Below are 222945 nucleotides of genomic sequence, written 5' to 3'. Positions count from 1 at the left end.
CTTCTCAATGCCTTTGGCATTAATACTACATGTATTGGTTTTTAGCTTTTAATTTTTTAGAACTATACTGAATGAATTTGGAATGGGTTGATAAATCAATTTTTAAGCAACTTAACCTATACTTCTAAGCATTTTCTACAAAACTGCATTTGTGTTCAAAGAAAAATGTTACCAAAGTAAGAATTACTTATCCAGCAAAGAAATAAAAAAGACTTTTTTTATCAACCATGTTCTAGCACAGTAAACACTGTCACAGGGAATACTGTAAAAATGAACAAGTACTTAGCAGATTCTAGAAGTCATGTAATTCCCATGCATGACTTGGCATCGGCAAAGGGATTGCACCTTTCCCAGGCTTAAGTGTTGGTTATAGGGTCACAGCACACCTGAATATCAAATTCAGAGGAACAAAACAAAACATACTCTCTATTTCTTGATTGAATTTCCATCCTCCCTGGAGTAGCATTCAAGCAACCGACTTGCACATATAATTTGTAGTAGTTAGTGCTGAAATTCCGTCACATAAGTGCCTTGACGCTGACTCCGTATGCCAAACCTCACTGTTGCTTAACCTCTGAAATGCATCTGCTGGGGAAGAAATTTAAACATCTAGTCCTGAGTCCAGGATCTGATGACTGCAATTCACTGTGATTATCCAAAGAGTTTAGAGATCTTGCACATCTGCTACAATTTCACAGTGAGTGAACCAGTAAGCAGATAGGAAGTGGAGTCCATTTTGCTTACAGAGAAAACACTTTGTAAAAAAATAAATAACCTACGCACCTGCTAATGAGTCATCCACAAAAGCCTCTGACCACCACTGTATGTAACAGGGTCCTCATAAGATTCTTAGCAATTTATATTTACCAAATTCCAATACCAAAGGTATTTTCTAATTTCTGCTGGAACTGTATGGACTGCTTAGTTGTGGATGACTGTTCCTACTTTAAGTATCAAAACAACTGAATGCCTATGGAAAGTAAATTAAACACACTGTCCTGGAGGTTATTTTGGGCCTTTCCCTCAACTCTGGTACTTTTTTTCACAAGTTTTCTCTGTGCTCAGTGGGCACAAATTTCATGCTGAGCAATATTACAATTTCACCAGAAGGCTGCAAGTGAATGGTATGTCAGTCACTTTTCCAAACAAACTGAAGAAGGTCATTGTCGTGGTTCACCCTCAGCTGGCAACCAAGCACCACGCAGCCGCTCGCTCACTCTCCCCAGTGGGATGGGGGAGAGAATCGGAAGAGTAAAAGTGAGGCAACTCATGGGTTGAGATGAAGACAGTTTAATAGGTAAAGCAAAAGCTGCGAGTGGAAGCAAAGCAAAACAAGGAAGTCATTCACCACCTCCCATGGGCAGGCAGGTGTTCAGCCATCTGCAGGAAAGCAGGGCTCCATCATGCGTAATGGTTACTTGGGAAGACAAACGCCATCACTCCAAATGTCCCCCCTTCCTCCTTCTTCCCCCAGCTTTATATACTGAGCATGACGTCATATGGTATGGAACATCCCATTGGTCAGTTTGGGTCAGCTGTCCTGGCTGTGTCCCCTCCCAGCTTCTTGTGCACCCAGCAGAGCACAGGGAGCTGAAAAAGTCCTTGACCAGTGTAAGTGCTACTTAGCAACAGCCAAAACATCTCCACACTATCACCACTGTTTCCAGCTTTATTTCAGCTTTCCCCATTTTATTCCCTTAATGCTCTTTACCCTTAACCACAAACCCAATTCTATATTTTAACAGTAGCTCTCAGAGCCCTTCAATTAATATTGTTTACAACTTATATGTGTTACTTTTTGTAACTTGGCTTACACATGATTTACAGGAATGGAGCAGATATATCTGATTACAACCTCTGCTCTAAAAACAGTGCATAAACCAGAGTGCTTGGCATTCTTAGTTGAACACACTTTTTCGCTCTTTTTAGTACGTGATGACTCAAACCTTTGATGATCTTAAATGAACCAATGCATTAACTAAAAAACAGCCAAAGCTGGCAGAATTGGAAGGGAGGGGGAAGGAAGGATGTTATAATCCATTGAATAAAACAAGAATACAAGTAATTACTCCTAAATCTCCTGGTGGTACTGTGTTAGAAGATTGTGTTCTGGGGAGTATGAACCTAGCCAATAAGAAACCATAAGTTCTTTTTCTAAAGATTATATGCAGGAACTTTTAAAACACAAAATATTTGCCCACAATCTAAAGTAGCCTTTTAAAAAAAAAAACAAACTATAATAAAGATTAGTTATCAGACCAGAAGCCAATTATTGCAAAAAACCTGTAATAAAAATCTGATTAGAATCACAGAATCATTTAGGTTGGAAAAGACCCTTAAGACCATTGAGTCCAACCATTAACCTAACACTGCCAAGTCCACCACTAAACCATGTCCCTAAGTGCCACATCTTTTGAATACCCCCAGGGATGGTGATTTAACCACCTCCCTGGGCAGCCGGTTCCAATGCTTGACAACCCTTTTGGTGAAGAAATTTTTCCTAATATCCAAAATCAAGCCCTCCTGGAGCAGCTTGAGGCCGTTTCCTCTCCTCCTAGCGCTTGTTACTAGGGAGAAGAGTCCAACCCCCGCCTCCTCTCAGGTAGCTGTAGAGAGCAATAAGGTCTCCCCTCTTCTCCAGGCTAAACAACCGCAGTTCCCTGCATTTATTATGGGCAAGACAGGAGAGTTCCTGGAAGCAATCTGTGTACTTGATAAAGTGCCAGTTTACCAAAGCTAGGGAAAAGTATGACTGAAGTATGGAATAAAAAGAAGCACAGAGTACTGCATAAAAACCCTACACTTTTTAAGATGTTTATTAGATCAAGAAAAATGATTAAGTAACAAGACAGATTTGGCTAAAAGTTCATGAACTCAGTAGCAAAAAGAAGGGAAAGGAAATGCAACATACAGAAAAAATTGAAAATCTAATCACAAATCACAGGAATTCAAAGGTAGGAAGTACAGAAAACGTTAAAGGAGAGTTTAAATACCAACAGCTTTTAACAAGAAGGCGACTCTAAAAAGGCAGCTATTTTAACATACATTAGAATATATTAGCAGTGTTATAGGTCCTACATGGTTTTACCCAAATGGTAAAACATGAGGAGGAAGAAATTATGAAGCAGGCATACCAGACGCTGATATCTGGTATATGTCTGAAGGGCACATAGTGGGGTACTGTCACGTGAGCGGGATTAAGTACTTTCTAATCCATTAGTAACTGCTGATAATTGTGAATAATACCGAGCAGGAATTAAAACAGGCCCAGATAACTTGCAGCCAAAAATTCTGAGGAGGTCTTGTTCTGTTTGATGTGAAATTTTAATGAATTATTAACTCCAAGAGAAATACCAGAAGACTGGAACAGTGCTGCTGTTGTGCTACTATCAGCTGTAGCGTAATTAATTAAACACTGCCATCAGTCAGCACAAGTAAACACTCTGACAAACTTTCAAAAACATTTGCCTTTATGTTACTGAATGCTTTATGATAAACTGAAGAACAGGATGAGAAGCGTTATAACCACACTTCCTGTTCCAGCTCTGCTATAGTCACGGTGCGATCCAGTGGAAATGGATTCATTGCTATCTTGCCTTTCAGATAGGGGTAGTGGAGGACAGGGAATAAAACAGTCCATCCAAAAAGGCTTTTGTGGGAGGTAATGCATTCATTTTAGGGAAGTTTAAACTACACGATAAAAGAGAATATAAAAAATGCAAAACTTTATTGTATTTGCCAGCAACAGAAACATGTATTTTTTCCAAAACATCTTTTAATCCAGTACATTTTTAAGTCCATCTTTGAACCTGCAGTTATTTAATGTGCTTTTATCAGCACTGTAAAATACTTGAACCTGGCAGAATTTAAAGGCTGCTGTTAGGACTCATTGCTGTAACAGGAGATGGTGGGTTGAATTCCTCCACAGACACTGAAACGTTTATGTAACCTTAATTCTAATTGGTGGGTTTAATAGTAAAAATATGGGATATCTTTCCTCATACCACAGGATTGCAGGCTTGTAGTTAAACGCACGTCAGCTCCTTTATTCCTGTACACCATAAGCCTTTACAAAATACAACATTAGTACATCTTAACAGCACTACGCACGTGTGGAGTTGCTCAGGAGAAGTTTTCCTACGTGGTCAAACCTTTAGGATTTAAGAGACGAGTCTTTCTCTTATCCTTGCATTTATGAGCATGATAATCTGAAAATTCCTTTGCTTCCGCCTCTGCCCATCTTCCTTAATGTCTTTTTTATTTGTCACATGAGATGAGGTACAACTGTAGTTTTATTTTTCATTTGTTTGCAATGTTCGGATAGCAGATAACTTCACATTGGAAAGATGAGATTAGCCTACAGGGCAATTACATTAGCAAAATTTGGCTATGATAAGTCTCAGTCATCTGTTAGAAAGAAACCTGAGCTGCTGTGGGTTGTTTCCAAAGTATTCCTACTGCGAGGACCAGTCTTGCATTTTGAGAATTAGACTGCTTTGTGATTTTTATCCAACTAATTGTCCACTTTCTAAGTGCTACTTTAATTGGTATCCTTTAATCCAGGCATTTCTGTTGAAGGGTAAGAGTATGTTAAATCATGTGTACTTGGTGGTTGAATCTGGGTTATTTTTCACCGCACCAGTATTTGAGGTCATTAAACCTGTCAAACTTGTTTGGGCCAGTAAGAAAGTTCCTCTGAGTCCACTCCTTTTAAGGAGCGCAGCTACTGTGAGTTACTGAGCAATGACATGCACAAAGTACACAGAGTGACAAATAAAATAAACAAATCTGCTGGAGTGAAACTTTATCACTGTGTAAAATAACAAAACAAACAGAAACTAAACAACCCACCCTAAAGAGAAAGCCACACATGATTGTTAGTGCAAAACTGAGTTTATTTTAATCTCCCAGTGTTGAAATATGCATAACATTTGGGGTCTGTTTCTCTTTGAATCTCTGTATCCTACATAGCTGTTTACTCCTAAGAAAAGTGGATATAAACCACTACCAAATAAAAATCCTGTATCCATTTTTCACAGGTTAAAACGACCGTGCTCTGTGAAGGCCCACAAAAAGAAAAACCAAACAAATAGACTTCTCACCTTTTCAGTGCTCCTTGAGTGAATGACAGCAGGATTTCCAATGCTCTTCTACCACTGCTCTTGCTCATAGTAGGTAAGAACATATTCTTAGCTAGAAATAGCTTAGAAAAAATGAATACGTAATTTAAGACTAAAAATGAAACATTATTGGTATCAGGTATTCTGCGTTGAAGTTCTTTCTCCATATCAACAATACCCAAAAAGCCATAGTGAGCCACTGAAAAAATCCATGCTTTTAAAAACAGCAAAACTGAAGTTACTTCCCTCATTGAACCTACACCAATTTTTTTTTCTCGTGTTTTTTTTTTTCTAAAGCACAATCTGCCCCGCTTCTAAACCCATTACCTTTTTTATTCAACCAGCTACTTCCATGTAAAGCACATAATAAAATACAAGGTTATGAAACATCTGACTGTTCCTTCTAGTGTAGCTGTTACCCAGGTTCCTACCACTACCCAAACCCACAATATTCACTCTCTTCCTGGTTGTTACAGAGCACCATTTCTTGGTCTTTTTAGTTGACACCCTCCTGATTTTAAGATGATGTTCGTTTTTAAGGAAGCATAATAACAATGAAAACCTGATCAGCAGAGAACAACAGTATATGATTTTGTGTGGCTTTGCTCTTGAAGAATAACAATGTGCAAACAGAAGAAAGAGGGAAGCACCTGTAGGTGTTTTATGACTTTGTTAAAAGATATTCACTGAAAATTACTTCTGGCTGTCCTCCATGAGGTCAAACATAACTACCACCCCACTTAAGAAAAAGGAATGGTTTAGAAGTTTTCCCAACTGCATGCAAGCACAGCTTTTTCAGCTACTTTTCAGCACCATGGGCATGCCAGGCAAACAGATGTTTGAGTTCTAAGCATTTTTTTATCATACCAGACTTTGTAAAACCTACCCTTAGCAAAACATACACTTTGTTTAGCTGAGGGCAGAATTTTCACCACTCTGAAATCTTACCTGCTGTTAAGAAAAACTTTTACATGCCCCCTGGTTTTTGGGAGCTTTCTCAAGATTGTTAGGAGTTCATATGTCTGCATCTGTGGGAGCGCGCATGCCTGGTTAGTGGTGGATCAGCCAGTGGAGTTAGAGGGAAATGTGCTGGATGCTAATAACTGGTCTAGAAAATACCACTAAGTCTTAATGTGCTGCACCGCCTCTTGGAACATAACTCTAATAAAGCCTAGACGCTGCTACAGACTGCCAGGTACTTTGAGTAGTTGTATTTCTCTTCAGCTGCACCAGAAAAGATGTAGCAGCATTTTGGATAAACAGAACCCTCAGGAGCTCAGCTGAAAATATTGATAGGCTTGTAATCTGCACAATTCTGTCACTCAGCTACAGGATAATCAAACTGTAAGCAGTGCAAGTATATTCAAGAAAGGAACAAGTAAATTGGAAAAAATAGCACTGGTGATTGGAAGAAAGCTTTACCATACCACATAAATCTTAGTTACAGGGATAAATTGCCCAAAGGATTTCCTACATTATACTAACTTGTTCTTAGATGAAGAAATAGGTGAAATAAAGTGTAATACATTGGGAAGAGACCTTCAGCCTGTTAAAAAAAAATTACCGGTAAGGAACTCCACAGTCACTGAGAAATTGTTTAGAACTTGACTGTGTTATGGCACACACACCCACCCACCCCCATCTAGAAGCCTAACCCTCCCCCCTGTAAGAGATGGCAATCTGTGTAGCTTCCCTTTTCCTCTCCCTTCCTTTGGCTGTTCCATTATGATGCTTTTTTGTTGTTATTGTTAAAGAATCACTAATAAGGGAATTGTGACCCTCCTCAACTGAAAAAGAAATTTTTATTGCCACTTCTTAAGTGAGCTGATGTACTTCTGTGCAAACATGGAGGGAAAACTCGTATAGTGCCACCCTGAAAACTCTTCTGTAGATGCCTATTTTTGCTTTTGAATAATGCTAGCAAAGATAAGAGATATACAGTAAGAGTAAATTCGGACTTTGACATTTTTTTCCTTGGAGAGCCAACCCTAATGTGGGAACAGAGATACGATGTGAATTTTCGAAGTTGTTAGCATAGTGGGAATTGCACTGCTGTGTACACCTTTCTGTAGTTCACAAAAAAAAAAACCCTGATTCTGACACTTACCTCAAACTGTACATGCTGGTCATCAAATACTATTAGACAAGGCAAATATTTACTTGCATTAGCAATGAATAACATCATTCAGAGAATGGACACATTTGTATGAAACTCCAGGATCAGCAAACTCAGAGGATCCTGACTCCTTTAAAACCTGCCTGCATTCTTTCTTCTGGCAGGAAGGTATTCTAAGAAGTTACTAGCACAAAGAAGTACAAAAATATTTAGCTCTCAAATTATGAAGCAACTGCTTTATAACTACTTACTCATATATTTAATTGGTAAAGGTGGAGACAGTTGTTTTCCATGGACCTAGAAATACTAAGCTTTGATTTTAAAAAATATTTTACATTCACAATATAAACACATACAACTGCCTATGGGTAAGAAACCAACAAAGCAACCACTTATCCGTGCTTAAATAAATATTTGCTTATCTTGCTATTTCCTAATTGTTTCACCTATCACTGTTTCATAAACCTTCAGTCAAAAGCTTGTTGCATGTTACCAAATGCATTTAAAACTCTGCCAGTTCAAAAGTTCAAGTATCATTACAAGGTTTGTTTTCTTCAGAATAAGCCAGCAGAGAAAAAAATTATAGAAGGATGATAAAGTAAAGAATCAAATTCCAAGGAAACTTTGAACACATGCACAGAGAAAGCAAAGCTGAGAAAAAAATTAATTTTTCACGCATACAGTGTTGTTACAAACCTGAGGATCTAGCTCCTGTGCAATAAACGTTTCTTCCTGCCCTCTCTCCCCACCCCCCCAAAAAAAACCAAAACCAAACCAAAACCAAAAACACCCAACAACCAGGAAAACAAACAAAAAAAAGCTTTCTATGCCTGAAATAATCTTGGAAAGAGATTTAAAAATCATGTGCTGATTTTCCAGACGTTCAGTAGAGATAGATGGTCATAAATATTACATTCTCTGCTGTTTGTGAACTAGTAAGTGAGTCTCAGACTGTGGGACATGGAGTATAATGTAGTGTTACATTAGCAGGTGGGTCCCAAGATCACTACAGAGATGATTCTGCACAGACAACAAAAGGGGCTGAACTGAAAACAATCCTGAAGCCATGGGATATGTAGCCTTAAGGAGTTCCCACCTTGACCCCCCTCAGCATAGAGTTACAACTGCAATTTTAGCACGAGTGAATACATAGCTCTTCCTCTTTGGTGCCACAGTAGTCAAGCAGCTTGCTTGCAGTTCCGTGTCCTCAAAGGAGACAGTGACAGTTGTTCTGCACGAGGTCAGTGTTTTCTATACTAAGGAACAGTAAACAAGTCTTTTGTAGTAATGGTGCCAATTGCTACGTACCTGTATTACCACAGACCTAGAACTGCCTGTAGCAGATAGAAGCAAAGCAACTGTTGCCTTACCACGAGGCAGGGTGGGCTCCCAGGACACCCACAGCGCACCTGAGACAACCTGGTGTTAATGCTCTAGAGCTGCTCCAAAGGATACTAGTTTTACTACTGCAGGCGACTTAGACGTGGACGACTTCCCAAGACTGTATTCCTTACAAAATACAAGTCAGTAAGTTAAATGCTAGGTTCAACTATGTAAGCAAGGAGTGAAGCACAGCTAATTAAAACAAAAAACCAAACCAAACCTGCGAAACGAAAACAAGCCGATACCAAAGGCAGGCACGTCCCCCTCCCTGTCACAGCTTCCACCCTTGTTCAGAGTCAGAGGTGTCAGGCGGGAAAGCCCCAGATGCAGGATTATACAGTAATAACCTCTCAGGTCGCCCCTCTGCCCTCCGGCGGCCTCCGGGGAGACGCGACCGGAGCGATTGCAGGAAGCCCCCTCCCCCGGGCAGCCGCACCGCGCACCCAGGCGAGCCGGAGCTCCGCGATGGCAGCCAACCTCCACTTCTCCTCCGGCCTTCTATCTTTCGCCAATGGGTGCGCACGATTTTGGTTGGGATTTTTTTTAAAGTTATTTTAGGGGCTCCTCTGTGTGTATGAGGGGTTTTGTTTTACGTACCCGGCTCCCTTCGCTTCCCGCCCTCCCCGGGGCCCCCGGCACGTCGCAGCCCGCAAGGTGTCCCTCTCCGCCCCCCCCGGGCTCCCGGCGCCGCGGGAGGACCAACATTCCCGCCCCGCCGAGCAGTCGCTCACCGGCGGGAGGCGGCGGCACCTGCCCGCCCCGGCCCCGCGGCCCCTCCGGCAGCGGCAGCAGCCCCTTGCCGCGGCCGGGGCCGGGGCCGGGGCCGGCTTTCCTCCCCTCCCCTCCGGCGGCGGCAGCAGCTGGGGGCGCCGGTGGCCATGGCCGGCTGCCGCCTCTGCGCCGAGGAGAAGGAGTCGCAGCGCATTAGCGCGGAGATCGAGCGGCAGCTTCGCCGGGACAAGCGGGACGCCCGCCGGGAGCTGAAGCTGCTGCTGCTGGGTGAGTGCGGGCTGCCGCCGCCCGCCTCGGCCCGGGGAGGCGCCTCGGCCCGGCGGGACCCACTGGTTTGAAGGTCTCCCGGCGGTGCAGGCAGAGGTTTAAAGCTTCACCGACGCCCCCTGCGTGCGGGAGGGCTGGGTGGCAGGTTTTCACTGCCCTGTGCTCGCAGGGTCGCTGCCGGGGGAGCGGGGGTGTTTCTTTCGAGAGAAACCGAAGCCACCCCAGACGTGCCCAGGGACTGTGCGGAGGCCGCTGTGCTACCTACGGTGATGCTGTGTTAAGGCGCGGTGAGTGAAAGACACCTGTAAGCTCAGGGAACGGTATTTACACGCCGAACTCAGACGCGTGTCCGGGAGAGCACGGTGGTCCTGGGCACCGGCCTCCCCGTGCCCTGTCGAAGGCCTCGCCGTGAGGAGGGGGAGAGGCCGTGCCTGCCTGCCGGGCCCCGCCCGCGCCTCGCCGCGGAGCGTCCATCCTGGGGCATCGTTGCCTTCTTCCACCACTTGGCTTCCTCAGTGAGTGCCGTTTCACCGGTGGTAGTTCAGCTTGGCGGTGTCCGTGGGAGCGCTGCTGCAGATGAAGTTGGCAGCTTTAAGCCTGTCTGGCTGTTGCTGCTCCACACAGACACCAAACACACCTACGGTATTGTTCCTGCTGCTCTGATAGTGGCTGGGAGGGAAACTAAGGCCACAGCAGTGGCTGAAAGAAAACAAGAAACTTGAAACCATCTCGTACAAAATCTTGTACTAAGGAGAGGCAGCCTCAGTCTTTTTCTGTGACAGCTGTTTGTGCCCAAACAGAAGCTCTCAGGCATCCAAGCTCTCACTGTGGGAACAGCTGCCGGAGGAGAAGTCAGTGTCTGTGGTGCTGTGGGTCAGTGAGCTAGCACTACTGAGTACTAGTGCTCATGCTCCCTTGCTAGAGACTCTGCCTTCACCTCTGCTGCAGACAGGTCAAGATACAGCAGCTTGCATCATGTACCTCACCAAATAACCAAACAGGCCTCAAACAGTAAGTTTTTAGGAAGACTGAATAAAACTGTACATCAGAAACTAAGTTTAAACAGGCTGCTCTCAGTGTTGAATTACAAAATTATTTTAACATAAAACTGATTTAAAAAATGAAAACCCAAAATATTGACTCATCCTCAGTGCCATATGTCTGGTTTGTTATTGCCTTTGCCTGTTAGCTGTGTAGAAATCTGTGGTTGACTGATGCAACAGTTGGAACTGATGTCTATTGGATTTTGGACTTTGCAGTGATTATTTATGAGAAATGAGAGTTGACTGTTAAAAACTTCTGTAGTGCAGTGTTTTATTTGTGCTGCTGACATCCTGGAAGATTGGAAGGGAACTTTTATTCCAATTTACTTTTCCTCAGTATAATGCTCTACCTTTAAGCAATTTAAATGTTACAGTGTTGCTGTTTTCACGCTTCCTCCTGTGTTTGCTTTTGAGATATCCCATACTCTGCAATGTTGCTTTGCTTTAACTGAAAATACTGTGTGTGTTTTTCTATATTCATTAACTGGCTTTACCAGGAAAACAAGCAAGCATGAGAACAGTTCAGCTTGTTTTGAAAAGCATAGGACTAACAAAAAAAAACCCACAAACCAAAAAATGGACCTTATCACTCTGTATTTTTTCTTATTGAAATAACTGTAAAACACACAATCTCCAGCTATATGCAGTTGTGAACAACAATTGAAAGAATTGCTGGACAGGTTGGCCTTTTGAACGTAAAGTAGAATATACAAATAATTCTTATGGTTTGGGATCAAGCATGATTTTATAGGTTTTTGAACCAGACATAGCAGGTTCTTAGTGTGACGTTAGTGAAGGATACAGGAAGGTAAATGGGAAGATAGAGCCTAGCAGGCAAATTGTGAAGAGCTGCTGCATCTAGAAATTGAGTTTGTATACCTGCATGTCAGAGAGGAGATTAAATTTTTAACTGAGGGTGGTGTGCTTGGGTAACTCTTGGGTGAATTCCTGTGGACAGCTTGGTCAACATCGTTGAGTCATGGTGGGGAGAGCCCATGGATGACCAGCCCTGAGATGCTTGGTTCTGGAGTCTGGATTTCTCCAACCCTTGAGTTATCTAGGAAAACAATAATATTAATCACTCATACAAAAAGGCTGCAAACCTATCGAAGAAGCAGTACACTTTCAAAGAGTACTTTCAAAGTATCTTTCAAAAGCAGGCATCTGTGGAAGTCCTCATGGGTCTTGGGGGAATACCAAGCCTTTTTTGAAACTAGCTGTTGCAGTAAACAAAACTGCTCTGACCTAGGAGGGCCATTGACAGTATATGTTATACTGTAAGAAGGGTGACTTGTTTGTAGTAGTAATTAAGATATTTTATTGAATATGGATGTAACCATGTATGTCCAGATATTGCAAATATGCTTCAGAAGGTGTAATTTGAAGCACATCGTTCTGTTCAATGAAAAGTAAAAATGTATCTTTTTGTCTGGCAAATTTAGCAGTTCCTTTAGTCTTTCACATGATAGGAAAAAAAAGTGGTTGATCTGGATTGCTATTTATCCAGCAATGTTTTGTTGTCAAAAAACAGATCTTCAAGGAGTGATGCAAAAGGGGCATAAACATGACTTCTCTCCTTTCCCTAGCCTGTACTCTCCTGGAGCAGATTCCAACTGCTTCTGTCTCAGGAGCTTCCCAAGCTACATGGGGGTTCTGAGCTTTCAGCAAGCCTCAGTGGATTCCTCTTCCATGCATTTCCCTAGTATCCGTATGCCATCCACAGCATTTTGTGGCAGGAGATGGTCAGCTTACCTGTGTTCGGTGTCAAAACCCACATCCTTTTGTTTTCGGTTGGCCTATTCCTCTTATTTAAAACCTCTTAATACTTGTTTCGAAATAGACAACAGACTGTCAGTGCCTATTGGCTCACACCCATGCCTCTACCAGTTTTATAGACCTGTTATATTCCTCTTCAGCCACCTGTTTTCCAAGTTGAAGCAAATAAGTGATTTTTTTTCACCATACCCATGCACATGCATGGCAGTGGTGTGCTTATAAAGTGGGATATAATATATTTTGAAACTTTGAGCCTTCTTGAGAAACATACTGGGAAATGGCTGCTTTTTTTTTTTTTTTGAACACTGATTTTCATTGTTACCCCTGAATGTCTGTTCCCTACTTGGTTTTCTTTTCTTTATTTCTCTTTTCTTTTGTTTTGCTCTTCTGTTCCCCCCTCCCAGTCAAATGCATCAGGGTTTCCCTCTTGACAGTCGTTGCAGACTTTGGATAGAGATCAGGTTCTTCCATAGTACTGAGATCTTTTGCAGAATGGGCCCCATTGCAGGCATTATGGGTTCTTAAATAAAGACCCCATTAAAACTTCTTATTAAAACAGATTTGTTGCTGGTAGAAGACAGCATTTTTTAAAAAAACGAAATGAAATAAATTTAATGTCTAAGAGGACAAATGTTGTATTCTTTTCCTGGCCGCTTATTAGGGGACATAATAATTTAGAAATAAATACTTAAGTTACACTGAAGTTTTATTCACAATTATAAAACCTCTAAGCATGGGGAAGATAATGCTGCTTATGAACACACATAAGCATCAGGCTCTGGACTGTTGGGGTTAACTCAGGTGCTCCTACTGAAGGCCCAGTGAGGCTGTCTCAAGTAGATTTTCTTCCAGCTTGCATTATCTGGGTGTGGAGAGGGTCATGTTTGACAGGCAGAATCAGTTCTCAGTGATAAGCTACGTTCAGGTAGACCAGCTGCTCTTTCTAGGGCTTATATGATGGATAGAGAAGCGTTTTGCGAGGTCATCATCAGGTTTTAAGAAATGGTTTAAAGCCAGTAGGCTGGCAGTACATTGACTCCTGCTTGGAAGTATGAAAATCTCCAACCAGACAAGAATTTGTCAGATTTCAGTAGAATAAGATTGAGTTTTGATAGACATGCTGTCGTGGGACTTCATTTTCTTTTAAGCACCTGAAAGAGTTTACATTGATCATATCACATGTGGGTCGTCTATGAACCACCTTTTTTTTTTTTTTCCTTTCTAATTTTAGGCCAAGCTTCAGCAAGGAGAAAGAACAGAAAATAAAATTGGGCTTTACTAAAAGCTTTGCTGTCATGCATGGGACAATGTAGTCACTTAACAATTTTCCCATTTAAAACATCAGGTTGACAGAAGAAATCATGAAGCTGTAAGACTGAATCATGAACACCATCATTCACTTTGGAGTTTCTAAGGTAGCAGAGGAATTGAGCAGCACTCCTTTCTTCATTTCTCAAAGAAGTGTCCTATGTTTAGAGAGAGGGTGAGCATGAGTGTGCAGATTTTGACTGGCTTCTAATAGCAGCAGGAAGTCTTGTGGATGCTCATGTGATTCTGCAGATTGGACAATAGTCTGAAACATGTGATGAGTACTTCTGTGGGATCTGTCTTCCCAGTTATGCCAGAAAAGAGCTGAGTTTCTAAATATACTCAGCAACAATCTGGTATGAAGCAGTTCAATTTTACATTTTCAGTTATAGTTGGGTGTGTGGACAGAAGCACTGCATTGAATGAGGAGCTTCCATACAGGCAGATGAAGCACTTCGTGGCATTCATTGCTGTAACAAGACATCTCTTTGGACCTTAAAAGAAGTCCTTCTTCTTTAAGTTTCTTTAAAAGAAGTCGTTACATTTCTACAGGAAACATAAATTAATCTCTCTGAGAATAGGAAAGTTCTAGATGTGTCAAATGGTTAATTTTTTTCATGGCACTGAGCAGGCTGACAGTCATGGATGTGGTAAAATACAACTTACTGTTTTTGAGTAGTGGCATAGGAATAAGAAACCTGTCTATTATGAAACCAATCTGAATTTGCACAAGTCGGAAAGATGTGAGGAAGGAAATATATCCATATCAGTCTAGTGACAGTAGAGTCCATCTTACCGAAGTCCTCAGTAGATCTGTCTGTATTAATCTAAACCAGAAAACTGTATAAACTAATCTGGAGTAAATATCTTTGGATTTAATATAAGCTCGAAGAGGCAAGACTGAGCATCTAGAGTGAATAGGATTTTTTCTCAGCACGCTGATAGCTTTGCGTATTGGTTTATCAATTTTCTGCTGTAGCTCTCACTGGGTTGTAATTAGCAGAAATGTTTTACTCTTCCATACTGAATGTGGTTTTTATGCATTGTTTTTATTACTGTCAGTAATCAGATCTGTTGGTAGTGAATAAAAGGCTGGTGAAAACCTTAAAGTCTGCGACAGAGCTGAGTTTATCAGTGAGCGTGGCTGTGTCTGTACACATGTGGGTGTTGTGGGGCACAGTCAAGACATCTTAGGCTGTGCAATGCCATAATTCATTGCAAATACAGAGATAAGGTAAACTGCTGCTGTGCCTCACCTCCTCGCTTTTAACTGGCAATAATGGCTCTTGGTTTATCTTCCCCGGGTATGTGTGCTAGAGGAGTGCTTATACCCTAATCATGAGGGCTTACTTTTCTGCAGCCTTCCTCCTCCAAGCTCTCTACCTGCCTTTGTCAGATGTATCGACTGTATCTATGTTGGCTTCTGTGAACACATTTTATAAAAACCTGAGGAATCCCTCTGCCTATCTACCTGGTAAATTTGTTCTTTTTGTTTCCTATCTGTTTGAAAATTAATACCAAGAAGAAATAGTGTAAAACTACTCTAACTTGAATAGGTGCAAGTAGGGGAGCCTGTCTTGGTTAGAAGAATAATATTTTGATATGAATGTGGTTAATTGTTGTTCATTTTGTGTTAGTAGCTTGCCAACACAGGATTCCCAAAATTTACTCTGGAGAAGACTGATGCAATGAACTGGTTATGCCTTGAGAGTCTGATTGTATGCTACAATTTCTAAGAGTAATGAGATAATCCGTTTCTTTAGAAGCTAATCTGAGCAAATACTTGGTACAAATCCATGTCAGTAGCCACAAGTATTTATAAACTGTTTGGATTGTGCATGGCTGACTGGCATCATGAAGTCCAGAGATAATGTAAGCATACGTAAGAACAGCTCTGTCAGTGTACAAATATATCTTCATTCTTAATTATTTCTGAATCACATTACAGATAGCTGGATCAAGGTAGCATCCTTTTTAAATTAGAAAAATTCAATGTGCTTTAAGTTTGAGAATCTCATTTTGTGTGGCTGAAGGTAGGCTGGTCCCGGGGTGAACATGCTGGGTGGCAAAACCGACCATAATTTACAGAATGAACTCAAACTTTTGCTCAGATCTTTACTCATCAGTATGTGTGTCAAGACAGTATTTCAGTTAGACTAGATTTTATTTCTGAGAAAGGTACGCTGAAGCTATCAAATGATAGTTCATGAATTCTCCCCATGTACCTTTTAGTTAGAATAGCCTTTCTGCTCTTTTAATAGAACAGTTTCAATCTTTCTCTTGACATTATCATTATGCAATTTTACACCTTGTAAGGATTGTCTTAAGATAACTTTCCTTTGTTTGGAAGTTTAGCAAAATGATCATTAAATGCCAGTGCTTTGTGCCAAAAGCATTTTTTTGTTTTGTCTTCACTGAGTGTTATTTGAAAATGCCAGTTATTTTCCGACTCCAGTATGCCCTGTGCTTCAGTTTGGGAGTATTTTACTGTCGTGTTTCTGGCTGATGCCGTCGTTATCAAAACATCAAAGAATTATTTTTTTTTAATGATTAAAGGGATAGCAGTTACTAGACAACTAGTAGCTGTTGTTATAAGATTAAAACAAGCACAATGTTTTGTGGAGGAAAAGGATCACACAGCTTTGTTGCCTTTGGCTTTATGTTACCTGGTATACAAAACCCATGAAGCATTACTTTGGGAGGGGAGGGATTAGTAGTGAAGAAATAAGGACACAATCGGTTGAGAATGTTTTGCTACCTGTAAGGTCCCAGAGAAGTAATCCACTGAAAGGAATGAAGCAGCATCTCTGCAGTTCATCTGTAAAATGACATCTTACGGTTGACCATTTTGGCTTTTTGATGTGCTGTCGTTTTCCAGGATAGCTAATGTTCGTTTTTCATGTTCCGTGAAGAAAGCAACAGAACAGAATAAGGGAGAAAATGCAATTGTTTTTTTCTGTGATGGCTATCATAAAGGAAGATAATTGAATATTTTTAAAATTTCATTCCATCTGGCCTTGTTTCCAAAGGAAATAATAGCATAATAGGCAAGGCAAAATTAGAATTTTCTGAAATGATTGTTTTACTTAAAAGGGAGGTTAATGAGTATTATAATGTAATCATTTTTACCCTTCTGAAAGAGAAAGAATGAAGAAATGAACAATTATATTTTTATGATAATCCTATTAAATCTTCTCTTAACTACTAAGTGATTCTTGTTAGGGTTGCCTTCAGATTACTTTCTTTTATCTTATTTGCTTAGTTTTTCTTTTTATAAGTTACTTGGTTTGCCTAATATTAATGGAAGGTAATAAATTGAGTAATATATCTTTCTGCTTTGAAACAAAAATACAAGGACTAGCTTAAAATAAGCACTCAAGATTCCGCAGCTGCCCCATTGTGCAGGAGCAGCATGTATGAAGTACTGGGCATGGAGCAAATGTAAATGAACGTGGGAGCTTATACATTGGAAGCTTTGGTTCTGAAGTACTGAAGAACTACAACTTAAAACCAAAGCCTGACTCTGAATTCTCTCTGAGCAGCAGTCCCTTGGTGAACTATAGCAAGCAATACATTGTTTTGCTTGCACAAAGCAAAACCAGTGGTGCATACATTCATTTTGTCTAACTTGCTGTCATTCATACAGTCTTTGCTATGGCTTCAATACTAACCCTTTCCAAGTGAATGACCTGTTTGACTGTTCAAATATATTAATAAATTGCCCTGTAATATCACAATCAAATTTTTATCATATAGTTTAAATAGATCAGATGAAATTATGATCTGCTGTTTCTAAATGATCTGTGTAATATTCGTAAATATTATCTGACTGGCTGGCTTCCCTTTTACCTCCAGAATAACTTAGTATGAATGAAAGCACCCAAAGAAGGCATGGACTGCTGTACGCTACTGCTTTACCTCTTTTCGTGGTTTAAGGATGGCTGTACCACATCTTTATTGATTCATAGCTACTATTAAACACACTTTGCCAAAAAAATACTTAGCAGAGTCTGTCATGTGCCATGAAGTCACCTTTTTTTCCCACCACATAAACAGAAAACCTCTCCAAGTAATAGATGTTGATTTTTTTTGTCTAGCAAGTGCTGATCCATGACAGCTTACTGCTTGGCTTCCACTTGAGTGTAGGCATTGTATAAAGTCACTATTAATTATGTTCCTTTTTGAACTGTAAAAGCAGATGGTCAGTTTGAGCAAATAAGTGCTTCTGAAAGAGTGCTCCTGTTGGAAAGAATAAACCATAAAAACTAAAATATTGTCCCGGGAAATAGTTTAGCTGTAGGTTATGCAGTGAAATATTAAATACCAGCTTTAGTTATTATGTTTTACTTTTTACTTTCTCTAAATCAGTTCCAGCTCTAATGATTTCCTCCACTGAAGAAAGCAATTTAGATAATTTTTTATGAGTAGTAGTATACAAATTGTTGCCTCAAGAACTGTGTTTGTTTAAAAAGCACCTTCAAACCCTTGAGATTGATTTTGCCGTTCCCTAATGTTGTAAAGGTATGGCACTTAATTTAATCTCTTTAGTTTGGATAGGGTCTAAGCATGCAGCTTCATTTGCAAATGTCAAAAAGGGATCAGAACTCATTTGGAATTTGTTTCCAAAAGGTGTAGATACAGCTTTCTTTGCATGCAGAATATATGTTGTATTATCCAGCATGTTGGACATTTACCTTGACTATGTTACTTATCTCTGGCTTCAGTTTGTTTTAATGTATTTAGATATTGCTCTTTTTCTTTCTTTTTTTTTTTAAAAACTTAACTTCTTTGAACGTCGTTTAAAAACTGTTGCATTTAGCTGCCTTTGCAAAGTAAGCTTTTGGGTTGATATCATTGAAGGAGAAAATTCTGGAAAAGTTTTTTAAAATGTTTTGGGTCAGGCACCATAGCTGTCAGTATGTAATGTTGTGCAGGTTGCCACTTTCGATATGCTAAAAACAAAGTTAAAGTTTGATTCCAGTAAATAAAGTCTCATTCTAAAATTAAAATCTGATTACAGTGAAGTGCATTGGAAATCTGAGGAAAGAAATTACTGGTAAATAACAGGTAACTACAAATCCAAGTACTTTACTATTTTCTGTCATTTTCAGTCAGTAAATTAATCTAGCCTGTGATTTAAAGGACTCTGAAGAAAGATTTTAATTTCTTTGCTTAGCAGATGACCCCCCCCCAAAAAAAAGAAAAGTTAGGTCATATTGATAACTTTTATCGCTGAAACTTCCATTCTCCATCATATTTAATTGTTGAAACTTAGCAGGAGCTCGCAAACTTTTTTTTGGTTATGTATTTTAAACTTTGTGTAGCCTTTGAGCTGTCTTGTATCTTAATGCTTTTCTGTAGTTACTATGCTTTGCTTCACATCCATTGCATGTATAAAATTCTGTGTAAATTCAGGTGCGTATGCCTAGCGGAGTGTGATTTTTCTACCTTTGCCCTTTTCCACTTCTCAGATATATTGCTTAATGTTTGACTGTTGGACTGTTGACTGGATCACTTTGTTTCTTTCTTAAATAGGGACAGTAATATGCTTTTATTTATCTGAAATTTTATTTATGTGAAATATTGTGTCTTATGAGATCTTCCACCAGTTTCCACCAGTGGAAAGCATTTTGCAATGTCAGTGCTAAAGGTACCCTAAGATACAGTTGGAAAATGAATGTGCCAACAGATGTCAGCCTGTTACCAAAAAGCTGTAAAATAGGATTTTATTTACATCAGATCATAGAATGATATTACAATTTCTTGGACATTCCAGTTTCCACTGTTACATGGTTAACCCAGAGTGATAATTGCAGCCTAGGAAACTTCAAAAGTATTTTTTCATCACTTTTATTTGCAAATTTTTCACTGATACATGGGTTGAAAACAGAGCACAGAGAGGGAGCACTTTCCACTTAAAACATATACACTTAAAGCAAGTATTATCAAAAGCCATGTGAAAAAGTGTTAAACGGTAAAAGATAATTATGTAGTATTTTCCAGTCTGTGCCTAGCACAGCAATTTTTCAGTGTTTCAGATAAGTTAAAGTTAGGGTGTTTTGTCCAAAAAAGAAGGAAAAAGGAACAAGATATGATGTGTTTAGTATCTTGTTTCTTTTAAGTTTTGTTTTAGGAAAATTAAATTTGAGGCCTCTTTAACTCAAGTAGTACAAATTAAGTATACATGCTCTTATACAAAAATCAGAACGTAAAGGCCAACTTCGTTAGCTGTGATTTTGCTTTTCTCAAATGTCCTTTTAAAAAGGTGTCCTTTTCCAATTCATTGAATAGTCGCTATTTTGTACACAGTATTCTTCTAATAGTCATACCCTTCAAACAGACTCATCATATGAAATAACACAGGGATGATTAACTTTCTCTAGATATTGTTCTGAACTGTAAATAGCAAAATAACCTGTGCCTGAACATGAATTGCTGTGGTTTTTTTCTTGGTGGCTGGGGAGAGTAGGCTTTGCTGTCTGAATATAGTTTCTTTTGCCAGTAGCAGTCGTGACTGTATATGTACTTTAAATTAAACTAATTCATTTCTTTCAAATATATTTAGACTGCTTCTATTTAACCTGCAATTTTATCAGCCCAAGCCTGTAGTTGTGAAAAAAAAAAAAGTAATAGGAAAGTGGTTCTGCAGCTTTGGTAAGAATCAGTATATTCTGGATTTTTCATTTCACTAGAGGCAAAAATTGTGTGAATGATAATGCGGCAGATGATGCTGTCTATCATATTGCATATTCACTTACCTTCAGGCTTTCAACCACTGATGCTCTTTCTGCAGGCAGAGCTCTCAGCAGGTAATGCAGGATTCTCCCTTGAAAATGATCCTTTCCATATGATTTGGATTATAGGATATTTTCTACAACAGTAGCGCAGGTAAGCAGATCTTTGCAAAAACCTTTGTGAACAGTGGCACCGCTGTTCTTTATAATTATCTTGATTATCTTGTGGTTTGAGACCATCTAAGGAGCCTCAAGGTGCACAAGTCCACAGGACCTGATGAGACGCATCTGTGGGTCCTGAGATAACTGGCAAATTTAGTTGCTAAGCAACTATCCATCATATTTGAGAAGTCATGGCAGTCTGGTGAAGTTCCCAATGACTGGAAAAGGGAAAATATAACCCCCATTTTTAAAAAGGGAAAAAAGAAAGACCAGGCACCAGTCGGTCTCACCTCTGTGCCCAGCAAGATCATGCAGCAGATCCTCCTCCAGACTGTGCTGAGGTAGTTGGAAAATGAGGACTTTACTGGTGACAGCCAGCATGGCTTCACTAAGGGAAAATCATGTCTGACAAATTTGGTGACCTTCTACAATGTGGTTACACAGTGTTGGTGGATAGGGGAAGAGTAACTGATGACATCTACCAGGTCTTGTGCAAAGCATTTGACACTGTCCTGCATGACATCTTTGTCTCTAAATCAGAGACACATGGATTTGACAGGTGGACCGCTCAGTGTGTAAGGAATTGGCTGGATGGTGGCACTCAGGGAGTTGCGGTCAACGGCTCAGTGTCCAAGTGGAGGCCAGTGACAAGTGGTGTTCCTCAGGGGTTGATATTGGGACCAGCACTGTTTAACGTCTTTGACACAGGCAGTGGGATCAAGTGTCCCCTCAGGAGTTTTGCCGACGGCACTGAGCCATGTGGTGTGTTCAGCACACTGGAGGGAAGGGACGCCTTCCAGAGGGAGGTTGATAGGCTGAGAGGCAGGCCCATGCAAATCTCATGAAGGTCAACAAGGCCACGTGCAAGGTCCTGCACCTGGATCAGGTCAATCCCGAGCACAAATACGGGCTGGGCAGAGAATGGTTTGAGAGCAACCCTGAGGAGAAGGACTTGGGTGTGTTGGTTGATGAGAAGCTCAACATGACCTGGCAACGTGCAGTTGCAGCCTGAAAGCCAACTGTATCCTGGGCTGCATGAAAAGAAACGTGGCCAGCAGGTCGAGGAAGGCGATTCTGCCCCTCTGCTCTGTGCTGGTGAGGCCCCACCTGGAGCAGTGCGTCCAGCTCTGGGGTGGTCAGCATAAGAAGGACATGGACCTGTTGGAGCGAGTCCAGAGGAAGGCCAGGAGGATGATGAGAGGGCTGGAACACCTCTCGTATGAAGACAAGCTGAGCTAGTTGTGAGTTGTTCAGCCTGGAGAGGAGAAGGCTCTGAGGAGACCTTGTAGCAGCCTTCCAGTACCTGAAAGGGGCCTACAAGAAGGCTGGAGAGGGACTTTTTGAAAGGGCCTGTAGTGATAGGACAAGGGGCAATGACTTTCAACTGAAAGAGGGTAGATCTAGGTTAGACACAAGGAAGAAATCCTTCACTGTGAGGCACGGGAACAGGTTGCCCACAGAAATGGTAGATGTCCCCTCCCTGGCAGTGTTCAAGGCTGGGCTGGATGGGGCTTTGAGCAACCTGGTCTAGTGGAAGGTGTCCCTGTCCATGGCAGGGGGGTTGGAACTAGGTGATCTTTAAGGACCCTTCCAACCCACACCATTCTATCAGTCTCTGTGATCTTCTCTCATCATTATGGAATTTGAATGTGATTAGGTTAGGAAGTGGGTTTAGCTTACAGAATTATTTCTTGGAACAGTATGACAACTTTCTAAGAGAAAATTGAGTGTGCTTGTAATGAATACTAAATATGAGTTAATAAAACTTCATTAAAGTTCAGGAATACATTGAGGTATTTCATCATTGTACTTCTTTTGGGTTCCTCAGTAATAATGCTTCTCAATACTGAAATAACCATTTCTACTATGAAAGTATTACTTTAATAATGACACCTTTTCCTCTCTCAAGGTTGAGCTAGAGCTGAAATAGCTTACTGGAGATACCTCGTTTGCTATCTTCAGACTGAAGGTATTCCATGGAGGAAGAAGTTACTGTAAAATAACATTTAAATAAAAAGGAGGAATGGGTTTCTAGATGTATTACATACTTGTAATGTTTCATGGTTCCACTGCTAGTCCCAGGTCTCCTGTAGTTAATTTCTTTTAAATGTGATTACTTTTCCTAGAGCTTGTACTTGTGTCCATCTTCTGCTGAAAAAGCATTAGAGCTTTATGCAGAGTATCTTGGAAATCTCTGTAGTTAGCCACTGGCTAGGAATTGCATGGAACACTAACTGAAAAGCAAAACACTTTAAGCAAATAAAAGTATGTGTCACAAAATAAGCCTTTTTTTTTTTTTTTTTTTTTTAAAAAAAGCCTTACAAGTAAGTACTTTTTGGACCCAAATATTTCCAAGGTTATTGTGCCAAGTGCTTATCTGTAATCATAATATGTATTTTAAATAAGCAAATAAGTTCCCAACCTCATACATTTTCTTTGGTAGGAAAGGCCAAATGATTCATTTTAGCCCTTAGGACATATCCGTTTCACAATTCCTAGCTTTGTGTTTGAAATGAAAATGTGTTTTGTATAAAAACTCGGCATTCATTTCCCAGGCAGGAAGCTTTTATACTTAACTTTGTTTTATTGTTACTTTACAATTGGAAAGCCACGTGTCAGCCTGTGTTTTTTCTGAAGTAGCACCTTCTGTGACATCGTGCTATGCATACTCCAAGCAGGAGCTGGTATCTCTTACTTGACAGACACATAGGGATCCTAATTTCCAGCTGAAATTCTTAAATACTAGCATAATGGGCATCAGGACAAGGAGTTTGCAAACCTGTGTTTGGGAGGAGTTCATGCCAATCCCATAGTGCGGAGTTGCCACACCAGTTCCCCCCGCCAGTCACAGTACAGTATGAAAGCTGTGTAGATGAAAGCAAAGTTTATTTCACTGTAAGTTTTCACTTGTTACTAATTTTTTTTTTTTGCTTTGGTAACTTTTGCAGTACCAAGCCTTTTAAATTCTTTCCCAGTGCTTTACCTGAGAGTTCTTGCCCATCTGCATGTGTACAGTCAACTCCTTAGCACAGCTGATTCAGCAGGTTGCTGTAAAATGACACCTGGGAAGTCCAGTTCTTATTGCTAAAACAAAGAAGACAAGGAGTGAACGTGTTGCTTAGAATTACAAGCTGACCTGAGCACTGACTGTTCCCAAGATTAAATTGGGCCTATTTCCCATGCAAAAGAATTGAGACCCTATAAAATCTCAGGAGGGCAGTTCATTTAGGGTAGAGCTGCCTACCATCCTGTTACCGCAGGAGACAGAGATTTCAAACCTCTGTTCTTGTTTTGAAACGGGTTACATGCTGAAACTCGAGGTAGGCGAGTTACAGCCAGTCCTAACAAATTTAGGAATACGTCTTCTGTATAGTGCCAGTAGGCCCAGTGAAAATTATGGGAATTTAGATATGATTCAGGTGATGTGAGAGCTTTTCTTACTTCAGGGTGCATTTGTTTAAATAAAATGAATCATTAAATGGGTGTGCTTTTAAAGGGCAGCAGTTTCTTACAAAGTTGTTTTTCATTTTGACAAAATAGTCTGTTATTGTACTCGGTGCAAAGTATGCTATTTAGTACTTTTAAAAATGCAGCAGAAATTTCTTTTCATGAGATGTACTTATCTCTGTAAAATAGAAAAAATTAGTTTTAAATTTGAAGTCGTTTCATTTTGCACTATTGTGTCTTGGTTTTTCTTGGGTTTTATCAATGCAGTCTTCAACAATGTTCAATTTGTTAATCCCTCACACTTTAAATCCTCCAGTTCTCATCAGCTAATTGTTTTTAACACCTAGATGTTTGAAAATCCCAATTTAATCACTGGGAATGATAAATAAGGGATCTTTTTGTGATTGCGTGTTACTCCAGTGTTTTATTTGGCTGTGTGGAGAAAGAGCTGGTGCTCTGTGAAATGCAGACTAAACAGGAACCTGCTTAGTACCTTTAGTCTTTTCATTGCAAATCATGTATCTTACACTTTTGAGCTTGTATCTGAGGTAGAGGTACACATATTAAATACAAAACAGTATTTCTGGTGTATTGAGGATTTGTAGAAGTGTGATGATAATGGCAAGGGAATGGTGGTACAGTATTTCACTGGCCTGTTTAAAACCTTAATTCAGATGTTTTTTACTTATGAGCTATGAAACAGACGAGATAGTGAGATTGTATATTGATACCATAAGCATCTAACATAAAGAACATGTAGTAGCCTAATCTTAGAGGTTTAATATTTTGCTGCATTGAATCAGATTAGGAAACTGTATATCTCTTATTGCCTCCGGGGAAAATACTATGTGTATGACCAAGTATGCTGTTGTGTGAGTCTGGTTTTTTAATTATTATTTTCTGGAAGACCTATTGGGCTTTTTGGAGCTCAGTACTTTTCTGCCAGTAACATTTGCTGTAATCAGGCTGTGGTTTTGGTCATTTGACAGTTTTCTTTAGGGCTAGTCTCAAGGAGATGAGTAAGTAAATTTTATCCTAACTGCATGATGTGTGTAAGTCCATATCTAGCATCTGTTAAAGCAGCTGAATGGCTTCCACTGTGTTGAGTATGCTTTGAACTTAGAGTGCAAACCCTAACTAGTGTCTGCTTTACCTAGTAATTTACCATTTCTAGGAGTAGTTGTGTGGCTGTATGCTGGAATAAAGTACATATTTTATCACTTTTTTTCTTTGTAAAATTCATCTAAGAGTTATCAGTGTTCACATGTGCACTTCAGGGAGTTGTATGGAGATATTTTGTCATGCTCACGTATTACAAATATTTAATACAAGAATCATTCTTAAGTGTCAAAAGGACCTTTGGCAACAGTGGAAATATTCTCAGAAATTCCTATGAAGGCTGCTTTGATTAGCTGAAATAACTGTAACTCAGGTTACTTAGAAGCTACAGAAAACCCCTGCCTTAGACTTTAGTACAATTTTTCTCAGAACAGTTTTGCTTGACTACCTTTTTGATGGGCCACCCATTAAACAATTTCTACCTCCCTGGCAAATTTCTGCAGAATTAATCTTTACCAAATTTATCTTGTCCCTTAAATTGTTGCTTGGCTCTTTATCTGTTAGTTCTGGGTCTGGAGTGGGGTTTTGTAGTTGTTTCTTAAGTGCTATACATATTGAATTGTATATTCAATATTGTATATTGAAAAGACTTGTTATAGTTAACACTGCAAACCATAACCTTTAGATCTCAGTTATAGTAATTTCCTTAGGAGGATTAAAACTCTGCATTTCAGGAACACTGATTTATTCTGTTTGTCTCTTTGATGAGATCCATCCATCTGTGCTCAGTTTAATACAACAGCCAGAGGAAAGCAAATATTGACAGGTTGACATATGTTTATGTTGTCTGGGGGCCAGGGTGTAAAATATAATCCTTACTATTAGTTCTTTTACTCTTTTCTGGGGAGGAGAGCGGGGCATCTATTGCTTTGCCCTGTGAGTTCAAATATGAAAAATAACTGTTTTGTTTTCATGTTACAGTGGTTTGATTAAGCTCATGACCCCAAATCCTGTTAAGTTTTTTTGCCAGTTTACATGGATGTATATTATTGTATTTCAAATGGATTTATATTACTGTATTTGCATGTTACTGGATACAGTCACCTTTTAAAGTCCCTTAAGAAATTTCTAATAGTTTCTTCTTATACTTACTGTCTTTTGAGGAGTTCTTCAGCCTCCTGAGTGTCCCTGGAAAACAGTTACCTTTCATAATATAGCTGTATTTCTTGGCTAAGGTGTATGTTTGCACAACACCTTCTATCTCAGTATTGATCTTAGTATTCACATAATAAAGACAAATGTTCCATGAGGGCTTTCAGCTATTAAAATTAAGGTTAAGGAGGATTCAGTACCAGTAGCTTTGGTTCCTGCTTAGGTTCTTAGCATTAAACTCTTATTCTATTTCTTAGTTATGCCCTACAAGATCCTGGCTGCTTTGAGGTTTGGCAATGGTTGTAGGTTCAAAGCCTAAGTCTGAACTTAAAACACATTGGATAACTGTGTGTTTGGTGTTAGTAGCTGTAGAGAATGGTGTAAATATTAGGGACACTTAAGCCTGAAGGAAGGATGATAAATGTTAACTAGGTGTGTACAAGTGTTATATAATTTGAGACTTTAATTTAGCGATCAAACTTGCCATTATGGCAATACCTGTTGGGAAGTAAATCTAAAATGGTCTATGAAATGGTGAGGGATATTGTGGTCGTAAGTGGTTGCAGATGGCTGCACAGGCACCAGCATGCGGTTCTGGCTCCTCAGAGAAACCAGAATCATTGTCAAGGAGCTGCGATAGCAAATAACTGTGGCTAGTGTCAGACCCACTGCAAAAGCCCTGGCTCTGATACCTGCATGCCCAAAGAGTTTCACTGAATAACTGTGTGACATTATTCAGTGAAGAGTAGCTGGGAATTGGTTGCATCTGGTTATACCATTCTGTATCTGATCTGCTGCGGTACTGTATACTGCATACTCCAGTACGTCTGTACCTCTGTTATAATAGGGAGCCCAGACTTGGACCCTGCATTCCATATGTGTCTCACCAGTGCTGATTAGAGTGGAAGAGTCACTTCCCTTGACCTGCTGGCCACAGTCTTCCTTAATGCAGCTCAGGAGGCTGTTGGCTCATGTTAACTCAGTGTTCACCAGGATCCCCAGGATCTTTTCTGTCATGCTACTTTCCACATGGTCAGCCCCCAGCATGTACTGATGCCTGAGGCTGTTCCTTCCCAGGTGCAGAACTTTGAATTTCCCCTTGTTGAACTGCATGAGGTTTCTGTTGACCTCATTGTCCAGCCTGTTGGGGTCCCTCTGAATGGCAGCACAGCCATCTAGTGCATCAGATTTCCTACTACTTTCCAACTCGTAGATCTCTGAGATCCAAACTATCCATGTTTAGCAGACAGAGCTTATTTCAGGTAAACCTCAACAGGCATGAGTTCTATGCCATCCCGTTCAGTGCTGGTGACTGTAACAATTTAGAGACAATTTTCCCTTTTCTTGAAGTTTTACCCTTTCTTGCAGTCACCAGTGCCAAACATACTTGTGAGAAGTAACCTGTTAATGCTTAGTAGGTGACTTTATCACAAAAACATGGCAATGTATTGATCTTAAAAAGTTATGAATGCCTTAATGGAGATGAACTGTAGCAAGGAAAATGTCAACTGTTGAGTTTCAGAATAAACTAAGAGCCATAAGAAGTGTATCATACAAACACAAACATGTCTTCTCCTCTCTGGAAAACTCTGTTTCACTAGTAGAAACACATCTGCAATGTCAAAACCTACTTGAACAAGATTTAGGAACTACCCACAAATGCAATGAGCTGTGATTTCAAGCTTTTTTTATACAACAAGGAAGGTAAACCCCAGTCTCACTTTGAAAACTGTGTGTGCTGAGGAAAACTACCTGGACTAGAGTTTGAGCCATATACCACGGAACTTCACTGTACTGTAGCATAAACCTGACAAAGAAGAGAGAGAGACACACACAGAAGCTCTACTGGATTTTTTTTTTTTTAAATCAAGTCATCTGAATGCTTGTGTAAATTCATGTCCTGTTGGCAAAAGGAGTGAGTGGTAGCTTTCTAAGTACTGGCTCTTCTTCCTCGAGGTAGGGGGGAAAGGACCAGAGAAAACTCAGCTACTTAAAAGTCCCTTTGGGCTAACTACGTAGAAAGATCAGCCAGCCTCCAAGAGGTCACCAGCAGGGCAGCCTAGAATTGATGATCTCCCTTATGAGGAAAGGCTGAGAGACCTGGGTTTGTTCAGCCTGGACAAGATAGATTGAGGGGGGATCTCATCAATGCTTATAAATATCTAGAGTGGGACTCAGGAGGATGGGGCCAGACTCTTTTCAGTGGTGCCCAGTGACAGGACAAGGGGCAATGGGCACAAGTTGGAACACAGGAAGTTCCATCTAAAGATGAGAAAAGACTTCTTTCCTGTGAGGGTGCCAGAGCAGTGGCACAGGCTGCCCAGGGAGGTTGTGGAATCTCCTTCCCTGGAGACATTGAAAGCCCACTTAGATGCGTTCCTGTGCCCCCTGCTCTGGGTGTGCTTGCTCAAGCAGGGGGGTTGGACAAGATGATCTCCAGAGGTCCCTTCCAACCCCTACCATTCTGTGATTCTGTGATGAGGTGTTATTTCATCATTGATAAATGCCCTTCATGTTTAAAAAGGAAATGTATTGAAAATTTCTTAGACAACTGGGAAATTTTCCATGAACAGTAAAATGGAGGCTTACAATGGGGAGATAGTAAAAAAAAAAAAAAGCAACCCAAAACTGAACCCAAGCCCCACGTTTTTTTGGCAAGTTTTTAGTCCAAAATACAGAAAATTGTTTTCAACTACATTGCCCTAAGGAACCTTCAGAAGCAGGGCAATAGGCTTTATATTTTTCCGTTTTCCATTTAAAGAACAAAAATGTTACTGTTTTGTCACTTAGTTTTAAAGTTAGGATAATACACAGCATAATTTTCTATACTGAGACTACTTTTTGTTAATTGGTTTCCTGTTCTGCTTTGAAGTTCAGAACTTGTATGATCAGGAAACATCTTACTCTGTCACAGCTGCCCTTTTCATATCAAACTTCTCCCCTGAATATATGATGTTGTTGTAGTTCTTTAAATAGTTCTTGTGTCCTGGAACATGAAAGGTAATCGGGCATATTTAACCTTTGGTTGTGTAAGTGGAATCACAGCATTTCTTCTTATGGGATGTTGGGTACTGGGGGAGCATAGGGTTTGAAAAAATAGAATTAAAATACCAGATATAAGCCCACAAGAGTAAAGCTCCCTCACCAAGTGGATTTCTTAGCTCAAAATACAATATTATGTCATGCAGTACCAGGAGGAAGACTCTCGTTTGAATTGTTAAGAAGTTAGACCCAGTGCATCAGCAGATCAAACTGGGTTTTTTTTGTGTTTCTCTAATTTATTCTGTTTCAGTTAGCTGGATTCTGGCACAACGTGGGTTAAAAAATTATTATTTTTTTTTTTTAGAGATGTTTATTGTACAAAATATTCTACTAAAAACTCTAAAGCCTGTTAAGGTCAGGGTAGGGAGCAAAACCTTTTAGATTAATTTGTGTTCAGGATTATGAGTGGTCAAGGGGTAAGGCAGGATGGTTCTGTTTACTACCCATGTATTTCATACCACTTTATAAATTACTTGAATAGGCAATTTTTGTTTGCTGCTGGTTGATATAGATAAGATAAAATATGATAATACTAAAACAATAACCTTAAATTTCTCAAAAAAATAAATTGGATACATTAGGGCAGAACTTTAGCTTGGGTTACGAATGATGATCTCTGCAAACTGGCTCCATCTACCTTTGGTGTTCATGGGACTTGGAAAAAAGCATATTTGTTTAAAAGTTGAACTTAGATACATAGTGCTCTGATTTTCCTTTTTTTAAAAAAAATGTAGTTTCACAGCATTGTTACATATCCCTGACAGTGAAGTTAACATTTGCACGATGGTTTGTCCTTAACTCAGACATTAGTAGAGGGCACTGCTATAATGTGATAGGACCATTTATTATGAGTTATGTAAAAATTTAGGCCAGCAATTCAACCTGGATTAATGTGTTTTCCTCTCAAATATAAGGCTTCCACTGGCAGTTAAAAAAGTTGGTGGTGGGGTTTGTTTTTGTTTTGGTTTGTCTCGGTTTGTTTTGGTTTTTTTTGTTTGTAAACTGATTTGTATTTGAATTGTATTTATGTTGACTTCTTAAAGCTAGCATACGAGGACTGCCTTTCTAAGGACTGTGATATATAATGTAATGTCAGCATTTTACTAAAACAAATTCCTTCAGGAATATGTTTTGCATTTATTCCAGCATATATCTACGTTCCATCTTCTCAAGCAGACGCATACAAAAATGCCAAAATTAAAGAAATCATGAACATTTGTTGAAAGAACAGCTATATTAATTTTCATTTTACAGACAAAATTATTAAATATTGCTTACTGCTTTATTAAAAAGTTGCTTCTCTCCTCTTCTGATGAGTACTATGCGTCGTGTTACCTGGAGGGCAGAGCTGTGCTAGCAGTATCCTAGAGAAGGACTGTTGAACAACATGGACTTGAATAAGGGACAGCTACAGCTTTGAAAGGAAGTCCACAATGTATGATGCAAAATATGAAAGAAGGTCATAGAGTAAGAATTGATGACAGTGATAAATATTTCAGAAAAATGGCTATGATAGATGAGTAATACATGATAACATATTACACTTTCCAAGGTTACCTGAATTTTTCTTGTTATTACTGTTAATGCTTGGAGCCCTGCAGCTGCATGATCTTTCATTAAAGAGATACTTACTTTCATTAAAGAGATACTCTGGTCTGCTATGGTCTGAGATACAGAATGATGAGGTGGGGACTCACAGTGTTTTCCTGCTTTGTTATATCTGAAGATGTAATGTTCAGAGGAACATTTTTCTCTTTGTGCTTATACATTTTCGACACCTAGTGGTACTAAGTGTAAATTACTGGAAGTTTGTTAGGAATACTGTCTTACCAGCAGTGAATTCATAGTGGAGAAGTGAAGCATGTCTTGTAGCTCAGCCAGAATGGAGTTAATTGTTAAACTTCTGAAAAATTACAGTGAAGGTTTTAAGAAGAATGTCTAACAGGTATTTTTGCTCCTGTACCATCCTTCAGTTGGGAAAGAACAAGAAAAGGCTTTCCATGACCCTTTCATATAAAAGCTCTGTGGGACAGAAATGGATTTGTTCAGTGACATCACAGTGATGCTGAATAACAGGAAATATAGAGAAAACGAAAGGTGTGGTGGAAAAGGAGCTGAGCAATTACAAGAGAAATTTTTCTGCTCAGAGTTAGTCAAGTGTGTGAGGTTGACTGAAAGTTGCAAAAGGGTATCACGAGAGTAGGCAGTAAAATGACAGACAGGTAAAGTAAATTGTAGATCAGTACGAAGTCATGCAGGTGGAGAACAAACACACAGCACATGCACTGTCTCTCTCTTTTTATTGCCGTACAGATAACACAATTATGCCACTCCATGTATCTAAGTTTTGGTACTTTAGGTATATCTCAGATGTAAACAGAACAGAGAAAGCTTCAACAAGGGTCAAAGGGATGATCAAGCTGTGGAGTATCTTCCACCTGAGAACTGAACTGACCTGGGTAGGACTCTTCAACCTAGAAAAAGTACAGATGAAGGTGAATGTGTCTGGTGGGTTGACCTTGGCTGACCTCCAGGTGCCCACCAAGCTGCTCTATCACTCCACCTCCTCAACAGGACAGAGGAGAAAATATGATGGAAAAAAGTTCATGGGTCAGCATAAGGACAGGGTTATCACCTGCCCATTACTATCATGGGCAAAATGGACTCAGGGAAATTAATTTATTGCCAGTTAACAGAAGGACAGTGAGAAATAAGAACAAATCTTCAAACACCTTCCCCCCAACTCCTCCCTTCTTCCCAGGCTCAACTTCACTCCCAACTCTTCTACATCCTTCCCATGCGCAGCACAGGAGCATGCAGAATGGGGGTTGTGGTCAGATCATAACACTTTGTCTCTGTTGCTTGTCCCTCCTTGCACTCTTCCCCTGCTCCATCCTGGGGTCCCTCCCACAGGATAGTCCTTCACAAACTTCTCCAACATGGGTCCTTTCCGTGGGCCACAGTTCTTCACAAATGCCTCAGCATGGGTCCCTTCTACAGGGTGCAGTCCTTCAGGAGAAGACTGCTCCAGCATGGGTCCCCCGTGGGGCCATAGGTCCTGCCAGGAGCCTGCTCCTGCATGGACTCTGAGGTTCCCTCAGGGCACGTCCACCTGCTCTGGTGTGGGGTCCTCCATGGGCTGCAGGTGGATATCTGCTCCACCATGGTCCTGCATGGGCTGCAGGAGCACAGCCTGCCTCACCATGGTCTTCACCAGGGGCTGCAGGGGCATCTCTGCTCTGAAGTAGAGAGCAGAGGTGCTTGGAGCACCTCCTCCCCCTCCTTCTTAACTGACCTTGGTGTCTGAGGGCTGCTTCTCTCATATTTTCTTACTCCTTTCTCACACAGCTGTTGTACAGCTTTTCTTGCTCTTTTTAAAATACCTTATTACAGAGGCACTACCAACATTCCTCATGGGCTCAGCCTTGATCAGCAGTGGGTCCATCTTGGAGCCGGTGAAACTATGCCTGACATGGGGGAAGCTTCTGGCATCTCAGAAACCACCCCTGCAGCCTGCCTGCTACCAGAGCCTTGCCATGTAAGCCCAAAGTCAAGAGCATGTGGAGAAGGCAAGGGGAAGATTTACTGAATACAAGAAATGGAAAGGAAGCTGGTGGATCGAGGCTCAGAAAAAAATGATGTATCATGGATGATAAAGCTCTTAAACTCCTTACTAAAATGTGTTGCGGATGCAAAAAGTTTCCATGGCTTTAAGGAGAGACCTGATCAAGTACTTGAGAGATTCAGTAAGGCTACCACATAGGTAGCATTCAGCTAATGAACTTCTAAGCTAAGTCCTAACTTTTAAGATGCAGGGAGGGTTTTGTGGAGGAAGTGTTATATATTTTGGCCCCAACTTTTACTCTTCTCTTGGCCACCACTTACAAACTTGAAGACAGGACATTGCCTGAGTAGGCTTTTGATATGAGTCAGTAGAGACATTTTTCTGTTATAAGGCTAATAGGAAAGAACAGAGAACAAGGCTTAAATACTGAAAAATGTTAGGAAGTAAATTGTTAGGTCCTGTAAATGGGCTTAAAACAATATGTACATGCAAAATATTATATGAATGAAGTAAGTTCATATATGACTTTATAATATTTGTTAGAGTTTTTTAAAGTATGATCAATAATTCTCAGAGTAGCTGACAAGAATGAACGCATTTTTAGTAATTTCAGTTAGCATGGTTTCAGTCAGTAGAAATGTGAAACTAAGTAATGTGGCCTAATGATAAAATTCTTCTCCAAGTTCAGGATTACTGCAGGCTTTATTGTGAGGTATAAATGGTATATAAACTTCATACAAAGTTCTCAGTGTTGAGGAATTTGATCCTACACAAACAAAATTAATTTCTTTAGTACTCATGTACCTTGCTTGTTTTGTATGCTGACTTATACCCACAGGATGCTTAGATTATGTATTATGATAAGAAACTTATATATATATCTTTTACCAAAAAACTCTCCTAAACCCAGAAATGCAAATATTTTGACTAAAACAGTATAGATTATGGAGAATGGGAAGTTCAGAAAGGATACTACAGTTAATGGTGACTCTTATGCATGCTTAGATATGGTGCACATCCTTGAATGTGTATTTACAAATATTCTCAACTGCCAGGATTTGCCAATACAATACTTTTTTCTCTCTCATCTTTCCCTGTCTGCCAGGCACAGGAGGAATTGGCAAGAGTATGTTCATTAAACAAATGAGGATTATTCATGGATCAGGTTATACAGAAGAAGACAGGAAAGGCTTCACAAAACTGGTTTACCAAAACATATTTACTGCCATGCAAGCGATGATCAGAGCCATGGATACTCTCAAGATACAGTACACATCCAAAGAGAACGAGGTAACCCAGTACAAAGCAGATTCTAGTTTCAGCCCGTGAAATTTTAGTTTGTACACAAATTATCTGAGCCATACCCTTCTACAGGCAGAACCTTAAAAATCCATGTCTCATGGGGAGTTTGGTGCCCCATTGTCTGATGCTACAGAGCAACAGGGAGTTCCTTGTGGAAAGAGGGTCAGGGTGCATGGGGATGGAGCTGGCTAGGAAGGGAGAATTTTCAAAGTTGCAAGGTGGTAATAAGTACCAAAAAAACACCCAAGTTTTTTTGGAATCTAAGTTGTAGAATATGCAGACAGAGCCTGGTTTGTCAGTAGAGCTCCAGAACAAGGAATTTGGGGGTCTGTTGTAGGAAAACATCGGATCTGCTTGATGCTGGTGTACTTTGAAATGTACCATATATAGCCCTTTGATGGATTTGGTTAACCTTGATGTACTTAAATAACATTAAAATGTAGAACGTCTTCTCCAACCATTTTTGAGTTTCAGTGCTTAGGGTTGTAGGAATATAAAAAAAATCATCTTCAGTTAAATCAGTTGCATCCTTTGCATCTGTCTATTGCATCAGTTGTTCAAGTATCACAAAGAATTTGTAAGCAAATTATTGGGTGATATTTGTTTAAATTAAGAGCAATTTCCAGTTGGCTAAATTATAGTGTTAAGATGGGGAAGACTGTGTAGGAAGTATTAGGGCAGAAACGATTTGTAGAATTCATGGGGTTTTTAACTGAAATACTATATGAAGAAAATATAGTTGATAGCCTACTTTTCATTCAAAAATATGGCTGCATATGAACAATACCAAAAACAAAATTATGATCAGATTTTTTATCATTTAAGTTGGTTTGTGTTATTCTTCTTAGGGTTATAGAGAATATAAAAAATGTTGCTTAAAGTAAAGGACTGGGAAATTATAATTATTTTTTGTCACAAAATAATAGATGGTATCAGCAAAAACAAATTCTGGACTTCAGAGACCTTAGGTAGTGGAGTAATTCTTTCCTTTGTAAGAAGAGTATTCTGAGGGTTAATAAGCTGTTGTTTGCAAAACAGCTTTAGATGCTTAAGAAGACAGCAGTTACGGAAACAACAAATCTGATTGTGAATATACTTCATCCTAATGCAGATATGTATATTTTGAGGAAAAACGATGATAATCAGAATCTATTTGAAGAAATGCATTTGCACTGCCTCTTACTGAGTTTTGGAAGTTTTTAAAAAATTTTTTCCCATTAAGAACAAAATATGAAGATGTACTAAACAGCAAAGTTTTTCTCGTTCTGGGCTCTGAGAGCTGAGCTGGATACGTTCCCATAACACATTATTCTGGCTGAATTCTGTTCTTCATGATAGCTGTGCTGTCAGTGTCTTCAGGTTTGGAAGATTGTAATGCTATTTTACAGTTGTTGGAGAGAGGCAGGATTTGGTCATGTGCTTCTTTAATAAAGGTAACAAAGTGCTGAGCAATAAGAACACAGTTTTGCAAGCGCAGCTTCAGTGGCATTTAGAAAACAAAGTCATTTTTGCTTACACATGGAGAAATTCTTGAGATACAACATGAAAATAACGCCACGTTGCCCCAGTCACTTTGCAGGAGACAGCTGCATTTTAATCGATCATTGACATAACGAATATAGTGCAAAGTAGCATAAATCTTGTAATTGCCTTTCATTAAAGGATCTTAATCCTGTAATGAAAAACAGTTGACAGCAACAGTGATAAACAGATGAGTTGTGATTCTGCTGTCATAATTGTATTGCAAACATGTGTCCAGTGACCATACAGAAATTGTCCAGCATGCTCCTCCACATTTCAGTACCTCCATCTTCTCCATGGCATGCCGCCTTTTCCCTGAAAAATTTGTTTCCCTCTGGCCCTTTTATTAGGTTTGTTTGTTTTGTTTGTTTTTCTTGTATCCAGTTTGTGCTTTGACCAGGTCAGGTTTTCTCTTCTGTGGGCCCTGTGTAGCTGTACGCTTCTACGGGAGAACTTATCTTGGGCCGCATATCTCCGGGACACAGGGCTCTACCCACCCTGGGGACAGTGATGCACAGACACCAATATGATGGATACAAAATGTCCGTCTATTTAGCTGCATCACACGCTTATATAGTTCTTGCGGTTCCTGTTCCTGCCACTCCTATGGGGAGGAGTCTATCTTTCCGTCACATCCCGTAATCTTCCGGTCGCCGATCCCTGTCTATTCCCCTACAGCCCTGGAATTCTCTGGCTGCTGAATATCTTCATTTAATGGTTTTGTAGTGGAGAACAGATTGTTCTGTGCAGAGTGTCTCTTCCCTGTAAGTGTGATGTGTGTGAAAATCTGTAACTCATGGATGGACAGAACCTCTAAAAAGGCCTCTTAATCCCCTTAATGTTTGCAAATAAAAGCAAGTTTTATAGAAGGTGTTTAAAGAGGTGTTTTATTGCTGTTGTCAGCTGCAAGTATTTAAGTAAATGGTCTAACTGTTTATAGGTGCTGCATTGAGATGGGAAGGGGTTTTTATTTCGTGTTGGTTTGAAGTTGCTTGACCTTTAAATTTAACCGAGCAGGCAATTTTTATAGGTGTTGTGTTTGAAGTTGGAAGGTATTTTAGCATGTTTTGGGTATATTTTAAGCATAAATCCTGCAGATGTCCAGGACCCTAATAATTCAAGGGATTATTATAGTACTAGCTAAACACCACAATTTTGGAATAGATTGTTTGATTTGTTTTTTCTCCCTTCTTTCCTATTATAACCACCCTATAAAATTTGTTGCTAATTGGAGAGGTAGGGGGTGGGATGGAGGAAGTAATATTTATTATCTATATGTCACTTTTTTCAATGTTGTAGAGTGAAAATTGATAAATTGAGTGTTGGTTAAGTAGCCTGTTACAGTGCAACATTATTTACAGTCTCTGAGAATAGTGGTTTTGTGTGAGGGCTTGAATCAACTGCTTTTCAAACACTACTTCTTTCCATATGATAATAGAGACTGCCAAAAAGCAAGAGGAAAGTTAATAGTACCCTGTCTCTTAGCTTCTTTGAGAAATTTTGATTGAGTTAATGTGAATATTAAGATAAGCAAATGAAAGAAAGAATGTACATGTGAGGCAAAGAGAAATAGAAGATCAGCTGATAGCTGAGAAGTAGTGAAAGCTCTTTTTCACTGTCTGATATTTCTTTTAATCAACATAAAGTCAAGTATAGGAAAAGAAAATATCAAACAGGAGGGGGAAGAAATCAGGTGATGTTGGAGGAAGGGAAAACATAGCATTACATTCGTGAGTATATGTCAATCATAAAAGGCAGCTTTTAAAATATTTCCTGGTTGCTTGACCATGCCAGTCAGTCACATCTTGCTGGACTATGTTGGTTTTTGCTGTATTACAAATATGCAGAAGAAAAAGCTTGTCTAAGACTATCTGAACTGGAGATGCAACAGACATTTTAAAATAGTCCACTGAAACTTTTCCCTTGCCTTCCAAACTAACATGTATCCTATATCACAGGAAAATCACTCTCTTTTCCTTCTCCACTTAATGCCACATGAGAAATTTCAACTTATTTGCATTTAAAAAACAAGTATGCAGTTAACCCACTGGGAACACCTTCTTATATAGCTGTTCAGGGTGAAGCTCATAGAATAGGAATTAAGTCCTGTTGTTGTGGGTTGGTTTGTTTTTTGGAATACCCTGGTAAGATGACAGTGCATATCTTTGCAGTTAAAGCTAGATCTTTGTAGCAGTATAAACAATTACTTTTTTTCCTAAGGAGAAAAATAGAATACTCTGTAAAAATGCATTTCAGAAAAAGGTCATCATGTTGCATCTCCAAAACATTTCTTGCTCTCAGAAAGTAATAAACCTGTATCCTTCTGTCTTACAAAGTTGCCCTGACGTGAGTGTGTGTCAGCAAAACTAATATTTTTCTGAAGTACTACAATGCCAAATGAATTGTATGGGACAGGTAATTTTAATGTATGCCAGAAAAGGGGAATGCAAAAAGACAAGTGCAGTAAGATGAGATTTGGGAATTACTGAAGGAAGTCTTGTAGCTGGGACAAATGGAAAAAACAAGGAAGAGTAATTATTGGTTGATTTCATTGCCTGCTTGCATTTGGAGATGTGGAAAATGACATAACACAGTTTTTTCTTCTCTTCCTTTTTTTCAACCTTAGCAGAGAAACAATTGCTCATAACAGGAGGTTTATTTTAACAGTATTCTGGTGGTATTAATATTACTTCATGCTTTTAAAAATACTTTTTCTTTACAATCAAATTTAACTTTAAAGATGCCATACTTTGAGAACTGATTTTCATTGTGCTAGTGCTAATGCAGGTGAGAAAGGGTTAGAATTTATAGACAGTGTAGATGTATTTTTAGCAGTTTATTTTATAGAGGCACCAATTCAAAACATTCCAAAACAGATTGCATCCTTCTTCATAGCAAACATGTTTAATTATCGGCCAACATAAAAAGTAGGGGTCTAGGCACCCCTAAACAGAGGTTCTAATTTGATTTTCCAAGGAAATGAGATGTATGTGACCACACTAATTGTATCTGTCTTTGGACCTTCTGTTTGATTTCAGTTGAATTCCACAAAGAGGTCGAAGTTAAAAAGCTAAAAATCTTGGATTCAGAGAGTTTAGCACTCCTAGATGGTTAAAAATAGAGAAAGGAGAAAGCTTCCTCAAGTAACCCAGTTGAAGTAAAAGCTAAGAATCAACAGAGAGGCTCCTTTCAAAGTACCCGTGGGAGGAGCTGGCATTCACTCAGTCACAAAATGGGGTTTAGCTACCCATGCATGAGCATGTAGCATCATACGCTTAGACACTTGAGCACACAACATCAAACTTACCCCCTGGTACCAAGGTCAGGCTGACAGGCCTGTAGCTCCCCGGATCCTCTTTCTGGCCCTTCTTGTAGATGGGCATCACATTGGCAAGCCTCCAGGGATCTGGGACCTCCCCTGCCAATCAGGACTGCTGGTAAATGATGGAGTGTGGCTTGGCAAGCTCCTCTGCCAGTTCCCTCAGTACTCTTGGGTGGATGCCGTCTGGCCCCACAGACTTGTGAGTGTCCAGGAGGAGCAGCAGGTTGTAAACTGCTTCCTCCTGGGTTATGGGGGGTTTATTCTGCGATCCGTCCCTGCCCTCCAGCTCCAGGGGCTGAATACCCTGGGGATAACTGGTTTGATGGTTAAGGACTGAGGTAAAGAAGGCATTTAGTACCTCAGCCTTTCCTCATCCTCAGTTGCAGTGTTCCCCTCTGTGCCCAATAGAGGATGGAGATTCAATTTGGTTCTTTTTGTTGTTAATGTATTTGTAAAAATATTTTTTGTTATCCCTTACAACAGTGGCCAGATTGAGTTCTAGCTGGGCTTTTGCTTTTCTCATTTTGTCTCTGCAAGACCTAACAAGGTCTCTGTAGTCTTCTTGAATTGCCTAGTCCTTCTTCCAAAAGCAGTAGACTCTCCTTTTTTTCCCGAGTGTCAGCAGAAGCTCCCGGTTCAGCCAGGCCGGGTGTCTTCCCACCGGTTCATCTTGCGGCACCTGGGGACAGCCTGCTCCTGCTCCTGCAAGACTTCCTTCTTGAAGAATGCCCAGCCTTCCTGGACTCCTTTGCCCTTCAGGACTGCCTCCCAACCCGTGCCCTGAACAGCCCAAAGTCTGCCCTCCAGAAGTCCATGGTAGTGGTTCTGCTGAGCCCTCTTCTTGCTTCAACAAGAATTGAGAGCTTTCATATCATAGTCACTAAAATCTTCTTCCTCCCTGGAAGACCACAGGCTTTTTCTTGTTATTTTTTGTTTTGTAAGTTATTTTTTGAATGAGAACATGGCCTCATTCTAGAGTAAGGAGATTAAGTATCCACTTTGGGGGATTAAAGTTGTGTGCTGCTTTACATGAGCAAATATAAAATACGTTAATACTGAGTTAACTGCTTTTCACGTGGAAGTCAGGAATGAAATTTACCACTTCTTAAATGATAATCTTCCCTGCCACACATGGGATGTGCATGTGCTCAGTTGGGACTGTGTGCTTGTTTGTTGACATTAGAATATGTGGGACTTATGGTTGTGTGGGGAGTTTTTGTTTGCTTCTTTTCTCTTGGTTTTGGTTTGGTTTTTTATGATCACATTCATCAGAATGCTCTATTGTAATTGAAAATTGCCAGACCCCTGATGGGACTGTTTCCAGTAATGCCACTGCCTTGAATGGTGGAGTTCTGATTCTGGTGTGTCACAGTAAAAGTGTGTGCTGTGTGCTTATCAAAAATAATGCTAGTTACTAATTATTATTAAGAGACCTGTTGGAGTGCTGTACAGGCCTGTAAGTATGTGGGCCATGGCTTCCTTTAACTTTAAAAACTTCAAGAGTTTCTCTACCATGCCATCTTGCTGATGGGGGTAAATACTGGCATCTACTTCATTTACTTGTCCCTGCCAATACTAAAGATGTTTGTGTCATTGTTTGCATTGCTCCATTGAATTTAGATAAATGTGACTGGCTAGGTTTAGAGTTGTTTTTTGCTTTTTCCTTTCCTTGTTTGATAAATTCAGAATTATGGGGTGCTGGCAGACTTCCTTCCTAAATAGTTTCTAGGCAGACCTAGATGCAAAAGCAATATTGGCACACTTGCTTTTTTTCTTAGCATGCAAGCTCCAGCTACCTACTTTCCTGTTTTCTAGTGAAATTCCTGTATTAATTTGTTCTTCAAAATAACTGGCTGTTGGTTAGAAATCTTCAGGTATTTCTTCACCTTTTAAAGTCACAGAGCTGCCAGAAATCTTGTTAGATTTCTGGCATAACAAGTTAGTCTCCTAACTTATCCATGAATCTATTCCAAAGCTTTGTGTCATCTTCTTGTTATTTAGTTCAAGGTGGGGGGTTCTTTCCTTTGTTTGGTGTTTTGGGCTTCTTTGGTGTTTTTTCCTTTCTGTCCATAAAATCTTATGTTTGGATTCTATGTATTTCATTTTGTATTTGGTCTTTTGCACTAGAGGAGATGCTTTAGCTTACCAGAAACAGAGCTAACCTTTCCAATTCTTTCAACTAATTATAACAGCCTTTTGGATGTTCTAGGAAATAAACAAACTGCAGCAATATCACAAGTAGAAGAGCAGAAAGGAGAAAAAAGTATGTCTTAAAAAGCATATACATTTAAGGTTTCTGGCAGACAAGTGAAGGGTGGGAGAAAGAGTGTGTGTATCTATTGTATTTTTAAGAAAGTTTGGGCTGAACTGACTTATTTGGTCTCTAATTTGAGTTGCATTTGTGATAGCAGTAATTTTTTATTTCTTAGGCCTCCTGATCTTTGAGGTAGGTGTGTAATTCCTTCTTTAGAAGGAAGGCATTTTCTTTTAAAATACTAGCAAGTGCACTTGTACATTAAATTCTATTGTTTTTAATGAAAGTAAATATTGGTGGATACTGCTTTCATGGTGAGAAAAAAGTCTTCTGACCACTAATAGGGCCCATATTTTCCTAAATATGGAAGTTAGGCCAGAGGTACATCAGTAAGTCTACCAAAATCAGGTACTTCTCAGAGCTGATACTTTCTTAGACTTTTTCCAGAAAATGACCTATCTGTATCTTCTGGAGTTCATTGAGGCATTTTCCCTTGACATGGCCTTTCATAGCATTTAACATAACACACAAAAATATACAAGCACACAGCATGGAAGTAACTAGGCTTGATTTTAGTGCAGTATGAATAATTGGGCAGAAGGCCTTCAGCCAGCAGGAATTCATTGTGCCTACTTATCTTGCTATACAATGTTATAAAACTTACTGGTATGAACAATACCTATAGATAAGAAGTGATCTGATAATGAAAAGGAAGGACAGTGGTGATGGGAAAAAATAATCAGTGATGTAGACCTAGTAAGTGAAGACTCCAGGCTTAGTTTTGTGCTTTGAAATGAGGCATTACATCTAAGGGCAAATACTAGAAGTATATGTACAAGTGCTTAAGATTTTTTGGCTTTTCAGAGCAGACTTTGATGTTCTGCAGACCAAATATCCTTTCTGCTCACCGTACTCCTTCCTTCATAACAACTGAGTAATTCCATTGCCGCCTTTGTGGCTGCAAAAGCATTATTTATTGGCAACTGCAATCAAGGGAAGCTTGGTAAACAATTCTGCTAATGGTGCAGAAGATGGAGCAGAGTCCAGTTATTCTCAGTGCTGTGGCTTAGAGAGATAAAAAGTGGCAAAGCTTTGCTATAGAGGCTGAAACAAGGTCACTGTACAAAGGCTGCTGTGGCTGAATTAATTTTTTCACACAGCTTCTCTGTCAGATCTTGCTGCTTCTGCATCAGAGTCAGGATGGAAGCATATGCTCTGGCTCTGTCACTCGAGTTCATTCTGGCAAGTTCACATCTGTAGCTGTCACAACAAAATTAGCCAGATTTCATCTCTCAGAGCAGAGCCCTTGGTCAGCAGAATGAAGAAAAAATTACTTTCAATCAGAAAGTAACAAAAAATGGTCATTTTTTTAAATGATTGATAAATCAAAAGCTCTAAGAAAATAACATTTAAAACAACACAAAAGTCTCCATTTTCAGATTTGTCATGACGAGCCAGAGATTGAATTAGTCCTGAGAGGAAGATCCTTGAAAATGTGCGTTGCAGCTGGAGGCTTTTGGTGTCTGCACACAACTGGCTGTATAAAAGACATGGTCTCTGTGTGAATGGCTGGGTGACTGTTTTTGCTGACAACTTTTTCCAGTTCATTAAGTTTTCTTGTGCTGTCTTCCTTGCATACTTTGCTTTTTATTAAGATAGAAATGAGTGAGTGCATACAGTTGAAAACTCCTAATTCTTAGAAGAAAGACATACTTTTTCGTAGAAATATTTACTGTAATATGGGACTAACTCCTTGCAATGGAAAAATCTGAGGATTCTTTTTAATGGAAAGTTTACTGGGTATTTTTCTAAAGGAAAATTGGCAAACTTCTATGTTGCTGCAATTAAATCTCTTAATGAACAAGAAGACAAATAAATTAATGGCAGATGAAAAGACCAATTAGTAGCAACTCAGCCAAAATCACTTAAATCAGCATCTGCTGTCATGTTAAAAATGAAAAAGCCACTTCAGAAAGAGAAGCTGCTAGAAAACTCCTCTAGGCCTGCTCTTTCCTTAGTGCTAAAGCCTGTGACACATTTTGTGGATTTATGATCTGCCGACAAAATTATTCTTTGGAACGAATTTGCCACAATGAAGAAGTGTTTTTAGTGTTAGTCTATTTCTTAGCAAACACCATGGTGCCATTTTTTTTACAATCCACCCCACCTACTCCACCCCCCCGCCATGTATCGAAATGTGATGCATATTATTCTTTTCATGAATTTAATTTACATATTTTTACACTGTATGTAGTGGTTCTAAGGTCCATTATATTGGTGCAGATCAGCAAGCCTGCGCATCTGATCCTCTTTCTTAGGAGGATACAGAGCATTCCGGGGGACAGAATAGGCTGCTCTGTTACTGGATTTCCCTTTGCATGCTGTCAGTTGTTTTTTCCTGCAAGCCATTTCCACATTTCTGTGGTTGACTGAGAGGTTAATTTAGAGGCATGAAGAAATGCCTGCTGCTGCCTGCAGGCCACACTGCCAACGCAGGAAGGAGGCTCCTCTGGGCTAGTGGGGCTGACGATGTAATCTATTTGCAAGGGCTGCACAACTCTGAACAGTGGTTGTGCTCAGTAGCTGTCAAGTAGAGTCTACAAAGGTCCTGTTTGCTTGTGTAAAATAGGAATTACGATGGCGTTGACATTTAAACCAGTGTTTATTTACTTATCCATAGAGCAACACGAATACAGTAAATTAAGGCCAGATGGATTTTTGTGTGCAAACCTGGTCCATTCTGCTTCATCAGATTGCAATGGTAGCACTCACTGTGGGTTTAAGCTTTCCTGAGGAGTGTGTGTGGTAACAGCAGGTTAAAAAGCTGGGGGTGCACAGATCAGCAGCTTGTCACAGGAAAGGGAAGCCCGGAACAAACGTCTGTGCCTTTTAAACTAAAGAGCTTTCTTTCTGTCACTTGATTCTTACCACTTTTATTGAAAATTTGCAGTAGTGTAGAATGCATCATATTTGGATGCAAGATACAGAGGAGAAATCCTGAATTAATTTTTTTTTATTCTTGCTGTACAGTGAAAAGTCCTATTTCTTAGGAGAAAAAAAATAGTATATTCTGAACACATATTTACTCACTAACTAAATTAGTGTGACACTAAAGAATATATCTGATGTTTTCGAGATATTTGTAGATTGCTACTTGAAAACTGAAGTGAAAGTAGGCTAATTTGCCCTTAAGCTAAAGTGTATAACAAATTTCAAAGCAGCAACAAAATAAATTGACTATAGACAATTCACATTAAAGACAAAAAGCATGAGGATGTAAAAAGCTGTAATAACAAATGCAACTATTTATGGGCTCTAAGGAACTGACTTCAGGTCAGATCTCTTCTCTCTACTCTGTTGAACAGGTTTGGTAAAACAAAGTATTGTACTAGAAATTCTGAAGAAAATTCAATTTTATGTCTGTCCCTCTGAATCCCTCTGTAGATTTTGTTCTCTATCTTAGGTTGTATGTTCATCTAAATGAGCGCATGCACTATTCTAAAGGAGGTCAGTGTTAATTTACCTGGGAGTTTCTGTTTGAAGCTGAGACTGCATGGTCAGCAGTACAATAAACAGTTATGTGTGCAAACCATGTGTGCTACCGTGAGCTAAAGCCGGTCTCAGGGAAAAAGTTGGATGGGATGGGCAGCTGATGGCTAATGGGATAAGAGGCAATAGTCAGAAAAAGAGGAAGGTTTCTTAACTCCGGACGACCTCCAGAGGTCCCTTCCAACCTCAACCATTCTGTGATTCTGTGAACACAGGGATGGTGATGGACAGACGGGGGAGAAGGCATGGCCCTCAGAGCTGGGTGGGAAGATGTAGTCTGGAAGGTAAGTAGTGAAAAAGAGGTCCAGAGGGGATCCACGGCATTAGTGAGTTTTGTCAGCAGATACCCAAGGGGTCCTTTTGGTATTTGCAGATGGTGTGTCCTGTGTTAATGAAGTGTGTGGCAAAGCCAGGAATATCTAGCACTGAGTTTGTTAGTCTGAAAGAGTCTTGTCAAGAAATTTACCAAAATACTAGGCTTTTCTCATTGCTTTTAGATTAGTTTCTTTTGCTTCTGCTTAAAGGGACAATTGTTGTCTGATGAGCAGAAGCAAGGAGAAGGTAACTATACAGGGCTACAGATACTGTGGGTCTTGCAAAAAGAAAGTTGCGAAAGGTAAAAACCTATTTCTGATTTAGTAGTAGAAAAATTTAATTATTGGTAGAAAAATAGGGTGACAAGACTTTGTTATTTCCTTTTTATCCCCAAGTCAAGAAAAGTAGATAAGCTAAAGGATTTTGCAAGGATAACTCTTGTGACTACAGGAAATGTTAAAGTATTCTTGTACAGAAAGAACTGGTTGGGATAAGGGATCAGAAAGCAGCTGGGGAAGCTTAAGACAGAGGTGTAGGAAACCCAAAGAGAACTAGAAGGAGGAGTAGAAATTCTAAAAGTAAACAAAGCTTAATATTGTATAAGTTAGTATTTTAGTCCTGCTTGTCCTTTGTTAAATTCCTGAGTGTCTCCTTTTCCTTTTGTTGCTAGATATGTGCTTATAATTCCCCTGCTCTGCTGGCTTCTGCTCTATGTTCCTGCTAGGACCAAATTAAATTAAATACATGGAACATCACACACATTGTGCTGAATTCCAAGAGATAACATTTCTTAAAAGTATCTCAAAAGATGTCTGCTGTTTTTCTGTTATGCCCTGCAAATATGCCCCAAAAGTGCTTGGCTCAAAGATGCGTTATAGAATAACATTATGGACTAGATTTCCTGTAGAACACAGACCATAGGAGTTTCTTTCATTCCAGCTTCGCTGTTTTTCTCAAAGTTATGCTCCAATTCAAAATAAAATAAGAATCACTGTAATAGTAAATTCACTTCAATTCTTGGTAAAGTATTCCAGTGGTAGGTTATTCTCATAGGAATGGATGGAAAAGGCGCCTTGTTCTGTTCCATGCTAAGCTTCCACTTTAGGCATGTGGATATTGTTACATATTTGCTGGTTATCTTGAAAAGTCATCTGTTACTTTCTGTTCTACGCTTTGAGTGATTGAGTTACTTGTGCTTATTCTCTTTGATCCCTTAATAGTTCCAGCTTTCTCATGAAGGCATGTATTAGGCATGGCTCCAGTCCTTTAACCAGGATCAGTTCCAAGCTTCTTCATGGTGTAGGCTAAAAATCAAGAAGTAGGGTGGCTAAGCTGGCTTTTCCCCAAGTCTCAATGTGACATGATGCCTGGCTTGGAGGGGCACAAGGCAGTTGGGAAACTTTGCTGTCTCCTTTGGTTGGGAATTCTACATTAAGATAAATACAGCCACAGTGGAGTACAGGCTGGTGATTTCTGCTGCTTCTGTCAGCCTTGTGTCCTAGGCAGCAGTCTGCCTTGCATACGTGCAAGTTGTTGTGTATGGTAGAAGAATGCCTTTCACCATTGTCACAGCTTTTCTATGAGCGCTTGGGTGTTTGGGTAGTAAAGATGAGGGTCAACAATAAAGAATTGCATGAGATAAATAAGAAATAAAATGGCAGATGAAATTCAGTGTAAAGACAGGTTAAATGGTGTATATAGCGAAAAGAAATTTAAATTTCACACAAAATTACAAACCCTGTTGCTGCTCAAGAGTGATATTCTAGGGTCTTAATAGAACATTCCATGAAAATTTCAATTCAGCACTCAGTAGCAGTAAAAAAGAAAGTTAGGAAAGAGATGGAGATCTCTGTGCCACTGTATAATGCTCTGCTTCCCCAAGACCTGATTATTGCATGCAGTTCTGGTTCCCCATTGCTAAAATCATATTGTAGGCCTGGAAAAGGATGAACAAAGTAATGAAATAGTTATGAGGAAGACAAGTCACTAAGAACTAAAAAAAAGTCAGGTGAGGTGTGGTGATAGTGGTCTACAAAACCTCGAGTAGCATAGAGAGTTAGAAGAGGTTGAGCTAGTCTTCATTCCTTCAACATCAAGAACTGTAGAGCATCATATGAAGACTGAAAGCAAAGCAAGGTGGTTCTTCAGAGAAAATCAGTCAAGCTTTGGAATTCCTTGCTGTAGGATTGTGGGCAGCATGAACCTACTCATGTAGGTTCAAGAGCTCAAGCATTCATGTCAAGTTCATGGAAAGGAACTCGTATTGAGTGTTATTAAATACATAGAAGCCACATACAGATCACAGCCTGACTGAACTGGAAGTGATTGGATGCTGAAAGACACACATGAAGGGGTAAAACTGTGTGTGCTTGCAGTCTTCCCTAGATGTCCCATCTGGCCACACCTGAAGACTAGGATAGAAGAACATTTGGTCTGATCCATCATTGTCCATTGCTTTAGAATTCCAGAATATATTTGGAATTCCTATAGTGGTGGCATCCATGTCAAAAATGGAGATACAGTTCTCTGCTACTGCTATTGTTGTGCTTTTTGATTTTACTACCAGGAGTTGCTAGCATTTGTAACTTCTGTGTGGCATTGGAAACTGATACTCAGCTGCCTACATAATCTGATTTCCAAGTCTGTTTGAATTGTTCCTCCCTAGAATAGAGTTCTGCCTCTGCCCCCACCTCCCAGACTGTTGAATTTTCATTCATTTATACTGAAGCGTACACTGTTTCCTTGCATGCCATAGACAAATAATCTAAATTGCCTTCAATTAAATACTATCTTTTTTATTGCTTTCTGAGTTTCGTATCATGTGTAAACTTGATCAATTGTCCAAACAGAATGGAACTGTGAAAAGAAGCAAAAGAGCAGAAAGGGTGAAAAATATATCATCTGTTTAAATGATTCTGTGTGCATAAAGATTAAAAATTGGTTTAACTAGAGGTTTTAAGTAAAATGTGGTTTCAGAATACTGCAATTTACTAGGTATACTAAATTGTAGGAGTGGATTTTTTTTCTATCAAAGGTATGTATAGTATGAAATTTTGTCTATTTCTGTTGAAAGAGTGTATGAAACTTCCCTAGTAAATTTGAAGTGGAAGTATCCATACAAACTTAATTTCATGCTCGTATGATCTGCAGCGAAATTAATCACTTCATTAAACAAATATGTATTTTTCCATTAGAATTCTTGTCACATTCAAGCTATACATTACTTCAGTTTCCATTACTGGTTGTGGAGTTATTTTTTTAACATTGTGATTACAGGCATTGGTATTTGCCTGTATTACCTGAGAAAACATGGAAGAAAATTCATCCATAGAATCATAATGGCTGGAAGAGACGTCTAGGATAATCAAGTCCAACCATCAGCCGAACGCTACCATGTCTCCTAAACCATGCCCTGAAGTGCCACATCTATACATTTTTTTTTAACATCTCTAGGGATGGTGACTCCACTACCTCTCTCCAAACCATAATAGGCAAACATTTGATTAAAGATCTCAGGACTTTGTTTACCTTGTATTCTCTACAGACAATTTGGAGTAGTTGTGCTGTGCTAAAGTGAGTTTAGGCTGATAACTTATTTAATATGATTAAGCTGGACGTTTGGGTTGTGGGTTTTTTTTTTAACGTTAATATCTCATAAACAGGAGTTTCTGAACAGTATTTTCTTTCTGAATAAAATTAATTTTACCATGTAGTTATAGAGCTTTCATGGAATGCCTAAAGCATGCATCAACACTAGTGTTTTCCTTTGGATGAAGAGTGTGTTTTAGAAGAGAATCTCCTTATACCCAGTTGCTGTTATTTGGTTTGGATGTTTGCTTGCATAATGTATTTTAGAACATCAGAAGAAACTAGTTAGTAAACAGTGAAGCAAAGGAAGCTTTTGTCATTGCAGAGGAGATAGAGTGTGTTTAGTCTCATGCTGCAGTCTCACAAAAAAGAACGTCTGTGAAGTCCCTTTGGTCCTCTGTTACGGATGTATATTGACTAAGTGTCACTGTACGAACACATTCAGGAGCACTCATAGAAGCTTCAGAGAGAGAAACAAAAGTTTGTCAGAGAATAAATTTGAGTTTGATACTGAGCAGCATTGGTTCCCGGTGACTGTAAGGCTAGATGCCGGACAGCCTGGGTAAATTTAAATTAATATACCTCTATATCTCCCAAGGTTGTTGAGAACTCTTATTTCTTGGCAGAATAATTAGGATCTCACGCAAATTCTCTTAACGGGTATATAGTATTGCTTAAGAATAGATATTTCTTTCTTACCTGTATTAATTGACTTAAGACACACGTCAAAGCTGCATCCTCATTTTTAGCACAAATACTTTACCAGGGTTCTTGGATTTAGCTAGTACTTGCATGCAGTTTTAAGAATCACTCAGACATTGTTTTGCATTCAAATTCTCAGATTATTCTCACTGAATAATCTAATTTTAATGGTTTTATGGTAGCATTATTACATAGTATTGATTCATTTATGTTTTCTAATAATACAATCTCCTGCCATTAAGCTTCTTTTTATGTATTGGTTGGTGCAGAGTAAGTTCTGCTGTTGATGATGATGGCTGTTAACAATAACATGAGTAGCGAATGGTGCTAGCATTTGGCACTGCGGTTCTTGAACCAGCATCCATTATACTAAGACTTATAAAAAGCTAATTTAGAAATATGGGTAATGCCAAGGAAGTTTAAAATCACCAAGATAAAAGATGGGACGCAGACAATAGACAGTTGTGATCAGCATGAGAAACAGTGGCCCTAAATCCATACTGACATCCCAGCTTTGTTGTTTTTTCTTACACATGCATCATGGTAAAGAAAGTTTTTCTCAAGAAATTGGAAAGAAAAGAAGGAAGCTGATTTCTGGAGGCTTCAGGGAAGCTCTTTCTAAACTTACAAGGGACTTCATGGGAGGAAAGTACGAAGGGATTGGAACAGGACGGTGTGTGGGCACAGCAGGGAACAAGATGAAGTATAGAACTGAGTCACTAATAAACCTGGACAGGTTAGATAAGTATCAGTGTCTGTGGCATAGAAGATAAAGGTAACTCCCAGAAAGTGCTAGTTTCTTATCTTGTTGCAAATTTTAACGTTAGACGTGCTGGCATGCAATAGTAAGCTCTGTGTCCTGGCCTTCTGGGATCTCTTTTAAACCCTTCAATTATTTGGTAAACTCTTCACCAAGGTGTTTTCTTTTCTGTGGGCAGAGATGCTAAAGTCATCCAGGTAATCTTCTTTGTTAAATAAGTGCTGCAAATATGCTACTTCCATGCACAAAAGATTCTGCTGAATCAAAAACAAATGAAAATGTCCTCTGCTTGGGGAATTAGGAACAAATATTTGAAAAAGCAAAAACATAAGACAAAGGAAAGAAATTACTCTTTTGAAAAAATGTGAAGGATGTCATTGCGCAATGACATTCAGATGTGTCAGATGATTGTTGCCAATATTTAATGCACATTTTCAGTTTATTAAAAGAGAACCTAAATTGTAACAGTACAGATCTATTCTTTACTCAAGTGAAATCCAATGATGAGAGTTGGTGGGATAGTTCATCTGTCCTCCTGTTTGATGTGGGTTTGGGCTTGTCTCCATACCCTTGGGACAGAAACAGGAATTTTGTGCCAAAAGCAACAGTGAACACATGTCTGCACTTGCTATTTTCTAAGTGTTACAAAAGAAAAATGGAACTCTTCTGAGTTTTATGAGATGGCTGCTTGGCAACAAGACATCTGATGCTTTGTACTAGTAAGAATCATCTGCCTTAGGAGCAAGCTGATGTTACAAGAAATAGAAATGGCAATTCATGAGCTAGGCACAGGCAAAATACTGGTTAGTGTCTCATTTACTTCATGTGAGATACCTTTTATCTGTTTCATTAATTTTCACTTGTCTTGAGTCAGTTTGAGTTATGTCACAACAGTCTGTTAGGGGAGAAATTTTCTTTGTGTGGTACGACTTGTTGAAGGAAGAAGAATTAAAAAGTTGAGGAGCAGAGTACCTTGGTTAGGTATTGTTCACATCACAGTAAGATAGTAAGTCAGGAGGGTGGTGAGATGTCTTCAGGAAATAGCTACTCTGGACTCCCTTGCTAGTAGTTACCCTGGTTTCTGCTATCAAACAAACTATGTTTCTAGGGCACCAAGGCACAAAACGTTGAGTACACTTTGTGGTAATGCTTTCCACATGGGGTGCTCAACTCCAGGATAGGCTGGCAGAAATGTGAACGTGAACGCTGACTAAAGCATAGCAGAGCTAATACATTTGAACAGTTTCCATCCTCAGTCCAGGGAAGACAAAGTAAAATTCACTGGAAAAGAATGACAGGATAATTATTGCAGCACACTGGTTGAAATGGCAGAGAGAACTGGCTGGTTCTCATGTGGCTTGTTAGTGTTGATGTTCACATCGGAAGTCTGTTCCTAAGCTGAAGAAATTCAGACTCCCAGAATTTAGTTCAGAGGAGAGAGCTGGAAGATGAGTAACAGCACCTTCTCTTATTTCACGAATGACAGGCCTGTTATTTCCTATGCAATTGTACATAGGTAGTGAATCTGATACTCTTAAAGGCCAAGAAATACTCTTCTGGGGAAGAATGTCTGATTTTTTGTGACGTTTGTAGTTGCTGTTGCAACTACCTTAATGATGTAAGTTTGTAGATTTGTAATTTGTGCTTATGATTCAGTACATTTGGGTTTAGTCTTTCCTAGTGTAGAAGAGCTTATGACACTCCATTTATGAGGCTTTTGGCTCTACAGTTACGTACGTTTGGAGTCCACTCTGGGAAGTGCAGCTTTGTGGTGTTGCTACTGTTTAGATCATAATTTGTTAAAAATAAGGAAATTCATAAACCTTCTTCACTTTTTACATCTGTTGCTCCTTTTGTAGAGATCTGCTAGTTTAGGAAACAAACTGATTCATTACTTCTAGATGGAATGATATTTTACAGCCTCTCAGTTTGATACCATAAACATTTTCATAGGTTAAGCTGTATACAATAGTAAGTCTATGTGAAGATTCTTCTATATTCACAAGTGATTACAAACAGGGAGGGGCTTCCCATAGAAACGGATGACAGGCAATGAAAAAAAGAACTTGATTATGTTTTATATAATTGTCATGGTATAGCTCCAGTCAGCTTGTCAACTTTTAAGGTGATTATCAATAAAATATCCAGAATTTATTGCATATATGTAGAACTAGAAGGCCAATTCTACAATAATAATAAATAAACAGACCAAGCTACATTTTGTTAATCTTAGTGTGCCTTTTGTGTCTGCGTATAATTGTATTCTACTGTCTGTAGACCATTAATTACTATTTTTCTTTTGCAACTTTCCATCATAGAGTATTCCTGTGATGAACTGTGGAAGAAAATGACAGGTTTACAATGACTAAAATTAAGAATGTAACGCCAGAAATATTTCATAGTTGTTTAATATCTAACTGCCCTCCTAGCACTGAAATAGATTTCGTAACAGGCATTATGCCTAAGGTTGGCATTTGTTGAGATTGAAGTATTTTATAGATATTGAAAAACCTGGTTTTGAGACACTGTACAAGAAATGGATTTTAAAACTGCAGACTGTTTTGTACTGCTCAGTTTGTTGTTTGAAGCAGTTTTTCTAACAACTGTATGATACCTTTCATTCACCCTTAGCTATACCATGCTACCTCCTCCTGCCCCCCCCGCCCCTGAAAAAAAAAAACACAAGGAAGATGTTAAATCCAAACATAGATGTCAGGGTTAAAAATCCTGTCAAGCTTTAGTGAGTGTTAAAGACAGTTATCATTTGTGTTTTAAAATAATGGGAGGAAATTAGTAGAAAAAAGTAACAAGCAGATCCTGTACGTATATACATGTGCCTTGTGCTTCAGATATAAATTCCTTTCAAATCTCTCAGTAATTCTGAAGAAGTTTCTTAGGGATGGCGTTACTCCTTATTTACTGGTTGCTGGGTTTCTTGCCTCTGTCATTTGCCTGAGTTGTGGAGATGTCTCTGATGTCTTCACAGAGGCTGTTTCGAATTCCTTGAACTGCTGCTTGGACAGTCTCCTTAGCAGCAGTCACTCCTTCTTCCATGCCTCTCAAAAATCACAATGATATTAGATGAAGGGGTAGAAGAAATACTTTGTTCCCACTATTAATAGTAGGAAGAGGGTAGTGGTTGAAAGGAACAAAAATATCCGTATTGATAGTCCCGCTCCCTGTCTATTAATATATTCATTGTCTTCAGTGAGATCATTTATGGTGGGAAGCCATATTTAAAATATTAATAACTTATGAGATTTTAGTGATATATTGTGGTTTTCTTAAAGTTTTACCATTTGGAAGTAAAATTATTAATAGATCTTTGCTTTTGTTGTGTAGCTATCATACTGTGTAGAAAACTTGACAGTACATCTCAAGCTCAGATAAAAAAGACCAAATTTTAAAACTGATATTTAAAATGCTGCTATGGCTTTAGGTCCAGCTTCTGATTTGTGAAAGTTTGGGCTCGGCAGCACTGGAAACAGTATTTTTGCCTTTGCTAAGCAGGCGTGCACTTTGAAACCTGGTGTACTACATCCAGTTTTGGTTTCCCCAGTACAAGCTAGAGATTGAGAAAGCAGAAAAAGTCCGGTGAGGGGCAACCAGGATGGTCAGGGACCTGGAGCAGGTGACACATAAGGGGGGAGGCTGAGGGAGCAGAGTTAATTGGAAACTAAATGAGTTTCTACTCACAAGTCTTCAGCTCACAAAAAGGATGCAGGTGGTTGTAAAGAAGGTGAAGGCAGGCTCTTCAGGGAGGTGTACAGTGGATGGACAAGAGGCAAAATTTACAAGCTACAGTGAGGAAATTACTCACTGGAAATAGGGCACAAATCTTTACGGCAGGAATGGTGTACCTAGAGAAACTGTAGAATCTCCCACCCTAGAAGAAAACCTCAAAACTTGCCTGGAGAAGGCTCCTCAGAGCCTCATCTAATTTTAAGTTTTGAGCTGGTGACGTCCAACTGTCCCTGCCAACCTGCCTTATTCTGTAACTGTATGCACTGGCTTCTCGTTCAGGCTCCTTGATGCATTGGGACACATTGTGATAGAGAAAATTTGACTCCTGCAGATGTAGGTGTTTTGTCTTCAGCTTCCACAAAATATATCAGAAGTGTTTTCATTTGCTTTCCTAATCTTTGTAATTAATGTTAGCCACATAAAAATGTAGTCAAGAATAAATGAAAGGGATGATGAGAAAGTAAGATTACGACCTCTTGTTAAATAAGTCCTATCATGGACATGATGTTTCTGTCCAATCTATTTGATTAGAGGGATATTTTTTTAAACTTGCGTGATTTACTGTCTTCTTCCCAACTTACCTGTGCAGTGTTTCCTTCATGACGTTGATCAAATACATAGGCTTTCAGATTACAGCTGTGCTTTGTACATAGCTTGAAGTTGGACTCCTTTGAACTTCACTGTCCATTTACATTTGTAAATGGAAGAATAAAATGTAAACCCAAACTAACTGAAACAATTTTTGAGCTGATAAATCCAGGCAGGATACATTCTCATTTTCGCTACATTTTCCTCCCTGAAAACTTCCTTATTCAGGTGTGAAGAAGAGAATTTTAAAAAAATAATGGCTAGAGTGCCAAAACGTCTTTTATCTGAAGTACAAACTTCTTGTGAGAAGCTTAGTTTTGCAGTGTAATTTTGCAAGCTAGAACTCTTAACTGAGGAAAATCCTACAATAATTTGCAGTAAGGTGACACCACCATTCTATTATACTTGTCAATTGGAATACAAACAAGTGCAGGGTGACTTAAAAGTTGCAAGACAGTTACACTTTAAAAGTACTTTCTTTTGGAACTGTATGCATCTGAAATTTATTTATACTTATTAATTTGCAAGGATTTCTCCTGAGACGTTTCTGGCTTTCTTCCTTGCGAATAAACTTCTGGGTGGTCTGGGAAAGCAGGTTAAAACCCTACGATGTAGTTTTTATTGGAGAAGGCATGTGTAATGAAGGTCTACTTTGAACAGTCATAAGTAAGTGACTGGACATGAGAAAATAAAAGTCTTTGCTTATATGAATGTTTCAAAACAGTTTTGTTTCGGAGACAAAAGAAAATCCAGAGAATGTTGAGGATCAGGAAATAGTTTCCATTATAGCTTTGTAGCTTTGGAGGAAATAATTTGAAATTTGTTTTCCACAGAAACTAAGTGGTCAGTCAAATAGAGCCAGCTGAATTCCACTAAAGATTATAAAACCTGTTCTGCCAAATAAAACCAAAAGTCCAGCCAGTCCTACTAGTGAGCCTTAGGGCCCATGAGTGAGCTTTCAGGGAAAGTTTATATGAAATGGTGTGTGATTGCACTGATCCCTTATAATGATTCTTTCCAGTGCCTTGGTGCGGTATGAAACAGAGGCCAGAATCAAGACATTTGTGGTTCCTCTAATGAATGATCATCTTGATTTTTTGTTTGTTCGTTTTGTTTGATCTGTCTGTTTATTCTTCCAGTCACTCAGCACTTTGAAATTTTCTGCATTTACTCAGTGTCATCTTTGCCTGTCTTAATTAATTTTGAGTTTTCTTCATGCTCTGTAACCTCAGTAAAGGTGTAATCTTTTGTGGATTATCTGTGGAATGGAGTAACAGATACCTGATCAAATCTGCTGCTGAACCCTTTCCTCTATGAGGATGGATCATCTAAGTCCCCTGTTATTTTTTTGTGGTTTGGCTGCTTCTTAGTCTACAACATTACTCTTCTATCCTTTGTGATAAATTACTATCTTTAACAGCATTTATCCAAATGTATTATATTCGCTATATCTGCTTCCTAATGTACTTGATGACTTTCTTAAAGAGGTCTGGTAGGTTTGAGTGCTAAGACTCCTTTTACGAAAGCCGCTTTTTCTGTGCTTTAGAGGACTCTAGCATACAACAGGAAAAAATACTTGCTGAAAACGGTCACGGAAGCCAGTGAAGAAAAGTCATCAAAAGATCAATTCTTATGATTCTATTATATGCAGTAGACTTTTTGTGCATGAAGGAGTGTGCCCCTTTCTTTAATGTGAAGAATTGTTGTTTGGGCTAAAATCATTAATGCAGATTTAGGCGTTGCTGTAGCAAGCATTTTAGTACTCATCTGTTTTGATGTTTATCTCCCTTTGTTACAGGGACAACTTAAACACATCATACTGCAGAGGTATCCCAAACAATCGAGCCTCTCTTGGTGGTAGTGTGGCACTTTGCATAGGGTAATATAAAACAGCAACATTCAGAAGTGCTTAGTACACATCAGAGCAGAGGTTAAACTGTGGGTCTTCATTCTTCTTCAAGTGAGTGCTCTAACCTCCAAATTAGGAGGTGGAAAGAATGTCTCATTTTCCTCTTTTGTTTCTGCTTGAATAACTTTGACTTTGAAAATCTATTTCTGTGCTTTTTAGACTGTCACCTGAAAAAGGCAGATGTAGATTCCTAGGCTTCACTAAATATTTCCTGTTAAAGAGTGGCATTTGTAAGTCCTACTCCACCAGAAGTTCCGTGGCTTCAGCCAAAGGTATTGAAAGTGTCCATCTCTCAACTATCCCATCACCTGACTACTGGTTTTTCTCCTCTGCTGGAGAGGAAGGAGGTGGTTTCACATCATGGAAAAGATTATTCAGTCAAGGATTAGTGTTGGGTGAAATGATGTGAGACCTTCTCTGAGGCAGATTGTGTATAGCTTGCTTTATAAGAGGGTTGTGGATTTTTATACTTCAGCACTACCGCGGCTCCCACCTGGAAAGTATTATGATGACATCTGCTCATTCTTAGAGTTACCAGGAAGTAACAAAAGAGGAGCCATGAAATTCTGCTTTTTGTCCGGTAGAATGCTTTTAAAGTTTATAAGGCATTTTCACTTTTAACACTTATTTATATCTAAAGCAGTAGAGGCAAACAAGATGAGAAAAGGGTCTGCACTGTAGACATCAAATCTTTTAAATACAGAGTATTCTTTGATTAAAAAATAAAATGATAGAGACTGAAAATATTGATTGACATGGTGAAAACATCTTCTCCTGTTCTCATAAGTGTTAAAGAAATGTTAAAGAAATGTTAAAATATTTCTTGGCTTAAAATTCCATGGCACTTATTCTGCGGACGTGTCAGTTATTTAGAAATTTATTTAGTTAGAAAGATAGAGAGGCTTGTACTGTCCTGTATTTGTATATATAGGGTTTTTTTAAGCAATAATTTGTAAATAATGACCTCTATCCCTACTACAAGCAATATTTAATTCATGTTAATCTGTAAAACTAAAGGAGTGAAGTTTACTACGTGAACTGTTAAGACTCCGAGGGGAGCATAGAAATTATGAAAACTTGTCAGGTATGTTCTTTTTGAAAAGTTTTCTAAATAGTTCACTGGGATGATTTGCAACACCAGAACAGAGACCTCTCATATAGAGCATTTGGAATAAATTACTGACAGCAGTACATCAGAACACACAATCTAAAATGTCATATTTCTTCCATTCATTTTTTATCTCTTCTTAAGTAACAGCCATCTTCAGGATAGAGGAAAATGGTTTTTCCAACATTCCTTATCAAAGTAAATCATTAAGAAAATGGGCAGGCATGTAAGATACATCTTCTGTCTTGTCATATTGTTGTTCTTAATAGCCTAGATTTTTCAAGCATCAACTTTGCTCAGTTAACAGAGTTTCATAACATCTATATTCTCAAGAGATATGAAACCATCAAGGTGTTAGTGAAGGAAGTGGGTTTCTGTTTGCTAAAGCCTACACGCTTGGATTAATTTTTATTTGAAAAAAGAAAAAGGATAGGAATTTAAATGTGATAACAAGACTACATTATCCAGTGCCACTGATGATAAAGACAGCTGAGAGAGCAATCAGTTGCGCAGTTGGGAGTTGTGCCATACCCTAAAGTCTCTTCAGTTAGAGGGTCTTACTACTTAACAAGACAATGACAGTGAATCTCATTTCTTTCCTTTTGCCTTTCAAAAGTCAGAATGAAAATGCAGAGTGCTCTGCTTCCTCATATTTGAGCAGATGAGGGGAAAGAAAAGGCTGGCATTTTGTGTCTATGGATTTTTAAAAGCTCAGTGCAGGGTAATGAGCAGGAAATGGCTTTAATGCAAATGTGGAATTAATTTCTTAAATAAAGTTTGTAGGGTCTATTCATTACATAAAGTGGCAATTTAGTGAATTAAACAGAAGCTGAGAATGCAAAATCTTCAGAGCTTGAGGAGAGAAATTTATTATGTGGTAACAGAAGTCTAACATAAGGTTCTCCATATCCCTGTTTGAGAATACAGGGATATTCTTGAATGTAGAAAAATATCAGTAAGATTTGCAGTTGGCAGTCATCCTCACTTGTTTTTCTCCTGGGTACCAGAATCAATAATGTATCTGGTGCCCCACATGAGCTGAAGGGGTTAAGGAGGAGGGATTTCATGTGGACCCATGCTGTATGGTGTCTGAAGTGTCTTTAGAATGTAATCTCTCTGGGCAGGGACATGTTATTTATGGCAGCATTCACCTGCCATACAACATGATGTACCCTTACAGTGCTACATAAGATAATATCCAAGAAATTCACTTAGCAAGGATATTAGGCAGCCAAGCATCTTGGTTCAGTGGGAAAGCATGCACTTCCAAGGACATTGTCCTTAAAAACAGTCCTTAGTAATGGGTGAACATCAAAAGACTTGGAGTTCATTTTAGTTCAGATAGCAACAGTATCTGAATTAATTATGTCTACAAATATGGACTGGAAATCTGACAAAGCAGATTGTTAGATATTGTTAGATATCTGGTACTTCCTGTGTTTAAAGTTTTTTAGAAATTGAAGTCCTGCATTACTTCACAATGATGGTTGATTTATTATTTCAAAAAAGGAGACAGGAGAAGTTTGGAAGAACCAGCCTAGTATGTAGTGCAGTATAACTAAAATGTTACCCCTAAAGACTGAAATGTTAAAGATAATCTCATAAGCTGAGATACATTTTGTGGAATCAAAACCCCAAATCCATCAAGACCCCATTGTCTTTGTATATATTGAAAGCTAGACTCTGAGGCAGGGAATCTGAAAACTCAGAACCATCTTCTATTGTTTAGAATGGTTATATCAGTCTTGATCTCAGTAATTTTTCTCACTGTTCTTCAAATAATCGTACTCAGCTCTATTTAATGAATCTGTTACACATCTTAATGAAGTACACTCAAAAACAACTGTCCATAATACAAAACCATTTCTGCAAATAGTTTGTATCCTGTAAGTATAGTAGTAAGGCTGCAAGTGAGTGAATTCTTGAGGTTTGGTGTGGCCTGTCAAATACTTAAAAAATCTCCCAGTGTTGCTTTTTGTTTGTTTGGTTGGGTTTTTTTAAATATTGTAGAGCATGTTGGGTGAATGTTGTATATCCTTACCAAGTACTGGCTGATTATGAAGGTGCAGCATTGTGTCCTGAAAGGAATCAGTAGAACTGTACTATATTTGCCTCTTTTGTTCCCGTAGCACGTTGTAAACTTAAGGTGGCCAGATATCTCATTTTCTTCAGATGCTCTTAGCATGGAGTCTCCAAGGACATGATGTATTTCTTACTATTTTCAAGTTTGATGTTATGTGTCTTAAGAATGAGACAATGTGTGATTTCATTCGAGGTACTGCTGATGGCGTGTGATGACACCTATTTTCTTTATTCAGGTCAGGAGTTTTTGAGTCAGAAGTAATGAAGTCAGAAGTTCACCAGGGATAGGAAACTGTGTGTAGAGACCAACTGACACACTCTTATTCCAGGAAAACAATTTGTTTTCAAGAAGGGCTTAATTTATTAGCAGTCTTGGTACTTCAGATGCACAGAGACCAAGCTGCTGCTTTGTCTAGAGCTGTTTGAGAAGAGATAAGTAATGGTTCATGTTTTTCATGTATGTATCTTTTTATGAAACAGAACTGGGAAAGAAAGACATTTTTTTCTTTTGAGGTTTTCCTGGTTCTATCATAAAGTCTAGATCATCTAGATCTTGTCTCCAGCTGCCTGTGAGACAGAACCTCTATACACTAATAAAAGCTGGAGCTATAGCGCAGGAACACTGAATTGCTCACCTGCAATTTTGGTGTACTGTAAATATCCAGAATTGCTGTTCATACTTATTCACTCCAAAACTTCATTTGCATGATGCATTCTTATCCTTTATCATACAAAACAAGGAACTTTCCAAGACATTGAGATATTTTCTGGTAGAACTGCAGAAATAAACGAGAGGAAATTAATCTTGTATTATCAGTGTTTACTTCGTCAGAACTTTGATGTCTTAATAAGTGGAAAGGTGCGTGGTTTGGGGGGTGGGGGGCAGGGTCAGAAAATCTGGTGAACTTCAACCAAACTGTAGAGATTAGACATCCACATTCTTGTCTTCTTTTCTTTTTCTTTCTTGTGTGTGTATGCATGTCTTCAGTTGGTTGGAGAACCTATTTGTGACCCCAGTAGCTCTTACATATATAATCATCATGTCTTTAAAAACCTGTTTAAGTCACTTTTGTCCTACACCTGTCAGTTTCCACTGTGAAAATTCCAGTGTTTTAAATCTGTGCACCTTGAAAGTAAGAAACTGTATGCAAGTTCTGTCTGAAAACTTGTTTTCTGGGGCTAATAGTTGAATTTGTTGTTTTGCCAGAAGATCATTCTCTTTCATCTTAATGCCTGTATTTTGATTTGTTTTCTTCCGTGACTTCGAATTCACTAATTGAGACTCTTCCTCAGACTAGGAAATCTCAAAGTAGTCTGTATCACCAGGACACCCACCTCCCCTATCACTTGAAAGGTTTGCTTTACATGCAGGGCTAGGCATAACAGAGATGCAGAGATGCCTGCAGAGATGCAGGCTTTTGGATCTGTGAACCTTGTTACTTCCAAGGAAGGAAACCAAAGCATGGGTGAATTTCCTATTCTTTGCCAGCTGCATTTTTATGTTTTGTTGTGATTTGAGGTGAACATTATCTAATCACAACTTTTTTGCACTTCCTTTCAGGTATCTACATGTACTCTACCTCCAGAGAATTCTGTTCATGCTTTTCCTGAGTCACTATGAATCTGAAAGAACTCCGTTACAGTCACTGGTGCGATATGTGTACAAAACAACCTAACAGCAAAACCCCACTGAAACTTTCTCCCTAATTTGAATGCTTACAAAGTGAATATCGTTATTGGGAAACATTTTTTTTTCTTTGTGGAACTTTTTAAAATGTAATATAACTAACTCATAAGGCTTTTCTATTGTTTTATAAGGCTGGAATAAATTTAGTAAATATTAAGCCTGGTTTCTTAAACAAGAAGTATTCGGTGATCACACTATGTGCTCAGCTGCCTTTCTTCATCCCTTGTAACTTTTAAACCCATTGACATGTGTCAGCCAAAGTTACAGAGGAGAGAGTTCTCAAAGGTAATTAGATCTGGCAGGTTTTGTGGTAAAGGTGGCTGGATAAAGGAGAAAAATGTTGCAGATATATTGGTGTGGGAAAAGGAAATGGCAAGAAAGCATTCGTCAGAAGAGGATACCCGAGGTGTGCCTGCTTCTGCCTGACCACTGAAATACGAACTGCATCACTGCAGAACCCAGAGGCACATTTTGTTAGCTTTTGTATGCTTAGAACTATTCCTCTGATTTAATCTTGGAAACAATGATAGAGATTCACTCTTCACACTAAACTTTGTTGCCTTTTCTTGTAATGTACTGTGAGAAAATCAGGAGCTATGTACAGGGTTAGCTGGATTAAATTCTATAACCCAAATCAGTCTATGTTCCAGGGTTAGATAATAAAATGATTTATTCAGGAAAAGAGCCAATGTTATGGATATATATTTGTGTATTATTTGAAGGGGATGAAAATTCAGTTTATTTTTTTAAGCACTGCTGGTAAACACAGAAAAGTAATCACATTAATTTATCATGCCAACTGACTTAAGAGTGGTATGTTACTGTATTACTTACTATATATGGTTATTCTAGGCTGTTCTTTTCATAGAATCATAGAATCGTTAAGGTTGGAAAAGACCCTTAAGATCATCGAGTCCAACCACTAACCTATCACTGCCTAGTCCACCACTAAACCATATCCTCAAGCACCACATCTACCCTTCTTTTAAATACCTCCAGGGATGGAGACTCAACCACCTCCCTGGGCAGCCTGTTCCAATGTTTGACAACACTTTCGGGTGAGGAGTTTTTCCTAATGTCCAACCTAAACTTCCCCTGGTGCAGCTTGAGGCCATTTCCTCTCATCCTATCGCTTGTTACTAGGGAGAAGAGACCGACCCCTGCCTCGCTACAACCTCCTTTCAGGTAGTTGTAGAGAGCAATAAGGTCTCCCCTCAGCCTCCTCTTCTCCAGACTAAACAACCCCAATTCCCTCAGCCACCCCTCATAAGACTTGTTTTTTATTAGTATTTGAAACAGTACTGATTGAAATCTGTGCAACTGCTGGAGTTTAGTAGGTCCAGTGTAAGTAAAAGAAAAGTAAGAATAAGAAATACCAGAATGTGTTCACTTTTAAAAATTTCTTTTTCTAATTTTCTGAAAGCCATACTCATACCAGCAAATCCTGAAGGAACACATAATAAAATTATTGCTAAATAACTCTAGTAAAAACAGGCTACCACATATGAAATGGATTCTTCTTATCATCATGTAGTATATGTGATTGCATTAAACTATAGATTTTGGCATCACAGACAAGTGGACAAATTTTCCTGAATAGAACCTGTTCCTCAAATAGCTGGCCTCTTCTTGACATAATCTCTGCTCAAAATCACAGGAAAGAGAGTAATTGGAAAACAGGTAATAGACTACCTGGGGCAGGATCAGAGAAGTTTGTGAGGGCAAAGACTATGGAGCAAACATCTTGAATATTTATGTGCAATATTAATAGAAAATATTAGTGCATTACCCACCTATCAAAAGACAATGGCATTGCATGCTATTGTATGTGACCCAAATATTTTTGCAGTGTGCCAAACAACGATCTCTGTCTACTACAGAATGGAAAAATGAGTCAAGAAATTAAGGATGACACTTGATTACATGTGGGGATGTTATACTAATGGGTTTTTCCCCCCTCCCTGCCCGTAACATAGAAGTGCTGGAAAATGAAGTTTGGAAGCCACAGATTACATGTATTTGTGTATTTCTATTTGTACCTATATATTTATATGTATACTTGTGTATTTATATGTATACATGCTTACTTTTAGTCCACATGTATGCAATATTGCAGAAACAAGTCTTGTGTTTGAAGAAGTTGACCAACATTTACATATACATGGATGGATGCTCAGACATAATTTAACAAAAGGCAAATATACAAAGGTTGACTGCAGACTGTTTCTTTTTGTGAAGAAGAAAACAAACATCTTGTGATTCTGTTACTTTTTTTTAAGTGTAATCCATTAAATTTTATATAAGACCTGACTGTTAGGTCTTGTTTTCAATCAGGTCTTTGCCAAAAATTTTGTGTTGCCAATTATGATCTAGGTGGTGGTTTGGCCTGGTATTTTTACAGTAGCACTGCTTAGTCTTGCATTGCTAACTGCTAGCTGGTGTACTGTTTACTGTTCCTGCTGTTATTGTCAATGGTGGGGGACTAATGATTGAAAACTTAGAGGAAGAAATCTGCTGCAGCCTATGGATGGCAGACTCAGTAAGGCTCAGTAAGAAAGATACAATCAAAGCTTATGTTTAGGTGGTTGATGCACAATCAGGATGGTATAAATTCCTTTATTTTGCACAAATTTAATCTTCAACTTAATCCACTATTCCTATCCAGTTATCCAGACTACCACCAGGTGCCTTTCCATAGCCATAGAACAATGCACTATTAAAGCTGAATAATGAGAGACTGCAAAATAAGCAGTATTTATTTATCTTTAGAATTTAATGTCCTAACTCTAAATTCTTGAGGCCTTTAGTTCCCATGCTCTTTTCACCTTCCTTAATTTTCCTGTTCCAGAATGTTCTTTCTCTCAGAAATTGAAAACAACCCTCATATACTGAACTTTTGTGTCTGATGGTAATTAGGAAATAACGGCAATAGCAGCATGTATACATTTTTTGTACAGCTCAGTCAGTTGTTATCTTCCTTAGTTTGAAGTGTGGTTTGTTCATGTTCAGTTCCTCCTGTACCCCAAAATATATAAACAAAGCAATCACAGGTAATTGTGTAGCTAATTTTAGAAGTCTCTTTTTGTGTACTTCACCTCAGTTATAGAGGTTGACGTATGAAAAATACCATACCTCAACTGCAGTGCTTGTAATTGAGCAAAACTTAGTAGCCTTGCTGGTACCGAGAGGAGCTTGACTTAAGCATTTGGGTCTGTATTTTGTTCCAATTCATTGAAATTCAACAACAGCAACAAGCCAGCAGAATTTAAATTCATGTAACTTCTCAGTAGAACTTTAAATATTATTTGTTAATCAGTAAATTCCACTAAAATTATATAAGGATTGGGAATAGCAGTTTCCCATTCCCATTGTAGTGAATTATAAAATCTTAGAGGATTTTGTAAGTTTTTTCTCCTCCTGTTTTGTGCATCCCTTTTTTATTTCTTTAGAAACAATCACACCCTATTCATTATGTCAAATTAACTGATGGAATGAGATGAAAATGAATGCAACCATGGTTCTAGTAAAACACAATGACTTCTAAAATATATTACATTATACTCCCCAGAAGTTCAATTTATGGTCCTAACAGTAGTATGAAGAAGAGGCAAATATTTAATTGCATATTTCTATATGTTCTGTAGTGAGCTATAATCTGTATTTCAGTGGCACCATAAAAGTAAAAAACTTCAGAGATGTAAAACATGTTCAGTGATACAAACTTCCTATTCACATAGTATGAAAACTTAAACTTCTGCTGTAGCTAAGTATGCCTTGATAAATAATGTTTTTCTGAAGCAGTACACACCCTTAGCAGACTGTTCTTGTAGCCTCCCAATACTGGGTAACCACTTTGTGTCCCTTCCTGTGATCCTCTGTTTGCTGTGAAGAACCTGCTGTAGCTTCCAAGTATGACTTTTATTGGAGCATTTTGTGGTTTGTTTTGCCCAGCCAAATGCAGAAGGACCTGGGGTATGAAAGTGAAGTGCAAAGACTGTAAAATATAAATGCTTAGAAAAATAGGAGCTTCATTAGTTCTCCCACCACTTCTAAAATTAGTAATTCCTGTCTTTACCACTGGGCGTTTAGGAAACACTTTATTGTTATTGCTCCATAACAGACCACTTTTCTCAGAAAGCTTTTTAAAGGACTAATGAGAGTCCTTTATGAGTGAAGAAATAAATATGTATATAAATTCAGGCCTTATAAATACAAAGAGCTTCATAAGGTAACACATAAAGCCACTTTCGAGTTCTACTTAACATTTAGTTTCCTAAGGAATACAACAGAGCTGCAAGGTATTAAATCAAATATAATTTGTTTCTAAGTGTGGAGATTCAGACCCTCCAAAAAGAATATTTTACTGAAATAATCAGTTCTGTGAATCATGTGTAGCAGCTGGAGATAAGATTTATTCATATATGTAAAAAAATTATAGTTGTCACTTGTGGTGTTACCCATTTCTTGTCTGGCAAAGATTTGTCCTTACTACAAGTTGTACTTAATATTAGACTCTTTCAGCTGGCATTTGTGCATGTTTCTTGGCACTTTCACAAAAGATGAGAAAGCTGCTTCCACCCAGTGGTATTACTGTGTGAAGTGAAAAAGGCATATTCAAGACCTCTGCTGATTGTTTTGTTTCTTTTTAGTATATCTTTTTGATGAAAACAACTTAAAAATTGAACCTTGAAGTGTTGCTTGTTATACACCATCGGTTGCCCTTTAATTGCAGGATTAAGTTTGATTTCCAGTGGAGAATAATAGATTTTTTAAGAGGCTAATAGATTTATAGTATTCTAAGCAGCTTAGACACAGGTTTTAAATCTATTTGCCAAACAAATTTGCCACTGTCTTTGTTACACATTTTCAGTTTTCTTCCCAGGATCAAAAGGTTTGCTTTTTGGTTTTGTTTTGTGTTTGTGTTTTATGTTTTGTTTTTTAATGGAACAAGTGTATTCTCCTACATCTGTTGTATTCAAAAGTACTTACCCTTATTTTATCATCTGCATTCTTTTCTATACCTGCACGATGACATCAAGAAGCAGAGGTCTACTTAAAAAAAATGAGCCTGAAGTAAGGTAACTTCAGAATAGGGGATTTGAATATAGAAATAATACAGCACTTTTAATGTCACTTTTTATGTTCTTGCTTATACTGTGTTTAGAGAGAGCATAATGTGCTATACATAATTAAGAGTGAATTCTGGAACTAATTTGTTGCTTGTATATCATTAAAATAAATTTGTGATGTAGTTAACGTGGGCTTGTGCTGCATTGGGTTTCCCCTCTTTGCTCCTTGGTTTGGCCTGTAATGACTGTATATTTGTCTTATTTTGTTTTCTTCTCATGTTAGTGAGCCCTTTCTATTCTTTCTGTAAGGCATCTACTGCTCATGTATTACAATGCTGCATATTTCCACAACGGCTCTTGGGCTAACTGCTTAGTGGTAAGTAAGAATTCTGTAAAATGCCGCTCTTGCTTTGAGGGAAATGAAAACTAAATTTATGGTGTTCCTTTGATTTGCAAAGAAATGTTTTAAAATATGATCCTGTCCACTTGAAACACTGAGGTCCACTTGCCAAAATCCCATTGTAAAGTTTAATGATATTAAACAACTTCCATGCTATGCTGTTGGCAGTGCCAAAAGATATTTGCTAAAATGTAAACTTACATTATTACTAAATGTTGACAAGATTTAATAACACTTTTCTGTAATTCCTAGTGGTGGGATTCTACAGCAAAAAAAATAAGCGCCTTATGAGCATTGTGGGGCATCTTACATCATTCAGTTACCCTTTATATTGTTGAACCAGAGAAAACAAAGGACATTTAAGCATTTTATCAGACGTCAAACTAGCTTAAAGAGCTATAGTGGGTTAGAAAATTTATTTTGCTTTCACAGTTTGTGACAGATTCAAAAGCCACTTATTTGCAATAATCAAAAATCTTACCATGGGTTAGATATAGCAATTTAGAAGACAGTCCTGATTAGCAAAACTAGTTCTTATTATGTAAGGGAGGAGATGTGTTTAGAGTTTGAGGGCTTAGTTATTTGCCATGGCTTGCAAATTTTCAGTTCAGTTGCAATTAATATTTGTGTTGACCATGAATACAGTACAGAATATCTTCAACTAAGTTGTAGCTAGTATCAGTGTTTGACAATCAGTATTACTTAAAACTAGATGTAAACCAAACAATTGATTTCCAATTATAATCCTATTTTATGCTGATTCGTTTTATCATGTCAACACAGTTTTTAGAAAAATTGTTTTCTTCAATCATTGCAGTAGTCAGAGGCTGAAATAGCTGTCATTGCTCTGGTTGTTACTTACGAAGAATGTCTGCTGTTAATAATAAATGGTCACACACACACAAAACCCTGCGACACCTGCTTTTTAGTTGAAAATGCTGATATTTCCCAGTATAAAAAAACCAGGACTCTCCTACTGCCCAGTTTGAAAGACTTTCTGCTGTTTCTAAGGACCATTGAGAGTGTGTTTCAGGTTTAATCCCCATTTCTGTCAGATCCTGACTGGATTGTTATACACGGTCTGCTGAGATTACTCATTACTCATTTATCCTGAAGACTGCATTTTAAGGAAACTGAAATTTTCTGTATCTTGCTTTCATGTCATATTATCCACCCATAATTCATACCAAAGGCATTTTTTTATTAGTAATGTGCCTGTTCGCTGAGGATGAGGATGACATACATGTGGAATGATACTAAAATCACTTAGTGCTTTAAATCATTTTTCACTTCATTGTAGGATTTTTTTTCTTTGACTTACAAGCATGAGACTAGCTGTCAGTGTTGAACTCTTTGTTATATACTATGATGTGAAACATTAGTCTGAATTATTTTCCCAAAAAGGACTTTTTGTTATGTCACGTGCCACTTGGCCAGATAAGGGGACCGAGGTTTGCAGATGTAGACGCTTAGGAAATATTTCTTTTCATAAAGACCTGATACCAAAGTTGGTTTTGCAGCTACAATTACATTAAGCCCTGTGAGACACATGCAAAGTTTTGGCATGGACTGAAGCCTGAGTCAACACTGGTCAAAATGCTGTGATGGGTATTTGCATGTCAGTGTCCTTTGTTTTCTCTAGAAAAGGATATCTGTTCTGTGAATTTAACAAATTGAAGGAACGGTTACTCATAATCCAAATTATTTTGCACATCTTTCATCAGCTAAAATTGAAAATACGGAGAAAAGTAACTGCCAGGACACAGTGTCTCTAATCTCTTGCCTGATATATAGTGCCTAAATAAAGTTTAAATCACAGGTAAAGTTCTTCCTATGTTGTTCTAGATCAGCATAAACATTTAATAATATAATAATAACAGAACAGAAAAATGTATTCAATAGACAGCATTACCTGCCTTGCTAACATAGTTATGCTGTGTAAAATTAAGGTAAAAAAGCCAATATGGATTACATTATATCTGTGAAGAATCTACAATGTTTATACCATTGTTTATACCATGATGCACTTAAAACATTGATTAACAATTTACAGTGTAGCCGTAATTATAACAGTTGTTTAAAACTTTTAGCTACTATTTTAAAAAACCCCAGTTTTAATAAAAATCAGAAGACTTGGCATTTGGTTTTGTGTAACAGAATACCTGTAAAATCAAACAGAATTGCAATCATGGAGAATTTGTCCAGGCATTATGACTGTATTTTAAGTTTTTAATATGAAAACCTAGGAGAGTAGTATATTCAAAACATTTTGGAGACATACAATATTTAAAACTGATTTGAACTAAGCAAGGAAAAATTGCTTTTTGGGGCATTAGACTCTGTGGTGCATATTTTTGCAGTTGCCTATGGTAACTTAAAGATCCCATAACTACAGAAGTTCTGTTTTCTGACTGATCTTTGTCTCATTTTGAATGACTAGATTAACAGGCTGATCAGTATTCAGATTTTCCAGTTCAGACCCCAGAATCCACTGTCTGGATCCTAACCAGATCTGTATGCAGTGTTACTGTTTGTGACTCTCCTAAGCTTAAATTAGAGGTTGGAAAGAAACTTATTTCATTTTTAAAGAGGGTGTGAGTTAAAATTTAGATGATAGCTAGCAAGGTACTGGAAAAAGTGCTAGCAAACTGAATGTGCAGTAACCAATCTGTTATGTTCCCAAAACTAAATAAGTTAATTTTTTTCAATATTAGATGCATACAGGTATTAGCAAATACCAGTATATACCCCGTTGAACAGTTACAGAAGAGAATAAATCCAATCATACAATGGTATGGGAGGGAAGGGACCTTCAAAGATCATCTAGTCCACCTCCCTCTGCCACAGGCAGAAACATCTTTCTTTGGGTCAGGTTGCTCAAAACCCCATCCAACCTCACTTCCAGGGACGGGGCATCCACAGCTTCTCTGGGCAACCTGTTCCCGTGCCTCACCACCCTCATCACACAGAATTTTTCCTTTATTTCCAAGCTCAATCTACCCACTTGCAGTTCAAAATCATTGCCCCTTGTCCTTTCACTACAGGCCCTTGCAAAAAGTCCCTCTCCAGCCTTCTTGTAGGCCCCTTTCAGGTACTGGAAGGCTGCTACGGGGTCTCCTCAGAGCCTTCTCCTCTCCACTCACAACTAGCTCAGCTTGTCTTCATACGAGAGGCGTTCCAGCCCTCTCATCGTCTTCCTGGCCTTTCTCTGGACTCACTCCAACAGGTCCATGTCCCTCTTACGCTGAGTACTAGACGGAGTACTCCAGCTGGGGTCTCACCAAAGCAGAGTAGAGGGGCAGAGTCACCTCCCATGACCTGCTGGCCATTCCTCTTTTGGTGCAGCATAGAATACAGTTAGCTTTCTGGGCTGTGAGGCACACATTGCTGCCTCATATCCAGCTTTTCATCCACCAGTACCCTCAAGTCCTTCTCCAGATGGCAGTTCTCAGTCCATTCTCTACCCAGTCTGTACTGATATTGGGGATTGCCCTGACGCAGGTGCAGGACCTTGCACTTGGGCTTGTTGAAGTTCATGAGGCTTGCATGGTCCCACTCCTCAAGCCTGTTAAGACCCCCCTGGATGTCATCCCTTCCCTCAAGCTAATCAGCTGCACCACTTGCTACAAAATGTTAGGTTCTTTTGTATCCCTTTGTCCTGGTTTTGGCTGGGATAGAGTTAATTTTCACCATAGTAGCTAGTATGGGGCTATGTTTTGGATTAATGCTGAAAACAGTGTGGGTAACATTTCAGTTGTTGCTGATTACTGCTTACACTTGTCAAGAACTTTTTTGGCTTCCCATGCTCTTCCAGGGGCACAAAAAGCTGGGAGGGGTACAGACAGGACACCTGACCCCAAGTGACCAGAGAGATATTCTATTCCATATGATATCACGCTCAGCATATAAGGCTGGGGGAAGAAGGAGGAAGGTGGGGGGGTCATTCAGAGTGATGGCATTTGTCTTCCCAATTAACTGTTATGTGTGACAGAGCCCTGCTTTCCTGGATATGGCTGAACACTTCTCTGCTGATGGGAAATAGCGAATGCATTCCTTGTTTATTTGCTTATGTGTGCAGCTTTTGCTTTACCTATTAAACCGTCTTTACCTCCACCCACAAGTTTTGTCACTTTTACCCTTCTGATTCTCTCCCCCATCCCACTGAGGGGGAGTGAGTGGGCAGCTGGGTGGTGCTTCTCAGACAGATAGGCATTAAATAGAAGATGGCTTGTAGGAATTTAATGCCTGCTTGATGACTCTTTATGCTAGGTCAGCCTCTGGTTTGTCCTGAAACAAACCAAACCAACAAACAAATGAAAAATATCTGTAGTAAAGAAAGTATCTTGAATTTTAGAAACATTACCACTGTTACAAATTGGTATTAAAATTTAGTGAGTTTAAAAACAGTAGCTTTAGAGCACCTTCTAACCTTCGTCAAGGCCCCCTTTTAAAAAGAAAAGTCACACCTGGATGACAGTAAGCGAAACTAACTTGTCTAAAAAACATTCAGTAGCAGTCATTTGACTTGAAAAATTAAATGAATTCAAGGATTAAAACTACTTATTTTCTCCTAGGTTCCTTTCTGATGCTTAGTCTCATTGTTGGGAAGAGTATAATGAAGAAAGGGGTGTACTGCATGCTGACAGCAATCCTTTCTCACAATAGTGTACTCATTTGACTGATTAGGAGAGTGCTCAGATGATCAAAGAGGTAGAAGTGGATAAAGTGACAGTGCTGGAAAGAAAGCAAGTTGAAGCAATCAATAAGCTCTGGGAGGACCCAGGAATTCAAGAGAATGTTACGACAGATGGGGAGAGTACCAGCTCTCAGATTCTGCTAAGTAGTAAGTACACTGCATAATTACAAGGACAAGCCAGATTTAATGAAGTTAATCATAGAATCATTTAGGTTGAAAAAGACCTTTAAGATCATCTAGTCCAACCATTAACCCAACACTGCTGAGTCCACCACTAAACCATGGCCTTAAGCACCACATCTACATGTCCTTTAAATACATCTAGGGATGGTGACTCAACCACTTCCATGGGTAGCCGGTTCCAGTGTTTGACAACCCTTTCAGTGAAGAAGTTTTTCCTAATATCCTGCCTTAAGCTCCCCTGGGGCAACTTGAGGCAGTTTATTCTCATCTGATGGCTTATTACTTGGGAGAAAAGACCAACACCCACCTCACTACAACCTCCTTTCAGGTAGTTCTAGAGAGTGATAAGGTCTCCCCTCAGCCTCCTCTTCTCCAGACTAAACAACCCCAGTTCCCTCAACCTCTCCTCATAAGACCTGCTCTCCAGACCCTTCACCAGCTTTGTTGCCCTTCTCTGGACATGCTCCAGCACCTCCATGTCCCTCTTGTCCTGAGGGGTCCAAAATTGAACACAGTACTCGAGGTGTGGCCTCACCAGTGCCGAGTACAGGGGCACAATCTCTGCCCTACTCCTGCTGGCCACACTATTCCTGATACAAGCCAGGATGCTGTTGGCCTTCTTGGCCACCTGGGCACGCTGCTGGCTCATATTGAAGAGATAGGTTCACTCTGTATCTGTTATACCTGTGTCTCTGTTGGCCTGTGGTACACAACAAATTTTAAGCTGGAGTGATGAAAGAAAGTAATTTTAGGCTTTCCGCACATACTAGAACCATCATCCCTCCCAGTTCTGAGGTCAACACAGCTGGTACAGAACTGAGTTTCCTTTGGGGGAAATAATTAAAAACAGCTGTACAAAATACATTGACAACAAACGCGCAGGTCAGGCAGTTCAGTTACATTAAAAGGTTAGGATATAAATCAGAACAAAGATAAGTCTCTCCCCCATTTTTTTAAATTGTGAAAAAATGTTTTTTTATGAGAACAGAAAATGTACATTTCTGTTTCTGCCAAGGTTGAGAAGTAGCAGGGTTAAATTTCAGCAAGGAGCATTTAGATTAGGCTTTTATGGTAAACTTGAACTCAGAATGGTTATACATAGCAATCTGTTCCTGTGTGTGTTAAGTGTTATCATTCTTGACAGATGTTTGTCTGCTTTGTTCTTATATAATCCTACACTGGAGAAGAAGGATGCCACTTAACGTTCTACTGTAGCCTCATTTTCTAAGAAATCAGCTGCAATTGAAAATCAGTTTTATTTAAAATTTTATTAAATCTTGCTTTTGCTGTTAATTGCAATTGAGAGCTCAGTAACAATTTGCTACATTGCTGGAGAGGAGTAATTGTCTTAAGAGAAATATCTTCTAAGTGATAGCATTCAGTGTGAGTATTTTTTATTTGCGACCCAAAGTGTGAGGGTATGTTTGGGCAGCAAGAGGAAGTAGATTGACACCCTCCCTCTTCCACCAAAGGAAAAGGGAGGAATTAGTGCTTAAATAAAGGAAGGTTTGTGCTAAAATTGCGTTGTAAGATTTGGAATACTCCTTATGCTTTTTGGAGGCCTTGTTAGGATTTTGGATGATCTAATGTTGCCTCCTAGTGGTGAGAAGATAGATTGCAGAGGAGTCTATCTTGGGTCTCTGTGTCTTGCTTACACACTGCTTATTTACTGAGGCAAAGGAATGACATCCTAGAATTTAACCCAGCCATGAAAGCACAAGAACCTTGTGAAACTATGGAGGTAAAATTAAGAATGACTACATGGGCAGATGAGAAGCTAAATGCATTGTCTTTTATGTTAAAAATATGTGAGTTTGACGCATTCATGTTTGCAGTGCATTCCATTAATTACTTTTCTGAACTTTGTCCAGCAATGTTTCACATTTGTGTGCAATATTAGCATCACAGATTAAGTGACGGGATAGAGTACTGTTGGTAAACGTTATGGCTAGGACTGATATTTATATTTGTGTTCACATCTTAATCTTGATGTTCATTCTGAAGTTAAGACCAAATAAAATTATTCAAATAAAATTAACAATTTTGGGTGATTGTCTACAGAACATTTAGGCGTCATCTCTTTTGACTTGTATTATTCTGTCTGAAACGTACATGCAGATCTCAGTGAAAGTAAAGGAGTTTATTGGTTTATGCCAGCAACAATTCTGCTAAGGCCATGTACAACTGCATTTCTGTTTACCTGCCTTTGTGGAAACTCTTCTGTGATTCCTGGTTAGTACTTTGGTTTTGAATCAGTGTGATTAGTATATGACAGTGCATTAATCTTGTTTCTGTTGTATATTTAACTTTTCAGTTATCTTCCTGACCTTGATTGTATTGCTATGCCCTCACTTGTGCCAACTCAGCAAGATATTCTTAGAGTCCGAGTACCAACTACAGGAATTATCGAGTAACCTTTTGATTTAGAAAATATTATATTTAGGTAAGACTGCCTGTCAAATGATTCAGTTTACAATTATGAAAGTAGCTGCTGGAGCTTCTAAGGTCCTTTAAGCTTTTGCATTCAGTGAGTGTTGTATGCATTTCCAGCCCTTCTAGTCACCAAAGCTAATACAGTAACTTGAGTGGTGTTTCAGAACATCGTTACTTTTGAAATTTACATTACAAGAAAAAAGCTTTTCAAGTCAAGCAGCCCAATTGCTGTGTATCATCTGAACTATTAGTTTAATTAAAAGTCTTGGATGGGGGATACAGAGCCAAGGCACATGTAGTAACACGAGTGCTCATATAAGAATGTAGTTTAATTCCATTTGGAGCCAACAGTTTTTGCCTCCTGACTGTAGCTGTTTGGAAGAGAGGGCCCTAACAGGTATGTTGAAGCCATCAAGTGAGTTTACAACTTTCAGTTAACTAAAGTTACAGAAGGGAGTTGGAGACGCTGAGGGAAGGAGGAGGGAAAAAAAAAAATTGGAGGGTCACAGCAGTGGATACTTCTATTCTTCCTCCCATATAATATTAAAAAAAATATGTTCAGTGGAATTGAGAGAAACATACTAATAAAGTTGAAAGAAGGTCTGAGAAGCACCTTAAAATTACCTTATCTGCTACTAAAGAAGCTATCGCAACAGATAGGGTTACTGTTTTTCTAAGGGAAAGCATTTTTCAATTTCAACATTGCAGAATTTACACTAGCATGATTATAAATGTTCTTCCACCAAACCACCCATTTCATCATGAACAAACACCTGTGTGCAGTTACAACACAGAGCCAGAATCTACTCTGATAACACATAGTCAAACCAGCCTAACTGTGATTTTGTGGTTTGTTTTTGTTGGTTATTTTTTTTTTGGTTGGTTGGTTTTTTTCCCCTGGAAAAAGGAATGTTCTAGGGAACATTTTGACCTGGGCAGAATGTGAGGGACTTAACTTAGCTGGCTACAAAACCATAGGGATTTGATGTGCAACAAAGATATTTGTTTTGAGGAGTGAGATATGACTACCCTAGGGTTCTTGTGGAGGGACCAAGGGAGATATAAGAGCATGTGGGGAAAGAAAATTAAGTATGTTCACATCTACCTTTGCTAAAGCTTCTCCCAACACAGAAAAATATCCCAGGATTATATTTTATATTGTGCCTCAAGTGGCTTATACACTTATACTGGGCCTAGCTAGGCTAAAGTTAATTTGCTTCATAGCAGCTGATATGCTGCTGTTTTTTAGATTTGTAACCAAAACAGTGCTGATAACATACCAATGTTTGGCTTTTGCTGATCAGTATTTGCACAGCGCCAAAGCCTTCTCTGTTTCTCTGCCCATCCAGTCAATAGGCTGGGGGGTGCACAAGAGGTTGGGAGGGGACACAGCCAGACAGATGATCTGAACAGACCAAAGACATATTTCACACCATATAATGTCATGCTTAGTGATAAAAGTGAAAAGAGGGGGCTTTAGAGCGGTTGGGCATCTTCTTCTTGGGAACTGGTTGGGCATCGGGCTACCCATGGAGGTTGTGAATGATTGCCTTTGCATCACTTGTTTTCTTTATCTCCTCTTCCACTTATTGTTCACTTATTAAACAATTGGGTTTTTTATCTCAACCCACAAGTTTTCTTGGTTTTACTCTTTTTTCCTCTCCCCCTGTCTAACCACAGTGTGGGGGGGTAGTGAGCAAGTGGCTGTGTTGTGCTTAGCTGCCCGCTGGCATTAACCCACAACACTAAAGAACAATGAAAGCTGTAGCATTGCAGGAAAGGACTCAAGTTTCAATATTAAACAGAACATACAGTGTTAAGATATGCTTTTCACTGTCCGAGCTTATCTCAGGTAGGTGATGTATTATAAGGCCTTTGGATATACTTACAGTATCTTATGAAAATGACTAATACGTTGACTGTATTTCTGTTTAACAAGATGGTGGTTATAGGTGGCCAAAGGTCAGAAAGAAGGAGGTGGATCCATTGCTTTGAAAGTGTTACTTCCCTTATTTTCTTAGTTGCATTAAGTGAATATGATCAAGTCTTGGCAGAATGTGACAGTGATGTAAGGAGTCAGGGTATCTAAATAAGGTACAGAAAAAGATGCATGCTTTTTAATAAAGATGGCATTCACATGTCTTCATAAAAGCATTTGCAAGTACTAGAATTGCATTACAAAGATGATCATGCAGTTACAGAGTTGTATTAAATTAGCAGCCTGCTAAATACCCTAAAGATACCTTAAAATTACCTTAAAAGATAAAACATTATTTTAAAATGTTTTAAATCATTTAAGCCATGTCAAATGTTTGAGAATTTGAGTATGAGCAATATTTCTAAGCAAGTAAAACTACCTCAGTCATCTGTAATTAGGTATTTTTCAGTTTGTTTTCTAAGTCTCTGATGTTTCAGAATTAACCTGTGCATTTCTTAAGGAAAACTAAATCAAAATAAGTTAAAATTTACCTCCTTCCCAAGGTTAGAAAACATGAGTTCTCCTGTCTGCTCTAGAGCACCATCATCAGCAGTAGCCAGATGTTGTAGGAAAGGATGCAAAAAAGAAAACAGTAGGCAAGTGGAGAAGAGTTTATTAGTGGAACTGCATTCTGTTTGGTAGTGGTCGCTTTGCATTCTGCAGTAGGAGGCTTTCTTCAAGTGTCCTTCAAAAATGCTTAATACCATTTGAACTCTGAAGTCCCAAAGCCCTTACAGATCACTTTCTTAAGATCTGTTTGAACTGTGAAAAGCATACCCTACCTCACTTGCTGAAGTGTCGCAATGTTCCTTGTAGTTGAGATAGAGTTTCCTGTCATCTTTTGATGCATGAACAACTTCAGTGACTGTAATTTTCTTTTCCCTTTCACCATCTTGAACATTTTGTTCTGCTCACTTTAGACATTAGGAAATAAATAATGAACCAACTGCTATCACAAGTTTGTCCCCAGGAACTCCAAACAGCAATCTCTGAATGTGGTGTTCCTTAGATCTCTCTTGAAATGGACAGACTTTATTATTGATATAGAAAATTACCTGTATTCTTGTCCTTTAGCTATGTTACAGTATGTTAATATCAGATATTTGACCCAATACACCCTGCTTCAGGTCTCACTGTGAGGTCAGAAGAGGCTTTCATAGAGCAGCAGTCCATCACTGCTCACTAACTCATACAAGAAATAAAATAATTTCTATTATTAAGGCTTACCTTGATTTCACATGCCATCATGCCATTCACCGCAGTGATCTAAACTCCAGTGAATAAAAGGATATAGAACATGTACTGATCAACCAATGCATTGTAATTGCACTTAATAAAACTAATATTTTTAAAAATATTTCAAAAAAACCTTTATGATCTCTAGCTGATGTGATTTGTATATGCTACTGTCTAGAGAGTGTAACTTCATACTAATTTTTTTTGTTGTTGTAGAATTGAATGGAAGGAAGCAAGGCCTTATTTAAAACTGTCATTACATATCCCTGGTTTCTGAATTCCTCAGTCCTTTGGTTTTTAAACAAAAAAGATCTTCTAGAAGAGAAAATCATGTATTCCCATCTAGTAAGTTACTTTCCAGAATACACAGGTAAGCTTTTTTCCCAGACTATCCTCACAAAGCTAAAAGTCAGATTTAAACCACTTAGGTTTTTCCTCATTAAATTGATCAGGGAAAGAGGAATTATGCTATCTATATGATATCTATGCTTTTCTACTCCATCCATTAAAATACAAACTTAAATTACTCAGTTTTACTGGAACTTTGGGTTTTTTACCGGAACTTTGGGTTTTTTACCGGAGCATTGTAGACAGAGTCTTGAGAGATTTCTTGCAGCCAGTCTGTTATCATTAGAGTGGCACAAACACTATTTTTTATGAGAAGCACCTTTCTCATCTTTGATCTCAAGAGACAAGATACAGGAGAATTTGGGGAATGCAGCTATTAATCCAACTCTTTATATAGTAAAAACCCATAGTATAGGTTTGCATTCATTATTATAACTTCTTATCTATATAAAAGTCCAAAGTTAAGAAGCAGCCTGAATAACTTTCCTTAACAAATGTTACCGATACTTAGTTGCCAAAAGAATGATGAAAAAAATCAGATGTAGTCGAGTAATTAAAATCGTATTATATTCTGCAAGACATGTATCACATTGAAGCCTACGATTAATAATGAAAAGAACTAAAACTATTTAATAGCTACAGAGAAAATGCACCTCCCTCTCTTGTCCAGAGAACCCTGCTTACTCTTGTGTGTTTTAGAAAATTTAATTTCTCTCATGGTCTTTGACATAACTACAGTAATGTAGCAAACTAATAATATATCCTGGGTAATTCCAGTGGCATAGGTTTTTATAAACAATTACTTTGACCTGTAAGGTTTACTGTTGAAAAAAGCATACTCCACACACTTCAGAAAGCCGTCTTCCAACAGCTTTTGCTCCACTAATGTATGACTGATAAAATGCCAACATGGAAGTATGCCTTTATGGTGATTTCACATTTAAAATGAAATTAGCCTATTAAGATACTGCCCATATATTTCTTCCTTGACCCAGAGCATTTCACTGTTCAAAACCACTAACTGTGCGTTTGACTAGGACCAAAACAAGACGTCGAAGCTGCCAGAGACTTCATTTTGAAGCTGTGTCAGGATCAGATTCCAGACAAGAAGAAAGTAATCTATTCCCACTTCACTTGTGCCACCGACACAGAAAATATTCGTTTCGTCTTTGCTGCTGTCAAGGACACGATCCTGCAATTAAACCTGAGGGAGTTCAAACTGGTTTAAAGAAAAAACATGGTTGCAGTCACAAAATGTGGTTTACCCATAGCACAGCCTATGTTGTTAAAAAAGGTGGTGTTTTTTTTTTAAATACCATTTACAGAAATGGGAGGAGGATTTATATTTACTGAAGAAGTATGGATTAAGGGAATTGTAAAGAATGAGTTTTAAAGTTTACTTTTTCAGCTATACATTTAAAATATTGTGTTCATATTTCCCATATTAGTTTTGTCTGTGAGTTATTTTTTGACATCTGTGGGAAATAAGTATATTTAGAAGAATGTTAATAACTCCATTGCTGTATTTTAAGATTTTTCTTTTTCCTTTTTTTTTTTTTTAAACTTAGGATTTACAATCATAGCTTATAAAATTTCAAAGTGATGTCTTAAAAATTACAAGTTAGCGTTATTTTAGGGTGCTAGACATTTTTATATTCTTTTTCTGAACAATGTAGTTGAAAGACTAGGGTAAACCTGTTAGATTTTTTAGAAGTATCTCTCAGTAGCCTTGTTAGCCTAAACCCAAAAATGTTCTAGAAATCATTACAAATGATTAATTAGTGGTGACCCTTGCATATCACTGCCTCTTTGTTTGAGTGCCTTACAATAATAAGACACCTTTCACTGTTAAGGAATGACAGATTAAGACCTTGTAGGCAGTCTATGGCACCTACTCTTTTCTGAAGGGAAAAGCATTTCCCAAACAGCAAAGCATTTAGCAAACGGTCTCAGCATTCACTGCCACAGGAGCTTGAAGATGGTGCATAGGTGCCTGTCATAAACTAGGCCTTAAATGCCTCTGGGTCACTCACATAACTTGCCTTCTGCACTTTGCATTTTCCTGTCATTGAGCTTCATGGGTGGTGCTGCATGGATTAGAGAGCAGTAAAGCTTCTCCTCTAAAAGGCTTCCAGCCATTTTCCCATCTCCTCCACTCCCTGCCCAGCTTCTCCACTAAAGATGTCAGAAACACTAATAGCTTGGTCAGTTCTCCACTGGGCCAAAAATTCTCAGACATTAGGTCGATCTTTAAAACTTTTTTTACCCATGCAAGATTTGTGGTAGTCACTGGTACTTGATCAGCTAACCCAGCAGCACTGGTAAGGAGAGTGTTTTAGTAGAACAGTCTGTTATTAGCAGTAATTCAGCCCAAAAGATGTGCTGAGGTTTTCCTGTATTTAAATACATGAAAATGCAGGTATTTCCAAGAAGAAATACTAAAAGCTGTTGCTATAATATCAGCATGAAATAGAAATTTCTCTGCAGCACAGAAAAAAAATTAGGTTATATTGACATTTCAGCCTGAGTACTGCCAGGGTCTTCAGCCAGGTCAATAGCTCTCGCACTTCAGTCCTCTGAAAAGCACACCCTGACCTTTCATTGCCCATAAAAAAATGTTTACCAATTCACATACTAAACAGCATGGGTCCCTTTTGTCCAGCAGTACAGAAAATTTAAGTATGTCCAGAGCTGCTTTTGGGTGCTAAGATGAAAACAGCCTGTAACATTTGATTCATTGGTTCTTTATGTAGTGTTGGAACAAGCAGTAGGAGCCTGTTCTTACATTTTTTAATGTTTTTCCAGGAGGCAAGCACACTGACCTATACATTGTGCCCATACTAATGAATGGCACTAGCCAACACTGAGGGAACAGTGCAGTACACGCTGGGATGAGGTACAGGGTGCAGTGCTACTTGCTGAACAAGGAGACACCAAGGGGGAGTGACAGAAAGCATGGAATAAACAGCTCGTCTGTGCATGTGTCAGCTGTGTCACAGAATCACAGAATGGTAGGGGTTGGAAGGGACCTCTGGAGATCATCTTGTCCAACCCCCCTCCTTGAGCAGGGACATCTAGAGCAGGGGGCACAGGAACACAACCAGGCTGAGTTTGAATGTCTCCAGGGAAGGAGACTCCACAGCCTCCCTGAGCAGCCTGTGCCACTGCTCTGGCACCCTCACAGGAAAGGGGTTTTTTCTCATCTTTAGATGGAACTTCCTGTGTTCCAGCTTGTGCCCATTGCCCCTTGTCCTGTCACTGGGCACCACTGAAAAGAGCCTAGTCCCATCAGCCTCACACTCACCCTTTAGATATTTATAGGTATTTATGAAATGCCTCCTCAGTCTTCTCTTCTCCAGGCTGAACAAACCCAAGTCTCTCAGCCTTTCCTCATAAGGGAGATGCTCCAGCCCCCTGATCATCTTGGTAGCTCTCCACTGGACTTGCTCAAGGAGTTTCACATCCTTCTTAAACTGGGGGTCCCAGAACTGAACACAGCACTCCAAAGCTGGTCTCACCAGGGCGGAGCAGAGGGGGAGGATAACCTCCCTCACCCTGCTGGCCACATTCCTTTTAATGCACCCCAGGATACCATTGGCCTTCGTGGCCACAAGGGCACATTGCTGGCTCATGGTCAGCTTGTTGTCCACCAGCACTCCCACGTCCTTCTCAACAGAGCCGCTTTCCCGTAGTTCAGCCCCCAGCCTGTACTGGTGCATGGGGTTGTTCCTCACCAGGTGCAGGACCTTGCACTTGCTCTTGTTGGATTTCATGAGGTTCCCCTCAGCCCAGCTCTCCAGCCTGTCCAGGTCTTGCTGGATGACAGCACAGCCTTCTGGTGTATCAGCCGCTCCTCCCAGCCTGGCATCATCAGCGAACTTGCTGAGGGTGCGCTCTGTCCCATCATCCAGGTCATTGATGAATGTGTTGAACAGGACCGGATCCAGCACAGACCCCTGGGGAACATGCCTAGTTATGAGCCTCCATCCAGCTCATCATGACCCTCTGAGCTCTGTTGTTGAGACAGTTCTCTGTCCCCACCTCACTGTCCTCTCATCCAACCCACACTTCCTTAGCTTTCCTGTGAGGATGCTATGGGAGACAGTGTCAAATGCCTTACTGAAGTCAAGATAGACAACATCCACTGCTCTCCCTTCGACCCAGCCAGTCACGACATCATAGAAGGCTGTCAGGTTGGTCAAGTGTGATCTTCCCTTGGTAAATCCATGTTGACTTCTTCTGATAACCTTCTTTTCCTCTACATGCCTGGAGATGATCTCCAGGATGAACTGCTCCATCACCTTTCCAGGGATGGAGGTGAGGTTGACTGGCCTAGAGGTCCTAAGGTCCTCCTCCTTGCCCTTTCTGTCCCCGGTACCCTGTACCCTGCCTCAGAAGTACTGTCATCAAGTCCTCAGACCTGCTGTCCTAAACTAACCATTGTTGCTCAAAAAATAATTTGGAAGCATTTCTTGTCATAAAATCTGTAGATATTGAGGTTTTACATTAAGAACTTCCAGTCACATGAAAAGATGGCAACAGAAATACTTTCCTAGGGCAGCAGATTTGATGGCAAAAAGCACATGAAATGCCCAAATGCTTGGACTGCTTGATCCAGTTTTGAGCCCCCTGGGAGTTTCTGGAAAAATGTCTGTTTAAACTCTTAGTAGTTCCACATCTTGAGTCAAGATTTGCTGTTCATGTGAAGAGCACATTGGCGCCATGAATTTGGGAGCCTGGCTTTGCCAGAGTAGAAGTTTTGCAGATTGTGAGACAGTCACCGTTTTCCAGGACCCATCAGTACAAGAATGCTTTCCTTTCACACTTCACAACCAACACTGAAAAAAATTCACAAGGGCAGTTAGCAAGACAAACTTCTGCACAGTTCTCCATCTGCTTGATGCAACAAGGAATGGAAACCTACAAGGATAAAAAAATTGGGAGACATCCAGGAGAAAGTGAATTCAGTTTTTCTCCCTTATTCCCTATTAGTGTCCTAACACATCATGCCTGTTCCAGCAGTCACATTTGTTTCAGCCTTTGATGTATTGATCTGGAGATGATGAGTTAAAAAAAAAATATAATGGCATATACATTATTTTACTCCTTGTAGGAAGATAATTAAAAGCCAGTTTACTCCTTGAAGCTTTACAGCAATCAAAATATCTTTACAAAATGTCTGCTGTGAGTGGAATTGTGGACCGTTAGATCCCACATGCAGTCACAAAAGCAAAAATTGTGACCAAGATCACAGATGCATTTCTTTGGTCAAATAACAAAGCTCAGGCTCCTAGGTGATGCATATATGTACTTGCATATACTGACCAGAAAATTATGAATTAATCCACTGGTAAGAATAACAACAGGCAAACCTTGACTGAGCGATAGTGTTATAGGCAGGAAAAAAGACGTCAGCTATGTATTAATTTGTTCAGTTTTATGCAGAAACCTTAAAGGCATTCAAGAATCACATAACCAAACTATGACAATTTGCATTTCAAGAGGAGATTATGATAAACAAACATTTTCTGTATGAAAACATGAAATGCTTTGTAATTTTTGATCTGCATAATAAGCCAAATATTGTGATATACATGAACAACAAATCTAAGTCAGAAACACTTCGCACCGTATCTGAGACTATTACAAATATACAACACCTATTAGCAGTATTTTTCCTGAACAGTTCCCACATTTAATAACCCTGTTCTTTTGTAACACACATTACAAAATTTGGGAAAAAAAAAAAAACAACAAAACCTTCCACAGTATTGGATTAATTTCCATAAGAATCTGCACACAATAGCGAGGACGAACGGCTCCTTTGCCCAGTCTGGTTTTAGTAACACATTTGAGCATAGAACCCAAGGATCTTCCTTGGCAGAAGTAGCAGATGAATTGGTCAATATAGGGAAAAAAAAACCCAGACAACTCAGTAATTAACTCTTAGGAACTCTGGCCACCTATATCCTTAGTTCCTGGGAGGCAGATGTTTTGCTGGTATTGGTTGCTGCTTCAGCTTTTGCTGCATCTTCAGCAAAGATTAGTCATTGCAGACGGAGAGGGATCAACAGGGGGGGTTTAATGCTGGAGAAAGGTAGTGTCGCATTGTTTTATTTGCTGAAGAAACACTGCCCACTCTTGCCTTGTACAATACTTACACCATTACAAACAATGCAGTCTTTAGGTAGTTCTTTCCTGGAATTCAGATGTGAAAGGCTGAGGAGGGTGGGGGGCTGGGGTGGGGAGGAATCTTCCGAATTGTTTTGAAGCTAATACAGTATCGGGAAATATGTACAAAACAAATATATACAAATATAAACATCATGTGGATATGGAGATATTTACAAACAAGCCACAAGACTTAGCAATCCTATTAAGGCATGATGTATTTATTGGAACTGTTTTCCATCAGCAGAATAATTAGGAAACTTTGGGTTTGTAGTTCAAATTCAAGAATATGCTCTAAGTATTAAATTTTAACTACCATTACATAGTAATATTAATGTTGTATTGACTAGTGTGTGGTATTTATTATTTGCAGATAGATGGCTAAAAATAACTCAAGAGGAACAAGAGACCTTAGTGATTTGTTTAATATGTGAGTGTATTTTGTGATGTGCTAAAGATAATAAATAGCTAATAGCATACATACAGAATTTGGATTTAATGAGAATCTGGTTATCTGGCAACACTACCTACGTTGTTTCAATGTGGCAACAGAAAAAAAAAAGTAAAGGGAGCCTGTACCAGTAAATCCAGTTATTAAAATCTTGTCCTTACAATAAACCAAAGCTGAAGACTGAAGTCTGTTTGGCTTTCACTGAGACAGCTTCAACAGAACCTTGACCTTGTGATCTCAGAGACAAGATTTGACTTGTCAGTTTCTACCTACAAAATTCTGAGTAGTAGTATTACCTGTTAATTAAAGCAGTATATAAAGAAAACAAATACATAATCGCATTTGTGTCAAAATTCAGTTTCACTTTATTCAAGGTGGTGAAGAGACCAGGGGGAAAGGGTGTGGAGGCCAAGAGAGCCATGCCATGCAAAGCCATGCGGCTGAACAGAGAGAGGTGCAAACAGTTACTTACAAATGTTTTAGCAGTGTGTCTGGCATGTTTGATTCTATGTTTGGTTTGTTATTGATTTCTTTGAGGTAATTCTAACCCTTAACAAACTACTACTGAGAACCCAAATGACATTTCTCAAAAGGTATTAAGTTTAGGTAACAGTCATCTAGAAGTGAAACTGTTCTTCAGTACTTCAGTAAAGGCCACGAATCCCTTTTAAACACCACAGTGGGCAGACCTAGATGCCTACATTTTAATTTTTATTGAGATCCCCTTCTCTAATTGCATATACATTTGAAATAAAAACTAATGTATCTATTTTGCAATATGCATATTTTTTCAACAAGATGGCAGTACGGAATGAGGCACAGCAAATTGGACATCCCGAACAACATTTCTACATTGTGTAGAAAGCTACACAATGGTCTAAGTCTAAATACCTTTCTCCTCCCCCCAGGCTGGCTTATATTTAAAACAGAGAACTGATTTCTGCCAAGAAATGGTAAAAATCCATTCACGACTGTATGGAGAAAGCATAAGGAAAAAAAACAAAGGAAAAAGATAAAATTTTCTGAGTAGAAAAAGGGAACCATAGAAAATCACGTTGTCATTCCAAATGGAGATGAGGGCACTGGGGGAAAGGTTCCATGTTGACTTTTGAGCACTTCCAGCATTTTAATTCTTGTGCTAAGGCTTTTAGTTAGCAGAGAAGACCAAAGTATTTTTATACTCTATAGGAAAAATGCAATTTGGGGGCAATTGTTGTGTTTCCCAAAATATGAGCTTAACCACAGACATGCACATTTAAAATAAATCCTTCAACATTAACGGTTAAATTGCTCAAATATTACTGAAGAGCCAGGTGAGATTTGAGAATCAGGGGTTTCTTGGCAAAATAAATGTAAGACAGTTAAGAACTAGAGATAATAATAATTGAAATAGAGGCTCTGTGAAAATATTCTGAATAGCGTAAATTGAAAAGCTACACTAATGGGAATGTACAAAGTACTTGCAAGAGGTACTAGTAGTGAAAGTTGCAGCAGACATTCAGTAAATACTGGGGATAGAGAGAGGAGGCGACAACACAGTAATCAAGAATCAAAATCATGATGAGGCTATTAATTGAACTATCATGCCCAAGATGAAAAGTGATAGATTAAAAACACAGAGATACAGAACAGTACTCAGTGCACCTAATAACACTACTTATCTAAGGCAAAGTATTCGATTAGTTTGGCATGATTATAACCTGAGTGAATACTCTTGGTACGTGCTTGGTGTACAAACAAGTGGAGTAACACAGTCATTGTCATAGTCTGGAATTCTCTTATGGTCTTTTGATTCAATTTACAATTTTGGGGAAAAATTACAACATTACATGTATTTTGTAACCTGCTAAATGGTTACACAACACCAAGACAAGACTTAGAGTAAATTAAAGAACTGCAATTGTAGGTTAGCATGCTAGTCATTTTAGATTTTACAGTAATGTAACAATTTGGTTATCTCAAGCACCACCAGCAGTGTCAGAATTAAGTCCTGTAGCTATACACGTTCCAGACAATTTTTTGGGAATGATATTTTGGCAGCAGGTACTTTCTAAATGTACCAGATATTTTGAAGACTTCGATATGGGAACTTACGGCAACCTTCATGTAACACTGTACTGTTTCCTGTACTTTTTATATCAACTGCAGCAAACTACTATGACTGCTGCATCTAAGAAGGAAGCAGAAGTGCACAGAGTCAGTCTCTCCCTATTAAAGTTCTGCTGTCTGCATATGAAACAAAAACGTTTCACTGGGTAAGAAAAGTTGATAAAAGCAACTGTGAAATATTATATTTATTATTTAATATAAATTTGACTTTATTAGTCACTTGCTTAGCACACAACACTATGTAATCCAAGGCATTTATTTTTGGTATGCAACAGTGCACTTATAACCCCATAAACTCCTTAAGTTGCAAGACTGTTAATAACTTTTATTTAAAATAATAGGCTTTAATTAATAATTTTAGTGCAGAGATATATTAATTCTCCCCATTATCCATTTCTGTAAACTGTTATACTTTTTGTGAATATTAATAGAGGTGCTGCAATGTTTCCTTGAGTAGAATATAAAAAAGGTTTACACTAAAAGTGATACTGTATTGTAAATTCATTGTGACCTGGTCCATTCATTTACAAGAAGAAAATAATGTCGTTAACTAAGCAGCCACTCCTTTGATCATCTAAATTAGACTTCCCTGGTCAGTAGCCTCCTTTTTCGAATTTGATTTGTAAGACTAGTGATTATTAAGTTAATGCTTCCTTTGATGAAATTTGAATTTCAACACAGCCTCAATTCATACGAAAACTAAGACAGAAACTAAGTATTGATTTTCAGAATCAAATAGAAATGGAAATATTTGCTCTGAACAGTATCATACGAATTATTCCAGACTTCAGTTCCAATGGTTAAACAAATTCATGTTACACTGTATTTATAAAAAATGAAATCTGGAATCCCTACCTTGAAAAAAAAGAAACCAAATAAAACAAGCCAAAACTTGGCAGAATCTTTTTCATCACTAGATTATTTTGTTTAACTTGTCATCTGTTTTTGTGATACAGCCATAGAACTGTTGTGACCATAATAAACAATTTCATAAATCTTCCTTCCCTCCTGTTTTCACTTTTGTTGCTTATACTCAAATAGTTCTGCTTGTGAAATAAGAATTGAAAGGTAGCTGTTCAGTGTTCTTTGTATCTTGGTGCTTCTCCATTCATTACAGCTTTGGCTGGTTCTCTCTCACTTCTTCCAGTTTAGAAAGGATCCACTGTGTGAAGGAAAAGGAAAAAAAAAAATGAAATGTTTCCTTAGCAGAAACATACAAAGCAGCTGAAAATTAGACTGGGTTGACCAGACACTTTACTACCAGACATTTTACTACTCTTCCTAACAGAGTTTTAACAATGCTCAAAATTCTACCGTAGATTATATACTCCTGATTTTCTCACATGAAAACTGAGGCATTTAAGTACCAATATATGACACTGAATATCACAGCTAATTAAACTGGCTAGGTTGATATTTCAATTTCCTGGTCTGTATTTCAATGAATAATATTTAAAAAAAATAGATGACACCATCATTTCACTCACATCGTTATTAATGCTCTGCATTAGTCTACAACTCTAGACAAATATCACAGACGACAATAGAGAAGCAAGGATAATAAAAGACAGAAGACAAGAACAGATTGCAGCAATGTGATAATACAGTTGTTATGAAAGAAGCTTTCTTAACTATATTTGGGTTCCTCTCAGGAATTTCAAATTCACACATTTGCCGAACATGGAAGGGAAATTAGTTTCCCAAGAGTCAAAAAAACCCCAACAAACCAAAAACCCAAAAAAGCCAGCAAAAAAGGGGCAGTGACATGGAAATCTAGGGTAGGAGATGAGGTTATACAAAGGGATTGCCATGAGAAAGCTGCATGTTTTCAAGGAAGATGAGTGGACTATTACAAATCAGATTCTGTTACCGGATCCAGCTCTATGTTACAGATCTTTAGAATCCCCTCATCATCACAAGCTCACCCCGCAAGGAAACCAGAGCTTCCATTCAGCAGGATGCTGAAGGTTTGAAAGAAGAATTGGCTGTTCAAGAAAATACTGTTCACATCAGAATATGGCACTTCTCACAGATGGAACCACCTTGTAGTGTCCACTAGACTGACAAGGGGAAAAATGTTCACAAAGCCGTGTCACTGAAATGACCTCATTATCTTTTTACTACAAAGGGTGCAAGTTTCATTTTCACTATTCCTAAAATACTTCCCTCAGTGCCGCCTCTCTCTGTGCACAAGCACAACTGCCACATTTGCAGAAGTGAGCTGTAAGCTAAACTAAGTGACTCTGAAAGACTTACTTTCTGTAGGATAGCCCCTAAGGACATGATGGCAATTTCTGAATGAATCTCTTAAGTATTCCTTCTCCAAGACAAGGCTCCATTCCTTACCAAGCCTGTCTTACATTGACCTTTCCCCTCATATTCACATTCCTGTTTGTTTTTTGAGGTTCACAGGCCTTTCCAGGAAAATACAAAACCCAACATTTTTGTGAAGAGTGCACACAACTCTTTCAACTTTCTTTTCCTTGCTTAAGACTCACAGCATATGTAATACGATGCATTAATTTGATTTTTGGTATTGTTCCTGATTTAGCTGGGGCGTGGATGGGATTCCCTTCCCACACAGACTACTGGAACTCAACACTGCCCGTGGCCCACCAACCAAAGAGAGCTCAGTACCTCCAAAGAGCACAGACAAGTCAGATTCAGCATGGGGCCCTCAAATACCTTGACAGTATTTTTAATGCTTTTTGAGGTAAGAGTCAAAAGGTATTACTCAGCTGCGGTTAGAAACAACCCTCATAAAGACATAAGCAACTTAAACTGACGAGAAGATGCAAAAGCAACTGGTGAGAAGATACAACTTCCACAGACTGTTTTAAAGAGTAATCCCAGATCCCACTGGTGTGGGACCAGCCCCACAAGACTAACTTATTGTTTGTGAGAATACAAGGTATGCTAATAAAAACAAGGCAGAACTTTTGCAATCCAGCTACCTGATAGTTCTGGCAGCAGACCTGAACTGCTCCTACTCACTGCTGTAGTGAAAACTAGTGATACCAAAATGAAGCGATCACATAGAATATGTGGATAATAGTATTATTTCAATATATAAAAAAAAAGCTATTTGTGTTTCTATTAGGGATTTTTTTTCATTCTTCAACCAAAACTGTATTTTATGGAACAGAGGAATAGCACACTCCCCACCCACCCCCAGTAAAATTTACAAATTTACAAATACTGATTGTTCTATTAAAATGTATTATTTTAATTCACATTCTTGATTGCTTAATTTTTTGTTAGCAGTACTGTTAAATCAGCTGTTAAACAGACAGTTATAATTCCAAAGATTTATGTAAGAAAAACTTTGGTGTTGGAATAGAGTGTTTTTGAAATTCAATACTGAGTAGATCGTTACCATTTCCATCTGTGTAATGGCTGTGTGGAAATACAGAATTTTAAATATACATGGTAGTTTCAGGTTCAGCATATCTCTGTTTCACTTTTTACGCCAAATTTAGCACAGTATATTTGTAATAGTATTTTGACTTCACCTTAGCATCCTCTGGACTTTTAAAATTAATAATTTTTCCAAATTCTTTGGCATGGAACACAGACTTAACTCGTTCCTAAAAAAAAAAATATAAAAAAATCAGTAATTCAAAATCTAAGTTAGTTTCTTCAAACTTTATGACTAAGAAGTTATTTACCGTTAAGGCAACTATATGGTTCACACAGCAACATGTACCCATTACGCTAATCTGAGTATGTTTACATCGCATCCACGCACCTTGAGAAACTTCATTTTCTGCATAAAAGCACAGTGGAACACTGGAAATACAGCAATAACAGACTTCCCTTTTTACCACGGAGTCCCTGCAGACTGGACTATAAAAGTGTGTGGGGACGGAAGGGAGATAATAGAGCATGTGGGGTAACAAAATCCAATACTCCCTAAGGCTGTAATTTTTTGTTCTCCTTCAAGTCATTACCTGAGTGGACATTCCACCCACACTGACTTGCACGGAGTGGTCTCAGGTACTGAAAATAGCAACTTAGGCTTCAGAACTAAAACATAAGCAGTGCTTTGCAAAATAGAGTTTTCAATCATAGATTTCAATAAAGAGCATACTGCAGATACGTGATCGGACTCTGAAATGACTGCTGTATAGGGGTAAAGATGGGTATGCTATTCAGCACTGTCTGAAATGGCAGAAACTCTAAGAATTATTTAATCCTGTATAAGTTCACTTGCTGTTAGAAATCCAGTTTGGAGGACTCCAAACCAATATAGCTCTGCCTTTCATGATCTCTGCAATAGAAACAATCTGAGTGAAAAGCTGAATGACTTCGTACACTGTCAAGACTGTCCTGACAACCAAGATGTGTAATTACACACATGAAGCTTATTAAAAACAGAAAAAACCCAAAACACTGGCAGGTAAATTTACTGACTGAAATTAGATTCAGTTACCATCTCAACAAGAATTTCAGAATATTGGGTTTTTTTAAGGAACTCTGCCTCTGTAAATATACTCAGTCATCAGCGGTCATCTTTCTCCTTATGCCCTTTGCCAAGTTTTGGAATTTTTTTAAAGGAAAAATTGCAGTTGAGCGCAACATTGTTCAACTTGCATTGAAAGGGATAAGCATATGCCATTAGAGTTTTTAAGAAGATATTATACTTCTGAAGAATTCCATTACTAGCAAGCGCAAAAACAATCCTTGAGGCACAGCACATGAAAATGTATTGCTCTTATATATTTGAATCTTTGGGATTGCAACAAGGTAGATTTCCACGTATTGGTATTTTTCCACAGTGCCAGAATACGTAATAAAAGTATTCTGCAACTTTCTGAGAGAGTTTTGTTGTATCACCATTTTCCAAACTATGAATATACCATGAACTGGTGCATACCAACAAAAAATTTGCAGGGCTCAAGGAATAATTTAATCTGCAAATGCCAAGTCACCATTCTGCTTCGAACAGTCAGGAGCTAGTTATATGAGGCGTTTGCCCATGCCAAATTTCAACTCCCTTCTCTGCATGCCTCTCAACTAGAAGAGAGATCAAGAATTTAAAAGGAAAGAGATAAGAAGTTCAAAGTTCAATTTTATAAAGAGTAACACAAAAAGAAAACAAACCATGATGAGGTTAACGTACCTTGGCTTCAATGCGTAACCTTCTGCCGTCAACAATGAATGGTTCTTTGGTAAATTCGTCGTAAGTATATTGCCATTCACATGTCAGCTGTCCAAATGTCCCTTTTGTCACAAACAGCACACCACTGGACACCAGAAAGTAAAATAAATAATTTTAAAATTAATGTAAAAACACTTAAAAGTTACCAAGTTACCCTAGCTCTAGTGAAGTCATTAATTGTTCCAAAATAGTTCTCATCTCATGATACATAACAACCATATAGCATACTTTACAGAAAAGTGAATTCTGAACCTTCCCCTAACTTACTTAATATTGTGTTTCACTGCAAAACTGTAATGCTACTTCTAGCTTTATTTCTATGAAAAGTTGTACAGACTTTTTATTTGAGAAGGATGCCTGATATTCCAGTGTTAACATTATTGACTCTGTTCCTGTATTATCCTTGTTTCCTTCAGTATGCTAACTTATAAGTGAATCCTACAGTTCCACTGACTTCAACCTAACCAGATTTGTAACCAGCCTTTCACAGCTAAAGAAACCATGAAACCAACATCCCTTTTCTCTCCTTAAACAGAGGAATTACTATGGCACTCAAACCAACATACTCTTGTGCTGAGCAGTGTTCAATCTTGTTGAACAAGATTAACAGCACAATAAGCAAGCCTTCCCCATTATTTTATCTAGACACATAACAACAGGCATGTCAAAGTGCAGTTACTGATCAAAAATTACCAAGCCGTGCACATTTTGATCATAGTTCTAAGTACTCATTATTCAGCATCAAAACTGTTTACCTTTTTGTTACCATTAGCAGGTCTGTACTGTTGACCATCGCATGTGCAATATATCTGAGTTTTGCAAATCTTCCATTTTCGATTTTCTAAAAGAGATAAAAGTTTTATAGCCTTGATTATGCTTGTATAAATTCATGGACTAATTTTGTGCTTAAAAGGTATTTATTCCCCAAAAGTATGAATTAAACAAAACACATAGCACATACTTTTAAATAAAAGGCTACTTTCATAAAGTCAGAATATGACTAACAGATCTGTGACAGCTAATGTTTATAATTACATAGAACCGTTTGGTTGCTGTTAATGCAGCTATGCAAATAAAAAACAATTTTAACCAAAACTGGTAAGGAACAATATAATTTCTCAAAACATTTCAAGACTCAGTTTTCTACATATTTTTAGTACACGCTGAACCTCTGCTGAGACAGACATTCTGAGACAATAAAAGAAATAAGGAATAATTCCTTAAGTGATGTCAAGTCACCTCCAAAACATTAATTATTTCTATGAGTAAATCTATACTTAATCATATAAAAGAACCCACTATCATGTAGACAGTGGGACTTAATAATGCACTTGAGGGAACGCTTAGCATTTCTGCATATTCTTTCCTGAACTTACTTAATATTTTCCTACAATTGCCACAAACATTGTAGTGGAATATTCTTTAATGGGTGATAAATTTAAAATATTGATGACAGCAGATTAATAATTTTAAAAAACAGATGCTCTGTAACTTTAACATGACTTGGCAACCATTGGATTTCTGACTCTCTGAGCAATCCATGATTAAATTAGTGATGGAATTAAGACTGCTGCCTCTTAGTTGGGAATAGCAACATGACTGCTTGCATACTTCCCGTTTGTTAGAAATTGGAAGCAGAAATAGATTAGTATAAACCAGTATGATTCAATAAACCCTTAACTACAAACATATTGCTTCAGATATGTAGGCCAATATTTAAAAACATGTTGGTTAGTTCTCAATGCAGTCAAAACAGCAAAGCCATTTAATGAGTATTAATTGCTACTGTAAACTGAAAGACATTGAATTAGGCATACCCTACAACTTCAAATCTGGCCGCATGGATAACTTCGCTGTCCCAAACGGATATTTTAAAATGATGACTTCCCTCAAAGATGTTGATTCTTTAGAGACTAAAAAGCAATAACATTTGAGTAACAGGTTCCCCAAAGAGAGCTTTCCAGAAACCACTCAGAAAGTTCGCATTATTTCTCTCTCCCCAACTCTGTTGGGCTACAAAATCACAACTATTGATCATGTGCCTACCTACATATGTCACTGCTTGAATTTACTTCTGCAAGAGCTAGTGAAGAATAGCATAAGAAATGAGGAATTAAGGGCTCAGAAAACACTTTTTAAAAATTATTTTTTGAAAGTCCTTATTCAGGCTTTGTCTAGGGGTTGACATGCCTCCGATTTGAGTCTCTCCCTGCCTCTCATACAAAATAGGAGCTTGGACCTAAAAAACTAAGTAACCAAAAACTCTTCTCCCGAGGCAGCCTCTACAACATTCCAGCACTCAACATGTTGGATGGTGAGAAGACAGAAGAGGCATCTGGATAGGGTACCTGACCCAAATACAAGGCTACCAGTCTAGTTCCACGTCCTTACGGATTTTCAGCATTAGTGGCCTGGCAAGAAACAGAGGGAAAGGGAGGAGAAGGCTGACAAGAACTTACATTAAAAACGTGTGGGGAAAGAGCAACAGTGGTTTAGAAGAGGTAACAAATACACATTGTTCCATTTAAATCAGCAAGACTCTGTGTGACAATGCCAGCAATTAATCTTGCTGACCAAACATGTTATAAATATTGCAAAGTATGACCAGTATCTCTCTTCTATTAAAAGCAATTATGTGGGAGAAGCATTTAGCGATTTAGCCTTATTAGGATGGAGAGGATGTCTAGCCTTCCCCCTGCATCAAAGATGATAACTTTCTTATGCTTTGCATAGCACTGAGGTAAGGCTAGAGTGGGACTTCAGAAAGCACGGTTACCTCTTTGTGTCTTTTCATCAGCCTGCTAGTTAATTTTCAAAAGTCATGCCAACCCACTGTAATTTACTCAGTTTACTGATAATGAATTGAGAATTATGAAAACTATTATGGAAGTACAATGCTTAACTACCACACAGGTTGCAATCCTAAACAAAACCTATTTAAGTGTCCACCAAACTCCACAAAAAGTATTTAATTCTACTAAGATTCAAAAACAAGTGATTTGCTCAGTAGAAAAATATTGTTTGCACGTGGTAAGTGTTGAGCTAACTACTCCTTATTGTTAGGTGTGAGTTAGGTGTGAGTCAAAGATCATAAACTCAAGTTATCTGTGGTCTATATTTTTGTAAACAACAGGCGTTAATTGGGAAGTAAAGCACAAGAAAACGCTGCACAGTCGATTTTGCAAAGGTAACACCTGTATCTATGCCAACGCTGAGCAGCAACTACTTTAGTAGTAATTTTCTGCCTTTAGATTTTTCTACCCTCATTTACAATCTTCATCTCTTTTAGCATTAGGCTTGCACCTGTTCATTAGGAAATACATTACAGAGGGATGCGCCGATTTACTGCTGATAATTCTTATAGCAAGATCACTACAGTGCTCTGCTACCAAAGTGGCCTATACAACTCAAACATAAAAGGATATATAATTGATCCCTCAATATAGATGCATAAATATGTTTTTTAAACTTCAGAGTATTCAGCAATTAAATGTTTGGAGAAAGACAGTGACTTGGATCACTGTGTGGTGATGCAAAACTAGGAAAGTTAACATTGACCAATCGTTGTTTTTTCAATATTAGTTTCATCACTGTAAAAAATCAAATACTAATATTTAAAACATAACTTCTGTATTTCAAATTTAAAAAGGTTTAATAACCTGATTACTTTAGTATATGTTATAGTTCATTGACAAGACATGGGAACAGAATGGATCTATTGAAAAAGATACTCCAGAAGCTGTAAAATGTGAAGTAATCCAAGCACACAGCCCCTCCTTTCGCAAATTACTCTTACCTGTAGTACAAATGCTTAGATGTCAGTGCAATAGTCTGACAGTATATGTGATCATTTGTGCAGAGATAGAGATGCAAATATGCTCAGTGTCTTAAAAGTGGCATCTCTGCATTTAGGGAAGATACCTAATCACACCACATGCTCCTAAATTATTAAGGAGCAAGCACAGAGGCCTTTGACAAAGTTACAAATTAAACAGAGCAGAGTGTAGGTAGTAGAAACAAAATTTAAAATCTATGATCCTTCTCATTATAGTTCTAAAAATTACTAGTAGTATGCATGATGCAAACGTCAGAATGTTTGAGATCCTTCTTGAACTCAACTGAAACTGCATGTAAAGAGATACTGTAAAGATTGTTACTGTTTAAGAGGTGGTTATATATCTGCTGGTCTTCTCTCTTGATGTTCAGATTAGCTTGAAGTTTTCAACTGGATTTTTACATTACCAGTGTATTTCCTTATGAACTTATTACTGCCAAATGTGTGAGTTCTGAAGGCAATTCACTGTTGTTGATAGAAACTCAAAATATTGAATGAGTCCTTCAGCTCAAACTACAAGGTAACTTCTTCAAAAGCTGTAGAACCGCTACTTCCAGTGGGCTAACCTGGTACAATTACACATCCAGTCTTCCCCATGGAAACATTTAATAATTCTAAGGAGTACCCAGGTCACTTATTAGAGCTAGCTTGAATGTATGTAAAAAAGGGGAAAATTGTTAAATAAAAAAAGTGAAACATTCCTTTTTATGCCATGCAAAATTCTCTCCTCATCCTTTATTAACAAAGAACTAACATTAATCCTTTAATGCATACTCCCTCATTCCAGTTATCCTAATGTGCAATGCCATTCTATAAAAAGCAAAGCTTTTGTCCATGATGTGTTGGGGCCTGAATTCAAGATTCCATTCAACCATGTTGAACAGCAACTCTGAAATCAACATGGTTTTGTTCAAATCAACAGAAATTTGTGGTCAAGGTTTACATGTCAATCTAAAGCCACAGTATGCAGGGCAGTAAAAGTTAGGACAGCAGCTTTCTTTCAGAACACAAAGTTTCTACTTCAAAAGAGAAATGTAACTTGCCTATGCTGACTGGCAGAATTATCTTGGTCAATTTTTGGTCTGAATACCAAGAGAGTTCATTTCATGAGCTGAATGGAGAAACCACACAGATCTACACTTTCATTATGACCACATCTAGATGCTCTTTGTGTGTCCTGCCAATACAACCAAAGTTCTTTGATTTGTAGCATCTGAATTGATTATGGTATCAGCAGGGAAATAGAAAAATATTTCCATTTTCTTTTCTGTATTGCCTCTCAGCAAACAAGCTGGCATTTGCTCTGCCTAGGACACATTTAGTTCTAATTTACTTTTCCACCATATATAAGCATTTATGCTTCAATCACAAACAAGCTAAAATGAAACTGAGTAACACAAGCTTCCACAGTCTTCTGAAAGGACTGGAGTTAGCCAGTCTCATTGAGTTTCCTGTATGTATGTACAAGTCTTCTATTTGGGGATGGGCGATGGCTACGTAATAATACCAAATGTTGCACATTTAAGTGGTAAGGATCGTACTCTCTCCTTCAACCTAGGCAGAACAGGTTTTCCGAAGGAAGATGGATAATGACAATTAAGGGAGCAGCAAACTAGATAGCGTGCACAAAGGAATGCCTGGTATGAGTCAGGACAATGTGAAATAAAAATGAAGTTACTTTGAACTTTGGAAGGAACTTCTCCTGTAATTCTGTGAAGTGAAACCTCAGTTTTAGAGCACTTCACGATATCGATGTTTATGTTTTGATCTGAACCCAAGCCCAAGGGGGGTGAGGGAAGGAGAGAAAGGAGAATTATGGCACCCTTTTCCCACTCCTCAGATGTTCTTCCTGGCAGACTGAAGTTTGAATACTGAGAAATAAGGATCTGTTCGACCTCTTCCAACATTCTGCCACCTGATCTGAATCTTACCTCATGACCAAAAAAGTATCACTGAACGGAAAGCTGAACACCTCCAATAAAGCAGGATACAGTATTGAAGCACAGCTTTGAAGGACTGCCATCTCTACAAGCTTACATCCACTGCAGCATAGTTGGATACCAACCTTACACAGCACTGTAAGAAAACCCTCAAACACTCATACATAATAACAGCAAATTAACAATAAAAAAGGTTTTTAAATTATTCTGGTTTTGAGTAGGCACTGAGCTGTGACACAGAGAACTCAGCTGCTTTCATGGTCCAAGTGTTAATGACTTGTTTTCATAAGCATGAGACTAGCCTATCTTTCAGCTTTATTCCCTCGCAGGGCAAAGACCAGTGATTTCCAGCAGGTGTATAGCTTCTGTAAATGGCTAACAACCACAAGAGTATAAACAGCCTATTAAGTGATCCCAGAAACTGTCCGTAGTATTCCTCTGCACTGACTTAAGTCTACAGAGCCTCCTGAGAGAATGAAAAGACTAAAGAACCCTGATCAACATGGGTGTACTGGAAAACAAAGATTAAGAGAACAGCCAATTCTTCACCTCAGCAAGGAGGAAGCATATAAATTCAAGCTACCATTATACAAGTCACTAAAAGAGTACAACTAAACACTTGGGAAAAGCTGAATCATCAAGTTGTTCTGTAGCTGACAGCAGAAAACTTGGCAACCTGAGCTAAAGGGATGGCACTTAGTCCTGGGGTTTTCAGCAACAGTACTGGACTTAAATTCAATTCACAGTGAAAAAGTGGGGAAAAAAATGTGCAGCCAATAGCTGAACTATTAAAATACATTAAACTCGAGGGGGGGGTGCGGGGAAGGGCATTTGAAAAGCTGGCCTGTGTTTTTTGATATGTTACTTCAAATCCCTAAGGAAAATAATCTTTGTGGTTTTTGGCACTTTTGGTGCCTTAAAGAGCATCAATGTCAGTTAGTTAGCTATTATACTTTTCACAGGTTCTGGTTCCATGACTTAGAGAGAATTAAATCCTAATATCCCAGGTGATACTTTTTTTGATATCCTAAATTCAAATTATTTCTCTTCCCAATGTATACTCAGAGGAAGCTAGACTCAAGACATAAACAAATAAAATATCTGTACAAAATTACTATATTTTTATTAATATAAAGACTTCAAAATAGAACTATACTCCATGAAAGAGACAAAATAATCAAAGGTATATAATAATATTTGCCAATGATACTGGCAAATTTTTTTACTGTCTTTATTAATTTCTTGGGCTTGTTTTAAGTTAGCATTCTACAAACTTTTAATCTACTCAGTAAAGAAATAACTCTTTTTAGAGTTTCATTGCAGTGGAACTTGAATTAGCAATACCTGGCCCAGAAGTACTACCATTTGTACTAAATTTTATTTCCACATTCTCTAATGATTTGTAGAATTATAAATTTAAAAAAAACAAAAAGTCAATTTGATAGAAAAAAATGTGTTATTTCTAAAAATCAAATTCTCGTTTTTGCAGCCATGCTTTTTCAGTCAGAAAATGACTGCATTTCTTTCTAAAGCTGTTACAGAATGAGGAAAAAAATATATTTTGTTGTAAAATTGATATGCATTGTCTTGTAAGACAGGTGATTACAGAAGCAAAACAAAATTTTATAGGATGAAAAAGAAATTGCACTAAAAAGCCGAGAAGGAAAATTTCAGGTAACATATTCAAAGTTCCCAAAACCCCGTGAAGTTAACAAAATGCAGCAGTAACCTTTCCAGAAAGTTGTATCTAACTATCTCCTTAACTTTTAGGCATGACGGTGTTCTTTTTCAGGATTGAAGATCAAAATAATTTCTACATTCTTCAAATACCTGAGATCTATTTGTACCTGAAATATTCAAAATCCTTCCCACATTGTTTCAGTCACTAACAAATTGCAATAGTCTTTGAACTACTTCTGCAGGACATCCTTTTGAGGTGACAGTATTGCAAAATAAATAGCAATACATGATCTGTAAAAATCTTAAGCATCAGTAGTTTCAGCTAAAACAAGCTCTCAAGTTGAGTTTGTCCCCTCTTATCTGGGACATTACAGGCATATATTCCTTGGCTCAGTGGCCAAGAGATCAGACTGTACAGAGCCAGAATAAGCAGTCTTGCAGATTTTAATGGTGCTTCCCTCAGAGTTTTGATAACTGGAAGACAATAGACAATGCAGGACATGACATCACCTTGGGTAAATATGCAAACATTTCAGAAGCTCTTATTGCTTTAGAGCAATTCCGATTCTTCAGATGTTGGCAGAAGAGATAATTCTTATTACTGTACTTATTGATACATAAATATCTATTGCAAGATGACTTTAAAATGCAACACAAAAATCTAAATTTAGCCACAAACCACAAAAAGAATGAGAAAACTGTGCAAGCATTCCAGTGAATACAGAATAAAACAATTTTTTTAAAGAAACAAGTAACTTGTAAAGCTATATTGTATAATTTACAATACATTTACTATTGTAACCATTATAGTGGTTCAGGGTTGTTTTTTTTTTCCAGGTAAATAAAACACTAAATACTTTTGCACATTACATGTGTTTTACTACACAAAGCCTTGTAAACATATGGTTATTTTCTCCAGCTGTCCATGATTTTACAGGGGGTTTAGTTCTGGGGTGGATATTTTACTTTTTTTTTTTGTTGCTACAAAAACAGTAAAAATACTGATTTAAGAACCAAGTAATTTATGGTCATAATAAAAAAAATAACTAAAGAATCTGTTATTTCACACATGTAAGGAATCTAAAGGATACACAAAATTAGTATCTAAAGATTATGGTTAAACAGATTATAAATGACAAATTAAAGGTTTATGTTAAATGTTCCTTTCAAAATATATGCATTTTATCTTTTAAATACTTTGATAGGCCATTTAATATTTTTACATAATCTAGTTCCAGGAAACATGAGAAACAATGTTGGAACAGAACAGATGAATCCAATTTAGGTATACTTTAGATATTGTTTATTGTTAAAAAGAAAAGCAGACAAAATACTTTTGAAATATGAAATAAAACAGTCAAACAGCATTTTAACACCAATAATGATGGTACAACTCAGTAAAGTTTTACTGAACACATTTAAAAGCATTCCATCTAGCAACTTATAAATATAACCTGTCAAACACTTATATAAATGCAAAAACATTAAATAGACTGATAGAAACATATCTGGAAATTAAGTGATGGTATTACTATTTCTTCATATTATTCAATACTATTTTTACGTAATATTCAGTTTTTTCTATAAAACTAGTTTTATTATATTCTTTGCTCCTTCACCTAGCACTCATCATCATACAGTTTATTTCCCCACATTTTTTTTTTGCACATTTTTGAAAATAAGAATTTAATATCAGACAACTCCAATTTCTCAGTGGGAATTACAGCAGCAACATTTAATACGTAAAGGTCAAAAGAATGTGACAAAGGCCATATATATCTGTTACAGTCCATATTATCCTAACTGTCATCATCATCACTACTATTGTGAGTCTTAGTCCATTCCCTGTAGGCCTGTCTTTTCTGAAAGCATGGTAAGGGAAGAAGAAAGCAGAAGTATTAGTTTGGAAGTATTAGTTTGTCTGGCAAATTTGTTAATTAAAGCAAAATAAAGCCCCAGAAAACAAAGAAATTCTGAAGTGACATCCTAGTTTAGGACACGGTATGAGCACACGAAATCACCCATATCCTGTTTCCTTTAATCAGCATATACAATCTCTAAATCACTAAAAGAAGTTTTATTGCAATCTAATCCAGTAATCTGCTGGAAATACTACAACACAGTGACTGCAGTGGGGCCACTCACCAGACCTGTACACACAGAAATACTACAAAAGGGGAGGATAGTCTTTTTTCCCCCCCATAAGAAAATATTACGCTATTCAAACTGCTTCAGACAGGGGACATGTGATACGCTGAGTCTCATATGAAACAAAGAAACATCTCCAGAACCAAAAACATTAAGAACCAAAAACATTACTACACTTGAGGGTAAAATAAGATTAAGACCTCAAACATACTATATCAGAAATTAATGTCTAAAAAAAAAAAAAAAATCTCACACAATTCATTATTTTCTCATTTGACTGTCTACACAGAGAATTACAACCCTGTTTGGAGCTTTCAAAACATTTCTTCAAGAATAATTCTGCCTTCGAATTGTCAGTAGTGAAAACTAATCTGAAACACAATTTTTCAACTTTAGCTACTTTCAGATTGTGGCTGCCATCACAAAATTTGGCAGGCATTACGCAAGGCAATGCCTTCATGCTATTAGAAGTTGGATAATGGAGGATGGTGGTACTGTGCTCAACTACACCAAAAAGACAAATTAGAATTACAGATTGCATTGCAGGACTTTTTAAAGGTTCCTCAGAAGAAAACCCAAAATGCAAACATGTACAAATTTAAGAAGCGAAAGCTATGGAAAGCCGAGCAGTCTGCACATCAGAGCTAACTGTTGACTTGCTAGCATTTGTTTTAGTGGTACACTCAAACAGAAAAGGGGGTGCTTCGGAATTTGTTTTCTTACCAAAAAACAGATTAGGAAGTTTATGTTGTCCATCAGTAGCAGCTTCTAAGTATGCTCTCGTTAAGGTAAGCTTTATAACACTAGCTTTAAATCAGAGAGCACAGGTTAAAGCTACCTCATTAGAGGAAAGGCACAGGCATACTATTTATTATCAAAGAACTTTCACAGTCTGCTGAACTAGATCACCAGTGAATGGTACAGCGGACATAGCTGAGATGCCCCATATAGGACAATCCTCTTCTACCAGAAAACAAACACACTAATGAAATGCAGAAGAAACAGAAACCAGCAGATTAGAACTTGATATAAAACAAACAGCTGTGTCAATTATCAAAATAGTATAAAAATCCGCTCCAAAGGCTACTTCATTCTTACCTACTTCTCGCAAAAGGTTATTTCTGTATGACTCCTCCAGCATTTCCCTGGCACACTGTGAATCCTTCCATGTGTATTTTAAAAAATTCAGTTTACGTTCATATAATTGCTAATTACTACTTTATTTCTTATGTTTGAATATTTCTAAAATGCAGTTTCACTTCTAACAGAGGAGAAAAATAGAAGCTTCATAAGCTGCATAACAGTTGAAATTATATCCACTTTGACATATGAGTCAAATTTGCTTAAATGGCAGCTGAATTACTAAAGAATAACTGCTGCTCAGCATCTTCATCCAAAATGTATTCCACTTTAAAATTTATTATGTTCTTTCAATGGCTGTAGTATGCATAAATACAGCTATTTTAAGTGTGTTTAAAATGCTGTTTTACATAAAATTGAGATTAAAATGTCATTGTTTAAAACATATATTATAAAATTACTGAAAAAAGTATCTGTGTTTATCGTCACTGTTTATCAAAAATAAAGACATAAAGCTTTTTAACTACACATATAAACCTTTTTCTTCTTTCAAAATGCTCTGTATCTTGTACAAACAACTACAGATATATTGGTATAAACTATGGTGTATTTCTCAATAAGTTGTATCACAGAAACTAAATCACCATGTGGTCATAAGCCTAAGAAATTAGATGGAACTTCTTCACTACTGAGTTGCTGGGTAGGTAGAGAATTTAAGAAAAGAGAAATTCTATAAAATATTTATTTCAACATATGATGAGTTAAAATTTATGTCAAATTATCTTTCATTTTCTTCACCTGTAACATTTGACTTCCAGTTCCATCTCTTAATCTGTAAGGTCTAATAACTCCATCTTCACCAAAGAAACGAGGTGGGCGCAGGCTTATCACATCTTCTGACGAATCTGTAACTCTGACAATAATGCAGCAAGTTTAAGCTACGTGTCAATATCTCTACTCAGCTATAATATTTAGCACAGGCTCTAAATTACTTTAAATACAAATTAAGGTGCTATTACAGCAGTTGTTGTTGTCTATATATGTACACTGTCATATGAATAGACACCGAACAGATATTCTGTGATACAGTAATAGATTTTACTCAGAAACCTATTTCAGAAATTTGTAACAAAATGAGATGGCACAGGGCAGCACATGCCTGCAATACTTAATTAGTGTCTAAATATTCTTCAAAACTTCAAAATTAAAGACATCTGTGCCATACAGCAATTCTGCTCTGATATTTTTCTTGCATTTCTCTGCTGAAGAACCTAAAGTGGAAAAACAGAAGAGACTAGCAACCTTATGGCAGCAAAAGTGACCCGGCTCACCAAAAGCAGGGCCATTAAACAGCTGTATTCAGAAAAAGCTACTAAATGCCCCCTCAAAACATTTTCTCCTACTTCTTTACACATTACAGCGTGAGATAACCTACAGCAATGGGTTTATTAAAATGAGACTATCACAGTATTCAATATGCAGATATAACACAGTTCACAGTCTGAACAACCAAGAAAAATCCAGGAAAGACCTGGCAGTCTTGGAACTCATCTCATATAGTAGTAATATAAAAAATAACTTCTGATGAAGCTGAGAAGTCCCTTGTTCCTGTATATTTGGGGTACAAGGGCGGGAAAAAAATCAGCAATTGAAGGAAGTCTGATGGCTGAGGCTTTTAAACTAGTTTCTCTGGTAATGACAGAAATACCCAAGATTTGATGTTATGGGTTTTAAACGCTATCAGCTGTGAATTTTTTGAAAAGCCACCTATTTATTATATAAATAACAATATGGGTAAGAGTTTTTTCCCTAGCTCATCTGTATTAATGACAAAGTTGAGACATCCATAAACATTGACGCAGAACTGATACAAAGACAGTGTACTACTGCTCCTACTATTGTCTGTTCATGCCATATGTCATTCTTCATAGTTATTTTACTTACTTTTTAATACCCTGAAATGTGCTGCTTGCCATGTCTATGATTCCTCCAGTAGGCCTAGCTACTGCTCCCACTAAGCCTTTTCCAACACCTTTGAAAAAACCAGCTGCTCCTTCTTTCTGAGCTCCTGAAAGGATTAAGTGCAACAAATCATTGTAAAACTCTGAATTTTTCTTACAATCCTAGCAAACTGAATTACCATGTAATTCCAAATCTTATTTGATATGCGACTACATAGTCTCCTCCAAACAACATGTAAACTAAGTCAGTAGGAATATAAAATCTTCATAAAGAATTTTATTACTCAGATTTATAATGTCTCAAATATAAAGAATCTACCATCATAAGAACAGTTAATGCACCAGAAGACCTAAACTTACCTCTTATTGGTTTTGTAACTATTCCTGTTATGCCACTGACAAAACCCTGCCACGAGAAAGAAAAGCGACATTACAAATATGCTTTCAGATTACATTTTTCATTTTTTACATTTTCCTTACTACTTCATTGGTGAATAGCCTCAAAGTACATGTGTTGGAGTACTCTAACATTTCTTTAAAATTATTGCTCAATTGTGGCCACAAATTTGCAAAATCAGAATTAAAATAAAGAGTATTTTAATGCTGACCTAATTTAATCAGTTTCATTTAGGTATAAACCAAATGTGTGCCAGATGGAAAAAATAGTGGTGAACAAAGATGCAGCCTTTGTAGACACACATGTCTAGATGTGGCAAGGGAAAAATTAAGCAGCAGTCCATTTGAAGGCAGTCTGTAATTGTGACTACAAAAGAAAGCTTCCATAGCATGTAATGTTCTGCCTAGGTATGGCTACCATGGAGAACATGATTCCAAGTTATTTGAATTGAGTTCAGCTGAATTATGTACTTGCTGAATCTTCCACTTGAATAATAATACTGTACTGAAGATATTTTTCCACCACATTTTTACTTTTATTAGCACTTACTGAACAGATAATTGGGGAAGGGGAGGGCGATGCAACGTGTTATTTCAAACCCTTAAAATAGTCTTTTCCAACCATCACACATTTGGTTTATACCTTACCTACTTCTTCTTATCCTTCAACTTCTTAAGTTTGCTGAAGAAAAAGTTCAAATGCACTATCCAAATCCACCCGAAACAGTGGTGCCCAGCTCCACTTTTAAAGAGCTGGAACATCTCTCTAAATCCCTGGTGACCTTGGCAGCCCTGTATTTGTTACTCTTGCCCGCATAAAATCCATTAATCTTTTTATAATTTTTCTTCTTACAGAAACTAATCCTTTTCCACCACGAGTGATACCCTCTCTCAGACCAGTGGGCTGTTTATTCATGGCTTCTCTCCTTTTCTGCTGGTAATCCTCATCCATAGTTATTGCAGCTACTCCTTTTGCCATAGCGCCAGTGATTCTTGATGCAGCACCAGCTAATCCACCTATTGGAAAGTAAAACAAAATAAAATGCCAATGCAATTTACAAATACTCACCCTATATGGCTCACTATGGAGTATATTACCGGAATAATGCTGAAACCTACCAACAGCTCCCCCTACTAATGCTTTAAGTCCTAGTGCCATTCCTTCTATAAATTCTTCAGGGCCCTGGATGGCTCCCTAAGGAAAAAAAAAAAAAAAAAGATGCATTTCTGTTAAGCTTCAAATGGCATTACATATTTTTAAATCTTATGCTTTTATTGGAATTTATACGTAACAAAGAGAACAAGAACGTGAGAAAGAGTGAAAGGGCCCACAAGGACACCTGGGAGAGAAAGACTATTTTAGAATACTAATTCATTCCCTGAAATCTGCTTATTTTAAGTTGAATGCAAAAAATGCAGATTTATTTTAAAGTAAGAACCATAAGGAACAGTCTTTCATGAATTAAGTTAAATTGACTACTCTCTCCTTTTTGTCTCACTTGAGTTTTCCAATAACTTTTCCTGGCACTTTCACTTTAAATTTTCAATTCTAAATCTAAATTTAAAACAAAGAAGGTATTAATATATCTGCATTTTCAATGTAATTCCTGTATATCTACTTGTGCTAGATTTCATATGAAGGCAGAAGAGATATTTACCTGGTAAGGTTCATAGAAAAATGCTTCTACGCCTTCAGACAAGCCTCTTATGAATCCAAATGGATTACCCAAGACATCAAGGCCAAGAATAAGAACATACATCTGTTTAATAGCCTAAAAGTAACAACAGTTAAGTAAAAATATTTCAGAAATTACACTAAAACAAAGGCAAACAGTTAGTATAACCAGATTAAAAAAAAAAAATTGAAAGCAACATAAGTTTAATATAAAACACTCAAAACTATCTGGAAAAGTAGAAGCAATTGTATCAAAAAGGCTCTTACAGTAAGAAAATCATAGTAAGTCAGCCAAATAAACATTACTTCTTACAAGCATTTCACAAATAACTGACATGTTCTTGAGAGTTTACAAAGTGTGCTGGTTTTGGCATGTGGGGGGCTATGTTTTGGACTTGTGCTGAAAACAGTGTTCATAACAGAGGGATGTTTTAGCTGCTGCTGAGCAGGGCTTATACAGAGCTAAGGCCTTTTCTGCTGCTCACCCGACCCCACCAGCGAGCAGGCTGGGGGTGCTCAAGAAGCTGGGAGGGGACACAGCTGGGACAGCTGACCCCAACTGACCAGAGGGATATCCCACACCATATGATGTCATGCTCAGCATATAAAGCTGGGGGAAGAAGGAAGCGGGGGATATTCACAGTTAGGACATTTTGTCTTCCCAAGTAACTGTGATGTGTGATGGAGCCCTGCTTTCCTGGAGATGGCTGAACACCTTGCCTGCCCACAGGAAGGAGTGAATGCATTCCTTGTTTTCCTTTGTTTGCATGCATGGATTCTTCCTTTACCTATTAAACTGTCTTTATCTCAAAACTCGTGGGTTGTCCCTTTTACCCTTCCAAATCTCTCCCCCATCCCACGAAGGGCGAGTGAGTGAGCGGCTGGGTAGTGCTTAGCTGCCAGCTGGGGTTAAACCACAACACAAAGCATGCACATTACGTAGATTTCTCTCATACTACAGGACAAAATTTGGTTGGTTTGCATATGCTGAGAAAATTTAGTTAATTGTCACTGCAAAACATTATATGAAGTGTAATTTGATTTTAAAATAAGGTTGAGCATCTACCAAGAGATTTCAGATTTTCTCTCTCAGAAAAGGAAGGGTCAGAGAAAAACAGGTAACTCATTTCCCAATTAAAACCCTGTATAGGTTTTTTTTTCCTCCTTTAAAGATGGATAGAGCACTAAATTAATATGTCCAAAGAATCCCTTATTATTAATGATGGACTAAATCTTTTATGCAAAAGTGTATCTGCTAGATTCTGTCCACTGGATGACAGGACCTGAACAGTTCACAAAGCCCAAATGGGATCATAATTCATACACTACTAATGTCCAGGGAAAAATATTAATAATTTTATGCCAATTCTGCTCTATCAGAGCTGCATTGTGTTTGCTTTTACTATCCATTCCAGCATGTTATCCATGCTACTTTTCCTCTACTCCTAATTTGGAACCAGAACTTGCCCCCAAAATAAAGGCAATATAATCCAGCTAATGAGTAATTGTTTTGTTTGCGTTTATACATTTAACCTCTGTACAAACATACAAGGCTGAAAGTAGTTTTATTTATTTTCATAGAACCAAAGTGCACAGCAGTGCTTTCAAAATACAAATTTACTGAAATATTGAAATTTACTTATTCTAACCTGTTTTGAATAATGCCTTACAACTGCTGATTGGAGCTGTTGGGTAGTACAGAAGTGATAGCTGAGTTCAAAGAATGCCAGCCTAAAAAAATAAAAAAGTATGTCCTTATTATCCACAGCAAAACAAAAATATAACATATGTCATATTGATTTAGTCTTTGGAAGTAATCTTTACAATTATATTTTTAACCTACTTAAAGACAACATCTTGTACATCTGTGAGGGTAGCCCCTATACTCTTCAGCAGGAGATTCAAGGACTGAAGTGGTATCAATTCGTTCTTTCTTTCTTCTTTGTTGCTATCTTCTCCACCCGTACTGAGTGAAAAGCTTAGGTGTAACTAAAGGATAAAAATGAGATTGGGAAATAACATGGTTGGTTATTAGAATTATTATATTTCTATCTTTATAATATTTTAGATGACTTAAGAAATTAGCTAAGACATTTCTAATCTTAACTGAGATCAGACTAACTTCATAACAGAGAACATAAATATATCACACAGAATAATAAAAACCCACTGACATTTGAAGTCAAACTGAATAACTGGAACTACCTTTAAGAAACAAGAACTTGAAATTGCCTACTCATGTTTTCAGATAAGGTCTCCAGAATCTTGTAGCTATAATTTAGGTTATTAGCTTGAGCTTGTTTGCAAAACATTTTGTTTCTGTAACTATACCCAAAATCTAAGCAAACTGAAAACGATAACATAGCAAGGTGTCCAAGCAAGAATGAGAAACAAAAGCCTGAAAACAAGTGATCCACACAAATTTTACAGGTGTTCAATAAACACTGGAATTTGTATACAAGAAAAATTCCACCTGTGCCACCTGAATTGAAGTATTTGTTTCACAGAAATTAAGGTGGCAGTCTCAAAATAGAAAAACATTCAGAAAAATTGCTCAAATGGCTCTATAGAGCACAAGTGTATTCAGCAGTTCTCAAAATCAGGTGAAAAGTTACGCCTGTTTCTGATTCTCTGAAGTCAACACTGTGCGCCATTCATTAATTTACAGTATAACACACATTAACTATAGTTTATTTCAAAAATGCACAGCTTGTCTTGCAGAATCGTTGTCACTTCATTCCAGCTCTATATTGACTTCTTAACTGTTAAAGACTAATCTTTATTAGAACCTGAAGCCCATTTATTCCATCCTATCTCCTCCATGTAATTCTTCTTGTCAGATGTGACAGAGTACATTAAAAAGGCGCTTTTGTTTACTTTGTTACAAAGTGTTCATTTTGCTACCTTACCATGAAACAGACATTACACTTCTGTCAAGTCCTGGGCAGTTTTGTAATAAAACAACTGGAGACATATCTATGAACATCTAATTGAAGATACACTGAAACAGCTAGTAAATATACTTGGGATGAGTTAGGCTAAGCTGTTTACATAAAGCTAGCCAAGCATTTCCCAGAATCACCTGTTCTAATTGCAGACCATTTCTAACATCTCAACAAATACTGTAAAGAAGTGAAACTTGAACTGTTCTTTGATCTGTATCCCAAGGATGGAGGAAAGATTCTCTTAAGAACTGTTATAGAGCCTCCAAAGTACCATCAGAGCCTTCACAACGTCAGCTATGCGATAATCAAAAAATGAAGACCAGTGAGCTAAAAACTCGTGAGAGTTAGATTTGGGCAAGCAGGCTATTGTATCCATGTAAGTATGCACGTACTATTTAACAGCTGTACCTGAATGTTTATGGGAATGAGGAAACAGACAAAAGCAGACTTTACTGGAGTCAAAAAACAAAGCTGCTTTTCCAGTGAGTAAGTAACAATAAAGCAGAAAATGTCATTGCACAGTAATGCTGGCTGCGTATGTTTAATTTTCTAAGTTACTTTAATCTCCAACGCACAACATACTGTCTGCATAGAAACTGTAGCATTTTGCAAGGATCTCTTAAATAATAAGAATTACTATATATGAAGAAAGCCATGGATAGGAATGAAATAATGAACTTCTGATATAAATATTTAATAAATATTTATGTAAAACACATAAGTTATTGGTAACAATGAAAAGTACTTTTCCATAACATTTTTATTTTATTTTTGATCTCCTCTATTTCTTCATCTCCAGTGCCTACTATCCTGCAGAAGACAAAAATTCCTCCATTAAAGAGAAGACGGGCTATACTATGAAAAGTGTATACCTTAATTGGAGAGATATGAAAGTATTCATACAAGCTGATTTGTGATGTATCCATTGATGACACACTCATCAGTTCTTCTTGAAGAGATTCAACATCCTTTTTGAAAAGTTCTAGCTGTGAATGCATTTTCAAAAAAAATATTGCTTTAAAATTTGAAGTATATAAAACTATCATGCATTTGTCACTGAGATGCAATACATTGACTAATATTACTTATACTCCCTTTATCTTAATTTTTTACTTAAACAATAGACATTTTTAAGGACTTTTAACTGGCGTTTGTTTGCTACCTTTTTGGTATGAAAAGAAGGAAACATATGTTTAAAAAGAAAATCAAACTTACATGTATTTAATGGTTTTTAAAAATATATATATTTTTATGAAAGTTCAAATACTAAATATTTTCAAGTAAAGTTTGGACAATTTTCACCTGGACCGAAAAATGGGCATACCTTTCTGAACAGACAACATAGTGCATAGGTTTTTAAATACAAAAAACAAGACTAAAGACTATTTCTGTTATATAGAAAGTAGACTTTTACATACTCTGAGAAGACCTCCATCTATCCCTTTTCTCTTTTATCCTCCAAAAGATAGCATTCCTTTACAACAGTTTTTGAAGAATTAATTAAGTACAAAAAAAATTTAAGATTTTTATATAACAATTCTGAAGTTATAGTCAGAAAAGCCTTAACCAGCCAAAGAAAAATGGAGTTGTAACTGAAAATAATGTGAGATATCATTTCAGAACCGTAAACACAGATATCACCTTGCTACTTAAACAAGAAAAACAGTGAAGGCATTAAATATTAAGTAGGGATCAAATGCTAAATTTATGCCTTGCAATTCTACTAAAAAATGAAAGTGCAGAAGAGGGCCTCATCTAATATCTGGATTCAGCGATTCAGCTCACAATGCTGATCTCAAATCATTCATCCTTCCACTGGCAGGGGAGGAAGAGAATGAAGTATAACGTATTTTTTCGACTACACAACAATTGAAAATTAATATAATTCTTCAAACTACCACAATAATCTAGAATTCACAGGTACATCTGGTATCAACAGATATAACAGACTGTATGCCCTAGGACACTGCTGAGAACCACCAGTTTAGACTACATATTTCTCTGCATATGAGAATACAGCGACATCTCTGAAACAATTCAAAATGAACTTAATATTCATTAAGTGTCTGCTTTGTTTAAGGAAGGCTTCCAGTTTCATTATATTTCATAAGTCACAATTAGACTACTGCTCATTTTTACCATCATGCAAGAGTAGCAAATTTACTTAGGTGAAAATATCTGCTGAACTACAACCCATAGCAGACAATTCTTTCATCAATTTATTCTGCGTGAACTTACAAAATTCTAACAAGATTCCTATCTTGTTTGAAATATTATTCCAAAATTAATTCTTATTATTCCATACTTCCTTCTAATTTTCAATTTATATTTACACTGGAGCAAGTTTTTACCTTTTTCTCCTTATTTTAGTGTAATCCCTGAGTGGTAATACTTTTTTCATCTCTGATGTGTAGATATGAGGAAATAAAAGCGAAGTAGTTGCATTTCCAGCATACCTTTCACTTGCCACAGTAAGACAATAGCTTTTAATGCCCTACATTGAAAAGGAACTTTTTGCTGTACTCATCCAGGCGGATCTTTTATGCAAATATTTATGGTTCATTTTTCACTAGCAGCATTCTATACACCTATACACCTTCTGCTAAATAAATTTTTGTCAGTTCATTGTGTATTCAAATGTCAAGACTCTTACAAGAACAGCATGCCCAATAAACATCAGAACTGCATTGTATCTATACAGCTTATCACCTTATTTTTGTTTTCTTTGGCAAATCCAAGAAATTCTGGCTCCTCTGTTAAGCAACAGAGGATGGTTGTATCTGAAGTTTTCATTATTATTTCCCAAGCAGACTACCTTGCATTTCTATTACTATATTTTATTTCTACTGTTCCTATGTACAAACTCCTCTCATTCTCCCTTTACAGTAATTAAATTCCCTCCCACTGCCCTCTCCTCTCCATGTAGTATCAACATGACAACTACATCATCTTCCAACTTTATAATTTTGTATAAAATTTCCAAAGACGCTTTGACTTTCTAATCAGCCTCTCTCCGTTCCTCTTACATTCTCTTGCTTTCATGGGCAGATAAGTTTCAGTGACTTCCTGGCCAAGATTTTCCTAGATTTTTAAATTATTCTTTAAATGAACTACATTAAGGAAAAGAGCATTATTTCAGCATCTTTCTTGGCTTAGGTTCTTAATTAACTGATCCCTCAGGCATTAGTAAGACCAAAGAGCCTAAAACAGCATTAGTTTCATTCTTTTCAGAAGGTTTTGAAGCCTTCTTTGCATAGTTTGCAAGATGAGGATAAAGGAAAGAGTTTATTGTTTCTGTCAGGCAATGCTTAACTCTTAAAAACCTCACAGCTTCATATGTCCCAGACACAGCAATTAACAGTGTTATGGACACAGAAGACCAAGTTGGTTTTTCTTTTTTTAAATAAAAGTTGAACAATTACAAACTTAAAATCTATTCATTTTTAAACAGCAAAAGGTTTCTACCTCTTGGTCACTCAGCACATCAGTCCGTGTGAAGAATTCAACCAGCGCATACAGGAAGCCAAGATCTAATCTGAGATCCATCTCTTGAATCAGGACCTTAAAATACCTACACATGAAACAAAAACAATTATTAAGGTGCTTAATGAAAAATTTGTAACACATGAAACTTACAACTAGGGTCTTTAAGCCACTTATTTATTGACTTCAGATAGTGGTTCACCATTACTAGTGAAAAGAAGGCTTCCCATAGTGGTGTAGAATAAACGCATTTTCTGTAACCAGAACTACTTCAATTAAGCAGCAGCATTTAACACTGTATATAGCACCATCACACAGAGTTTTTTATAAATTAAAAGACTAAAAACCTGCATTAAAAAGACACTTTAAAAATCCTTGTTTTATTCTGCAATTATGTAGAAAATAAAGGGGGTTGAGCTTTTATCTAAGTGCTCTGATCTTTCCAAGAATGAGTTGGTGTGAAATTATTTTGCATTATGTTTGTCCCTATAATAATTCTAGCTTTAAAGCTTGATTAAACATAGTCAACAGCAAAAGAGACAGAACATGTCAAAATACTTACTTAATATGAGATATTTGTGAATGTCCTGCAGTTCTCATGACAATACTGACATCAGTAAATGGTTTTGGTGCTATGAAGTTGTAAAATAAAAAGAGATCAGCACAGATTTTTATGGGATATACATACCTTTATATTTTTAATATGAAAATGTTGTATATGTTCAGGATTCTCTCAATCCTGTAAAGTAGGATTACATAATGGATATGACTGGCAAACAACTAAGTCAGGGAAAAGAGCAGGAACAAAAAGGAATGGGAAGACAAGGATGAAATAGAACATCAAAATTCTATTTCACTGATCTCTGAAAATGTACCATTTTAATTTAAAAAAAATAATATTGATATAATCTTAGACATATAATTTCCCTAGTCATGCTATAAGATTTTCCAATGGCTGATACAAAAATAGAAACTAAACAAACAAAAATAATTCCACAGATTTATTCACTCTAGCTTGAAATTGATCATATTCAGAATGAACACCTGACATCCTATTAGCTTCTGTACAAAACTACAAACAGTGCTCTTTGCCTCAATCCAGAATCCCTCCTCAGGTTATGCTGGTCTTTCAGGTGACTTTGCCCTGGACGAGTTAATGAAACACTGCAGTTCCTCACCTAGTATACTGATGTTGAGCTCTATGCTCCAAGCAATGGAGAAGTCAGAAGGCTACTTACAAAACAGGCAAAATATAATTTGCAATCTACAAAGCTTATAAATGGTGCCTCACATAGCAATTTTGAGTTTAGACTGGCACACGTATCTTTTCTTATTGGTTAAGATTATTTCAGATATGTCACTAGGTCATCTATTGCGTGCAAGCAATAAAAAAAAGCCCATAACAACATGATTAAGATAAACAATTTATTTGAGGCAGTAGGGAAAAATTGGATGACGAAAGATGAAAAGTGATTCCTCACCAGCACGGAACTCCAAATTCAAGTCAATACAGATGGTGCAACAAATTCACCACCATCAAGTTAAGAACAGATCAAATGTTGCTTATTTTCAGCACGCAACTCTTCTATATTAGTCAGCATTGATTTTCATTTGTGGTCTGAGTGCAACTGCCCAAAGCCCATCCTAAGCTTTATCCAAATGTAACTTTCACATTATGCTCTCCAAGAGCACTAAATCAGCATGTCAAAAAGATGTGCTTAAAAGGTATGATATTGATGGGTGAAAGAAATTTTGTTTTCTTCTGTTAACTGTTTAAAAGGTTTTCTGTATTTCATCCTTGTAGAGAAAACTGCTTCCCTATCTCTAACATCAGTATTTGTGTTATCTGTCATCAGTAAGGTTATACAGACTTCACCTGATGAAAGTGACATGGTTAACTTCAGTACAAGAGAGTTACCTTGCCATTTTAGAAGTAGGATTATGTTAAACTAAAACAACAAACCTGAATCCAAGGTGATGGACTTTGGAGGTTTAATAGGATAGAACACAAAGGGAAATATGGCTCCAGGAATCTGGTTTTGTATCTAATAGGGGCAAGGACAGGACAAGGCACAGCATATTAGCTTTTCAATAGTGAAATATTTTAAAAACAGGACAAACACAAGAATTAAGAATGTTACCTATAGCATTCCAGAAATTCAAAGGCAGAAAAAAACCCTGCTACTGTGGTTCAAAATGTCTGTTTTCAAAATGAAATCATCCAACCCAAATAGCCTAGGAAAGCTTCTCTAAGCTGGTGGTAATAAATGGTCTACAGAACTTTTGCAAAGGATTTATTTTTAAAAACTTGAACATGTGTAAGACAACAAATTGTACCTTTTTTTTTGTTGGTTGTAAAGAAAAGTCACAAGAAAAAGCATGGAAGATTAACGGTTAATGTTTTTCCCAAACAGTCATAGTTGTCTGGGGTTTGTGTCCGTCCCATCCCCCATCCCCCCCTTCCCAAAGAATTTACTTATTTATTTCCAAAGATTGAGAAGCACTGACATAAGAGCCAATGAGTACAATTAAATTCAAAACACGACAAAACCAAACAACTCTAAAACTAAAACAAAGTTTTCATAAAAGTTGCCTTCTCTTAATGACTCCCTCACCGTTTTTTTGACAAGACTCACCTGTATCCTGTAAATTTGAATTCTGAAAGACTTCTGATGAGCAGATGAACTGTATTCTACTTTTAAAGCTGGCAGATAATTCCTTCTAATAGGGATCTCATTTGGTTGTTGAATTTTCATGTTCATCCCATTAGGAGTTAAACATACCTATTGTATTATTAAACAAACTTTGGTATGCTATATGTTTCAAAAGACTGTTTTTTATAATATACTTCAAAATTTGTACAGTTCATTACATTGTAAAGATAGCTTAGCAGTAAAAGTTTTGCAGCTTTTAAGTCAGATGTCTAACTTTAAACAATCAAATCTTGTCATAAATTTCAACAAAATTAGAACTAAAACACACTGTATTTTGGGGGGATTACTAGTGTTTATACATGGCTTTCTAGAGAAAAGGCAGAGTAGTATAATATAATGGTTTAAGAGTGAGATAAAAACTGGCTTATTTACCTATACCATGCTAATTTACCTATACCATGCTAATTTACCTATACCATGCTAATTTACCTACAACACATTCTAATTACTATCTAAGACCTTATCTATAGACAAGGACAGGAGCATTTGGAGCATAATGTGCTTCTACATTCCAGAATAATTTCTGGAATGATTTCTTCATATGTATGTGGTTGAATGACACGGTTCAATTATCCCACAATAAGGCACTTGAAAAATACAAGATTTTGTGCTAAAACAAACAAACCCAAAACTAACACCTTGCCCACCTCCCCGGTGTAACAAATGAACCAAGCGAACCGTAAAGCTTTTTCTACTGTAGCTTTGTGCACATTTAGTCCCATGACCTGCAAAAATGTCACACTGCAATTTCAAAGTTAGAAGCTAATAATAAAAAGACTATAGCAAGCTTTGAAACGTTTATGGATTTTTTTTTTTTAGACATATATAAAGAAGGTTTTTCAAATGAATTAGGCAAATCAGTCATCTCAATTTTCTTCAACGATAATAAAATTGATACATAATATTTTTCCAGTGTATACATGTAAACAATAGATTTAAGAGAACTATCAGTATTACCAAAACATTTGATTCCAACTCAATAATCTTATTTTCTGAAGGAGTTAGCTCACTGTAATCTTTGAACTCTTGTTCTAATTTATCAGTCTGCTTAACGCTCAGTGGTCTCCATCTTGACTTCTTCTTGGGTTTTGTCTCCCAAACCACATCAGAACTTTGAAAGCAAAAACAAAGGACCAGGAGAAAATGATTAGCTATTTCAAAACAAGTTCTACCTATCATACTATGGCTTTTAATTGGTTGTAACTAGAGAATGAGAAACCACAACATAAAGCACTAATGTAGTAAATAAAAGTGACCCAAATCATCCAACTGCCTTCTTGGTACTAAGTGGAAGCCAGTGCCTCCAACATAATGTAAAAAAGAAAAGTTAACAGCAGGTCTGCGTAACTTTGATGAAGATGGGTGTGTAAGGATACTTAATCAGGAACTGAATCAGTACTGCCACCCATTATTCTACAATCTCAGAGTAGTTTTCTGCATATACTCCTGCATGTATGTTGGCATACCTGAATTTACTAGAAACTCAGAACTTCAAGTCACAACGAAATGTCTCCTGAACTGCCTCTTATTTCTCATAACTAGTTTCTTCACTCTGTCTAAATCAATGTACAATTCTGGTTTACATGTTTCCTCTGCTGATTTTATGGCGGGGGTTTAGGGGTTTGTTTGGTTTGCTGGTTTATTTTTTTTAAAAAAAGGTATCCCAAAGTCAGTCCTTTTCTGTTGTCTCTTACTTCCACCATTAATAAAAGAACAAAATAATTTAACATCCTTAAAGAGCACTGGACTGTTCTCTGCTTAATTTCACTGATTCTGTGAGAAGATCTACCTGATTTCACCTTACAGCCAAACCAAAGGCACATGATAGGGCAGAAACCAACACTATCAGAGAGGTGGAGGGTATTTCTTCTTTCCACAAATTACTCTACAGCCCACAAATGCATAGCTTTCTAGACACAGCCCCCAACCCAATCCCTTTTAGCTAGAGACTCTGAGTCTGTGTTCAGATACTAAGCTGGGAGGAGTGGCTGATACACCAGAAGGCTGTGCTGTCATCCAGCAAGACCTGGACAGGCTGGAGAGCTGGGCTGAGGGGAACCTCATGAAATCCAACAAGAGCAAGTGCAAGGTCCTGCACCTGGCGAGGAACAACCCCATGCACCGGTACAGGCTGGGGGCTGAACTACGGGAAAGTGGCTCTGTTGAGAATGGCCTGGGAGTGCTGGTGGACAACAAGCTGACAGTGAGCCAGCAATGTGCCCTTGTGGCCATGAAGGCCAATGGTATCCTGGGCTGCATTAAAAGGAATGTGGCCAGCAGGGTGAGGGAGGTTATCCTCCCCCTCTGCTCCGCCCTAGTGAGACCAGCTTTGGAGTGCTGTGTTCAGTTCTGGGGCCCCAGTTTAAGAAGGATGTGAAACTGCTTGAGCAAGTCCATCGGAGAGCTACCAAGATGATCAGGGGACTGTGAGCATCTCCCTTATGAGGAAAGGCTGAGAGACTTGGGTTTGTTCAGCCTGGAGAAAAGAAGACTGAGAGCAGCTGCTCTAGGTGCACCTGCTCAAGCTGCGGGGTTGGACAAGATGATCTCCGGAGGTCCCTTCCAACCCCTACCATTCTGTGATTGTGTTTAACAAGAAAACACTACCAACTATAAGCACTGGTAGACTACTGGGTATGGATGACTGCTTCCAAAAAAACACTGATTCAGTGAAATTTCAACATTACTTTGGATCTAGGCAATTAGCTGCTACTTTTAATGGAATGTTGCCACTTTCAGGGCTCAGTTTCTCAGGTGAAGGCAAGGATGGGGATTTTCTTTGTGAATGATAGATGTGAATACATGAAGTATACGTCTATGTGACATTTTTGCTTGTTTGTTTTGCAGTGTGGTGCAAATAATTAATCAGGAGAAAAAACCCTCACTCCAGCAACCTCACGGCTATGAATATACAGAACTGTGTAGATTATGGCAATGATATAGAAGTGTCCCTTGAGCATTTCAAAAAGACCCTGCTTGAACATATGGTAGCACACATTTCTTAAGCATTACATAGTTTCTTTTCTGCTTCTTTCTGAAATGTTATAGTAGAAGCCCTAAAGTATTAAAGCCTTGGAGTCACCATAATTTCTCAATCAAAACTAAGACGAATGACAAGCTGCTCCTGCATCAAGATTTTCAACACTGAGTTCAGCAATTTGTTTCTGGAATGAAAATGGAAAAATTCACTGACACAAACTACCCACAGACTTTACTCCTTAAAACTCTATTATCACTCCCCAGACTACATGGACAGGAAATACTTCAATGTATTGGAAAGTTTGCCACACAGTTACAATTATGTGTTGCAAAAGTACGCGCATCCAAATACAGAACGCATACACATTAATATAGAACATAGTTAAAACGATTCCCTCTACAACAGGAAAACATGATGATTTAGTTGTAAATGCTCTTATCCAGACCTCTTTTTCCTCTTCCATTGCGCCCCAAAATGAAATTCAGTATGTGAAAATACCTGAAGTTAAACATTTTAGACTGTTGCACACAAAATAAGTTACCTTGTAATTCCAATGTAGGACACCTCTTGCTTTGTATAATTATTAACCAATGAAATTCCAACATCTTGCAAAGACAGAACAATTTCTTGCTCTGCTAGTTCTGCTTTTACACTTTCATACGCCAATTTAAAAACGTTCTCATCTTCAGTGATCAGGACAATACGCTGCAAACCTTCAAAAAATGACACTAAATAGACTGCTTTTCTACCATCCAGGCTGAGTATTTCCATTTTGTCCTATGAACAGGAGAGGAAAAGTTTTTATAACTCTATCATTCTACTCCACAAGTAAATGTAAAAGTCTTAGCAACATAAACAACATTAGAACACATTTTTAAAGGTATCGGGAAAAAAAAATTAAAATTTTTAATTATGAAGTTTTACAGCTGTCTCACAGGCACACACACACACACTTTTGAACTGAAAGCAATGCTTACTGGCACAAGCTCCAGCAAACACAGTGTTGTTACTGTTCTGTGTTTGGACCTCTTACATGAGATTGTTGACAGTACTCATAACATATGGAATTTCATACATACACTGATGAACAGGATAAGAAATTAGTATTAAAAGAAGATTTAGATAATATATGTACCTCTTTCGGGGTGATCTCCTCAGTTCTATTTCCACATTTCCATTTCAATTTTCTAGATCCTGCTGGGTCTGCCCAAGTATACAGTACTGCCATATTTGGCTGAAGACAGTCTTCCAGTTCACTGAGGGAGCTAGAGCAAAGTAATATTAAATTAAAATGTCAGCATATATTTTGTGTCATAACTTTCACATTCTAGCATTTTAGCATTTTAGCAAGAACACTATTTTTTTCAAATTTTGAAAACGAAAACTTAAAACATTGTGCATGGAAAAACATAGATAAAACATTCTCAGCACAATAATAAAAACAGCATTTCTACTTTGAAACATGTATGTACACTTCAGAAATAAAGTATACATGGTAGATTTTAAACAGTCATTTTCTTCCTATTTGTGATTAATTGGGAAGTATTAAGAAAGAGTAGAGCTTACAAGCTGGAAGGAAAATTCAGGATTTGTTCTGCCTAACATTAATATTCCAAGAGAAGAAAAGTGTGTTCAAAATCCTTTGTTTAGGAAACGTTTCCCCTATATGAGTAGCTGAAGGAAACTAAGTGTAGTGTTCGCTACCTGGATACAGTGGATATTTTCAGACAAAGAGATTCTGAACTCCATTACCCCTCACACACAGTTAAAAACTGGCAGTGTTTAAGTGTCTAAGAGCATTTAAGTGGGATTTGGACAATGCCCTTAATAACTTTTGGTCAGCTTGAAGTGGTCAGGCAGTTGGACTAGACGGTCATTGTAGATCCCTTCCAACTGAAATAGTCTATTGTCCATAGTTCATTACAGAAGTTATATATATCATAAGTTTACACTAGGAATGCCCCAAAACCAGCTAAAAAGATAAAAATTACTAATCTTTACAGCTAAAAACCAAACCAAACAATTTACTGTATTCTTCAGACAGACAGGTGCATACAGCTGCAAGATTAATTTGGCTAGCAGCTCTTCCACTTTTAAACTGAAAATCTTTAAACACCACCACTCTGACTGAAAGGAAAAATGGTAAAGGCTGCTCGGCTTTTAAAAAGAAACAGGTCAGGAATGCTGTAGATTCTCAGCACTGAACATCATCTGCATACAGTAGCAAAGCATTACAAAGACATCCCAGTTTGAGAAAAGAATGAGTATAGCTGCGTGCAGGTGAAGAACCAAATTTTCACTGACTGCAGATAATTCATATTTGTTAAAATAATCTTAGGATTGGTCTGGCTTGACAAAATTTATGTAACTACCTACCCATTTTTAAGTCCATTCCCTCATCTCTCCCATACATTTTTAACCCATTATTTCAGCTAAATCTCAACTACATTGATAGAACAGTGAAAGACTCAAATCTAATTACAACTCATTTGTTACTTACTCTGCAGAGTCAGCACCTGCACAGTACCAGAAAAGCCAAGTGCATCTCTTGCCCCCACCAGAAATACAACAGAATGTAGAGGGAAAGGCCACAAAATTCATATAGAAAGAGAGCAGGGAGCTTTTTCAGTGCACAAAGCAGCTTCTTTACGTAACATTGCTCTATTAACAATTCATTCTCTTCAATTTATTAAAGAGATTTTTGGGTGCTCTGACAAAACCAGACAGCTATTTCTTTAAAAATAGGCTTCTTAAGAAACAGACAGGCTTGCAATACATGAAATAAAAGTTCACTTGTCTCCATGCAGACATCCACACTAAAACTCTTCTTACATACCTTTGTCCATACTCAATAATTTCCTCTTTAGTATGGTTTATCAACAGAAATGGAGCTGCACCATCATGGTAATTAGAAAAGGTAATCACTGTGGAATGTTCAGTCATGTTAACATCCACTGTAATTCCTCCAAGCTATTAGATGGAAAAATTACAAAGTAAGTAACAGTGGAATGAATTTCTAGGAAAGCAAGTGTAATTTAAATATTTTGGAAAACTTCTACTTTCATAAGGTAAAACCATCAAACAGTCAAACAACCAACCTGTTTTAACATATCTTTAAAATATTTACCCAGTCTAACTACTAGGTAACAAGCATTGCACTTACTAATTGAAACTATTGAGGAGTTGTGTACCATCAAAATTTAGGCTGGTAATAGAGGAATTTTCCTCGAACCATTCATACGCACAAATGCCCTCCAAAACATTTTACTATTAAAAGCACTCACATATTTAAAAAACACTGCTAGATGAGACTATATGCAATACAGAAGTAAATTTAGTGGAGTCAAAGTTACTTTAGAACTAATGTAAGTAATTCTCAGCCTCCTCTAGAGAACACTGGCAAAACAATCTGTTTCTGCTTCTATAGACCTGCTTTGCAGAGAAGCGCTTAAAATGAAAGGAAATAGAGCATGAGAATGAGAATAATACCCTTGCATATACATAATCTTTTCACTAAGCTAAGGTTTTGCTACACTTTATTGTACAGGAAGACAGCAAGTTTTGAGAATGGAAATGAAACAGTTTTATGTTTTACCTAATTTCCGAAGGCAACCATTTACCTTGTTGTCCAAATGCAGTAGCAGACAGTTTTCTTGCTTATCAAAATTTATCTTCTTTGGGGGGAGGTTAGAATTTTCGACTCTCACAAGCAGTTTGTTGGCATCATTTTCAGGCCAAAAAGGAATGCACTAGAGAAAAAACCCAGATATTTTAAAGTAAGTGAGAAAACAAACTACATGTTAAATGGCATTCACTTTAGCCCAAAATCCATCTACTAAAACTCTACCCAGAAGTGTAGTGAGTTGGATCAGAAACTCTATTAAAAAGCCTGAAAGTAATTACTTACCTGAACAGAATAAACTGAAAGGAACTCAGAAGTAATTCAGGCTATACTGAAGAAACCAAGAAGTTAAGAAGCTAAAACTGAAAACATTGAGACTTCATATTCACATAAAGATTTAAAATTAATATACTCTGAATTTCCTATACATTAAAGCTGAGCATGGCTACAACACCGTACTGACCAATCTTGTTACAAAAATCAACAAAACTGTTCTTCCATTAACAGACCTCTCTTGCCAATTGAGTATAAATGACAAATTGATCTTACAGGGACAATGAATGCCAAGAACAGATATTAGCATAAATATACCCTACAGTAACTTGAGTATACATGACATCAGCATACCAGCTGCTTTTCTGAAATACTTTATACGTACATATATATACACACATACATACACACACACACACATATATATATCTGGGTATAAAACATGTATAAAATATGAAGGATTAGGCAGCTGAATCAGACAGCATGTTTTGCTCCTCACATCTACAACTGAAATCACAGACATTCTGGGTTTAAAAATAGTTTCTCTTCCATAGTTTACACACCAAATGAATAAGACAAGAAGGCAGGGAAGACAAAAGTTGTAACTAATGAAAGGTTTCCAACTGAAAGAGTTCTGCCATAGAAACAAGCTATGATTAACAATAGCTCTCAACCATTAAGAGCCAAAGTCTGTCCAGATAGACCAGTTTTCCTGTATTTCCAACTGTCTACCTGCAACATGCAAAACTTGATGAGCATCTTTCTCCAGTATAGGTTAAGAAATAAGATGTTTGTATCTAATTGCATCTGAATCCTAGAATTAAATCTTCAATGGTGAAAGACTAGTTCACCAACTTACCATGCCACTAAGTTCCCTTTCCCATTGTTTCTCACACCACAGGAAGCAGGAAGACAAAGGAAAAAAATATAGTTAAACAGCCAGATTGAAGGTGTTATCTACATCAACATGTACCCTACAGACAAAGGAAATTTAAATTGTGTTGTAAACTAGCATAAAATGCAGCAAGTCAGTCTCAACATAGAAATTAAAGAGAGCTCAAAGGAAATTCAAGGAGAATCAGTCAACAGAAAATGAAAGTTTAAAATCAAAACCAAAGTAAGTAAAAGAGAAGAAGAAAAAAGAAGTTAGAGAATCAACCACACAGAACTGAAAAATAAACTTTTGCAATTGTCTTTAGCCACAGAACGTGTCACAAAATTATGCTGTTTCCAAACGTTTTGCCACAGACTTGCTAATTGCTTCACTAGATATTATATTTATACTATAGTCTCCACTCCATAATAGGATCTTTAGATTATATTTAGCAGTGATCTCATGTACAGTCTTTGGCAATGTTTGCTTTCTTTCTTCCTCTAATAATATATGTTGGGCAACTGTCTTGAACTATTCCTAATTCAAAGGACTATCCTTGGGAAGCCATTTCATACTAATCACTGTCCAACAACTTCTGTTACAACCTTTGAAAAACAATGCATTTTTCTAAAAATAGTAATTAAAAGTTTCTGATATATTGACTGATTTCCAGACAGGGAGCATGTCCAAGAGGAAATGGGTTTTTCTGTAAGGACTGGTTTTTGCCCTGAGAAGACAGGCTATCTGTCACTAAGAAAGAAGAGTGGATAAAAAAAAAAAGAAGAGCAGCAGGAAGGACTGTGCTTAATTTAAAATGACAAAAATAGCATGGGGGAGAGGAAAGCAAGCTGAGATTTGATTCAGCATTTCAACAAGCTTCTTGTTTCTTTAGAGATCAACCTAATGTAAAAAAGTCAGAAGTACTCAAAAAAAAAAAAAATCACAGGCAGATTAAAAATCTAGGATAGCTGGATAGCACAGTTCCATATCTCAAGAACAGGACCAGATGGGAACTTGCTTCAGGAAATCTGTCCTGGATGCCCAAAGCTAGACCCAACAGCGGCTGGACTATACCTAGATTTAGAAGAGATTAAGACACATACTGGATTGAGCAACTGGGTTACAAATTAACAACCTTGACAGGCTTAACTGTCACAACACAGATTTTTAGAGACTGCTTATCAAAAGGGAAAATACCAACACAATGTGGAAAGGCAAGCAATTTGGGGAGCTGTTTGGAATAATTTAGGAGGGGATACAGACTCCTCTCTTGACTTGTACTACTCCAGTTGATGAATTGCCGTATCTAAACTTTCACAAGATATTAGGAGTGATCCTAAAATCTACAAAGTCCTCCTTTGATACTTGATAACTAAGATCAACTAATACAATTATGAAACCCCCGAGAAGCAATGTTTGTTGACAAGCCAGAAAATTCTGTAATCCTATCAATAAAACAGCCAACAGAGGAAAGCCACCAGTTATACATGTATTTGAACTTTCAACACTATTACCTTTGACTAGTTTTTGCAGAAAATTTCTGAAGTTTGTGTAAAAGAATTCAATTTATTCTAATAACAACTCTGTATCAAGCAGAAACCACAAAACACCAAGAAGTAATAAAATCTGACTGTTTTCTCAGAGTAAGAAATTAGATATGAAGTGACCCATGCCATTACACATGAACCTTTGTCATTTCAGAGCTTTACCAACAAACTAGATGAGGAATCATGCATGTAGAAAAGCCAAAAAATATGTGGAAACAAAGAAAAGTTAGGTTGAGAGGAAATAATATCAGAAAATAGAAGAAATGTGTAGGCTTATGGCAAAGAGCCTATTCTCAAGTAAAAGCAAAGAAACTTTTTTTTGAAAATAATGATAAACATTATGGGAAGCTGAACTGACTCAAACAGTTAAAGATCTAAACATCATTGTGTACACTTAAAATCACAACGGAACAATATCAACAAAAAAGCAAGAAAAGTAGTACTGATTTCATAAACTGAAATAGTGATATTTAAATGGCATTTCTCTTCCATAATCGTTAAAGATAAAATGCAAACTTAAGGAGCATGTGTTTAAGGTACCAAAAATGTAACAAAAAAATCTGGTTACAAGTCTAATTTACAATATTCTTTTAACTTTGGTATTTTAGTTTGCAAGCATTTTTGGTAACAATTTGGAGTATCTACAGGACTAAAGAAAAGGAAGAGGGCCTCCAACCACACTATTTGTTAGGCTAAACTCTGCCTCTGTTTTGAATATGCTCTCTTCAAGACTCATTGGAAAGGAAGGAGGGAGATTTCACTCTTCCCAAAAGGCAGTATGGATCACTTTCCGCTTTCAAAGACCTCCAGCACTACCCCAAACACATGTTGCTTTTCCTACACGTCCTGAAGGGAGGCATGATGGCTTCAAAACTCAACACAAATACAAAATGTAATAGTGGGCTACTGCAGTGCAAACAGCCAAGCTGCACACCCAGTCTGCAATGGTATAGACCTCTGCAGCACAGACAAAAGCCCAAAAGCCATTTCTACACCACTTGGCCTGGGGAACAGTGATCCCTCTCTAGAAATCATGCATTAAGTGCTAAAAAACAGGAATGCAGCAATGAGACTAGTCACAGAACAGTTTGGAGCTATCTGAACAGATACACATGAGGCATTTTCTTTCTATATGGAAGTGGCATGACACATACCAGCTCAGCCTCACCACTCTATCAGACAACACTGCAAAAACTGAACAGAAGTTTCAGTGCCACTGGAAAGAGAGACAATATAGTAACAGTACAGGTCTTTTCCTCATACTATTTGTGATGCAGATAACAGAGAAAACATGCCAATGTAAACCAGCTTCACAATATGTCTTAAAGCACCTCTAAGAAATGGTAACAGGACACAGATAATTTATTGGAAAAGCATGATATATTCAGGCATTGCCACTGAATACTACGCATGGCTTATTTTCCATCAGTGGGTGTTCACACCAATTTTTTTATTCCTTAGAGAAACAACTTGGAATAGCTTGCTTTTTAAATTTACCTGTTGCAAGACAATAGGAATCCACTTCTCCTTGCCTTCTTCAGCTACTTCCAAAGTGTATTTGCTTCTATTTGAGATCATAAAAAATGGGGTGAAAGTTACAATTCTAGTAATATTAAAACTGCTGTTGTTTATGGTGACACCAACCTGTGAAAAGAAATATATTGTCAGAATTATGCTATTCTCTTCTTACCTCATTTATATCTCCTGAAAGTAATGAATTTGAAAGACAAAATTAACTCACTTGATATTCCTTTTTATGACTCTTGCATTTCACAGAACCATGACTTCCAACAGTGTCCAGTGAAAACTGATCAGACAGTTCACTGTCCGTTACCATAAGCTGCACCTATGAAGAAGGAATTTTCAATTTTAAGACACTAACAACATTTAAAATTTATATATAAAGTACGCATATATATAATAATAATAGAGCATAAATAATACATAATATATAATACAACTCTTTAAATAATATAAATATTTATATATATATATAAATAAATAACATAATACATAAATAATAGAGCATACTAGAAATAGTGGTGTATCTGCTAAAAAGTCAAAATAGAACAATTTCCAGTATCATCTCACACAGGCATTTCTACCACCCTTACTTATAAGCTACACGGAATAAGCATTATACAATACTCCAGAGGAACGAACTACATAAGGAGCCTTTCCAAAACTTATCACAATTAAATCTCATAGGCAAATCAACAGTCCTGTAACCTCTCTCATATCATCCATCCATCAGTAATACTCAGCACTGAAAAACCTCATGTAGCAGACTCAAATGGTAAACTGCAACTTAACCTTAGCGTATTACCATCTCAGACCCAATCTACCAACCACCACTGCAAGCATTCATTTTTCAAAGTAGCATTCAAGTACCAGAGCTTTATATGTCTTACACAACTTCTATGCCTTACTTAGCATAAGGACCCTCACTGATGCAGTTTAAATGGAATAAAGGAAATCCTTTTATTTAGGAAACACTTCTCAGTGAATTTTATTCCTCTCAAAGATGAGAATCTCTTTCTTAACAATACCCTTGATAATGTAAATTGCCCGTCTCAAGCATATCTGACACCACACTTGCTTAAATTGTTCTGTCTTTAGACAGAGATATCATAGGTTTCATGCCCTTTACAGAGCATAGTGTAGTGTAGCTAACTTTCAAAGTGTAACAATGCTTTCATACAACAACATAGGGGAATACAGAGCTGTCAGATTTTACAAAATATAATACCTTGTTATTTTGGAGGAAGTTTTTGGGCTGGAAAGAAAAAAGGAGCGGCTTTTTGTAATCCGGAGGATGCTTGCGGTGAATACCATCAGCTTTGTATTGTAACATTCGACCAGTTTTATTTACCATCCAGTACGGACTGTGAATTGCTACAACCATCTGCCCAGTTGTGTAGGTCACGTGGACAGCAATATCCAGTTCAGTCTTATCCAACTCAGTGATGCAGTAAAATGTTGTGAAGCTGATATCCGGTAGATTGCTTTTTACTTGGTACTCACTTTTCCAATTTTGATCCAGATAGTTAAGCAACTGTAAATCTAGTTTTGTTTGATCCAAGACTGCATTATGAATCTGGGCAGAACATCCTTCTTGCAGAGTGTTATATTTGTTCCCATCTCCCTTTAAAAAAAAAAAAAGCATACATTTACATGAATCACACACAAAATTCTTATCAGCTTTTATTTTCAAGCTAGCTTTGAAAACTAAGATACAAAGTTATTTAAATAAAATTTTAACATGTTCATTATGCTATTTAACTATGTTACATTCTTAAACATCTAGCATAATCCAACATTTTACAGAAAACACACACCTATGCATGGTCATCAATAATTAGTACACAGACAAAAAAACCTGTCACCAAATTCAAATACATAAGCATGCTTAAATGACAGATTTCCTTAATGCAGTATTTCTTTCACTAAATTTAAATTTGTAAGAGATGCACAAGAAGAGCCTGTTATTTCCATATATTTGGTAGAGGTCACGGTCTCTATCTCTTGTAATTGTGCATTTGTGACAAAATTTTATTACTGAATTCTACTGTTTGAGTCCAAATACTAAATATTAAGATCACCTGGAAAAACAAAAATGTTTCAGTGTCTCCCATCTGTATTTCTATTATCCTAAATCTACATCAGTAAGCTGTGGGACACAACCACAGCAGATCCACAGAATGAAACACTTAGTGCTGAGGAACCGATGTCCACACTGTACATATTTTAGGTGTTTCACTTGAGACTGGCTCTCATCTGGCCCCACAATGAATGCCTATTAACAATCTGAGTGCACCTAATTGTTTACTTTCATCTGAAAATAATATAAAGTCTGGCACTAGGCTGCAATTCAAGTCAAAACCTGGCAAAAAGGCAGGCCTGTAAGTATCCATTAAAAGCATACTACTGCTAAAAGTTAGTGACAGCACAAAATGCTACTGTAGGCTGACCCACTTATGTCACTTGAGGCAGTCATAATTCACAGGAAAAACTGCACTGTTTAATTAGGCTTAAGCTGCACTTGGGCAACAGAAAGCGACTCTCTCACAGGGCTAAACTTGTATACTCTAAGTTTTACTTCGCATATATATCTGAAGTACAACTTCTCACTAATGGTTAATACCACCACCTTTCACATTCTGGCCTCTTTCATTTCTGCAGATACAGACTTGCCCTTACATGATCCATAAACTTGCTTCACAAATAGTCTAACAGAAGCCCTTACTTTTAATATCCATTTATAAACATATTTCACCCAGCTGGTCAGCTTTCATGTATTAGGTGGGAAACATCTCAAAAAATGTAAACATTAAAGAATTACCTCTACAGAATAAGTTATTTCATAAGGAAGAAGATTGCGGAGAAGAACAGAAGGCCATAAATGAACAACATATGGAAAATCCCATTGATCTTCTGCACATAATGAAGATGTCAGTGTGTCTTTTACAGGAACAATGTTGATGATAAGTGAGTGGTTAGTTGACCTCACAGGCTGGCACTTCCTTTGTAATAAACTGTCAACATTTTTCATAATTTCATCAAATGTAATTCCTTCACACATATCATATTCTCCATCTACTCCATTTTCACTGGCTAGTGGTTGCAAACTCAGTATGGATCTGTAAATGACAATGGTTTTTAAACACTCAATGTGATATTGAATTTTTCAATTATGAAAAAGTACTATGCAACACTAACGTTCTAGTATTATTTGGATTTTGGAAGATCTCTGACAGTAGTTCATTGTCTTCCTTTATCTTGCTTAAAGGGGGAAGCAAAAGGTGGTCTGGATCCCAAAAACTTGATGGAATTGCACCCTGTTGGGGTTTTTTGTTCCATAGCTCTACACACTTCCCTTGCAAAGAGGGACCGTTTGGGACTATTATTAAGAAGAGGCTACTGAATTCCCTTGTAAGTGCTGCTATACTCCTGTTCCACGCAAAAAGGCTGGATAAACAATTGACTCCTGTGACACATCTGCAGAAAGTGCCCTTCTTTTCAGTCACACAGAACATGACACTTATGGATTGTTTACACCCAAGGCTTTTAAGGCAACTGCTTTAATCCAGTCAGCTGTTCCTTAACTGAAGATTTTTGTTAGTAAACATTTCCTGACTGCCTAGTGAAACTCACTCATGTATCTGTATGGTGAATCAGAATGTCACTAAACCTTATTAAATAAAATATACATGGTTAGAAATATTAATCAACTTACATTATCTAAAGTGTAAATTATTTAACAGAGAAGATATATAACTGTCATCTTTTTAAAAAATGGGGAGAGTGTTTAGGGGAAAACAGAAGGGAAAATTCTCTCTGATCATAAAAAGCAATAAGAGCAAACTCATCTGCCTAAGAGTTAGTGACCGTTCAACTAAATTGTACATATAAACTCGTTGCACATATAAGTGGGTATTAGCTTCAAGGTGCTAACAGCATAACTATGCTGGAAGCCAAGTATTTCTAAGGTTGACAAGTCTCTGTCTACATCTGTGATAAATGTATTAGTTTCAATTTTTTTACTTCAGAATTACAAAAATCAAAAGAAGCCTTTTTTTCTTTTCAGAGCAAAAAAAAGGAAGAAGAAAAAAGCCCTGTTATGCATTTCTAGACATCACTCCACTAAGAAAAAAATCTGTACTATATGGATAACAATCACTGTGTTCCAAGAACACCTGAACTCAAATTCTTAAAGTAAACTAGCTAATTGAAATTGTTAGGCAAAATGCATTTCAGAAGACTTGCAATTCAAGAGTTAGATAGTATTCTGTTTATCTCAGACTACATGCTCTGAGAAGATCCTACCCAACAATGATAGTACAGTATTAATTACAGTATTAGGTACCAAAGGGGAAACAAAATTTTAACATAATTGTATGGACACAATAATCAACTATGTATAAACATATTCCATGATAAAACAACAACGCAGTAAAGTACCTGTAAGAGGACAATGGTATGTTGAATTCATTTTCTGGTGAAGCAGTCCCTAAACATCTTCCTTCCTCAAAAATATTTAATGGGATTGAAAAGTGATTCCTTATCTATGTGACATAAAAATCCAACAACATACATTAGGAAAAACTGGAAAGATAAAGTGTCTTGAGCTTAAGAGAGCACAGAATGTGAACTCTCTCACTGTTCATCCTACCCATTTATCATTCAAAGTCAGGTATTTCAAAAGAACTGTCTCTAATACCAGCAAATCTCCTTAAATGATCTGGTTGTGCAGCTTAATCCTGTATTTTAATTATGAAATTAATACATTAGCTGTAAAATTCTTTTCAAAGAGAAACATAAAGCCCTGTAAAATCAAAGACAAGCAAATCTGAACTATATAATAACTTTCCAAAGAACTTTCTCCTAAAAATGTAAGATTAAAAAAAACCCATATAGCACAAAACATAAGGGAAGTCACATAAATATTTAAGTTAAACCATCAACACCCATAACAACTTGGGAGGTATATAGTTCTCTTGTTCTCTGCAAACTTTTTTTTTAATTTCAGGCTTAATTTAATGACAATATTAGCTCTGGAAAAAAAAATTAACATTTAATTTAGGGAAGAATAGAGCAGTAAATCTGGTTATCAACCAAGTCTAAACTACTCAGGGTAAAAGCAGCAAGTGAAATATACAGGGACGCTATCACTGTAGAACATTCATCTGGGCCATCACTGTACTTGCAAACTATAATATCTATCAAAAACATTATTTAATGACAGAATCATAGAATCATTTAGATTGGAAAAGACCTTTAATATTATCGAGTCCATCCATATACCTAACAGTGCCAAGTCCACCACTAAACCATGTCCCTTAAGAGATACACACTCAAAGGGCTCACTGTTCAGCTGACTTGGTACTAAATTTGAAATTTATGAATCGATGGTAGAGGATGAAGAAGAAGAAATAATCCAACAGAATGATAACCTTGCGGAACAAAGGTAAGCTTAAAAGAGGCCTGATCACTTCACACAAAGCAAATCATTCAAAAAGACTCAGATTAGGATTAGAAAACATTACTGATAAATTAGCCTGAACTGGTCCATTTCCACTACCATCCCACTCCTTGCTTTTGTCACTTTGACAAAGCTTTTTATTCTTTAAAATCCCTTCTAAACTACCTTATAATGCACAACAGCAAAGTTACATTAATTGTTCAGATAATTTTTTAAAATATCTTTTTAAAAATGTTTATTTAAAGATTACTAGAATCATTTTCATTCATTAAAAATTAAAATAATAATTAAATTATAGTGTATGGAAATATAATAACCTGCATAGGAGAACGTATAGTTATCAACTTGCTTCCTTCAACAGTATCAATTTGGCAGACAACAGCCCTTTCAACACCTGATTCCTCATGTCTCAATCTGTAAATACATCGACCTACTTTTGTCAATGGAATCTTTTCCACAGTGGAATGATTATCTGGACCTAGAATATATAAGATAAGAAATGAAACACTCAAAAGGAGCAAAGATCCATCTGAAAGACAGAAATATGCATTCAATAGAATTTTCTGTATCATCCCATCTAATCACCACTTTTAATATGCCAGTCTTGCAGTGTTGCTAAAGAAACAGCAAAGATTCTTTTTTCACCACAGGATAAAGAGTAAATGAGTCCATCACTCAAATATTTAAGTGGGTTTTGCCACTGCAAATAAAATTAGTGCCTAAAGAGAAAAGCTTACAAGACGTAATGGCTTATTAACAAGGTACAGCTCATATGTATTGTGAAAAAAATGCAACTGATAAACCACACGGTCAAGATCAGTTTGAGAAATCAGTTTTGAAAAGCTGTTGCTACAATAAATCAACTTAAATTGTTAACACATATATCATTAAAAATACCTAAATTTTACTTTTAGCTTTAACCATGTTCTACTTTAAATTATTTTAAACTATCTTTTTTTTAAAAGCATCCCCTTTAAGAATAACTTCTTCTATAATACACATATATACAGGCCTCAGAATTCTAGAAAAAATTATTTTGTGCAGCTTAATTCTGCATTAACATGTGAATACAAACAAAAATATTTGATTGCAGTAAAATAATGAAATAAAGATTAGGTATCTAAATAATTGTTTACAGTTGAAAATCTATGCTTCAAAAACTTAACAAACATGATACATGTAACTTTTAGCTGTGAAGAGTAAAGCAGTACTTCAAATAGTGCCATGCATCTAGAATCCAAAGAAACACTCCTTTCATCTTATGTAGTCCACAATGCTTATTGACCTGTACAAGATGCAGTATTATGCAGCATGCAGTATTTACAGAAGCAGAAGATATATGAACTTTGGAACTTACAGATCTGAATGTAAAACCTCTTGCTACTCAGAGTTGTCATTGCTGTGAACTGGTCAGTCTCACTTTTAGTTCTGACGAATTCCATATTTAAATTCTCTCCATCTCTTAAATGAAATATTTTTGCTCCAAATTCAACATTAAGGACACTAAAGGAATCACTAGGCAAGACAGTGATGGGAAGTCCTAAAGAATTTATTATTACAAATGGTGCTCGGTCTTTTTTGAAGATGTCTGAAGTTTGACTAGCTGCTTCAGCAAACGCCTAGAAAGCAAAGTATAGATACAAAACACAAATATAGTAAGTAAGTATAGTAAGAAGTATAAGTAAGACTTCATCAAAACAATCTGTGCAAACATTCATTTAACAATTCTGACACTGCATAACTAAGTAATCTTTCTTACCGTGCCCAAGTTACTCAACATTTGTAGCCCACATCTGGAGAGTGTAATGTTCAGCTGGTCTTTTGAGGAAACATTTATTACTGTTTTATATTCTGGAACTTTGTAGTTTTCTTCTTCTGCATCTGACTCAACCAATGCTTTTTTAGTCTTCTTCTTCATCTGAAAGGAGATTTTTAAAGAATTCTTATCTGACCGCTCCCTCTGTAGAAGCAAGTTTTACCTCAAGACTCTCTTTCTCTCCCTTTCCCACTATATCCTGCCATGGTTTTTCTCTTTTTTTCCATGTTTTTATTCTCAAATAAAAACAAAAGAGAGAATAAAGAAGCCAAGAGGCAAAAGATATATTTCAGAAGTCAATGGAATTCCAATAACAGTAGCTAAATTTATGATTATTCAAAAATAAAAGAACATAGACTTATATACTAACTACTAACATATCCAGTAAATGCTGTGTGAATCCATTAACATGCCTAGTAACACTGTGTAAAAACTATTACACATAATTGATTTCCTACTCTTAAAACAGTTACCCCAGATTTAGTCCTTGTAAGTTTCCAAACGATACTTATTTTGTATGTTTTCATTTGTTTGAAGGAAAAAATTAAAAATCACACGGCATACATTTTCCTGGCTTCAACATTTCTGAATATCGTGTGTTTCCAAATGTTATATTTCAAATCTGAGCAAGAAGACATGAGGTTTGACTCACTATCTTCTATCTTTCTCCTGCATTACTTCTCACACCTTTCTGGAAAATTCTTAGGAATATTTTTAACAGCAATTTCTTAATGGCAATATCTCAGTCCATAATCTTTATCCTTCTGAGGCCATTACTGTAGAAAGCTATTTGTTAATGACAGTTGTAGGTAAAGGGCAGTTTTTCCATTCTAAGCAACCCCTCAGGCTAAAAATACTTGAACAGTTTTGAAAAAAATCAGGAAGCAATGCAATAAAACAATTAAAACAGAAGGGATGGGGAAAAAATTATCTCCCTTCCTTAGATAAATACTTACCTACTTTGAGACTAGAATCTAGAATATTTCCTTACAAAAGACAGAACCAAAGTGGTAAGAGCACTATCCCCACAGTACACTTTGTGCTAGTCAGTAACAAGTATCAGTTTTTCCAATACATTTCTGCTACAGATATTACTGTGAAACACAGTGAGTGTTCTTCTATCTTTCCAATGTCACTGAATGCATCATTAGTGTATGATCTAACTTTAGAGAAATCAAAATAAAACCGTTACGATTATCCAGTGCAACTGGAATCAAATCTTCTTGTCATCTGGAAGACAATAGTATTTAAAAGATCTGTGAGACTGGATCTTCACTTGTGCAAGAGTTGGTTTTATTCACTAATTGGTAAAAAAAATTTTAGTAACCAATAAGAAAGAACAAAATTGTTAGATTAGTCTCAGAAATAAGAAGGTGCAGAGCATTTGTTATTCCTAATGTATTGAAATAGAAAATTTGAGTTCAGCTTTGGAAAATATACCTTGATATCAAGGATCCATGGTTTGAATAAATCCGTCTTCTCAATTTCTAGTGGTTCAAGCAACGGTTCCCACACCCCAAACATCTCATTAAAATAGTGTACCTATCAAAATTCAGAAGTCAATGAAGAAATTACATACAACTGTTAGATTAATGAAAGCTCTACAGATTTTAAGAGACTTAAAATTCTGATTTACAAGTATATCAATTGCTTTGGTAATATAAAAGATTTACGATCAGACCGCACTTTCAGCTCCCACTGTAAGATGAAGAAAAGTTTTCTTTCTTGTGTAGGGTTCCTTACCTCTAGCTCAAGACGAGAACGTAGGTTGATGAGAGTACTCCAGTTTTTGACTTCTCCAAGAAATGAGGACTTAGCTAAAAGCATTGGTACAGTTCGATGCCCGACCCCAGCTTCAAGTGTTAGAAAAACAGATTCTATACTGATTTTCAATGACTCTCCTGTGGGTACCAGCTCAGTGGTTGGATTTGTATTTTCGTTTTCATTTGGCTCTTCCAGAAACCACATTTTTAGATTTTTTATATCCTTCTTATTCCACAAGTCTGGAGGAATTTGACTAATCTCTTCTTCTGTTGTTTCTGCAGTTTGATAAAGGGCTGATGTAATAGTAATTACTGTGTTTATGATTATTGGTGAAACCTACAAATAAGAAGTTGGAATAATTGGAAATGAGAAGCTAGTACAGGAAACGGTCAGCTACTTTCAGACACAAAATTATAATTAATATATTACACTAACAAAGCACTTCTGTTCTCCACAGGACTCTTAGGTTTGAAAACTCATTCCTTTCCTCAAGTTACAGTTCAACCTGTTCAGATTTTCAACCCCTGCCTTTCTTCCAGATAGAAGCTTTCTGAACATCGAAAGCTCTATCTGAACACTTCAAAATTTATCTCTGCATATCAGGCCATTTTATAAAACACAAATCCCAAAACCGAAGTGTTGACACAATTGTTAATTTTCATTTTTGTTTATTTTCACATGCTAAACAGGTAGATGACCTGATGAAGAACAAACAATTCCCCACTTCAGTCATTCCTGACTTTTTTTCTTTTTTTAAGAAACACATCCCACAAGCAACTTCAAAGCCTTCTGAGCAGGAAGTAGTAGAGAACTAAAAACACAATAAAAGTCTACCTACTTTTATTGTTAGAGATTTAATCGTTAGATCAGCTGTCTGTGGATTAGTACCTGACTGTTTCATTTCAAAGAAGAAGTCACAAGGCTGTAATATCTGTACAAAAGAGTAAAAACACATGTTAAATAGAGAAAAAAATCCTTTAAAAGTTATATACTTTTAAATACTACACATCAAAAGCACTAAAACATTCTTCAAAATTAAGAGTAATTTGAACACTAATAATGTGTTCAAACATATAGAAAAAAGTATCAGAAGCAGCACCTCAGCCATTCTCAAACATTAAAGATTCAAATGTCAACTACAGTAAAATGTATTACACTTCAGTAACTTCACTCTTTAGGTGAAGTCTGCAGACGTCTTCAAATACACTACATCGTCATGCCTGGGACTTTTGAGGAGAACCAGATTTTTCAGTTAAGGGCAAGACAGCAACAGCAGTTACAATTTTACTGAATAAAAATATCACTGTTTGAATCACAATCACTCAGTTCCAGGACTGTACAATCAGTCCTTGCATACTCCCACTTGCCAAGGTTTACCGAAACTAGATCTAAGGCACACTGTAAATAACATCATAATGCTACGTGATTAATAAAGCACTCAAACGTAGTTAAACTCTACTGATACTGTATTGACAGGAAAATTTGCTCTCCAGTCCCTACCTGAGGAGATAAGTCTTTCAAAAACAGCAATTTCAAACCATATTGATTTTGCAATCTTTCCCAACATCTTTGTCCACACCTGAATCAGATGTTGGTGCACAGAAATACTCTGAATCAGTTTTAACACACTTTTCCCAAGCAAGTTTGATCTAACAGAATTTTTTGCCCATACTCCTATTTTATCCTCTGCTGCTCAGATTATTTTTTTTCTTGTTCTGTGTTACAGCCAGGAATGAAAAATAACATGTTCTTCTTTAGAGCAAAGTACATGTGAGAAATGTACAAAAAGAACCTCATAGCTTATGCTAGTCTAAAGCCAGAGGCTAGTTTCCTGGGTGTCTGGGGAAACATATTCTAACAGATGGATGAATTCATCCATCACTAATGTCCCCAAAGCTTAGGCAATATAAAATCTTCACATCAATATCCGCCTTCAGAAATCTTGTAATCTTCATATAATCTCTTATCATACGTTTTCTTTCTTGAATAAATAAGGCCATGGAGCATCATCTGACTCTCTGATTATCTTCCCAGACTGAAATCATATTGCTTACAAAAAAAACCAGAATTCAGAGATTTCCTTATGTACATGTTTTCAGAAGGGGCATTTATACCGCTATAAGCAGAGAACACAATCTTTTTTGACCTCTACTACTCTCTACTACAACTTTCTGAATCTTTCACAGAAGGTAACTTTAAGCATCAAAACTAAGGTCCTCTTAGCCTCTTCATAGCACAAGCAACCTGTCAGAAACAGGTCTTTTTCTCTGTTTCTACAGTTTGAGATAGATTCTGGTAGAAGATATTCCTGCAAGAAAGAAAGCTTGGTGAAAAGTCTTGTAACTTCTACAAAGCTACCTGTTTGTGCCACGTTCGCCAGCTACAGAAACGGAAGTCACACAACTATGCATTGTGTTGTAGCTATCATGCAAGTGCGTCACTTTCTCAGTTACTAGATTCTTAATAGATTAATGTAATCAAAGACTGTCCACCCAAGTAGTAACCTGAGCCGCTATGAAAGTATCTGATAAAGAGATGAAGTAGAAGTCCCAGTCTGTTGTACTTATAGCTTTGGTCTTTCCTTCGTAGCTCCATAAAGTAAGTAGACATTAAAGCAGAGCTGAAAAGACTCACTCTTCAAAATTCATCTGTGGTCTTAGGACACAGGTAACAGTTGGATATACCAAATTGATTTTTTTCTCTGATACAATATCATTACAGAGGTAACTGAGGTACAGTCTGCTTGTAGAGGCAGAAAAACTACAAGAAGCTCCAGGAGTCAATGCATTCCCACCTAGCCAGTAACTAACAAGTCTGATTCTGTAGCCAAAATATAAACAGTTTAAATATAATAGATCTATGGGCCTTACCACAAAGGAATTTATGAACAGTATACTATAATTTATTTTTAGATACATATTTCCCATTCCACCTGTGATCCTTTGTTATTCACTTATATACCTATTTAATGCAAAGTTTTCGACTGAAAGTATTCCAAATTTACTACACTGCATTCAAAATAGTGTACACATAAAATTTTTTTTTATCTGGCTTACACAGGATAAGAGAGGTTATTACATTTTACTCCTCTGGACTTGTAATTTTAGCTTGTCTTACAAAGCAAACCTCAATGCCACTGATCAAGATGACGCTTTTGCCATATCAGACAAAACAGCATGAAGTCAACAAAATAAGTTAGCAACAAAAGTTTACTCATATGTGTGTAACATACATTTAACGGTGAAAGCTTCATAATTAACTTGCATTGTACTAGCATTAGTTACACAGCTCCTTTAAATACAAACTGGATGTCTGCAAACTCACCGTAGTAACGTTCCCTTTCCTTTTTTCTGGAAGAAATGGGCATGCTTTCATTTGTATCTCTTTAACAGCAGCTGTCATGCTATACCTTTCAGGGCTATGTTTAATGAAGACCTCACACTGTGTTGTAACTACCAATGCAGGAGCATCGCTTCTTGTTAAATCAGCCACAAACACGATCTCAGGATTTTTAACAACAATGTTCATTTCCATTGTAGATACAGGCTGCACAGGTGCTTCAAAAACACAAATTAAATTAGGTTAATTGTTTGAAGATTAAATTGTCATTAGTTACATCTCTCAAATTATAGAGAAGTTTTAAAGATTTAGTGATAAGGTCTAGCATCACAGGCGTCAGAAAACATGTAGATCCCTGCAACTGACTTATTTCTAGGCTCTTCACAAAACCATTAAAGCCCTAATTCCTTTTAGATACTATAAAAGATTCCACAAAGCTTCTCTGTCAAAATGGAAAGGATAACAGTATCACCACTGTTTTCACCTCTGACACTAGCAAGTGTATCAGCTTCACTAAATTTCTACATCAGCCAGCTATCATAGGGTCTTATGAAAATGCTGGACACATTCTCTGCTCTCTGAAGCAGCAAAACATAGTTTTCCTTAGGACTATAATGCAGCATTTACTACTGCTTGATGTAACCATTTGCAGTACCAATATACTTCTACGTAAGACTTCCTAATTTTTTTAGATATTGTCCATCTACTAAATAATCTGAGCAGGCCTAGCTAAGGTGGACACAACTAAGACATTTAGGCTACAGGAAAACAAAAACAAAAAAAAGGGACTTCCTTTGCAGACCTTATGTGAACTTCCTGAGGCCTGGAAGCATAAATAGCCCATTTCCTGGTCTGGTGCTCTAATGAACTAAATTCTGATGTCAGGTATAGGTCCTGCACTAGAAAGACCAAATCAGGCATTCAAACTAAAAGCCTGTTTCCTGATATAGGGAGAAATGCACATCGGTGGACAAGTGAAATGACAACATTTCTAGGCAGCAATATCTGGCAGGCTGAACTCATATTTGAACATAATAGAGTATGTTCCATCATTCTCAGAAAGGATGAAAACTATGATGGTTGTAATCATCGTTACAAAATTTGCTGAGACTTCAAAGACAGCCAACAAATCTAGAGAGTGCCAGCTATAATTGTCCTTTCCCATTTTATTTTTAGGCATACATTTTTAGGTATTTCCTTTGTCTGGTAGACAAAGCTTCATTTGGAAATAAAGACAAAAAGGACATTAACCATTTTCCATGACACAAAGAAAGAAACATCAAGGTTAAAAGAAGCTGTCCTATACACAGAAGGAACAGCATAAAAGGGGTATTATAATTTTAAAACTAGTATTATAGTACCAAAATTAAATAGATAGTTAAATACCAATTTTTAAGTATTTCCAGTATATACCTTGCTCCTTTAAAGGTAATGACTGTTTGAGATTTCTCTGTGCAGCAGCACTTTCTGCATTAGCCTTTAGGAATATATCCGCAACAGTAAGTAGAAACTCCATGCTTGCACAAAGGTATATCTCTTGAACAATCACATCAAGAACAGTGCCATCTCTCCCCTGCTTATAGCTTATATCCACCATAACTTTCTTTTCAAATCCATGCTTCATTTCCACCATCCTGAAAGATCATTAAGGCAGCATTTAATGAGACAACAACAAACCAGCCACAAATGCTGAAAAAAAAAACCCACTCAATATTCTCAATCCAGCTGCAACACATTAACAAGCGTCAATTTAAAAAGTAATACCAAAAATTTTAAAACATTACCGATGAAAGTATCAACATAAATTCTACAAAACTTCAAAACTGGACTTCCATACATTGGCAGCTAAAGGTGTTCATAATTTTAACAAGTCAAATCATCAGAATTCCGTGTTATATATCAACATTATTATACCTTATATTGAGGTTTGTTACTCTCATTAAAAAAAAAAACCAAACCACCACACTTAGTCTTACTTAGCCAGCAGTTTCTTAAAGCTGAAAGTGAAATCTGTTTCTATATGCATTCATTAATTTTAAATATTTAAAGTTTGGTTGGTTTATTTCATATTTAAAGTTTGTTTCTAGAATTTTTATTGGTCTCTCATAAACAACATGTGGAACAAAAGGCAAGTAAGACACATAAGTCTACAGTAACATGTATTTCAAGAATCACCTACTCCAAAAAAATTGCAGTTTTAACAGAATACTAAAATGGAAACATCTGGAACTCTGTCAAACTCCAATAAACAGCAATTTATGTCAAAATACAGACCTTGGTGTAGCCTTCTGTATTGACTGTCTTTTATCATCTAACGTACAGTTTGCCAGCTTGACTGAAGCATTCATTGAACCGTCTGATAACATTTTGAGAGCAGCTGACATCAAAACTAACTTAAATTCTGCAAGCTTCGAAAGGTCATCTCTCTGATCCAAATTTGTAGCCTGTTTAAATCAAATTGTAATACATTTGTAGACTTGCTTACAGGTAATGGAAGGAATATACTTAATAATATATTAAATAAACCCACTGGTAATTCAAAAGTCAGTAACATACAGAGAAAACTGAAGAAAGCGAAGCCTTACCCTTCCACCAGCTTGCTAAATCAAGCTTACATTAGTGAGACGGAGACAATATTTAACAGAAAGTAGAACTGTCATATGCAACTTTGGTTTGTGTGCCATTTAAAAATACATAGATTTGCATATTTTTGCATATAGCAAACACGCCAGATAGGAAATTAAGTTTTGCCTCTTATGACTACATAGTCTTTATCCAGATACTGGAAGATTGTCCAAAATCTAAAATAACAGACTATAAGTTTACAATAAAATATTACTAGACTTTTAGTCAGAAATTTGCTAACAGGTTTGCAGATTTAAACGAAGAATAAAAACGCATTCACATTGTAATACAAATTTAAAGCCTCTCTCCACAACATTGTGCATGCACGTGTGTGTGTAGCTGAAGAATAGGTTGCATCCGTCTGCATTTTTTTCCTTCCCAAACTGTATTTCAAACTTATATAAGTTTTCAGTAAGTTTTCAGTCAAATCTCAGAAGATGCCACGTATTATGTGCTACCACTGATTATTCTTATTCTCTTCCCTATAATGTCTGCCACACAATTCAGATAAAATAGCTGTTTATCATTTCCATCATATTTGTAACTATTGCTAGAAGTCACTGTCTCTGCTCATAAATTAAACTATTCCTGTTCAGAATTTCCAGGACTCTATGTAACCTTACTTAAAGCTATTTCTTTCTGTTTGTAATCAAAATTATATTTACCTGTTTTGAATTTGGACTATACAATACTAAAGTCAGAGAGTCGAATCTGAAGTCCAGTTTTAATGTTGTTTTTATTTTCATAGGTGAATGCAATTCCACCACAGCTGACGTCACAACAGTTACACCTTTAAGAAAGTAGAAAATCACTTAATATTAAATAAAATTACCTGACTGCAAATAAGGGGGGTGAAAAAAACCCAACAAACCAAAACCAACATCCACACTAATGACTATAAGGACAACAACTTCCCTTTTCCTCCACACATAAACCCATCCACTCAGAATATGTTTATTATGCTCTCTGTAATTAGTTTTGGCAAAATCACACAAAGTTTTAGAAAATTAAATACTCCGCTTATATATTCTACGTGCAATTTTTACCATCTTTAAGACAGAAACATGCAAATTCCCTTAATTTTATATGGTACTGTGTGCAAGAATGTAACAAAGAATACAAGTTTACTTTCATCCTCGTCTGTTCACCTTGCCATGTTTTTGCTATTTTTCAAATATAATACAAGAGTTCAACAAAAGACTCCTTTTTTAACGTTACTTGCCCTTTTTTAGTGTGTGCTGAACAGTTTATGGGCAGTGATGCCAACTGAACAGGAACAATTTTTAGGGATCCCATCATTAGACAAGACAAACAGATCTAAAACTGAATGGCAACAGAGTCAGCATACACGGGAAAAAGGGTAACATAACTTTCCAAAGCTGGGATGTTACTAAATCCAACTGACAGATGTATAAGTGCCTAATAAATGCATTACTGCCGGTAGAACCAGACAGTCCTTACATTATAACACATTATGCTAGAAAACTTACTACAGTGGCGCAGTTGCTCCTATTTGTTATGATTACTGTTGGGTATAGTTCAAAGCACAACGTCAATGTAATAGAGGCATACTGTTAAAAACAACTGAACCTGGCATCCTTTCATAAAAACAATACTAACAGAAATAATAAATTGACAGTAATATCTAAAAATGCTAGACCACGCGTAATTTAAGATAAAATTACCTGCAGACTGCTGTGAAGTACTATGCATATCACTACAATGGCTAGTTGTATCTTTCGGTTCTGGTAAAGATGATGCACCAGAGTTTCCACCTATATTTTCATTTAGTGTCCTCAATATTGTGGTAATATCTTCCTGACTGAGAATAAGCTAAAAAAAAAAAAAAACGTTGTTATTAAACGCAGAACAACTCAGTTCATGAAGCTTTGGTAACTAAAATCTAAATTTACCAATAAACAAATAAAACAAATTGATCCCATCTGACTAGATTAGGAGCCTCAAGAACCAAGTAAGATGTTCTTCTCAAACCCACACAACCCGTTACAGTAACGGCTAGAACTCAAAAGATGTTCACACATTATTTTGGTTTTGTCCACTAATTTTCTTTTTGAAGCTAGAATTTAGAAATTGAATGTTAGAAGTCATACACGTATAGTTTGACTTGTAGTTGCCCAAAACTGTTACCCGCATTTAGTCACAAGGTACTCTACAGTCATGGTTATTAATTCTATTTAAAAGTTTGGCAAATTGGTTTTCCTCATATAACTGACAAGCTTTATATTTTTTTATGTTAAATTTAAATGAGCACGTGCACTAACCATACTTGGGCTTGTCATGGGAATGCCCTGCTAGTGAATAAACCAATGAACCTCAACTTTTCCCAATCCTTCTTTGAAAGATGCTAACTGACAGGTAAAAGGCAGCTATAACAGAATACCCATTTCTAACTAGCAACAGTATTATATAGTACAAAGTCTGCCTGCAGTATCACAGATGAAATGCAGAGCTTAGATTAGAAGAGAAAGCTATTCACTTTCTTTTTCCCTAGGAAACGACAAAATTCACGCTACCTACCCACCTGTCTTGAAATCAAAGAATACCCTAACTAAGGAACTTGGACATTTATCGACAGAAAACTGAATCCATTTTCTGCAGATATTTTAACAGCTGCTTTCAGAAATGAGTGCTTACATTCATAGGCTTGAGTCGGCCAGATATTTCAATATCAGGAACTTCATTATACCATGCAGCAGCTAAATTTCGTTCAACAGCTACTTCCAGATTGAGTGGCTGCAGCAACTGTACTTCAGTTTGCAATGCACCCTGCTCATAGCATGATCTGTGAACAGAAACAAAATACTCCCAGCTTGACATACTTCACTTACACATTCTAACAACCACAAACACATTTCTGTCTTGTCCTCACCTTTTTGAATGGTACTGTAAAATAGTCTCCATACTACTCCTAATATCTCTAGTTAAAGACTTACTCCACCAACTAGAAAACATCTTTTCTTGGCAGGCAGGAGTCATATCAGGCACATACCAGGCACAAAACGTATCAACTTCTTGCTAGGACCTCTTACCTGCTCTCCACTGGAAAGCAATTCCTTCTTTCTTCAGTACTCTTCCCTTCCCTCTCCCCTCTCCCAATCCCCTGCATCAAGGCCCATTTTCAAACACTTCTTTACAGCCATCTGTCTTAACATTTTCCCTGCCATGTATAGCTTAAAAAAAAACAAAACCATCAAAATAGCCATTTACAAATGAGTTTAACCTGTCCCAAAGTTCTGAATGATACATGTCTATTATTTTCCACAATATTCCCTAAACAAACATTTGTTTCAATTAAAAGATGTGTAGATTGCTATTTCTCCTCAATGATACATTTTAATTGCTTTTACAAAATTTTTATTAATTTGATTTATAGTTCAAGGCAACATATCTGTTAACGACCAACCATTAACTAATTATTTTGATAGCAACTTCTTAAAGCTTTCCAAATGAAGTATCTCCAAAAGATTACGTGAATTTAAAAAAATCTTGACATTACGTTACCTGTATAACTTTAGTTCACTCAATTTCACTGTCATAGAGTCAACAACAGGCGGGAGATTATATCGTGTTTTGGTTTTAGCGATAAAGAATTGGTTCTTCACAGTGATTAGACCGAGATCAGCCACCAGGACATTTGCAGACATTGCTGACTGTGGAACTATCACAACAGGTGCTTTAATATTGATATCTAGTGCCAAACGGGAACTACGCTCTGCTAGCTCTTTGACACCTGTAGCTGCTTTCTCTGCTGCTTGTACAGTTGCTTCAGTAAGAGCTTCCTTGGCAGCTTGGAAGTTATTTATAAAAGCCTAGGAAAAGAATACAGATCTTGGGAATTTTATTAAAAATTACATTACTTCAGAAACACTAAGAATCATAGTTTCTTAAACAGCAAACTACCTTAAGATACTGGTTTTGCTACACACTTTTTCTGAATTCTTTAATAGGATAATCTCCCCCAAAATATGATAAAGTATGCATATACGTAACAATAAATTTCCATACTAAATATTTTGCAAATCAGATGGTAACAGCAATAACCTTCTAACATAACTTTCACGAATGGCATTTTATCTACTCATACAGAGAGTAAAAGATAGATTTACTTAGCAGAATTAATGGAAAAGGCATTAATTTTCATGGTTTATTACTTACACTTCAGTGTTATAAACAATGAAGAGCGTGTATATCTAAAAGCTGGCACAAGTCATTTAAATAAAGAAATAACTAACAACAATAGCAAATATTGTTGCTTAGCCACTCACTCCACAATAACAAACATATGGAGAAGAAAAGTAAATAGCCCAACCACCAATCCGAGTGAAGTTTTTACAATACTACCTAAGAGTTCTTACACAAACAGACACCACCCTATATGGGATGCTTTATCAATGTTATTTGAATACTAAGGAACAATATCTGGAAAATTTAACTTACCAAAATAGATGAAACAAACTTGTTGACAAAAACTACTTGAATACACCCAACAGTTAGGTAAATACGATTGTCAACAACATCCATATTTGTATATGCAATGCCATCCGTAGCATTCACATATGATACCATTCTGAAGTTGAAGACTTCTTTTCCTGTGATGTAAAGAGCCTTAGAAAGAAAAGAGAGTATCTCTACTGTAAAGCTTATGCTGGAGAAACTGAATACCAAAATAAAATGTAGTACCTCACACTTCTGAGACATTTTTGTTTCAAATATCTCAACAATAAATGAAAAAAAGTATCCCTGAAATAGCTGAAAATATTCAGTTGGCTCAACTTGAATAATTCTGTCCATTAAAGGAAAAAAAAAATGGAGCATAATAAGCAGCTGGACATCATAGTTGCACAAAAAATCAATGTCAAACAATCACTGCTTGTGGGGGTGAAATCAGTCTGCCTATAGGGAATAATGCTCCCAAACACATAAAACATTATTTTAAAAAAATATACAAAATCACAGTTCAAGAGTAGAATCCACAAAGTAAGTCAAATTTTCAATTTACCTATATCACATTTAGAAATCAATGATACATGCAAATGCATACCTTTTTATACAATGCCATCTCGTCAGAATCCACAATAATGATGTTCTTCAATTTTGCAGTCATTTCTGTTGCTGCCTTCTTCATGATCACTTGACTATCCAGACCTTAAAAAAAGATATCCAAATCTAGAGAATATTCTAGTTATCAAGTTCCATGCCTGTGTGATTAAAGTTTTGTTCCTACCTTCAATGTGAATTTCAGCTATTCTATGTTTCTTCTCTCTAATAAAGACACGTAAACAGGATAAATCTGCACAGATATTGAGGTCGATAACATCTTCATACTTCGATTTTTTTGATGCTGTGGGAAATAAAAATAGCAAAAATTACAGTTCTTCAAGGAGAAGATGAAGCATTTTAGTATCCCTTCCCCAAAGCCTAGTTTGTATCAAGCCTGCAGCACTGTCAAAATGCACTGCACTCATACTTGCAAATACAACACAAAGCAGTTATATATACAGGATTGTATATACTGGAGTCCTCATACGCTTCATAAACTGTGGTAATCAACATCAGTATTTTATTAACCACAAGAAAGACATTTAATATACATCTACACAGCACAACTCAAAATTACTGATACGTTATTCAGGACTAAGTATTTTACTGGTAACATGATAGCTACCTTAATACACTATCTGGTCTGTTGATTAGTAGTCATCTGCACTCAACGGTCTTGCTTTCATAAGGCAGGTGACTTATTATTAAACCTCCACAACCTATATTTTCTAAACTTAAATTTTAAACATGAAAATACCATTAATGTAACTAGACACTGAAGAGAAGGGACAGTGGGCACCCTTCAAAATGGCTATGGGCAACAAATAGACAAAAGACATAAAAGCAAATAGAACTACAAAAGACACTAGCACAAATATAGTGCCTTTCAGAACAGAGGTGTCCAAATATTTAGTCCATTTTTGGTGTTCTGAAAACTGAATAACTGTAAAAATATTCTATTTCCTGTTAACAGAAATAATTTCTATTCAAAATGAACAGAGATGACTTATGCCATACAACAGTATGTGCAGCTACGGTGCTAAATACCGGAATTCAACAGCTAAGGGACACATCCAATAACTTAGTCCATTTTCCTGGAAGTCAGATTTGAAGTAATGTTATAAGCAACTTCAAACGACAAAGGGAAATATCACATCTTGTATTCAAGGACTTTGAGCTTTAAAGTGGTAAATTCTTATAGGTAATTCATACACAACGCTAAAAGAGGCAAAATTTAAAGTAATAAATATTCAACCCGCTTTTCCACAGCAAAGTTTTTTAGATGAGGTATTACCTTTAAGAATTGTGTGTGTGTATGTTAACTCTTTCACAACCCTCACAATGAAGCTATGGTTCCACCAATACATCAGTTCCAGTCACATGATTTTATTGTACGTTGCTAATAGAAGACAAGCCGCGGTAAATTAAGCAAAAACTACCCCCAAAGTTTAGCTTGCACAGAAAATCATAGAATGGTGTGGGTTGGAAGGGATCTTAAAAAGATCATCTAGTTCCAACCCCCCTGCCATGGGCAGGGACACCTTCCACTAGACCAGGTTGCTCAAAGTCCCATCCAACCCAGCCTTGAACACTGCCAGGGAGGGGACACACACAACTTCTCTGGGCAACCTGTTCCCGTGCCTCACCACCCTCACAGTGAAGGATTTCTTCCTTGTGTCTAACCTAGATCTACCCTCTTTCAGTTGAAAGTCATTGCCCCTTGTCCTATCACTACAGGCCCTTTCAAAAAGTCCCTCTCCAGCCTTCTTGTAGGCCCCTTTCAGGTACTGGAAGGCTGCTACAAGGTCTCCTCAGAGCCTTCTCCTCTCCAGGCTGAACAACTCACAACTAGCTCAGCTTGTCTTCATACGAGAGGTGTTCCAGCCCTCTCATCATCTTCCTGGCCTTCCTCTGGACTCGCTCCAACAGGTCCATGTCCTTCTTATGCTGACCACCCCAGAGCTGGACGCACTGCTCCAGGTGGGGCCTCACCAGAACAGAGCAGAGGGGCAGAATCGCCTTCCTCGACCTGCTGGCCACGTTTCTTTTCATGCAGCCCAGGATACAGTTGGCTTTCAGGCTGCAACTGCACATTGCCAGGTCATGCTGAGCTTCTCATCAACCAACACACCCAAGTCCTTCTCCTCAGGGTTGCTCTCAAACCATTCTCTGCCCAGCCCGTATTTGTGCTCGGGATTGACCTGATCCAGGTGCAGGACCTTGCACGTGGCCTTGTTGACCTTCATGAGATTTGCATGGGCCCGCCTCTCAGCCTATCAACCTCCCTCTGGAAGGCATCCCTTCCCTCCAGTGTATTGAACACACCACATGGCTCAGTGTCGTCAGCAAAACTCCTGAGGGGACACTCGATCCCACTGCCTGTGTCAAAGACGTTAAACAGCGCTGGTCCCAATATCAACCCCTGAGGAACACCACTTGTCACTGGCCTCCACTTGGACACTGAGCCGTTGACCGCAACTCCTTGAGTGCCACCATCCAGCCAATTCCTTACATACTGAGCAGTCCACCCATCAAATCCATGTCTCTCTGATTTAGAGACAAGGATGTCATGCAGAACAGTGTCAAATGCTTTGCGCAAGTCCAGGTAGATGACATTAGTTACTCTTCCCTTATCTACCTATGCTTTAACCCCAACATAGAAGGCCACCAAATTTTTCAGACACAATTTGCCCTTATTGAAGCCATGTTGGCTGTCACTAATCACTTCCTTATTTTCCATGTGCATTACCATAGTTTCCAGGAGGATCTGCTCCATGACGTCCTACAAAAGATTTTCAGCTGTGTAAAGTGTAAATTGTTGCATGTTAATACATAAAGTAATTTAATCCTTTGCCTCCAAGAATTCTATAAGATAACAAACAATTCAGTGTTTGCCTGCATAGCAGAATGGTTCAAAGCCTGACAAGTGCTGAAACTTCCATTCACAGCTCTCAGTAAGCCACAGAACAGAACCCTTTAAATTCACAGACTGTCACAGATACACAAATGGTATTTCAGCTAGTGCCCAAGCATGTCCCTGTAAAACTGAAATCAAACAACCACCATGAATGAGAACAACCTCACACACACAAAATTTAAAAACACACTGAAATGGAAGAATTTTTTTTCACAGGGCAATTATTCCACCTTTCACTTCTCAGTTCTGTTATGCAATGAAGACCTACAACACATTTCAGTGAACGAGCTGAGGAACTAAACTTCCTAATCTGATAGAATAATATAAAAGTCATTAGCTGGAAGACAATGGCTGTGTGAAGTATTGATACTCTTCCCACATCTTATCCCAAATGATCTCTCATCATTCCTAAAGCAAATATTCTCTTTCATCTTCCTCCACCTTGCTCACAAAAACAGAGGCTACAAACCTTATTTCCTCTCCTTAAAAACCCGTTTGGCTCCAGACATGATAATTACCTTTCCTTTTAAAATGCTTAAAAAATTAACATAACTGATTTCATTTAAGTACCTACTAGAAACAAATACTCAAATCCCAAGAAGAGCTGTACACGCAAAAACTTGAATATTTTTTTTCCTAATACAGGTACCATTTCTGTCTCAAGTTCTTCTTCAAAAAATGGTCAGGCTACTGGTTCACAAACCTCCCATAACAAAATCATCAACCTTTAGCAACACTGTGAATTAATCACCAAATATGAGTACACACTGAATTTGCAAACACATTTCTATTTGGCAAAACAGAAATATATTTGTAAAGGAAGCACAGATTAAAGTTCTTACAAAAATATAATCAGACGTTGCAAATATGATACTTGGTGTTTAAAGATATCAAAGATACTGAAGTTTAACTCAAAATGCTTGTAAGAACTAACAGTGAATACAGACAGCCTCAGAAAGATCTCATTGGTGTACCAGCGGGTTGGCTAGGTCAGTCATATGGGGGAACTACTGAAAGCAGTAGTGCAGACCAAATATTACAATACTTAAACTAGAATCATCTTGAAAATTACCCTCTACCATGGTTTTTGTGTGTTTCTTTTTTGTTTTAACAACTAGCTGAACCCTCAGTGTTTTACGATTAACAGCAAGCAATGATTGCAGAGACCTCAGAGAAGTCCTTCTCAGAGCATAAATGAATGTCACTGTCATAATCCTGAGCATTTAATAGAAGCATTCATTTCAAAGCAGCTCCCAGACACAAGATCAAAAAAAACGGAAGCGATCTCTTTGTTTGCTCTTGCACAACATTACCAACAAATCAGACCTGCTGAATTCTCAGTCAGAGAATGAAAAAAACTGCATAGCAAGCAGGTTATTCACAAGAGATTGATGTTCCTCAAATATAAGGTAATAACTGTAAGGCAATCAAAAGTCTCAATTCATCCCAGGGAAAACAAAAAAAGACAAGTTATGGGGGGGTTTTGCATATACTTAGTTCCCTGAATACAAAGCAAAGGTATTCCTGACCAAATGTCAGAAAACTGCACAAGGAATGAGGTAAGATTAACCTTGTTAGAGCAGAATAAATCCTTCAGACCAATATTGTTGGATAACTGACTGGCCCTTACCCCCTTGAGGATGCAACAGTGCTAATGCTTTTGCAAGCCAAGGAAAGCTAGGAACACTAAATTTATACATAGAAACCAGATACCAGATACCTACAGAGTACTGGGTACCTTTGATAAACATGAGGAGGCTCACAGATTTTTCTCAAATTGCAGGAATTCATATACTACTTATCTGTCCCTAAAACCACAGTAATTGATATTAATGAATGCTATTACCAGCTTCTGATAACAAAAGGTTGAAAATGCTCAAGCCATCTTCCACCATGCAAGGACTTCCCATTTATTACACTTCAAGGTAAATCCAAATTCATATTGCAGTTCATAAACCCAGAGCATCAATTCCAACAAATTATCCCTACAAAATTGGTGCCAAAGAGAATTTAACCATTCAGCAAATCAATAGAACACTAGTAACCGAAACTGTCCCGGAGCTTATGAAATGCAGTAGTGTATATTTTGTACTAATGACTACAACCAATGTCTACACATCAATAAACTGCTAAATTAGTACCTATCTGCAGGTTTGAAACTTAAACCAACTAAAATATTTTGATATGGGAAGAAAGTAATTTCACTAGGGAGTTAGAGAAAAGCAGTAATTATGCTATTATTTGGAAAGCACAAAAGTGTCTAGAATATATTTAATACACTCATCGCAAAAAGTTTTCACCTGCATGCTAAGTTTTCTAGCCCATAAAGATTTTTATTTCCTTAGTTTTCTGCATAAATGCTGTAATGCAAAAATACTTTTCTCATTATATGGGAGAACACTGTTAGGAACATAAACACTGCCAGTTAACTACCATTCAGTGAGCATTATCATAACTAAGTGAATTTGAACACATATCTTCAAAAAACACACTTAGTACTTCTACCTCCAGAAATGTCAACAGCTGCAGCATTTACCTTCCCTCATTAATTAAATGTGTAGGCAAGTTATTCCTTACCTACACACTTTCAGCCAGGGAATATGAGTATACCCTTGCTGCTCCACAGTACTCTGATGATTAACATTCTTATTACCACTGAAATTAAAAAAGGCTGTGAAGTCGATAAGTAAGTATACCCTAAAAAAAATTTCTCATTTCAAAAGTCAGTGACAGACTTACAAAAATAGAAAATATGTCTGTTGTCTTCCTTGCTTAAATAAGGGAGGAGATAGGAATGAAGAGAGAGAAAGAAAAGAATACAGAAACTTACTTAATTTCTTAAGAACATCCTTCTTCTCCTCTATTTTTTCATGGACTGGTTCTTCTGCAATTTTAGTTTCTTGTTTGGGTAGAAGATTATTTAGATAGTTCATAGCATTCAGCAGAGTTTCAGTGTGCAAATGAATGTCTAGAGATGAAAAGTTCACCTAAAAGAACAAGTTACTTTTATCCAATGCACATCTCTTCCCACAATGAGAAAACAATGTTTAAAAAGATATTATACCTTTATTTTCTGTAGAACATTCTGATAGGCAGTTTTCAGTTCTGGTCCATTAATATCAGCCTATTCCACCAAAAGTGCACATAAAACAAGAAAATAAATCAAGAGAAGTTTGCAATGGTTCACTAGAGAGAATTTATTTCAAAACCACTACAACTTAAGATGTGCAAGTTAATCTGTTTAGGGAGCAGACAGACTTTGCACATGACATTCAATATGTTAATGAATAAATAAGGAAAAACCTTCAACAATTGCTCAATAATACTGTATTGTTTATGCTTGGCTTACAATTCAAAAGCAAAGTCTGCTCTTTTCTCACCTTTATGTACTCCAGAGTGAGAAGATCATCTTCTACATTATCCAAAGTAGTAATTATGTAAACCGGCTTGTCATTATCATCTTAAAAAAAACCCCAGAAAAATAAAAAAGATTATTTTTTTTTTAAGAAAAAGATTGACAAGTTTACTACAGCTCATTTAATCATCTATAGACTACAAACTAGGCCACTAGCTGTCACTACTATTTAATCACAAAACCTCTTCTGCAGACCTAAAATAGTTAGATGTCTCTATTAATCATCAGCACTAGAACATTCTTCCCAAAGCATTATTAAGAGAATGAGCTCCTGATTTACCTTCCCCCCACCCCCTCTAGTTTAGGAAGCAAATCTTCCTCAGCTGACAAAAGAAAAAAAAAAGGGAAAAAAATAGACTTTTTCAAGACAAATCCACAGTGTTATTTGTGAAAGGTTTTTTGATCAGACTATAAATACTTACCCATATACTCTGGGCACAGCAGACAAACTTCACGAAGGAAAGCATTTGCAGTCATGTCAAATGTTCTTAATTTAAGTTCAGTGCCTAAGCCTACAATATCAAGCTGCAGCACAGGTGTCTCAGTATCACCAGTAAGACGGCATAGTTTAATTAAGACCTAGAAAAACCACAAACAAAAACCACACAAAAAAAGGCAGGGGATTATCCTCTTAGTTTTTATATAGGATTATAATTTTACATACATTTTACTGGTTAATGTGTATTGATCATTGAACTTTTTTAAGCAATGCCCTGGAATAAATAAGCAGTTCAACGGGTAAAATTGCTAGAATATGGTTTGCTACTATTTTACAATAACATCAAACATCTACATATGTAATACCAAAGTTACAGTTACAAACTAATTTATTCTTAAAATCAACTCTATAAAGCATTTTGTAATATTCAACCCAGTCAGAACTAGATTTTCAGCCAGCATAGTTTACTGCTTTCACTGGAATTTCTTTGAACCCTCCTGGTAAGAGCTAGATTCCCAAGATGAATATCAGGTCACTGTCATAGCCATGATAGTCTAATGATAAAGGATTTCCTACTTTTCACCCATGCCAAACATGTTGTTAAATAAATACCTAGCTGATCTGTTGTTATCTGTCTTTCTCAACCAAAGCAAAACAAAGATATGTACTCTGCCTTTCCACATAATACCGTCTATAAATAGGGAAAAATCAAAACCAAACCACGTAAGTCATTTTAAACTATAAAGCCAACAAACAGAGAGGAGGTGATTCGATTCTTAATAGATTCTTGACTCCATTCTTTTCTTATAGATTGTAAGATAGTCTCCATTAGAGAATAATGTAAAATACAGCATCTGTCTTTAGACTAGTGGTTCTTAAACAAGGCCTTGTCATCACACAAAAAACAGTACATTTCAAATTTACTTGCTTATATACTTTCTGTAAGGTGTAGTTTGTAATAACACATGTTGCAAGCTAGTTATGATATGTTGATGCCATTCTGTAAGCCCCACCCTAATACTGAATTTGTAAAGGTAACTGAATCTGTATGGTTTATTTGTGAAGTTATACACTTAGTAGCAGCAATAACACTGTCATAGCCATGATGGTCTAATCATAAAGATAACGATAGCAAGAGACCATCTCCTTTACTAGACCAACTGATGCAGTTAGAAACAGTGTCCTGCATTCGGATAAAATCCCTTCCCTGCCACCCCCCACCCTGAGTCTGAAACAGCAAGAATAACACATAAAACACCTCATAGTGAACATGTTACAGATTTAGGTGTAAGGCCAACAGAGTCTGGGAAAAACTGGAGCATAAAAATAGGGTGCTTGTTAAAAGCAGTATCTGGAAAAAAAAGATGTCAAAAGCTACACCTTAAGACAGAACAAATACGTAACATCATTTTTGGTGACAGGTAGGTAAAGGAAGTTCAGCAATAAAATGAGTTGGGAAATAACTGGGTAAATCAAACCACTTCAGTGATGACAAGGATCCAGAAGCACAGTTGTAACTTGGAAAAAAACTACAGAATAGTTTCAGCAAGAAATGGGGAATCAATACTTCTGTAGGTATGGATTCATGAACACAACAAACAGGGAACAACAGGGAACAGTTACAGGTAAACAAACAGGGAAAAATTACTGTTCAGATGTGCTTCAGAGAATTAAAAAAAAAATAAAAAATAAAAAGTAACTTTACCTCAGCTACTTCAAACCTTAGCAAGAGTTCTGTCATATTTTTCAAAGATTCTTGTTTATGTAGTTTTTTTCGCCTTGTACTGCTAGCTCTCTTGAGGGAAGAAGATGGGGCTTCAAAAAATGGCATGTCTTCCACAGGACTGCTTAGAGCATCATAAAATTCTTCTTCTGATTCTAAGGATTAATTCACAACAACATTATGTATACACAGTTTAGACAGCCAACATGTTGCTGTACTATGACCTAGAATTTTTACATACATGTCTATAAAAACTTAAATATACAAGTATGGGAAGTTTACCTAGCTGATAATTAGCAACCAAAGTTTGTTTTTACAGTTGTCTCTGCTCCTGCCTCCACAACTTTTCACCACACCTACTCCTCCCTCTATCACATCATCATCAATCAGTTCTCTTCAATTAACTCCATCAGCATTCCCTATTGGCTGTGCAAATGACAGCACAAACCGTGCCTCATCTTGCCTTCAGTGTACTACTAGCTTAATAAGTCTTCTGCTGGTGACCATACAGAAGCCTTTGCCTCACTATCAGTGCCACTACTTTGGACCTCTCCCTGCTAAGGATCTCCCATTCCAGGAGAGACTCCTATGACTATCAAGTTTTTAATCCACCTGACAATATTACAGAAATATAACCAAGACAGATTGCAGCCATCTTATAAGGCTCTTTTCCTGCACCTAAAAACCATAAACAGTGAAGTTAAAGGTAACTGTGGAAGAAGTATCCTTCTGACAAAATTGAGCAAATGGCATCAAGAGGTATTTTCTAAAGCATAAAAGCACCCTTGAGTCTGTGGGGTGAAGACAAAGAAATAACATGAATTGCTTGAGAAGACTGTACAGCTGTACATATAAATTAAAAAACTGGCTTGATTAAATCTAAATTTAGTTAGTATTTTCTCAAATTAATTGTTGCCAGTGTTCGCTCTCATCTCACCCTAATTTTTAAGAGTTGAAAGATACCTTCTCTCTAACTTTGACACTTAAAGGAACTAATACAAAAAAAGATTAAGACGTACAGATACATATTTCTATACATACTGCACACACACTGAATTAAAGTGATAAAGTAGACACAAAAACTAACTTCGCTGATAATTTTGCTGGTGTTTGTAAACCACATATATCAATAACCTGAGAGAGGAGAAAAAGTATTGTTCTCTGTTTCTCCAGTTGATGTTTTGGCATGACAAAGGTGATTGACACTGAAATAATGTTGATATGTTTGATTATTTTTCAAGTATAGCTACTAGATGGAATGTTACAATCTAGCCAAGCTGTTTGAACAGTAAGGGGTAAACCTCCTGTAGAGGTTGAAATTATGTTTCTTTATAGCACAGTAGTTTCTAACAACCATGGTTTCCACATTTCGTAATTTAAACAAACCCAGCTAAGTAGGAGAGAAATCCTTCACCAGAGGAAAATGAAAACCATCATCAGAGGACTAAGTACATACTGAAGCAAAAAATCACATACATGCTACTTCAGATGCTCTGAAGAGATTCACAGTAACATATGTAACAACAGAAATCAAAAAACCCATCCTACCATTTTATTGCTTTGCCCTCAGAAAGGGAACAGCAAGAACAAGCATACAGAATTTTACTGCTACAAGAAAATATGCAAATATTCTGTACAGAGTGAATTATAATAAGCTGCACAAAATGTAACACTACTCAACCTTCAAGAACTTGAAACAAAGCCATAAACGATCACTTTCTCCATGAGAAACAAGTTAATTCAACAACTTAAAAACTTGACTTGACCTGTTTATTAAGTCAGACTTTAAAATAGATTCTATTACCTGACTCAGGAAATGAATGAAGATCCAAAACAGGAAACACACCTTGTGATAAATGTGGTGCTGAGAGCACAGGGGATATTGCAGCCTGAAACAGGAGATACCATAAATTTTTTTGCTTGAATTAATTAGTCATGCTATTGCATGCACATATGCTGCATTGAAGTTTTACATCTTAAGGCAATTGGTCTTATTTTAAGTGCAAATAATTACAGTTAGACTCTTACATTACTGAACATAAAAGCATGGGGAGAAATGAGGCCTTAAGCAGGTAGAGGCAGCAGGTACTGCACATTCGTCTAGCTACAGAGAGAGTAAATCAGGAAACATGGTAAAGAGGTTCAAACATCCAACTTCACAATCAAAAGATGGACAGAAACAGCACATCATATGAAAACTCAGGAAACACAAGACCTAGTCCTTCACAGAACTACAGTACAGCAACTTCAGAGAACAGTAAAAGACCAGCTGATCCTTACAAAAGTCACGATACTAGTGGCAGATGGGGGGGGGGGGGGGGGGGAAAGAAAGAGTTAGAGAAAAAAGACAACAGATAGTGCAGATATAACTGTTTTTAAATTTCATAGAATCATTTAGGTTGGAAGAGACCCTTAAGATCATCAAGTCCAACTGTTAAGTTATCACTGCCGGGTCCACCGCTAGACCATATCCCTAGGCACCGCATCTACACAACTTCTAAATACCTCGAGGGATGGTGACTCCACCACCTCCCTGGGGAGCCTGTTCCAATGCTTGACAATGCTTTTGGTGAAGAAATTTTTCCTGATATTGAATATAAACCTCCCTGGCGCAATTTGAGGCAGCTTCCTCTTGTTCTACTGCTAGCTACCTGGGCAAAGAGACTGGTCAACATGCACCTCGCTACCCTTCAGGTAGCTGTAGAGAGCAGTAAGGTCTCCCCCTCAGCCTCCTCTTCTCCAGACTAAACAACCCCAGCTCCTTCAGCTGCTCCTCATCAGATTTATGCTCTAGACCCTTCACCAGCTTCATTGCTTTTCTTCGGACACACTCCAGCATCTCAATGTCTTTCTTGTAGTGAAGGGCCCAGAGATGCAGCCTCACCTCTGAAGTGCCGAGTACAGGGGCACGATCACTTCCATAGTCCTGCTGGCCACACTATTCCTGATACAAGCCAGGATGCAGTTGGCCTTCTTGGCCACCTGGGCACACTGCTGGCTCGTGTTCAGCTGGCTGTCAACCAACACTGAGTTCCTTTCCCATTGAGCAGCTTTCCAACCGCTCTTCCCTAAACCTATAGTGTTGCATGGGGTTGTTGTGACCCAAGTGCTGGACCCAGAACTTACCTTGCTGAATCTCATTTCTTCATGTATCTGGGAAAAACAGATGCTAGCAGAGCATTTAATTGTGAGATGCAGTTAGGTACAACCCAGAAGTAACTGAAAACATGTGAAATGTCACTGTTTTGCCACTAGAGTGGACAAAAGGACAAGAATCCTCACTCCATGTGGTATCATATATGACAGAATTAAATTCTCTTAGTGAAGGTAACCAAATGGTATTATTCACCAAAGCCAGATTCCCCATCAAGGCTCAGAAAGTAGTCTCAGTAGACTACAAAGTCGTGAGTTTGTACAGAATCCTCTTCTACATGTTCCACATTCATATTTAGTATACATGTGCCTTGTACAGACTACTAAAGTAAGGAGAGACATGTGCGTTGTCTGTGTGCCCATTCTTCCTGAGTGCCTTCGTCTTTGGACTGCACAGACAAAAGCAGTTCTCCCCAACCCCTCCTTACTGCTACTTTCAAAGCCCAGTCTCAGACAATTACTCAATAATTCACAGTATCTTACATAAATCTAAGTATTATGGCAACAAAGAAACATTCACCCTTGAACACTGTTTCCAAGACTCCATTTTTCATCTCGCTCTTCACATCTCAACAGTCTCTCTTCTCAGTCTCCAGCCTATGTAATTTGGCCTTATTGAATACAACCGTGCCCTTGATGGATACCTCAAGTCTCTAAGAGGCTTGTAACTTTCAGTTACATTCTAGCATCTCATTTCTAACACTTTCACATTCTAAGACGACAAGGAGAAGAAACTATGATACTTGACTTTACAGTTCCAAATAATGAGAAGTATAGCCTTCCACACTGAAATGGACAGTCTACTTGTACTAAAATACAAGAAAGTGCAGGGTGCAAAAACCTAGAAAGCCCTGTTCTGCAGAGTCTTCTGTTTTCACAGCCCAAGAACAATTCCACCACTAACACAAAACAAAGAACAAAGTTCACATGCGGAGCTCTGAAAAAGGATTTCACATCCTTTTCATTTCAGAAGTGATGTGATGGCCACAAAGCTCAGAAGAATATCAGATCAAGGATGAGAGCATGGGAGTATACCTGCTACCACCAAAGCAGCAAACCCACTCAAATTAACTGAAATTAACACCAGCAATTAGAGTCTGTCAAGCTCTGCAGTAGACGGAAGCTTAAGCAGACAGGTTTAACCATAGGTCTTAATATGGATGCTACACATAATGCAAATACATTCAACACTGGCTGAGTAGTCTTTCCTCACCTCATCCTGTACACCACAAGTAATGTACAGGTAACTAAGAATATCAAAGTCACTTAAAATATTTTAAATGTAATAATTGAATTCTGTAATTAAACTCAACTATAGGCAATGTTAAAAAGTACAAGAAAATGATGTTACATATGCACATTTTATTTATGTAAAACCAACTCCATCACTTATCCTTCAAGAAAGTTTGTCTGTGATTAGTTGCACAAAACAACAGGGCAGCTTTTGGCTGGGGATGCTATTAGTCTATGAAGAGTGAATGAGCAGGTCAGAACTATCTAGAATTTTGATGTCACCACCAAAAAGACTGCAGGAACTACGTGTTGGAGAGAAATAATCTTCACTCTATATATACTCTCAATAGGTATGCATGTCTAGTCATGTGCATTTACAGTTACTGAATGTTAGCTAACACAACCCCCAGAAAGCACCAAAACTGCAGCACCTGCCATCAAGAACAGGGCAGAATAATTTGTGTAAAGATGGGAAGATAATTACTAAGTAATCTTAAAAAAAAAAAAAAAAAAAACAACAACCCTACCAAAAACATGAAGACGACCATTATTCCTTTAGAATCAAGTACACAAAAGGTTAAGTAACAGGTAATTAGAAGTATTTACAAATTTTAGAAAAAACACAGATAGCCCAATTTGGTCTTTGACCTTGAGATTTCACATATGTTCAAATTATAGAACAGCTTTAAAGATATATAAAACATAGCCAGATCACACAGACTAGAGTGACATTAAAAATTAGCAATTCGGAGTTCATTTGCTAGTTTTGTTAAAAACAGCTCCTACGAAGAGGTAAGACATACTTTTCAAGAATAATAAGAAGAAAGTGCCAATCCTCTGTCTTGAAGAAAGCATAAAACAGTAACCCAAACCATGCTCACTAAGGAAAGGGGGTGAGGAAGCAGGGAGAGAACTCACTCCATACTCCTAAACCTTAGAAATGCAAAGGAGAACTGCCACCCACTCAGGTATGTTTTATAACTGAATAAAGAAAAGCTGGGAAAAGCAGTGAAGCCAGCTGAAATGAAGCTGCCCTTTAGCCAGGCAGGCACTGCTTAGCCAACATTAGCCACAGATAGCGCATACTATTTATTTTGGTTTTGAAAGTTAAACTTATGTCTAAGATCCGCATAATACTTCAACTTTTAAAATGCCACAGTTTCAAGCTTTTCTTCATTTAAGAGCAAAACAGCTGAACACAAACTCTGCAGCACTCTGATACATGTGTATATTTGAACGCAGAATTAAACTAATCTGCAAAAGTGATTGATTGTTAATAGAGATTAATATGAACTACAAAGTAATTCCCAGGGTAGTAAAAGTTTGGATTTTTATTTTAAATTCAACCACTGGACAACTATTTCATAATTCTTGGCTATAGATCACAATTAACTACATAACAAGCAACATTTCTATAGCTTTAGAGAATTAGCTAAGTTTTTCAAGAGGTTCTAAGTAAATGCTTGTTCTCCACTTTCTTGTGGTCTTTTCAAAACTGCAAAGCTAATATCAAGAAAGTATTTTTTTCATTATTATTAATGAAATATTTTTTCAAAACATTACCTCAGTTACTTTTGGAGCAGAACTGGTATCAGTAGCACTTTCTGGCTTAGGAATGCTATCAATTAGCTCCAAGATACTTCTCAGCTTCTGGTCTGATATTTGGATAGAAAGCAAAGGCAGCTGTCCAGACAGTTTGAACCTGTTTTGTAAACAATCAAAATTATGTTAAAACTATTTCATTCAAACTTTAAATTTATTTTCTTCTGAAAAACATACAAGTCTTCCTGGTCAGAAAATCACTCATCTAACCATTGCATGCAAGTGTGTGTGTTTGTGTGTGTGTGTTCATGTATGTATGTAGTAGTATAACAGTATGTATATGCAAATATATATGTAACTTCTGTTGCACACAGAAGAGTTACTTAACCAGCAAATACTTAGTTATTAATTTATATTTCCATCTGATACAACGTCTTGCACATCAGCATCAGGACTGCAAATAATACTAATAACCACGACTGGTTTGGCTACATAGAGCATATTTTCCTCACAATTAGAAGTTTTCCCTCTTGGCTGTGTATTTAATTACTTGTAATAAATCACATAAGTCAGCCTTTACACAGTATTTTACAGAAGAAAAGGTGGAGGTTTTTTTTGCATGAGAATCTTTACAGCACAGAACTTCAAGCAAAGTATACAAAATACTTCCCAGAAGTTATGTATATTTAAGCTGACTCTAGCAGTAGTCTATATATTTAACAAAGGAATAAATGGCATAGTTATAAAGAACATAAAAGAACAAAATAACAGTCTTTAAAAATGAAAGCAGTAAAACATATTTTAAGCCTGCTTGAATAGGCTGTGGCCAAAAAGAAACAGAATCACTTCAACGTAGACGCTGACTTTTTAAAGACCTAAACCACATCCCAGTTTCTCACAGAAGCGAACAGAAGTAAACTAGATATTGTAATAAAAGCTATAACAGAAAAAGAGATCTGTTCAGTAAGTCAAATTTCTCCAATACACAGCAGCAGACTTAACACATGGGGTATAGGGAACAGGACCTTCTATTTCCTCCCAGTTTTACTGTGGTTAACTCACAGCTCAGTCTTCAAAGGAACATAAAATACAACACATTGGAGAAGGTGTGAGGACAACAACCCCAAAATTTTCAATCACCCTCACCTAACTTTGAGAGTAACTGGAAAAACAGCTCCTCATACCTGTGCAAGGCAAGCACAAAGTTGTACATGTTAAACTGTGTAAGCACCTAATTTTCTACAGTTTATGTATTTCTTCACATCTTTAAATTCTTAAGGAACTAATTCTCAATTGCTTTTGACTTTTATTCTTAATTCCATTTCTGTCAGAGAGGAATTTAGACTTTTTCCTCCCCTTTTTTCTTCTCTTATTTTAATGGAGAGGGGCAGGGTAGAAGCATAGCTGCAATTTCTGAAAGGGCCTGTCCATTCCCTGCTGGAATGCTCCAGTAATCTAGGATTTTTGATCAATCTAGTCATTTTTGATGAATGTTTGTACAACGGACAGTCCATGCAGTTACATGAAAGGTACTTAGCAGATGCAAGAGAGGTAACTGCAAATAATCCCAGGCTCACTACACTGCCCTATTAACAAAAGCTTTTAAGGTTCAGAAAACAACTGGAAGTGGAATACAAATATTTCCTCTTTGTAGAGACTGAGGCATGGAGGAGCTAAGTACTTCAATTGATGAGGAAATCTGTGCAGCGACTTCTTCCAAGTTTGGACTGGTTATATTTAGAGAGAATGACATGTTAAGGATGCCATTCTCAAAGCTGCAAATAAGTACATTCATTCAAATTGGTGGTGTTGTGGGTTTTTTTAATTAATGCTATTATATGGAAAGATGCTCATAATACTGGTATCCTGATAGTGCCTTCATGCACCTTCAAAAACCAGATGACAGATGCCTAGACGCCTCCTTCAGAAAATGGGGGAGTCATATCACAGAATAAAATAAACATTTAAAAAAAAAAAAATCTTACACAGGTTAGAAAATTACAGAATCATATGGGTGCTTCCAAATGTGAAGTGATAAAAACTACAAGGAGCACTGCATCCTAATTGCAGAAATGAAAGGCAGGCAGATATTCAGATCCAACCACAGGGCTAAAGCCTATTTTAAGGGTTAGTAAACATGAGCAGATGAAAATACAAGTTAACAATAAAAGGCTCTTGATACAGTGATCTTCAACAAATTAAAGTTACATAAATTTGTATTCTCTTCAAGACAGCAATATAGAAATTTGCCTTCCTAAACAAAGCCAGCACAAAGTCCTGGTGAATTCATTATTGTTTTTGAACAACAAAATAACAAAAGAATTCAACTGGATTCAATGGTCACCCAAGGAAATACAAACATAAAGAATACAAAAAAAACCAAAAACCGAGATGCACTATCACCTGCTTTTTAGAAAACTTGAAGTAAAATACGTGCCCTCCAAACTAAGGGACTCATTCATAAAGTTCTACTACAGTAAACAAAGCAATTTTGGTACTAGTTTCTGCTGTAGAACAAACATTTTTCTACTCGCCTTTCTCAATAGAACTATTTTTGATAAAGCATAGTTCCAAACTTTAATGAAAAAAAGCTCAGGAAAAAAAATAATGCTGGCTTTATATGCTAGTATACTTATAAAAAAATGGAATATAAAGGAATAGCTACATGTATACTAAAAATACATTCATATATGCGTAACTGATGTGAGCAATACTGACGCTTAATACCATATTTAACTGTAATAATAAAAATCTACAGTTTAGGGGAATTTTGCTGACACAAAAGATATCAGTTGATTTTTATCATCTGTTTGTGATGTCATCTAAAGATCACATGGGCCTAAATATTTATATGTAAACACTCATTAACTGACCATTCTTAAAAGCAAAAAGAGATTTTGCAGCGATAATGAGAGATTTGCCATTTGAAGCGACATTGATACTGATAATATTGATGGGTTTGAGTAATCAAAGCTAGACACCTACAGAAAATAAAACATTTGTAGTTTTATTTTGGGAGATATATAACTAAATGTAAAAATTTATAAATTGATTATACAGTCCTAACCGCATATCTACTATAGGGAAGTTCGTTATTTTTAGACTTGTGAATTTTAAAGAGCTCAAAGAATGAAGGAAGAGCAGCAAGCCCTTAAAGAAAAGGTCAAAACTCCACCATCAGGTAAAAAGCTGCTGCACCAGTCATCTCAAGACTGGCAGATGACTCCCAGAGCATTATAATACCATCTACAGAATACACGCTGGAAGCATTTGGAGACTGAACCAGATACAAAATTAATGAGTTCATTTGTTATTGAGTCATGGTATCAACAGGCTATATATGAAATGGTTGCTTGCTTTTGGTGCAGGTTAAAGTACTAGTTATGATTAGTAACTCACTGTGGCTGTGATCAGTAACTCACTATGCTCATCTAGCACCAAACTGCTGTGCCTGGCATTCCTAAAAGCTGTAGACAGTGCAGGCACTCTGAAAGACGCTGCAGCTGATCTCCAAGAAACATTACTGTCTCAGTGGAAGAAAAACTTGCCCATTTCTAGACACAGGTATAAACTATTTATTAACAAGTAAGTGACTGTAGGAGAGTTTGGAACACAGAAATAAAACCCATTAGGGAAAAATTTCCCAGATTCAGCCTAGACACATAACTGCCAAAAGGAGAACTACACCTGGTAGCCAAGGCAGTTAGACAGGTAGAGAGGCTGCAGACAATACTGCAACAGGCATTCTCATTAACAGTAGATACTCCTTAGTCCAGGTTGCACTAACATAACTTGGAGAGATGTCTATTACAAACCTACATTAAAATGACATTCTGCTATATGACCATAGAAATGTAATCACACTTTCCCTCCGTGGACTTTCCAACATAAAAAGTCAAGACTCCTGTGAGCTGTATTTCTCTTATCTCACCTTCTCCATCAAACAGAGAAAAAGGAAGGAGGGAAAGAGTAAGATGCTTTGTGAAGTGAAGCATCAAAATTCAGAATCTGGCCTCCCAGTTTTCCAGAAGATGGCACCATTATACCACGCAATCATTGATCTGCATTCACTCTGGTGAATGAACTGGTGAGGCGCATTGTCTTTTGGGGTTTTTTTCCTGAGTTAGCAAATCCTAGTTTCTTCGTAATTCTTTTAGTTCATAAAGTGCCTCTTGATTTTGCTGATTGCGCTACAGTTTTTTGCAATAGCCTAGGTCTATTTTTATGACATTAATTTTCTGAAGTGCCTAGCTAAAATCTGAATTTCCAACAGTGTTAAGAATGAAATAAGCATATGCTAGCTTTTTGTAGCTTAAGAATATGATTCTTATTAATGTCTTAATAAACCAAATTACCTCGTAATGCGTTAATGGGCTAGTTTTCAAGTACTTCAAAACTGATCAGATCTTTTAGGTAGTAGTGTCCTTACCAGACACTAGTGAAGATGCACTTTCCAAAATACCTGCAAAGTTAATCTTTGCCACTTTGACTCACTGATCTTTAACATCATAATTTCATCATTAATAGTTACATACATTTTCTTCTGATTGAGTACAATTCCATAACCAATTGGGTTTTTGCTAAATAAGCCTAAGTGCAAACCCAATGCATCAAGAGCAGCTGTTTGCCTGAGAAGCAATCTCTAGCAGATAAGCAGACAAAATGAATAAGCTAAGTAAAAGAGAGGGAGTATGTCAGCACATTACTTTTCAGAGTATTTTTGTGATGTTTGAAAACGAGGCTCTGCAAGTTCAGATCTTTTGCTCCTCATTATTTCCAATGAAAACTGAAATGTAGCTATTAGAAAGACCTAATTAGAATAGGTATTAATAACTGTAATAAAAATCTTCAAATATGTTATACCTACTTATTTTGGAACAATACAACATTCTATCACCTCTTCAATATCTGGCAACTTGGGTATATTCTCTGTTTTTCTTGATGAAGGTATCTTCCAAGATTCACAAGCATGTAGCACAAGTATTTTTTTTTCTTTTTTACCCCTAAAAAAAGTAATTTACCATAAATTTCAAAACAGGAAGAAAAACCCACATACTTGGGCATTCTTGCATCTGTAACAACCATAGCCCTGCTAAATTCCACTTTTACATCCAAGGGCTGCAAGATATGTTGAGACGAATATTTCAGCTTCCGAGCCTCTTGCCAGTTCTCATCTAGAAGAACAAAGAAAATCTTTGCTTTAAAAACTGAAATAGATTCCTTCTCATTACACTTACCACAGAATTAAAGTATCTGATCTTAGTTTATACCCTTAAAAACTCAGATGGCAGTATCTTTTACAACTCTATCAACATGTATATAATACAAGATCTGAACTTCAGACATACAAGACTACTTAATTTCTACCGTTCACATCTAACCAGCTGCCCCATCTCCATTCTGCAGACTTCTAACATGCATGGTACTGGGAGTATAGGCTCTGGATTCCCCTCCAAAACCAGAGGATTAAGAATTAAATGCTTAAGACTTCTCTGATTCCAAGTCCCTCTATATTGTTAGTTCCCAAACTATTAGTAGAAGTTTCCTTCAATAAGGGATTCTGATCCTTTCTTTACCCTCACAAAATGATCACACCTAGAGCTGCTCAAGGATTCTGCTTTAAATTTGGGAAGGAGGAAAAGGCATTGAAGGAAAAGACCATAAATAACTTAATTACACTCATATTTATTATGCAACAAATCAAATTACATGTTTTCAAAAATAAGGGATTTATTTTAAGTTTGTTTATTTAGCAAAAGATAAAGTTGAATCTAAGGCCTGAAGGTATGTTTTCGAAATTAATAACATGTTTCTAGGACAGAGTTTAGAACATAAGTTTAAAGAAGTACGTTCCAAAGATTCTCCACTGCTTCAGTTAAAAATGTAAAACCACATCAACCACCAAAATATTTTTACTCATATAGAGAAAGATTACTTTCATGAGTACTTACCATGTTTGCTGTACAGTAACTGTATACTGCTGAGCTGGATATCAAAACTGTCATAAGCTCTTGACATTATATCTTCAATAGTGCTTTGTCCTACTTTGAGCTTTGATAAATCAGAACGACTTTTGCTTTTCATCTTAAGAACAGACACAAAAAAGCATAAAATCAATTTTTTAAAATATTCAAAGCACTAACTCTACAACTACTTGATCCTAGCATGACAAAACATTAAATTTAAGTCCTCATTGTAAGGGCACTGAGTCTTACAAATATCACAGCAGAGGAGACATCTAAAATTAGTAGCCTCTATCAAAATAAAAAATATAAATGGAGAGTATTAAACTCCCTTTCTTCTTCAAGGAAAGAAACAAAATAAAAAGTGAATTAAAATCTATGAAGTTTTATACCATATATTTTGTATAGAAACATTTCCTTTAATAAGTGACCCATACCCCAAAGTATAAAGTCTCAAACCCTGTGTAATCAGTAGAACAACTGTTTGGGTTTTGTATATATAAAAATATTACTGCATTAATCACCTCAGAAACATGAAATTTATTTTTGAATCCTGTTGAATTTAGTTGTGGTATTACCTTGTTACAAGTCAAAGTTAGTCAAAGAGAGGAAAAGGGGGTTTGGACTATTGATCATCAATGTTCAGTGTCATTGCTTTAACATCAGTCAATATCCCGTTGACTCAGCAGAGAGGGCTCATACAAATGTGAAATGTGGTATCCCAAAGCTATTCAACTCTGAAGAAATGTGGCTGTCCTCATACTTAAATGTCTAATAATTTTGGATCCATATCTGGTTTTGTCACTCAGATAATACTCAAGATCAGGATCATAACTGTGGAATAGGTTTAAATACTATTGTCTTTTAGTATTTCTTTTATCAGCATTTCTTTCTCCAATGCTACTGAATTATGACTATTTTTAGATTTAAAATAACTTGCAGATTGAAAATTCAGAATTACGAAACTAATATTGCCTGTGCAAACTTAATTAAGTCCCCTTATGTATTCACATTGACATACAGTTTTCATTTTAGATGCCATTTTACCCCTTGGGGCTTGACCTTATCCAGTACATAACTGAGGGAAAGACTATTTGTTTTGTATTAAACATAATCATCCAACAAATTACCTACACCTCACTTAAGCACGTCACCCAAAGTGAATACAGATTTATTAATCATATCCTGAGAGGCATGTAACTTTTCTCTTTTTGTATTGCCTAACTCCTTCATCTTGCTTTCTAATTTCTGTTAAAGGACAGGAATCAATCTGTCACATTCACTATGAAAATTACTCACCCATTTCAGAATAAAAAAAAAAAAAAAAAACAGCTTATGGACACATTTACTAGAGTGTGATTTTGAAACATACTCTTCCATGTACTATTCTGACAGTAATTTCCTATGGGTGGAGTAAAGGAGGTGGGCTGTTCTAAAGCACACCACCATTAGATCTAGGAGGCTGTCTCAAGCACCCAACTGATTGATTGATTACTGAACTCTACAAAGTGCCTACAAATCACCAGCATTCAGAAGAGCTGGCAGAATTATTAGTCACCAAAATAAGTGATCTGACTGTAAATCCAAATTATTTTTGGTATGTACACAACAATGTTTTTCACTAATTCCACCCTCTGAAGCACTTGAAATATTCTTTTTCAACAAGGCCAAGTGCAAGGTCCTGCACCTGGGTTGGGGCAACCACTGGTATCAATACAGGCTGGGGGACTGTCCTGGTTTTGGCTGAGATAGCATTAGTTTTCTTCACAGTAGTTAGCATGGGGCTATGTTTTGTATTTGTGCTAAAAGGAATGTTGATAATGCAGAGATGTTTTAGTTGTTGCTAAGTAGTGCTTACACTAGTCAAGGATTTTTTCAGCTTCCCATGCTCTGCCAGGGGCACAAGAAGCCAGGAGTGGAGGCGACATGGCCAGGACAGCTGACCTCCAACTGACCAAAGGGATATCTCACACCATATGACACCATGCTCAGCATATAAGGCTGGGGGAAGAAGGAAGCGGGGGGATGTATGCAGTTATGGTGTTTGTCTTGCCAAGTAATTGTTACGCGTGATGGAGCCCTGCATTTCTGGAGATGGCTGAACACCTGCCTGCCCATGCAAAGCAGTGAAGAAACTTCTTTTGCTTTGCTTGCATGCATGGCTTTTGCTTTACCTATTAAACTGTCATTCTTACCAACCCATGAGTTTTCTCACCTTTACCCTTCTGATTCTCTCCTCAACCCCAGCAGCAGGGGGAGTGAGGGAGCAGCTGGGTGGTGCTTAGTTGCCAGCTGGGGTTAAATCATGACAGGGATAAAGGGAGTGAGAGCAACCCTGCAAAGGAGGACTTGAGGGTACTGGTGAATAAAAAGCTGGACATGAGCCAACAATGTCCACTTGCAGCCCAGAAGGCCAACCATATCCTAGGCTGCATCAAAAGAAGTGAGGCCAGCAGGTTGAGGGAGGTGATTCTGCCCTTCTACTCCACTCTGGTGAGACTCCACCTGGAGTACTGTGTTCAGCTCTGGGGTTCTCAGCATAAGAAGAACATGGACCTGTTGGATTAAGTCCAAAGGAGGGCCACAAAAATGATCTGAGGGCTGCAACACCTCTCTGTGCGGACAGGCTGAGAGGTGGGGTTGTTCAGCCTGGAGAAGAGAAGGCTGCAGGGAGACCTTGTTGAAGCCTTTCAATACTTAAAGGGGGCTTATAAGACAGCTGGGGGCAGACTTTTTAGCAGGGTCTGTTATGATAGGACAAGGGGTTATGGTCTTCGGGTTTAAACTGAAAGAAGGTAGATTCAGACTTGATAAGGAAACAATTTTTTTACAATGTGGGTGGTGAAACACTGGCACAGGTTGCCCAGAGAGGTGGTAGATGCCCCATCCCTGGAAACATTCAAGGTCAGGTTGGACAGGGCTCTGAGCAACCTGATCTAGTTGAAGCTGTCCCTGCTCACTGCAGGGGGGTTGGATTAGATGACCTCTAGAGGTCCCCTTCCAACCCACACCATTCTATGATTCTATGATTCTAACTGAAACCTACAAGCTCAGAAAGTCAGTTTATGGCAGAGAAAACTTACTTGAAGTAAGAAAACTTACTTCACTTTAGCAAGATTTTAAGCATTGAAACAAATAGTTTTGGGAAAAAAAAAGATAAGGCAATCTAAACAGTAAATGGCAGAATCATTCTTATCCAGGGTACAAGTTAAAAAACAAGATTAAATTGCCCGTATACATGTAAGATCATTCATCCTGGAAGAATTCAAGTTCACCAACGAGTAAGAAGATTGCTAATCTGTAGAAACAGCCTCTTCTACAATTATAGTACTAAATAATAATTTAAAAAGCATCATTAAACTACTTTGACTTTTCCCTTGCATGAAGTCTCTCAAACCTATGTCTAATTTTATTCAAGTTATTTTATAAATTGCCAATACATTTACTTTTCTCATATTGAAGTAAACTGTGTGACAAAAAAGTAATTGATAACAAGAAAAATAGTAATATTAAAAATAAGACAACCATTTAATCATGTAAATAAAAAGTTTGCTATTTTATATTCTAAGGGAAAAAAATTTAAAACATTTTCCACATAACAGTTCAAAGCATCAACAGTGGTTTCATTCCAGGGCAAAATTTTCTAACAATTCTTGTGGGTTGAAAGAATCTACTGAGAAGAGTTCAATAATTTCTGCCTTGATTGCGAAGCAGTTTAAAATAAATATATAAACTGCAAGAGGGGCTTTTACTTACCAAGTACCACAAAATACAAATTAAAAAACTGGAAATCACATTAAAACCGAACTACCAGTTTCAGTAAGTTACTTCATTAAGTAAATACATACCTTAAGACTACCAAGATCTAGAAGTAGTAAATTTGATGTACGGTCATAGAATCCATTTTGTGGAACAATGATGTATGAAGCCATGAGGTTAATTTTGAGGTCAAGAACTTTCTGGGTTTCAATTACATACAACAAACCTGAAAAACAGTATAATTACTAAATATAAACAAAGTAATCCATACAGAAGCTATGGAATTAAAAGAAGGTATAAAAAGAAATTCAAGTCTATCTTTAAATAAGTTGTGAGTGCTAGATAGCTGAGTTTAATTGCAGGTACAGATGCTCTTCAGATTTGTTCTGAACCAATAATTATAGGCAGTCTTTAAAGAAATGGCAAGTAGATGAAAAGATGATAGTGAAATTAATGGACAAGTAGAGACAGCAACACAACACATGCAAATCCAAAAAAGTTTCATACTGAGCAAAGATGAAATGAGAAGAAATGGAATGTGTACTGCAATTTGGCAATTGCTGAGTTAACCCACTGTGCTCTATAGATTCAGAAATTCAATTTTTCTACAAGTCCTTATTGGGAGTATTCAATTGTACTGGACAAACTGCTAGTGTTGTTACTACTGAGATACTGAAGATTACACTGGTTCTGCTGGCAAGCATCTCTACCCTGAGACGCTGAAGACCAGTAAATATAAGGTCTTACAAAAGTTCTGTTTAAAATCATGTGATTAGTTGGAAAATTCAGGCTGTCAGAACATTTGAGATAAAATTCTGGGTTTTTTTTTCTCATCTGAAGAGGAATGAATGGTCTTGCTTCAAGTTAGCACTGAAAACTGCCTTAGGATGCAGCCACAACCCATTAAATATTTACCAGGTACAACAAGCTGATGATCATAGAAGTAGAGATAAATTATGAAGATGACAACACGACACTGCAGCATATCCACATTGGTAAGCAAGCAATTAAAACTGTTCCTACACCATCAAAGGTTGCCCAGCCACAGGGGAGCTAGATTAATCAATTAAAAACTGGATGACAACCACATTTCAGGATTTGCAAGATAAAGTAACCTGGATTAATAAAAAGATTAGGATTTTTCTAGTTTTTCAATGCCTAGCGGTATTTGAATGATGTATAAAGTTCAAGAGAAGACTTTCTTTTTGCCTTCATTTGGGAAGAGAACGCAGTTGAGTCCATAGATTGAACTCCAGGAAACAAAGCTTTTGTAATGTCTTTTAGTGGTGCTGAAAATCATAACTATTTTGGTGTAGCAAGTTCCTTCACTTCTGCAGTTCACAGCTCCCCAGCTATCTTCTACTGCTTGAAAGAAAAGGATGGCAAGTCTGAACATATTAATTATACTGGTAAGATTCTTTTATTATTATTATTTATTCTACCTCTGAGATTAGCGTACTCCCCTGCAACACAATATTCTGTAGATTACCAGGGAAAGAAGATTTAATGTTTTAAGTCTCAGACAAAATTTTACAAGCAGTGCACAGAATTTCTTCAGAAATTTCCATCAGGCTTCTCATTTGTGAGTGGAACAAGCTTTTAGATTTCTATGGGGAACTCAGCATTCTTATGAAGGTAAGAGTCATTGGATATACCTCTAAAATAATGCTATGCTTAAATTATAATAGACACAGCATGATTTCTTATTTCCACAAAGAAATGAAGCCTCAGAACCAGAGTATTCAGTGATAGTAAGCAGAGAATGAAGCATACTGAACCTAAGCAATTTTTTTTAACAAATTAATCTCAGGAATTAACTGTGGTATCACTATATTCTATATGGCTGGATAAGATGGTGATAGAAAAGACAAGCAAGTCAATCCACCTAACTTCAACTGATTAATCTGATATTAGTCCTTGAATAAACAGTTCAAAGAAGAACTAATGAACAGAAATATAATTGATGCCTGATTTCATTCCTGATACTAGCTTGATAAAAGCAATCGACTAAATATACATTACGCTTGAGTCTACTGTAACTTCTCTCACTTATTGTCACTGAGTATTGAGATTTTTTTTTAAATGTACAATTTAAATGTTAATAGATTGCAACTTTAAATGAGGTTAAAAAAATTCATTGTTGGTTCTCCTCCCCATCTTAAAAATAATTTTTATATGGAGTCTCCCCTTAGCATCCTCTCCCATCCACAGTCAGAGACAGCACACTGCACTGGACACACCTCTGACCTTGAAAGTCTCAGACACTCTTAGTGGAACAGGTAATTACACAGAATTCAGTGTTAGTCTTAAAAGTATTTACCATTTTCATTCATGTGTCAAAATACAAGATACCTAGAAATAAAATCTAGGATGAAATGAAAACTAGAGGAATGCCTTTAATGCTGAATAACTGGAAGACAGATAAATACAGTATATATGACTTGATCTGAGTCACTCCAGATTAAATCAACATTGACTGAGGAATAAAGGAAGTGGAAAACACCCACAGAAAGGCAGATAGTGTCCTGAAAAGCAACAACTCCAGAAAGGATTTAGGGGTTTCATTAGGACCGATATCTCAGTATCAGCTTTTAAAGAGTATGAAACAAATTAAGACCATTAGATAGGCCGATGAGCAAAACAGAAAAGTTGGAAGTAACAAACTGTTTTTAACTCTGCATGGAGTACAACAGAATAAATACTACATCAGGGTGAGGAGCATATTTTACAAAGGAAGTTGAAGTTTAAAAATATACAGTCATGGAATTATCCAATGCCTATAACAAACGCTTTCTAAGGAGATTGAAGAATTCAGCTTATTTACTTGTTGTGTTAGAAAGCTATGACTTCGACCCATACACCTCCATATGAAAGATCAATAGTTTTGTATTCCTGTCATCTAAAATTTGTCTAAGTGCAACCAGAAGAGCATACAGCACTTGCCTGTTGACGTTTTTTCACGGAACTCCTCAAGCTTCATCAGAGTTGCCGATGTCAATTGCTCTAAATGTACATCTTTCGGAGGCCTGAAGAAATCCACCAAGCTATTTATTGTCATCTGTTAAAGGAAAAATAATACATGGCAAATTTACTATTAAGTAAGATTTTTCAAGATTTGTAACTTATTCAAATATTTACTTACTGCATCATATACTATTTCCAGTGGCTGTGATTCTATTCTAAGCCTCTGATCTGCTTTCTCATCCAAAGGATTAGTCTCAAACATTATGCTCAAGAGTGAGGTACTCTTGTCCGAATAGACTGTTCGAGAAGATAGGAGACAGGGTGTACACTTTTCTCGGGACATGCCTGTAACTTCAAGTGAGGTAATTTTTGTTTCAAATCTGTAAAGAAAGGTAAACAGCATGACAAGATTTAATATCCATCTGTCTAGGTACAATTAGATGGTAAGAGTATAAGGAATGAGCTGAAAGAAAAAAAAATCATAAAAAAAAACCCAAAACCCAAACAAAACAACAACAACATGTCTCTATCCTGATTTTCATTTAATTATTTTTTTTGTCCATTAGCCACCCTTGAGTAAATAAAAAAGAGGGTCCAAGTTATTCACTTCATACACATTTCATGAGGACAGGTGTCAGGGCAGGGAAGAGATATGCAAATGGGAATTCTGTATTATGAGCCCATGAATAAAAGATGGCAGTTTACACTAGGAAACAGAGATAGAGCAGAGAAGGAAGGGTTCCAGCACAGAGAAATGAAAGAAACACTACAAGAGGAGCAAAAGATTAACTTCCTCAGAATAATGAGGCTATATTTTTTAGGTGTTGGATTTTTTTTTTCAATACCCTGTCCACCTCTTTAACAGCTCTCAGTTGAAGATCTTTATCTCCCAATACTCAAAGGAAAACATTTCACAGTAAAAATATAACATTTCTTCCTTTTTTTCTCAGTATGATAGGATTATTAGGGCCATTTAGATGCAGAGGGTTCCAAACTGAAAAGCTGCAAGCAAAACTTAAAAAAAAACATGCATAAAACTCAGCAAGATCAATAGTATCTTAATATCATAAATATGTTATACTAATATGCCCCAAAGGAGAAGAGACAAGGTTTAGAACAGGAAAGCTACCCCACCACAGAATTTTTAAGTCATTATGTTTGAAATGAAAATATTTCATATCACTGCTTTTCATTACCTACTGTGATAGCACAAAACCGAGCCAAAATCATGTCTCAGCTTTCTTCTGCCAGTCTAAAAGCTCAGCTGAAAACTCAAAGAGTTTTCAGTCAAATGCCTACACTCAAATGCTTACAAGATCACCTTGCTCAGATTTAAGTTTTGAAAGGAGTTAAAAGTTACTTTTCAAAACAAGAAACAAATTAAGTAACTGGATTGATTGTATGTTATAATGATAAACTGAAAACAAAGGAGAAAAATCTGTATTGGCACAAAAAGTCTGAAGATGGAGAAAATTTAATCTGGAATGGAAACAGTATCCATGCATTTTGTCCATCAGGTGCAGGATCATTCTGCTCCCAAACTGCACAGGAGATGACAGTGAAAAATGGAAGTTAAACATCATAACAGAGCTTTACAATGCCTATTAGCTGTCACCAGCATTTTATGAGGAGCAAAAACACCACATTTTGAGAAAGTTTACCTTATTGCCTGTGCACCTGGTCGTTGGGTAAATACTGTACTCAAGCCAGTTAATGCAAATTCTATCAGCTCAGGAGTTTGCTTGTTTTCTCTTATTGATATAGACATGCTTAATAACTTCACAGAGAACTTCATGGCTTCATACTAGATATGCAGGAAAAAACAGCAGCGGATTATAAAATAGGTTAATATACATTTTTATACAGTTTATGAAGAGAAGAAAACCACAAATACTAGTTGGTACTATTTTTCTAGTGCTATAAATAGCTTGTATCATAGCTGGTGTAAAAGTCATTCTCAAATAGTCATTAAAAAGAGGCAGGGTTAGAGTAAGAGTACACTATGATTACAAACATATGGCTTTGATGTCTCCACCACATTTTGAGGTAAAGGGCCTCTGACATTGAGCTGGAGGGCTGTCCACTGTACCATGCATGATACCGCACATACAGACGACTTATCAGACTATTTCTGAATGGTTCAAAAATGCTGCTCTTCCTCACTACAGTCCTTCAATCACCCCCTTCCTTATAAAGTCACCTACTCTACCTCATCTGCTATCACTGATATTTAAGATTCCAGTGAATCACTTAGTGCAATTACTTTAAAAGTTTCTGAATACTGTAAGAGGATATATGAAGCATTTAATAACTTAAACAATACACTACTTATATGACTATTCTAGTTTAAGCAAGCAAAATTTCATTCTGAACTTTTTCAGAATATCCAAAGTAAGCTCTATAACCACTCTCCTGAAACTACATCTACAGATGCTCTATTCTGCACAAAGTCAGCATGCAGTAACTTAATTAGAAAGAGTCCAAACAGTATTCAAATATAAAGACAGAGCTTCAAGTAATTTTAGAAGTGATCTCCTATCATCTTTACTTTTTCATTAGTAGATAAAGATAGCAATTGTTTGATATCATAGTCAGTTACGACTTACCGATTTTGGAAGGGTTGGATCCACAGCTGTTTCACTATATCCAATTGCTGCATAAAGTTTAGCCTTCTCTTCAGGTGTCATCAGCTCTTCGAGACCTGCCACATTGCAAGAGTTTAACTAAACTCAGTATAGGTAAGTGAAAAAAACAAGTATTGTTCTACACTGACACGTGTCCGAGTGCTTAGTAGCCCTATAACGTACAGTAGGTACTGTCAACATCGTCTCAAATCAGTAAAACTAAAAACTCGGAGGTTTAAAGCCAAGTCTTGAGTCTCCTAAAGTATATTTTTAAATGCAGTTATACTTTCATTCTGACCTACACTATTTCCTAGCTTGCTAACCACCGAAGCAACCTTTTTGATTTACTTTCCATGTCCCACAACCTTTACTAAGTGCCTTGTACTGAAGTGAATCAAACTCTAATACATTGCATGAAACAGCCAAATTATAAAATGGATGGAAGTAAAATTGTTTACATTCCATTAACTGCTACTGGTTTCTAGCACTTTCTTCAAATCCCCATACACAATACACAATGCAGACAAATGCAAAAACTGTGGCAGGAGAATGTGCAAATTGAAGACAGTTCAGAAAGACCTACGGAAGGAATTGTAAGATACCTCTGTAACATGCAATTAACAACTTGATCAGCAAAAACAGGCTAAGAGAAAATGTAAACATCAAAAATCCGATAGCCCAAATATAAAAAAAATCCAAAGTTCCACTGGTAGGGATTTACTAATCCAATAAGTACGTTTTAATAATAGAAAAAAAAAAACCAATAAATTAACATACTTGAACCCTTTACTTCTTGTTTTTGTTCATCCTTTTTTTCACCCGACCAGCTCCATATCCAACTAAACCAGCCACCAGAATTTTCATCATCTTGTTTTACTCCTGGTCTGTAGATCTTTAATCCAGCCTTAGTTGCCTGAAATTTAAAAAATATTTTAAAAAATCATATTCTTCATGCTTTCTTCATTTTCCTAAGAGAAATATAGACCCAAGACATGCCCTAACATATCAAAACATCATTAGACAACCACTGAAAAGATGTTATTTCTTAGTTTTTCTTCTAATAACGTTTTCAAGTACACAGTGCAACACCAGACCAATTTTCCCTTGCATAAAATCAACCACCCTTAGGAACAAAAAGGACAAGCAAAACATAGCTGATTTTAAGTCAATAAATGTTTCTTACCTAACCAATTTTGTCTCTAGCTCTCACCATCAAAAAAAAAAAAAATCCCCAAGATTATGTAGTGCTCACCATTACAACAATGCACTCATAAGGAATCATTCAAAACACATATGTAAGCAATTAAATAGCACAGGCCAAATTTTAAATGATCCCTGTATTTTTCATTTCAAGAGAGATGTGCAAAGCAGTAATAAAAAAAAATTATTGCTCGTTTTAGAACATTTACTCTAAGGAATATATGAAGCTATTCCTGGACCTGATACATATAACTGTAACAGTAAGGAAGCCCTCCCTTCTTCCTATTCATTATTTCAACAACTAGGGGATGTCCTGTCTGATGTCAGTTATGATTCCAATACTGGGTCCTCACAGAAAGTACAAACTACATCCAGACTTGACCACTGAAAGTTTGGCATAAGGGACGGCAAACAACCATCAAGTGATCTAAGAGACAGAGGAGTCCTCAGCACTGTTGTGGACCACACAAACTGATTTTTTTTCTTCGTGACTAATATGATGCAAAAAGATATGAACACTTGCAGATAAGCCCTGGATTTAGAGATGCCCTAATGAATGTGATACCCAGAGTGAGAGAGACAGGGATCCCTTCTCAGCATGCAAAAAATCCCAAGATGTCTCTGCAACACAATTAGGGAAGACAGCTGGCTATAAATCAGAGCATTTTAGGGACTTGTCACATCTATCCACCTACAAGCCAATGGAAGGCAGGACTCACCACAAAAACATGAAGGCTTCTGAACTTATACTATCGATTGACCTCAGAGATATGATGCTGAATGTCAGCTAAACAAAAGGCCTCAACAGGTTTGAACAAAATCCTCTGAAGTTCTCTTTATAAAGGATACCAAGTCATCAAGCAGATGTTACAGAGCTAACAGTCCAAGAAAAGAATGGACAGGCCTTTAGAAAAAACAGCTGTTAAACCTCTGAGATTAGAGGTTTCTAGGACACCAAGGAGCTAGTGTTGAAGGACAACTGCCATAGAGAAGAAGAAGTGATGCTTAAAGCTATGATTCTCAACATGTCTGCGGCACCAGCTGGTGCCAGAGTCCAAGGTAAGAAAGGCTACAGACAGAAGGGAGGGGAACTGTAATTCTGCAAGGATGAAGAAAACATTTGTGCAGTATGGGAACTAAAGAAATTTCCTGAAGAAATTCTGTTGAGCTCTCCCCATCCCTCATTTACAATGGCTTAGTAAAAAAACACCCATAGTCCGTGGAAAGATTACTCAGCAAGGTAAACTGTTTTGACTAAAAGAACCAAAGAGTGTCATCCTGTATTCTGATTTAGGTGAACTGTCTATGAAGTCTTCTCTAGATTGAAAGCACAAAGTTTCTCAAGCTACCTGATACAGAGACTTGATACATGGCTCACTGAAGCTGATGTTTGGTACTTAGGGCACTTGTGATTAAGATTAAAAAGTGGCCCACAGTTTGTAATATAAAGTTCTTGCTGCAAAGTTCCCAGAAAATCAGATGGTACGGTGTTCACAAACACAAGTTCTGAGGAACTCAATTTCAAGGTCTAGAGAGAAGCAAGCCCTTGAAATTCAACCCTAAGGTATGTTTTTAGAAACCAAAAGAACTTACAAACAGTGGGATCCTTTATCTGACTTAACTTAGCTCACATCTAGAGGGTGCTCCTTTAAATTCCTAGCAGACTTAACACTGTCAGGATACCAAGCTAGCAGTAGATGTGCCTCTTAAAAGTCCTTTGAGACTTTTTTCAGCAGTATGACCTGGTAATAGCAAGACAGATGGGCTCTGACAGATAGATGGAGGTAGAACACAGAAACACTGTGACCTCATTTTCAATACTTGGAAATAAATTCAGAGAGTTAGCTAGCAGATCTTTCAAGACACTTTTTTAACACTTTTCAAATGCAAGGCTTAAAGCCCAAACAAATGAAAATTCATTTGCTTGCAACCTACTTTTAAGCACTACAGAAACCTATCTCAAAACTCAGGACTGCAAAGTGATCAGGAATGCAATATGACATAACCTCTTGCAAGCAGCATGGTCACACTGGAGAAAAGAAGAATAAAAGTAGCCAGGAAATTCTTTGATATCTCCCTCACCTTACAAAAAGTAGGAGGAACAAGATAAAACCAAAAGAAACTATATGGTACAAGACTAAAAGCTTGCCAAAATTTCCAATTCAGCCAAACAACTAAAAGGGAGGGACAGGAATGTGTGTTCTGGTTCTGTAAAAGTCTGCATAATGATCATACAAGCATTCAAACGTGGGTGTATATTGAGAAAACTAGAAGGAAAAAAAATCAAATTTATGGATTCCTCTTTAGAGTTTTAGTTTAGAAGCACCATATCTATCATTGCAGCAACTGCATTCATACCAAATATACTCCACCAAAAAAAAAAGAAAAAAAATCAGATTTCTTTCAAGCACTGCCATAAGAAATGATTGGCATTCATGAAGTTTAATTACCAATACATTATTTCAGATTCTGAACCTCATATTCTGCTTCCTTTTAGTCAAACTGACTATCAATAGAGACAGACTACTCCACAGATTTTAGAAAACCTGTACAGATTTCACTTCAGTCTCCTGAATGATGCTCAGACACTACATTGGAAACTAAGCCACACACTAACCTAGCAAAAAGAGGCTAACAAATTAAGGGTAACTACTCAAGTCACATTATCTTGCCTAACTGTGATTTTCTACTTATTTTGCATATGCATCTGCTGTGTTCCAAAAAACATTTGCAAATAATGACAAAAGGTCAATGTACTACACATACACATGGTGTTCAGCCTACATAATAGGGTATCAGGAAGGAAAGGAATAAAATAGCCTAGGCTGTTGGGGGCTGGGGGGAAGCCTGAAGCTTCAGGTATAATCACTTCCAACCTGACTTATCCTATCATCCTTTGACCCTATTTTCCACAGTAGATCTGCCTCACCAAAAGTGGAAAGAGATCTATCACAGATCAGTTATTCTGAAGAAGCAGTATAAAGAGCTATTTAATTTTTGCTTAATTACAACATGGGACTAGCTATGCCTTATAATAAGAAATGTGAAATATAAGAAAAATACTGTATGATACAAAATTCAATCACTAGAACTAAAATGCATCATCTTAAAATATCCACAACCTCATGTTTTAGTTATTCTTAGACTCATATGATGAAATTTTACCTCAACTTCAGCTTGTTGCCTCGCTAGAGTGATGTTAAAAATATCCAAGGCCTTTTCGAATTCCTAGAAAGGAGGTGAGAAATCATTTTTTGACAATTTCATTTCGTTAGATTTCAATGCTCAGTTTTACAGAAAATGACAGTAAACAACTCCTTCAGTGCAACTCAAGTTAATTTGCTCAAGCTGAAAACTTAAAATAAGTCTGGAAAAGTATCAGTAAGTTTTTCTACACTGTAGTTACTAATTTAAAAAATTATCTGATACATTTGTTCATACTACTCACAGAGAAAGGTACTGATGACGTTGCAAGCCTGGCCACTGAAAATTTCTTTTTACCTTAGTACTGACTTAGGAACATGTAAACATTTACGTTTAAGAAAACAGGAAGATGAACAATATTTAAGCCTTTGACGGAAGAGGGCTAACCTCCAATAATTTTAAGATTTCTTCATTAGGTTTTTTTGATGTTATCTTTGTTTTATACATCTCCTTATAGTTCTTCACTTGTTTCCTATGGTGCCGAATATGTTCCCACGACCACATTTGGAGCTTCGGTTGAACATTTACTTCAAGGATGCCATAAATAACATATTTCCACCTAAAAGCAAAGACAAATGAAGTACACTTCACATTTCTTTTGGTATATTGAAAAGACACCTAGTGCTATGCGATTCCCACTAAATGCAACTCCAATTGTGAAAAAGTGAAATCCCTTGTCTAATACCACACTTCTGCTCATTAGAGGAACCTAATAATATTTTTTTTTTCCACAAAGTTGACAGGTTGCTGTTTCCTAAAATTAGAAAGTAACCTTGTACAAAACATACACACACAGTGACACATACATTTGTGGTCGTGTGTGTGTGTGTGTTAATAATCAAAACATATTTGTATGGAATCTTCCAAAAAGAAATCAAATCTCTGTCATCTGTGTTGAAACGGTTTGCCTATTTTTAAGCAGTATCTATGTTCTTGTAATAGTACCTAATGTATAATGGGGTCTCCTTCGTTAAAACTGAGTTAGGATATTAAAATTTTATCAGACTTAAGTTTCTGATAATGGTCTTTAAGACAGCAAATGCAGGCTTTTCATTTATTGTCCCCTCGCCTTTGGTTTGAGGTCCTCAATGTTTTTTTTAGTATTCCTAGCTTAAAAAGAAAAAAAAAAAAAACAGAAACAGAAATTATTTTATTTCAGAAGGGAATGGGTTCTAACCTCCTTAAGTAAGAAACAATCCCTTGGTAATTATTTCAAATAGTAACTAACAAATTATTTTATAAGTCTGAGGTGGCCTACCATGTCTTGGCATTGTTGTGCAATGGAACATCAGGTCTGTACTTCCTATATGGCAGGTTTCGAGTCATCATATCAATAGACTCAAGAAGCTCCATAACACTGAAGTACTAAAAAACAAAAATCCAAACAAACAAAATTTCAAACTGAGTCTTTGTGAGAACAAAGTGAACCAAGCCTCTCTTTAAAAAGAAAATAATTTTCAAAGACAAACAAGACTAAGTAGTGAATCAATTCTCTGTGTTTCTTATAAAATTTCAGACTGCTTCTTACTATTCTTGCAAACTAACTTTTTCACCATATTACATATAACTTCAGAAAAATAGTTTATACCTGTGGCTTATTGAATTCAACGGTTATATCCTGTAAATTTACATCTAAATCCATTTTCGGTGATGAAAAGTCAACATCAGATCGAGGATTCATAAGGAGTTTGGCTTTAGCTGAAATTGGGCGGAACACTAAAAAACAGAAGTTGATATAAAAAGTGCAGTTAAATTATTTACGACTGCCATAAATGATTCATAATACTTATGATTTCAAGTTATGTCAGATTACTCATTTAAATATGCTAGACTTCAAAACATGAAGACTTCACCAACACAGCTTAAAATGTAATACAATCTATACTCAATTTCCAGTTTATACTGACAACATTTGTGAAACATTTTCACAAAATTTCCTGTACGCACTATTAGATGGCAGATGTTTCAATCAATAGTTTATATCTGCAACAAATCTATTTTTTTTACTATGATATAAGCCATTTAAGGTAGAAGATAGTACAAATATAGCACTTATTTCACTATAACAACTCTTATTCCCTAACTATATATTTTTTTATGTTACTGATGTTTCACACTGTTTGATGAATTATACTCACAACAGTGGGTAAAATGAAACTTTCCATATTTCTAAATCCAAGCCCAAGTAAACATGGAAAAAATTAGTATGGATCCTAGGTAAAACAAAGCATATCACATGAAAAATATTCCGAGCAGAAATGTTTTATCTGTTCCACAGTTTGGCAATATCAGGTATTCAATACAGGCCTTCAGAAGCCATGTTTAGTTCAATTTTTCCACCTGTTTCAGCAACTGTTCCAACAAGAAGTATTTGTCTATTACCTGAATTTGTGTAAAATGTAATCAAATTATTTTGATTTCAACAGAAATACTGATAGATCAACTACATACCAAATATTTCAAATTCACTGCAATGTTCATATAAAAGGAAACAGATACTTTTGTAAGATTAAAACATGTTTACACCAATTAATCTTTGTTGCATTTAAGCCCTGTATTTCTTGTGAAGCTTATTTTACTTTTATCTACACATTCTATGTGGTGGCATTGCTACTGATTTTCTCCCTGTATTTAGCTTCCTAAATTACATTTTTCATCCTTCCTATGTGTAAGTATGTTTGCATTTAGCTCAAATGACAGACTTTGTGCTCACTAACTTTCTATCAATGTCTCAATCTAAGGAGCTGCTCTAAAAGAGCCAAAATTTTCATTTACCACAGAAAATCATCATGATGTAGTTCTTCAAATATCTGTGTCTCTGATGGCACTGCTGAATTTTAAGAGTGTAAACCCTGAATCCTGCAATTTGGCATACAACTATTTTGAACTTCTACCTAAAGACTTAGACAGCTGACTATGTTTAAACTTATTTTCTTGTAAAAAGAGTCAAACCTAGCTACTGAAAAAGATAGATAAGAAACCAACAGAAATTACTAAACAGTTCTCTGGCAGTCAAATAAAGAGACACAAAAGGCTTTCTTTTTCAGGCAAAGACAGCAAGAAAAACCCATAAAAGTACAGTGCCCTTTTTAACCCTGCATAGAGTGAACTGAGGACTTCCTTGCTAGAGAACAAGCCACTTCAAAGGCCATTCTGCCTTGTAAACAGTTACTAAACAATCACACAGATGCACATGAGAAATAAAAACCATGTATTTTCCATACACTGAGAAGTAAATAGTCACCATGTTTGAGTAGAGCCAATGCAACTTTCAGACTAAAGTAAGCAACACTCAAAGCAATACAACTTACAATATGCCAAAACTACAAAAAAACCCAAAAGTTGATGTTTCAGAGTTGTGTGATTACTGTTTCCAACTCTAATGAAAAAAGACACACTTCACATAAGGCAGGTGACCTCAAAAACATTAACCTGTTCCGCAAACCAATCTGATCCACAAAACTATGATGCACATATTATTGCTTAACTTCTTAAAATAAGGAATTATTTATGGATGTGAACAATGAAGATTAATATATGACATTCCATTCGAAAAGTACATGGCTCAAGACTCATTCTAATCAAAGCCATTTAAGGCCACAGATATGGTACAGTCTTCACTGTCAGAGGGACAGTTACTCCTACAAAAGAACGGAACTGCACTCCTTACTAAGATTTTTGAGTAACAGCTGAAGTAGCAACCTCTGAGAGGCATTAAAAATAAGAATACATGCATATAATAAATAGAAATGAAATACCACTTACCAAAATCATAACCTTCTGGAATCACATTGTGGCTGGCAACTCCCTGTTTTAAGTTAACCTACATACACAATGGAGTTAAAAATAAGTTGCATTTTTATTTCATGATAGAGTTTTAAAATTTAAAACGTTAGCATTATAGTACAAGTTTCAGATTATCCAATCCCTCTGCTACGCAACTCAAAATATTCACCTATGTTTTAAACAGAATAATACTTCTATTTTTAGCTAACCGCTGAACAGTAAGATGAAAATATATTGGGTATAATTTTGTAACTGGTGAAGGACTTTTTTTAAGCTTCCTCAGATAGGCGTTGTACTTGCATCACAAAAACATTTACCATTTTTCTTTAAAAAGCTATTAGTAACAGGACTTTGACATAAATGGAAGGCGAACTGAAGGTGAAGCATGTTCTATGCTTCACAGTATGAACTAGAATACTAGATACATTATCTCATGCTTTACTTACCAACGATTCATCACAACCTCCACGGTAGAACATCTCCGATTTCACATTCCAGTAAGCAAAAAGGTTATCCAGTCGTACAAGCTGAAAATACAACAGAACAGGTGTATTAATGCCTACAAATTTTAGATTAATAATTTGGATTTCACAAAGTCTGGATGAATTAAAATATTCAGAATATTCCTTGCAGACTATGCATCCCTTTCTTGTAGAGCCTATACGGTTACATGTTTCTTGACCTCACTTTCTGTGGAAGGAACTCTATTTCAGCTTGTTTTATTAACAATTCTTTCTAGCATACAGTTTATACTGTACCTTGTAGAACAACTTGGCAGTTTCATCATGTAAACATGGATTCCAATTCTTATCTGAGGTCTGAAATGAGGATTAAAGGAAGTTATTCCAACATCTATAATACATCATTATTTTATCATCATTGAAACAAACCAGTTAAAAAAAACAACAGAGAGGAACATCATCTTAATCAAACCCCACTAAAAAATAATGGGATGCCATCTTCTAATTTGAAGATGATTAAGCCATTATTTTAAATGGAAACTTGATAAGGCTACTTCCCCCCCCAAAAATACACACACTGGCAGGCTGCACACAGAACAAAAAGATTCTTTAAAATTCTGTTTTCAGCATTGCAAACTGTTTTCCTTTACACCAATATTATTTTAGGCAGGCTCTTTGGAAATAGATAAACATGGGACTAGAATTCTGTATTTCTGGAAGTAGCATTTTAGTTTGAGCCCAACAGAAACGCTATACGCTATTATATTTTTTTCAAGGCTAATAAGCATTTCAAGAGTGAAGCTTAAGAACACCAAAGCTTTTGTTCACTATACAAAATTATTTAGGGGAAAGGGCTGGCGAAAACCTTTCAACAGCAAACAGGCATTCATAAGGCAACTTTTAATTCAAGAAAGTAAATGTTACTTAGTCATATTTTCTTTAGGATTATCAGTTACACAGCAAAAGTTATTTCACCAGGGCAACTCAGCAGAATGATAATATTGCTGCTACTAGCTAGTCTTCCAGATTGGGGGGGGAGTATACTGTCTATGACAACTACTATTTGCACTTTAAACTGGAGCTTGCAGATCAAAGAACTGAGCTCCAGTTTGAAACAACACACAAACCTCTTTTTTTCTCTCCCCAATATGAAGAGGTAACTCCCTTTCTCAGGGCGCACGGCAGTTTCAGTAAAATATTCATAGATTCTGAATAGCCCAAATCCAGCAAAGTCTGGTACTTGGCAACCACAGAGTGCAGCAGGCAGAAGGTTAAGAATTTCCTTCCAAAGGTCTGTTTTAATGCTAGCACTTTATCTTTAATGGCACCCCTGCCACAATAATTACGCTGGATTTGATAAAACAAGTAGTTATCACTGTGCATTGCTGATGATTATAGGTATACATTCATTAGACACTATGTTACCAGACAGCACAATAATACACAAAAACATATTTTAATCTATCAGTATACATCAAAACGTTTTTTAGATGAAAAAATTACCTGCAAACTGAGATTCTGAAGTGAAATCCCAAATGACAAGGGGTTATTCCGATTCGTGATCTAATAAAGCCGGGGAAAAATACCAAAAAAGGATTACCTTACACTCTGAATTTAGATTTGGAAGTAAACTGCCTACAATAAAAAAATATATATGTTGCAAAGATCTGGCAACTGTATCTTCTTTGTACCCGACTATACATGTATAAATATCTTTATGCTTTGGTACAAGCTTTTTATCAGTTTTAATTTTTTTTTAGACTATGAAATTACAACAACTTTACTAGGATTCTCTCAATGTGGAAAGCAACCAGGAGAAAAGAAATCATAGAGGTTCCTAATTCCATGTTACAGTGTGCAACCCCTTATGCTGAGATATACAAAAGTACTTACATCATCTTCATAGCGAATATGGATGTTGGAAATTTTCACCTGAAGATTTTTGATCACCTGAGTGACTAATTTTTCTACAAAAGTGTCTTGTTTTTCTTCTTTTACTTTATCTAAGTTAAAGAAAAAATAATATTTTGTCTGCATTGAAGTATTTTAAAACTACACTAGAGAAAATAACATAATAAAGTTTTATGACAGATATTTAAATTTTACATTATACTACACTCTAGTTGTATAAAAACATGTCCTTCCAGTATAGTCTATAACATTTATATCCTCAGACTAGATGGTTTCAGAAGAACCACGTTATTCAAAAGTATGACTTGTATCCATTGATACTCAAGGTGGCCAATACATATTTCTTGAAAGCACCAAAAGTTGAATTCAAGATGGTAAGACTTAACATGTGTCAAAGAACAAATTAGACAGAATCTTGAAAAGGTATAAACAAAAAAACTGTTTGCTACTGGAAACAAAGTTAAATTGTTTCTTATGAAAGAAGAGGAAAGAAAATGTCAGGCAACAGATGACACAAGCAAGCAATATCTCAAAAGCCTTAATTTATATCAGATCACATCAATGCTTGAACGTTTTTATTTTCAGGATGCTTCTTCCGCAACACTGATGGCAGCTACACCTAAAAATCTGTAACTAATAGGTTTTTAAGTATCAAGAGAAAAACAGGATTCTAAATCACTAAGTGACAGATCCAGCATATTTCTGGATTAAAATAAAGAAATGGTGTCACTTTCATCAGTTTTTCACACTCTTACCTTGGTCAGCTATTTTCTGCTTTGCTTCCTCTATCCTTTGCAATTCCCTTTGTCTTGCTTCCAAGAGCTGCCTGGCTTCTTTTTCAGCATCATATTTTATGCCTAAATATACAATGTAAAAAGGTATGATACAAAAAACCTTATGTGATTTTGGAAAATGCTGTTTCAAAAGCAAGAATTTTCACATTTTGTTAATAATTACGTAACAGCAAAAATTAGGTGACTAAATGTAAACTACTGAAAGACACCCCATTCCCATTATCTAATCATATTTGTTACAAGTATCTACTTGGAATAAAGTTCGTGAAAACAGTATCAACCCATTCTAGATACTTCTGAAACCCCAACAATCTATATTCACTTTTTTTTCTCTACATTAACTTACTGGCTGTGGGCACAATAAGCAAATAAACTCCATCAAGAACTGCCTCAACGGGTTGAGTATAAAGGTTTTGCCATGGAATCTGTAGGTTAAGTTGACCTACAAACACAAAAGATAAAGGTTGACGTAAACAGTTAAATAGCTGACTGGAAAAAAAAAGATAATCAACATTAACCACAAAATCTCTGAATAATTATTATATTCGATAGAAAACACAGTTCATCTGAAGCATATGTCCTTTGGGTTGTTTGTTTTGCATAGCACACAACTGAACATGAGGCAAGTTCTTCCACGAGCAGAACTATTAAGTCCACAGGTCCTCTCCTTACTCCCTTGAATTATATTACTTCTTCCTAACAGCAACCTCTCCCTCCTTGCAAAACCACTGCAGCACCCTCATATACAAAAAAATACTCCTAAACCAGAATTTTTAAAATACAGATTTTTCTTTCTTTTACTGTGGAAGAGTGTCTTAAAGTAGTGTGTATGTTTTGAGAATATGGGGACCCTCAGGTTGCAGCATCTCTCATTCTTTACACATATGCCAATTTTAATAAACTGTGAAATCAGTCACAGGAAAACATATACTTCCAGGCAAGATTTAAGGGAAGCATACGACCTTAGAACTTTGCTTGCTTTAAGGAGCCAATAATTTTACAAGACAATCAACTTGTAATGAGAAAACATTTCATATTAGCAAGAACAGGGAAGGAGGGTAGAAAGGAAAGTGCAAGGCAAAATCAGTTGAGGAGCCTTGGCTGAGACAAGGGATGAGATCCAGTCCTTCTCACTTGCTCATCTTTGCTCTGTTGGGTTCTTATTAATATTGAGCTGATTACACAATATAAAGTATATTTTACCTTTAAAGTCTCAGCTCAAGAAAAGGAGCTTCTTTGAACAGATTTTTCTAAACAGACAAGCTTCAGAGTATACAAAACATGCAAATCAAGGAACTTAGGAAAATTACTTGCTTAGGATGCCTAGAGCCACTTGCATGGAAGAGTAGTATGTTTCGTAACATAAATAAAATGTAACTTACCAATATGTCCTGCTTTAACTTTAAATGGCACATCCAGCTGACTCTGAAAGAAAGTGTTTTAGAACATTTAAGCTCTTTTCAGCCACTAGTGAAATGTTCCCATATAGGAAAAAAAAAAAAAGAATATAACCTTAATAACAAATTTACTTTTCAACCACTGGGAAAAAAACATTCAATATAATGGACCAAGCAACCATTTGGTTACTAATTTTGGCTGTTAAGCTATCCTAGACTAAATACATACCCAAAAGCAAGTTTCTAACTTCCTGAGCTATAGTAAAAAAAAGTCTTCCAGTATTGCTTTTTGACCTAAACACAATCTTTTAAGCAACTGCTGAGAGTTTTGTTTTGGTGGGTTTTGGGGGGTTTGTTTGTTTGGTTTGGGTTTTTTGGTAGTCGTTTGGGTTTTTGGGGGTTTGTTTGGGGTTTTTTTTGGGGGGAGGGGCACAAAGCAAAGCTAAATGAAGCCAGCATATACCTTAATCTCAAATTAATTAAACAATCCACACAAGTGCGAAGAAAACAACACAGTAAGTTTTCACTTAAAGATATTATATCCTAAAATAAGAACTGGAAGAGGCCTGTACAACCCAACGCATTGTTCAAGAATCACTTTTGCAACAGCTCAGTTTTCATGTTCATCAACTTACCAGTGCATTTTCTTTTATTTCAAGATTCTTCAGTGCTACAGCTCCTAAAAGCAAAGAAGCCAATAAGTAAAACTACAATAAGCAAAGTAGTAGCAGTGCACACTAAATATCCCAAAGTCTGGGTCAGTGGTCCCTGACCTGTGGTTCTTCAACTCTTTGCTGTGGAAGATATCCACAATCTGCACCTCAAATAGCCATGATAGATGATTGAGAACACACTGCTTATTCATGCCACAAAACACCTGAAATTTTCTCATGGGCCTTGCATGTCCATGGGAAAGAACCTAAGACTTCTCAAAGTAAAAATGTTTGCAGTTACTGTCACATTTTGTAAGAACCCATTTTGAAATTAGAAGTTTGCTTCTTTTTCCTCAACCATCTGCTTCCTATGCTTGTGGAAATCTAGCAACGTTACATTTAGAGTGAATTTTTAGCCCTCAAAAGATCTTACATTTGCAAGTTATTTTTATAGGCTTACAGAAGTTCACAGGAAGCATTTTAGTAAATCTATTTTTTATATATCTTAAAAAAACAAAGACTTCAGTTCCCTGTAAACACAGAAAATTTGAATTGCAATATCTGTTTTTATAACACACTTGACATAATCACTTGCCATAACAAAGGAACATTGGAAGGGACCAAGGAACTCGTAATTTAAAAACGTGCATAGTCCAAAGCACAAATTCTACAAGAAGGATAGAATACTTGCAATGGTTACCTTCGAATTAGTTGTATAGTGTTAACATTTGCACATGGAACAGGCACCTGATATAGCTGAGCATGGGCATAAATGAGATTCAGAAAACTAGAAGCAGATTACAGGCCTGGAAGGGAATACAACTTGAGATTGCAAAAGATTATTTGATTGACCCAATAATGGTTTTCTTTTGGGGATGCAAGTTAGAAAAAGCCAAACATATGGGAAGACAGGAGCTCCAACTGCAAGAAATATCCTTGCAGTTACATAGCACCAATGGCATTAGACTACTGTTCAAAGTACCACCAATTTTGAGAAACTGGACCCTAATCTCAAAAATGCATTCATTAGAACAGCTGACTCAAGTTGCTGATCTGCTGTGGAAGAGGTGATCAGGTAAATTAACATACATCTTGCAGTACTTGCAAAGTACTACAAAGTTTTTAGTGATTTAATTCATTCCTTGCAACAATCTATTATCAGTTTCCAGTACAATTCTATACAACTGACATGTGCCACCATCAGCCTCTCCAGATAAATACTACACGTAGAAGGATGTTTTCTGAGAGCTTTTAAACCTTACAATACACACATACTGACAGAAACATTAGAAAAAAGGGGGGGGTGGGGGGGGTGGGTATCAAAGAAAGCATTCCCAGCAGTAGCCTCAAACTACCCTAGTCACTATAACTAGTCTGCATAGCCTTTGCAGATAATAACAAGGTGACAGTTTTATACGCCGTTGGGTTCAATTCTAGTCTAAATTTATTCCCTGATAAAGCTGTCCCTGCCTATACCATTTTACCATTTTAACACTCATTAGAGAAAGTTTCATTATATGAGAGGTACACCAGAAAAAAAGAAAAAAAAAAGACATTTCTTCCTCCAAGAAGACATCACTAATTGTAATTGTGTTCATGGCAATTAATTCTAATGCTTTCCAGAGCAAAGGTTCGGGTTTGTAACCATGTTACCATGATGAAATGCAGGTTTTTTGCACATCAGTTGAGCCACGGCAAAAATGTTCACAGGCAAACTCTAAGACTACATGACACATGAAGCAGTTTAACTGGGTTTAGTTTCTTCACTTCCACTGTCAGATAAGTAAACGTTACCTCTCATTTATCAAGGGTTTGGCACGTGCTGCATTTCAGCTGAGGCACAGTAACTTAAGCTGCAATAATTTGGCAGTCCTAATGCTTCTAAAAACACAGTACTGCAAAGTGAGCAAAGATTATTACCTCAAGCACTTACAAACAATATTTTGTGATGGGGAACTATAGCTCATTTTACCTGAGCACATCATAACAGCAAAGAATAAAAATCATATCAATACTGTTTCAAACAAGAAGGCTTTGACAATTCTACATGAAATGTTGGAATTGGGAAGTGGGGTAAATAATCCTTCACCATTTTTCCTATACTTATGATTTTACAGTTAGTAAGTTTAAAGGTTTTAGTTAAAATCATTAGAAGAGAGAGAAATTTTTAAAACTTCAATGATCTCAATTTTAGTATAACATCACTGAAACACATTCACTAAAATATCACAGTTTACTTACAGAAACCTTGAATGAGGGTCTGACCACAGTGAATTGATTATCAAAGCACACAAAAGGCTATTACTGAAGTACTATGTTTTGTATATTTATGCAACCTTTCTTTTTCCTACACTTTGAGGGAGAGTGCAAGAGATTGCCTAAACATACCTGCAAGTAAACATAAACTATTTCCAACATTACTACACCTCAGCTGGCAACCGATTCTAACACTCAAGATTTGAAATGCAATAACTGACCATGTCAGTATTCTCTTTCATTGCCAAAATTTAGTCTCTGACACACTCAGCTGTTTCACCTGCGATGAAGCATAGCTACAAGTGCAACTGCACTGAATCCTGACTGTTCTGCAGAGCAGGGATGGGGGAAGCCCTCACAAACAGAAGCAGGAAAATCAGGCAAAAAAGGCCTGTCACAGGATGTAACAGAGCTACTGAATTTTACTGTCTTGGAGCACTGCCAACAGACTTTAATGGCAAGAATTTAAAAATACATCAAGATTTGGTTGTTTGGTTTTGTTGGGTGTCGGGGGAGGGGTGTCTCCTCTTGGGGCAACTGGATATTTCTTCGTTTTAATGACAGAAATGCATCCAAATAAAACCCCATTGGATGGATTAAAAATTGCCCAACTAAGCAACCTTGAAGACTGTATATACAAGTAGTTGGAGTTATATAAATACCTAGGGTTAGACATGCAGGCTAACAGCCAAAACAATAATAAAAGCCAGAACACTGGTAAATATCAATAGCACAGTCCAGGATTTATTTAGGCTATATTATAAAGCAAATTCTTAGCTTTAGTGATCTCCAGACATTGTAAATAATTCAACAAAATCAAACATTTGCCAACATTCTGGAATAGGTTTACAGTTTTGATTTTAGATACCAAAATAACCTCAAGTCCTTGAGTACATGAATCAACACCTACTACCAAGGACTTAGCTCACAAAAAGTAGTCTAGAAAATAAGTTAACACTCAGTAAAATAGTGCAAAGAGACCTAACTGAAATGTCATTATGGATGTCAACAGAAGTTAAAGAGGGGGAAGAAAATGAATCCAGATTAAAAATCCTGCAGATATAACCTAGGTATTAATCACATCTCTGTTGTCTCGTAAATAAGAACAGGGAGGAGTGGGGGTGGGGCAGGGAAGGCAGATGAGAGAGTGCAAGACGAAAGATGATAGGCATCAGAAACTGAAAATATCTCAGCTGCTATCTGACTAGTACCCAACACTCCTGCTCACATATTTTAACAGAATTTCTGCTATTTAGCAACAGCACTGTCAGCTTGTGAACCCCTTTGATCACTTTATACAAACTGCTGCCTTTGCAAGTCATTTCCCACTTGGTTTTGTGCTTAATTATTCCTGTTTAAGCTTACCTTCTGGAGACAAGCTGTAAGACTTTGAGGATCAGAGTGTCTGCCAAATACCTCCTCTGTTGACATCTATTGTAAAATAGGTCATGAAAGACTGCAGAAACTACTAGATATTCTTCATCCCTCAGTCAAGCCATACCCTTGCACCTGCTATACCTAGACAAGGCAAGGTATGCAAAAGTAGTAGTCTTTTATTACAATAATAGGAACAGCCAGGAAAAAAAGGTAGAAAGTTCTAGCATGCTCACAAGCTTGTGTCAATTATTTGCCTATATCATCCTACTAACGTAGCTGCTCCAGTAAGAGACATGAGCTATTCAAATAACAACTTGTGTTAAGTAAGATATGCTTGAGACATTACCTAATAAGTGGGTGTGCCAAGTCAACAGAGAATTAAGTATTTTACAGGGCAGTACAGAGGATCTGACCAAGACACTGAATGAAAAGTTATTTAGGCCCAGTCAAAAGAAAATAGTGGCAACGTGGACTTTGGTGAAACAACTGTTCGGTCTCTCATAGCATTTGGAAGCCTCAATTTCACTTCATTTCTCAAAAGAAAACCATCAACAACTCACATTGCTCCAATCATTTCTTCAGGTATTTGACTTATAACTTTATTAGGTCTAGAGCATTATAAAACATCTAGCTTATCTAAATACTTATCTAACCTGTTTATCTAAGCTAAGTACTTACACATTTGTTAACACAGCTCACTGAAACTATCTTTTTAAATGAAGACCAGAACAAGAGGTTTAAAACACTGTCCTTCCCAGCATCAGCCATCCAACAGCTATCCTTGATGGATGCTTTTTAGTCTGCTTCATAGTAATGGAGCTCTTAAGGTATATGATTTCCTTCCCTGTTACATTTTTTCCTAAGCCTTGGCCTTTCCAGTATTGTGGTCTTACACACTCAAACTACCTTTTTTCTTGTATAGGTTGTCCTACACTCTCATTTCTGCATTGCCTTTTATACTTTCGGTCATTCAGTTCTTGCAACTCTCTCAGCCATGAGTTTGTTTCTAGATATCACATCTTTCCTTAGTATTGAGACAGTCTGCATTTTTACCCTTCAACCTGAGGGTGTTTTTTTTTAACAAGGAAAAAAAATTTAAAAAACATTTCTGTAGTTATTACTGTGTTCATATATGTTGTTTGGAGCAGTGTCATCACACAGCTTTACTACATGGGTTGAACCTGGATAGCTTTAATATGGCATGCTGAATTATCTTGTTACACAAAACCAAAATAAGTGTTAAGCAAGTTAATTTAAAAAAATCCTTAATAAAGCTACCAAATTTACAGAAGCTGAAATTATATCAAGTTAGTTTTTATACACATATCCAGAGTCCACCAACAGGTTACCAGTCTTAATCGAAACAGGCTAGCTATAAAATATCACAAGAACATAATGCGTTCCCTACAGCATCTAAAAAAACTCCCTTGGGTATTTAGTCACTCAGAGGCAAAAAAAAATATGCATCTTAAATCTTAAGATACAGATATATAGCACCTGTGCAGTGCTATAGCATGCAAAAAGCACTGGTCATTTGTTACAGGGAGAAAAACTTTACTTTTTAACCACTGCTAAAATACGGAATGGATTTAGGACAATTTACTTTCACGATTACATGATTTATGTGAAGTTTAGCAAGTTTATCATGACACATGAAGACAAATGTTTTATGAACACATAGCTGTAACAGAAACGCCTTCAGAGCATGCAGACAAGCATGAAAAAGTATTAGGTTTACACAAAATATGAAGACAAAAACATAGTACTATTTTTCTAAAAAATTATTTTGTTCCAAAACGACAGTAATATGGAATCCAATAACATCAGTAGACTTTAGATATTCTCTGAGTGTAGGGATCTCGTAAGCAATGATGGCCTCCATATAAAGACTGTAGTCTACTGCTATTACTACTAATAGTTACTGCCTTTTAGATAGATTAATGCAATTTCTAAGTCCTGCAAGGTCTTTTGAATGAAAGAAATATTGCAGATGCACAGGCCATTAAACATCATTTAAGTTGCAAATACAAGTGAAAGCACCATGCAGTAGACCAGGAAAAAAAGAAACCTCTACAGGTGATGCTTCAACAATGCTACACAGTAGTTCTGGGTGTCTCAGAGCAAGACATAGCTTCACATATCAACTTTCAGGCTAGGCAAGAAAACAGGCTATGTAGAGAAAAGCTGATTTTGTTCTAAGTACAAAGTCACTCCTACTGAGAAAAAAAATGAATTTAAAGAAAAAATATACTAAAGCATGTAAAATATTAAAGCTACTTGAAGAGAAAATAATAGAAAAATCCAGAAAACAAGTTGCACATACATTTAAAAAATGTAACAGCTGAATATCAAAACTCCAAAGTTAAAATCAGTGAGATCTATTTAGCTCTCTCACTTTTTTTGAAAAACCTAATGTGCATCTAATCTGTTAAGAGTTGCCTCATCAAAGCATAAGCTGTCAAGAGCAACCACCAGCAACCTACAGAGCTGGAAAAGTAAAATTTTACCTTGTTGTAATATATAAACATTGTCCAAAACATTTACAGAGAGTGTTCCGTATTTTACATGAAATATTTTCCTTGCCCTGCCTGAACAGAAAGAAACAATAACTGAAGAACTTGTTAAGTACACAAATCAAACAATTAGTTTGACACAGCTTTGCTGAAAGATGCAATGACTCAATCCTTTCAAATAAGAGGCGCATAATTTGTAATAAATATGGTACATTCGGCCTTACTGCTACAGCTCAAGGACTACTGCTTCCTCTCTAGCAGTTACCTGCGCTGTTGCAGCGTTAAGACTCCATACACAGACTGACCTTTGCAAAGATCCCTCAAATGCCTTGATTAACTGAAGGAAAATTACTGGAGAGATTAAACCAAATAAGGACACCATTTCAGAAAACAGAAGCATGAAACAAAAATGTCAAAGATGAAAAAAAACTTCAGTAGGAGCTTCCGTAACGTGATTCATACGTAAGAACTGAACTGTAGGTAGGGAATGCCTCAAGGATGCTTCACACCTGCAGACGTATGAACACACATGTTAAAAAAACCCCTGCACCTCTGTGTTTGCTTTTGCTGATGCTGCAGACACCTGGAATGCACGTTCAGAACAGAGCCAGGAGCGGTCACAGCACACGCGTCTGTTGATGTACGCGTCTCACTCTTCTCACCCTGCCTTACTTTGTCCAGACATAGCGTAGAAAGACCTTCGCTGCTGTTCGCTTGTACGTACGTTACTAAAGAGACCCCAACAGAGGACGTTCAAACAGGATACTTTCCTCCCTCCAGAACTGGCATGCCAATTTGTTTCTACAGACTACTGCTCACCTCCCCTCGCACAGCTGGCCACAGCCCCTGCAAACACCTCAGGCAGCCTCTATTCCTGATTCTTTAACGCTAAAAATGACAAACATTGCAGACCTACAGACGACAGCACCAAAAAGAAACGGCACCTCACTGCTGCTTGCAGGGAGGCTGCTCCCTTCCACCCGCACGCCGCTGACACCGAAACGCTATCGGTACACCGGGCGCTTATTTTCAGTTTCTTATTTCCGGGCAGGGGAAAAAAAAACCCGCCGGCGACCGCGCCCGGCCCGCACCCCCCGGCCCCAACCCCGGCCCGCACCCCCCACGCCCCCGGCCCCGCCCCGCCGCCCGCCCAGACCCACCCAGTTTTTCCCAAAAAACTTCCCGCCACCGCCGTAAGCACCCCGCGGCCCCCGACACCCCCCGACCCCAACCGGGAGGAGACAGCAAGGGCGGTTCCACCCGGAGAACTACGGCCTCAGCGGGCGCTCGCACACCCCGACAGCTTCGGCCAGGGCTTTCTCTCCCTTCTTTTTTTGAGGCTCCTCCTGGCCCTGCCACCACAGCCGGCCGCTCCACGCCCCCCGCAGACACCCTCTCCCCGGCCCGCCCCCACGACTATTTTTAAGCCGCCGGGCTGCAGGTGGAGCGGCGGCGGAGCTGCCGGGCAGGCGGCCCAGCGCAGCGGCGGCCACGGCACCGCCCGGCTTGGGGGACGCCGCGCCCGGCCTCCTCCCTTGCGCGGGCGGTAGGGCGGCCTCGCGCCCGGCCGGGCGGGAAGCGCCGCGGGAGTGCTGGGGGCGGCGGCGGGCAGGCGGCTCACCAGCGCCGCCGGGGCGGGCGGCGGGTCCCCCCGCGGCGCGGCAGCCCCGTACCTCCCCAGATGCCCAGCTTCAGCTGGGAGCTGTCCAGGTTCACCACGTAGTCGCCAAGGAAACGGTTCAGGACGTCCACGACCAGCGACTCAAACACCATCCTGCCGTGCCCCGGCGGCGCCGCCGCCCCGGCCCCGGCCCCCGCCCGCCCTCCGCCACACACACTGCAGCGCCCCGCCCCGCCGCCCGAGGGGGCGGGCCCCTGCCCCGCCCACCTCCCGCCAGCCCTCGGCAGGAGGTGCGCCGGGCGCACGCGCCTCGGGCCGGTTTCTCGCGCGCAGGCGCGGTAGCTGGATACCGGCGGCGGACGCGGGGTGGGCCTCGCCTGAGGTGGCGGGGTGGCTGAGCTGGCGACCGGCGTGCTTTGCTGGGATTTCCGAGGGGACTATGAGGGTTTCGCACTGGCTAGCCACTTTGGTGCCTTTTTAAGATACCGAGTACCTTGTCCGAGGAGTATAAATGTGGTAGCCGTTACGGTTTGTTCATTAGTCTTTTTTTTCCCCAGGCTGGGCAAGTGTAGGAGCAATGCCATCTCTCAGCTGTTTGAATGTGGCTGAACTATTATTAGCAGAGTGACTAAACCAAGTTGAATTTAAGATACTTCTCCAAAGAGCTTGACTCTCCTGCTGTTTGCTGGCTTGGGGATCTGCTGAATCAAACTGAGAATCTAGGTCACGCTTGCCCTGAGTGAATAAGTGCCCGAGGCCTCCCGCACACGAGGTTCTTATTCCGCCAAACAGCCACACTGCAGATCTTTGATGGTGGCAGGAGGAATATAATTACCCTCCAGCTTATTCCTGGAACTGCGACAATTAGGTTTGAATTCTAGTTAAAATGTTTTATTGATAAGCAGACCCCTCAGGTTTTATAGCATGTGGTATTAGGTTTGCATGGCAAGTTTGCGGGGATGGAGTGCAGCCTCTGTGAGAAGCAACCGGGGCGGCCCCATGCCAGACACCACTAGATCCAGCCGTCTCTGAGCGACCCACTGCAGGGCATGGCTGAGCCACTCATCACAGAGGTGCCATGAGCACTGCTAGCGTTTTTTAAAAAGGGTAAAAAACGCTGCATGACAGCTGTGAGATAAGCGAAGAAAACATGAGAGAAGCAGCCCTGCGGCACCGAGGTCAGTGAAGAAGGAGGTGGAGGAGGTGCTGCAGGCACAGGAGCAGAGATTCCCCTGAAGCCCCTGGTGAAGACCATGGTGAGGCAGGCTGTCCCCATGCAGCCCATGGAGGTCCATGGTGGAGCAGATATCCACCTGCAGCCCGTTGAGAACTCCATGCTGGAGCAGGTAGACATGTCCTGAGGGAAGCAGCAGTCCATGGAGGACCCCATGCCAGAGCAGGTTTTCTGGCAGGATCTGTGGCCCATGGGGGACCCATGCTGGAGCAGTCTATATTCCTCTCTGTCAGCGTCACTGAACTTTCTATCTAATATACTAAATTAAACCACTTTAATTAGAATATCTTACTGTGGGGATAGGCATGGGAAGGCTGGCAGAAGTGATACACTGTTTCGTTCCTTTTCACAGTAATAAAACAATGCAACCTACCACTTCTCCTGACCTGTCCTTTCACTGTGGCATGGCCTAACCACTGTGCCATACCAGCAATGCCTCACGTGCCCCCGCCAACATGCAGGATTTAATAATTTACAGAAGCATAGCTTGGTTAAAGGAAGTGCACTTTTATCGGGGACATCACTGTTGTTGTTCTTTGTTTATTAATGCGGAGAAAGGGGGAGGCAGGGTGAGACTGGAGAAGCATACAGACAACAAAAAAACCATGTCGTCTTATGACACTTGGGTTACTCGAAAGTTTGTTTTTTGAAGAAATTACAATCTCTGCATCTCCGGTTCTTGGGTTTAGCACCTCTTTCTCTTGAGAGACAGCTTGTAACATAAAAATAAATGTTACGTTAGAAAGAGATAATTTAGACCAATAAAAACCAAAACGCAGTCAGCAATTTGTGCGCATCAAATGTCACTGTGTCCATGCACTAATACACATTCATGAGAACATTTATGCAGCAGGCTTTCTATCAATTTCTTACACAAAGCCAAACATATTTCTTAGAGTCTCCAGAGGAAAGTGTGAACACAGGGCTTTTCTTATTTTGTGATAAAATCACATAGTATCGTATTTAGTTGCAGAAAAGATAGTTGTTATATCCATTTACATCTTCTCCTATCCACTTTCTCTTCCAAAGTCAGGCTTTGGCAGTGTGCATCCTTAGGATTCTCTTCTACCAGTTAGTTTTCCAAATTAGCTTTCTTTTGTAAGTTTGCAGCTCCTTAGGGTATAGGTAAAGCTTCTTTATCTTATTCAGAGATTCTGCAGAAGGCATTCTTAAGTCAGGGGAACAGAAGTGTCCTAGGTTAAGTAGCATTCATATCAGAAAGACACCATTTTCGTTTCTGCAATAAAAAGATTTTTGGTATGATGGATCTTTCTGCTGCACAAAACATGAGTGTACCTTGCACAGCAGTCAGCTAGGCTTGAAGCTCTCCATCTGAGAAAAACTGCTTACTGTTGATGAACTGATAGGCCTAGTGTAGGTAACCATGGATAAACATGATTTCTACTAGCACCTCTTATATGATTAGAAATCTATAATATTTGCAGACTTGCCAAGGCAAGGGGGTTCAGTCCTGCTTTTTTCCCTCATCCCTCTTCACATCCCACAGCTCACTAGCACCAGCAGGTGCAATGTGATTTCAAGCCCAGTTCAAGCAGTAGCTGAGAAGTATGGAACAGGGTACATCAAAAAGTGGAGTATTTGCAGAGCAATTTTTCTACTTTTACTGGCGTTCTGTGTGTTCCTGCAGTCCACATAGAAATCCATTAATAATCTCTGTGCTTTTCTCAGTTTTATAATCAAAGGTGCTGATAGCTTGATGACACTTCACACCCATAACAAAATTGTTTAACATCTGGCTGAGTATTAGCAACCAGGTTTCTGGGCGTCCTGCTCATACCATTTCTTCAAGCTGTGCCTGGAGGCCGCAGTCTTCTCTGTGCCAAAGGGAGGTCCCGGGTCAGAACACTGCTGACATCTGCATGAACGCTGCTCAGATTTCTACTGAATTGACTCAACATCTCACAGGTCTGCCAGGATGGCAGGTCGTCTTCAGGGTACAGTGCTGCACTCTGCTACAGGACAACGACTGGCACCACTCTCCATCACATATTAGAGTTCAGGCAAGTAAATTAGCTCACAGAAAAAAATGTAAAAGATATTTCTGGGGTTTTTATTCTTCTCAGAAACTTCTAATTTCCAGGTTCTAATGAACTCACATGGCTTCAGGCATACTGCCATGATGCCATGTATTTTCATGTTCATAAATATGAAAGTTCTTATCCTTTTTTCTTCCATGTTGCAGATAGTGCTTTCAGAATGGTTTTGGCTCAAAGAAGCATGAAGGATGGTGAATAAAAGAGCATGGACTCTGAACGTCATTTAGTATGTCCTTGTCATGGTTCAGCCCCAGTCAGCAACTAAACACCACGCAGCCGCTCGCTTAATCCCCCCACGCCTGTGGGATGGGGGAGAGAATCGGAAGAGCAAAAGCAAAAAAAAAGAAAACTCGTGGGTTGAGATAAGAATGGTTTGATAATTAGAATAAAATAATTATGATAATATTGATTATGATAATAATAACAATAATGATAATAGAATAAAAAGGAAAAGGGAAAAAGGAAAAAAAAACAGAAACACAAACGATACAACCACTCACCACCCTCCAACCAATGCTGCCCATCCCCAAGCCACGATTGCTGCCTCCCTCCCCTGGCCAGCTCCTCCCAATTAACATACTGGGCATGACGTTACATGATATGGAATATGCCTTTGGCCAGTTTGGATCCGCTCTCTTAGCTGTGCCCCCTCCCCTCCCGGCTTCTTGTGCACCTGGCAGAGCATGGGAAGCTGGAAAAGTCCTTGACTACTACAAGCACTGCCCAGCAACAGCCAAAACATCTGTGTGTTATCTCAACATTGTTTTCATACTAAGTCCAAAGCACAGCACCATGCCAGCTGCGGTGAAGAAAATTAACTCTATCCCAGCTAAAACCATGACACCTCAGAACCAGAATTCTATCAGTCTTACAGGGATGTCAAAATTCATGAACTATTTCATGAACTATTTTAGAATGCGCTCATAACTGCAGTAAAATCACAAGGTGCCTTATTTCTAAATCTTTCAGAGCCACATGGTTTTGAATCTCCTCCAGAATCAGCTGAATCATAGTGCAACAACATTTGCTCTACTTACACAACCTTTTGCTCAGGACAAGGTGAATTATGTGTAAGTCCTAAACTACTTCCATTATACATGCAGCAATGTAGTAACCATTGAAAAGTGTAGTAGTCTTACTGAGGAAGTCCATAGTACTGAGCCTAAGCTGCTTTATTTCTTTGAAATTCAGAGGCAAAACCACTCCTGAATTTTCCACCTGATCCCTCTATGCAATAAAAACTCCAAGGCCTGCTTATCAATAAAACATTTAGCTTAATTTTAAAGCCAGTTCGTGCAGTTCTGGAGAGCAATTATATTCTTCTTGCCATCATCAAAGAAATGCAGTCAGCAGTTTAGTAAAACAGTGGCTTTAAAAGTCCAGTAGGCTTCTGAACACATTCTCCTAGAAGACTCAGAGTCTTTTTCAGCAGATCCCTAGCAGCATAAACTGTGGCTTTTCCCTTACTAAATTGGAACTGCTCTCTCTTGCTGATGTCTGCTGGCAGGAATTGTCAGTTGCTCACATCAATACCATCCAGCATGTATTTTTTGCTGCCTAAGTACTACAAAAGTCTGAACCTATATGTGAATGGTTAACGGAAACAGACAACCAAGTAGAAGGTTCCCACCTTAATTGAAGAGATGCCATATGGCAAAAGCAAGGAAATCAATAACTTCATTTGTGATACCAAGGATGTTAATAAAGCCCAAGTACATTACATGCACACTTTGTCTCTCTATTACTGTTAGCGCATACAAATAAAAGAGTACGTTTGCAGAGGATTTTAGGTGGACAGTCATCCCAGCTGGAAGGGTAAGAACAATATTTAGTTGTTTGCACTGGCAGATCTCCTATACTTGTCTTAGAAAGCATGTAACCTCATGCTTTCTGCTTTACCTACAGCCGTTTCCAGTAAGATCAGAAATGAATCTCACAGAGGTTAACATAACATGGATGTATTTTTTATGCTGCATACAACATGAAAACATGTTTCTAAATCAGCTTTATGACTACAGTATTTGAACTAATAATACATGGTCGTAACTATTTCCATTTCAAATGTTATTTTTAAATATAACGTCTGAAGCCTTTAAGTTCCTCGCTTATTGTTATTCTCTCTAACTGACACTATACCGCATTACAGCTAACTTGCAATCCTTCTCTTGTAATTTCGCTGTCACAAAAAATCTGTAGTACATGCATACATGCATCAGTTAAAACACTGAGACTCAGTTAATTCCATTAGGGGCACAAGCATTTTTGCCTAAGACTGTGTAGATCCTTTATTAAGAACTCTTAATTTTAAATTACAAAACTTGAGATCTCTTTTCATCATCCCATGAGAAAAGAAACCCTCACTGAAACCAATAATTTTGTTGTTTTTTATAACTGCACTACACTGCTTTTGGAATTGCCCTGGGACTACGGACATGACTACACTACAGTTAATATTTTTTTGCTTTAAATAACTTGTCATAAACGTCCTCCACTACAATGACATGCATCCTAAGGCTTGCATTATCTGAATTGTATTCAGTAGCTAGCCTCAGCAGGTCTCTTTTGCCAAGCTGCACTGTATTCTCTGTTCGCAGTTCTTTGTTACACTGGATGAAATTGAGAGGCAACACAGGAGCAGAAAGCAGTGAACGGCATGAACCTAGATTTTATGAGATACTCAGGATTGCTGTCTGAAGACAAGCGGTTTTCTCTAGGAGGTGCAGATTTGCATTGCAAAGTCTTGGTGGATGTCATTTTGGAATGACTACTCAGAAAAGTGTGGGGACTAAGAAATTGAACTAGTGAGGATCCTGAAGCTGACTTCATATTAAACAGAGAACAGTGTGACCTTTTTCTGTCGTAATGGGCAGTACTTGTAAACATATATTGTAGCTGTTAACGTGTTTCGTTTGAACTTAGTGGTGCTGTATGCAAATGGTTGTTTAAACCAGGTTTCATACAGATTTGCTTTGGAGTTTCTACTTTTTGTGTATTTACAGTAATTGTATAATCTATGTGGAATAAAGATTCCTTTTGTGTATGCAGGTGTCCCAGGAATTCAAAAGTACCATGTTTTGACAACTGCTGTGCACTTTATCTGCACACTTCAATATGAGCTTTGCCATTTAGGCTGACATTTTCCATATTTCTGGATTTATTTTCATAGTTTGATAATTGAATAATGTTGTTATCACTATTATTATTATCGATTATGCTTTTTCTTTCAGAATCAAGAGGTGAGGCTTTTAAAAATGATCTTTTCATTTTTTTAATGAACACAGGATATTTCTGGAGATGTGTGATATATTGGCCAGGTTCCTACGGCATTCATTGGTCTTGATAGTTTTGGAGGAATAAAGATCTGGGAATCTTTTCTAGACTCAAGATATTTCTTGGCAATTTGGACTTCCTTTCTTGTGAACTACCACCTTTGTTAGTTGAAATTCTTTGATTTTCACCAGGTGGTCCTATTGGAGTGTTTTCATTATTTATTTTGATCAATATAAATATTTGAAGGATTGTCTGGGTTGATAGGAACCTGTTTTGAAATGATCTAGGGAAAACAAGATAAATAGTTATGAAAAATCAGGAGAAACAGTGACTTTTATAAACCTCTATTTTTTTATTTCTGTTGGGGTATTTAAAGCAGATTGTGTGAATAAAGAAAACCAGCACGTAATGTGTAGTCAGCAGAAAATATGCTAAATGGAAATGTAGTCTACTATAGTGGTAGACAAAAGAGGTTTTTTCAATGTATTTGGCTTGAATTTAATATTTTCATTCAAATGTAGTACCTCCCCTTCTATCTGGCAAAAAAGAATTCTAGTACAAGCAGGATTCATGACTTCTATAGTTTATCTATGCTTCTCAGAGGAGACATTTAGCTAGTTTTCATACGTGATGGAAGGAGAGATGTTTTTGTTTGAAGGAATTGTGTAGAATTGGTTGTAAATTAAGAATACACAGAAAGCCGCTGGACTGAAAGCAAGCATAGAGGAAAAGATCTGAAAGGAGACTGAGACAACATGGAGATGTCCTATAGCCACATACCTGTTAAAAAAAAAAAAAGGCTCCATGCTGAGGTACAATTCCAAACATATGGATTACAATTTCAGGCACACAAAAACCTTTGATGCCTTTTTAATAATAGCAATAATTCTTTCCAACAAACAGGTTTTAAGGATTTACAATTCAAAAATATATATTGTCAAAGACCATTAATTCATCCAAAAAGTTCCCAGATAAAGGATCCCTTCTTTGTTTTGAACTGTTTGGGAGATAAATTCTCCACCTTTAGTTCTTGCTCTGCTACTTTTCTAGGTCTTTGATTATGGGGCCAATCAAAACATTTTTGCCCCTTTTAAGTATACAATTTCACTGTATCCAAATGTTCTGTAGAAGTGCATAGCTAATGATAAGTTTTATCTGATAAAGTGTTGTTAGATAAAGTAAAATTCTAAATTCACAGAGGAAAGAGAAAAGAGTAAATGGACTACTCAGCTTGAATATGCATGGTATGATATTTGCTCCACTATTAAAGCATATGAAACATTGACACCTTTCATCCTTTGAGTTGTTAGACCCATTTCAACCTATTCCTACTGTATTTCTGCTGTAAGTCATAGGATTTTGGAGTTCTGTCCTGACCCTTATTTTTCCAAGAGTTCCAAATGAAAAAAAGAAACATGACAAAAAAGGCAGCAACTTTAGCAACTCACCTTAAAAGTGGCACTTCCTGCACATATCACAGAATCACAGAATGGTAGGTGTTGGAAGGTACCTCTGGAGATCACCTGGTCCAACCCCCCTGCTTGAGCAAGCACACCTAGAGCAGGGGGCAGAGGACTGTGTCCAGATGGGTTTTGAATATCTCCAGGGAAGGAGACTCCACAACCTCCCTGGGCAGCCTGTTCCACTGCTCTGGCACCCTCACAGGAGAGAAGTTTTTTCTCATACTGAGGTGGAACTTCCTGTGTTCCAACTTGTGCCCATTGGCCCTCATCCTGTCATTGGGCACTATTGAAAAGAGCCTAGTACTGACACCCACCCTTTAGATATTTATAAGTACTGATGAGATCCCCTCTCAGTCTTCTCTTCTCCAGGCTGAACAAACCCAAGTCTCTCAGCCTTTCCTCATAAGGGAGATTCTCACTGATCATCTTGGTAGCTCTCCGCTGGACTTGCTCAAGCAGTTCCCTGTCCTTCTTAAACTGGGGCCAGAACTGAACACAGCACTCCAAAGGTGGTCTCACTAGGGCAGAGTAGACGGGGAGGATAATCTCTCTCAATCTGCTGGCCACACTCCTTGTAATGCACCCTAGGATATTATTGGCCACCTTGGTCACAAGGGCACATTGCTGGCTCATGGTCAGCTTGTTGTCCACCAGCACTCCCACGTCCTTCTCAACAGAGCCACTTTCCAGCAGTTCAGCCCCCAGCCTGTACCGGTGCATGGGGTTGTTCCTTACCAGGTGCAGGACCTTGCACTTGTTCTTGTTGGATTTCATGAGGTTCCACTCAGCCCAGCTCTCCAGCCTGTCCAGGTCTCGTTGGATGGCAGCACAGCCTTCTGGTATATCAGCCACTCCTCCCAGCTTGGTATCATCAGCGAACTTGCTGAGGGTGCGCTCTGTCCCATCATCCAGGTCATTGATGAATGTGTTGAACAGGACTGGACCCAGCACAGACCACCACTAGTGACAGGCCTCCCTCCAGACTCTGCTCCATTGATCACGACCCTCTGAGCTCTGCCTTGCTAGCCAGTTTAACAGTTCATACACTCTGGTTTGGGTTCCCAAACAGCCAAGTTTTGCAGTGGCATTTGTTTTTACTGTCTGTTTTCAGAAGTGCAGCTTTACTGTCATTTAAAGTGATCCTCCCATTAGCAAAGTAAACAGAAGTGCTACCACTTATTCCAGTAGAAATGGCATCAGTGCCCCAGTAGAGCAATTCTGAATGCTGGAAATACAAGTAATCTGTATTTGACATGGCAAATTTACACAAGAGAAACCAATGTTAATAAATCAGTCATAGGATAAAGATGCTATCGAGAGAACTGCTCAGGGTACACAACTTGCTCTTTTGTATAACCCAGGCCTCTTTTTGACACAAATGGCAGCTACATATAACCTCCTTAGTTTTAGGAAATCAATTCACAGAGCTCCTAGGCTTGTCTTTTTCTTTACTTTTAAGCTCTGTGGGTGAAGCACAGCTCCATTTGTTCAGCTGCAGTGTACATTCCTACTGTGCAGCAGAGACAAATACCCGCAGTATGCTACATATCCTGCACAACGTGTGGCACTTTGCTTCTATTTATACGTGCTATGTAATTGTTGAACATATTACTTGTGTTTTAACTAAATGCTAAGCACTAGTCTTCAGCGGAGCCTGCACTCCCTATGCTGCATTCACACTTCTGATGTGCTACTGAACCTCAGCCAGGTAATACAGTTGTGCTATTGCAGCTGTACTGGAGGTTAGTACTAGTACTAGTACTCAGGTGGTAGTTTGTACTCTAGATTTAACCTGTAAGACTGTTTATTCTGCTAAATGCATATCTCTAGAGTTTTCTTTGGTATGGGAAAAAGTAGGAAGGGAGACAAGAGAGAAAGCACATATGTGGTGCCAGATCTGAAGGTCAGTGTGTGGCTAAATATTTTTTCATCTCCTTCAGCTGGCCAAAACAAAAATATGACTCCTTCTCATGAAGTGTGCATTGCTGGGACTGTTTTGCAGTATCTGTATTTTTAAAATTCTCCTGTGTCATGGGTCAGCTGATAGGAATGTATTAAAACAAACAGAAAAAAAGACCTTAAAAGGCAGGACTATAGAAGGAAAAAAAAAGAATAGAGTGGCAAAGCTCAAATGCTATTGGGAAGCCTTAGCTATAACGGAACCCCTGGAAACTGAACTTGGCACTTGGAGTTTTTCCTCACAAGACTGTAAGAATCAGAGTGAATAAGCAATTTAGCTAATAATGCTAAGGACACTTAGAGTTACTGTTGGAGAGCTGTCTGTTAAATGACAGAGACAGCACCATCTGGTGGGTATATGCAGATTGATGGGCTCACACATTTTCTGGTAGTTTATATTCAAAAAATGATTACCATTAACATGAATAATTTCAAGTTATTTTATGTCCCTTTTTAAATTAAGTGCACAGGGCAAACACAAATTCTCACAACACAAAGATAGTTGCATATCAGGTGGAACTGGCCTTGGGAAAGCACCCTTGGCAGCGCAGCAACCATCTAGAAGTGAGTGGATGAGTCCTATATGGAAGAGCAAGACGATGTAGTCTTTCCATATTGTTAATATCCTTAGGTACCATAGGTAAAAGGCCAAGAAGGGAAGACAGAGCTTGTTGCCAAAGACATTCTTGCAGGTTTTATCTCTGTCCACAGAGTAAGGAAGCCAATGTAGATGCTAAAAATCATTCATAGAAGTCCTAGGGATTAATGCCACATTTGTCTTCCCTTTTAAAAAGCCAGCCTGCGGCAAGGCCCTGTAGACATGCCCTGGCAAAACAGTTCCTTAAGGGACCATTTGGATGTAGACTGTGACTACCCCTGCTGTGATGGGCTGTCAACTTGCCCACCTCTGCTCAGTCCAGAGGGACTGGAGCCATCATGGCTATGTCACGCTTCCTTGTCTTTCTGCAGTTACTCGCTCTGCAATTGTAAATGAAGACACTTGCATTCTATGGCTCAAATGGCAAATCTGAACCTGGTATTTCCCTGTATGAGCTTTTTCATAGGAAAAGGGTGTATGGGCAGTTAGAGGAGTGATGGACCGCTGTAGTTAAAACCCACATGACACTAGAACTCAATTAATTTTAAACCGCCTAGCGCAGGTAGTCTAATTAAAGTCCATGGTTACTTTTAGCATTATATGAGATAATCACTAGTGAGAGCTTATGCAAAAGCAGCTGATAACTTGTGACTGGTAACTGTTTAGGAGGCCTGAAGTAATCACTGATGAGAAATAGAAGGGCCACATGGGAAATATAGTGAAGAAACATGGAAAATCAGATACCCATCCACCTCCAAAGCATAAATTTTGCATGTACTTATTTTTTGACCTTTGTCCCTTGCTACTTGATACTGTAGCTGAAACCACTTGCCCTCTGTGAAGCAATGCCTAAATCGGTGTTAGCCAGATTAAGGGTATCCTTTACTTTTTGTACAATGAATATTCTGTATCATTACAATACATCATTAAGTATTATGAGCATGTATTTTCCTCTTGATTTGTGCCATTAAGCATTTTGGGTACCAAAGAGAAAACTCAGAATAATGAAATTTTTTTTTTTTATGAAATGATGAATAAAAATGTGGTGACCCCATTTGTTTAGATAATTTTTAAATTCTTTCTAATACTGTGTAGTTTTGACTGTAGCACATGAATTTTGTGACAAATATAAGTGTACTGTTTCATTTATTTGATTGATAGTAACAGATGCATCTACACCCATCTACATCTTTGAATCAGCTCTTCAAACTTCTAATGTGTTCAACAGTGATTATATTTACTATTTTACATCTCTTACCCTCTTTTCTAACATTGTGACCATATTTCATCACATGGTTAACTAAGGGCCTAAGTATTCTCTTGTAAGATAATTTATCAAGAGCTTTCAGACTGTCTGAATGGTGGAAGAGATCCCTTTATTCTCTGTTTTAAGTTTTCAAAGATATCCGTTTAAGCTGTTCAAAGAACAGGCTAATGATTCATAACAGACATTTCTAGGCTGCTTCTTAGTTTCTCCCTGATACTATGATGTAGAATTCTATCTAGCAATTTCTTCATTTATTTTTCCATGTACTGGATTGAGATTATTTATCCACAGAACCCGAGGAATTTTTTCAGTGAGGAACAAATGCGTGTTATGAGGACCAGAACTCAAATAATGTTCATCTGCTTGTGAAATTATCTCTCTTCTCAGTTTTACTTCCACTGGGCAATCCTATGTATTTGGAAGAATAAGTCTTTAAAAATGCCTAAAGTTTAGCTTGTCTTACATACCTGAAGTTGCTCAGCTCAGCTTTGTAAGCCATAATCTGCTTGCCTTGGTGCCTGTTGAACTTGTCCTTCTCAAGACATGGCCACAAGTTGTCCATATATTATTTAGGGAAGCGTAGGAGTAAGGAAGGGATGCTTAGGAATTGAACTGAAGTACTAGGGCATTAAATGCACATTGGGGTTTTACCATTTGAGTACTTTGGCCAGAGGTAGGCTGCTTGCTCTCGGCAGCAAGCAGGGCAGGCTGCCTCCCATGCTTCAGAGCCTTCCCAGTGAAATGCATCTAAACCACTTCTACTTCAGGGAATTTCTTACATCACAGCAGAGAAATCATAGAGTTTTAAAGGCTTAGACAACCGAATAACAGTAATTCTGTGAATTTCAGAGACATTTAGTAGATTTATGCACATGTAGAGGAGGTTGCTTAACAGTATCTGAGCACCAAGCCAAATGAAATGTTGAAAATTACATTTTCAAACAGAACAGGGCAGGTCTGAAGTGGTCACCAAGGTAAAGAAAATCATATGTTCATAAATTACAGTATGGCATCATGTATGTATTTTGGATTACCAAAGCATTAGCTTGGTCATATGTCTAGGCTAATTATCCTCTTTTCCTAGGAGTGAAGGTCCTAGTCCAATTCCAGAACTAGCTTATTTGGAGCTAGCTTGTAGGCCCTGTGCCACTCTTTTGTACTCATGTGTCTTTTGGTGTTTTGAACCTCAGAATTTAGAGCCTTGTCTCCCATTTCGTACCTCTGCTGAATTCTTGTTGATTTGTGCCTCAGAAAGTGCTTTAGAATTCTCCCGATATTCCATCCCACTTCTCATAGTACTGCATTAAGGCTGACTTTCAGTGTCCAGAAGTATTATGTGCTACCATGTCAGAAAGACTTAAGCCCAAAACCTATTTTAATCTTCTGGGGTTTTTGTTGAAGCATCTGGTTTTTATACAGATGTAAAATTCCTATACAGCATAAAAATACAGCACCTAATGCATCAGTAAGAATATACATTGTGTCATATAGGACATTACACAGTAACACATAACGTCTGTCACTGGTAACTTCCCAGCAATAAATATCTCTTATTTTTAGTATTTATAAAACATAAATGCATTGTCAATATTTTACCCTAATTCCCTTTTTTTGTTGTTGTCAAAACTCAATACTTCATGCATGCTTTCTGTAGACATGTACCTGTGAGATTTGAACATTGCAGTGAAATTGGGTAGTAGATTCTTTTACAGTGTGGTATTTCATTTTGTGTCTGTCCCAAAGGAGTATTTTGGTTTGAATAGAAGTATTTTTAAACTACATTTGTGGATTTTTATAAAACCAGAAGATGGCAGCAAGCATTGACTAGAATTTTGTACCACTAAAGCACTTCACACCTTCAGAGCAAATCGCTCTCCTTTGTAATGCAAGCATTTGCTTTGAATGTGATGCATAACAGAAAAGAGCTGATCTACATTTGCATCAGTACCATTATTCTTGAACAGGGAAGTAAGAGGGCTAATCCATTTCAAACAGATTTATCCATTTGAAAAGATTAATGCTGTAAGGGGCTGTCAGTGTGCATACGCCAAACAAATAATGCAATGATCTGTCTAATACATTCCCTGATAATACAAACCCACATGTATAATGATGTTTTTTTGCTGCGTACTGCCGTCTCTGAAGCTTTCTGCACCACGTGTTTGGAAGATAGACGGTATTTCTGAATAGGCATATCAACAGTCGAAAGTATTAATGGGGAGAAAAGATACTTTATATATTGTTTCCAGGGTAATTCAGAATGAGGGTAGTCCTTCCATGGAGGTTAGTGGGAACACCTGAAGCGGAGGCCTAATTCTCTTCAGTGTATCAGACTGTTTCTAGTTCTGCAGGGTGGATGGGAACCCAGCTTGGAACTTGAGCAATGAACCAGCAAGTAGAAGTGCAGGAAGTTTAGCGCTTTGTTTCTGGATTTTGTATATTGTATATAATGTCAATTGGTGAAAAGGTAGGAGTAAATGCAGACTATAGTCTCTACACATTTTTATTAGAATAGCATGCTTGTCCACAGCAACTGATTGGAATAATTTAAAATCCTTTCTGGAAATCATACTGGACCACACACTAAAGCTAGCTTTGAGTAGATAGCTCAACAAGTCTTGCTGAAGTTAAAGAGAGTAAAAGTGCTCTGTACATAATATAAATTACAGTGGATCAGAGAGGAGCTAGGAGAAGTATACTGAACCTCACACATCATTAAATAATAGTTTTGTGATATCAGTATCCTTCAAAGAGTTTAAATTTAAATAATTGAAGTGTAGCTATTTTGATGGTTTTGAAGGTTTAAGTATCATCAAAAGTGTCCTGGAAGCCACTCATGATGATTTTAAATGCATTCTTCATATTTTGCTTCATCTGGGCCTTTATAAGCCTGAAGGATCTTATTTTATTTAAAGTCTCCTCAGACAAACTATCCCATAACTTTGATTATACTCATTGTCTTGATTTTGTTTTTCCAGTTTATCTGTTCAAGATGCTGGTGATCCATGAGTTTTATACAATGGTATATTGATGTTTAATCAGTGACAAAATGATGTTGTCTGGTATTCTTTTCCTATTAAATCGTAACATTTGACTTGCTTATCTGTAGTTGCTGATAGCCCAACAGTCATACAGTGAGGGAAGGAAATGAAAGGAAAATACAACAGTTGAACTGATAAAAATTTTTTATTTGTGTGTGTTGCAATTGCATGCTCAGGAATCTGCTTCACTACCTTCTAAATAGAAGAGCTGGGAAGCTTTCTTTTTATTCCCCTCTGTCTAACAGGAATAGTACTGGAAAAAAATTGACAAAACTTGTGAACTCTGAGGTGAAGTAAGTGGCCATAATAAATTTCCAGGAATCAAAAGAAAAAAATTCAGATTTGTTGGATTGTTTTGTGTAAGAAAGATTCTGTGTTGCACTGGTCAGGGGAATGTTCACAAGAATATTGTTCAGGGATCTGAATGCCATCCAGCTGGTAGAAGAACAGAATACAAAACCAATGCATTGAAAAATGCAAATGTCCAAGTGTCTTAAATGAAAGCATCGCCCATCAATACTGTAAGATTGAACAGCAAAGAAAATGAATTTTTATACCTACCTGTCCACTGGTCATTGAATGCTACTGAAAACTAGGTATGATTTATTTCCAAAATTAAATTTAGTTCAGGAAGTCCCACAGCCTCTTTAATCAATCCTGCAAGATTCAAATCAGCTTTCTGGTTTAGAGACAAGTTAGATAGAAATAAGAATTTAGACAAAAAGTAATTACATAATTTTTTTTCTGCTAGATCAGTTGATTGGTTTAATCAACTGACTCTCTGGTACATCAAGTGATTTGTGAATTCCATAAAAAATTTCACTAGTTTGTTAATATAAATAGGATATATCAATGATTCTAAAATAAATCCATTACCCCAAATAAATACACAGGTCTACTGCATTCTTATGCAGGAAGAACATGTTGTTCTTCCACAACATTTTTTACACACTGTAACTTCCACTCCAAACAAGGCTACCTGGAGTCATAACTGGAAGAAAAGTGAAAAAGGGCAATTAAAACTTGTAGTCATCTGCTACTGCAGGTAGCCAGAAGTTGTGTCCTTTTTTTCAAAATTAATTACAACGATCTTCATTTTTGTAACAAAACTATGAGCACTTTCTTCAAAACTAAATATCTGAAAGAGTGGGAAGGTGCATTTTCAAAAGTCTGTGGCTACCATCAAACATAAATTAGCATTTAGTACTTTGTTGGCTGACTCAACATCTTTGAAGACTGAAGCATGCTACTTACACTGTGATGGGTTCGCAAAATCCACTCATTTACTTGAGATATTTTGTAGTGCTGTTCAATCAACGGGAGAAACCAGAGATTGGTAATTGAGAATGAATGTCAAGTAGTGTCAAGACTCCTCAGTTCATAAAGCTGATAACTCCTTGTGTGATTGCATTTGTCTCCTTACAGCTGATATGGTCTCCCTCTTTACCAGCCTTTGTTGGAAAAACATGTATTATTCAACTGCTGGCACAGCTAACACTAGTGCTGTGGTATAAAAAAAATAAAAATTAGACCTTGATTTTGAAAGCATATTGCCTGTAACAGAAAAAAAATATTACATAATAAATGCAAGTCAGTGAAACACGAGAACATCTGGGTTGGTTTATTGACTACATGGGTGACCAATTCTCATGTCTAGAAACGTTTCATAGTTTTTGTCTCTTACTTCTGTTTTTGGTTTACCTTATCCATCATTGCCATTAGTACTCTCTTACATAGTCTTTCCTAATACCATTCAGATCAATTTCTTAGTACACAGTAGAATGTAAAGCCTCTTGAGAGTGATTCACTGTTGTAATATCACAATTTCTTGCTGGATTGCTTAATTCGTAGGGGGATGATGATTTAAACCAATGCAACACAGCTCTGAATTGTTTTGTCATTCAAAGACGTCTACACAGTAAATCGGTTTTTACCACAGCCTGAGGAAACCATGCTTTTGAAATTATTTTTTAAAACGTTTTAAGATGTTGATGTTCCATTGAATGTATGTCAGTCACATCAAAATAAATTTATCGTCTCTAGCAGCACAATTAGAAAAGGCTATAAAAGATTTGTGTCTTCACTCAGCCTAAAGCAGTGCCAAAAACTTAGAGAGCCCCTTTGGACAATATTAAAACTCTTCTGTATTTTCTTGATACCAAATCTATGTCAGCAGGAGGTAGACTTTAAGAAACAGTGCTGTTATATCTACACTCACATTTTTAGCTTCTGCTTTTTTCCCAGAATGCAAGTACAAGAGGAAATCTCAGGTTTGCAGGCCAAATATGTTTTGAAGCCTGGCCTTACTTTTGTCAGCTCTTTAATAACATACATTTTTCATTTTAAATACATTTCTGTTGCCCACATCTCAACAAAGCGCTGCTGTAAGCCAGCAGACAATTACACTTAGTGTACTGAAATTCACGTCCTCACAAAGAGACTTCCTTCCTCAGCTACAGGCTGCCCAAGATCTGCAATGTTTCTGCTTTTTCCTCCACTGTCTTTCTCTCTTCCTCAACTATCTTTCTTCATTTATCTTCTTGGGGCTGTTTCCTCTTTGTATGGTATTAAATATTCAAAGGTTCAAAAGCATGAATGAAGTTCTCTTCTGTAAGTCTATTCACTTATCTGCAGCTTGGGTGTGGGTGTCTCCTTCCAGGGAGGTGGATACAATCCAGTGCTCAGCTTACTAATTGCAGTATCTTCAGTATTCAGTATCAAAAATATTGATTTTTGATCAATAGGATAGACCTGAGAGAGTTAAAAACAATGTTATAATTCCTCTTGCTTTTCAAAACAAAATTCTTGTGACTATTTTATTTTGTTCATTTGCATGTATTTTTAGAAAGGAAACAGAAGTGGAAGGCTCAACCATTAATTTTGTAGGAGGATCAGGGTGTGGTCAAACTACTGAATGACACCATGAGAGAAGTAATGCTTCATAAGAAGGAAATTCTTAATGTAAAAAGGGGAGGGCCTGATTCTTTGCAAATTCCTATTTCACAACACTTTTATTTTTCAGACTTGTCAGTACTGTTATCCCAGCAATTTTTATTAGAAGTTTGGTGGTTGTTTAATTGTAAGCATACGATTAAATAATTGGCATTTGCTAGGTCCCTCAGCTACCTTTATTAGCTCTTCTGTGTAATCATTTTTTACCCCCGTTCTGTGTTTGCATGTGTTCTTGGCATATCTGCAACTACTTTCTTTACAGAAGGACTTTGGTTTATTCTATATTCAGCTGCAACCTCTAGTTAACCAACTTTGCACAAACTGGTGCTGAAATACATTCTCTGGCATGGTCTTTAGGCTGCAGAATGTATTCTTCCCCAGCAGTGAAACCTTACAAATTATTATGCAATGATAAGCACGTAATAAATTTAACATAGATACATAAAGATATGTATTACCCCTTCAGCTTTTCAAAGTTGCAGCTTTTGTTGTACTGTATAATCTAGCCTGAGAGAGGAAAAAAAGAATATTTATTTTACATTGGTGTACCATCTTGCATGTGACATACATGTAAATATGGCTATTTGGCTTACAGAATTTATGTAGTCTCTACAGCTTTTATGCACCTATCAAATCATATCACCAAGAGTCAAATTACAGCTTGTTCTGACAATAGATAGAACAGCCAGACATGACAGTGTGGAGAGACATACTCGTATGACACAAATTTTGCCTGTCTTAAGATCTGTGACAAATATACAGAATCTTGAGTTTGTAATTTTTTTTTCCTGACATAACTTCACATGGAATTTGTGTATTTACTTTAGAAATATTTAAGTATGAATTTCCTCTGTCTGGATTCTAGCTGTTTCAAGTGCAAGAATGTATTTTCTTGCATCTCCAATAAAAAAAAACAAACTACAAACTCTGGTAATCCTGGAATTTCATGTTGAGACATGCCTTCCAAACTAATTTAGTTGGAATTCAGATTTACTTAAATCCATTTTCCTAGGACAAAAAGAAAGTTTTTTTTTTCATAAATTCAAAACATGTACCTGTATCTTCTAGCCTGAAAATAATGACAATCCCCTATCTCCTTCCAATGTCAAGAGTTCATTTAGCAGACATAACCATTACATAAATCAGTGCTGAAGTTGACAATATAAGCCCACAATTGGCAAGAAACTTCTTTGGAACTGCAGGAAGGAGAAAACTAGCATGTGATATGTTGACGTTGGCTGGAAGCCAGGTGCCTACCAAAGCCGCTCTGTCACTCACCTCCTCAGCTGGACAGGGAGAAAAATATGATGAAAGGCTCATGGGTTGAGCCTTCTTCCCAGGCTCAAATTCACTCCCAATTTCTCTACGTCCTCCCCACGTCAAGCAGCACAGGGGGACGGGGAATGGGGTTGTGGTCAGTTCATTGCACATTGTCTGCTGCTCCTTCCTCCTCACTCTTTTCCCCTGCTCCAGCGTGGGGTCCCTCCCATAGGACACAGTCCGCCATGAACTTCTCCAATGTGGGTGTGGTGAATTGACCTTGGCTGGACACCAGGTGCCCACAAGATGCTCTATCACTCCCCTCCTCAGCAGGACAGGGAGGGGAGAAAATAAAATGGAAAAAAAATCATAAGTCAAGATAAAGACAAAATCAAAGGTTGTGCACAGAAGCAATGGGAAAAAAGATTTATTCTCTATTTCCCATCAGCAGGCAATATTCAGGTACTTCTCGGGAAGCAGGGCTTCAGTATACACAGATGTTGCTCTGAAACACAATCTTTGTAACAACAAATGCTCCCCCTCCTCCTTTCTCTAACATTTTATTGCTGAGCAGATGTCATAAGGTATGGAATATCCCTTTGGTCAGTTTGGATCAACTGTCCTGGCTGTGTCCTCTCCCAATATCCTGCCCACCCCTAGCCTACTGTGTGAGGGGAAGAATGTTGCAGAGACAGCCTTGATGCTGTGGAGCACTGCTCAGCAGTAGCCAAAACACTGGTGTGTTACCAGCACCTTTCCAGTTACCAATACAAAGCACAGTCCTGTGAGGGCTGCTATGGGGAAAATTAACTCCACAGTGGGTCTTTCCCACAGGCTGCAGTTCTTCACAAACTGCTCCAGCATGGCTCCCTCCCATGGGGTGCATCCTTCAGGAACAGACTGCTCCAGTGTGGGTCCCCTGTGGGGCCACAGGTCCTGCCAGCAAACCTGCTCCAGTGTGGGCTCCCTTCTCTCCATGGGGCCACAGGCCCTGCCAGGACCCTGCACCAACGCGGGCTCTCCATGGGGTCATAGCCTTCTCTGGCACATTCACCTGCTCCAGCATGAGGTCCTCCACAGGCTGCAGGTGGATATCTGCTCCACCATGGACCTCCATGGGCTGCAGGAGGACAGCCTGCCTCACCATGGTCTTCACCACAGGTTGCAGAGGAATCTCTGCTCTGGTGCCTGGAGCATCTCCTCCCCTCCTTCTTCACTGACCTTGGTGTCTGCAGGGCTTATTCTCTCACATATTCTCACTCCTCTCTCCCAGCTGCTGTTATGCAGCCTTTTTTTTTTCCCTTCTTAAATACGTTATAACTAGAAGTGCTACCACCATCACTGATGGGCTCAGCCTTGGCCAGTGGTGGGTCCATCTTGGAGCTGGCTGGCACTGGCTTTGTCAGCCATGGGGGAAGCTTCTGGCATCTTCTCACAGAAGCCACCCTTGCAGCCCCCCTGCTATCAAAACCTTGCCAGGCAAACATAATACACAGTTTTACAGATACTTTTGACACCCTTACGTTGACACATATTCTGGTCATATTTCAGGAATACATGAGCTGATACATAATTCTGTGGATTTTTAAGTACTCTTAAATATTGATAAATTATAAATATATACAAATAAAACTTTACTTTTTCATAATTTTATTTCAACATGTTGATATTTTGTTCATCTTTGTACATAAAACAAATATTTATAAAATAAAATATCTATTTTATAATTTTAAGATAATAATTTCACAATTGCATATATATATATATATATATATGTACCTTAAGGGTGCATCACATGCCTTTTGAATTAGCAACTCTTAGTCCTGTATGAAAATCAACGTAACGATACTTAAATGGAGTCTTGCCATGTTTATTAGCTAATTTCAGGTTGAACATTCACAGTACCATATAAGTAAGGAACACTGAACTATAGCGTTAATGACATTAATTCACCATAACAATTTGAGCAACTTTCAACTTTTTATTACAAAGTGAGGGAGTAAGTCAAAACTGAGCATGACTTCAGCTATTGAAAGTTGTTTGAAGCCTATTGAGCATGAACCAGGCTGCTGAATAATGCAGACAAGATAATGAACTGGAGATAAATGATCCTGAGCAGGCCCCTGCTGCGTGCCAGGAGAATATGTTTATACGGTAGATTTATTATCCTAACATCTTTTTGCAGTGACCTCCGATTTAAAGAAAATACCTGAAACATTTATAATCTGTGTGTTTTTATTTGTAACTGCAGGACAATGTTGTTATTATTTATCATAGAGCAGCTGTGAATATTTGTCTTTGAAGGTGTAGAATCAGTTCGCTAAATTCTTCTTTCAGGTATGTAAAAGTAATTTTAAAAGATTTTCAATAGGAATCTGATTCAAATCTGTTCTTGGGCAAACAGTTAAGACTGACCATTTATCTTCAGGGCAACAAACCCAGTAACTTCTCCAAATGTTTTTTGAGGTTTACCCCTCTTTTTAAATAGAAAACCCTTACTTTATAAACATTGTTACTGTTATTTGTTACGTGTCTACACCTACTATTCTAATAAAGAAATAAAGTTGTAAAGAGTTGCTTAATACATATCATAAGGACTTGCATACAGAAGTACCAGGTTTTGCTATGCTTGAATGTTGTAAACTGTGTCACTGACTGCACTAAGGTTCATTCATCAGAGGTTGTGCTGGGGCAGAAGCTCGTTTACTTCACTCTTCACAGGTACAGTGTAATTAACACTCAGAAAGGCATTTCAGATTCGAATGTCAATTCCCTATATTTTTCTTTTAACTCGATAAACTATTTAATGTCCACTGCTATGTAATTTTTTCCACTCTCAGACAGCTCCAAGGTGTACACCACATTCCTTACGAAAGAACTTCGTCTTAGTTCCTGGAAAAGTTTTATCCCAGCAGTGGGACTATTGGCAGAAAAAATTGCCGTTAGGCCTTTTACTAGTTAATGGTTCATCAGCAAAAGGGCTGGTCTTGAAGGCCTTGAATGCATCTAGGAAATAATTTTTCTTCAAGTTCTGATACACGCTATAGTCACATTTCTATGAACATACGGGATTGGCTCTAGGATTTTAGATTTACAGATAAAATTTGTTGGAGGGCATCTTATCATTTAAAAGTATCATTTAAATTACACAGTTTTACAATTTAATCTTGGATTCTTCTTCCCTAGGCTCAGGCACAGGGACTGTAAACAAAGGACACCTGCAAGGTTCACAATACCCCTGGTTTTATGCTATCAGGTATTTTTCTGCTGCTAGTACAAAAAGCAGCAGAGGGCTACCTCATTTCTTGGATACCCTTTCAACTTCCAGTGAAACCTGAGAGCCTTCTACAATGAGTGACTACTTTGGTACACAAGGGGAGAACAGTGAATGTTTTTTACTTCAACTTTAGTAAGGCATTTGACGCTGCCTCTTGTAGCATCCTCATACACAAGCTGACAAAGTACAGGTTAGTTAAGTGGACAGTGAGATGGATTGAAAACTAGGTGAATGGCCAGGCCCAGAGGGTTGTGATCACTAGTGGTTTACCTCAGGGGACAATACAATACAGGCACCAGTACTGTTTAACATGTCATCAATGACCTGGACACTGAGACAGAGTACATCCTCGGCAAGTTTGCAGATGACACAAAAGTGGGAAGAATGGCAAGTACACCAGAGTGACCTTGACATGCTGGAGAAATGGGCTGGGAAGGATCTCCTGAAGTTCAAGGAGGGGTAATGCAAAGCTTTGCCCTTTAGGAGGAACAACCCCCATGCACCAGCACATGCTGGGAGCTGCTCAGCTGGAAAGCAGCTTTGCAGAAAAGTAACTGGGGGTCCTGGTGCACACCGAGCTGAACATGAGCCAACAGCCTTTGGAGCTGCAACAGGCAGAGTGCTGCCAGTAGATTGAGTGAAGTAACCCTTCCTCCCTACTCAGCACTAGTGAGGTACATCTGGAATGCTGGGTGCAGTGCTGGGTTCCCAGTAAAGGAGAGATACGGACATACTGGAGTGAGTCCAATGCAGGGCCACAAAGGTGATGAAGGGACTGGAGCATCTCATCTATGAGAAGAAGCTGAGAGAGCTGGGACTGTCCGGCCTGGAGGAAAGAAGGCTCAGGGAGATCTTACCCATGTGTGTAAATGTCTGGAGGGAGAGAATGAAGAGGAGGGAACCAGACTCCTCTCAGTGGCGCCAGGACAAGAGGCAATGAGCACAAGTCAAAAACAATGAGATTTCATCTGGACACAAGAAAATATTTTTATACTGGATGGTGGCCAAACACTGGCAGAGGTTGCCCTGAGAGGCTGCGGTGTTTTCTTCTGTGGAGATACTTGAAATCCAACTGGACGCTCTCCCGGGCAACCTACTCTAGGTGCCCCTGCTTGAGCAGAGGGTTGCATGAGATGATCTCAATAAATCCTTTCCTGCCTCAATGATTCTGTGATTCTGAGTAGTTTCTGGGAAAGGCAGGAATAATATGCTTTTTCCTTGCTCATGTGCAGTGAGTGTGTGTGCTGCTATTGTTTTGGAAAACAGAAGCTTAGCTTAGCTACTAACTTCTCTGGTTAGTAGTGATAAAGGTATTTGTGTAGGTCTGGTTTCATGGTGAGAAGGAGGGAAGAGGAGAAGGAAAAGGAAAATGTATTTCTAGTTCATTTTTTGTTTATTCTGCACAAGGCCATCACCAGTTTTTATCAATATGACACACATTTCAGTAAATTAATGGTATTTAACAAGTTCATATGAACCTGTACATACTCAATAATTAATATATTTTATTACTGAAGTGAGAAAGTGTTATTTTATGTGACACTTAACACGTATTCATAAATAATCATGCATACAAACATATTAAGTCAGTTAGAACTGTAATTAACAATTTTCAAGTCCTGGCAACCAGCAGGATTCAATTGGAATATACCGTTTGGCCTACTTGGCCTTAATAAAACTTTCAAAGAGGGGGCAGCATGTGCTTTTTAATCTGCTGTTCAATGGCTAGTAGTAAATAAATGAACATGAGGTTGGTGGGTATGACAAATTAATATGCACACTGACAACTTATAAACACAGCATCATTTAGGGAATTACTATATGAATATATACAAGCAATTATGTGTTTTAAATTATTTATTTCATTTTCCAAATAATATACCACTGTAGTGGAAATTGTTAAAAAAGAGAATACAAATACAATATTATATCAACTTTTTACTGAACTTATTAAGTGGAGGCCCTCTTAATGAGGAAATTAATGAATGAAGCAGTTCATTATGGCTAAGCATTCTTTGTGGTCGTTAAGAATTTGTCAGCATAGACCTGTCATAGTCAGTTTAATTATGATTAATATCTTATCTTGAATTCCATCTTCATTCATATCTGAGAAACAAATGCAAACCTGATTACATGATCAAAGTTCATAGAACAGGGTGAGTTGCTGATAACCTTATATTTTATTCATCTTCACATTCATATTTATCAGTTTTTACAAGAACTACAGTCAATCTTACAATGTTTTTTAAAAATTAAATAAATTTATTCATGGTATGTTGTACAACCTCTTGTTCTTCTTAGAAGCAGCATCCTGTGTTCAAGAAGAAATATCTCAACAGCTTTATTACCCTTTTTCAAATCAAGTTACCACTATTTTATGCCAATTTGAACAAGGAGAATTGCTATCTTAGACTCTAAGATTTACTGTAAGACTCACTAGCTTGTGTAATTTAAACTGACGTTATTTAGCCAAAGGTCTCATAAACACCAGTGCAAATTGGACTTCGGCTGTAATCATGGTTTAATCTGTTAGTTGTACATTGGTTTTGGTTTGGTTTTTTCTTTTCTGTGCATGACTTTATGAGTTGATGTACGGGGAGTAAGTTTTAATTAATTTGTGTTTCTAAGGGCCTGTCAGTCATCAATGGCCTGTAATTCCCTGTACTTGACCCTATATTGAATCAGTTAAGTCTTGTCCACGCTAATAGTTCAGTCCAAAATAGTCCACACACCACCTTTAGCTGTGTTGTACTGGTTATACTAATATTATGATGTTATTCTTTCTTAATAAAATAACAAAAAAATGTATGGGTCAGACTCTCTATCTGTAATTTCTCTTTTCTTTTTTTCAGTACCTTGGCTAATTTCAGCCAAGCTTCCACCATTCAAGAGAATTAGAAGTCTGAAAAGAATGAAATTTCTTCAACATTCATGAAGGCTAGTGATTGAATGAAGAATTGAGTGAAGATATAGGAGTGATGGGCTTTAGGGAATATAGGATACAAACCTGTAGTGCCCCAGCTTTAGCATTTCCAGTGCTCACACAAAACTTTGTTTTGTCTTACAGAGTTTCAAAGCAACTTACTTTGCCATTTCTAAGGAAGGGACCAGGGCAAAATATGATGTTTTATCTCTGTTAAGGAATTTAATGTAATGTTTGTTAGAGTAGACGTGATTCTTGATTAAAGTTTCTGAAAATACCAATATTGTCACATGATAGTGTACTTTTTAAAATCTATGAATTTTCATCCACTGCACTACTAGTATGTCCCATAAATGAATTAGTTATATAGTAACAGCTTGGGCTCATTAAACCTCATCCTCATTAGCTGCAGAATTTAGGCATATCT

At 37.5% G+C, this 222945-nt stretch overlaps 2 protein-coding genes across 2 annotated transcripts; one reads left to right on the top strand and one right to left on the bottom strand.

Moving 5' to 3' along the window:
- The first annotated feature begins 9172 nt into the window (after positions 1 to 9172).
- Positions 9173 to 80798, top strand: LOC135310569 (guanine nucleotide-binding protein subunit alpha-14-like). Its single transcript, XM_064438678.1, is given in 9 exon segments — positions 9173 to 9618; positions 34012 to 34196; positions 71493 to 71597; positions 71600 to 71649; positions 74000 to 74128; position 74620; positions 76058 to 76186; positions 77549 to 77702; positions 78718 to 80798. Coding segments are annotated over 9 exon segments (1065 nt in total). The 5' UTR covers positions 9173 to 9497; the 3' UTR covers positions 78909 to 80798.
- Positions 80799 to 86578: 5780 nt separating this feature from the next.
- On the bottom strand, positions 86579 to 197413 carry VPS13A (vacuolar protein sorting 13 homolog A). The gene is made up of 72 exons (XM_064438677.1): positions 197270 to 197413; positions 189433 to 189476; positions 188783 to 188825; positions 187747 to 187842; positions 187362 to 187463; positions 186589 to 186698; positions 186199 to 186258; positions 184993 to 185052; positions 184681 to 184761; positions 184214 to 184271; positions 182037 to 182164; positions 181707 to 181813; positions 180836 to 181007; positions 180410 to 180472; positions 176822 to 176957; positions 176027 to 176121; positions 175082 to 175224; positions 173599 to 173800; positions 173400 to 173514; positions 170546 to 170682; positions 166686 to 166818; positions 165791 to 165908; positions 160756 to 160894; positions 156611 to 156695; positions 154789 to 154961; positions 153067 to 153223; positions 152610 to 152689; positions 152294 to 152353; positions 152060 to 152216; positions 146497 to 146613; positions 146314 to 146417; positions 145710 to 145877; positions 144774 to 145081; positions 143907 to 144054; positions 142937 to 143084; positions 141917 to 142041; positions 140901 to 141070; positions 140040 to 140260; positions 138612 to 138844; positions 136126 to 136218; positions 135267 to 135623; positions 134964 to 135065; positions 133467 to 133625; positions 133065 to 133326; positions 132025 to 132185; positions 130687 to 130790; positions 129068 to 129365; positions 127475 to 127870; positions 126467 to 126571; positions 126223 to 126369; positions 122030 to 122158; positions 121246 to 121379; positions 119545 to 119674; positions 118951 to 119186; positions 116387 to 116540; positions 115352 to 115498; positions 114679 to 114760; positions 113278 to 113347; positions 112698 to 112803; positions 110105 to 110218; positions 108131 to 108276; positions 107937 to 108018; positions 106271 to 106384; positions 105732 to 105807; positions 105466 to 105629; positions 104577 to 104622; positions 104200 to 104323; positions 103054 to 103168; positions 92328 to 92413; positions 91534 to 91657; positions 89924 to 89998; positions 86579 to 87573 (listed from the first exon to the last, which is right to left on the bottom strand). Exons 1-72 carry the CDS (start codon positions 197367 to 197369, stop codon positions 87523 to 87525), a joined length of 9585 nt encoding a protein of 3194 aa, XP_064294747.1. The 5' UTR covers positions 197370 to 197413; the 3' UTR covers positions 86579 to 87522.
- Between the last annotated feature and the right edge of the window lie 25532 nt (positions 197414 to 222945).

Source organism: Phalacrocorax carbo, chromosome Z, assembly GCF_963921805.1.
Source record: "Phalacrocorax carbo chromosome Z, bPhaCar2.1, whole genome shotgun sequence".
Lineage (NCBI taxonomy): Eukaryota > Metazoa > Chordata > Aves > Suliformes > Phalacrocoracidae > Phalacrocorax > Phalacrocorax carbo.
This window is presented reverse-complemented; position numbering and strand designations above follow the sequence as displayed.

What these genes read in the sequence shown, in the direction of transcription:
- VPS13A (XM_064438677.1), bottom strand. Translation starts at nt 197,369, where the DNA reads ATGGTGTTTGAGTCGCTGGTCGTGGACGTCCTGAACCGTTTCCTTGGC. An exon ending in ACAAGAAGTAAAGGGTTCAA is followed by an intron (nt 176,122 to 176,821) that starts GTATGTTAATTT and finishes GCAATGTGGCAG; the next exon opens with GTCTCGAAGAGCTGATGACA. An exon ending in AGATGGCATTGTATAAAAAG is followed by an intron (nt 145,878 to 146,313) that starts GTATGCATTTGC and finishes TTTCTTTCTAAG; the next exon opens with GCTCTTTACATCACAGGAAA.